The 288,358-nt window shown below is 42.7% G+C and overlaps 8 protein-coding genes and 1 pseudogene across 15 annotated transcripts; 5 read left to right on the top strand and 4 right to left on the bottom strand.

Annotated features, from left to right (window-relative positions):
* Positions 1–25,197: 25,197 nt before the first annotated feature.
* On the top strand, positions 25,198–42,932 carry GCM1 (glial cells missing transcription factor 1). The gene is made up of 7 exons (XM_081140392.1): positions 25,198–25,277; positions 25,735–25,811; positions 27,530–27,731; positions 36,899–37,151; positions 38,197–38,309; positions 39,364–39,492; positions 41,196–42,932. Exons 3-7 carry the CDS (start codon positions 27,657–27,659, stop codon positions 41,928–41,930), a joined length of 1,305 nt encoding a protein of 434 aa, XP_080996518.1. The 5' UTR covers positions 25,198–25,277; positions 25,735–25,811; positions 27,530–27,656; the 3' UTR covers positions 41,931–42,932.
* A 21,347-nt stretch (positions 42,933–64,279) lies between these two features.
* On the bottom strand, positions 64,280–92,714 carry FBXO9 (F-box protein 9). Of its 2 annotated transcripts, none has more exons than XM_081139840.1 (13): positions 92,321–92,714; positions 89,100–89,183; positions 86,241–86,394; positions 83,438–83,497; positions 81,980–82,079; positions 79,601–79,731; positions 78,705–78,819; positions 72,164–72,282; positions 71,858–71,948; positions 71,075–71,170; positions 70,646–70,739; positions 68,959–69,110; positions 64,280–64,868 (listed from the first exon to the last, which is right to left on the bottom strand). In XM_081139840.1, exons 1-13 carry the CDS (start codon positions 92,321–92,323, stop codon positions 64,760–64,762), a joined length of 1,308 nt encoding a protein of 435 aa, XP_080995966.1. In that variant the 5' UTR covers positions 92,324–92,714; the 3' UTR covers positions 64,280–64,759. The 2 variants fall into 2 exon arrangements, with proteins under 2 accessions (XP_080995966.1, XP_080995967.1); XM_081139841.1 differs by lacking the exon at positions 92,321–92,714 and adding an exon at positions 89,807–89,856.
* A 4,141-nt stretch (positions 92,715–96,855) lies between these two features.
* On the top strand, positions 96,856–114,263 carry LOC308558299 (uncharacterized protein; the record flags this gene model as incomplete). Of its 3 annotated transcripts, none has more annotated exons than XM_081139839.1 (3): positions 96,856–97,101; positions 108,165–108,266; positions 114,121–114,263. In XM_081139839.1, the coding sequence occupies exon 3, from the start codon at positions 114,144–114,146 to the stop codon at positions 114,261–114,263; it is 120 nt and encodes a 39-aa protein (XP_080995965.1). In that variant the 5' UTR covers positions 96,856–97,101; positions 108,165–108,266; positions 114,121–114,143. The 3 variants fall into 3 exon arrangements, with proteins under 3 accessions (XP_080995965.1, XP_080995964.1, XP_080995963.1); XM_081139838.1 differs by lacking the exon at positions 108,165–108,266 and adding an exon at positions 100,057–100,186; XM_081139837.1 differs by lacking the exon at positions 108,165–108,266 and having other exon boundaries at positions 96,860–97,101.
* Positions 114,264–114,292: 29 nt separating this feature from the next.
* CILK1 (ciliogenesis associated kinase 1) lies at positions 114,293–148,402 on the top strand (the record flags this gene model as incomplete). The annotated part of the gene is made up of 13 exons (XM_081139836.1): positions 114,293–114,393; positions 117,806–117,860; positions 122,398–122,519; positions 123,485–123,564; positions 131,905–132,037; positions 132,951–133,122; positions 135,630–135,797; positions 138,078–138,398; positions 139,854–140,044; positions 140,158–140,306; positions 141,128–141,256; positions 143,572–143,694; positions 144,728–148,402. The coding sequence occupies 13 exons, from the start codon at positions 114,293–114,295 to the stop codon at positions 144,880–144,882; spliced, it is 1,899 nt and encodes a 632-aa protein (XP_080995962.1). The 3' UTR covers positions 144,883–148,402.
* Positions 148,403–152,398: 3,996 nt separating this feature from the next.
* Positions 152,399–213,175, top strand: GSTA4 (glutathione S-transferase alpha 4). Its single transcript, XM_081140614.1, has 19 exons — positions 152,399–152,901; positions 158,602–158,653; positions 160,028–160,160; positions 161,014–161,155; positions 162,777–162,908; positions 165,906–166,027; positions 169,698–169,759; positions 170,584–170,613; positions 177,140–177,246; positions 178,390–178,441; positions 181,228–181,360; positions 183,479–183,620; positions 185,551–185,682; positions 187,249–187,368; positions 195,459–195,547; positions 208,080–208,132; positions 208,967–209,099; positions 211,857–211,899; positions 212,976–213,175. The coding sequence occupies exons 1-19, from the start codon at positions 152,812–152,814 to the stop codon at positions 213,096–213,098; spliced, it is 1,890 nt and encodes a 629-aa protein (XP_080996740.1). The 5' UTR covers positions 152,399–152,811; the 3' UTR covers positions 213,099–213,175.
* A 3,019-nt stretch (positions 213,176–216,194) lies between these two features.
* On the top strand, positions 216,195–231,215 carry LOC308559057 (glutathione S-transferase A2). The gene is made up of 7 exons (XM_081141268.1): positions 216,195–216,333; positions 220,716–220,822; positions 224,048–224,099; positions 225,065–225,197; positions 227,496–227,637; positions 229,647–229,778; positions 230,840–231,215. The coding sequence occupies exons 2-7, from the start codon at positions 220,736–220,738 to the stop codon at positions 230,960–230,962; spliced, it is 669 nt and encodes a 222-aa protein (XP_080997394.1). The 5' UTR covers positions 216,195–216,333; positions 220,716–220,735; the 3' UTR covers positions 230,963–231,215.
* Positions 231,216–235,865: 4,650 nt separating this feature from the next.
* LOC308558704 (uncharacterized protein C2orf78 pseudogene) lies at positions 235,866–242,253 on the bottom strand (annotated as a pseudogene). The gene is made up of 3 exons: positions 242,172–242,253; positions 238,549–239,310; positions 235,866–237,748 (listed from the first exon to the last, which is right to left on the bottom strand). The product of its transcript is annotated as an uncharacterized protein C2orf78 pseudogene (transcript).
* Positions 242,254–255,803: 13,550 nt separating this feature from the next.
* On the bottom strand, positions 255,804–268,810 carry TMEM14A (transmembrane protein 14A). Of its 4 annotated transcripts, none has more exons than XM_081140649.1 (7): positions 268,561–268,681; positions 267,443–267,523; positions 265,419–265,523; positions 261,596–261,673; positions 258,876–258,977; positions 258,184–258,271; positions 255,804–256,507 (listed from the first exon to the last, which is right to left on the bottom strand). In XM_081140649.1, exons 4-7 carry the CDS (start codon positions 261,663–261,665, stop codon positions 256,468–256,470), a joined length of 300 nt encoding a protein of 99 aa, XP_080996775.1. In that variant the 5' UTR covers positions 261,666–261,673; positions 265,419–265,523; positions 267,443–267,523; positions 268,561–268,681; the 3' UTR covers positions 255,804–256,467. The 4 variants fall into 4 exon arrangements, with proteins under 4 accessions (XP_080996775.1, XP_080996773.1, XP_080996774.1 ...); XM_081140647.1 differs by having other exon boundaries at positions 265,419–265,472; positions 268,561–268,637; XM_081140648.1 differs by lacking the exon at positions 267,443–267,523 and having other exon boundaries at positions 268,561–268,810.
* On the bottom strand, positions 268,649–282,664 carry LOC308558703 (uncharacterized protein C2orf78-like; the record flags this gene model as incomplete). The annotated part of the gene is made up of 4 exons (XM_081140613.1): positions 268,649–268,862; positions 276,345–278,223; positions 279,002–279,763; positions 282,583–282,664. The coding sequence occupies 4 exons, from the start codon at positions 282,662–282,664 to the stop codon at positions 268,649–268,651; spliced, it is 2,937 nt and encodes a 978-aa protein (XP_080996739.1).
* Between the last annotated feature and the right edge of the window lie 5,694 nt (positions 282,665–288,358).

The following is a 288,358-nucleotide window of genomic DNA, read 5'->3' as shown; positions in this document are numbered from 1 at the left end:
ACCTGACTCACGCCTCTGGCCCCACCCCGTGATTCCCGGAGGCCCCGCCCCTCCCCACCTGCAACTCATCCAGGCCATTTCCAGGGGCTTTTCTGTGCAAGTGGCCTCTCGAGCCTCATACGCAGGACTTTCCTAAAATCTCTCAAACAAGCAGCAGCGGGCCCCATACGGCTTGATAAGTGGCCCAGGCCTGGCACTAGCGGCAACCTGCATTGGCTCATAGCTTGGCCTCTCCTGGGCTCCTCCAAGCCCAGCACAAGTAGCAGCCAGCTACGGTTTGCAGTGTAGCTCATGCTGGGTGGCCCTGGGCAAGGCACTGGCAGAGGCTAACTTTGCACCTCCCGGGAGGCCCCAGAGACAGTGCACCTGGTGATCAGACTCTACCACGCTGGATTACAACCCTACCACATCCATAAGTGACACTCAGGGGGTGCACTTGGTGAACACCGAAGCTCCACTGCAGTAAATCCTGATCCATAAGGGTGTCTCCAGCACAGCAGCTCTCTGGCTGTAGTTGCAGCTGGTCCTCACAGCTGATTGGCATGGGGGTCAGTTCCTCCCAGTGACGCCAACAGCAACCAAGGATCAACTACAACAGGACAGTGCACACAGCCCACACAGGGGAGGCCCAGCTCAGGTGACTGGGGAGGCTGAGCCACTGGGCCCTACAGGACACCTACTACACAAAGCCACTCTACCAATTCCAGGAGACACAGCAGCTCTACCTACTACATAGAAACAAACACCTGGAAGCAGCCAAAATGCGGAGGCAAAGAAAGATATCACAAAGGAAAGAACAGAAGAAATCTCTAGAAGAGGAACTAAATGAAATAGATCCAAGCAAGCTAACAGAGAGTTCAGAATTTTGGTTATAAGGATGTTTAAGCACACTGTTAGGGAAATAACTGAGAAAATCGATAACATAATAAAGTGCCAATTTGAAATGAAGGCTACAGGAACTGAAATGAAGAATAATTTACAGGGAATCAACAGCAGAGTAGAGGACGCTGAGAATCAAATCAGCAATTTGGAACATGAGGAAACAAAAAACACCCAACCAGAAGAGCAAAAAGAAAAAAGAATCGAGAAATATGAAAATAGTATAAGGAGCCTCTGGGACAACTTCAAGAGGCCCAACATTTGTATTATTGGGGTGCCAGAAGGGGAAGAAAGAGACCAAGAAATTGAAAACCTATTTGAAAAAATAATTACAGAAAACTTCCCCTATCTGGGGAAAGAAATCGGCTTACAAGTCCAGGAAGCACAGAGGGTCCCAAAGAAGAGGAACCCAAAGAGGCCCACAGCAAGACACATCATAATTAAAATGCCAAAGGTTAAAGACAAAGAGAGAATCTTAAAAGCAGCAAGAGAAAAGCAGTTAGTTACCTACAAGGGAGCACCCATACGACTGTCAGCTGATTTCTCAACAGAAACCTTGCAGGCCAGAAGGGAGTGGCAAGAAATATTCAAAGTGATGAAAAACATGGAACTACAACCAAGATTGCTCTACCCAGCAAAGCTATCATTTAGAACTGAAGGTCAAATAAAGAGCTTCTCAGACAAGGAAAAGCTAAAGGAGTTCATCACCACCAAACCAGCACTACAGGAAATGTTGAAGGGTCTTCTTTAAGAAGAAGCTAATGAACAAAAGAACCTGACGAACTAAATAGATCCAGAGACATTGACACATGTAACAGACAATCATATTTCAGAGGAAAGAGGGAAGGGGAGTGGAGGGTGCGAAGAGATTAACCAAAGAAGTTATATGTATAACCCATGGACACAGTTAATAACAGGGTGAAGGCCTGGGAAGGGGGTGGGAGGGAAGTGTAGGGGATCAATTGGGGGGGAAAATGGTATACCTGTAATACTCTCAACAATAAAGATAAATTTAAAAAGTAAAACAAAAACAAAAACAAACAAACAAAATATATAAGAAACTCATACAACTTAACAAAAGAAAGATGAACAATCCAATTAAAAAATGGGCCAAGGACCTAAATAGACACTTCTCCAAAGAGAACACACAGATGGCCAAGAGACATATGAAAAAATGCTCAAAGTCACTAGTCATCAGAGAGATGCAAATTAAAACTGCAATGAGATATCACCTCAGACAGGTCAGAATGTCTGCTATCAGCAAATCATCAAATGACAAGTGCTGGCGAGGGTGTAGAGGAAAGGGCATCCTAGTACACTGCTGGTGGGAGTGCAGACTGGTGCAGCCACTATGGAAAACAGTATGGAGTTTCCTCAAAAAATAAGATATGAAACTGCCATTTGACCCAGTGATCCCACTCTAGGAATATATCCTAGGAAACATGAAACACCAATCACAAAGAATATGTGTACATAGCAGAGCAATTTACAATAGCTAAGATCTGAAAACAGCCCAAGTGCCCATCAGTAGATGAGTGGATAAAAAAGCTGTGGGACATTTACACCATGGAATACTATGCAGCTGTAAAAAAAAAAAAAAAAAAAAAGATTTCCTACCCTTTGAGACAGCATGGAGGGATCTAGAGAGTGTTATGCTAAGGGAAATAAGCCAGTCAGAGAAAGACAAGTACCACATGATCTCACTCATATGTGGAATCTAATGAACAAAATAAACTGATGAACAACATAGATCCAGAGACATAGAAGCTGATATAGAAGAAACATAGACGGACTAATCTCAGAGGGAAGGGGGAGTTGGAGTTGAGGGGTGGGGAGTGAGAGATTAACCAAAGAATTTATATGCATATATGCAGAATCCATGGACACAGACAATAGTGTGGTGAAGGTCTGGGGAGGCAAGGTGGGTGCAGGGTGGAAGGGGGCAATGGGGGAAAAAGGGGGACTTCTATAATACTTTCAACAATTAAGATAAATTAAAAAAGGGGAAGTTATATTTTAGATCTAACTCTTCCTAACTTGAGTTAGGTTAGCAAACTTGGAATGGAGTATTTTAGCAACAATATTCTATTAATCCACTGTTGATTGATGTAAAGACACTTATTAAGGGTCCTATTCAATCAGTATCTTCTACATTAGGTATAGAGTGGGCCAGAACCTAGTTCTTAGATTACTACCCATTTCTTTTACTAAATGGATAATTATACTTAGTGAATATTTTACTTAACTGTGTTTATTAGGTGGAGCAGTGGGAGGTGTGGCTCTACCTTTAGTGACTTATATTTAAAAAAAACACCAGACTGGACATTCCAGGATCATGGTTCCCAGTGCTTTGGTGCTGCTTCATCTTGGTCGAAGGAGTCGCGCCACTGCCTCCTGAACAGGGACGCGTTTTGAGGCAGGCATGGTTAGTAAGAGTCCCAGGCTCATTTTCCTTGGTACAGTAACTGAGTAATCAACCTGGGACCCACATTGGAAAGTGCTTAAATTCTTTTTCAGAATTTCTGTATTTAACAATTCCAAGGAGCCCTTTAAATGCAATTTTCTTGGGCAGGAAGGGCAGTTCAGTCTAAATGGCCCTGAGTCCCACACCCTCTTATCACATTGGGTTAATTGGCTGCCTCTTGTTTTTTCTGTCTAAAATCACTAAGCTTGGGAGGAAACTTCAGGCCCAGAAAAGTGTCCTATCTGTCCCTTTTCACGTTGCATTGTTAATGTTAATGCAGTGTTGGTGCTTACTTAGTTAACCACAGCATATGATTTATAAAAATGCATGGTACTAATATTGCGAGACTGATGTTTCTGTATTCAATTTTTAACTTGTAGGGATTCTGCAGTTTTAACATTGATTTTAAATGAGAATTAATGTGACATAAAACTGTCCCTCTTCTCTCTCCCTACAAATGTTAAAGCCAAGGCCAGTCAGGCCCACCATCGGAGGTGTGAGTGTAACTTCGACATAGTTTTTTCAATTTGCCAGGTTCCCAGGTGTCCCTCTTCCAAAGCTTCTAATGGGAATCTGAGGGCTGCCCAGCAGTGGAAGTGGGAGGAGCTTGAGTTTTGAGTTGAACAGCCTCAGAATGAGAGGTGGTAGCTTCTTCCCCCTGGTTTTCTTTTGTAGGTAAAGATATCGATTTGGAGATAGGGCTTGTTTGCCCTGAAGGAAAAAGATGGTGCATGCTAACTAGTGTTTAGATATTTTTATTTTTATTTTATTTTATTAATTAATTTATTTTTTAAAATATATCTTTATTGATTTCAGAGAGAGGAAAGGCTAGGGAGTGTTTAGATATTTTTAAAACAAAGAAATGTTCCCTGAGATCATCAGCATCTAGCAGTCTAGGGAATATCATCTGTCCCAGTTATTTAGGTAGCATTTTCCCTTTATATTTTTCCCTTTAAAATTTTTTTTCCCCATCTTTCTCCACTCTTTTTTTTTTTTTAAATCCTCACCTGAGGATATGTTTTTATTGATTTTTTTTTTTTTTTTTTTTTTTTTAGAAGCGAGAGAAAGAGCAAAACATTGATGTGAAAAACATAGATGTAAGAGAAACATCCATCAGTTGCCTCCATCAGGAGCCTGGATGGGGGATCTGACAACCTGAATATGTGCCCTCACCAGGAATCAAACCTACAACCTTTTGTTGTACAGGATGGATGACACTCTAACCAACTGAACCACTTGGCCAGGGCTCCTCCACTCTTTAATTCTACATCACTTTCCAGTGCCCCAAACCTCCAATCAGGCCTCACCAAGCTCATCACGATTCTATCAACCACAACTGTTTCAACAAAACTGCTAAACCTGATCAAAATGATTTGTTCCATGTTTACTTTTTCATGTATTTTAAAAAGATTTCTACCTGCTTGTGTTCTTTTAAATGTGTGAATATATTTTAGGAACAAATGGAAACTCCTAACTTTTTCTTTGCTGTTATTTTGGGAAGTTCTGCTCTGATGCACAGAAACTTGCTTTCCTCCTGGACTCCAGGAGTGCGTCTTTGGCACCGAGTGGACTTTTCATTCCTCCTGATCTCACAAACAGGAGCACGGGGGCAGCCATGTAGAAAGCTGAAAAAACACTATCTGTGGGGTTAAAAAAAAGACCAAGATCCTTGATTTTACTGTTCAACTTAATAAAGTTGCTTAAACTTTTTAAGGGTTGGTGTCCTTATAGGTTGTTAAAAGATAAACTCTAAAGGCATATTAAAAATTTGAAGAGTTTATTTGAGCAAAAATCAAATGATGTAGAATTAAAAATCAGCTGTGTGTAGTCAGGAGCTGCCTGCTGACAGGAGCCAGGTGGAAGACTTATAGAGAAGATGCTAAGCACAGAAAGTAAATTATTTGGCTACAGCTTAAAGCCTAATTGGGTGTTTGTGATTGGTTATCTTTAGATTTTGGTTTCTTAACCTAAAGGCAGCGATTTTCACCCAGTGTGCCCGTAATAATTTTTTAAATATGCAATACCTGCCTATTTAGTCAGGGGCACTGATTCTTTTCCCTTAGGTTGTCCAAAAAAAAGAAAAAAAGAGAAAAAAATGACAACAGCCAACACAGCAACAGCTGTCTGGTGTGAATGAACCAAATTATACCTATTTTTTTGTCAGATCTGCAAAAGATACGTATTTTTTGGTGCCGCAGAATTTTAGTACAGTACTTAGTTTACCTGGGGCCTGAGATGAAAAGGTTGAAAATCGCTGCCTTTGGGCGTTACAGGCTTGGGTGTGGGTTTGCTCCTGTAGCCGCCAAAGCTTTAAATCTGCTTCAGTCTAACGGCCTCCCTTATGCAATGAACTTAACAAAGTAAAATGCAGATAACCCGGGGCTCTCAAGGTTATTGAAAGACAAAGTGACAAAAACCAGGCGCATTCGTCTAGCAAGCAGTCGTTCAATTCGTTCATTCAACAAATATTTATTGAGCACTTTTTTTGCTTCAAACATGTGGAACTCAATAATCGAAGTGAACAAAACAGACAGAAAGATAGTGCCTTGTGGAGTTAACATTTAGCAAACCGCACAGTCAGTGTGATACATTAGAGGTTAATAGAGCAACGCCACACAGTAGAGCAGGGCTGAGGGGCCGGGAGGTCAAGGCAGGTCAGGCGGAAAAGGTGACATCTCAGATTTGAAGGTGGCAGAGGTTAACCCATGCAGCTATCTAGGGAAAAGCCTTCCAGGTAGAGGGAACAGCCAGTGCAAAGGCCCCAAGTGGAAACAGCCCTGTCTTGTCCCAGAAGCAGGTGGCAGGTCAGTGAGTTGTACGGAGGGAATTAGGGGGAGATGATGGGAGATGGGTCGCAGAGCTGAGGGGTGGGGAGGCAACAAGCCAGATCAGGGAGAGCCTTGGAGGCCATTAAAGGACTTTGGCTTTTGCCCTGACTTCCATTTAGAAGGAGTTCTCTGGCTGCTGGATGGAGGGGAGAATATCAGATGAGGGAGGAGGCCGGGAGAACTGTTCGGAGGGGAGGGGATGGCAGTAATCTAGGTGAGAGACAAGGCGAGGTAAGGCCAGGTGAGAAATGCTTAGTTGCTGTATAAATTGTGAATGGAGAGCCAACAGAATTTCTGGACAGATTCTAGGTGGAATGTGAAGGGAAGTGAGTGGTCAAGAATGATTACAAGGATTTAGGCCTGAAAGGAAGGATACGGTTGCCAGTAATGGAGAGAGAGGGAAGATAGGTTGGGTGTGGAGAGGAGCCTGGAGATCAGCTCTGGACGAGAGTTTGCAATGTCTACTAGGTGCCCACCTGCGATGCCAGCTAGGCAGTTGGATAACACACAGCGGGGGCCTCGGGAGAGAAGTCTGGGCTGGGGTGGAACTTTGGGAGGCGTGAGCATGAGAGCTGGGCTTTCACGCTGCAGGACTGCAGGAGGGAGCAGGAATAAGCGAGGAGGTCCCGGGGCCCTCTTGCGATAAGAGAAAAAGAGGAACAAGGAGAAGAGACTATGAGGAAGCATCCGGTAGGTAGGAGAAAATCAAGGGGTGTGGTGTCTCGGAAGCCAAGCTTAAAAAGACCTTTGAGACCGACTGATCCACTGTGTCACATGCTGCCAAGGGATCAGGTAAGCCGAGGAGAATTGGCCGATGGGTGTAGCTTCGCAGGGACTATTGGTAGCTGACACAAGCAGCTTCCAAAGAATGATAGGGCTGGTTAAGAGAAATTTAGGGAAGAATTGTGGCCCCCAAGTGCATATTGCTCTTGAGGGATTTTTGCTGCAAATGAGAGCAGTAACTGGTGGGGACAGAGGCAAGATAACAAGAAATATTTGTTTGTTTGTTCATTTAAGATTAAAGAAATAACAGCTTCTTGGTGCACTAATAGGAATAATTTAGAAGTAGACGGGGAATAGCAGGTGGTGCAGAACTGGGTAGAATGAGTAGGGTAATATATATATATATTTTAAATATATCTTTACTGATTTCAGAGAGAGGAAGGGAGAGAGAGAGAAACATCAATGATGAGAGAGTCATTGATCGGCTGCATCCTGCATGCCCCCGACTGGGGATTGAGCCCGCAACCCGGGCCTGTGCCCTGACCAGGAATTGAATCACTGTCTACTGAATCCTAGGTCGATGCTCAACCACTGAGCCAAGCCCGGCCAGGCTAGGGTAATATTCTCGAGTAGGGAGAAGGAATGGATTCAGCGACTTTAGACTGGAGCACAGATAGACGAAGGGTCAGCAAACTTTTTCTGTGGAGGTAGAAAGGTTTCTGTCACAACTCTTCTGCTGAGGCTTTAAACCCACCATAGACAGTACCTAAATGAGTGGGCATGGCTGTGTTCCATACAACTTGTTCACTAAAATTTTTATTTTATATAATTTTCACATGTTGCAAATATATATATTTAGCCCTCCTCCCCATCACCATTTAAAAAGTAAAAACCATCCTTAACTGGCAGCCGTGCAGAAATAGGCAGTGGGATAGTTTGGTTCAGAGGCCCTAGTTTGTTGACCCCCAATTTAAGTTAACATTGATGGGTACAAATAAGTTGGATATAAGTGGTGAGAGGAATCTGGGAATTCTCCTGAGTGCTTAGATTTTCAGTGAAGTAGGACCCTGAGAATGAGATTGTGAGAGAAGGTATAGAAGATTTTAGGAGAGTGCTAAGGCATAAAATACAGAGCATGCATTGACTAGGAACATACATATAAGTAGAACAATTCTCCACATAACATAACATTAAGACCCCTCTTGAAGTTTGCGGTCATGAACTTGAAGCGAGCTCTGTTCAATGGGGTTGTGTTTTTCTCCAGCCACAATCAGCTGCACAGATGGGGGTGCAGATTGTCAGGAAGTTGGGCTTTAACACACTGTGGTTTTGTCAAGCTGAGTTTCAAGTAAGAGGAGGCCAAAGGAGTAGAGAGTTTATAATAGAGTGATTATAATGATTGATCTGGCAAATAAAAATACAGGATGTAAATCTGAACTTCAGATAAACAACATATGATTTTTTAGAATAAGCATGTCCCATGATTAGGAGGGAGGGAGAGCATAATGCAGTCCAGGGAGTTTTTCAGCTCGGAGCACCAATGGATCAGAGGTTCTGTGGGGGGAAGAGTGTTGGAGAGGGCTACCAGACAGGGTGAGATAGAATGGAATCCTTGACAGTGACATTATGAGCAGTTCCAGCTACTGGTCATGACAAGGTTGAAAGTTCGACCCTAGAGATAAATCAGTGGCATTGAGTGAAAGACACTGGTATTTCCAAGATCACTGGAAGTAAGGGATTCAAGGAATTGACTGTTCAGAGGTATCATATACATCGACAGCATATTTACAATGCCATAAGATAACTGAAGAAATTGCATGCTTGCCAGGTGCCCATGGGTCTAGTAGCACTGTGTAGGGACATGGAATAAAGGTGAATCAGTGTTCCAGTGTAGAGAAACATAGAAAGTTCATTTAGAACTAGATCAGAGAGGCCTTGAATGTTACCTTAAGTAATTTGGGAGCTCTGGTTTAATATCCCCTCCCCTCCCCTGTGAAGTAAAGTAGCAAAATCAGTGAAATCGTCCCATCTGACATACCTGAATGTGAAAGCATTTTAAATATTTGAAACGCATTATGTTATGATATCTTATAAACAGGGGTTGGGTAAATTGCAGTTAGTTAGTTTTGTTCTTTTAAACTTTCGTAATCTTCTGGTTACTTTTTAAATGAAACTCATTTAGAAAATGCTTTAAGGTTGCCTGGAACAAGTGAGTAAAATCAAACTGAATAAAGAGGAAGACTGAGCCCTTAAAATATGCATCGGATGCCTGTGGTTGGTGCTGTGAGGCTGGCCCAAGGAGGGGTTAGAGAGGAGCCAGGAAGGGCTGGGTCATGTGTGGAGGTGAAATTCAGACCTTTTCGAGGAGGGAGGGAGCAAGCAAACATTGTTTGCTAATGAATGTCTGCACTGCTTCAGTTTGCTCACACTCCTGCCCTTCCCATCATGTGTGCACAGGTTGTAACTGGGATTTGGAAACAAACTGGGAGGCAAAGGAGACAACAAGGGGGCTTTAGAGTTGTCAGGTTTGCAAGATGCTGGCTACCATATGTGGCCACTTAAGAAAGAGCATGCTCCGCCTAGTTATCCAATCAGAAATGGAAAATGACTAGGTAGGTGATCTGCATAACTATAACTATGATGTAACATGTTTGGAAAAATCCTGCAGTCAGTAGAGACTCGACAAACCTACGGCATCTACAGAGATCCTTATAGGGGCCCCGAGAGCAAAGCTTTATGAAAGAGGGTGGGTGATGGTTACCAACCCCCTAACCTAACTCTGGAGACTAAGTTCGCTGAGAGTAGAGGAGGGGTTGGTGCATAGCTGTGTGGTCAATTCCTGGCAGAGCTCCTGGCACGAGATGGAGCAATAAAGAATGAATGAAAAATGAATGAATACAAAACAGTGAAAGAAAACACTTGGACTATCCTAGGCTACCTTTGGCCATTTAACTATCTAGTTAAATGTGTGCCTGGGGCAAGTTAATTAGCATCTCTGAGCTTCAGTTTCCTGATCTGAATAATTAGACCAATTTTGGCCAACACCTCCATACCTTTTGCAGAGATGAAATGAGATAGTGCTTAACATTGAAGAGTAATGGGTTTTGTTACCAATAGGAAAAGAGATAGGGGGTTGTCACTGAGTGATGGGAGTAGATTTTTAGAAACAGTTTGAAAATTTAAAAAGGGGTGAGGGACTTTTAAAGTTTTTAGAAATCCTGGAAACCAGGGAAAATTTTCCAAGGGAAGTTAAAAATTATTTATTTTTTATTATATATCAACTGGCATGAAAGACAGTTTTATATACATTATCTGGGGGAAAAAAATCCTCCTAGGTGGGCAATATCCTAAAAAAAATATAACAAAAATATGCAAAAGTCTGAACAGTAGCAGGTAAACAGTAGAATAGGACTTTACACCCAGTGGTCTGACATCAAAATCCATATTATTTCTTAGAATTTTACAGGTGACGTTAGAGGTTTAGCCCAACCGTCCCCACAGAGCCCAAATCTCAGCAAAATAGTTATTTCTAGATTTGGGGCAATAGTTAGACCTCTTAAGACAGTCCAATTCATTTTAAATAGTACTGATTAGTCATAAGTTCTTTCCAAAAAATTGAAATTGGTCTCTAGCAATCCTTCTCATTCCCCACTCTTTTGGCACTAGCTCTGGACTCTGGAGCTGCCTGAGGAAATCCAGGCCTGAAAGACATGGAGCCATGTCCTTATTATATCATTGCATTACCACTCCCCAACAGCCCTCCACACAGCGGACACTCAGAAAATGCTTGTGGCATTGAACCTAGCCTTGCCTTTTCTTGCAATGATTGCTGACAGACGAAACAGCTCCCATTTCAATCCCCACAAGATCACCACTGCTGCTGCACTCCGTGAGACATTGGCTCCAAGCCCTGACCTGAACACCCTCGTGGGAAGATGGATTTAGGTTCTCATTAATTCATTCTCTCAAGAAGCATTTATTGAGTGACTACTCTGTGCCAGACAGTGTCGTAAATGCTGGGAACACATCACGGACCAAAATAGGCACCTGCCCCGTGGAGCTTATCGCCTCATGTGAGAACATAAAGAATACATAATGAATATATGATCTTTTAGAAGATCATAAGTGCTAAGGGGAAAAGCTTGAAGCAGGTAAAAGGAATTGGGAGTGTCAGAATGGGAAGTGTGGTGGTTTCAATTTAAGTGGGATGGCCCTGTAAGCTAAGACAACAAGGTGAAAAAGGCATCTATGAGGTTATCAGGGTGATAACCTCAGGGTGGGAGTGGGGAGGGCAACAGGAAGAGGCCGTACCAAGGTCTGGAGGCCCAAAGCCTGCCCAGTGGCCTGGACCTGTGAGCAAGGCGGAGGGAGCAGGGGCCATCAGAGAGATGTGGGCCCGAGTGACTCAACAGCAGCCTCTAGCCACACGTGGCTGTCGAGCTCCTGACATATGACTAGTGCACATGAGATGTACTGTATGACTAAGTGACACATATTTCAAAGACTTGGAATGAAAACAAGAATGTAAAATTTCTCAATTTTCATATGAACTCCACATAGAAATGATAGTATTTTGATATTGTGTTAAATAAAATTTATTTCACCTTTTTCTTTTCACTTTTTATTATGGCTACCAGGAGATTTAAAATGTCACAAACGGCTCCTCTTCTATTACCATCGAACAGTGAGGCTTAGAGTCTTGCATGCATTTCAAAGGACTTTGGCTTTTTTTGTTGTTGTTAATCCTTACCCGAGGATATTTTTTCCCCATTGATTTTTTAGAGAGAGAGTGGAAGGGAGGGAAAGAGACAAAGAGAGAGAAACATCTGACGTGCCTCATTTACCTCCCGCACGCACCCTGACCAGGGCCCGGGACTGAGCCTGCAACTGAGGTACGTGCTCTTGGCCACGAATTGAACCTGGGACCCTTCAGTCTTCGGGCTGACACTCCAACCACTGAGACAAACCGGCCAGGGCAGGGCTTTGGCTCTTATTCTAATTGAAATGAGGAGCCCTCAGAGAGTTTAGAGCTGAGGAGTTACATGACCTGGCTTTTTAAAAAGGGATTACTCTGGCTGCTGTCTTGAGATTAAATTGTGGGAGCTCAAGCTGGAAGCAGGCAGACCAGTCAGGGGAGAGATGTGGTGGCTTGCCCAGGGTGGTAGTGTGGACATGGTAAGATGTGGTTGGAATCTGGATATACTATGAATGTAGAGTCTACAAGGTTTCCTGTGAGAGAAGGGAAGGAGTCCAACATTCCTGCAATGATTTTTGCCTAAGAAACTGGAAGAGTGGAACTGCCATTAGGAAGACAGTGGACAGAGCAGTGGAATATCAGGATATCATTTTGGGTGTCCATTCAATGGTCATGGGCAGATGTTGAGTGTGGCACTGAGGGGAGAAGCCTGAGCTAGAAGTATGTGTTTGGGAATTGTAATATCTAATTTACAATTAGAAGCCATGAGACTGGAGGAGCTCACCAAGGGAGGGGAATTATGTTTAGAAAAGAAAAAATTTAAGGACCGAGTTTAGGAATAAGAGATTGGGGAGAAAAAGTAGAATCAGCAAAGCACTAATAAGGGAGGAGGTGACCTGGTTACCGGGAGCCCGTGAATGTGTTTCCAGGAGAAGCAATTAATCAATAGTGTCAAGTGCTTTCTATAGATAAAGTTAAGATGAGGACAGAGTTGACCCTTGGTTTTAGGTGATGGTGGAGGTCAAGAGGAGTGTCTTTGGAACGGCCTGAGCAAAAGCCCGATAGCAGTGGGTTTAACCAAGAAAGGCAGGAAAGGCTTTGGAGACAGCAAGTATTAGCGAGCATGGAAAACTCCAGGAATTTTACCAGGAAAGGAGGGAGGGAGAATAGGCCATAGAAGATAGATAATTGGGGCCAAAGAGGGATTATAAATAACAATGGGATAGATAATCGCGGGTTTCTGTGTTAATGAGAATAACAGAGCAGAGAGGAAAATGAATGATGTGGGGGGAAAGGTGGAAAATCGCTGGAGTCCTGTTCCCATGGTGATGAGCGGGATTCCCTGAGGGCACAGGCAGGGTTGCCCTTAGGAGCCGGGACACTTCATCTCCAATAACAATCAGCGAGGCCAACTGCAAGGGTGTGGATGTTGGTGGGGACATCAAGGCAGTTCTCTCCTAGCTGCTTCACTTTCTCAGTGGAGTGGGAAGCAAGCTCATGAGCAGTGAGGCGAGGAGCTCTGCAGAGTGAGTTAAAAGTGTAAAAAGGCTGTTGAGGCAGGGCCGTGCGAGTGTCCTGGGAAACCACAGGATGAACAAAGGCCTGCCTGTGCGATATTTATGCTCATGGGCTAAGGGAGAGCAGTCAGCATGGTGTTTGCTGTAGCCCCTTTTGGCGGCAAGGTGCCAGGAGTAGGATAAGCAGAGAGGGGAATGACCCAGGGCTGTGGTACCTGCACAAGTGCTGGTGTATTCAAGGGAGCAATCTTAACAAGTTGACTTGTTCAAACTAGAGCTGACTTGTTCGAACAAATACTTGCTGACTGCTCACTGTAATCACGGCAGCAATGTAATAAAAGTGCTTTTTGCAGCTCAGAGTTGTCAAGCCTCTGAGGTGGCCCTGCTCGCTCTGTACTGCGCACCCCTCTTCCCCTAGGACCCCGCAGGAACCAGGCACCGGACTAGACAAGGCTGTCACCTTCTGGCCAATGGATGCTACTGCAAACTTGCCAGACTGACATCTGAACTAGTTTCTCACTGTCCCTCTGGGTGAGTGGTAAAAACAGTGATCTGGCAAAAACAATGACCTGGTCAAAGGCTCCTCCTGTGGGGCCACCACCTCTGCCTTTCCCCACCCCTCAATTTTCCATTCTCATTCTCAGGAGGAAGCAAAGTAATCCCTACTAAGAAACAATCCTTTCCAGGAAAGGTTTCTTTCTTAGCAGACAACTTTAGATATCAAAAAGCTCTCAGGAGTCAAGGAAATGAAATAGTCATTGAATTTCAAGCATCTGTGGAAAACCAATGCAGGAAATTATTTTAGATGTGAGGGTCTGCGCTGTGTCCCCCATTTCTTGCCCTGCCCCCATGCTACCACATAGATGGGGCACTATCCTCAGAGTATTCCTGAGCATGGTTTTGTGCATTTTTTCTCACAATACATATTAGATGTATACTGAGACACCATGATGCCCTAGGCCCCAAATAATGTATGCATCACCCAGTGGTTTGGTTTGAGAAACCTTGAATATTCCCCATGCTTCACACATATTTCCTGTCTTCATTAAAATTTATATAAGTAGTCCTGTTAGTATAATAGTATTGAAACTTTTTAAAAATTAAATAAGTCATCTGATAGGATTAGACAACATATCTTAAGCTTTAGTTTATTAATATATCAGGTTAGTTATCTAGCAGCAGGATCTAGAAAGGATAGAACTGCAAATGGGCAAATGTTTTTCAGTTCATTTTAATATTTATGAAAGTAATAACTGAATGTAAATTCAAATAGTAAAAAAGATTAATAACAAAAAACTGCAAATAGCTGATCTGCCTTTCCTACCTCCCACCCCTATACCTATGGAAAATTACCCTTGTCTTTTATGAAAATTTCTCTCAACATTTATCTCTGTTTCTGAATGATATGTTTATGTTGCATTTTTCATTTATCAGTTTTAGATATTACTAATTCATTTCCCTCTCCTCAGATAATTATATACATATTTTTTGGCTAGTCATTGGTATGCATTTGCATTACTTTGACAAATATTGTTCATTGCTGAGGTACAGTTCTTTGTTTTTCCTCGAGTTAATAATTGCTTCATTTTTTTGTTTGCTTGGTTTTCTATGTACCCATGATTAGTGTACTTTGCTGAATCTGCCACACACTGATCAATAGTACTTTCCATACTTGGAAAAGTATTGCTTCTAATTTTTACCTTTAGACCTCTCTATTAGTTAGCATTCCCCAGAGAAACAGAACTAATAAGATCTGTATGTATAGGTTGGCTGGTGTGACTCAGTGGTTGAACACTGTCCCATGCACCAGGAGGCCACTGGTTCGATTCCTGGTCAGGGCACATGCCCAGGTTGTGGGCTCCATTCCAAGTAAGGGGTGTGTGGGAGGCAGCCAATTGATGTTTCTCTCTCATCGATGTTTCTATCTCTCTCTCTCTCCCTCTCCCTTCCTCTCTCTGAAATTAATAAAAACATTTTTTAAAAGATGTGTATGTATATACAAAGAGAGAGATTTTGTTTTAAGGAATTGGATCACATGATTGTGGAGACTGGCAAGTCCAAACTGGCAGTCTGGAGACCTAGGAGTTGGCTATTGCAACTCAAATCTGAAAGCATTCTGGATACAGAACTTCCTTTTCCTCAGGGTACATCGATCTTTTTTCTTTAAGGTCTTCAACTGATCGCATGAGGCCCACCTATGTTATGGAGGATAACCTGCTTTCCTCTAAGTCTACTAATTTAAATGTTAATCTCACCTAAAAAATAACAGCAGAGCAACATCTATTTGGTGTTTGACCAAATATCTAGGGATCTTGGCCTAGCCAAGTTCACACACACACACACACACACACACACACAAGTTAACCATCACAATCTCTCTCCCAGAATCCTCTGTTTCTGAATATGGCCTTCTGCTTACCTGCCCTGCTGGAATTTCCATGCCCCACCATCATGGACTTCTCTTCATTGCCCTCTGGAGCCTTTTCTTCTGGTTCAGTTACCTTTATTTTGGTGAGTACATCTTTCTGAGGCTTCTAAGGCACAGGAAGTAAAATTTTAAAGCCCTTGCATGTTTTAAAATATTTTTATTCTCTCGCATTTGACTATGTGGCTCACTTAGAATTCTGGGTTGGAGAAGCTTTTCTCTTGGAATTTTGGAAGCATTAGTCCATCATCTTCTGGTTTTCTGGAGCTGGTGCCTTTGAACAATCCAGCAAAATTCTGATTTCTCATCTTTTGTATGTAACCAGCTGTTTTTTTCTTGGTGTTTTATTTTATTTCTCTTGATTCCTGGTGTCTGGAACTTCCAGTAATATATCAAGGGCAGGCTTTTTCATTTCCCATGTTGAGCATCCAGTAGAACTTTCAGTCCGGAGCCTCATGTCTTTCAATTCTGGGAAAATTTCTTGTATCACTTTGTTATTCTCCTTTTTTCCATTTTCAATTATTTCTTTTTCTGGCAGCTTTTAATTTTAGTTGGGTGAACTTTCTAGTCTGATCTCTAAGTTTATTTCCTATTTTTGTTCTCTTCGATTTTTGGTTTAACTTTCTGGTTGGTAGATTTCCCTGATTTTAATTTCCTCCTTTTTATAATTTTTTCATTCTGACTATATAGTTTCCCAGAGCCCTTTCTTGCTTTTTTCTTTTTTTCTCTTTTTTTCTGTAGCATTGTAATTGCTCCACCCTCAGGGACTTTAATGGCATAGTTAGAGCATCTTCCTGCACTCTCCTTCCCCCAAGACCTGATTAGTTGGGTGGCTGATTTTAAAATCTCTTTCATCTTGGGGCCTTTTCCTAAATGTGTAGTCATCCTTGACTATTTTTTCATATTTAAGAGTGAGATCACTTTTTTAAAAGCTGATTTGAGCCCAGCCGGTGTGGCTCAGTTGGTTGAGCATTGGCCAGTGTACCAGGAGGTCACAGGTTCGATTCTCAGTCAGGGAACATGCCCAGGCTGCAGGGTTGGTCCCCAGTAGGAAGTGTGCTGGAGGCAGCTGATCGATGTTCCTATCACTCTTTCTTCCTCTCACTTCAGCTGTCTGAAATCAATAAAAACATTTCTTAAAAAGCTGATTTGAAGCTCTACATGTGTAGGTTAATCTTGTTGACTGTTTTAGGGGATTGATCATTGAACCGTCTTTTTTACTATGGAATCCCAAACTACTTGCACTTCTTTTTTTCTAAGGCTTTTCAGTTCTTCAGAAAGGAATGGTCATCCATTTCCTACAGTCAGAGTGATATCCAAGCAAAGACCTCACTGCTGATCTTCTGTGGGTAGGGTGGAGGAAAGGGCTGAGGTCTCGACATTAATTTGTAGACTTTTGTTTAATCATGTTAATTTCAGCTGGGTGTCCATCCTAACCTTTTCTTGTTCTTATGTCCCCAAATTCCAAATTTCTCCAAATTCAAAGCTTTGGTTATTCCATTTCCCAAGAGAACAAATGTCCTGTTGGTTGGGAGGAATTATTGTCTGATGAGTGGATGGAGAGAATGACCCAACGGCTCAGACATTCCACTAATGCTATTCCCTCACTCAAGTCTGGCAATTCCTGGTCCCTGGGGTCTCCAGGAACCAAGCCTGTGAGCCAGCTGGCTTTCTTTTCTTCAGTACCTACCGCCACTTAGGTTGGGACAGTCTCCCCTTCATAAGTTGGTTCTTCTGATGTCTACTTTTTTCCAAAAATTCATTGAAATCGGTGTCCTCCTTGCCTCTGTCTCTCTTTAAAAAAAATTTTTTTGCCCTAGTATCATTTTAAATTCCTTTACAATTACTCTAGCGGGTTTGGAGAAGGGGAATTAATGTCTATGGGCAATCTGCCATTTTTAACCAGAAGTTTTAAATGGGCAAGTTTTCATGGGAGACAGGGGAAAAATGGGCAGAGAATGGGGCATTATCTGGAAAGGGGGCTTAGATGGCACAGGGTGGGGTACCTTGCCCTTAGGCTGAGTGAGCTGAGAAAGGTAAAATCAAAGGGCATTTAGAGAGGATGCCCAAACAGACCAGAGCACTCACAGGGCAGTTAATTTGACCATTTCATAGCTTTGCTCCTGCCTGGGCCAGCCATCACATATTTCATCAACTTCATACTTAATTTTTCTCAACTAAGCATCAAAGAGCAAAGCTCTTCCTACCCAAACTGTACAACCTACCTTCCCCAGTCCCTTTTTTTTTCTTTAAATATATATATCTTTATTGATTTCAGAGAGGAAAGAAGAGGGAGAGAGAGAGAGAGAAACATCAATGATGAGAGAGTCATTGATCGGCTGCCTAGCCTGCAACCCGGGCATGTGCCCTGACCGGGAATCGAATCCCGATCGCCTGGATCCTAGGTCGACGCTCAACCGCTGAGCCACCCCCGGCCTGGCCCCAGTTACTTTTTGTTGATTTCCTCTCACTATTACAGGGTCTCTAATAGAACATGGGGTCATTTCACTATTACCTAAATAGTACGTTTATAGGCTTCATTTCACATAGACACATATTCATATTAAAAATAATATTCATTGTCATGGAAAACTGATACTTAAAGTCATACTAGCAGGCCCTTGATGGTGTCTAGCTTAGCTTTCTGTGCCTCATGGTGAAATCGTACTTGGGAAGTGACACAAATGTTCATTCACAACTACTGACAGAGGGTGTAGACAAAGGGACAGTGCTGAAGTTAGTGTTGTAAGACCTCTGGCAGTGTCCCTAATCCCATTTTTGCCTGGTGATGAGCTCATGGTTGAGATTCTTAGCTTCTTCATCTATAAGAGTTGCACAAATATTTGTTCTGTCCGTCTCGTAAGATTGTTGTAAAATCGAATGTGGTCATTCAGATCAAATTACTTCATTAATTGTACAGTCACTGGTGTTTTCAAGGATAAGTTAATGGAACATTCTGGGAATTTTGTTATATGGAATGTGAAATAAATGCTGTGTTTTCCCTGATTTTGTAACTTAGAAAATTCTGGCTTTTTGTTAACACTGGAGTTTGCTTCTCAGATGAAAAGTAAATCAGTGCATACTTCTCTGGTTCATGTCTACTGCCATCAGCTCTATTTTGCTTTTTTCTTTGCCTATGTAGAGTTTCTCTAATCTTTAAACAAAGGCTTGAAAAAGCTTAAATGCAGGAAAACAAACCAAATGTCCATCAGCAGATGACCAAATAAACAAAATGTGGTTTATACATACAATGGAATCTTGTTCAGCCTTAAAAAGGAAGGACATTCTGACACTTGCTACCACAGGGATGAACCTTGAGAACATCATGCTGAGTGGAATAAGCCAGTTATAAAGGACAAATACTGTACAATTCCACTTCTATGAGGTAGTTAGTCAAATGCATGGAAACACAAAGTAGGATGGTGGTTGCCAGGGCCTGGAAAGAAAAGGGAGTTATTTAATGGGTACAGAGTTTCAGTTTTACAAGATGAAAAGAGTTTTGGGATGTGTAATTGTGATAGTTGCCCAACAATGTGAATGTATTTAATGCCACTAAACTGTACACATAAAAATGGTTAAAATAGTAAATTTTATGTTTTGTATATGTTACCACAATAAAAAAAAAAAAGAGAGAAAAATAAAGCATCTTAAGTGCACTGTAAATGAGTAAATCCAGGAGCATACCCAGAAATAAAATCAGGCGTTCTTCAGAGTTTTCCACGCCTGCTGCACAACAGAAGATGTCCTATACACTCGTGGGGCTTGTTGTATTGCATTGGATTTCTACACTTCAATTTTTCAAGTGATTTCAATGAATTGTTCTCAAGGCTGAGTTTTCTGGACTAAGTTTGAAGGGGACATAAGAAAGATGATGGAAATGTCTTTTAATAAATACTAAGTTCCAAATATTATGCTAGAGAAACAGGAAAAATTATAGGAGCTATACTTTCAAAAGGAAAGTGCACTTCAGCCAAATTGTGTTCCCAGCCTTCTACATGACTGAGATTTCTGGTAAATGACAGTCTTTCCACTAGCAGGGACCTTGGGCAATCATCTGGTCCAGCCCATACCTTCAGGCAGGTGAGATATCATTCCATTTTTGTGGCATTCCTGGTGCCCACGGAGGTAAAGAAAATGGTATCAAGTCACACAATCAGTAGAGAAGTGGCGTCCAGAACTCAGAGCTTCTGTCTCCCAAGACCTGTGCATATTTCTGCTATGTCATGCTCTGTTTTATGGAACTCCTCTGGGTCTCCATTTTTCTACCAAATTCTAGAGTTAAAATACTAACCATTGTAATTGCTGTGTAAAAATTCTTTGAGTGTCCCAGGCTGTTGCTTATCTGGGGAAAGGCAGGTGGTTCAAAAGCTTTTGCAGAGTTGATGTGGTGGTTATCTGGAATGCAGGCCTGGGTTCAGAGTCTGAAGACAGGAATCTACGCATGTGATCTTGGATGCATTGGATAACCTCTCTGAATGTCAGATTCCTCATCTGTTTAAAAACATGCCCAATTCACAGTGCTTTTGTGAGAGTCAATTAAGATTTGTTTGTGAATGTATTTTGTATAATGTAAAAAAAAGGGTTTTCAAAGTGTGGTCCAGGGAGTTTTGGGGTCCCCCCCAGACCTTCTCAGGAAGTTTACCAGATCAAAACTATTTTCATAATACGAAGATATTATTTGCCTTTCTCCACTGTAAATCTCTCGCAATAGCAGTGGAGTTCCCAGAGCTTGTATGACATGTGATATTGTAACAAATTGAATGAAGAAGCAGGTATAAGATTTCCAGCTGTCTTCTGTTAGGTTAGATATTAAAGAGATATGCAAAAATGTTAAACAATTTGACTCTTCTCATTAATTTTTGTTTTGATGATAGTTATTTTTCATAAATGCTATTTATGTTAAAATTAATGATATGGTTAATAATACCATTATTAATAATACTATTATTTTAGGTTAATAAATAGTTGAAAAATTTTCAGTTCTAATTTCTAATATGACAAATATCGACAAACTACATAAACAAAAGCTCTTTGAGATTCTCATTATTTTTTAAGAGTGTAAAAACTCATCCTGAGAGCCCAGCTGGGCGTGACTCAGTGGTTGAGCATCGACCTAGGATCCAGGCGATCGGGGTTCAATTCCCGGTCAGGACACATGCCCAGTTGCAGGCTCGATCAATGACCCTCTCATCATTGATGTTTCTATCTCTCTCTCCCTCTCTTTTCCTCTCTCTGAAATCAATAAAGATATATATTAAAAAAAACTCATCCTGAGACTCAACAGTTTGAGAATTGCTGCTATAAAGTATGTAAAAATAGAAGATAGATTTTACTTTATATCATTGACCTTTTTTAACAAAAAGTATCACATGATAAAAAGGATGCATACTTCTTATGGAAAATTTAGAAAATTATAGATAAATATAAAAAAGGAAGTAAACATTATCAATGATCCCATAATACAAAGAGCAATTGTTATGATTTTTCTCAGTACTCTTTAATACTTACAATTAAAAATTCAATATTTTTAATTTTGTAAAAATGTTTTAATTTTTATTTTGCCCAACTTCAGAGTTTAAATTGAGGTGATCTGACGCATTTTAGGCTATTATTGGCTGGCCCTTGAACCCACCTGCAGGATCTCAGGACCAGTTTTCACTCTGAAAAATTAATGACGGCCTTAAACAGCTTTTGCTTCTGTGGTTGTGTCCGTCAGCATTTACCATAACAGAAATTAGAGCTGAAAAGTTTTTGAAATATTTATTAATTCATCTAAAATAACACTAACAAGTCATTACATTTTAACATAACATTTTAATAAAGAGTAACCATAAAATCATATTTTATAAAAGTAATCATATTTTATTTTATTTAAAAAAATTTTTATTGATTTTTAGAGCAAGAGAGAGACAGAGAGAGAAACATTGATCAGTTGCCTTCCACATACGCCGTGACCAGAGAGTGAACCTGCAACCTAAGTGTGTGCCCTGCCTGGGAATCGAACCCACAACATTTTGGCGTACGATGCTCCAACCAACTGAGCCACACCCGCCAGGGCATAAAATTTTTATTTTTTATGAAAAGATGTGAGTACTTTCTTCCATGGAAATGGTGGGATTATATTCCTGCTTTATTTGATCTGTAGGTCTTAAATGTTAAAAAGTAGGTGTTGATTTCCTAATTTGCAAGCTTTCTTAAGAAACAGAATAATTTCCTCAATTCTGACTTTACCCCCATTGTTATCAACCTGCAGAACATCCCATGTCTTGCCTTTAAGCTAAAAAAGATAGCAGAATATTTATAGGAAGCTGGAAACCATCCACCACTATGAATTTGAGAGTCTGGTTTTTCCTTTTTTAGCGGCTTGACACTTGGGCTCATGATTGTGATTCTGATATTATAGATACGTATGTTAGTCATAGTTTCCATTACTAAAACAGATTCCAAGTCTCATAGTTAAAGTAAATATTTTTAAGTTACACAATATTTCTTAAAGAGCCCCATGATGTCCAAGGGCTTCCCCACCTGAACCACCAACTAGGGACCTCAACGCCACTCTCCATGGCCGTCTCTGAACATTTGGAAATCTGGGGGTAGGAGGGTGTGGTTGACATGGTGACCTGAGTGTGCTGTTGGCATTTAGTGCCTGGGAATGCAGGGCTTGGAACAGTCCTACACAAAGAAGAAATATTCTTCCTAAAATGCCTAAAGCACCACCACTGATGAAAGAAGCCAGAATGATTTCAATAGGCAGGTCCAGAGTGACGGGGGACGTAAGAGCAGAGATTGAGAAATCCAAGGCTCGGTGGCTGAGGTCAGATACCAAGCAACAGGTCCAGCCACCTGGCTTTGGGGGCAGGATTCCTGTCTTCAGGAAGGAGGCAGAGACTGGAAGCAGTGATGTAGGGCTCGGAGTTCACAGGAACAGAGGCAGAAAGCTCCAGATACGGAATGGCACCGGGCAGTTGCTGCAGGGCCGTGGCAGGCAGGCTCCTCTCTGAGTTGTACCCCAGCTCTGCAGTCTAAATGCTGCGAGAGAGCATTTCTCCGAGCCTCAATGCCCTCCTCTGTAAAGGGGGTATCATTAGAGGAACACTTACCTCGTAGGGATGCGGTAAGGATCAAGTGTTTATCACCGCACCTGACACATTGTAAGCGTTCAGTTGAGGAAAGCTGCTGTGATTGCTGCTCTTAATAACAGGGATCTAATTGGAAGGAAATGGGTGAACCGTTAGGACCATAGCCTTAAGAAAGCAGAAGTGCTGTTATCAGTTGGAATATCTGCTCATTCTTGTCACAGCTCAATCAGAGCGTGGAGCCAGAAGTCCTCAGTTCCCTCCTGTGTCAGAGGAGGGTTAGTTCTTGGGACAACTACGGATCTGATGCTGCAGCTGGGAGTCCAGCGAGTCTCTGTGAGGAGAAGGAACGTGGAGGGTAACCAACTCTGCCATGAAGGAACCAGCAGCTTAGGTGGAAAGCCAGGACCAACACTTAGGAAAAGTTAAGAGCACTAGCACATACAGTCATATTACAGTTGGGCACAGTAATACCTACGCTTGGTGGTCTATGTAGGGAAAACAAAAATCTGAAAGGATATAACCAAAACATTAGCAGTGAGAATCTATGGGAGATGAGACTATGGCTTTTTAACAAAAGATCATAAGTTTATTTTATAATTAGAAAAGAAAGTGTTAGTTCCAACTGATAGAAGACAGCACATATTTCAGAATGAAGAGTTCTGGAACCACGCAGAAGCAAGAAATCATGTGCTGCAGAATCGCGTGGGAAGGTCTCATGAGGAGATGGCATTGGGGGAGCTCCTAAAGGAGGGGTAGGGTTTAGATACACGGATGGAAGAAGACACTTTAGAAAGAGACCTAAGCAAGTGGATAATCATGGCAGGTGTGCCAGTGATCAATTTATCCCCTCTCAGCTCCCAAATCCACCCTTTGTCCTGCTTTGTGATTCTGGAGCTGGACGCGGCAGTCATTCCTCTTTTGCCAGCTGGCACAACGCTAGGCTTTGTCCTGCTCCAGTATATCTGGGGGATGGAGAAAGAACCTCCTGGTCAAGGGGAGGGACTGCAAAGAGCAGATCAGTCAGCTAAAGCACAGGCAATCGAGCCAAGACTTAAACTCACTGAAACATGGCCCACAGCATAGTCTACTAAGAAGCACATTTCACCTGCCAGATGATTAGTATTTCCTCAGTAGAACACTTCGAACTAACTTTCTTTCATTCTTAATTTGTAAATCTCCTTTAACCAATTATATTTAGAAACTACAGCAGTATTTCTCATAGGGGAAGAAATGCAGTTTGCGAAAGAATTTTTGGATATCGTTTACATGATACAATTTAATCAAAGTAGAGCCAGACAGAATTTTCTTGTGGACAACAGGAAAGAGCGAGACGGCTCAAGACAAAGTTCATGTATGGACTGAATGACTGGTGGGGAATTTTCTCAGCATTGCCGAAGGTCGCTCAGGGACCGCCCGACACAACCTGTGAAGCCTCCCAAGCATTTTGCCTTCTGGCCTGTTCATTCCTCCCTCCGCGGCCTATCTCTGACGGTCTGCCTTCCCGGCAGGCACTGACTTCTCGTGATGCTGCGCACACCACACTTTTCATACCTCTCTACCTTTCCCACGGCATTGCCACAGCCTGGAACAGCCTTTTCCATTTCTTGATGCCTTGACAAATATTCATTTGTCCTTTAAAGGGCTGATCAGGCATCATTTTTTGTGAAAGAACTTTCCCGAGTCTCTTCCCTCCAGATGAATAATTTTCCCTTCTACATTCCTTCTAGGCTGCCTCGATTCTGTCCATCCAGTTATCTGGGGCTTATTTAGTGTCTTTTTTCATCTTTTCCCCTAGACTGAACTTTTTTTTCTCTTCCCAATTACAGTTAACATTCGGTAGTATTTTGTATTAGTTTCAGGTGTACAGCATAGTAGTTACACAATCATATACTTGACAAAGTGTTTCCCCTGATATTTCCAGCGCTCAGCTGGAAATAGGCTGAGCTTCTTAATGGCTTTAATTCTCCCTTGTACTATCTCCAGAGCCTAGCAGACTGCCTGGGACATAGCAGATGAACTTAACTGATTTGGGCCATTGCCCAGACTGCTGAGGACATGTCTAGAAAGGAGAATTATATTATTTTGGGGAGACTGGAACATTCAGAATTATTGGGGCATCGTTGTTAGGCGTAAGGTAGCATTTTGGTGTTTCTGGTTTAGGAGCTGTTGGCTACCCAATGTCTGTTCCAGTAAATTCCCTCGGTGCAATGTCTGTCTGTTCTGTCTCTCTCCCTCTCTGTCGCACCCAGGCAGGGGTCAATGGTGGGAGAATTAGAACCTACTGTCAATTCTGCCTGGGGCGCAACCAATGGCATTACCAGGGGAAAACATCTGGGCTTCCTCTGGGTTCTCCATGCCCATTCTAGTTCAAGTTCCCTCTTACTTAAAGGAGGTGAAAGTTCAGAGGCGCACGGTGGAATCTTGGCCACATTGCTGGCATTCTGCGGAGAAGGGGGCCGGGTAAGTGGCTTCCCGCCGGCTCTCACCTACCCAAGCCGAGCATCTGCATTTTGATTGGACCGCTGCCAGAGCTCATTAGCATAGTGGACCTTGACCTGGGGTAGGGAACTGCTCTGCCTAGAAAATGACCAGAGCCTGCTGGGCCTGAACCAGCCATGAGATTTTTATAACACGGTCTCGTCTGCATCTCGGTAAGAAGTCAGGAGGTAAGGAAGCCGGGCATCCTGAGAAGAGGCCAGCCCAAGGGATGCGGTAATGGCCACCCCATTCTTACAGGGTTCCATTTGCTCTAGTTGGGTTTGTGGTAGAAATGATGAAAACCGAATATACTTTGGTCAGAGTTGCTTTAAGAAAAGAAAGTCTTGACAAATTAAGATGTTTGAATCCTGGAGGAAAGCTGAGTTTGTTTATGTCTTAAGGGCTGCGAACAGTCTTTTCGATGTGTTGCTCTTCTCCTTTAGGGAAATATAGAATTGATGTTCATTTATTTGGCAAAAATTTTGTTAGGAAAAAAATTTTAAAAACAACGTAGTTATTCTGTAGCAAGATATTTGATTCTGCTCTCCTTAACTTAAAAACAAAAGAATTATGTCTATGTGAACTAGGATTAAAACAGTGTTTTTCATTTTGGGAAATGTGAATTTTGTTATTTGTTTTTTTTAGGAAAAAAGATCCGCCTATCCCAGTTAGCTATAACAAATTTTAAACCACTTGAGTCACTGTTGGTAACATTCAAAGAGGTAAGTACGTAAAACGGTTGCTATCACATTTTCACTTGATATTTCTGTCTAATATATTTGTTACTAAAGTCTTCTAAATGAAAGTCAATCTGTGGCATCATTTCTTAATTAACTCAATGTTTATTTTCCAAACACAGAATTTGATTTAAAACTCATAGGGATTTAATTTTGCATGTTGATGTTTGAAATGGGAAGCAGGGACTTTGAGTCTGCTCTTTGAGTCTGTGAATACTAGGTAATAGGTGAATGTCGATAGGCAGGGTTGGGAGGTCTCTTCCAGTCCATTTAGCTTGTTATTTAATGGCCAGACTTCATTTCTATGTTCAGATCAACAGTCTTCTATATCCATGCACTTGGATACTTGTCGGTGATTGACAAGTATTAGTGTTATATAAAGTCACAGAACTAAGGAACAAAGCTCATGGGACTATTCATCTAACTTGTAGTTTGAGTTTACTATTGAAGAGCTCTACATAACATCATCATTTCCCTTGTTTTTAAAAGAGCACCAGCAAATGAGAATGATACAGTATTTTGGATCCATAGTTGGGAATACGTGCATGCAGAGTTCTGACTTAAGTTATACTCAGATTTTTGACTATGCAAGGTGTTGGCACCCCTAACCTCCACATTATTCAAGGGCCAACTGTACATGTAAACATGTTTCACCTCCTATTCCACTGACAAGCACATTTCATCGGCAAAATGATTCATTTTTTTTCTCAGTAGAACACTTCGAACTAACTTTATTTCTTAGCTTGTAAATCTCCTTTAACCAATTATAATTAGAAACTAGAGCAGTGTTCCTCATGGGGGAAGAAATGCAGTTTGCACAAAAGTTTTTGAATATCTGTTGTTTACATAATACAATTTAATCCAAGTAAAGTGAGATAGAATTTTCTTGTGGGCGACAGGAAAGAGTGAGATGGCTGGAGATGAAGTCCAACAGTGCTGAAGGCTGCTTCAAGTTAAATGATAAGAAACACTATGGTAGAGCAGTTCTCATACAATCCCCCCAGGGGACGTTTGGCAATATCTCCAGACATTTTTGGTTGTCACAATAGAAAGGGATGGTTGCTACTAGCACCTAATGGTCAGAGACCAAGGATGCTGCTAAACACCCTAGAATGCACAAGATAACCCCCACAACAAAGAATTATCAAGTCCAAAATTTCAGTAATGGCAAGGCTTTAGAAGAATCTCATATATGTTGTTATTTGATCATATTTGAAGATATAAAGTGCACGCTGGGTTTACCAAGGAGCCCAAAATTAATCTCTATAGCAATTTAGATTTTAAAAATACTATAGAGACACAGCTGGTTGTGATGTTTACCTCCTGTAACTTCATCCCCATGTGAGCTAATTTATAAAGGCATTTTCGTGGAAACAACCCCAAGCCAGCGCTCCTTCTCAAGCACAGGTGTACATGTGGAGGAAAAGATTCTAACCATTGGCTACAGGTGACGGCTGTTCCTACCAAGGCCTTCACAAGCTGGAACTAGCAAGCACCCCGGGGTTATTGCAATGATCACTGTGCTTCTGATTCCCACAGGTCAAGCTTTATTTCAGCTTCTACAAGGTCCCTTACAGCTTCGACATTTTATTTCTATTTGTATGTTGATGATTGCAAAAATGTCAATAAAACAGGTTTTTCAGTTAGACAAGCACTGATTTTTATCTCTTTAACTGTCATTATTATTGTCATTTATTTATTAGCATCAGAAAATAGTCTCCAGGTCCAAGCTGCTTGAGTGGACTGATCCAACCATATTAAGAGCAAAATTCTTAAGCACTGCTGAGGGAAGCTGAATACAAGGAAATTGGTGGGTGACCTGACTTTACCATGGAACCTGAGGACTTTGATTCTGAGGACAAAGGGATATTAAGCTGGGATATTAATGATATAAAACTGCCACAGGTATGTACTTGCTATAAGAATCTGCCTTCAATACAAGGTGCAGTGGGGCAAAAGTAGTTTTACAGTTGTTCATAAGGAAAATTATACAATTATTAATAAATAATAATACAAGAATAAACTCTGTGTTTCATGTACTCACAACTGTAAACCTACTTTTTTCCCCAGCCTTTATGTGGCTGTGAAACCTTGGCTATTAACTTGCTAAGACTTGGAAGAAAATTGGTGGGGGTTCCAACTGGGTGAACACCTCTCCTCCAGAGCTTCAGCTAGACATCGACTGAGGAATTTTAAAAGGAGGTGCCCAAACCTATGATTTGAGGGGGTCTTTACTTCCCAAACCTCCTATCCCCGCCCCCACCCCTGTTCTAGACTGAGGCAAAGAAAATGCTACTTCCCTTCTCTTTCAACGTTGGCTTGTCTCAGGTCACACCCATCCTGGCTAGAAGAATAAAATCCATGACAATGTATTTGCCCATAGATGGACTCTTCATAATGCACATGTTCCCACACAACTTCATGGGCTATAGTACTGGTTTTAAACAAAATCTGTAACTGGAACATCCAAATGGTAGTGCTCATGTGGGAACCAGCAGGCTCTTGGTCTTCTAGGACTTTTGTAAATCATACATGCACACAGGACCTTTTCCAGCTATAGAACGAGTTTTGTTTTATGTTCTCTTGGCCTCCATTTTTGTCAATTGACTTTTTAACTCTTAATTTTAGTGGAAAATGTTAATTGTTTAAAACTGACTTCCTGACCTCCCTCTCTGATAGTTGAAAGATGATCCACCTACAGTTGTTTGGAAAGGTGACTGGGAAAGCTAAGGCTAGAGGCCAGCACTGCCAAGTACTGAGAAGGTGGAGCTAGTCTACCTGATTCTGGGGAACAAGAAATGTGCATTATCCCAAGCAGCAGAGAGGGCATGGAGATTCCACAGTCTTGATTTTTAACAATTCCAGATTTTCCCTCTAGTGAAGACTTCAGATCAGTCCAAATTTCACTCTAATTTTCTTTCGTTTCTCTTTATGTTTAAACCTTAAAAATTTTTTCTTTTGTTTCTCTTTAAATTCCCCCTTACACTCTCTCTTGATAGGTCTTGGGAAAGTTGAGGATACTAAGTGTGCCCTACTTTCCATTCATTTAAGGATGATTAAATAAACCACAGCTAAATCATAATACCTATTTTAGGGGTTTGTCTTTGTAGTGGCTTTCCCTTAGTTTACAATTGTTGTAGCTGTGTTAGGGGAAACTTTAAGGTAAATTTTAATTACTCCTGGCGCAAGGACCTGTATTTCTGCCTATTCCCAATTTCATAATTACAGCTCCCAAATATAAGCCGAGCATCCTCAAAATCAAGAGCTGAAGTAAGCAGGACCATAAATGATTTTGCAATGTCACATCCCAGGTCCCAGAGCAGAAGTTTTAACGGGGTCTGAAAAAGTGGATGCTAGAAGACAGGCAGCACTGTATTCTAGCATCCACTTTTTCTGGAACAGAGGATCCATATCATTCATCAGATCTGTAGATAAAAGAAAGAACTACCTCCCTGGAGGAAGTCTCAGGGCTCATGAAAGAACATGTCCTAACATGAATTCCCAAAATAAAAGCATTCCCAGCTACCCAAGACATTGAACTGAAAAATTTATTATAAAAAATCCACATTTAATTTTGGAAATGTATCACTTATAGTTCCTAGAAAAAGTGACTTCTCATGGAAATAGCTAAGTGCCTTTCAATTTGTTAAATATGCCAGGGAAATAATTAAGACTGCAAATGTCCCTTAACATTTTCTGAGCAGAGACAATAGCACCCTCAGCTGGGTTTATGCTGGGTCTGCAATTGTATCAAGAACCAGCTGAGGTGAAAAATAAAAGGTCTTGGAAGGATTTCCAAGCATATTGAATTTTATGTTTTGTGAGCAAATCTGGAGGCAGAGTGGTCAACTATGAGAAGCAGGGGGCTCAGGGACGAAGCCCCGGCATCGAATTCCAGTTCTGCCTCTTTTTATTGGTAGAGCCTCAGGGAGTTGTTTATCTTTTCCCAGACTCCCTGTCTTCTGAAAATGAGGTGGTTACACTAAATGGTCTCTTCTGAACCCTTTCAGTTCTAATAGTCTAGATTGTGTGACCTGAGCTTTGGAAAGTGGCCTGCATTCTAGACCTGTCGGCCCAGGCCTACCACGATGCCTGGTACATATTAAACCATGAGCAACAAATACGGAATTTATTAACAAGCGACTTCATTGTTTATAATCTGCGTGACTGTATAAACAAACCAATTTTCTGAAGTCTTAGTTACCTTCTGGGTAAAATGAAATCAGCAATTTCTATATACCTGCCTAAAGCTCTAAGCTGTTAGGAGCAGTGTTTCTCAAAATGTGTTCAGTAGAGTATAAGTTACAAGGAATTTTAGTGGGTGTTGTGAAGAAAGAAAAAGAGAAATACTAGGTTCAGCAAAACTAAAGATTTCTTTACAGCAGACTCGGAGCCTTTCTAACTGCCCTGTGCTCTCTATCTGGCGGCTCTCCCAGGAGGAAGTGTGTTAGGCAGTGTTGCCCTCGCCTAATTTTTACTATGGAGCCCTTTTTTTCATGGAGTCCCTCAGGCAATTACTCTTCCTTAGACCACCTGTTTGGACATTAAAAAAATAATGTTGCTTAAAGGATCAAATGCAATGTGTTGTTATTATTATCAATTTCCCCAATTCCATTCTCTGTCCGACACATACAAAGAATTTCTAGTTTCTTTTTCGTGATTTTATATTCTTGCCAGGGTTACTACTTCTGCAACCCGTGGGCAAATTCCTGCAACTTGTAAAACAAATTCCTTTCCTGTTTATCCACTCACGTGCTTCAAGTTTCCTGGTGGTCACCTGAATGAATCCCGACTGTAGCGTGTCCTGGAAACTTTGAGTCCCTTTACATGTCTCAGATATATCAAGATTTATGGGTTAACTTTGACAACAGTGAATGGTCATGTCCTTACCAGGACATCAGACATTTTTGAGTGACTAGAATGTGCCAGACACTGTAGTGGGCTCAGGGTACAGGGGTCACTGAGCTGTGTTAACTTCCATGAAAGTGCCCATGATCTTCTGACTAAGGGAACAAGATTAGCGCCCAGAAAGAGTCAAGGCCATGTGGAGAAGTGCCTGAGGAGTTAAAGAGAGGAAGTATGGAATTCACGTGACCTGGGCCTGGAAAGCAGGTGCTTTTTCCAGGGAAGTGCACGGGAAAATGGGGAGGATCAGGCAGGCGAGGAAAGCGATCGGGACAATTCGGGCACCGAAGTCTGCAGGCCAGTCAAAGCCTGCCTTTGAGGGAGCTTGTGCGTAGGTGTCCAGAAGGAGATGTGAGAGGCTGGCGTCTAGAAAGGTGGTTTGGAAGCAGGCTATCTAAGAGTGGTTATTTTAATAGGCAGTGGGGAGCCTTTAGGGCTATTGGGCTGGAAAGCATCACCATCAGATTGGGGTTTAGAACGGCTACTGGCCCTCAAGAAATCATCCCTCCCCAGTTTCTTTCCCGTTTCCCTCATTTCAGCAGCATGTATGTCTTAACAAAAGCTCATTTCACTTGTTTCTAGTCACTCCTCTAACTCGTGGTTATTTTGATACCATCTCTTCTTAATCCAGCCCTCAGGGAGCCAGCCCCAAACTGCAGGCATTTAAATTACTCAGAACCATCATTGATAAAAGTCTGGTTATTCCAGGCCAATCTAATGCACCAATTTTGCATTTTGAAAGTACAAATATAATTATTTTAGGGTGTTCTTGGTGCAAGCAGCAAATGTCTGGTGTTGGTTTTGTTTTACCTTCGTTAAAAGTGTTCATCTCATGGTCCCAGAAAGTGTCTTGTTCTCATTAATACTGACAGTAATACCTGAGAGCCTTGAATTCCTAAGAAATTTTCCTTCCTCCCTTCCTTTCTTCCTTCCTTCCTTCCTTCCTTCCTTCCTTCCTTCCTTCCTTCCTTCCTTCCTTCCTTCCTTCCTTCCTCCCTCCCTCCCTCCCTCCCTCCCTCCCTCCCTCCCTCCCTTCCTTCCTTTCTTTAATTTCTGGTTAAAATTGAGAAGAAAATCAGTTTCTTTTTCTCCTAACTAGTACCCACTTCAGCGGGAAGATGATAGCGCCCGCCCCATTCTTAACACCAGCCAGTGTCTCCACGCAAGAGTACAGGGTGTTCCAACAGCGCCACAGCAGACAAACACCCTGAATCATCTGGTTCCTAAGCATGAGCAGCTTTCAGATTAAACCCACGGCCAAAGCCACAGCGAGTCATTAACTCACAAAATTCCAAGGCTGAAGTACAGATTTTATAGGGGGGAAAATAAAGATATACAGAGGCTAAATAGGAATGCGAGCCCACCTAAAACCTGCCGAGTCACCTGGAAGGAGGCCACATCTCCGGTTAGTTAATTCCTGGGTCATGGTTTTGGCCAGCCAAGTTTCTTTTGTCTTTGTAGGGGATGAGCAAAGTATTATTAGCAAAGGTGAATTTCTGAGCTCCTGTGACTTCATGTGACTAAATGTGACCAGAATAAGCCAGTTGTAGCAATCTTGTTTGTGTCTTGGTGCTGGGAGGTAACAGGTCCCAGATTCTGGGTTTCTGGTCAATTATTATCTGGCTGCATAATAGGGTCACACTGTCGTTGGTCTGACGCAGACACCCATGACTGTCCTCTTTGTCCAGTTTTCTTGATCTCAAACTTCCTATGGGCTTCTATGGTCATTGGGTCCCCCCTGATTGAGGCCAGAATTCTTCTGCTACATGTGCTTCTGGTGTGGTGGGGATGGGACAAACGCTTCCCCAGTGGTAGCAGAGTTCTCTCTGAGTGCCTGTCAGGAGGTCCCTTACTTAGTGGGATGGAGCAGGAAAGGGAAGGGAGAAGAGAAAAGAGAGGTAGGTGACAGAATTCGAAAGCTGGGCTACTCCAGCTCACCTTAGTGTGGTCTGAGCAAGTTAGGAGCTTGTTGTCCTGAGTCTTGACCCCTGAACAAAGGAAGGAAAAGGCAGGTTTAGCCTAAGCAGGAATTCTTGACTTAACTCAAGCATTTTGTTGAGTTGAATTTCTCTTTTTGATAATCCTTGGAGTTTGTTTTTCATTTGGCTCAGAAGAGATAAGTTCTTGAAAAGTTTCGCGTCAACCAAAATCCTGGTTGAATTGTTTTTTTCATAAGTAACATCTAATTTTTCCCCCTCTATCTGATTTGCTTTAAGGTGTATCTGTTTGCTATTCCTGTTTTATTTGGAAATATTTATTTATAAGGAATTAATAAGCTATTATAATTAAGGAAAACCTGGTAGATAATTGCTTTACATGAGACTAGGCTATATTCCAAATGAAAATAAATTTTAATATAATAACATGATAATGTAGATATTTTTGATGCCTGATTTCAGAATTTTGTTTTTAATTTGTTTTATATAATAGTATATATTTAATTCTTAAGGTACCCTATTAACACTTCTAGTTAAGTAAATTAGAATGAGGACAGGATGCAGGTGAACTATGATTGCACAGGGTTTCAAAGATTTTGAGTGAGTTAGGGGATTAAGTCTCTTAGTAACAAATGACACACAGAAGTCATAGAAACATGAATTAAGCCCCCAATGATATTACCAATGAGACTATAAAATATAAATTAGTTAGATTTAAATGTTGGAAACCTTAAGAATATTCTCCTTAAATTGTAAACTTCTTAACCAAGAGGAAAAACAGTTACTCATGAAAAGTTAGAAATTAAAATAAACAAAAGATCTAAAAAAAAAGAAGAAAATATTTTGTGGGTATTTGCTAAACACAATTAAGAAATGACTATTCTCTCTTTTTACATTTTATCTCTCCTGTACCTTAAATTTAAAAGGCTTTCAGCCCTGGCCAGTTTGCTCAGTGGTTAGAGCGTCAGCCTGCAGACGGAAGGGTCTTGGGTTTGATTCCAGCCAAGGGCATGTACCCTGGTTGCAGGCTGATCCCCAGCCCTGGGCCGGGCGTGTGCAGGAGGCAACCAATGGATGTGTCTCTCACATCGATGTTTCTCTCTCTCTCTCTCCTTTCCACTCTCTCTGAAAAGCAATGGAAAAAATTTCCTCAAGTGAGGATTAAAAAAAAGGGGGCTTTCAGAAAATTGCTGTCATTCATTTTACACCTGGGTTCCTTTGCATTATTGTGATGTGTTTTCCTTAATTTCAATGTCAAAAGATATCAAAGATTCCACAAAGCATCCAGGTCAAGACTGGGTATAAATAAATAGCCAGGAGAATAGCTTGAATACTTTTACTCCTAGTAATTTCAAGTTCATACTTTGTCAAAACTGTTGCATTATTGATACTGGAAATCTAGGGTGCCTGTGGAAGGGCTGTTCAAAAAAGCTTAAAAGGCAGTAGAATGTATTGTGATTCCCTAACACGAACCTCAAGAATGTTAAAATAATTAAAATCACAGAGTGTGTTCTTCAGTGACAATGAAATCAAACTAGAAGTTAATAGCAAAAGAAAACAGGAAAATCTGTAAACACATGGAAATTAAACAACGTATTCCTAAATAATCCATGGGTCAAAGAGCCTCAAGGGAGATCAAAATATAAATTAAACTAAGAGAAAATGAGAGAGAGACAGAGAGACAGACTGACACGTGGTGGAGATCATATTTTTTCCTCCATGAACAGGGAGCCTGCTTTAACATGAACATTTGAGCTGCTCTCTTAAATCCCTTCCCCTCCTCCTGGCTCATGGTATTTATGCCATTGACCAGCCTAAAGGGGCCACTCACCTTTAAAACATGAAAATCTCAGCTTCTCCAAGTCCAGCTCGCCCCTGTCTCTGCTACCCTGACAACCGTGCTCTGTAATTTGGGTAATTCAAATCCACCAGTAGATTTCTACAGTCCAGATCGTTAGACGAAGGTACATGTTTTAACATTTTAACCTTCATATTTATTATTTCAGAAGATAAAATGTTATGCTTTCTGTGGCATTTCAGTGACAGAAAACAAGAGAGGCTTATTTGGAGTTTAGGTCAGAAGGCTGAGGAGAGAGGTGGGCGGAGAAAGCAGCAAAGGAGGAGGCTCCCTGAGCTGCTTCTCTCACCCTGGGGCACTGAATTTTATCCTGCTCAGAATTACCCAGGACTTGAGGGAGAGAGGGAAAGACCTGGAGAAAGCAGACAGTCTGTTCAGCATCTGGGCCTGGCTATGCCTCTTTCTTGGAAACTCTAAAGTAGTTGCTGGGTGGATTAGAGAGGACTTCTCCTCCAGGTGCCACCCTCCTGTGATTTATGTCTTTTCACCGTTCTCCTCTGGGGCGACCTCCCCTTCCCAAACCACAGTAGTTCCTCGAAGGGCCAGCTGCTGTCATTGACCTCAGAAGGAAGGTGGTGGAACCAGAGTTGCATCAATTAGGCTTTATTTTACAGGTGCTTGGACTCCTGTCTTGCATTTGGCTTGACAAGGTTTAAAGCATGAAGTAGCCTCTCTGTGGGTCTTTTCTCTCCTGAAAGCTGGTGGCTCTTACAGTCACATTGGCTGGCTGTGTGTGGCCTAGGTCTAGTAGAGAGACAACTCATGCCAATGTGGAACTTGCTATGTCCAGACACTGTTATAAACGTTTTGGGTATGTTAGCCAATTCGATCCTCATAACTTCCCTGTGAGGTAGGTGCTCTTGTTACAGAGGAGGAAGCAGGCACTGAGAGGGCAAGGAGCTTCGTTAAGACTCACACAGGCCATCTGCCTCCTTGGCCATGCTCTTAGCCAGGAACTGGCAAACTTCCTGTAAAGGGCCACATAGTAAATATTTTAGGCTTTGTCGGTCATCCAACCTCTGCCATAACTACTCAACTTTGCCATGGTGGTATAGAAGTATTCATGGACAGTAGTCAAATGACTGGACATGGTTGTGTTTCAATAAAACTTTATTTACAAAGACAGTGGGTTGGCTTTGGCCCATGGGCCCAAGTTTGCAGACCCAAGCTCTTCACCACTGCCCTCTCATATACATAAAACCTCTCATATTTCCTCAGACCTACCTTAGCTCCCATGGCATTCCATTCAAACAACTCTCATCATCTAAGGCTTACAGATCTGCTGTTTACAGTACTGTTTGAAGTGTGTTTTATCAATGCTCCCATTTCAGAGAAGAGCAAAACGAGGCTTCAAAGACAAACTCACTTGCCCAGAGTCTCATTAAGTTCTTCGACATATTCTATTATCCCTATTACACAGATGAAGAAACAGGTGCACAGCCCAGCTGGTGTGGTTCAGTGGTAGAACATTGTCCCATGAACCAGGAGGTCACAGTTCAGTTCCCGGTGGGAGGCGTGCAGGAGGCAGCCAATTGATATTTCTCTCATCATTGATGTTTCTACCTCTCTTTCTTCCTCTCTCCTTGAAATCAATACAAACATTAAAAAAATAAGTTCTTTTAAAAAAAAAAGAAAGAAGAAACAGATGCACAGAAAGCCAAATATCTTATGCTATAATGATGGAGTGTCTTAGTTTAGTTAGATGTTCATGCCCAGGGAATAGTGCCAGTCCTGGGCAGGAAGATAGAAGCTTCCAGTCAAAGTAAACTCTTCCTTACTCCTCTCCCTGTTTGAGGCACATGAAATGGGAGTAGAGAAAAAGGAAGACATCTGCGCAGGGGAGGAAGCGGCTCTCAGAATCCTCCTGCACCAGGGCTCTCCAGGCTTCCCACTGCTGGTGACTTTTCATAAATCTTAACATTCTTTTTTATTTTATTTTTTAATCTTAACATTCTTAATAAGGTAACTGCATGGTGGTATGAGATGATCTCACAATCCTACCACAATGTTTTCCACATTAATTGTGTCAGAGCACAGTAATATTACTTCACCCTCAAAAATTCTTAGTGAGAAATGGTCATAACTCTTATCACCAAGGGCTAGAGAAGCTGCCATCAGGTAGAACTCAGAGGGGCTGAGTCACAGCTCCTTTTGGTCCAGGGAGCAAAGGTTCAGTAGACACAGCAGTCATGTTGCTGTTGCTGCTGGGCTGTTTTCTCAGATCTCACCACAGTGAAACCCAGGTTGGCCTCTGCCAAAGGTCTCTCACAGAGCTCTTAAGTGCCAAAACAACCTTCATGTCTGTTGACTCCACAGTGGTGGATAGTTGTGTCTTCTAGCTTAAAATGTAATATTCTTTGTGTTTCTGTAAGGATGTGAAAAAGACTGACTGGTTCCAAGAATGGCCGGATTCCTACGAAAAGTACATCTACAGCTCAGAGGACAGGAACGCACAGAGGCACCTGAGCAGCTGGGCCATGCGCAACACCAACAACCACAACTCGCGCATCCTCAAGAAGTCCTGCCTGGGCGTGGTGGTGTGCAGCCGGGACTGCTCTGCCAAGGAGGGCCGCAAGATCTACCTGAGACCTGCGATCTGTGACAAGGCCCGGCAGAAGCAGCAGAGTGAGTGGGGCTCGCTGGCGCTGGAGAGGAAGCTGGCGTCCATTCAAATGCTCCTGCCCAGATGGGCCACTACATCCCAGCACATCCCAGGGGCCCAACCTTCACACTGGAGTGTGGTGGAGACCAAGGCTGTTTCTATGTAGAACATGTTAAGGAGAACCAACCACCCCCCTCATCCCCCTAGGGGGACTGCCCCATAGGTCTGCTGTGGCCAGAGCACCTACCATTAAAACTGCTACCTTGGGTTAAGGCACCTGACTCAAGGCCTCTGTTAAAAGGAAAATGCCTCACTTATGGGACTATCATTAATTCATCACTGCACCCACATAAAGTTTAGGAGAAAGTTGTTTATTAGACTTGCCTCCTGATCTCTTGGGAAATGGGTCCCTACCTGATCTTGTGGAATGCTTTGATCTGCAGTGTGAGCACTGGGACTAAATTTGAGATTAGACTCAATTCCATGACATTTAGGTTCGTGCCATAATCACATGCTTAAATATGTGTTCCTTTTTTTTTTTATCACATTCATCGGATTGTGAAATACACTCAGCATTCCCTGTGCCTTGCCCATTTCAGACCTCAAGTGACCTCATGTTCTTTCCTTATAACTTGTCTTCAAGATTTGCTCTCAGGGCAGGATCTAATGTCAGTCATTTACACGTTAGTGAAAATTTAGTAGCTGTGTTCCGTCTCCCATGTGGCTTTGCCCCTTGACCCTTAGTTCTAATGGTTAAGTAAAATAATTTTATCTTCTTCTCTAAGTATCAGTAAGTAAGTAGGGAGGGATTTTCTGCTCAGAAAAAGCTTTCTCCTGACCTGTGAAATATCCCGTCCTATTGGCCGCTTCCTCTACCCACGTGTGAGACTGATCTGGGCCTTTATGGTAGTCAGGCTTCCTAGGGCCAGGGGTTCTGCCCAGTTGATGGGAGTTCCCAGGTGTATCCTCTGCTACCCTGGTGTCCGGGCTAACGCCACCAGGGCTGCAGACTCAGGAGCCAGCGAGCGTGGCTCAGTGGCATGGTCGCCTTCTTCTGCTCTTTCGTAGGGAAACGCTGCCCCAACTGCGATGGGCCCCTGAAGCTGATTCCTTGCCGAGGCCATGGGGGCTTCCCGGTCACCAACTTCTGGAGGCATGAAGGACGCTTCATATTTTTCCAGGTTGGACTTGAGTTAGAGTGATAAGATGCTATTTCTCTTTAATTCAAGAAATGTTTACAGAGTGCGAGGGGGAGTTTCATACCAGAGATGCCAGGTGAACAGGAGCCAACACCAACCCGAGGCACAGTCTGGGCGAGCAAGTGTCTGTACCCCACACCTCAGCGGAGGTGCCCGTGCCCAGCCCTCGGAGGGCAGCTGGGGCCTCTGCCTCGGGCTCTTTAGGGGTCAGTAACCTGATGGAGCTCAGGCCAGCAGCCCTGCCTCATGCAGCCCCGCCTCATGTGCAGCCTCCAACGAACAAACCCTAGATTCAATAGCAGCTCCGACTTCTAAGTTGCCCTGTAAACCTAAACCCATTACCCCCTGAGCCCCAGTTTTCTGTAAGACCTGGATATTGGGAAGTGAAAGCGGGGTGATGGTTTACGCAGTGGCGAGGAGTGGCCTCTGCAGTAGCTGCCTGGGCTCGCAGCTGTGGAGTGCTGGGAATCCTGGCCTCCCAAAGAAAGTGTTCTGGTTTGCAGGGTTTGCCCATTTCTGCGCTCTAACTCTTCCCATTGTCGCCGATTTCAAGCTCTTGGTTGTTTTTAACAATCAGCTCGCAGAATTCCCGAATCTATAACAATTGGCTCTCGGCTTGGCCGGCTCCAGCGCTTGGAATCCTAGCTCACCCACTTACTAGGGGAAGTGGCTCAGGTGCCCTAATCTCTCCATGCCTCAATTTCCCATTCTGTAAACTGGGAATGATAATGATGATGTGTACCCCACAGGCTTGGGCTAGAGGTTAAATGAGATCGTGTGTAACAGGCCTTACTTGGTATCCCTATGAATATAACTTTGCCATGTGTGTGAGACACACCATGCAAAGGAGGAGCATCGTAGACAAAAACAGGCAGGCAGGAAAGTGCGCGGTGCTCTTGGGAGGTACTTAAAGGGTTTAGCCAATCTTGTTACAATATTCGACTGTAGCAGCACCCAGTCAGATGGCCGGGCACAGGGTAAAATTTTGCACACCATGAAGTACGTCTGGTTATTTATTTTATCTGTCTCCTTTAAGTCAAAGGGAGAACACGATCATCCAAAACCAGAAACCAAATTGGAAGCCGAGGCAAGAAGAACAATGAAGAAAGTGAACCTGGCATCTTCCTCCATCACCTTAAAGCTGAACAGGGGCCCCGAGGCAAAGGTAACCTCTTCCCAGATGTGTTCAAAACATAGGGCAACTCCACACCCCTATGGTGGGCAGTAGATTTCTCCAGCCCCTTACCTACAGAGGAAAGCAGAAGTCATATCCCGCCAGGCTCACCTAAAAGCCAGCATCTGCCACACAAACTGAACCTGAGGGTTTCCTCTCAATTTCTGTTATCTTTCTATGCTCTCAAATACATTCTATATAATTTTAGAATCATTTTCCCTACCACAATGAAGAAAAGACTGGAATTAGTACTTAACCTGTATTTGACACTCTATATTTTGGTTCTGATGGAACTGAAATTAACTGAAATGATCCCCACAGATACTAGCCTGATGCTTTCTTCCCTAAAACAGATTACAGTTGATCCTTCATCAATGCAGGGGTTAGGGGCACTACCCCACACCTGAGTAGTCATACATCTGCATATAACTTTTGACTCCCCCAAAACTTGAGTTGTCCCTCGGTGTCCATGGGGGATTGGTTTCAGGACACCCCGTGGATGCCAAAATCCACAGATGCTCAAATCCCCTATATAGAATGGTGGAGGTCAATGCAGACGGATGGCCCTCTGCATCTGCAGACTGCCAACTCTGGATCAAAAACAGTACCGGGATTTACTGAAAATAATCATATAAGTGGACCAGTGCAGTTCAAACCCATGTTGTTCAAGGATCAACTGTATTTCCTTAGCACACTTGACCAAGATGAAATAACCAAGCAGTTTCTGGAAACAGTGGTCATCAGGATGGGGGGTGGGTGGATGTGATGTGAAGTCCCTGCTTTCATGGGGGTTACACTGTAGGTTTGTCTGCTTAATAGTGATAGTAACTCCTACACTTTTTTACTGTTCAATGCTCCACATTTCTTTATAGGAGGACAGATATGGAGCCAGTCCACCCCTGGAGGCTCTAAATGTACTTTACATTTTAAAAAATAGGTAACTAGTGCTTCTTGTCAGGAAATGTAAGCCCTGAATCCAAATAACTGGCACTGCATCCCTTTTCCCAGCCATGGGCATTTCTTTCCACTCACTCTTACCTGATCACAGCCTCTCCACCTGCATCTCTTATTAGTCAACAGTTTTACATAAACACGAGGATTACTTAATTCTCAACCAGATTCTCGATTAACTGGAGGACAATATACTTCCTCTATTTATAAAAATAAATTTACCACTTCATAGTCTGGAAGTCTTATTTATGATTCAACAAAATGAGTTCAGAGAAGAGTCTCTTGAGAAAAAATATAATAGCCACCCTACTCTCTCGTACTACACATAGCACTGAAAAATAGAAAGTCAAGGAGGGAAACGAGAGAGAGAGAGAGAGCCCCTGAGAGCTGCACTGAGTATAAGACAGATCTTTGAAGCTGTGGTTTTACTCTTAAATAGCCCCTCTAGGTTTCTCACAGAGGCATTTAGGATATCAGGCTTGCATCTGCAGGGGAAACGTTTAAACACAGGAATGTGAGCGTGAGGGGAAATTGCCTCTTGCTGGTTAGTAAGATCTGCAGTGGAAATGGAAGCAGCCTTCACTTCTGTCAGGTCCTGAGTGGTGGCGTCTGTGCCCCAAGCGTGTGTGCAGTGAGGAAGCTGGGGCAGGGCTCTTATTTGTACAGAGTAACTCATGGGTGCCTGGGGTAGCTGTGTCAACCCGCATAACTTATTAACATGAGCTTTTCACTTTCCTTTCCAGTCTGTTCCAGGTGAAACGCAAAGTTGGGGAAGTTTACCTTTAACCTGGTCTTTCCAGGAAGGCATCCAGCTGCCTGGCAGTGACAGTGGACATTTAACGGCTAGCACCCCCCAGCAGAAGTCACCGAATGATTGCTTATTTAAGAGCTATGGTTTGGGGGGAGCCGCTGAGCTGACAGACCCCACTTCTACCGTGGGCCCTACTGAGCTCTATGAGAAATGCAAAGCGTCCAACAGTCGGATCTACGGCAGCGGAGACCTGCTTCAGCCTCCTGTCTCTGGAGTCCTCTCTGATTACAATGATCTGCAAACATGGAATAAAAACGCTGCTCTGGGGAGAAATCCTCTCAATGACAACGGGTGTCCCAGTTACCCTTTCCCCCAGACCAGCTGGCCTTATGACTTCTCCCCTCCCCAGAACTCTTTAGAACCCCTTTCCCAGCAGATTCCTGTGGAACCACCTGTGGCCAAAACTGGCTGCCACCCACTATGGCCAAATCCAGGGGGCGATCTTTATGAAGAGAAGGTGCATATGGATTTTAACAACTACTACCCTTCCAGCACGTGCCATTCGCCTCAGGAAGACCCCTTCCTCTTCACCTATACCTCTTACGCTCACCATCAGTATTCGCTGCCAGGCAAGAGCAGCAAGTGGAATTTTGATGAAGAAGTGAGGTACATGGGTTTGGATCACTACAGCAACGAAATGCTTCTAAACCTCTGTCCTTTACGATGATCCCAGAGTGTGCCCCGTGCACTGTTAGTAGGAATGTGATTTGGTGCAGTCACTATGGAAAACAGAATGGAGGTTCCTTAAAAAATTAAAAGTGTAACTACCATGTGATCCAGCAATCCCATTTCTGGGTATACGTCTATCTGAAGGAAACAGAATCACTATCTCAAAGGGATATCAGCACCTCCATGTTCATTACACCATCATTTACAATAGCAAAGATGTGGAAACGACCTACGTGTCCGCTGACGGATGAATGGATAAAGTTGTGGTGTACATATGTAAACAATGGAACACTATTTAGCCATAAAAAAGGAGGGAGATCCTGCCATTTGTGACAACATAGATGCACCGTAAGGGCATTATGTTAAGTGAAATAAGTCAGACAGAGAAAGACAAATACTGTATAATCTCACTATACGTGAAATCTAAAAGAAGAAAACCCAAATTCTAGAAACAGACCAGATTTGTGGTTTCCAGAGGCAGAAGGTGAGGGGTGGGATAACTGGGTAAATGTAAGTTTATCTTCTGGATGAAAGTCTATAATCAGATATATGTTTTGCAAATATTATTTCCCAGTTATTGTATCCTATGTAATTCATGGTCACAAAGATTTTCTCCCATGTTTTCTTCTAGAAGTTTTATATTTTCAGCTCTTAAATTTAGGCAAGTGTTACACCTCTAATTAATTTTTGTATGTGGTATGAGGTAACTAGGGTTGGATTTCATTTTAGTTTTGTATGTGGATATTAATTTGTCTCAGCACCATTTGTTGAATCAAAGTTTTATCACAATCTTTGGTTAAATGAATATCCAGAATTGCTGCTTTTTGACTGATTACAGCTAGGCTATTTGATTTACTACAATTACATTTCCTCTTTTAGACAACAATTTGTTTCTCCTGGAGTTGATATTTGTCCCATCTTATTGCTTAATTTCCTATATAACCAACAATAGTTTACCTTCAAACACTATCCAAGCAATAAAAGTCCTTTTCTTTATTATAACTCATATTTTTCTTAAAGAAAGTCCTCTGGAACTTGCCATTTTCCCTCAAATGTGGACAGATTGCTCTCTAATTCTGCTGCTCTGCTGTCATCATGCTGTTTCTCTTCACCGCCATCATTGGACCTTCTTTCCTTTCTCTGGGATTCCGTATCTTTTTTCTTCTCGGTACATTGCCTAGTTGTTGTTTTTTTTAAAAAATATATGTTTTAATTGATTTTAGAGAGAGGGGAAGGGAAAGGGAGGGAGAGAGAAACATCTATGAGAGAGAAAAACATGGATTGGTTGGCTGCCTCCTGCATGCTCCCTACCAGGGATCGAGCCTGCAACCCAGGCATGTGCCCTGATGGGGAATCCAACCAGCGACCTCTCAGTTCATGGGCCAGTGCTCAACCAACTGAGCCGCACTGGCCAGGGCTACATTCCCTAGTTTTGATGGAGCACATGCCACACTAGTTCCCTAAGAAAAGATGGATGGAAGATACATTATTTTGAGCCCATGCATGTTTGAAAATGTCTTAATTCTACTCTCATAGTTGAATGAGAGTTTAGCTGAGACATCTAAACTGAAAATAATTTTCATTCAAAAATTTGAAGTTTCTGTTCCATAGTCTCCTAGCTTCCAGCATTACTGCTGAGAAGTCTGGATGGCATTTTGATTTCTGGTCCTATGAACATGGCCTACTCTCTCTTTTTAGGGACTTTTAGGATATTTTTGTTACTTCTGGTTAACTGAAATTTCATGATAATGAGCATTGGTGTGGGCCTTTTTACATTTTGTTCATTATACAAAGCTTTTCTTGGCACTTTTAACCTGATCATCCAGATCTTTCAGTTCTAAAAGATACCCTTGTGTTTTTAATAACTGCCACTGTGAAGATGGCCACAGCCCTGGGGCCTGAGGGTGGCACTGTTGAGCCAGTGTGCACCAGCGCCAATCTACTCTGTGTGTAAATTGACAGAGAAACATGAATGGGTAACAACAGAAAATGGTATTGGAACAGTGGGACTCAGCGGTTTTGCACAGAACGCTTTGAGAGATGTTGTTTACTGTAGTCTGCCTGAAGTTGGGACAAAACTGAACCAACAGGGTGAGTTTGGTGCTTTGGAAAGTGTGAGAGCTGCTAGTGAACTCTGTTCTCCTCTATCAGGAGAAGTAACTGGAATTAATGAAGTTCTTGCAGAAAATCCAGGACTTGTCAATGAATCTTGTTATGAAGATGGTTGGTGCTGAAGATGACGCTGAGTAATCTTCAGAACTAGGTGGACTAATGAGAGACGAAGCATATGAGAAACACATAAAATCTACTGAGGAGTGGAAATGGAACCCCCTGAATAAAGTAGCAGGAAACGACTTGATCTAGCATAATTGTCTAAAATTAGTGGTGGACAGAAGATTTAAAATAGCAACTTTTAGCAGTACTAATGGAAAAAAAACTACCTACAACAATGATCCTGGAAGAAAATACTCAGCTTTCTAAAGATTGCTGATGAACGCTATGCATCTTTTCACAACACCGTCTGATTTTTAGGCTAGGCTACAGTTTTAATATTCAGAATTCCTGAAATTATCTGTGGTAACAACTAGCTATAAAAATTATGTAATTCAAGTGCCCCAGGTGGGTGGCTCAGTTGATTGGAGCATCATCCCAGACACCAAAATGTTTCAGATTTGATCCCCTGTCGGCCAGTGTAGGAGGCAACCGAGCAATGTTTCTCATGTCCATGTTTCTCTTTCTCTCCCTTCCTCTCTCTCTAAAAATCATAGAAAAATATCCTAAGGTGCGGATTTTTAAAAATTATATAATTCAAGGGTAATAGTGTCATAAGCCTTATATAATGTAACTTGTTTACAGTCATCTCTGGATTTGGGTCAAAATACTTAATGATCTTTCCATTGGAAATAACTGTCAGAGGAGACAAGTTTTTATTAGTTGTACAGTGTCAGCTGACAAACAATATTACCTTAATTTTGCAACATACTGCCTTTGCTGGTGCTGTTTTTATGCAGTAAAGCAACAACTTCGCAGGAAAACAAGAAACAGTCGAATAATAAGACATTCAACTTCATTAAAAAATAATAATTGCCTTTTCTTTCTTTTTTGGCTCTCTTTATGGTATTTCTTTTAGTTGGGTATTGTATTCGACCAGTTTTCATTGAGCATCTACCAATACACTCCCCTGAACACGGCTCATGGTGCTGCTGTGCAAGCAGAATTGCATCAGCTATGTTTACTGAGCACTTGCAGATTCTGAGGACCACACTTGGGCATAGAAAAGTTAGAAGACACAGTGACTGAAGGGATCCAGATGTATTATGGTCAAAATAAAATACAAATAGAAAAATATAAAAGGCAACTAAAATGGGAACATGGATATTACTAATTATAGCACTGAAATTTATTTTTTTATTCTGTCCTGATCCATATGTGTCATCCATACAGATCCTGTTTAGCACTTGGCTCAGTGCAAGTCTCCTAGAAATGCTCGGTGTGTAGCTAACATAGAATGGCCCCAATGTAAAGAAATATCAAAGGCTAATCAAGATCAACAATGGAGACAATGATTCTGACTTTAGTGAACATGTAGTAAGAATAAAATATCCAAAGTAGGAACAAGTTCCACCACCTTTGTTTTGTAGAAAAACATTAAAGTCATTTATCATTTAGTTCAAGGTGGCAGACCATATTTATGCATTCGTCTCCTCTTCTTGAGAGCTTATTAAATGTCGGTAATGAAGTACAAAAACATAATTAACTCATGAGCCAAGAGAACATAAGGGAGATAATAAGTGCATTGGAATTGTCAGCACATTTCTGGGCAATGGGACATGGATGGAGCGCATGTTGACCTATATTGAGGAGGCTCAGAGGTGAAATGGGGGAGGCAGGACTCTGGAGAGAGAGGCTGTGAGCTTGATGTCACTGAGCTGGAGGGTAGGAATGAGAAGGATGGGAGGCACTGAAAATAGTGCCAACACTGGAAGGTCCTACAGATCAGCTGCTACCAGCCTGCACTTCCCAGCAGGTATTCATCCAAACGTACCTTGGGAATAAAAAACTTAAAAAATAAACATAAAACCCAAGAATTGTCTCAAAAGACATGGAATTAGCTGTTCTAGGGGAACTAAGGCTTCTACTATAGCTCTTGTTCCCCAGAATAAAACCTTTCTCCTGCTTACCTTTCGGGGGCCAAGCTCTAAAGGCACTTCAAGCAAAGGCTGTTTGGCATCTGACCTTGCTGCTAGAAATGTAAACCCACACATAAGGAGAAATAATCCTCGCTCACTATGTGGCCCTGCAGTGACCTAGTTCTATGGACTCAATAACGCAAAGTGTGAATTGGTTTCCAACTTTGAAAATTAACCACACTCGAATTACAAAAGACCTAGAAAAGTCACAGCACAGAACACAACAGCTGTGAAGGTGCAGTTGGAATCAAAGCTGAACTGGACCTGGGCACCCAGGCGTTGTTGGAAGGTGAGTGCAAGTGTCCTGGCAGCCAAGTCCCTCCCAGCTCATAGGAGGAGTAAGAGAGGGCGAGCAAAAATGGGGCGAGGGGAGGGTTGGGAGGGACCGAGTGGAGGTTAAATAATTGCACGTGGTGACCGAGGGGGGAAAGGGTGGGCTGAGCTTTAAAACCAGAAGCAATTCCCAAACTTTCATTCTGATGCCACAAATAGAAAGAATTAATTGTCCGGCTTCTGCTGAGAATCCCTCCCTCAAAATTAGAGCATTATCCTGCAGGGAAGGAGAAGGTCTCCAGCCCTGGATGATTTCAGTAGTTCAGTCTCATCATGGAAACATCACATAGAGGCCACCTCCAGAAGGGAGAAACATATCCCACATGTTTGTTTTCCTAGCGACCTTTGGCACTGCTAAGGAAAAAATTAATTTGGAAATCTAAGCCTCCTCTGCTAAGCCTTAGGGTTTTGTTGTTTGTTTTTTTATCTGTCATAGAGAACTTGCGTTTCTTTTGGTATAAAGTAAAATACAATAATTGGATAGTAGCCTGGAGACACGGGGTTCTTTGGGCTGACGCAGGGTAAGATGTTAAGGCCTGGGAGTTCTGGGAGGGGAACAGGCCACTGGCCTCCGAGAGAAGTAAATACCCTGGATTTTGTTCCCTGCCCGCTGAGGCTCTCCATAAGCCCATGGCAGACCTTCCGAGGACTGTCCAATGTCCACCTCTTGGGTCCCTTTTGGTTTTGCTCTGATTATAAGGGGAATGGAGAGCATCCCTTTGAGGAACTGAAGTCCATGAGCTGTTGCAACTCCATTCTGAGATGCTGGAAGTTTGTCACAAAGGCTGGGAGAGAAGGTTAGATACTCTGGGACTTTTTATTGAGAGCATAGAACTTTTGAACGTGCCAGACATTGTGCCGAATGCTTCCCGTAAATTACCTTATTTAATCCTCAAAACGATGGTGTAGAAAGTGGTACTGTCTTCATTTCGCAGACAAGAAAACTGAGCTCTGAGGTGTTAAGTAACTTACAAGGATACCCAGGAGGCAGTACCGAGGAAGGGGCGGTTAGGAGGATGAGCCTTACTGTTATCTGTGTCTAGGAGGTTTTTTCCTTAATCTTTTCACCCTTTCCACCCAGTAGGAAAAGGGGGTAGGAGAGGTAAAAGAGGGTACAGGGGGGATAAATGGTGATGGAAGGAGACTTGACTTGGGGTGGTGAACACAAAATACAATATACAGGTAATGTATTATAGAAATGTACACCTGAAACCTATATAATTTTATTAACCAATGTCATCCCAATAAATTCAATTTAAAAAAAGAGTATGGTGCCTGGCTCAGCAGTTGAGCATCAACCTAGGATCTAGGAGACTGAGGTTCGATTCCCGGTCAAGGCACATGCCCGGGTTGCGGGCTTGACCCCCAGGTGGGGGCGTGCAGGAGGCAGCCGATCAATGACTCTCTCATCACTGATGTTTCTATCTCTCCCTCTCTCTCCCTTCCTCTCTCTGAAATCAATAAAGATATATATATATATTTTTTTAATTAAAATTAAAATTAAAAAAGAGTATGAGCCTTCTTGGGGGGTGGGGGATTTGGGGAGATGTTGGTCAAAGGGTACAAAATTTGCAGTTAGGCCCAGCCAGTGTGGGTCGTGGATGGAGCATTGTCGTATGCACCAAAAGGTCACTGGTTTGCTTCCCTGTTGGGGCACATGCTTGGGTTATGGGTTCGATCTCCAGTAGGAGGTGGGCAGGAGGCAGCCAATTGATGTGTCTCTCTCATCAGTGTTTCTCTCTCTTCCTTCCTTTCTCTCTAAAATCAATAAAAACATTTTTTAAAAATATATTTTTAAAAATTTGCAGTTAGAAGATGAGTAAGTTCTGGGTTTCTAACGCACAGCACTGTCATAGTTAATAATACCTTATTACATACCTGAAAGTTGCTAAGAGACTAGATCCTAAATGTCTCACCACAAAAGAGAAAATGATAATTACATGACACGGTGGAGGTGTTAGCTAATGTTATGGCGGCAATCATATTGTAATATTTAAGTGTATGAAATCAATGCATTACAAGATGTATAGCATTTAAGGTTAAACTTACCTAATGCTATATGTCAATTATATCTCAAAAACAACAATAAAACCATTACTCAATACTGTTGCGTGGGTCCCAATATCTTCTTTTTCAATTTTAGTGAAAATTTTTGCTTGAAGGGGAAACTGTAGAGGCATTTACTGCAAGTAATTGTGTTCAGGGCTAGCTCAGAATAAACTTGTGAATCACAGTACATATTATATATGGGATCGAACCCATAACCCAAAATAGTACATATTATATGCTATGTTGTATGTTATCTTTCATTCCTTCCACATCCTGCTTCAGGATCCCCTTCTCTTTAGGATGTTGACCCTTTCTCATAATAACAGAAATGTAAGGTAAAACTACACAAAGATAATTTGCACCTACCAGATTAGCAACAATCCAAACTTTTGACTACATAGGCCAGGCACTCGGACGCAGTGATGGTGGGAACATTATTTGGTGTTATTGTGGGGAGGGAAACTTGGCAATATCTATCAGAATTATAAATGAATTTACCCTTGATTCTAACAATTCCACACATGAGGCTTATTCTACAATATACTGGCATATGTGTGAAATGATAAATTATGATATATCCATTCAATAAAACAGTATGCAGCTTGGAAAAGAATGAGTGTGCTCTTGCCACACTCTTACAGAAAGATCTCCAAAACATGTTGTTAGGGAAAATAGTACATATTATATGCTATGTTGTGTGTTTTTAAAAATGACAAAGAATTTACATTACATTCTTTATTTTTTTAAATATGTTTTTATTGAGTTTTAGAGAGGAAGGAAGAGGGTGAGAGAGATAGAAACGTTAATGAGATGGAAACATGGATCAGGCCGCCTCCTGCATGCCACCTATTCAGGATCGAGCCCACAACTTGGGCATGTGCCCTGACCAGAAATAGAACCAGTGACCTCTTGGTGCATGGGACAGCGCTCAATCCACTGAACTACACAGGCCAGACTACATTACATTCTTATTTGCTTGACTATGCATGAATTCACAGGAACTGAAAGGATACATATGGAATTAGGTAACTAGGTGGTGTGTGTGTGTGTGTGTGTGTGTGTGTGTGTGTGTGTGTGTAAAAGGTGGAGAGAGAGTTCTGGGCAGAATTAGGCAGATGGGGAACAAAAATGGGAGGTAGCCTTTTAACTGTATATCTTTTTAAAAAAATATTTTTGATTTTTTTTTTTTAGAAAGAGAGGAAGGGAGAGGGAGAGAGAAAAACATCAGTGTGAGAGGAAAACATCAATCGGCTGCCTCCTGCATGCCCTCGACCAGGGATTGAGCCCGAAACCTGGGCATGCGCCCTGACCTAGAATTGAACTGGCAACATTTTGGTGCACAGGACAATGCTCAATCAACTGGGCCAAACCAGCCAGGGCTTTACTGAATATCTTTATACCTGTGGTTTTTGTTTGTTGTTTTTTAACCATGTGATTGTATTTTCCTCGAAATTATTTTCTAAGTCCCTTTCCATGAGCACCAAACTTTCTTCCCAACCCTTGGATCCAAACTGGGTATATCTTCTCTCTAGTACTCAGGAAACTTCTCAGAAGGCGTCACTTGTGTTAAAACTAACCTTTCTGTCCAGTTTCTGCTACAGGGACTGAATAAGTTACCCTCACGAGATTTAATGTCTGCACTCTAGCAGGGACTTCTATTTGACAATAATTTGAATGTTTGGAAATTTACTTGGCAGGATGATGGGGAAATATTCTAGGGCTGGTGTGTGCTTTATGGGTACTCCTCAAATTGCATTACATTGGGTTAGCCCTGCTTGTTTTGTAGCTAGTAATTCATGTTTGTTGAGCACCTACTATGAGCCAAATTCTATTTTAAAGGCCATTTGTTCATTTACCCATTGAAGACTCACAACAACACTATGAAGCCACTGCTGTTATCATCACTCTCATTTTACGAGTGACAAAACTGTGTCTCAGAGAAAGGTAGACTTCCCAGGGGCATTTAGCTCATTACTTGGCAGAGCCAGGGTTTGAGCCCAGGTGGTTCTGCTCCTGAGACTGTGCTCTCAACCACAATAGCATTTTCTATGGTGTCTCTCAGCTCAGTGATGCCCAAAACCTTGGGAAGCTGGGAAAATGCTAATGGAGTAAAGGAGAAGGGTCACTCCCAACAACTGCCACTAAAAGGACTTAGAGGTGAAGGCTCAAAAAGGGGGAAAATCACTCCGCAGTGGTTAGAAAACATCATAAAAGGAAAAGTCAAAACATACAACAATCCCTGCACAACTCATTTGAAGCACAAAACAATAAGCCAACCTAATTCTAACAAAAAATGTTTTAAATATTTAAATATGAATTAGGGAATGAACATGTACTTCCTTGAGAAGTTTGTTAAATTCTGAAAATACGTTATGTGATTCCTCTAAATAACAAGCTAAAGTTCACTACAGTAAATACTATTTAAATACAGTTTTTCTGAGAAAAGCGAGGCCCATGAGTAATACTTCTATAGCTTCCTAATATTTCTGAATTGGAAAGTTCAGTCTCGGGAGCCCTTGGCTTTGTGAAGGTCCCTAAGAGAGTCAGTCATGAGCCTCAGAGCAAAGCAAGGCCTTCCCGACTCATAGCCTCTGTACGCAACAGACATGTCAGCCTTTCCATTTATCTCAATCCCTGTGCAGCCTCAACACATGCCCTTCTCTGGTCTATGAGTATAAATGTCACCAGGTTTATATGACAGTCACTTCAATTCTATGAAAAACTGTATTTTGCCTTTTTACCTTTTCTAATATTTCTGAAATTAGGATGCATCTCCCTATTTATATATCTATTTAATGTAGTGATGTTTCTTCTTTTCTCTTTTTTTTACTCCCCCCCCCAAAAAACTGTCATTAAACCAATTTTGCGGTAATACCACCTGGGTATTAAGAACCTGAGTGCTCTGGATTGTCAGCAGCCCGCCTGGCTTCCCGCTGGAAGTGCAGTGCGATCCCGGGGCGCTCCTTTCCCCAGGTATTCCCGAGAGTCCCCAGCACTGTGTGACAGGCCTAACCCAGGATGCCTGAGGCTCATCTGTTAGGGTGTCGGGGACAGCAGTCACTTAGCAGTGTCCTGAGGTCTGCCCCTCCTGCTCTGGGCCGTGTTCTGATTTACCTGACGCCCCTGGTCGATGCGGGGGGGCAGCTCCGGGACCATCCGTGTTCGCTGCTCCTGGACTTTCCCCCCTGCTGCTCTGCTCTCTGCTTTCTCTGCTCCCCCACACTGACCTGCTGCCCCCAGTCTGTCCTGGTGCCCCTGGGCCTTTGTCCACACCCTGGCCTGTGTGTGCCCACAGTAGCCCGGGGATGTGCCCTGCCTTCGACCTCTGAGAAGTTTAGGGTTTGGCGGGAGCATCACCCCCTCCTGGCCACCCTCACCGCCTGCTCCAGCCCTCAGTCCACCGAGAGGTAAGGACGACAGAGGCAGCCTCCCTGCCCCACCCCATCGGCTCCTCACACCGGAGCCCCAGGGGCCTCACACTGCACTGCCAATGCGCGCTCTGGGCTGGAGGGCCAGGCTGGGGCGGGTGTGGCGGGTGGATGTGCCGCCCTCCGAACAGTTTCTGGGTCCCGGTGCCGAGCCTGGCCTTTCCACCGAGCTCCTAGGCAGCCATGGTGATCTGTGCACTCGGGTCCTCTCTGTTCCCCGTATGGCCTCACTTGCACCAAGCCTCCCACCCTCCTCAGGTCTCTCAGCCGTGTCTGCACACGCTGTGGCCCAGCCGTGGAGGTGAGTGTTCAAGTTCACTCTCACAGAGCTCCCTGCCCACCTTCAGGGCTCCCCGGGGACTGCCCCGAGCAGGTGGGGCGGACTTCAGGACACACTGCCTAAGGGAGCAGCCACATCTGAAGACAGGTGAGCCTAAGGCACACCTGGGCTATTGTCACAGTGCTGAGGGACTCAGGGGCTGTGGCTAGGTAGTCATGACATCCTGTGACATTTATCAAGGCTCCACCATTAGGGCCTGGCAGAGTCCCCTCTGCAGAGTCCCATGGCGACTCCAAAGTTCCAACACACACACGGACACACAGACACACAGACGCACACAGAGGCATGCGCGTGGCTTTGCGTATCAGTTGTCATTCTGTCTCCATCTGCCTGTTTCATCAGAGTAGTTGTGGTTTCTGCCGCTGGGTTTTATTGGCTCTGTGATAACAAAGCCACCAGAGCTCAATCATAGGACAGAGACCTGACATTCTGGGCAGAGGTGAAGAATTCTGGGCCTGGATGTCAGACATGCTTTGGATGAGCAGAAGTCACAAGGAGGACTTTAAATGATAACATCCTTGAGAAATGCTTGGTATTTCTCTGAAACCACCCAAGCCTGGCATTGTTTGCGTGGCTAAGTAATTGTACTGTAAGCAAAACCCCCTTTGAAGCTGTGTCTCTCTCTTTGGGGTCTGATTTCCTTTGGCCACATCATTACGACGTAGATGACATGCACCACACAGCTTCACCCTGGACGCTGCTGTTGAGAAACCCCCAAAACGCTGGCCATCGAGCTCGGGGAGGCCTCCAGACTCTCCTCACAAAATAGAGCATGTTTTAGGGAAGCGGCCCGGTGGCGACGAGGCCAGGCTTGAGTAAAAGGAACAGACAAGAACTGAGGACTGAGCTACCGACCTGGAAAATCTCATTCGCTGCTGACTTGGGAGTGAGGCGCCCTCATGGACAGGTAGAAAGGGCTCGGGACTAAGCGTCAGAAGATTCTGTAGGGGAGGGAGACTTTTCCTCTATGTGCTCAGGTTCTGTGACTGGCACCCTGGGAACTCAGCTGCTGAAGACAAATAACAGGATGAAAAGGCTCATTCCATGTGCCTATGGAGGGCCTCACAGAACTGAACTAAAAACCCGCACAGAGATGGTCAGACCCACAGGCTGATACTAAGGAGAATAAATTTATGGAGAGGTGACCAGGCACAGGGAAAGGGTTCTGGGCTTTTAGGGGTGATAAATGGTGGGGAGGTAAATATGTGGGGGAACTCATGGAAACAATAAGTGTTGTTGCAGTAAGGTCTGTTCTGTAGATTCCTCCCAGTGCCGCCTCTGGACTGATGAGTCTGGAGTCCTCTCCAGGAATTAAGAGTCGTCCTGCCCTTCCTGGTACATGGGAGCGGAGGGGGACACCTCCACAAAGGGACATTTATGCCTGGCTTTTAGGCAAACAGGGAAGGCAGAGAGCTTTTTCTGCAGTCTGTTGTTTCTCAAAGGCATTCAGCAGGAAGCAATCCTTATGCCAAAGTGGCCCATTTGGGGGTGGCATGTTCTGTTTCTCTTCAATTTCACACAGCTATCGACCATCTCCTTCTTGCCAGGCTGGAAGCAATTTGAGGGCAGGGAACGTGTCTGTCCTACTCACTGGTGTATCTCCAGAGCCTAGAACAGTGCCTGGTGCATTGATTTGACTGCAAATGAATGGATGACTGATTTTGAGCTGCTTTGAGCCTCAGTTTACTTATCTGTAAAACAAAGATAATGGTCAGTAGACCTCTCTCTACATTGACTTACTCAGCAGCAGAGGTTCCCAGGTTCCTAGAATAAAATAGTATAATCTCTTGTTTTGGATAATAGCATAAATGTAAAAAAATCTTTTTAACTTAAAGGGTAGCTCTTCGTCTTTTGAATGCCCCCAGGGAATATGACAAGCTATGACAGAGAGCAGATCATGACACCTGACAGCAAATTACCTGTGAGAATCTTCCCATTTTGTCTGCCCCTGTGACAAATATTTGGCTAGGAGTTTGAACTGTGTGATGCACACCACTCAGCTACCTTCTGCTAAGGAAACTGCAGGGAGGGTGGGGCATGGCTGGAGGAGCTTCAAACATTACACTCTGAATGCTACATTCAAGACAGATCAGAGGCCCCTTTTTGCCCGGCTCCAAGAATGGAGTCCATGAAAGATGTGGCTCTGAGCCGTCTCACCTGCGTTTTTATCAGAACATTTCAAGTGAAAGTGGAAAATCTATCCTGGGGCTGGTGGTGGTGGAGGGGGAGGCACTGGGTAGGGGGCTCTGCGCACAAGCTGCTTATACTTCAGCATCACAACTTCTCTCTGAAGCCTTCCGGTGTGTGTGCACGCCCGGATACGGTGGGAAATACAACAGAAGTGAAATTACAGGTGTGTGTTTTTCTGTAAAAACCTTTGAAAGCGCAGTGGAGGCCCAGGGGAAGTAGACTGTGGGCAATTATTTAATTATTCATCGGCTGGGGGTAAATCAGGGACGGGCTTCCAGGAGGAGAAAGTAAATTTCAAGGTAGAGCTGGAGGAGCTGGGAGAAAGGCATCCATCCCAGAGCCCTGCAGAGCCAGGGCGCGGGGCAGAACTCCTCCTGGCCAGCTGAGGGCCCAGCAGGTGGACGGCTGGAAAGGCGGGTCACTGTCGAATCATTCGGAGCCCAGCGTGCAAAGCTCTGATTTCGATTTAGCCTGTACACCGTAGGTCAGACACCGGCGATTCCATTCATCCCGTAGATGGCTGTTGTTTGGTGTAAATCCCATTGCCATCCACCCACTGGGCAAGGTACCCAACATCTCCGCGCCCCCATTTTCTTACCTACGAGAAAAGCCGGTAGGTAGCACCCACTCCACAGGCCATGGTGAGGCTCCAGTGAGGGAATATGCGTTTCTGCTCATTCTTGCCCACATTTTTCATGAGCCAGCCTATGGCCCTGGGTGTCCTGCAGTGAGTAGAGCCGGGGTGGGGGAGACACGGCTGTGGGTGTGCCAGGTGGGCCAACAGGAGGAGACACCAGCTGGTCCTGAGCCACCTGGGCTGTTGTGGGTGGCAGAGAGAGGAAGGAAAAGGTGGGGTGGCCTAGCTTTAGCCCCTCCTCCTAGGGGGTCAGGCCCACAGTTTTGTATTTCTGGGCAGCAGAGGAAACGGATTGGGGGCTGGTGCAAGTGGCAAAACTCATATACGGGTGACTGAAGGAAGGTGAAGTAAATGCTTGACGCTGGGTGGCAGTGTCACAGGTGCTAAACTGCCCGTATTGTGCAGAGCCTGCTATCGACCCAATGGCACTGCTCAGGGAAAATATCGAGCTTGTAACCTGCGCTCAGGCCGCTAGGAGTAGAGGCCTAGAGGCCGAGCGAGGCTCATATGGCCCGGGCAGTGTCACAGCCGTGGGAGGCAGAACGATGGCCCTCCACCCCCAAAGGTGCCCATGTCCTGATCCCTGGGACTGCGACACAACCGTATGTGGCAAAAGGGACTTTGCAGATGTGATTAAGCGAAGGACTTGAAGGTGGGAGACACCTTGGGTTTTCCAGGTGGGCCCAATTGAATCGCATTGGCTCTTAAAAGGGGAGACCATCCCCAGCTGTGGCCAGAGAGGGAGGGAGGTGGGGGGAGGGAGGGCGGTTAGAGATGCAGTGTTGCCGTCTTTGAAAAACGAGGAGGGAGCCGCACACCAAGGGGCGTGGGCAGCCTCTGGAGACTGGACAAGGTGAGGGGAGGGTTTCTCCCCTAGACCCTCCAGGAGGGACGCCGCCCCCTCGACACCTTCACTTTAGGCCAGCGAGACCCATGTCAGACTGCTGACCTCCAGAACTGTAAGTTGATACGTTTGTGTTCTTTTAAGCCACTAAGTTTTCAGTAATTTGTGGCAGACCGGGAGACAAAGAATAGTCGTGAATGGGAATGGTCTTGGGTGAAGAAGCTTGGGACAAGGAGGTCTGGGCTTGGGCTGAAACTCACCCTTAACATTTCAATGACACAGCGGAGCAGGTGCCCGCGGGGCTAGCCCCAGTCTGCAGACACCAGACCAAACGCAGAAAGCTCTCCCAGCACCAGGGAAGACAGGAGAGTGTCCCACAGAGATTTTGCAGAGTATCTGGGTCAGATCAAGGGTGAAGGAACTTGTCATTGGAACCTAAGATAATACATTTATGCAAATGTGAGCCACGTTCTAGCTGGGCCTTGATGGTGAGTGAGTTTGACTCCCAAAGGGAGGCTGTCCCTGAAACCAGTCTCTCCATCTACTTGTTCAAGCCTTCTGGTTAATTCCCCTTCCTTCAGGGTAACCCAACCGTTCTCAACAGGCCACAGGTGAGGGTGATTTTGACTCTCCAGGGCTTTAACAACGTATAAAGAAATTTTTGGTTGTTACAGCTGGAAGTGGGGTTGCTATTGGCATCTAGTGGGTAAAGGCCAAGGATCTTACTAAACATCCTGTAGCGGACAGAAAAGCTCGTCCTCCCACACCAACAAAGAATCACCCAGCTCCAAATGTGAACAGGCTGAAAAACCCAGAGGTGGAGAAACTGGGAGAAATGGGTTCAAATCCATGTGGCTACTGAGTAAGGAACAGCCACACTTCTGTCTCCACCCTTCCATCAGTCCCTGGGGTCCTAAAAGTCTTCTAGTCAATCCCTTTGCTCACACATTGGACCAACCTCAACTCAGGCACTTAGGAAAGGCAGTCACTGGGGAAACTGAAAAGAGGTAGTTATGATCCGAGTAGCCACTAACAGCAAAGGGGTAGTCCTGGGAAGCTCGTCTCCTGGCCAGTAGATCTATCTACTGTTCTCTTGAGGTGCCTGCAACTTGCAGACAATTCGTCCCCTTGACCACATCTTCCCAGGACTGCACAGAAAATCCCCGGGGACAGTTCAATGAGCAGGAAACAGAGCTACTCCTAGCTACTCCTAGCTGATTCGCCCTGAGACTTCTCCCCCCGTGTCCCCCCATCACACTAACTCAGGTGGTCACTGCCTTGGTCTAGCAGTGAGGAGGAGGGGTAGGGCCAGTGTTTAAGGTTCAGTGGCACTGTCTATATATGCTGCAATGCATAGGCTTTAATATAATTGTTTCATCTCTAGTTTGCAAGGAACTTTACACAACGTATCTGGTGCAAACAGAAGTCCTTCTACTGTACCGATGAGGAAACTCGGCTTTGAAAGACAGGGTTTCTCAAACCGTGAAAAACAGTGGTTATAGTTGGTGAAAGACCTAGCTACCTGCAAGGACACATCAGAGAAGTCTAATCTTTATCAGATGATTCCTCCATCCAACATTAGTGTTACCACATCAACAGGCGTAATGCATTAAAGTTACACTTTGCTCACAAACATTCACTTTCCATCACCCCACCTCTCACCACTGTGGCCACTCGCCCTTACCTGCCCTGTCCCAAACCCTGCCAGTGCTGATCCTGGGGGGAAACTGGCAAGGAAACACCAAGAATGCCTCTCTGAACTTCCCAAAATGGGTATATTCTATAATCAGAAAAAAAGTTTTAAAATATTCATTTTTCTAAAAAAAATAACACAGGAAAGAACTGAATCTAAAACCTCCATCTTTTCAAATTAAGCCAGGCTTTGTAAACTTTACTTTTCAGTAATCTTTTCAAGGAAGTTTGGAAAATTCACAGATGCTCCCCATTCTGCTGTGTCAATAGAAAATGTAGGGCGATAAGAGGAATATTCCTGTCCCAGAAGGATCAGGAGAGAGCTGTACCATCCCCCCTTTATGATGGAGGCCCCTGAGGGGTGCAGGCAACGAGGCGGCCACATGGGTGACTGTCCGCAGATCAGAGAAACCTGCTTCGCTGACTGTCTCAGTAGGAGGGGAAGAAAAGCCTGTTCCAAAACGTGTTCCTACTTAAGACAAAATTTGTTGACCTTTATATTTCCCCTGACTCTTCAAGTTCTTCAAGATTACTTTTCCAAACTCAGGTCTGCTTTGAGACTATTATTTCTGCTTCAGACGCTTCTCTTTCTGGTTGAATTTGGGGGGGTGGGGGGGCCCGAAGAGAGCTGGGAGCAGGGATTTTCTATTTATAGTCTCCGTGACCCTTATAAAGGTCATCTTTGGTACTCTATCCTTCAGTCAGAGCCAGGCTGCACTTTGTCTTACTCAATTCTCAAGATTAGAGTTCTCAGAACAGATGTATTGAGATACCATTCAGCAGTTAGAGAAAGGCCACTTGGGCACATTGAATTTAGGGGCATTCAAAGCTTTCTTGCTCTTGGCGATTTTGGCTCAAGGGCTGTAAGCTTGTGCGTCTCAAACGAATGCTCCCAAGAACAAGGTTGGGCATTTGCTTGAATTTTTACCTTGTGTTCTTTTATGTTTTCCCTCTCCTCCTGCTCTTTAACTAGGCTCTATGCATTTCTTAATATTCCCAATTTTCTCTTGGCCCTTCCAGCTAATTTCTCAGGCCCTTCTGAGAAGAATTAGGAAGGCTGCTCCTGTATAGAATTAGGAAGGCCTTGACATTGGCCTGATGTGCTATCAAGGATTTCCCACGAACTTCCACCCTGTCCCTTCTCTCTGTGTGATCCTTCGGCGTATCACTGCCTTCCGTTTATTTCTACCCAAAGCCTGGCTGCTGTTCTAGACTTCCAGATTCTTGCTTGTGTTAAGGGCAGTCTTACCCATTGGTCGGTGAGGAACAGAGAGGGTAATTATGTGCCCCCCAATGCTGCGCCCAGAGCAGGCATCCGGAATCAAGCGGCCATGGCACACCTCCCTGCTGAGGTCAGACTCAGCAGCAGAATCTTTCTCACCCGCCCCCTTTAGCCGCCAACTGATCAAGCCCAAGTCATCCACCTGACATACACGTCCTCAGTTGAGACAGGTCACAAATATAGTCTTAGTGTTTTTTTTCAAGATTTATGGTTTTAGAATATTCCCTCTAGTTCTCCCAGTCATAGAACTATCTCGCCGCTCACCCGACTGTTACTGCTCTTTTAGATAAATCCCACCTAATAACAGTTTCCATAGAGAGAGGGCCTGTTTTGTGCCAGGGCTTACCGCGTGCAGTCTCTTGTTGCCACAGCAACCCCGCAGGTAGTTACCATTATCCCTGGTTTACAAATAAGGCTTCAGGTGTTAAGTGACTTTGACTAAGATAGTAAGTGCTGGTAAGGATGGGCATTCACACCCAGGGCTCTCCAACTGCCAAGTCCAGGGTCTTTCTACTGCTTTGTGCTCCTTCCTTCCTTCTGCCTTCAAGTTCCGAGTTAGGGGAACTCCTTTCTCCCTCATGCTGGGGGAATACAGTCCTTTCTTTCCTCTTTGGGCTCCAGGGGTTCAGTGGAATTAAGTTTGGAAGGATTCGTAGCTGAAAGGCCCTTCATCTAGAGGAGCCCCAGTGTGTGTGGCTATCCCTCGCTCCTAACGGTATGAGCATCTACTGCTGTAGGCTTGAATCGGGGCACCGGGGCGAGGGGCCACAGCGGGTTTCCCTCCCTGCAGGTGTTAACTAGGGTGGTCTCACTGGGAGGGGACTCGCACTTATTGAGCATCTACTACATGTCAGGCTGTGTGCTAGGCTCTCTGAGCTAATGCACTTTGATAAAATCTGTGGTCTTTGCAACCACACCATGCAGGTAGCTCCTCATACCACAGTGCTCTCAATAAACGCCTCCTCCAGGTGATCACGTAGGGGAGGAACAAGGCAGGAGGGGAGACTCTGCTTCGAGCCATCTGCCTCAGGGAAATGCGAGTTATAAGGCAAGGGGAAGATATCTCTTGGCAACTGTCCGCATTAACCTGGCATGACAGGTCCGGGCCTGGAAGCAATCGGCCAGGCATGAGAGAAATCCGGCTCAGGTACAGATACGAGGGAAGGAGAAACCAAACGCGGGGCAGGGTTTTTCATGCTGTTGATTCCTGGCGCCCTAATCCCTGTTAGATACAGAAGTTGCCTATTCTGAAGGAAATCAGCCATGGCCAAAGGCAGTCGTCTTCATACCCTAGGAAATACACCAAAGCATTTTCTTCTTTTCTGGTAGGAGGAAGGAAAAGAGCCGGAGCAGAACAAATAACCTTCATTCCAAGTTAAATCTGATGAGAAGCTGGTTGTAGGGCGCTGTATATAGAGTGACCATGCATCTCAGCTCGCTGGGGCAGCCCAGGTTTTAGCTTGTCTCAGTGTAATTACAAAACACACTCCCCCTTCTAGCAGAAAGCATCCTGATTTTGACAATAATTGACTCTATGGTCACCGTGCTTATAACCTGGTTTCAACTTACTGCCCAAAAGAAATATTCCAGTGTTTGAGGAAAAGTTATTCTGCACAGAAATCCATTTTGTCAGAAAGAAGCTTGTGTTGCTGATGAAATTTTTGCACTATCCCCCTGCTGCACACACATGCACACACATACACACATGCACACACACACACTGTGTCTAGTGTCAGTTGGCATTCTTAGAATAATTTTGCATGCTTTTGTGAATTTGAATTCCACGGCCAAATGTCTATTGGAGTCACAAGAAGAAAGTGCAAATATGGAAGCTTTGGGTGGATTTAATAGTGATGTATCCAATCTCTGCCCTGGGCAGAAGACAACGGGAAGTGAGGTCTAGGGGCCTCCCAAGTATAAAAAAGTCACAAATCAGACTGTTTGTCAAATGGGAACAGTTGGCCTCTCTTCTGTCCCTTCCCATCTTCCCCAGCCCCCTGCCCACCACCAGACGATTCATCCCAGAAACCCTTCCCTATTCATTCCAAAACATGGTATTCAATCTCCTCAAACTGCGAAAGTTAACTAGCCAGATAAAATCTGGCCAAAAAGACTGGGTTCCTTAGTAATTAAGGAGCTCAGCATGGCAGGAGTCAGAGCTCTGTCACCAATGTGGCATTTCATTTTGGATACACACCTTAATTCTGAGATCCCATCATTTGCATCTTTGAAGGCCAGCCATAAGGATTTGGGCAATCCTGTTTTCTTGTGAACGTGAAAAGCAGATCTCCCCTAGCGGCTGGAAGAATAAAAGCAAAAATAAAGGAGTGGGACAAGGGTGCCACCTAGTGGCAAAAGCATGCTTTCACTCATTTCTGTCAATCGCCGCAGGCTCCTGGAATGCAGCCAGTGCTCCTGGGGGATTATTTTAATGTTTACAACACAGGTGTTTGGGAATCAGGAATTTAAAAGAATGCTCTCTGTCCTCAAGCAACCCAGAGTTTGGTGGAGGGACACTGACATGGGAAAAATTTAGAATGGAATGGAATAACTGCTGGGATAGCAGGAAGGTGGGGTATTTTGGAAACTGACTAAGGACCCTTTCTGGTGGAGTCAGGGAATGGGTTACAGAGGTGCCGAGACTAAGATTAAGTGGGAATTAGTTGACTCTGGTTTACCCATCTTAGTTTACCCTGTGGCCAGTCACACAAGCTGAGAAACTTCGAGGGCTGAGTTTGGCACAAATCATCCACTTGCTCTCTTTCGATGTGCCTGTCCCCTATGGTGGCCATTCACCACATGTGGCTATCGAGTACATGATCCAAATTGAGATGTGCTACAAATGTAAATAACACTCCAGATTTCAAAGATTTAGAGTCTAAAGAGTGTAAAAAAATTAACAATTATAATATTGATTATATGTTGAAATGATACTATTTTAGATACACTGGATTGAAGAATGTTATTAAAATTAACTTCACCTGTTTTTCTTTTTTGGTAAGGTGGCTCTAGAAATCTTAAAATTATATATGTAGTTCAAATTATGTTTGAACTGGGCAGTGCTGGTCTAAGCCATTGGTTCAGTTCCAGTGGGAATTATATTTCAGTTTTGATGAGATTCCTTTAGAACTGGACTCCTGGCTATGGGCTACGAGCAAGGGTTATAGTCAGCCTTGCTCTACCACTCAGTAGCTGGGGTGAGCATGAACAAGTTTATTTAAACTCTTAATGTCAATTTTCTTATTTATAAAATGGGACAATAATACCTACGTGTTGTGAGCATAAATGCAATAACCACTATAAACTTAAAGCCTTTTGTTCCACACTTAACACATACAAGCTCTTAAAATTTTTGAACAGCTTTATTGAGGTGTTATATTTACAAACAAACTCTTAATGAACAGTAAGATGAAAATTTACTGAGCCCTTCCTACTGCCAGGTGCTCTGTATGAGCCCTCTCCTTGAATTTGTCAGTGTCACAGTTTGACCACCTTGGGAAAACCACCTCACCTTTCCATTCCCCATTTCCTCACCTCCTCTAGGATGGGTGATCAATAAATGATTTCTACCGTAACTTCTAGCTTTCACATTGTTTTGTCAGAAATTTTTACAAATTTAGCTATTATAGTTTTTGTTTTTTAAATATATCTTTATGGATTTCAGAAATAAGGAGAAAGGGAGAGAAACATCAACGATGAGAGTCATTGATCGGCTGCCTCCTGCACGCCCCCTGCTGGGGATCAAGCCTGCAACCCGGGCATGTGCCCTAATCCGGGAATCGAACCGTGATCTCTTGGATCCTAGGTCGATGCTCAACCGCTGAGCCACGCCCGGCTGGGCTATTATATTGTAACATCCAAAAGATGTCTTCCAATGTTTTTTTTTTATAGTCTCTTGTTCTTGTTTCATGGATATCTCGCTTTCATCTCTCTGAAGATATGTAATTTTGGTTAGTTTTAAAAATATTTCTACCACATGTACTACCTGTTTCCTTTGTGTTCCATTTGTTTAATTAGTTTGATTTTTCATGTTAGGGACTTTTTTGTCATGATTGATGCTCTCTCGCAGGCGCAGACATTCAAGAACGAGGCGCTAAATGTTGACTGGAACCTGTGTGTGGGTGGGGTGGCTCGCTGACTGAGTAGTGAAGGATGGAACCTATTCTGTTGAGGCACCTCTCTCTCAGCATCTGTAGGTCTTTGAGCAGAAGGGTTGTTTTTCCTCCATTTCCCTGCCTCAGGGGGATAAGCCTGGCGACCCAAGTTCTGGGGGCTGGTGTGGGATCCTTCCTGCTGGGTGCTTTACTGCCAGCTGGAGGTCAGTTGATTTGCTCTTTTGGGTGTTCGGATTATTTTACTTTTTGAATCATTGTATATTCTTATATACTCACAATATATATTGCTTTTGAATTAAAAATTTAAGTATACAAATATAATCTGAAAAAAATTATTTTCAGCTCTCCAAGCTAAATAAGTGAAAGTTGCTTTAGCGGTCACAAAGGAACCTTTGAACTGGGTCTCCACTGGCTGTCAGCCGCAGGTCATCAACACTCTTCAAATTCCACTTTCCTTAGGAGCACATTTTTCTAGCTGTATTTGACTATGTCCTAATCAGATGTTCTATTAACTTACTAAAACTAAGTCATATCATGAAGAGCTGCCTTATGTTAGGCATGTTGGTTCTTCCTCCCGCTTTCCTAACTTGAACACATCTGATTCCTATAGAGCCAACCTAAATGGAACTCTCCTATTTAGGTACATGTTTGGTTTTCATCTTTAACATGTATTTGCTTTTTAAAAGGCCTGTCCCATACTATACTGCAGGGATGTATGAAGTGCCTTTTAATATCAATATGAACATGAAAGCAACTGTGGCTGCAGATTTTTTTTTTTGCAGATGTTGATTTCTGAAAATATATGAGTACTGACTCTTGCTGTATTGAATCACAAAAAAATCTGAATCTGGTAGAGGACTGCCAGACACAAACTCTGAAATTCTATTAGTATTGTTACTAGGGAGGTAACGTCCAGGTTACTTGATGGCTAGCTCTCCCAACCTTAATTCTGGAAAAAGAATTAAGGCCTGGGTTTCCATGATCCTCTACTGTTCTTTTAAGAACCAAGATGACTGGTTGATCTTGTTGAAGTGTTCCAGTCCCAAGGGATTCATCCTTTCTCACTTAGTGCCACACATTTGTAAGGTGCTTGGGTGAGGTCAGAGTATAGACTTCTATAGTCTGTGGCTGCATATAAAAACCAACAATAAATTCAGGCAATGATTCTTAAGCCTTCGCTGGCTGCCCTGGGACTGCTTATTATTCTGATGTTTAAAAAAGGCCATCCAAATCCATTTTCTTGAAAGAAACATTTATTTATAATCTTTATTGGTCAAACAGTTTCAAACAAATCCCGAACAGCTTTTCACATTTTGAGCCTTTAGTGCAAAAACACTATGTCATGCGTGAAAGAAACGCGTATCCAGTAAAGCTCTCCCCTGAAGCATTTAAATATTGGGATGATCAGGCAGAAGACTTATGTGACAGAAATCTGCTTGAAAGGGGGCATAATAAAGCTCATATTAAGGTTTTTCACAACATAAATGTGTTTAAACAACTTATAATCTCAACTTCTTAATTTCAAAACAAAACACCCTAAGAATCAACTATCCCTTTAAATAAAAAAACCGAATAATCAATTTATACTCTTCTTAAAAGAACTCCAACAATGTAAAATAAGTTCCAATTCCAGATATATATATGTATATGTACATTTATAACTTAGGTGCTCTTTTGAGCTATATGCTTTTATTCATGCAACACTGACAGAGGACTGAGCGCGAGCTCTACAGAGGCCGCTCTGAGAACGCAGTGTAGCTCCGCACCCGGGCGAAGGACAAGGGGGTGTACATCTTGTCAATCTCAAAAGCAGTGACTGCAGTCTCACCAGTTGACCTGGAAAGAATGCACAAAATTACAAATTACCAGGAAATTCCAACTCATTTAAAATCCTTGCATATTTCTAGGGGTGGTGGTGGCGGTTTTATAAATTCAGTCTTTTAAAAATTTTAATATATATCAGTAAATTCTAAATAATATAGCACATTGTTGAAAAATTTTAAAATTTAAAAAAGTACAAAAAAAGGTCGCTCATAATTCTACCTATTCTATCACTGAATACAGCAAATCCAAAACATTTTCTAGTGTTCCTTCCAAACACCTAACCTATCAAGATTTCTTATTGAAGTCACACTCTATTAGCAATCCTGTTTTTTTCATTTAACGTTATGACGTATGCATTTCCTAACATCATTACTCTTCAGAAGTCATTTTCAATGGCTGTATTATTTCACTGTCTGCTTGTACTACAATTTACTTAAAAATTCCCCTTTTGTTGGAAATTTAGGTTGTTTTCTGTATTTGGCAATTAAAAATGTTGTGATATTTTTTATTGTGTCCTTTGGACAGATTCCAAAGAGTAGACTTTCTAAGTCAAAAGCTATAAACATTTTAAGGCTCTTGTTAAAACGTAATTTAGAAATAATTATACTCCTAGAATAGAATTTAATGACTTAATATTTGTATGATCAACAACATAATTACGGATGGGATGGAGGGAAAGCAAATGACAAGTTGTACTATTATAGTCTTTTATATTCCACCCCCCAAAAAGAGAAATAAACAAAAGAAGAAAATTCAAGTGCCTTTATAAACATTATAAGGAAGTCAACGTGATCCTTAGCAGTTACAAACAATGCCTCTTATAATGTCCTCTTTTTTCCTAAAACATGACGCTTTTCTTTCTTTTTTTTTTTTTTAAATATATCTTTATTGATTTCAGAGAGAGGAAAAGAGAGGGAGAGAGAGAGATAGAAACATCAATGATGAGAGAGTCATTGATCAAGCCCATAACCCAGGCATGTGCCCTGACCGGGAATCGAACCCCAATCACCTAGGATCCCAGGTCGATGCTCAACCGCTGAGCTATGCCCAGCCGGGCCTAAAACATGATGCTTTTCATTTCTTTGATTCTACTTCTGGGTTTGGTTTCTTTCTTTGAAAAGAAAAAGAAATTCCACAGATTACTGAGAGAAACAAAAAGCAGATAAGTGAGAAAAAAGAAAACTGCTTTTTCTCACGACCTTCCAAATGAGTGCAAAAAGTTACTTGTAAGACAGAAATGTAGCCAACAAATTTTCAACAAATGGTCAAGGTTGTGAAGCAGGTTAACTGAAGGTGATCTCAAAATGTGCCTCAGAATTTTGGATTCGGTTAGAATGGAAAGCCTTCAGTCACACACTAGTCTTCTTTCAAATTCAACAGCAGCTAACTCTGATAGCACATGAATTTATTTCACTTTCTTAATTCCTTTTTTATTTTACTTATTTCTGTACTGGTCCTTTCCCACACATACTCTTCTGCTAATGATTTCTTACAGGTAAATTCAAACTCAAGGGTCCAAGATGGTAGCACAGAAGGACACTGAACTTACCTCCTCCCAAGAACATACCAAATGAATACCTATAATTAGAGCAATTCCTCCTGAGAAACAACTGAGGGTCAACTGAACAGCTTCTGCAGAAGAGGGAAAGTTGGGGAACCATGAGAGCACTCTGGGAGCTGAGGGAGCTATCAGGCTAGAGGAATGGGTGAGCACCACAGCGTGTGTACAGGGGGCCCCTTTGCAGCCAGAAGGGATTGGCACGACATATTCAAAGTATGAAAAGCAAGGACCTACAACCAAAATTACTCTACCCAGTAAGGCTGTCATTTAGAATCAAAAGAGAGATAAACAGCTTCCCAGGCAAGAAAACACTACCAAACCAGCATAACAAGAAATGTTAAAGGGACTTCTTTAAGAAGTAAAAAATATGAACATTAAAATGGCAATAACTACATATCAATAATTACTTTAAATGTAAATGGATTAAACAATCAAAAGACATAGTGTGGCTGAATGGATAAGAAAATAAGATCCATACATTTGCTGCCTATAAGAGACCCACCTCAGATCAAAAGACATAGACTAAAAAAGTAAAGGGAAGGAAAAAGGTATTTCATGCAAATGGAAACAAAACAAAACAAAAAAACCTGGGATAATGATACTTATATCAGACAAAATAAACTTTAAAACAAAGGCTGTAACAAGAGACACAGAAAGACTCCGCAATTCTACTTCTCAGTATTTATCTGAAGAAACCCAAAACACTAATTCTAAAAGATACATGTAGCCCGGCTGGGCTTAGCTCAGCAATTGAGCGTCGACCTGGGATCCAGGCGACCAGGGTTCGATTCCCGGTCAGGGCACATGCCCGGGTTGTGGGCTTGATCAATGACTCTCTCATCATTGATGTTTCTATCTCTCTTTCCCTCTCCTTTCCTCTCTCTGAAATCAATAAAGATATATTTTTAAAAAATGTTTAAAACAAAAAGATACATGTAGCTCTATACTCACTGCAGCAACCTAAGTGTCCACAGAAAAATGAAGACGTGTTTACATAGATACAATGGAATATTACTCAGACATAAAAAAGAATGGTATCTTACCATTTGTGACAACATGGATGGACCTAGAGGGTATTATGCTAAGTGAAGTCAGAAAGAAAAAGATAAATACCATATGATTTCACTTATAGGTGGAATCTAAAGAACAAAATAAACTAACAAAACAAACTCATAGATACAGAGAATATTTTGATGGTTGCCAGATAGGAGAGGGTCGGAAGGATGGTTAAAAAAGGGGGAAGGCATAAAGATGTGTAAATTGCCAGTTATAAAAATGGTCATGGGGATGTAAAGTAGTCATAGAAAGTCTGGTCCATAATACTGTAATTACTACGTATGGTGTCAGATGGGTACTAGACTTATCAGGGTGATCACTTTGTGAGTTAGAGAAATCTATCATCACTATGTTGTACACCTGAAATATAATGTATGTCAACTGTAATTAAAAAATTATTTAAAAATAAAATAGAAAAAAAAAAATCTTTCCATTTGCAACAATGTGAATGGATCTAGAGGATATTACACTAAGTCAGTCAGTCAGAGAAAGATAAATACCACGAGGTTTAACTTATATGTGAAATCTAAAGAATATAAATAAAATAGAAACAGACTCATAGATACAGAGAACAGACTAATGGTTGCAGAGGGAGGGGGTTTGAAGGATGGGTGAAAAAGGTGAAGGGGGATATCGTTAATATTGTGACAAGTTTACACAGTGACAAATGGTCACCAGAATTAGTGTAGCGATCACATTGTAAGGTATATAAATGTCAAATCACTATGTTGTACACCTGAAACTAACATAATGTGTACACCAAGCAGATACATGGGCCTTCACTGTAAAATTCTTTCAACTTTTCTGTATGTTTAAAATTTTTGATAATGAAGTGTTAGAAAAAAAAGAATAAAACAAAGAGAATGGTGGAACACATTTGTAGTAATGGAAAATAATGGTTTTGGAGAATATTTAAAGATATTAAGCATGATTATGTAAAATAAAATGTAAAAAAAATAATCCTAACTCACAGAACAAAGAGCCTTATACAGGAGCCACCTAAGAGATTTGGCTTTGGAATACAAGAGACCTTTTTAGCAGACTTACTTTCTTAACTATAATTTTACTAAAATCAGTGTGTAATCCCTGAGGATAAACCAAATGGAAATAAAGTAAAAAGTGTTAAGACAAACATGGGAGAAGAAAAAAGGTCTGGTGTTCTCAAACTGCCTTGAATAAGTCCACACATGAACACCTTGGAATGACTGTGTGCCATTCTACTCAGGGAACGCTGCCTTCATTTGCAGAGAGGAGGTGCCCATCCACATTCCCACGGGCCCTGTGAGCAGCACAGGTGCTCCATGGCCTGGCCCACTTTCCGTCCCAGTTCTTCTCCTTTGGGCCATTTTCTGGGCTTGCACAGTATCAGTATACTCTGCTTCTGTAGTGTTAACTCTGGGGTTAACATTATGTGAGAGTTTCCTAAGTCTGACATGAAGTACACATTTATTCCGTAACCTTCGTATTTTTGCTGCATCCACCTACTTGTACATAATGTGACAAGAATGATGTATCCAGATGAGTTTGTTGAACCTCTGGTGGCCACTGGAACACAGCTGTAGCCCCACATGAAAACTCTGATCTGCTTCTTGTACAGGAACACGACGAAAATATCTGTATTTATAGTCCAGTGGTTTCTGTAAAAGAAAAGATGCGTGAGCTGTAATGAAACCTCACTAAATATGTTATACAAGAATAACATAGCATCTGCACATAGTAGAGTTGTCCTGGATATCAAATAAGAATGTGTACGAGTGTCCTGAAAAATTAAGCACTCTAAAAACATAAGGTTTTTTCCTCTCTCATCATCATCTCAGTAAATCATCATCATAACCCCATGTACTAACTATGACGACAGTGTTGCTATCTAATGGCTGAAGGAAGGAAGACCCAGGCAGGTCATAAGAGTTAATCAAAGTTACACAGCAGTTTCAGATGGGAATTAAGACCTCTGTCTCCTATCTCGAAGCCTTGTATTTCCTTCTACTTGAAAATGCTTGGGAATTTTTAAAAAGAGAAAATAAGTTGGTGAAGGCTGCAGAAAAAGCAGAGTATAACTTATTTTTTGAGATAACAGTAAGACAGTCAGTGGAAAAGTAATACAAGCTCCATTAGAATCACACTTCCGCAAATACTGCTGCTAAAAACACAAAAATATCAACACTACGTGTGGTTTCATTGTATCCTATTCTGAAGGAAAAACCGGTACTCTATGTGGGAGTTCCTAAATTCTTATTAGATAAAACCTAAACAACTAGGGCCTCACAAATTCCCCAATTCTGACCTCAGGAAACTCATGGCCAAGGTCACAGCAACTATCTCTGCCCCCCAGACTGCTGCCCCAGATTTCAGGAGCCTGCCCGAGCCAGGCAGAGAAGCCAGCAACAGATGGCCACACGTGATAGGACTAGGACTCACAGAGAACCCTGTCCTAACTATCTTGACACATAATACTAGAGAAGAGAGGGGGATTCAATACAAGGGAAACTTCTTTCAAATCCTACAATTTATAAAAGCAATAGGCTAGTATTTATTATAACTTCCTCACAACTAACTTCTTGGGCATACATGATGGTTTCTAACCAGGACTGAAAAAATGCACCTGAACAAAGGTAAAAAAAGAAAATTAGGCCCTCAATCTGTTAAAAAAGTGTAAAGCCCTCTAGAATGTAATAATAACCCAGCAATCCTACTTGCTTGATAGTTTTTTTTTTTCTTTTGCAATAATAGGAAGAAAATGATCTTACATTAGTTTACTTCCAGTGAAAACTGAAATTCTCTATATGAATATCCTTATGAAAGAACTGCCCATTTGAGCTAATTTAGGAAAAAAATCTCTTATGATTCAAAATGAGAAGAGCCAAAAAAACATATTTTGGTATCATTTTACTAGTTACTTTGCAGGATATTTTTTGACTTTACATTTTCACATGTGAAAAGCCTGGACCAGGAAAAGAAACCATTTGAAGAAAAATAGACAAGCTGATCCAATAAAAAAAACACCACATTTTAGAAAATCCTCCAGTTTTCTTTAGAGAGATGCTATACGTCAACATACATTTTGTGTAATAGTATAAATAATGAAACAGTGTATTTGTATCCTTTCTAATCAAGAATGCGTGAATAAACAGGGTATTAAAAAGAAAACATTAATTCAACCTTGTATACTCACTTCTTCTTTTTTCTTAGTTATCACAGCAAATACTTTGGTCTGATTGTCTGTATCTTGTGACAAGCGATAATGACCCAGGAGAACTGCATCAGTTCTAAAAATAAAAAAAAATACACTTTAAATCTATTATTAATCAGTTATTATATGTATTGAAGTAATTTAGGAAGTAATGGATTATAATAGTGTTTAAGGAACTTGCCTGAGAAGAACCAACTAGGATGTGAGTAAACCTAGTTCCAAGGCCCCAGAGACCTACTGTATAGTACAATCTCCAAGGGAGACATGCAGGAATTGGTATTTTTCACAAATGCCCACCCAGTGACCGCTTTTTAAATCATCCAGTAGTAAGTTCAGAAAACACAGGATTATATTAACCGCAAGTAACCATATAAAATGTGAACTGGATAGGAAAGTATAGAAAAATATTACCTTGTATTTCGAGTTCTTAAACGTGGAACAATGGACTGAGGCTCCTCGGGGGTCGTCAACATCATCACGTGGCCATCAGGAAAGAATCTTATGTACCTGTGTATGAAGAAAAAGAACACCAAAAAACACCACACACAAAGTATAAAATATGTCCTTCTTTACTGGTACCTAAACCTAGCCATAGCTATGAAACCAACATGGATATACTGTAGGCCAAAGAACTGGCAAAACATCATTAAGACATGACTGACAAGCTGTGAGGCCAGCAACAAAAAATTAAAGGCATATTATCTTCCTTAGAGGGAAGTGTTGAACTTTTACTTTCATTCACTGAATAAAATAGGTAGATTAAATATTATTCTATTAAAGTTCTGCATGTTTTTTTCTAAAGCACTAATTAATGTCAAATAAAAGTGGAATCTCATCATACACAGTAGTTAACATGTCTACTTATTTCTCATTGCAGTGTTACCTGATGAACAATAAGGCTGAATAAAGGCACAAGCTATTGGAAAAGGCAAATGAAATGAGTACACCAGGGGCAAAAGACAAGGAAGAGCTCTAAAATGTGAAATGATTCTTAGATTTAGAGGCTAGAAGGAATTAAATTTGTAGTAATCCATTGGTTCTTTGAGTACAATTCCTATTATAACACTGGATAAAAATACTAAGGGCCATTTTGTGGATAAATGCAAGAGCCACAGAGAACAGATGTTCAGTAACTAATGAGCTAATACTTGGAGAGAGAGAATTTTTCACTCACTCAGTTTACTACAGTTGTACCTGTAATATTCCACTTGGTGCCAGGCTCTATAGAAACCATCAAGAGACTGTTCCCCTTGACGAATATATGTGGTTTTACTGATATATACTCCTATAGAAAGAAATAGTTTTAAAAGAATTAAACATAATAATTAAAACTTTTTAAAATTAAAATCATATAGCACATTTCTAGCTTCATTTTTACAGTAGTTTCCTTTAAATATGCTCATAACACTTAGGTCTGTTACAGAAAACTAAGACTGTGCATTTATCAAAATCAGCATGATAGATCACTATTTCTCTTGAGTTCTAAAGGGTTCAACTTACCATCAAACCGAACACGGGGCCTTTCTAGAAACATCTCTCTCCAGGATGTGTATGGAACAAGTTTAATACAGCTTCTGCCCCAAACTTTCAAGCAGGCCAAACGCCATATTTCAGGGTCTCTAAGTAATAAAATTACAATATCAATATATATAAAAGGCTAAGTCCCTATATGCAGAAACAGTCCTGCTACCAGCCATCTCCTATTCAGCAAGTATTTGTTGAGTGCCTGCCAGGCACTGTCCTGGGCCCTGGAGATAGATTGATGGACAGAAGCCTTGCTCTTTTACTGGTGGGAAAGCAAGAAAACAGAGAGAAAATTTCAGGCAATGTGGTCAGTGCAAAAACAAACAAAGCAGGGTAAACAAAGACACGGTGGTAGGAAAATAAATTTAGATACAGTGACCAAGAGAGGCCTTTCTGGGCAGAAACCTTAGCAAGTGCAAGGCTCTTAGGTGGGAGTGAAGCTAGTGTGCTCTAAAAGGAGCAAGAGGGCCACACGGTTGCAGCAAAGTGAGCAAGGTGAAATACCGACTACACAATTTGACGGGTGGTCAGGTGTAGGTGAGTCCTAGTTTACAGGTGGGAGTGGCTGTTAAGTGAGATAGAGGTCACTGCAGGGTTTTGAGCATGACTTATGCTTTTAAAAGATGACTGGGAGAGCTCCAAGATGGTGGTGGCATAAGAGGATGCTGAATTCACCCCCTCCCATGAGCAAACCCAAATATATACATGTATAGTGAGCAATTACTCCTGCAAGACAACTGAGGGCTGAATGAGGAGCTTCTGAACAACAAACAAGAGAGACAAATAGAGAAGACTGGGAAACCACAGGAGCCCTCTGGGAGCTGTGGGAACTGTCTGAGCTGGTGGAGCTGGTGAGCACCATTATTTATGTTCCTCTCCACTTCAATAGGGTGGGCAGGGGCTTTTGCTTGGGTGCTTTGGCCTACCTGCAAGATGACCACAATGAGCTCCCAACTACATTACCCAGAGCCTTTTGCCTCCAAATAAAGGGAGCTAACAGGAACAACGGGTACCACATCCAACTGCCAGCCTACCTGCAGGGAGCCACTCCAACACCTCAAGCCAGTATTCCCAGTGCTGTAAGTGCCAACCAGCTTCCTAAAACTACCTGGCAATGAAGCCTACACTGAGATCATTTTACACAAGACTACAACAAACATGAGAGATTGTACAAAGAAAGCTGGGGAGCCCCAGGAGCTCATCAGCTCAGAGGTGCTGGAATGCCCCTCCATCTCTATAGGGTGGGGGTGGGCCTCTACCCAGGTGCTCTGGCATATCTGCAAGGTCATTGCAGCATGTTGCCACACTCATTACCTGAGTCCATTTTGTCCCCAAACAAGCACGATTAACAAGCATTATATTACCTGCACTTGGCCTCCCCACCCAGAGCCTCTCCAATTGGTGGACAAGTGCCCTGGACATCTTATCTTAGCACCTGTGCGGCTCCTACTAGCCTGCCAAAACCATCTGCACACAGAACCTACAAAGAGGCCATTTCTACATAAAGCCACTTTTTCAAGACTGGAAGGAATAGCTGCTGTGTCTAATTCATATAAACAAATATGGAAAGTCAAACAAAATGAAAAAAACACACACACCAGAATCTCTCTCAAATAAAGGAACAAGAAAATTCCCCAGAAAAAAAACCCTAAGGAAATGGAGGTAAGTAATTTGCCTAATAAAGAATTTTTAAAAAATGGTCATAAGAATGCTCACCAAACTTTAGTGTGGCATAGAAAAACTCAGTGAGAACTGCAACAAAGAGAAGGTGTAATAAACAGGCAGACCTGAAGAACACTACAACAGATGTAAAAAACACATTAGAAGTAATCAACAGCAGATTACCTGATACAGAAGAAAAGATCAGTGACCTGGAATACAGACTAGTGGAAATCTACAAACCAAACAGCAAAAAGAAAAAATTTAAAAAAACAAGGATAGTGTAAGGGACCTCTGGGATGACAGCAAGTGTTCACACATTCCCATTATAAGGATCCCAGAAGGAAAAAAAAGAGAGAAAGGAACAGAAACCTTATTTAAAGAAATAATGGCTGAAAACTTCCCTAATGTGGGGAAAAAACATCCAGGTCAAGGAAGGACACAGAGTTCCAAACAAGATGACCCAAATACACCCACATCAAGATATATTGTAATTAAGTGGTAAAAGTTAATGAGACAATCTTGAAGGAAACAAGAGAAAAATGAGTTACATACAAAGGAAACCCCATACAGCTATCAGCTGATTTCTCAGCAGCAACTTTACAGGCCAGAAGGGAGTGGAAGGACATCTTTAAAATTCTGAAAGAAAGGAACCTACAGCTTAGATTAAGTTACCTAGGAAGGTTATCATTCAGATTTAAAGGAGAAAGAAAAAGTTTCTCAGACAAGCAACAACTAAAGGAGTTCATCGTCATTAAACCAGCTTTACAAGAAATACTAAAGGGTCTTCTTTAGGCAGAAAAGGACATAACCAGAAATAACACAATACGAGAAAGAAAAAATCTAACAGGTAAAGCCCAACAGTTAATAAATATAGCCAATCAGACATTTAAAAAGCTACTATGAAGGTCAAAAGAAAAAAGTATCAAACTCCACTCAAAGTACAATAAGTAATTAGGAGATACATAACACAAAAAGATCTAAAACATGACATTAATACCATAAAGCATGGAAGGGGAATAAAAACATAGTCTTTACAGAATATATTCAAACCAAAAGCCTATCAGCTTCAACCAGAATGCCATAGATATAGAATGACATACATAAACCTCACAGTAACAACAAACCAAAAACCTACAAAAGATACACAAAGAATAAAGAGAAAGAAACTCAAACAAAACACTAAAGAAAACCATCGAACCACAAGGGAAGAGATCAAAAGGGAAAGAAAGGAAGAGAGAAGAGAGAGAACTATAAAAACATCCAAAAAATTTTAACAAAATGGCAGTAAGTACATACATATCAATAATTACTTTAAATGTAAATGGATTAAATATCCAATAAAAAGACATAGGGTGGCTGAATGGATCAAAAAACATGGCCCCTCTCTATATGCTGCTTATAAGAGATTCACTTCAAATTGAAAGACACATACAGACTGAAAGTGAAGGGATGCAAATGAAAACAAAAAGGAAGTTGGGGTAGCAATACTCGTATCAGACAAAATAAATTTTAAAACAAAACAAGGTAAAAAAAGGCAAATAAGGACATTACATAATTATAAAGGAGTCAAGGAGAGGATATAACAATCATAAATATCTACACATTCAACAAAGAAACACCTAATGATATAAAGCAATTATTAATAGACATAAAGGAAAAAATCCATACTAATACAATAATAGTAAGAGGTTTTAATACCCCATTCACATCAATGGATAAATCATTCAGATGAAAAATTAATAAGGAAATAATGGCCTTAAATATCACATTAGAAAAGATTGACTTAATAAATATTTATAGAACATTGTATCCAAAAGCAGGATACACATTTTTTCAAGTGCACATGAAACATTCTTGAGGATAGATCACAGGCCACAAAATAAATCTCAACAAATTCAAAAAGACTGAAATTATATCAAGCATATTTTCTGACCACAATGGCATGAAACTAGAAATCAACTATAGGAAGAAAACTAGAAAAAACACAAATACATGGAGGCTACACAACATGCTACTAAACAACCAATAGATCAAAGATGAAATAAAAAACTAAAACGAAAATATAACTATTCCAAATTTATGGAATGCAGCAAAGGCAGTTCTACAAGGGAAGCTCATAGCTATAGAGGCCTACCTTGAGAAGTAACAAAAATCCCAAATAATCTAACTCGACTCCTAAAGGAACTAGAAAAAGAACATACAAAACCCAAAGTAAACAGAAGAAAGAAAACAGTTAAAATCAGAGCAGATATAAGCAAAATAGAAATTTAAAAGCCAATAGAAAAGATCAATGAAACTAAGAGCTGGTTCTTACAGAAGATAAATAAGGTTGATAAACCTTTAGCCAAACTCATGAAGAAAAAAAGAGAGTCCAAATAAATAAAATCAGAAATGAAAGAGAAGTTACAACCAATACCCACAGAAATACAAAGAATCATTAAAGAATACTACAAACAATTATATACCAACAAATCTGACAATGTGGAAGAAATAAACTTCTACAAGCATATAACCTTCCAAGACTGAACCAAGAAGAAACACAGAATCTAAACAGACTGATTACCAGCAATAAAATTGAAGCAGTAATTTAAAAAAACTCCCAACAAATTAAAGTCCAGGAACAGACGGCTCCACAAATGAGTTCTACCAAACAGTCAAAGAACTAATACCTATTCTTTAACTATTTCAAAAAATTGAATAGGAAGGATGGCTTCCAAACTCATTCTACAAAGCCAGCATTACCCTGATACCAAAATCAGACAAATACATTGCAAAAAAAGGAAAACAACAGGTCAATATCCTTGATGAACACAGATGCAAAAATTCTTAACCAAATATTAACAAACCTGATTTAACAACACATTAAAATACACCATGACCAAGTGAGATTCATTCCAGGAATACAAGATGGTTCATTATCTGTAAATCAACGTGATACACCACATTAATTCAACAGATGCAGAAAAATCATTTGAAAAAATTCAACATCCTTTTATGATAAAAACTCCCAACAAGTGGGTGTAGAAGGAACATATTTCAATATAATGAAGGCATATATGACAAACCCACAGCTAATATCATACTCAATGATGAAAATCTAAATACCTTTCCTCTAAGATCAGGAATAAGACAAGGATTCCTTGCCCACTATCACCCACCACTTCTATTTAACATAGTATTGAAAGTCCTAGCCCAGCAATTGGACAAGAAAAAGAAATAAAAGGCATCTAAGCCAGAAAAAAGGAAGTAAAAGTTTCATTATTTGCAGGTGACATTGTAGTCACAGTAAAGGAAACCATCAACAAAACAAAAAGTCAACCTACTGAATGAAAGATATTTGCCAATGAAACATACAACAAGGCGGTCAATGTCCAAAACATATAGGGAACTCATAAAACACCAAAAAAAACAGAAACCCAATAAAAAATGTATATACAATGGAATATTGTTCAGCAATAAAAAAGAATGAAATCTTGCCATTTGTAACAATATGGATGGACCTAGAGGGTTATTATGCTAAGTGAAATAGAGAAAGACAAATACTGTATAATATCATTTATATGTGGAATCTAAAAAAACTAAACAAAACAGACCCACAGATATAGAAATCAAGCTGATAGTTGCAAAGGGGGAGAGAGGTAAGAGGATAAGAAAAGAAGAAGAAAAATAAAGGATCACACTGGTGGCTTATGGAGAATATGCTTCAGGTGTGTAAGACTGGAAGCAGAGAGACCATATAGGATGCTATGGCCATAATCCAGACTCGACATAATGGTGGCTGAACCCGAATGCACTTTGGAGAAGTAATAAAATCGTCAGACTGGAGATATATTTTACAGGTAGCAACAACAAGACTTTGTTATGGAGTTGGTACAAAAAGCGAAGTTAAAAGATGTATTCAATGTTCACATGATTCTTATACAACTCAAAATATGTTTAACTTCACTTATAACTTAAAATATTCAGTTTTAAAGATGTAAAAACTACTTATATTGGAACCAGACTACAAAAAAGAGATCCTCTCTCAAAATTTATGTTGCAATGTGTATTTAAATAAATTTTTAACAATTACTTTTATAACACATGAGGTTTTATCCCTGAAAATTTGTTTTATCAATTCCCTATTTATGTTTCCTCATGTATAATTAAAAGTTAATGGAGTAACAGAGCTAGAGACCCAAATTTCAAAAGGTTGGTAGCAATACACTAGATGTTTAATAGGTATTTGTTAAATAGAATAGTGCACAGAATCACCAAAAACCAAAGACTTCAAGCAATTCAAATGTTTTACCTAAAATACAATACTGCAAATGAAACTTTAACAACTAAAGTTATAAAAAAGTTCTGGAAGCTAAGAACTAAGTATATATTTTTACATAAGATGCCCATGAAAGACTACCAGTCTCAAATAATGTCATACTAAACTATTTTTCTTCACACAGTGTGATTTTAAAAGTATAAGGTAACTTTTAATGGGCTAAAAGAAAATTCTAGTGCAATCAAAATTTAAATCATTACAACTTAATGGGTTTAGAGTTGCTGTGAAAATGGCTTGAGTATTTTTTTTTTTTTAGCATGATTTCTTTTCCAAATCAACTAAGCTAGCATGCAAATTACTCTATGGAAATGTATGTGTGATTGTATCTGTTCCACATATCATTCTATACCCTGGGAACCTAGTGCATTCCACCCTTTAAATGCCTAGTAGTTTGAGGAAAAATCACATATGTACAGCTTAGAAAACTGTTCTAGAATAGCATTTACCGAGAACATCAATTAAATTCTTTTATCAAAATTGGCAAAAGACGGTAATTCGATTTTCACCACTGCCAGAGTTATTTAAAAAAGTAAGTACCTGGCACAGATATAGAATCCTCTGCACACCTGTGACAACTGCTCTAATGATCTGAGGTCCAAATCACTAGACACCACCCATCGGAAGATGTACATCAGCACCTCCATTGGCAGCGCTGCAAAAGAAAAGCACCCTTTCAGTGACTCTGTCATTCTACTGTCACGTTCTCAGGGCAAATACCTTTATGCAATCCTACAAGTTTATAAATCACACCTTCAGTACTGCTCACATGTACAGCACTAAGTATGTTTAACTACCCCTAAGTAATAATGGTTCCTAACATCATGACACAAATATCTTTGTTTTTTCAGTATAGAACAGATCTGAAGCTACTTTTACAAAGCACCCCTGTCCCTCGGAAGATCATTTTACTACCAAGATGTATTAAAATAAGTATGCTAGGAAAATAGTCTACTATATATGTATGATCCGTATTTCATTTAACAGTAAAAGTTATTTTCATCTTCTTGAAAATTTCCAATTGTCCTCCTCTGAACAGTCCTCCTCTGAAAAGTCCCATATTTTGTAAACATTTAACATGTGAAAATAAAAAACATTCATTTTTAAACATTCAGCCCATCTCAGGACTACTGTTCGACTTGGCTGAAATACCTGATACCAGTATTCCTCCAATTTTCTTAGGATTGCCCTCAACAACTCAGACACTCACCCTCTTAGATCTTAAGTGGAAAAATATGGCATCCTTGAACACCTGCATTACAAACTCTGATCTACTTCAGACTTTGAAAAGCTTATCAGTATACACAAACCATAATTATAACTAAATCTCCAATCATATTTTGAACTAGGTCAGTTATCTGACCTTGTAAGTTTGGAAATCTAAAATCTAAGGTTAAAGTATTTCTCATGGATTTCTAATAAGCATAAATTCTAACCTGATATGTGAGTCTGACTGCTCTCAAGTTCGGGCTGACACAGTTTGAGCACCGACTCCTGAAATGTGAGCTGCTGCTGGAAGTAGGACAACAGGTCTGCCATCTTGCTATCATCATCGTTATCTTCAATGCTGCAAGGGTAGGGAGGTGAATACACTAAGGGCCTCAGTCTATAAACAGAAAGCTTAGAAACTGATTTTTCATAGTATTTTCAAATCTTCTTTAGAAAAAGCAAACTTCTAAAAGCAAACTTCTGACTGCTTCTTTCTTTGATGTGGTAAAAGTTTGTCCTGCCTTGCAGAGGAGTTACCATAACAAGTCTTCTGGAGAAAAAGTTTCAGCAACTTTAACTCCCATCCAGAAAGAATCAGAATTTTGGGATACAGGTGTTAAGATTTATTAGTTTCATTGTAGAGACTTCATGTGTTAATGAAAAATATAATTTCAAATGATTTTTAAAATCTTATGTAAACATATTCAAATGACTGTAATCCATTTAATTGGATAAAAATCAAAATCTACAGATGTCATCTGAGGTATTTACTTACCAAGGGTTCCTAACAGATGTGCCTTATCACCCTGCATTTAGAGGAAAATGTGTAATTTAAAAAGTCTTAGCAGGGTCCACAAATCACCTATCAATATAAACAAATGTGTAGAGTTCTAGAAAAATATCTAGCTTTCCGTTTTTGCTAAAAGTAACCTTAAAAATGATCAGATGTATAAAAAGGCTTGGATGGATGAAGTTAGAACAAGAAGAGTTTATTATAATACAAGAAAGGGCAAGTGTGATTGAGTCTAGATGGATTCAAGAGCTACTTTACCAACATTTTACAAAAGGCAAAAAAAAAAAAGCAAAGAGATAGAGCTTATTAGATCTGATAAGAAAACACACACGTGTCTTTAAAGAACTTTCACAGCATCTGGGTTTGTATAAAAGGATTGCACAGAAAAGAAATGCTTCTTTAATGTTTTAATACAAACTTTTTTAGCAGCACTTGGAGTCTATTTATAAAACTGGCTCAGAACTGGGTCCAAATGACTCTACCCAAATTTTAAAAATCTCAGAGGAAAGGGGGGGCAGAAGAGATTAACCAAAGAACTTATATGCATAACCCATGGACACAGACGACAGTGCGGTGAAGGCCTGGGGGGGGGAGGGAGTGGGGTGGACAGGTCAATGGGGGAATAAAAGGGGACATCTGTAATACTTTCAACAATAAAGATAAATTTAAAAAAAAACACTGGGTCCAAATGACGCTACCCAAATTTTAAAAAGGCTTAGAAAAAGCCCAAATGATTCCTTTTAAGTATGATCTGCCTTACACTATTAAATCTAATTTGGTGAACAATATTATTAGCCCAAAAGTTCAAACAGGCAATTAATAAAAACTTCATTAGGATGTTTTTAATATGGCTTTCCCAAAGCTTAAGTGTTAATAATATAAGCAGTCAATAAATACTGGCAATAAGCATAAGTTATCAATAAAGGTAGCTTCTTAATTATTTCATGACAGAGGTAACATAATAGATAATGTAATATCTCATTACCAAAACTCTTTGTTTTCTAGGTGTTGTTCATTTTAAACCTGACATTCTCTCATGGGTACAGACTCCCTTCCATTATCAGCAAATTGGGCTTTTGGGGATAAAGGGATTGAGCCAAAACAATTTTATAATTGTTTTGCAAATACCTTTAAAAGTATTGACTTAAAAATATGTTCTCTTGATCTCTGTCATATAAAACCATCAATGCTACCTTCATGACTGATTCAGGAGCTGGGCCTGTACAATGAAATGGGGTTTCTTTTAGGAGTGCTTATATCCTGCACTTGTGCCTTTAAACAGTTAATGATATTCCACCTACATACCTTAAGAGAATAATAAACTAAGGCTTGTTATACTTCAGCATTTTCCTAATAAAATGAAACCCCCCCTTTTAAGTAAAAATGCATAGTTTCAAACATATACAAAAGGAGAAAGGCTAGTATAATGAAACCCTATGTACCCATCACCCAATTTTTACCATTAACACATTTCAATTGTGGCCCAATTACATTTCAACAGTTTTGACTATAAATAGGTTTCAGAAAGTTGAAATATGGCCTTTAATTTACTCCTTTCAATAATCACTGCTTTTATTTAAAAAATTCTTTCATCACCTTATTTCTGTTATGTCTAAAATGTGCATTTCTATATTTTAATCTTAATTTCCCTAATTAAGAAATTTCCATTAACTTTATAAACAAATCTTTTTACTAAAAACTATATGACTTAACAGAAAAGCACCATCTTCTTATCATGTTAAGAGTCAACAGGGCAAAGACGCTTAATTTTAACAAACTCTATGTATTACTGTCTATCAAATTATATACGCACTAGCTGTTTCCAACGCCATCACCATCTGGAGACCGGGTATAAGTAATCTTGAACTCTATATCAGGTACAAGTTGCATAGCCCTACGATAAAACTTGATGGCTAAAAGAAGAAATAAAGCTAAATTAGCTATGACCATACATGTTTGTCATTTCCTTTGATTACCCTTAACTGTGGTTTAATTTGGTAACTTTCTTTACAAACAGCCAAATTCCCTTTTTCTACATGCAACAGTAGTCAGTGAACAAACTTATTTCCAAACCTTACAACTCAGAAATAATCTTTCTTTTTTCTAAAGCTAACATGTTACAAAAACTTAAGATGTTGCATTTTGCTCGTCTTTTAGTGCTTCCCATCTTTTTCCTCAGCCTCTTATGCAGTGTGAGAAGTGATCTTATGTGGATGTTTTTCTTTGGACTTTGCAAATACAACTGTTATAGCCCCAGCAAAAACACTTTTAAGCAGATTTTTCTAAAATGTAGAGTTAAGGAAAATCAAACGCTCCCTAGTGGGTGGAATAAAGAGGTTTTTTTTTAGTTTATTCTTCAAATCCAACTTCAGTCCAGCTGCCTTTTATCTAGCTAAATAACCTTGAAAACCTGTTTGTTTTTAAATAAATCTCCTGGCCAGAAGGTTCAGAGTTATAATGTTTAATAATGTATTACATAGAGATATATCAATAGATGGTGGGGCTGCCAAGGCCAACTAGATGAAGTCCATTCAATTCAAAATATTCTGCCATGTTTTTTCACTCTTAGTGTACACTAAGTGGAGATAGGAATCTTAAAAACTAATGAAAACTATGGAGAGATATTAATTGGACCCTTTTAATATCTCAAAGTGAAAAATATCACTAGAAGAAATTTGCAAATAATGCAACAATTCTGAAAATGTTATTTTGGGGGCATATTCAAATGATCCAAGCACAAGAATCTTTCCTATGTCCCAATTATTAGCTTTACTATCGCAAAATAAAAGGCCAGTTTCAAGCATAATATGGTAAATAGCCCCATCACTTTGTTTACTTATGCATTTCTATTAGCTTACTAAAAGAAACAAAGTTAAAGGGTATTCCTTTACAAATAAAATAAATTAGAACTTAGAAAACATGTTCCTCAATGTATCTTAATATTCCCCTCCCCTGAAGGAGCAGAACCTATTTTTAAATAAGTGGCAATATTTTTAAGACTTTAATAATGAAGACTACTAAAACCTAAATGTAAAAAAAAGTCATTTTACTCATTCTATCAATATGATGTTTTCCAGCAATATTTTTTTTGGAAGGAGACAGGTTATATAGAAATAAAATTTTTATTTTTGATATTTCAAGAACCAATTTCAAATATAGGGAGACTGATATTCTATACCAAATATATTCTAATAAAAAAAAATTTCTCAGTAACAAAGAGTTGTTATTCATAAATGTCATGATAATATGATCCAGGGCCCTGAGCTTTTACCTTCATAGAGAGCTCCATTTTGTTCTTCTTCTACTGCTTTTAGGAAGAGTTCTCGAGCCTATAAAAATAAACAGTGAAAAAAATTTTTTAAATTGGTATTAAAAATGAGTATGAATAGCAGAGGACAGCCTTCTCAACAATGGTGCTAGAACAACTGAACATCCATAGGCAAAATAATGAACCTCAACCTAAACCTCACATCTTACAAAAAAATTAACTTGATAAAACCACACTGAGGTATCACTTCACACCTGTCAGAATGGCTGCCATCAATAAATCAACAAACAACTTGTGCTGGTGAGGATGGGAGAAAGGGGAACCCCAGCACACTGCTGGTGGGAACACAGGCTGGTGCAGCCACTATGGAAAACAGTATGGAAGTTCCTCAAAAAATTAAAAACGGAGCTGCCTTTTCACCCAGTGATCTCACTTCTAGGAATATATCCTAAGAATCCTGAAACACTAATCAGAAAGAATATATGCACCCCTATGTTTATAGCAGCGCAGTTAACAATAGCTAAGATCTAGAAACAGCCCAAGTGCCCATCAGTAGATGAGTGGATAAAAAAGCTGTGGGACATTTACAACCATGGAATACTATGCAGCTATAAAGAAGAAGGATCTTGTACCCTTTGGGACAGTATGGATGGACCTGGAGAATATTATGCTAAGTGAAATAAGCCAGGCAGAGAAAGACAAACATCCCATGATCTCGCTTATATGTGGAATCTAAAGAGCTTAATAAACTGATGAACGGAACAGATTCAATGACACTGGAAGCATAGATCAAAATGACGAATGTCAGGGGGATAGAGGGGGCGGATGGGTGGAGGGGGAGAGATTAACCAAAGAATTTATATGCATATATGCACAACCCAAGAAGACGGACAATGGTGGGAAGAGGGACTGGGGAGGGGTGTGGGATGGGGTGAAACGGGTCATTGGAGAGAAAAACGGACATCTGTAATATTTTAAACAAAAATAAACAACAACAAAAAATTAACTTGAACATGGATCATGGACTTATATGTAAAATTTTTTAAACTTTTAGGAAAAAAATGATGAAGAAAATCTTGGAGGCCTTGCAATAGGCAAAATTCTTATACTCGACACCAAAAACACAATCCACAGAAGTTGATGAACTGGACCTCATCAAAGTTAAAAACCTGTTCTGCAAAATACCCTGTAAAGATGATGCAAAGACAAACTATAAACAAAGTATTTATACGCCACATGTTCAACAAAGGACTTGTATTTAGAATGCAAAACGAACTATTAAAACTCAACAATGAAAATACAAGCAATCTAATTAGAAAAGACAAATCAACATTCCCACAGGATATAAAGATGGAAATAGCACATGAAAAGATATTTAGCATCAGTAGACATTAGGGAAACACAAATTAAAATGACAATGAAGTATTACTGGGCACTTGTCAGAATGGCTAAAATTAAAAAGTAATGACAACACCAAGAGCTGACAAGGATGCAGAGACACCGGGTCACTCACACACAGCTGAAGGGAGCATACAATGGTGTAGATACTCTGCAAAACAGTGTGGCAGTTTCTTTTAACTGAAGATGCACTTACCTAGCAATTACACTCTTAGGCCAGAGAAATGAAAATGTATGTTCATGCAAAAACCTGCACATGAACAGTCACAGCAGCTCTACACATAATAGCCCAAAACTGGAAACAACCCAAATGTCCTTCAACTGGTGAATAGTTAAAATAAATCGGGGTACGTCCAAAACATGCAATACTGCTGAGCAATAAAAAGGAACGAACTTTTGATACACACACAACTTGAATGGATCTCAAGGAATTATGCCAATCTCAAGTGTATGATTCCATTTATATAATATTTTTTAATATTAAAATTATAGAAATGGAGACCAGATCAGTGGCTGTCAGTAGTTAGGAATGGCCGGGAGGAGGGAGGGAAGAGAGTGTATAACTGTGAACATATAGCAAGAGGGAGCCTGTGGTGATAAAACAATTCTGTGTCTTGACTGTGGTGGTGGTTACATGAAGCTACACATTAATAAAATTGCACAGAACAATTTATATGCATACACACAAAACACTACTCGTAAAACTGAATAAGCCCTGTGGAGTGCATCAATGCAATGTCTATTTCCTAGTACTATACCTATGTAAGACATCACCATGGAGGGAGAATGGGAGAAGGTGCAGGAGACTTCCCTGTACCTGTGAATCTGTAATTATTTAAAAATGAAAACAAAATGGACATGGAAGTTCTTAGTTATCACGGTAATGTCACTTATTTAATGGCAAATGGCTTGTAAACAAAACCTTGGATGTGATGGAGTACAGACGACGGCCTCTGAGGAAAAGGAAGATAATGGAAAGTAAGATGGTGCGCTGTGCCTGCCTCACGTGCGTAACAGGGAAGAAGCAAGACACAGAAAGCCACCAAACTTTCCAGTGTGAGCACTCTGAAAATATTCCAGAATAAGGAAATGATTACTGCATCATTATAAATTTGTTCAATTTAAAATATAACAAAATACTGCATTAAGACCTTTGGAATGGTCTTAATCTTTGGATAATTTTTTTCCCTTCTGTAATAAATTCAGAGGCATCAGTCTTTTGGAGACCAAGTGAATCTCAGGGGTCTATAAATTACCAAAGTCAGTTCCATGAAGATAACGTGCCTGTAGGAAAGAAGCCCATAAGGAGTGGTGATATCATTCAAAGTACCTAGAAGAAGTAGTGAGAGATGGACAAATTGGTGTATTTGTACAAGTTTTTCAAGTGCAATGTCCATAATACTTAACTTTTCTTCTTTTGCCAGTTCTTGCTTTCCTTTGGCATCCACCGCTTTCAGAAAAGAGCCTCTTGCTGCTCTACTAGATCGAGTTTCTGAATTGCCAGGGCCTACACCTGGGGCAAGTTCAAACATCCACTGAGCTCGGAACATCTGGAGTTGTGCCTAGGGGAGAAAGTATTTTAGGACTCATCTAGAAAGTGTAGCTCAATTTGGGAATAATTTGTCAGAATATATATATTCTAAGACCAGAAAACACTTTAAAAAAAAAAAAAGTTTTTATTTATTTCAGAGAGAGGAAGAGAGAGGGAGACACAGAAACATCAATGATGAGAGAGAATCATCGATTGGCTGCCTCCTGCAGGCCCCCTACTGGGGATCAAGCCCAAAATCTCCACAGGTGCCGAAAGGGAATCGAACCGTGATCTCCAGGTTCATGGGTCGACGCTCAACCACTGAGCAACACTCAAATTACATTTCTCTTTTTTAATAAGGAAATATTTTTTCTAATACACACCACTGAATTTTTTAAAAATACAGGGCAAGTGAAGTTAATACCATTAAATACATATTCTAAAACAATTTTCTGCTTAAAACTTTAAAGAAATCATGAAAATTTGCCTAAAATAAGATTGTTTATACAGGAAAAATCTAATGGTATGGGAAAATCAAATTTTAATTAGAATAAAAAATATAAGCCATCACTTAGGAACTGAACTTAGATGCTTGAAAAGTGTTTGAGAAAACATCTGTTTCCTTGGAATACACCATTTAGCAGATGTTAAGAGTGCTGCTAAAAATTCTTATATGCAAGCCTCAAGTATCTGTTAACAACATTTCTCTTTTTTAATAAGGAAATATTTTTTCTAATACACACCACTGAATTTTTTAAAAATACAGGGCAAGTGAAGTCCCCTGTGTGGTGAACTGTGCTGTGCTTTATCCCCCTTCAGGAATAAAGCACTGACTGCCCCAACTGCTGGGACAGCAAATGAAAAACAGCCCTCAGTTGTCAGCCCTTTTGGGGTATTGCCTCAGCAAGATTATATTCCCTTCCCAGGTGATTCCTATCCAATGATACATTAATGAAAGTAATCAGTGGCTGAAAAAGCCAGGCTCTCAGAGGCTATTCCATCCTCAGAACTTCCACAGGAATAACTAAGGTGGTCCATCACGACTGCATAGCACCTCAACTCCCCTCAACTCCCCTCCCTCTCTTCAAGGTGACAAAACAGTTCTATACCTTGATCGTGTGTTGATCCCAAGAGCAGTGCTTTAAAAACCTCCTACATGGTACTCTCCACCTCCAAGTCTGCTTTCCACGGAACCCGACCCATGCCCCTCCTCTCAGAGAAGGCATTGCCCATAGGATTGGGTATATTAGTCCTGGCTTTTTTTTTTAAAGGTATATACACACACACACACACACACACACTCTTTAAATATTAAAAATATTTTTAAAATATTTTTCCTCTACATTCTGTACACTGCTTTGGTTTTGGTTCCCACCTTCCTACATCTAACACATATACCTCTGACCTAAACAATCTTTAGCAGCACTCTTAATGTCTATTAGACGACGCATTCCCAATAAATGTTATAGAGCTTATGAATTCAGTAAGATGCATTTTACAAATTACAATGACTATTTTTCTATTTCACTGCATAAAGATTTACCCCATCCTTTAATTTAATTAATTATTTTTGTTAATCCTCACTCAAGGAAATTTTTTCCATTGATTTTTGGAAGAGGGAGTGGAAGGGAGGGAGGGTGGAGAGAGGGAGAGGGAGGGGGGAGAGAGAGAGTGAGAGTGAGAAAGAGAGAAACATCAATGTGAGAGAGATACATTGGTTGCTTCCTGCACGTGCCCCAACCAGGGCCAGGGATGGAACCTGAAACCCAGGTATGTGCCCTTGACCAGGAATCGAGCCCTCACCCATAGGCCAACACTCTAACTACTGAGCCACACTGGCCAGGGCTACCCTGTACTTTAAAATGTCTGCAGTGCATTTCACTGCATGGATGTATCATTACTTAACACAAGTGATGGATATTAAGGTTGTATTCCATTTCTCCATATAAACAATGCTTCAATAAACATTTTTGCACATGTATATTTTCTTACTTTCCTCATTATTTCTTTAGGCTAATTTCCTGAAGTAGAACCACTGGTTCAAAGGGAATGTATGTTTCTCATTTTGACCAACACTGCTACTCTGCCTTCCAAAAAAGTTGCAGCAATTACCCTTTCACATACACTGCATGAGTGTTCTCACAGCCTGGATGGCATTGGGCATTCTTCACCAATCTGATTGTTAAAAAAACTAATTGTAGATTTAATTTGTATTTTTAAAATTATTAATGAGGCTAATTATCTTTTCAAATGTTTAATAGCCATTTATATTATTTTTTCCATTACTTGTCCTTTCATATCTTTTGTGTTCCTTTTGCTAATTTATAAGGATATCCTATATACTGAGGCTATCAATCCTCTGCCCATATGCGGTAAATAGTTTTTATAGCTGATTATTTCTCTTTTGACAGTTTTATGATGTGCTATATACAGGTTTTAAAATTTTAGGTGGTCAAACCTGTCAATCTTGTTTGAGGTGAGGGGTTTTGAGTCATGCTTTAGCCTAAGTTTGAGTACTTTAAACCCATATACGGAACTACATAGCAGCAATTACTGATACATCTTTTTACAGAAAAAGAAATCCACAACATAGTTATAATTTAAGCAATCTATAAACCCATATGAAAATACAGTTAAACTCCATGCAAATAAACCTATACATCTTTACAATTATGACCAACTGCTGCTTATGTATGGAAAGCAATGGAATATTAAATATACAATGAAGAAACATGCCTGCAGATCTGTTTCAACAGGGCTTTCATTTTCATCATCCTCTGCTCTGATCATATCAGATTGACAATCTTCCTCAGCTTCTGCCTGAGGAGGAAAAAAAACACATCAGAATCAGTTTCTCTGAAATCTGCCTCTCCTATTCAGCTCCTTGCCCAATGAAATACATAGTTGCTTTTGTCTAGATACCTTCTTTATGGTAAATTTAATGATTCCCATCAGAAAAGCCTGATACTTTTAATTTTTTAATACTGTACAATAAACAACTTCACTGGACTCGTTTAAAATGTTTAGAAGAACAGCTTTGCTTTAGAAAATAACATTTAGTTGTGGTATAGAGTTCAACAAATAGTTTCTGTTTCACGAATCACAAAAGGTGATGTATAATCCATCTATAGATGTCCCTTCTTTTACACATTGGCATGTTATTAATATGTGAATATGACTTTTTTCTGTTTATTAATATTTTAAATGTACCATGAAAGCTTATAAATCAAAGACATGTAATAGTGATTTTTTTTGGTAAAAAAGTCCCTTCTATTTTGTTTTACAAATCCACATTTTTATATATTGGATTAACTTAAAATGGAATAAAGCAGGGCTGGAATGACTGTGCACGGTTTAGAGCTTTATAGAAGTCTCAGATCTGTTTTCTTTCATTTTATCCTTTTGTTCTCAATAAATGTTTGCTAAACTAAACTGAACCCTACCTTCCAGTGAAGATGAAATGTTGCCTAGGTTCAGTCTGTTGGGTAACAGATTTATTAGCAAACGGGACTTGCTCAACACTTCTTGTGTTCAGTCCTATAGAAAAATGTGGCAATCAGGGAAATGACCTTGAAGGTTAGAAAAAGTAATAAAACCTATTTAATTTTCATCGTTCCAAAGATGGTTAAGTTTCATAATCGCCAATTTCAGCTGTAATTTGTTTCCAGAAAAAAAAGTTTGTATTAGCACATATCTTTGAGTACAGCAACCAGATATATACGTGCACTACTTTAGAGTGCAACATAAATAAGCCTCACTTCTTACCTTATCTCTGCCAACCAGACTTCAAGCAGAGAAGCCTTTGAGACTTGAACCACTTAGTATATGGTAAAGTACTTGGCACATTGTAAAAGCTACATCAGCAAAGAAATAAATGAGAGAGGCCAAAACTCGGAGAACTTCTAAAAAACTAGAAAATTTAAGCATTGACTACGTACTGTCAAATACACATTTCTTATTTTGAGTCTTTAAGCTGGAGCTTTCTGTACTCAGAAAATCACTGATGGGAAAATACACAATAAAGAACTTTGAATTTATAGATCCCATTGAGAAATGTATTTCTCCTCAAATAAGAGTCTGCTTTATTATTGTAAACTCTAAGTACAGCTAATTACAAGGGAATCTGAGTTCCCTAGGGTATCCTCTTATCAACAGCCTTCTCTAACTCTTGCCTAGGGGTCATACTAAACTGACTTCAAGAGCTTCTCCCCCACCCCCCCTCCAGTTCTGTGCTCCTGCATATGCTGCCGATCTGTTCGAATGACGCCTGGAATTACTGCTCCTTCCTCCTCACTTGGCTACTCCTGAGTCCTTCAAGATTCAGTTGAGGAATCATCCCAGTAAGAAGCATTTTCTGATCCTTTTAATTGCCTCTTTTTGTTTTCCCATCACACTTGTGCTTGTATCACAGCACTTAGACTTGTATTGAGATTATTTTTGTCTCTTTGCCAGAGTTAGTGCATTGGGAACAAGGATCACATCTCATTCACCTTTGTAACTTTAGAAGCCAAACACATGGCTTGACTCATAATAAAGGTCTGTGCAAGCTTCAACTGTCTCATCTCTAAAGAGCTGGTGTTGGATTTGGTTACCTCTGAGGTCCCTTTTTGTATGTGACATTCTATGTTTAAAAGTTTACCACAAACCACCTTGAAGGTGTGCTTATATTGAAGATTTAGTCCTGTACCAAAGTCTAGTACTATGCCAGGCTGATAACAGGTGCTCAAAAAAAACTGAATGTATAAAATGCCATGTAGAAATATAATGTGTATCTCAAGAATGAGGAAAGGAAACAGGAAACCTGTAATACAGACAGCATTTTTCTTCTTCTCTGAGCTCCTGTGCCATAACAGAGTTCTAATCCAGTATTACTTTGATTTTGACAGTGTAACAAAAACAAGGAACTATCAATTTGGGGTTTTATCGCATTTTTCAATTCAAATACCATGTGATTAACAAGCAGGTCCTCAGGTGTCACCGAGATTTTCACTTTATTTTTCCTAACTGAATTTTACCTGAACCTCACCTTTCACTTGAGTAGCTCATATCTGCATCATTTTACTCCTGTTTAACACATGGGATTAATGAAATATAAAAAGTTAAGTGCTTAATCCTGGTCCGAGAACTACTTCTGCAGTTAGGGGTATAGTCAATTACTGCTTCTCTTATCTTCCATATTAATAAAATAAATTCTTTCAGCCATTCATTTATTCAATAAATATCTGAGTGTCTACTGTAAGTTTGGTATCCTTTCACCCTGGATTCGCGCAACCCTCGAGATGAGTTTCTCTGATGGGCAATTTATTCCAAGTCAAAGAAAGGACATCTGCATATTCCAGCCTGCAGTAGCCCCGTGGGATGTGCGCTGTCAATCTCCGGAGCTTCGCCGAGTCTCCGCATCTGCAGCACACTGCGCTTCTCGGGCCCTCACTGCTGCGAGGTGGGGCGTAACCCTCCCAGCCGCACGCCGCCAGGGCCGCCGGCGGACACCCCATCCCCGGCGCCGCCGCGTCGCGGGGCACGCGCCTCTCGGACCCCGGCCTCTCCGCGGGCACGGCTTTGCAGAGGGGAGCAGTCAACAAGTGCCTGAGCCTCCCGACTGCAGACGCTGCGACGGCGCACCTCAATCTATGCTCAACGCTTCTGATAAAATCCCTCGAGAGGAGCGAGCCTGGTTCGACGTCCTCAGCGAGCAGAGAAGAGGCGTTCTCCGCGGCCGTCCTGCAAACCCACTCTCTTCACGTCGACTCCCGGCTGGCGGTTCAGCGGGACGAAAGCCCGGGAGTGGTCGGGGCTGGGCCCCCTCCACTCCTCCTCAGACCCGAGGTGCCACAGTGGGTAGCAGCCGCGCTGCTCCCGCCCCTCCCCGCTCCCCCGGGGCTCCCTCCCCCAGGCCCAGCCCCTCAGGGCCCCGCACCCCCGCCTCGCAGAATCCCCCTGCCTCCTCCGCAGGTTACCATGCTGGCGGGCCGGCCGGCCGCGGTCGAGGGGCTGTCCGCGCCCCCTCTGCACCGTCCCCCGAGGAGGTGTGCTGGGTGTCTGGGTGTCTACTTCTGCCTGTCTACTGCAGGGGGGTTTAGCAGAGTTCTCGGTCGGAGAAGCGCACCAGGCAGCGGGAGTAACTGCGGGCCCGGCGTACGGCAGCCATCTTCGCGGGATGGGGGGCCAGATCGGGGCGCGCTGGAGCCGCGGCCGGGGACACGAGGAGCCGAGAGACACCCGTTGCCAGCGGAGGCCTAAGACTGTGCGAGAACCAGAGCGTCGGCCCTACCTACCGGAGACCCTACACGCCGCTGCAGAACTGACCCCTCCGCGGCAGAAACCTGCGCCGCCGCACCGAGCATGCGCAGTGCCCGCCGCCTGCGTGCGCCGCTCGGCTCTGGGGCTCGGCGCGCACCGCCTACCCGAGCACTAGGGAGCGTGGGCCTACTGGGTGCCCGAGGCCAGACCGGGTGTGAGGTCACCAATTTGCCGAACCCACCCCCAACTCACCCCAGGTATTCGGCTCAATGAACACGTCTGCAAACTTAAAAAACCATAATCTCAAAAATGCAACTCAAATTCAGGTTGAGACTCTATGGCAGGCAGCCCTAAGGAGCACCGAACTGGGCGCTCAGGGCTGTCCCGCGGCGACTCTGGGGGGAGTGCCCCTCCAGGAATGCAGGGAAACTGAGGAACTCCACTACATCGCAGGCTGTTGTAACGACTGAACTTTTTAAGAGCACAGGTCTGGAGGTTGAGGAAAAGATGCGTTTAGGAGAGCTGCAGAGGTAAACTCAATCACCGCAAGAAAGTTCTCACTACAGATCCCATCATGCAACGGGGGAAGGACGTGCTCGCTCCAAGGCCTTGAAACCCGAGTCCTTCCCAGACGGCGTTCCCGAGACTCTCTGGGATTTGTAGTCCGCTGCTCAGCGCAGAGCGTCTTTAATCTGCACAAGGTACTCGCCCCGCCTCTTAAAGAACAAACGCCTCATTTTCACTCCCACAGGCACTTATTTATCAGGCGACATGTAATTGTCACACACTTTACATTGCTTTAAATAAGGAATTTTGCATGCTCTATGAAAACCTACAGTCATATAGCCTCTTATCTTCTTCATTCAGCAAACATTTAAGAAGTTTCTGCTTTCTATCAGGTACCGGCTACTAATAGTTATCAAGATTCCAAGACCCTACTTTCAACGAGTTCAGAGAGTTTAAATCTCTTATCCATTATTTTATTCTGGAGATATTAGAATCTTGGGCAGAAATACAGAGGCAAAAAAAAAGGGGGGGAGGGGGAGAGGGGGAAGGAAAATGGTGAGCTACAATATGGAAGCCCAACTGCTGTCTTAATATTGGGGTCCTCCCTTCCGATGGGTGTTTCTAGTTGCACCCTAAATCAGTTACCTATAAAAAGTGCCTTCATGTTTAATGGAGGACCGAAGTTTAATAGTTTTTAGTTTTTAAAAGAGACTCTAGGGCTTAGGTCTTTTAAGGATGATTTTCCTCCCAATGATCTCTTTAAAAGGATTTTGAAATTTAAATCTGGTGGAAAGATTAGATGTAAAAATTTATAATAGAATAAAATTATATGTGACTCATGAATACAAAAGATCAGTTTTGCAAATGAAGAATGAGGTATTGAAATATTTTCAGAACGCTATTTCATTAAACGTGTTGAATGCTAATTTGAGATATCTTGGTCAGTTAGCGCAGATGATTCCTATTTTTCTAGCAAATAAACAATTAAGTAATAATTAGTATTTGTAATGATAAATTGAGCACATATTTTATTAAAACGCTGTTAGGTTGCATAGCTACTAATTTTCTATATTAGATCAGCATCCACTAGACCTCTTTATAGGGTTGTATTGTCTGTAACCTGACCGGCGTGGAGCCCATCTGCCTCAGGCCAGTGTGTAGTGTGTGTGTTCTTGACTTTGTACAGGAAAGATTTCGCAAGACGAGTCCAGATGATTTTGAGAGTACATTTATTAAAGCTGAGGCCAGTGAAACAACGGAAGGACTTAGGGTAAGAGAAGCAACAGGAGAGAACCTAGGCAGGGCTGCTTTGGCTCCCTAGAAATGTTACAGGAACAAAGTGAATCAAGGCAGGGCTACTGTTAGCTCACTGGGAAGTAAAAGTCACAGTGCAGAAGTGAGCCAAGGCAGGGCTGCCTGTAGCTCACTGGAAAAGTCAGAGAAAAAGGGAGCCTTTGAAACAGGTTTGGGGGAAAGCCCAGGACGAGCTGCTGCTGTGTGCTGCTCTCTGGTTGCAAGTCTCATGGAGACTCTTAGAGTTTAGCAGAAAAAAAAGTAAAAGTTCATTCTGTGCTCTAGAGCAAGCCTGCACTGGGTCTTTGTCTTGAGGGTTTTTAATCTTTCTTCTGTGGGTGAGAATCTTAGGGGAGGGTTTCAGTATAATATTCATCAGCTTTCCAGGTGCATTTTTAATATGCTGATGCATCAAAGTGATGTAGGGGAGTTTGGGGTTATTCTTTGGTTGGCTTTACTGTTTTACTTTTTTCTTGGGTCTGTCTGGCTCTAATTGGGTTTTTGTTGTTATTTATTCTCCTGACTTCATCCATACTTGGGTTTGGCTGGAACAAATGGCATTAATTGGGTCTCTGTCCTCTATCTCTCCCCCACCAGGGTCATTTAAGCTATGTATTCTCTGGTTAGGGAGGAGAGGTATAAACCATTCGCTCTCGAGTGTCCTTGGTTAGGGAAGATAAGGTCTTGCGAGTCACTAGCTAGTTGTAACTTGTTCAGATTCTTTGGCCTTGTTTATCTTGTCTCAGTTTCCCCATTCCACTTGCCCAGGAATTTTCCTAGCTTCTTACTATCCTGCCTCAGTATTACATCATATTATATTTACAGGGTTGTAATTTTCCCCAAGGCTAGAACTACTAAGTCATTTACTAGCCTAGTGTACCCTTTTTAAGGTAGACCAGGATAGTCCCTCTATTTGCTAGGCAGACTTGCTTGGACAATTGAATTTGACTAAAATTTTAAATACTTTAAAAATCATTTTTCATGGGAGTAGCATAAAATTTGTTAGGGTCCCTCTTATTTCCCTGTCATTTCATTGATAATGATTTTCAATTTTCATTTGCCATATGGTTTGTGTGTTGTATAGGTAGATAAATGTTACACATTTACCAGATGGCTTGATGACCCTTTTCCATTTAGGACAGGAAGTCTAAGAAAGCTTGATTGTCTTGTGTCTTGGTTTCTTCAAGGGGAGCAAGAGGGGAGAGAGAGTCAGGCCTCTTGTACAGACTCTTTAGGAAAAAACAACCTGCCTTCAGTTCTTAGAATTCAAAAATAAAAATAATGAGAGAAAACTGATATGGCGATGAGCTGGGGAATTTAAACTCAGAGAAAGATCCAGTGTGTAAAAGGTTACTGCTTTATGAATTACAGTTGTGTTGCTTAGGGCAGTGTGGTTCTCCTTACCAGCACCAGAATTTGGGGGATAGGGTCCAGAAATCTGGTTTTAACAAACCCTTCAGATGATTCTGGTGATTCTGATGCCACCAACTAAAGTTTGAGAACCACTTGGCTTGGGGCAATTATGTAAACTTATTTATTTATTTATTTTTTAATCTTCACTGAAGGATATTTTTTCCATTGCTTTTTCTGAAGGAGAGAGAGAGAGAGAGAGAGAGACATTGATTGGTTGCCTCCGGGGATGGAGCCTGCAACTGAGGTGCTGCCCTTGGCCTAGATAGAACCTGGGACCCTTCAGTCCTCTGGCGGAGGCTCTAACCACTGATCAAACAGGCTAGGGCCAATTATGTAAATTTAAATTGAGGACCTTGAAGTGATACATTTTTCCAAAGCGCTTCAGAGCCAGTCCTTATATGGAGAATTTAAGGTAATGTCTAAGATGCAAGTGAATGTGTTTTAAAAATGTTAAGTGTTAGACTTCGGTCTAGTAACTAGTTACAGAGGACAACTGTTGTGTGGAGCATACCTAGTCTGTTTCCCACCTGGATAACAATCCAGTCTTTCAAACTCAAGTTGCTAATATAAAAATTCTTTCAGTTCAAATGAATGCCAACAGGCAATCAGTTGAGTCCTTCCTGTAGACATATTTTACTGTGGTAATATATAACATAATTTGCCATCTTAACCATTTCGAGTGTACAGTTCAGTGGCATTGATTTCCTTCGCAGTGTCTTGCAACCTCAGTTACCTGTTGTTGTTTTAAATCAGGAGAAACGTTTTCGCCATGCTTACCTGGAATGAAATGTTCTCAGAACGTGCATGCACGGCCACCGTCTCTCCATCTTGACAGGCGGTGCAGCCGAGCTGCAGGAAGGGCGCGTCTGGAGCTGAGGCCGGTTCGTGGTGGGCTCTGGGCCGCCCCGGCCCCGGCTGCAGCCCGGAGCGCAGCGGCTCCGCGCCCCGGGCGCCGGGCGCGGTGCAGGGACGCGCAGGGCCAGCGAGGGGAGCTGCAGGGCAACTTTTCCCAGGGAAAGCGGCCCGTCGTCCTCGCTCGAAGCCTCCCTGCCTTTTGTTTGTTTTCCTGCTGGAGGCTGGAGAGCGGCCGGGTTCCTGCTGCTCCACCATGCGCCGCGCGGCCCGTGCGACTCGCCGGACCTCCCGGGTGTCCCGGCACGGACGCCTCGGCCCGTCCTAGCAGGGATCGCCCCGCTTCTCGGTCCCCGAGCCCGCTGCCGCGCCCCGCTCGCCGGGGAGCTGCGCTCACCGCAGGGGCGGGCCCCCGCCTGTGTTCGCCGCGCCAGTAAGTGGGGTCAGGGATTTAGGGGCTTCTGCAGGGCGACCTGTCAGTCGGGGCGATGGGCTGGAGCTGCCGGGGGGACCCCTGTTCCGAGGCCCCTTGAGTGATCGGAGCCGGAGGGAGAGGTTAATGGGCTGTAGTTTCTCTGCGCGGTCATGTGGGTCTCTCCCTCTAGGCATGAAAACTCCCGATTCCTCGGAGTGTGGAAGATTTCGATGGGTGTTTACCTTTTAGTGTTTCAGAGGGGCAAGATTCGTGCCCGATTTGCAGCCCCTTTAGTAGGATGTGGAGGACTTGCTCTGGAATTTTCCTGACTAGGCCTTTGGCTGTCCCGCAAGGGGTCTGAGCAAGAATCCTTACACATTTATGTGCAACCATTTTTCACTGGGTTTCTTTCTGCTCTGATTTCTGTTCTACTAATGTGAGTACCTGTTATGAGAGGGGTGTTGAAGGGTTTTCTAGAACAAGAGTTTCTTTTGTAAGGCACCTTTTAAAGTTTGACATTGAGGGCTTTTACTTTTAAATAGGAAAGTAGTTTAATGCATCCTTCTGCGGAAAGACTGTTCATTTCCACTTCAACTAAATAAAGATCCGCCTTTGCTAAAGCTTGACTGTGCTGAGATACCACCTTGAATTTTGCATGCAGGCCTAGATTTCTCTAAGGTATTAGCAGTTGTGTTTTTTTTATTTTGTCCTGGACCACTCTTTATAGCAATAGAAGTTTAATAGCTACAGTTTTCATTTCTCACATTTTCCAATGAGTGGGCTTCCTGGATGTGCCCCAATAGTGAATTGTACTATTGCTGGATAGAAAATTAAAATGAGCTTTACATTTGTGTAGTCATCATAAATAATTAAGAAGAATTTGCGACTCAACCATATGCTAGCTGTGCTAGGAGTTAATGTATGCATAAATATGCACATTTGAAATAGTTTCTGAACAAAGCGCTAGGATTTGGTACAGAATCTTCAAGACCTTCCTATTTATTTGAGGACCAGTTAATTGTAAAACACTAAGAAGTGGATGTAGAAATGAGAGATGTGCTGGGATTCTTTATGTAAAAGGATATCCTCTCCCTAAGGGCTAGCCCTCTACAGTGACCCTGCCCACTTCTTATTTCCCCTCTTTTCACTTTGCATTGTTCCCCATCTCCAAAGTTAAAACTGGTGGTTGGGCAGGAGTGGGTAGTCAGGTTTCTAAAGGAGATTGGTTTAGTTTTAGATGATGGAGGGATATGTTGGAGGGTTGATGGAGCCTGTCTGAGTAGGCAGAGGTCTGTCTTCCTTGTCTAGGGAACTGGGCATTTTTAGTCCCAAAGAAATGTTTTTTCTCGGTGAAGTTTCCTACCTACAGACTATATGTAAATTAGCTACCAGGATAAAGAACGAGCCTTTTGGGAGGGGTTATTTGCTGACTGTTCAGCGTCATCAAACCCCGTTGTTTGTTTTATTCTCATTGCTTTTTGAGGTTCCTAGTAGAGGTGGAAATCATGTTGCAATTGAACCTTTGGACTTATCTGTAATTATCTTTTCCTTCGTTTCCTTCCGTCCTGATATCAATGAGTCATCAAGACCTTAGAAACATGATGTGTATAGATCCCTCCCTCTATATTTTAATCCAGAACCCCACCTTTCCTCTCCTGCAGACAAGCAGCCTCTTAGCTAGCCTCCCAAGCCTGGCTCTCAGTAAGTCCTCAGTAAATGTTTGCTGAATGAATGAATGAATGAATGAATGAGATGCGCCTCTTTCTGGAATATTCAGCATTCCTTGTTAGTCTAAACTTTTTAAACTTTTAAACTATCACTTCTTTATGCCACTCCTTGACTTGCCACCTGCAGTTCCTCTCCATTCTCTAAAATAATTTAACTGATTTTACAAGGCCTTTCATAAGCAGGCCTCATCTCTTCTATCTAAATCTTATTTTCAGTTTAGCATACATCTTTGTGCTTTATGGGGTTTGGTCTTCTTGCTATCCTGCTAAAAGGAGCCAGGCTCTCCCTAGAAACTCCCTCCCTTCTCTCCACTCTGCTGTGCAAATCTTAAATCTTACCCATCTTCTGTGGAGGAGCCTTAGTCCTACTTTTTTCATAATGTCTTTTTTAACTATTCATTTCTCTCCTCTTTCTTTAAAGCCTTAAGATACTTGTTTTTTAGCCTTTCCTTATACTGGCTGTATTGATCTCTAATTGGTTTAGGCTATTTTAAGCCTCGTTAGGGCAGGAGCCATATTTTATGCATGGTAATGTGGCTTTGTGGGCTTTAGAGTCAAGCAGAATTGAGGTCAGGGATTGGCTTCACTTATTACTCATGTGGCCTTGTGAGATTCACCCAGCATTAGTCCTCTCACATGTAAACTAGGGGAAATGCTTCCCCCTGCTGATTTCATTGTGAAGATGGTCTGGTGCCTAATTAGTGCCTGGCATAAGCCTGACAAAAATCTGCTCAACCCCTCCCCCCACCACAATGACTCACAGAGACCTAAACATGTTGCAAATATTTGGTTGATGTTTGTTGATTGACTTGTAGTAGACCACAAGGCATGGCTCCGCCTGGAGGCCCAGAGCATGGGCGGCCATTCAGTGAAGCTTAGTGAGTGTTATCCTGCCCTTACTTAAAATGGCTTGGGCTTAGGTTATTCCTGGCTAGAGCTCTGCTTCTGGGATCTGTTGCTGTTTTTCCGTCTGAACCTTGCCAGGAACACTAGTGCCTTTTAAGTTTTTTTTTTTTTTTTAACTGCTTCTCTTGAGGCAAACTCCTCTATTTCATTTCGCAGGATCGTGTGAGTTAGAGTTTTACCTTGCTCACCCTTCTATTTTTCTGCTTGTGAGGTATGTATGAGTGTGTGTGTTTATGGCAGGACTACTTGCCTAGCATTTTCGTGGCAGATTTCTGAATACAGTGACCTTTCTGTATATGTTGACCCGCCAGCCTGTGAATAGTGTCTCTCTTAATTGTAGATTCTCTCATCAGCAGTCTGACAGACATGGCATTCTGAGAAGGGCCTCTGACTAGAGGTCAGAAATCTCCTGTCTGTGGGCCCCAGTGTTTGTGGCCGATGTGCTTGGCTGGAAGATTGTGCAAACAGAGGTGCGTGCGGACAACTTACACACATATTGCTTGGAGGTGACCGGGTAACCTTGTCCTAGGTTGTGGCTTTGCTTACCCTTTGAAACACAGTTTTAAATAACTTCCCTATCAATACACACGTGTTCTAGAAAATTACCCCATAAAAATAATTCAGTGAAGCAAATCGTTTTCTGGGGCAAATGACATTAAAATGCTAAGAAAATGTTGCAGCAGGAAGGAATCAGATGCCTTTACTTGCGGCCAAAGAGGAAGTTAAAGCAGCAGCTCGGGCTCCTCTGAGATGGGGAGGAAGGTCGATATGGGCATTCACACTCAATCTCTGTGCCTAGTGAGGTGCTGTCCGATGGTAGAAGCCATTACCACTTAACAGATCCTGGAAAGGTGCTCAATCCGGGCAGAAAGCTTCCCTTCCTGATTTCCTTCCAAGGAAACTGAAGCATCCTTGCTCATTGAGCTAATACCCTATGCATTGTGCTTTGAAAGTCGAAACCTTCCTAGAAAGAGTGCTGGTGGTCAGACTTGCCGGTGCAGCTGGAATCAAATCCTATGTGCGCTCACTTGTGCTGTTGTCTCAGAGTTTGAAGAAAGCACAGCTTTGGAGATCTACCACTTTTTTATATGTGGTTCAGAATTTGCAATACATTCATACACTTTTTACATAAGGGCAAGTGAGGAGCATTTGATATATCTTTAATAGATTATTAAAACATTTCTTGCCCTGGCCAGGTGACTGAGTTGGTTGGAGCGTTGTCCTGTACACCAAAAAGCTTGCAGGTTTGATTCCTGGTCAGGACACATACCTAGGTTGCAGGTTCGATCCTTAGTCGAGAGGCAACCAATTAATTTTTCTCTCTCACATCGATGTTTCTCTCTCTCTCCCCCTTCCTCTCTCTCTGAAGATCAGAAAAAACATATTCTTGGTGAAGGTTAAGAAAAAAAAATTTAAAGATAAACATTTTTTATTCACACATTAAAAAAATGTGCTACTCTGAAGCTAACAATGATTTTATTCCTATTAGTTGGGTCTCTGGATCTCATCTGATGTAAAGTGAGGGTGTTGGATGATTGTTAAGGTCCCTTGCAGGAAAAAATCTAATTTATAGTCTGAAGTTTCTTCAACATTGTGCTGTGCCCATGTTGAACTTAGATCCTAGTGAACTCAGCTTTCTATCTATACTAATTAGCATCGTTATATATTATCTTACTTTAAATTTTTTCTAGATATTAACTTTGTCTTCTTAACTCAGTTTTTTAAAATGGAAGGGCCACAATAGTGCCTCACATATCACTTGGTGCCTCTTCCGCCACACTGGGGGCTCTCAGTAGCTACTGGATAAAAGTATAGTGATGGCTGAGAGCTTGAGAGCTGCATATTTTTGTGGAAAGATCAATGAGTCATTTTTTACTTTTCTGTAGGTATTGTATGACCTGTAATAAAGTGCTGATAACATGTGACTGCCCTTGTGGTTACTATAGAAGATAACGGCCCAGAAGCTAAAAAGATAAAGTATTATGGTGTAATGTATTCAACTGTATATTTGACAGTATCAGGAAAGTTACTATCTGCATGAACTTGTAGTTCTCCAAAGACAACAGTTAATGCCTTTGCTTTGAGAGTGAATTTATTAAAGGTTGATTTAATTCAGACAAAACTGAGTCAGAAAAAAGTAAGATATACAGGCTTACATGTTATCTTAACTGTTAAAAAGCATGTTTTCTTAAATTAGTGTAAAAGTTTTTAGAAGGATTCATAATTTTTGTGCCCTAGTCCCCATAGAGTTGTCCAGTTTTGCAAAGAAGGGTGTGAGGGGGGATGAGATGGCAATCGGAGTGCAGTTGGTGACACAGGAAAATCACCTATGGGCAAAAAGACCTTTTACAAACCTGTAAGTTGCTCATTCATTAACTTATTCATTTAACAAATCTATATTGTGAGCACTTATTTGTGCCAGGTGTGTGCCAGGTACACAGCTAGGTGCTGGGAATACAGTTGTGAGTATAAAATTTCTGCCCTCACATTGCTTCTATTCTAGGGATAAACACAGTTCATACATGTAACCCTGTACCTAGGGCTGAATGAGGGTTATATGGAGACAGCTGAAGTGTTTCTGCTTACTTACAGGATTTCCTCTCTTCCAGGGGTCCACACACTGTGCCCTGCAGGCATTTCCTGCGTGCTGCCCATTTTTGTAAACAGAGCTGTCCCATTTATTTGCGTATTGTCTCAGACTGCTTTTGTGCCACAGTGGCAGAGTTAAGTAGTTGTGACAGAGACTCATAGCCCTCAAAGCCTAAAATATTTATTGGCTCTTCACAGAAAACATTTGCTGACTCCTGCTCTATATTATTTTTTATATTACGCCTTTACTTCCTTGATACATTTTATTGATTTGTTTGTTGTTAAACATGATAGTGAATCATTTGACATTAAAGTGAGATCAGTTCCTGTGTTAAAGGTGCTGTAATATTTGCATAGTGCTTGATTACAGGGTGGGGCAAAAGTAGGCTTACAGCTGTGAGTACGAGAAACACAGTTTATTTACTAATTATTGTATTATTTTCCATACAAACAACTGTAAACCTGCTTTTGCCCCAGCCTCTATATATGTTCTCATTCACTCCATCTTCACCACACTCTGTCTTGCCCACCCTCCACAGCCTTCGTTAAGCACAAGGACTGTCATCCCAGTTTCATGCAAGCCAGGGTAAAGGTATTCTTCCAGCTCCTTAACATTTTGCTCTCCTTTCAGTTCTTTACACTCCACAAAGGCCACATAGAATGATGGGCCCTAGTTTAGAAATAATCTGCAGTGATTGAAGACTCTTTTTCTCAGGTTTGGGCACGAGCAGCCTTTGGTATTGCAGAAGTGATGGGAAGTTGTGGGCCCTTCTCAGGGGACGAAGGGCCCTGGTGCATGGGGAGTCCTTTTCTCAGAAGCTGGGGTTGGTGGAGGGGAGGGAGGTAAGACGTGGAGCCCTTTCTGGGAATGGAGGAGGCATGCCAGAGAACTGATTTCCTCCTCCCGGCTCACCAGTTGCTGTAGCTGGAAGCACCTTTAATGCACTCCTTTGTCAAGGTAAAGGCAGAGCGACTTCCTCATGAAGAAGGCTCTTTGGCCTTGTAACGGTTGTCCCCAATGTAGAAAAAAAGCACTTGTCTAAGAGGCAAAATACTTAAAGATGTTTCAGCTAAACTGTATATAGGCAGAAGAATTGGGCTCCAGAGAGAAAAATATGAGCACATGTACTATTTCTAGTACCTTTTAAAAAGAAATTAACAGTATTAATTTCCTGTTGTAAAGTTATGACACACGAACCTAGAATCTGCTGTGTAATTAATTACATGCCAGTTATGGTGCCACGAGAAGGGCCATTGAAGGACTTTGCACATGATCCAGTTTTCCTGTGAGGACAGATGAAAGCAGTGGAATCTTTTCAGTGTGAAACAGTGAAGGCTCAGGGAGGCAGACTCCTCAGGGTCTGAGTGGGATCAGCCGGCTGGTAAGCCACAGCTCTCCGAGAAGCCCACATTTGCATGCAATTTTCTGTCTCCTGTCTTAACAAATGCGTAATTGTGGCATTTGTTCAGTGACTATCAGGACTGCAAAATAAAGAATGACTATCATTTCCCTGTGCCCAGTCTCTGGTGTCCAGGCTGTGAATGAGCAGGGCATCTGTGTGAGCTGCTCACCATGAGCAGATGTTCTTTGCCTCCACTGAGGATTGCAGCCGAGGGGAGGGAATTGGGACCTATCCCAGGAAGGTTTTCCCCAATGTCACCTAGCCAGGAAAACCACCACATGTATTTCAAAGAGTGTCTGGAACTCTTTGAAAGTGAAATAAAGTTGTATTACTTTGTCACTTGGGTACAGCCTTACCCAAAGACCAAAAACCTGATCTGGCCACATTGAGGGACCCTTTCTGTGATTGTCTGAGACTCAGTAATTCCAGCATCGTGGTGGAAGGGCCCAGGCAGCCTGCCTGTTTTAGCTTTTTTGTAGTATTTACTATTCTTCCACGAACATTTGTGGTCAGGTCAAACAATTGATTATTATCTTGCACATGAAGAAATAGAAGCACTGAGAGTTTTGAGATAACTTATCGAGGTGGTACAGAAAATAAATAGCAAAGACTAAAATTCAGATTTTGACCATTCAGACAATCTTTGAGTAACTGCTGTGTGCAAGCAGAGTGTGAGGTGTGGGAACACAGAGGTGAAGCATGGCGAGTGACCTGGCTGATGCAGAGGGCAGGGCTGCATGTCACTGACCACTGGAGAAGGTATGGGGACTGTGAGGTGGGGACAGGGCCTTGAGAAAGCCATTTGCTATGGCTATGTCACTGTAAGTTGGGGCAGGAGGCTTTGAAGAGGTGATTGTTGTAGATTCTGAACTTTGGGGCCCAGCTTTGGCAGGAGGTGCTTGTCCCTTCTCTGAAAGAGAAATGTCATGTAGTATACAGGGTCCCTCTGGGGCACTATCTTTTCTTTGCTAGCTTTTGTGTATGTGACAGGAAAAGTGGAAACAGTGAATCATTTTTTTTTATTGATGAGAGAGAGAGAGAGAGAAATCGACCTTCTGTTCCACTTAACTGTGCATTCGTTGGCTGACCCTTGTATGTGCCCTGACTAGGGGTTGAACCTAACCTGCAACCTTGGCATGTCAGGATTACACTCCAGCCAACTGAGCTACCCAGCTAGGGCCAGAGATCTGTTTTTTTCCCTTAGACAAATGCTAGCTTGATTCCTGACAGTCACAGAATCACAGAGCATTTGAGCAAGAAACCATTTAACTACATCAAGTGCAATGTCCTCATTTCACAGAAAGTAAACCTGAGGACCAGGAGACACTCTGAGTCAGAGGGGGTCTGTGCCAACTGGAAACTGGGACCCAGCTCCTCTTTGTCTGCATTCACTTTGCCTCTGCTGCTGTCGAGGTCCCTGCTGGGTTTACTGATGTTTGTTTGTAGAATGAGGCCAACCAGAGCATGGCCACATCACTGGTTTCCATATTTGGACTTTGAGCTACAAAGTACTTCCTCTAATTCCTCTTATTCTCAGATCCTCTAAAGATTTTATGATCTTTGGATCTTTTGCAACCTTTCCCTTGAGTTTGGTGCAATCAGTCTGGGTTCCTGTCTCAACTCCACCACTTACTACTTGTATAACCTTGGACAAGTAATTTGTGTCTCAGTTTCCTTATCTATAAAATGAGGGGATGATGTTAATAGTACTAGAGACAAGTTGCTTATGTCTCAGTTTCCTTATCTGTAAAATAGGGATGATAATAATAATAGTACCTACCTGGTACAGGTGTAAGGATTGAATGGATTGATATGTGTGAAGCACTATAATAGTACTGTACAGATAGTAAGTACTGAATTATTAGTAGTACTTTTTTGGCTTATTTGATATGTTAGGAAGGTAAGTGTGGATTAGTTATAGTGAGTGATTTATTTATCTTAATTCTTGGAGTCAGAGAAGTATCTAGGACTGCCCTTTAGCATGTCAACTAATTCCTAAGTTAATGGATGGGCTGCTACATTCCATTCATTTCTCAGGCAGTGGTGACTGTCTATACCAGGAGCTATGAATTCAGATGCTGTGGGGCCAGAGAAGGAAATGTAAAAGACTCAAGGAAGCTGGCTATGTGCTTGTTAAGCAGTAAGGAATTGCTCTTCACTTTTAAATAAAGAACAATTATTCTTCAAACATGAGATTTTTTTCAGGTTGTCTTTTAGTTTGTCACTTTTAATAGCAGCATAGGAACAGAGAAATATTTTTCTTCCAATAAAACAAGTGGCTGTGAAGGTGCAAAAATGCATGGCGACTAAAAAAAAAATAAAGGAACTGACAAGGAAGCCATTTCAGGGATAACAGGGAGGATGGGACTGTGATGAGCTGAAGAGTCCATGCTCAGTCTAAGGAGATGGTGACTACCCTTTTTTAGCTTTTTATTAGCATGTAAGGCTAGGATCCCATGTTGTTAGTCATTCAGTTTTTTAAGAGAAGACCCACATCTAGATTTCTATATGAAAGTTCCTGTTTTTAAATATAGATTCAGAACATACTTCTAAATTCAGGCCTTAGGCTGCCAGTTTGCAAGCTCTGGTCCACACAGTGTAAATCTCCATATGCTAAATATTACATTCAGGGATTTCAGCCACAATTGTGAAGTCTTGTCCACTGTGCAAAACTGTAGAGAAATTTCTCTATATTTCAAAAAGGAATTATGTTGTTCATTGGGTAAGTGTAGATTTCTGATTTTATTCCTAAAACATTCAATTTTGAATAAATGAAAACCACTGCTGCCTTAATTCAGATTATTGCATGAAAGTCTTTGGGAGGTTCTCTGATTTCCTTGGTCGCCTTTAACTTAAGCTCTGTTGCCACATGTGGTAAGTTTCACTATCAGTGACATACAAAGTGAGCCCCATGTTGGGCCCCATTTATTGTACAAGGTGGGATCCCTTCCTGATTGCCACCTGCCATGTCACAGGACTAGGAGAAAATTCCACACAGTATGAGTTAAGGAATAGGTTCTGTGGGGGAAACTTTCAAATCAAGAGAATGAGAAAGAGAGACATGGATGTCCTAGTTTCCCACCATCTTCGTGAAGAGTAGTGCTGGACTATGGTACTCGGTTGAACAGGCAGTGTGGGATAAATAGATGATTTGCAGAGTCTGGGTTTAAGTGTCAGGTATAGAGAGTAGTTGTCTGGTAAAGCCATCTACCTAGCAATGTGGGGACCTTCAAGACCCAAGAAGCTGGGTTTTGATAAACTCTGGGGAAAAGAGTCCCTTTCCCAGCTGGCTAGTTATCCAGGCAATCCTTAGTGGTACCCAGGGCCGCTTTTGGACACTCCTTCTTGTGGCACCACAGTAGATTTGTAGTCGTGTGTTCTTCCAGAATAGAAGCAGATAATGGTGGATGGAAAATTGAACCTTAGGCTAATAAAGAATTACTTCTTCTAATTTGTCTCCAGCTATGCTAACCTCTTTCAGCTTTTAAAACCATGCTAACTACAGAGGATTGGACTATTGATTGATCAATCTATCTCTGTCACATCCCCTGTAGAATTTTGTCTCTTAAGTCAGTGTAGCCTTAGTCTACTATATCAGGAATGCTTAATGGAATATCTGACAGTGGCTTCAACAAAGACCTTTAGTTAGGTCATATAACAAGAAATCTAAGGCAGATATTTTCAGGGATTATGTGGCAGCTCAGTGATATCATCAACCATTCAACATCTCGGTCCCCCTCCCCCCTCCCCCTCTCCCTTTCCCCTCCTCTTCCCCTTTCTCTTCTTCCCTTTCCCCTTCCCCTTCCCCTTCCCCTTCCCCTTCCCCTTCCCCTTCCCCTTCCCCTTCCCCTTCCCCTTTCCCTTTCCCTTTCCCTTTCCCTTTCCCTTTCCCTTTCCCTTTCCCTTTCCCTTTCCCTTTCCCTTTCCCTTTCCCTTTCCCTTTCCTTCTTTTGTCCATCATCAGCAGAGAAGATTCTCATCTTTAGAGTTCACTTCTTATAGTGACCAGAAGGCTGCCTGAGTCCTATATATCACAGTTTCATATAGTCGTGTTTAAGGCAGAAACACAGGGCAACCCCTGTCAATTGTCTTTATCAGGGAATAGATTCCTCCTCAGAAGCTTTTCTCTTCCCTCATCAGCTCACTTTCCTTTCCATCTCATAAGTCAGAGTCACAGCATCACTCCTAGACAATTTTTAGTAGACATGGAATTGGTTTTCTTGGCTTAGACTGTAGTAGATGTTCATCCCCCAGGACTGTAGTAGATGGCTGCCATCCCTCATTAGATTGAATCCTGAATAAAGTCAGCATTCTATAAACTGAGCAAGAAGAGGAGCAGTGCTATTGAGTAGATGAGCATCTACGCAATATTGCCCCATCTCCTTCTTTTTTCCAGTGCACTGTCCGTCACTCTTGTTTTCCTACAGCAGCAGTGAGTTTTGTTCTTCACTTTCAGATCATGACGTGAGTCATCACATTCAGGCCACCACAAAAATGATGAACAACTGAACACCACTGATCTCAGATGTTTTTAACCACTTCCTGCTCAGAATTGACTGTGGGTAGAATGAAACTTCTTATCTAATGCTAATTTGCATAATACCACTTCATTCATTTAGGGTAGAGATAATTCACTGGAGCAGAGAAGAGAAAGCTCAAACTGTGGTCATAGTTCTGCTCTCTGGATCCCTACATAGTGTGACTCATCCTTCTCTCTGACACCTCTTTGTACACTTGAAACAATTACCGTGGCTTCCTAAGTCTCCTTTACTTCTTATATCCTTGTGTTCCTTCCTGCTTTTCCTGTGCATTCATCTAGACCCCTCATTGTGTTCTTTAATATCTCTCTTGAAGGTTGTCATCCAGAGTTGAACAGTAACTCAGGCATATGGTGAACCTGTCCTGGCCCTTGTTCTGGAGCCACAGCCACCGTGCTGTTACACTCCAGTGGGCATATTCATGTAGTGTGAACGGAGTCCCCAGAGCTGTGCAGTGTATTAGCCTTTTCTGAATGCAATGCTCTAATAAAAAGTCCAATAACTCACTGTGTTTGGAAACAAAATAGGACAAGCTTGAAAGTACTTCTAGCTGCCTACTGAGCATCTCCAGTAAGAGGTTTTATGCAGACCTCAAATTCAACGCCTTAGGAAACAGAACCCATTGCCTTTGCACACTGTCCAAGTAATACAACCCCCAACATTTTCTGTTGCAAACCTGTGTCTCCTTCTATTTCTAAGATTCATCCAGTCCAGTGTTTTTGTTCAGGCCTTGGACATATTTCACCTGGACTTTTTCAGTTTCTACCTAACTAGTCTCTCTGCCTCTAGTCTCCCTATTGTAACATCTGTTTGGTCTCCAGAGGGATCTTCCTCATGTCATCTCCCTGCCTAAAAACCCTGGAGAGCTTCCCTCTGCAGATTAAAGACCAAACTCCTGCATGACATATACATACCCCTTCACAGCTGGGCCCCCCCTTTAAGTTTCTGACCATTTCTTGCCATTTCCTTACTGTTCTCTGTGGGTTTTTTGCCCTGGCCCTGTACTGTACAACCCTGGTTGCACATTAGAATCACCTGGAGAGCTTTCCAGACTACTGAAACTCATTCCCACCCTGACCTAACTCTTTTAAAATTAATTTTATTTTTCAATTACAGTTTACATTCAATATTATTTTGTATTAGTTTTAGGCCACCCTGACCTAACTCTTAGAGGTGAAGCCTGGGCATCAGTATTTGTTAAAAGTTCCCTAGGAACCCGGCCGGCAGTGGCTCAGTGGTTGAGCATCGACCTAGGATCCAGGAGATTGAGGTTTGATTCCTGGTCAGGGCACATGCCCAGGTTGCGGGCTCCATCCCCAGTCGGGGGCGTGCAGGAGGCAGCCAATCAGTGACTCTCTCATCATTGATGTTTCAATCTCTCTCTCTCTCCCTTTCCCTTCCTCTCTCTGAAATCAATAAAGATATATTTTAAAATAAAATAAATAAAATAAAAAAATAAAAATAAAATAATAAAATAAAATAAAGTTCCCCAGGAGATTCTAATGTTCAGCCAGGGAACAAACTACTAGGTTTTGCCCTCTTGTGAACATACCACGCACTCTACCTGCCAACCTTTTACACACAGTTTCCTTCATCTAATTCCTTTCTTTCCCTCTTGTGTATAATGAAACTTGATTCATTCTTCAGTACCTCAGTCCTCTCACTTCTCTGAAGTGTTGTCAGACCCCCCCTTCTCCCAAGAGTTGGTAGCCTCTCTACCATGTGTTCATAGTACTTTCTACATTTTTCACATACGTGCCAATTGTGAGTTAAGTAAAGGAAGGACCCTTATCTTATCCATAATGTGCCCCCAAAGCCTTGCATAATGCTTAGCATCTCAGCCTGGAGAGACACTAGTCTGATCCATTGTACAATCATTATTCAATTAGCTGAGATAACAAGATTAAAAAGCAACTACCATGTGCTGAGAGTCACATCTTGCCAGAGTAATTGAGTTTTGGTCTCTAATAATATGAAAAACTGTAACAGGAAAGAATTGTTAGGGAACTGTGCATTGACTGAATGACCCACTTTATCTTGATTTCAGTAAAGTTCTTATGCTTTCACAAGTAGTTTTCTCAGTGATCATCTAGGGAAAGCATTGTCCCAATTATACAATTTAAGTGGTTGAGGAAGTAGAAGGACATTAATTACCAAAGAAAGGCACCTATGATTAATAATTAATAGATGTGATTCATTAGTATAATGCCATTGGGAAAAAAAAGTGGGCAAGAGCCCATATGCTACTGGTACATAGATAGTCATTAAGTTTTGGTCACCACAGTTCATCAAAGAGATGTGAGGATTCAGAGATGAATGCCAAAGATAATTAAAGTAATGGAAAACAGGTCCCATGAGGAAAGGTTGTGTAATTAAAGCAAGAAAAGGCCGAGGGACACACATTTGAGTACTCATTTCATGATATACATATTTTTTGTGAGATATATTCTTTATATCCACACACACAAGTAAGCATGAAGAAATTAGCTTACATTACAACAGGCAAGTTTTGGTTGGACATTTAAAAAATATTCTAATTAATTGGATTATAGAATGCAAATTTATTAGTTAGCTGGTTTTTGACAAATCAAGGTTCCAGTGATTTTTATTTTTATTTTTGGAAGATGACATATAACAATGGTTTGGGAATTTCAATTTGTTGGAAAATGAAATTATGAATGATGCAGAAATCATATTGTCAGATCAAAAACAGATGGAGATAAATAGGAAACAGAAAAAAACAAACACAGAGCCCCAAACGCTTATGCTGTGGCCCAAATGCTCTTTGTGTTATGTGGAGACAGCTTGCGTCCCAGACAGACACAGCCTTCATCATCAAGTGAACGAGCCATAGTGTATGATAGTGTTTTGTCTTACGAACAGCCTAATACAAGGTTTTATTAAGTAAATCTGCATCTGTATGTTTCAAGCTGAAATAAAATGTTTAAGACATATATGTGTGTTTTTTAAAGATTCCATTCCTCTACATTTTGAGGATAATTTTTTCAACTTTTAACCTAGGATAATTTCAAACATGCAGGAAAGTTACAAAAATAGTACAAAAAATACCTATGTACCTTTACCCAGATTTACCTGATGCTAACATTTTACCCCATTTGTGTGCTTGTGTTCTCTCTCTCTTTCACACACACACACACACACACACACACACACAATTTTTGTTCTACCCACTTGAGAATAAACTACATGCATCATGGACCTTTACTTATAAATCCTTCAGGGCGTATTCTCAAGTACTAAGAATATTATCTTACAGAACCACAGGACGGGCATCCACTTCAGTAAGTTTATTACAGATATGGTGCTTTAATCTACTATCCGTATTCCAGTTGTTTCCATTGACCCAATAGTGGCCTTTATAGGTGTTTTCTTTTCCTCCAAAGTCTGTGCTTTTCAAAATGGCATCTGAGGCCCTCCGCAAACAAAACTAGGGTTGTGTCCTTCCAGTTGGGAGCTCCTCGCCTTTCCCTCCACCCCAGGTTCACTCCCCTGTGCCCGTTTCTGCTCCTTGGAGCGCACCTTATGCAATGCCTACTTTTCTTTTCCTTTCACTGCTCAGTCTTTTATGAAGACTTTTCTTGCTGCCTTCCTGACCCAGATGGAAGCCGGTGGCCTTTCTCCTCATTTCCTCCCCCACCTGGGACCCTGGGTGTACTTGAAATATCAGCGCATATGCATGAGTACATATCCACCCCCTACCCCCAGTCACCCTTGTCCTCTGCTGTGAGACTCTAAGAGCTTTGAAAAAAGGAACGGTATTTTATTGGTCTTTTTATCCCCAGATGTTAACATTGGGTCTGTCTCACAGGAGTTGCTTTATAAATACTTATTTATCAACAATGGAATATGTCTTTGTAAAGAGCTGCTGTAGGAGCCTAATCCCAAAGAGCTTCCAAAGAAAGGAAAATGCCCCTCAGCCAAGGGCCTTAATGGTTCTAGGGGGAAGGGGAATGAGTTTGGGTTGGGGGATTGGTCTCTTCCAATTAAATGGTAGAGTATGGTGAAATTAGGCATAACCTTTACATTTCTTAAGGTTTCTCAAGGTTACACACATTTTGCAAGAATGTGGACTGAATTTACTTTTTAATTTTTAATTTTGAACTAATTTCATACTCCCAGTAAAACTGCAAAAATAGGACAGAGAGTTCTTAGAAATCCTTCACCCAGCTTCCCCTAATAGTAACATCTTCTATAACCATAGAACGGTGGTCAAAACCAGGAAGGTAGCTTTGGCACAGTGCTGCTAACTCAGCTACAGACCTCATTCAAATTTCACCAACTTTTCCACTGATGTCTTTTTTCTGTTCCAGGATCCTATCCAGGACCTCACATTACGTTTACTTGTCATGTCTCCTTAATTGCCTCCCATCTGTGACAGTTCCTCAGTCTGTCCTTGCCTTTGTGATCTTGACACTTTTGAAGAGTATTGGTCAGTCTTTTGTGGAATGTCTCTCATTTTGGGTTTGTCTTATGTTTTCTCATGGAGAGATTGAGGTTCTGCATTTTTCACAAGAATACCGCTGTGATGTTGTGATGTTGCGCTCTTCTCAGAGCATCGTGTCTAGGGCACACGATGTCATATGTCTTATTAATGGTGATGTTGAACTTGATCACTTGGGTAAGGAGGTTTCTGCTTGATTTTCCCCTGTAGAGTTACCATCTTTTTCTTTGACATTAATAAATATCTTAGAGATGCTTTGAAACTATGAAGATAATCCTGTTTCTCTTCACACTGTTACCCATTAATATTGGCATGCATCAGAGAATCTTGTCTGTAACAGATTTTACTGTGATGGTTGCTTAAGAGTTAATTTCTTATTTCCCTCTTTCCTTCTACATTTATTGATTAGAAAGAATTCTTTTGGAAAAAGGAGCTGCAGATGGGATTTGGATTTAGATGCAGGATGTCACATACTTCTAATCAATATTTTCTGATTTATTGATTCTTTAGATAATTAGTTTAATAGCTATATTTTAAAAATGTCTTTAATGTTATCTATGTGTTTACATTAATGTTTATGTAAAGGCATTGCAATCACAAGTTATTACTACATTTTCTATATTATAGGCAGACTGAATGACTCAGTTTTATAAGTACAAGAATCAATGACATTAAAAAAACACAACTGAAAAAAAATTTTTTAATAAAAAACCTGAATGATGTTAAAAGGGGCACAGCCTGCATGTAGTCCTTAAAAAATTACTAGCTCTTTGTTTAGCTTCTGAATGTCTAGTAGTAAAAATAGTACTGTTGTTGTCTAGCCACAAATGGATCATGGAACAAATGTAAGTTCTCTATGAGGAGAACTTTGATTTTAGCATTTCTTGGCTTTTATATGTTTGCATTGTTAATTGTAGCAGAATTACAGAACACAGTATATTTAGCCTGTGCTCGGCAATTTTCATCAACCATAGTTATCATGCCTGGTTTGCCCACAGTGGTTAGTCAACAAAAAAGCAGTGAATTGCAATAGATTCATTTCTCAGTTAGTGACAAATTCATTTTTCAAGAATGGCATCTCTCGTTTTATAAAAAATTGTAAAAGAGAATTATTTAGATCAGAGCTTGACAAACTTTTTCTGTAAAGGGTCAGAAAATAAATAATCTCGGCTTTGTAGGTCATTCAGTCTTTGTCACTATTACTCAGTTCTGCTGTTGTAAGGTGAAAACAGCCATAGACAGTATGCAAGTGAGTGGGCAGGACTGTGTTCCAATAAAACTTTATTTAGAAGAACAGGTGGCCTGTGGGGTGGGGGTGGGTATAGTCTACTAATTCCCAATTTAGACTATAAAAATACACAAACTCAAAATATGCATTAGCACTTATCCTGATCCCTGATTTTTCTCTACAGGCAGAAGACTGATCTTTGAAAATATGTATTTGGGAGATAGTCACGTTCTGTTGACTACCTTGTGCTGGTGCTGCCACAGGAAAATCTGGTTACACTCCGGGGAGGCCTGCCGCCGCTGCAGGACTGAACCACCTCGGCCCTGAGATGAGTGTCGGGCCTGAGCGGGCACACCATGAATAGATACACAACAATCAAGCAGCTCGGGGATGGAACCTACGGTTCCGTCCTGCTGGGAAAAAGCATCGAGTCTGGGGAACTGATTGCTATTAAAAAGTAAGTTTTCTCCTTCACTCTCATGAATGCATCCCCAACTATCCATTGTCAACAGCATTTTAACTCTGCCCTCTCCATTCCTTGTTTTTGAAAATTTTGAAAAGGGGAGTGCATGGGAAGCATGGAGAAAAACCTTAGACATTGACTTCTGTGGGTTAGATGATTGTCGACTCTGGAATGCTCATGTTCAAGGTCTTAAACATTCCCATTTTGGATTTGCTACTTTGCATATAGCATTAGTACCTTTTCAACTTGTTTTCTCCTCTTGTGAGGTAATAACGAGCAGTTTAATAAATATTATTTCATAGGAAAGGAAACTGAAACTCTGAGAAATTAAGTGACTTAATTTGGGTCATTTACACATGTGGTGATCTGGTGACTACTGTCCTGTTCCCCCGACCCCACTTGCCTTTGCATTATAAGTTCAGACTCATTGTATTAGTTATCTGTTGCTGTGTAAAAGTTGACCCCAAGAATGAGTGGTTTAAAACAACCATTTCACAGTTCTAGTGGCTCAGGAGTCTGGGCCTGGCATAGTTGAATTCTCTGCTTTAGGGTCTCTCGTGAGGCTGCAGTCAAGGTATTGGCCAATGCTGGGGTCTCATCTAAAGCGGGATTGGGGAAGGATCTAGTTCCAAGCTCACTCACACGATTGTGGGCAGCATTCAGTACTGCCTGGGTTGACGGACTGAGGGCCTCGGTTCCTGGCTGGCTTTTGACTGGAGCCTGCCCTGAGTTCCTTGTCACATGGGCCTCTCCAAACAGCAGCTCACAACACAGCAACTTCATCAAGACATGGAGCAAAGAAGGCAATGAGAGTCTTCCACCAAGGTGGAAGTCACATCTTTTTGTGTTTTTTAAAACTAATTACGAAAGTGACATCCTCTCAAATTGCTATATTCTATTGGTTAGAAGCAAGTCATTGAAGGAGAGCAGGTTATACCAGGTTGTGAGTACCAGGAGATGGGGGGGTCTTTGGAGGCCTTTTTGTAGAGTGTCTGCCACACCCATTTATATTCAGTTGCTTTCTCAGCATCTCCATTCGGTCAGATGTCCTGTAGACACTTCAAATTCATCATATCTAAACCTAAACTTATATCCCACATATTCTGCTTTTGCTCTCAACCTGCTTCTTCTCTAGTATTCCCTATCTTGATAAATGACACTACTCTCCCCTCAAAACCTGGGAGTCTTCCTGACTTCCCTTTATATGCTCTGTCATTGGTCATCTAGTCCTGACAACTCTACTCAATATTTATCTGATCCGCCTACTTCTCTGTGTTCCACTGCTAACCTCCCTGTCAACCCATTATCACTTACCACCTCTACTCCTGGAATAATTTCTTCTGTAGGGTCCCTGGCTTCCATTCTTACCCCCATCCATTCCAGTTCGAAGGGGTTATTTTAAACTAATGAATCTAATTGTCTAAAACCATTTGTGACAAATATTCTTTGTGTCCCTGCTGCCCTATCTTACCTTTTTGTCCCACCTGACTTAAGTGCACTATGGTGTACAGTGTCCTACCCACCAGCAGCATCCCACCGCTGGTACACGCAGGAGACTCTCAACCAGCATGCCCTCTACACAGTCAGTTCCTGAGAAGGTTCCCAGCAGGACTAAGCCCCAGTTGCCCACCTTGGCATCAGCTCAGGAATGCACCCTTAATGGATTTCCTACCTCTCTGTTCCCAGTTTCTCTGCTCCTTGTTTTGACAGGCTTCCTAGAATCGCCTCCCAAATAAACTACCTGCACCTGAGTCCTTGCCTTGGGGTCTGCTTTCAGGGGAACTCAAACTAAGACAGCTTTCAGTGTCTTCCTACCAGTTTTAGGATCAAGCCTCTAATTTTTAACATGACCTACAAATAGCTGCCTCATTCAGCCCCCGCCTGTTTTCTTCAGCCGTATCTCCTGTCACTGCCCCTTGCCGACTTTGTTCTGGCCTCTCTGGTCTTTCAGCTTCTTGAACTCACCAGATACCTTTCTGCCCCAAGCCTTCACATGATATTCCCTCTTCCACCTTCCTACCAGACTCAGTTCTGCTCATCCTTCAGGTTTTGGTTGAAATATCACCTCCCTAGGGGAATGTTTCAGACTACATTGGATCGCCTTGAGGTCCACTCCCACAATGCCCTATGCCTCTCCTTCCTGGCACTTAGTACAGAAAGTGATGAATTACCTGCCTTTCTGCTACAGTGTCAGTCCTGTGAGGGATGTCTCTCTCATCATTGTATCTCCAGTGCCTGACAAAGCCCCTGCTGCATAGGAGGGGCTAAGTAATATTTGGGGCATGAATGAAAGAATTGATCACTCCACCAGGAGACAATGTGACATCAAGGGTAGAGTGTCAGAGTGAGGTGTCAGAAGTTTGTCTGTTCTTAGCCAGCCATGAGACTTTGGGAAATCGAGTTACTTCTCTGTTCCTTAGTTTCCCCACCTGTCCCATCTGTTTCACAGAGCAGCTGTAAGATTCAGATGAGACAATGTGATTCAAATGTAATGGAAGAGAGAACCTTGACACCTGGGTTTCTGGTTAGCTAATAGGCTTCTCTTTCTCACCCACAAGCTCCAAACCAGGGATTGGAAAACTTTTTCTGTAATGAGCCAGACAGTAAATATTTCAGACTTTGCAGTCCATATGGTCCCTGTCACAACTCAGCTCTGCCGTTGTTGTGGTGTGAAAGCAGTCAGAGACCATGTATAGATGAATGAGTGTGGCTGTATGCCAACAAAACTTCATATATGGAAACTGACATTCAATTTCAGATAATTTTCACATGTCACAACATATTCTTCTTTTGATTTTTTTAAAATCCCAACTATTTAAAAATATAAATGCCATCTTAGCTTATGAGCTTTACAGAAACTGATGGGGAGTGGAGTTGCCCCTAGGACATAGCTTGCCAACCTCTGTATTGGCGTGTCTAGAACCATGTTGTCTAACATGGTAGCAAGTATCCATCTGTGGTATTGAAATGTAAATTTAACTAAGAATTCAGTTCCTATGTTGAACTAGCCACATTCCAAGTGCTCAGTGGCCACATGTGTCTAGCAGTGACCATCCTAGACAGGCAGAACATTTCCAGTGAAACAGAAAGTTCTATTGGACAGCCCTGGTTTAGATAAAATAAGAATGAGGGGCTCCCTCCAGGGCAAGGTTAGCTGATTAGTGATAGAGCAGGATAGCAGCCCAGGCCTCTCTGTACTACACTGCACCACCTTGCTGGAAAATTTGGTGACATAGGATTGATTGCCAGATTTTAAAATAAATGCTGTTTTGGATAGTATAATATTTGATAGAAATGAAAACCGGTTTTAAGCACGATTCATTAGGTTCAGAATGAAAACATTAAAAAAAAAGTTCAGCCTGTGACTGGGAGTAAGCATACTATTTGTTTCTCTCTTCTCTTTTAGAATGAAAAGGAAGTTTTATTCCTGGGAGGAATGCATGAACCTTCGGGAGGTTAAGGTATGTATTAATGTTTCTCTCTCTCTTTCTCTTTCTCTCTCCTTCCTTCCCTCCCCCCCTTTCCCTTCCTCTCTCTGAAATCAATAAAGACATCTTAAAAAAAATTTACCACCTTACCAATTTTTAAAAAAGATTTTTTATTGATTTTTAGAGAGAGGAAGAGAGAGGGAGAGACAAAGAGAAACATAGATGTGATAGCAAAACATTAATTGGCTGCCTCCTGCATGCCCCCTTCTGGGGATCAAGCCTACAACCTGGGCATGTGCCCCGACCAGGATGTGCATGGTACTACACCCAGCCAACTGAGCCACACTGGCCCAGGTACCACTTTAACCAATTTTTAAGTGTATATAGTTCTATGATATTAAATATATTCCTATTGTTTTACAACCACATCACCATCTATCTCTAGAACTCTTTTCATGCAAAATGGAAGTCTGTACCCATTAAACAGTAACCCCCGATAACCCCTTATACCTAGCCCCTAGCAACCACCATTCTACTTTCTGTCTTTATGAATTTGACTACTCTTAATATCTCATATAAGTGAAATCGTATAGTGCAGGCAGACCTCGTTTTATTGTGCTTCACTTATTGTGCTTCACAGATGTTGCATTTTGTACAATTGAAGGCAGGACACTCCAACTCACTTCATTGCAATATTCACTCATTAAGGTAGTTTAGAACCAAACCTGCAGTATCTCCAAGGTATGCCTGTGTTATCTTTTTGTGACTGGCTTATTTCACTTAGCACAATGTCTTCAAGGTTCATCCAGTTGTAGCATGTGTTAGAATTTCCTTCTTTTTTAAGGCTGAATCATATTTCACTGTATGAATATACCATATTTTGCTTATCCACTCATCTGTAGATGGACATGAGTTGCTCTCACCTTTTGGCTCTGGTGAACCTTCCCATTTCTTTAAACTCTTTCTTTCCAGTGGCTCCTTCTCTTCAATCTCTAAATGTGCCTGCCATTTTCTCTAATCAGCCTTAGCCCTCTCTCCCCTTGAGCTCCCACCCCTTTCCTTTCCTTACCTTCCAACCAACTCCTGTTGCCATCATTTCCCACCTACCATTGACTTTACACTGACTTGAGTCAGACATCTCTCTCTGCTATGGAAGCTGCTCCCTTAAAGTCACCAGTAGCCAAGTCCAGGATGATTTTCTCAGGTGCTTTCTTGTCTGCTGTTGACCACTTCTTCTCCTCTCCTAGGGCTGTGTGACTGCTTTTTCTTAGCTGTCCTACCTCTTTCTTGTCTTTCACCAATTTTTCTATGGTTCACCCCTTAAATATTGGCGATTTCTCGCATTCTGTTCTTAGCATTTTTTTCTTTGTTCTGACTCTACTGGGCAATTTCATTCAACCCCCTTGCTTCAACAGTCTCATCAAATCTTTTCGCTTTCCTATGCATTAGACCAGGGATTAATAAATGGCCCACATTGCATTTTTGTAAGTAAAATTTTGTTGGAACACAGCCATGTCTGTTTGTTTGCATATTGTTTGTGGCTGACTTCATGCTACAATGACAAAGTTGAGTAGTTGCGGCAGAGACCATATGGTAGCCTAGAGAACCTAAAATATTTACTGCCTCTCCCTTTGGAGAAAAGTTTGCCCACCCCTGCTGCAGGCTCCTATATCTAGCTGCTCAGTGGATATCATTGCCTGAATTTTCTAGAATGTCTGCATCCCCCAGTGCTGTTCATATTTGCTCCCCCTTCTGTTAATGATCATTTACCCAGAAACCACAGCTCCTTGCAGGTGGCTTGTGTGATCCCACTTTCCACACATCTCATCCACCCTGTGTGCTGCCGGAATGATCTCCTTGACATTCAACTGCTCCATACACTGTCTACTGTTTCATCCCCACAAGTGCCTGAAGTGGAAGGTGTTAGTATCTTGAGTTTTCTCATGAGAACAGCTGAGGCCAGACTGAGTAACTTGCTTGAGGTAAACACAGCTCGAAGCCACAAAGTTTGGTTTCAAACCCAGGTTTGTGTGAAGGCTTCAGTGGGTATCCATCTAGCATCCAAACAGTGTCTTCCCTGCCCACTTCTCTTTAAAGTCTTCCAGATGAGCTTTAGAACCCAACTGGGGCAATTTTTATTTCTCAGACAGAGAATGCCAGTCCATTCTCACGCCCTTGCCTGTGAGGTCTCCCCTCCCGACACACCCCTTCCCTCTCACTGAGTTGTCTAGGTGTTACTGTTCCTTAAAATCAAATTCAAATGATACTCACTGACTAAGAGTTTAGTAATTACTCCCTCTTGAAGCATCTCTGATGTTCCTTGTCTCTGTCATTAATACAATCTTCTTCATTGTTTTACATATATTTTGTTCTCTCTTCCAAATTAGGTTGCTCGCCTCTGAAGGGCAGACACTGTGTCTTATGCCCAGGGTATTTTTGGGGGCCCAGTACATTGTACAGCAGGTTCTCAAATAATGTCCTTTCATTCAACGTCTTTTCGTTATAACATTGATCTCAATTAGCCTATGACACGATTGGTTTCTTTACACATTGTTTCACTGTAGTTCCAAGAACCTATTGATGACGTTAAGTGAAGACTTACTGTAGTTTTGTTAATAATTAAGAAGCTTCATGCATGGGGATAAATGGTCCCTACTTGGATTGCTCACCCAGGTTTAATCTGCTTCTCTGCATTGATACAGCTGTCCTGCCTCTTCCTCTCCTTTGTAGACCTCTTCGGAGCCAAAAATAAGATGCCTTCTTCCTGGAAACATATCTCTGTAAAATGAGTCACATGAAGTTCTCCACACAAAATTAATTCTTTTTATATTAAACTAATACAGGCTTTAACTTGCTCATGAGCCTCACTTAGAAACCAGAGCTGCGAGCCACTCTTTGCCTTGGGGACAGCGAAAGGTACCCTACTCCTTGCCTAGAATTCTCTTCTTGAAAATTTTAAAAATTTACTTCATTTTCCTCTGAACAAATTTGCTGCTCACCCACTGACATCTCAGCTATTGTGTGGGTTGCATCCTAAAGAAACCAGCAGAAAAGATAGCTGCAGGCCACGGGATTCCAGTGAATGCTACTTACAAGTTAAGCAATATTTGTTTTTGTTACTCATGGAGAACCAGGAATCCAACACAACTGAAAGAAGTAATCAGCCCAGTGGGGTCATTCTAGAAGGATCTGTCCATTTGGACAAAACAGCTGAGTATTTCCTGCCAGAGACACGTGTTGGCAGGAGCTCGCCTTTCAGGGAAGAGGCTCCAGAGAGTCTTATTTGTTCTCACTCGCTGGCATAGTCCTCTCTCTTCCCAGCTGCTTGAAATAACTCGATCATATTGCACATTCCCAAGCTGCGATCCCTGGGGTGCCTTATTACTGAGTGTCCTTCCAGATTCGGATGTCAGCGTTAGCATTTTCATCTTCAGGCATTGCGCGTGTCTATAAAAGGGATGCTCTTTCCAGGACATTCAGAGATAAAGAGGGCTTTGCAGTGTGTTATTATTGGACCCGATTCTCTGGGAGGAAGAGGCTTTTTGAATGACAGGGCTCATCCCACTGACCAGAGTGACCCTGGAAGGAGCCAGTCTATAAAATTCTAGTCATCTAGTGAGCAGAGCAGCAGTTGGGTATCGCTGGTTGTCACACGTGAACAGGATTGCTGCTCACCATCGACAGAACTAATGAGGCAAGAAAAAATGGTTTGCACGTGGCCGCACTCACGTGGATGTTCCCGGGAGAGGAAAACTGCATATACGCGAGGTGGAATAATACGGTCATGCAGCGTTTTATGAGTCACCCTCTTGTTGCTTGTGCCTGACTTGTATTGCCTTTGCTGTTCCTGGAAGTAGAGATATTTCTCCCATATCACTTCAGAGTCTTTCCAGAGGTTTCTCTTCCTTCCCCCTCTCCTTCAGGACTCACAGCATAGACACCCTTGAACTGGATGGAAGTTGACAGAATCAAGCTATTGGCCTCTCTTTGAACAATTTCTTGTTCCTAATGTCTGCAGACTGTTAACTGGGGATCTTGCCCCAAAGCAGCTGCCTTTTCCAACACAGGCATACCCCAGACATATTGTGGGTTCAGTTCCAGATCACCGCAATAAAGCAAGTTCTAATCTTTTTGCTGGTGGAGACTCTTCACTTCCATTTGTAAAAACTGCAACATCTGTGAAGCACAGTACAGTGAAGCTTGACAAAACGAGCGTGCCTGCACTCAAAAGCTCAGATCTTCCCATTGATGCCCGTCTCCACTTCCCAGGCATGAATTCTATTATCTGGATGGAATGCGCCTAAGTTAGCCCTGGCCCACTGCCTGGTACTGGTGGCACAAGAAATACCAGTTAAGGTCAAGCATTTACCTTCCAGTCAGTTAATCAAGATAGTTTTTTCATGTAAAGTTGTTATCGATTTCATAGAAATGACATTTATGAAATTGTTAATATATGAATTATGGTATTGCTGTGGTTTTAGAATTAGGTATTTCTTCCTAAGTCTACATGGGATTACTTTTTCAACAATAGATTCTCCTTAAGTTTTTGTTTTTCTTCCTCGCTTTTCAGTCTTTAAAGAAGCTCAACCATGCCAATATAGTAAAATTGAAAGAAGTTATCAGGGAAAACGATCATCTTTATTTTATCTTTGAGTACATGAAGGAAAATCTTTACCAGCTCATTAAAGAAAGGTATGGCTTGTTTTTCATGATCTTAGAAATAAATATTGCAAAGTGGATGTGTTTTCTTTCTGCTTTTGCTTTTTTCAGTCAGGTTCCTTAGGCTTTGCTGTTTGAAGCTGCCCATCAGATGAGGGGCCCGACCCTCATTCCTACTTGGGAGGCCTTGTGGCAGCTTCATAGAAGCTAGTTTCAGTGAAGCTGTTTTCATGTTTTAATGGGTTACTCATCCAAAGAAGCTCAGATATTTGACAGATATTCTGCGGTTCTCCGTTCCCACAGGCACATGTGGGCAGAGCAACTACAAGTCAGGGGTGTAACAATTTCATTCATTTTGAGATCTCCATCGAAAACCTCTGGGTTTATTTCAGTTCCTTTCTTGCCACACTGTACAGGGGCTTGCGCTCTGAGCAGAAGAGACTGATAAAAAATTACCTGCTATGGTACTATGAACCTTAAAAGTGAACCATAGGACCTCTTGGGCACATTTTCTTGGTGGCAGATGAAAGCCATTCACGGCCTCCCTCTGAGCGATTTCAGTAAACAAGTATTGTCTTCATTGTCAATAAGAGCAATGAAGCTGCATGGTTTCCCCAACCGGGAGGGGGAAATGTTATTATCTCCTACATGCCATAAAGCCTCAAATTTTCCCCATTAAAATCTTAAAAAGTATTAGCTTATATTATGGAGAGAGGAGATTTTTAAATGCTACATTAGAAGAAATTTTGTTGGGGGGTTTACTATAAAATATTTCATCATTGCTTCTTTGTAACACAACTGAATATATGTGGTGTGTATAAGGTGGCCCTCTTGTATGGATAAATGGTTATTTTTCTTTGCTATTTATTATAAAAGAATCTGGTCAAATTAGCATGTGAGCAAATGTTTTCATAAGTTCTTACTATATAACCCAAACAAATCCCTTTTTCATCTGTAAATCTGGACTTATAACTTTCTGCCCCCTCTGCTCCATACAGAAATAAGTTGTTTCCTGAGTCTGCTGTAAGGAACATCATGTTTCAGATACTGCAAGGACTTGCATTTATTCACAAACATGGTAGGTGATTTGGATTAATGTTGTCATCAGGTGGATGTAGGGAGCATCACTGTCTTTTGTAGTTGATTCCCAGAAAAGGTTGGAGAGCCCAGCTGGGCGTAGCTCAGCGGTTGAGCATAGAACTAGGATCTAGGAGATCAGGGTTCGATTCCTGGCCAGGGCACATGCCCGGGTTGCAGGCTCGATCAATGACTCTCATCATTGATGTTTCTGTCTCTCTTTCTCCCTCTCCTTTCCTCTTTCTGAAATCAATAAAGATACACTTAAAAAAAAAAGAAAAAAGAAAAGAAAAGGTTGGAGAGTTGAGAGGCTGGCAGTGGATTTTGGAATATGTTATCTCCATTACCTGATTTCTGAATACCCTTCATTCTTTCTCATGTCTGCGTATTCTTATTCTTTAGGCTTTAACATTAAGCATGTTAGTTATAGATCTAAAATTATTCATGCCCATTAACTGGTGTATTAATGAGAAACCTAAAACAAGAATTCAGAGAAGTTTCACATTATGTTTAACCCACTCACTAACACTGATCTCATTTTCTCAATGTATTTATATTTCAGTTTGTTCAAAGGGGTTCAAAAATAGTCGAACAAAATTTATGCAATGCAGGAAAATAAAATGAATGAAGAATTAGCAACGAAAGAAAAAGGCAAAGGCAAAACAAGCTATGGCTGTAACCAGGGGTGAGGTTAATCCGCAAAATGCATATCAGCATGCTTTACTCAGGTAGAAGAAGCAGGCCACAGATTCATTCTGAGCTTGTTTTCTGACAGTGCAGAATGTGAAACGTCACTGATTACTACCTATATAGTTTCCCCGAGGTAAAACAGTCCATTTGCCCAAGAGAAGCAGAGCTATTCTTGGTACTGAGACCAGAGAGGTTCTCTTATGTGTCCTTATAGAGGGGACAGTGTGTAATGTGACTTCATGGGAAACCCAGTGACAGGTTACATGGGGAAGTTTCATGTCATATCCCTCAATATAGGCCAGTTATATCACCTGCTCAGAGAAAACAGCTACTGCGGCCCAGGATAATTCACTTTAGGGATCGCCTGGTTAGGAAAGATTTAGAGTATCTAGAAGAATGGATGACTCTATACCCTTCAGGAAATCATCTACCACTATTATTCTTTTTATCTGAGCTTTTGAAAAATATCGAGTAGTAATGAATTTGAGGTTATATTTAACAGCAAGTACCTGGGACATTATTAGTCTTTGTTACTAACTGGACGCAACCCACCTGAGGTTGGATCGATACCTTCTAGTGAATAAGAGCTATGAGATAGGTTCAGCAGTAGAGCCAGGAGGCGCCTCAGGAGGTCATTTGAAGTCACTTTAATATATATGCAGATGGGTAAAGCAGCCGATCTTGCACTGGCAGCAATCCACTCACTCCCAGTCTAAGGATATCGTTGCCATTGCAAATATTGTACCAACAAATGAGTTTCATTGCCCAGTAAGGAAACTGGATGGAAACCCTTTGATAATACAGTCAGTTCAGATTTGACACAAATTGGTAGTGAGTAGAAAAGACATCTTGCCACAGCCTGTGACACCGTCTATCTGGGATTGTTCCCAGCCTGTTTTTTAAACCCTAAGTAGCCTCTCACAGTTAGAGACTAAATGAAAGGCAAACTACAGACAGAGGCTATCTGTGCAAATCCTTGTCAGCCTCAGGCACATGCTGAGTAAACAGCAAGAAATTGAAAGATTGAGTCAAACTGTGAACCAATACTAGTAAAAGAAGTTTTTAGTAAAGGCGTGTCCAATTCTGCTGACGGTGATACAGCTAGCACTTTAGCCTGTAGTCACCAGAACGCACAAGGGGTGGTGTGAGTTTGCAAAACACAAAAACCTTATAGTAAGACATTAGGGACAAACAGGGAGAAAAGAGTCACTTACTAGACTTAAGAGCCCAGGAAAATAGAAATGAGAAGAAATCAAAGAGATTCTCAAAAGAGAAAGGTCAACTAGAATATTTTCAAGTAGGGACCAGTCATAGCATCTAAGTTGCTTGGGCTACTTGCTCAGTGCTGGAAACTGAATGGGACCTAAAAGAAAGTTAATATTCTTTGGCTTTCTCTTCTTTTGCTATTGTCATGAGACTCAGATATTTGTTGCCAGAAAGAGCATGTAGCCTTCTATCCACGTCTCTACCTAACCCATCAAATGAATACACACATGTACCCTTGTACATGTGCATCCACGTCGACATGTACACGTATCCACATGTGCATGTATCTACATATACACTCCTCCCCCATCCACACGTACACACACACAAATGCACATATATGTGTGCACACACAATACATATTTGTGTCCAATAATTTAGCATCCGTATACTATTGTGTCAAAATGGCTTTTTGGAACTCTGCACTGTCAGTGGCCTTAGCCGCTCCGGTTGTATGTGGGACGCTCAGTTTATTGGGAAGGTCAGACCACCTTTACTTTATGACCCCAGCACCAGTGCTATTAACAGAACTTCTTGACACTTTCCCCAGCTGTTAAGTGCCCAGTTCTAGTTATAACTTACTAACATTTCCTCTGTCACTTTATTTCCATGCCAGTTTCTCAAGTAGAAAAGATAGGTGGTATCTGTTCCTTCCAAAGAGGTTTAGAGAGGTTTAAAGACCTGCCAAAGGCTCCGCTGTAGTAAGGTGGTAGAGCAGAGATTAGCTCAGATACTTGTGTCCATTTGCTCCGCTTCACTAGAAAAACCTGTCCTCAAAGCTATCAAGAGAGTAAGAGGTTAAGAAAATAGCCAAAATAACCGTATCGATATTAATTTTACAGGTCCTACCTCATTTTCATTGATAAAGAATTTGGGGAAACTTTTTCATGTTATTTATATGGTATTGACTTGACTTTGGTTAGGCGCACATGTAACTCCATATTATTTCTTTTCTCCAGTAATGGAAGAACAATAAGCTAAAGCACATCACAGATCTGCCTTAGCTTCAGGCTCCTCCCTGTCTTCGTTCTCACTGTGAGAGGCGCTCTGCCCCCGGGGAGTGGGCTCCTCCGAGAGGGGAGCGCAGCACTGCGGGTAGTTGCTATGGCCATGGTCCATGTCGCTGAGCACTTTCCCCGCACAGGGACTAAAAACGCCATCCTGCTTGGGGCCGACTGAGCAGTGTCAGAGCACATGTGCTTTGAGGGAATTAAATAATTAATGCACGCTGTGTTTTATCTTTAACCTGCTCTTACAAATATTCGGCTCACACCTATCCATGCCCATAATCAGAAGTGCATTAGGTGGCTTGGGGAACAGTGTTTTGCCCCTAGAAGTGGTTCTCTGCTTCTGTGTGTCAGCACTGTCTTCGTGCACATGGCCCTGAGTCAGCCCTTGGCCTGTGTGTTGCTGTTTTCATGGCTCTCTTTGTAAAAACATTGTAGGTTTAAGTTCAGTAATATCTGTGAAATTATACCTTCCATCTCAGGAAGGTGTGCTGTATAAATTCATAGTGTTTAAATACTCTCTGGTTATTTCCATATATTCGTATCAGGCTCATCATTAACAGAATGTGCAGAGGGAAGAAAGACGCCTTTGTGGCTTGATGGTTTCCTTGCCTCAGGGTTCTTAGTGAAAAGTAAGCCCAACACATTTTCTGCCAGGATGAAAGAGAAAATCCCTCTGGTATTCGACTGACGTGGGATACCCTGAAATTAAACTGAAGGGCTGCTCTGGAATTATGAAAGCCAAACAGTTTTGAACAGGAAGGTTCTTATGTTAGAAGCAGTTGGCTGTTGCGTGACCCCTGAATGACCCAGCTGTAAGGGTTTGCACTGTGAATCGGAAGTGCAGAGGGAGAAGTGGACTCTTGTTACAAGTCCCCATGCACACATCACAGAATGACCCTGCCAGGAATCAGATCAGAGCTTAGCTCCACCTCCACACAGGTGGAGGGCCACAGCACTAGCCTCACGAGCCTTGATTCTTACCTGCAAAAATGGAGCCGTGTCTGCCTGTCCACTTTACCAGGTTGTTGGCAAGAGAAAATGCGAGGACTCATACCACTAATAACAAGCTCTTGCAAGGTGCCGATTGCTAAGTGCTGCTCTAAAAGCTCTGCAAATATTAACACCTTGATATCCTGCAAAACAACCTCACGAGGTAGATGCTGTTATTCCCCCATTTTACAGATGAGGGGAGTGAGGCACAGAGAGAGTGAGTGATTTGCCAGCCAGTGAACAGAACTGGGATTTGAAATCAGGCAATCTGATTGGTCTGCACACTTAACCACTACGCAGCATTGCCTCTCATGCGGAAATAGCAATATTTTGTTAAAATGGAGATGAAAAGTAAATGTACATGACACGAGGGTCTTATACTTCTAATTACCAAGGAATAGAGCTCATGGGCATAAGGCTAATAATATCTATTGCTATTATTATTATTCAGTAATGAAAAGAACAGAGGGCTAGATTCCACAGACATATTCATAAATGTTTCTAGTTATAAAGGCTCATACTCAAATATAGTATAACAGACAACATGTGTCAACTGACAGATACAGTTTTCACCAGCCAATTTTAAGAGCCTGTTTGCAATTAATTTTTTTCCTAACCATGTTCTCTCTGGTTGTTTATTTGGGGCCTGAAGTATGATCCATAGAAAAGAAAGCTGCTTTAGAGGGACATATTGGGAACCAGAATCTTCGCTCTCCTCACTTCATTAGTGCACATGTTCTCTGTGGAAGTAGAATTAAAGATGAGTTAGCAGTGAGGGAGAGAATAAAGCTTGACTGACGGGAGGAAGTAGTCCACATTTATGGGAGCATGACCCAGGGTGGAAGCCAGGTACAAGGCCTGGAGTGCAAGAACATGTGTATCTGAGCACAAGCCGATGTGGTGGGATGAACTGAACAGAAGATGCAAGTCTGTTGAGGTGGGTGTTAGAGATGGTGGCAGTGAGGCTTGGGAGCTGGAGCACAAATGACTCATTATAAGATAAATGCCACATAAGTTTAGGAATAATAATTTCACCCAATCTGGACACGAGAAGACCAGAACCAAAAATCTAGATTAGCTGTGTGAACTGAGGGGGACAGAGCAGAGCTCCCTAGTGTAACAGCTGTGGCACATTTATTGGTAGGATTATGAATAATTCACCCACCAACCATGATTCACTTTTCCCATCTGTTCAGTAAGAAAACAATGTCTACCATTTCATTTCTCACTGGGTGTTTTTAATTCTCTGAGTTTTTAGGAAGAGAGACCATGGTCTCATTGTTCGCATATCTTCAGGGCCCATAGGATCCTGGATGCACTGATGAAAGGCCCCTCTCTAACAATCGTTTGTGCATTTTCAGCTTCCTAAGCCAGTTCCAAGATGGGAGCATGCAGTCAGGCCTTCTGGAAGCTGGATGCTGCTCTGAAGAACAGAGGGTCCAAACATAGTGACTCAGTTACACAGTCACTTAGAATGGACCTCGCCCACTCTGGTGGGCGCTGATCATCTTTATTTAATTAGGCCGAGAATAAGCCATTTAAACTTGCCCTCATCAGAAACTCTTTCATTTTAAAGGCCATTTTTGACTAATACTGAATTACTGTTTGAATTTGTTGTGTTGACAGCCTCAAGTTTGGTTCTTCCTATAATTTAGGTTTAATTTACTCTTAATTTGGTTAGGATACTTCAGGAATTGGTATGAGGAAAGCCATTAGGTATATATTAGTACAATGGCAGGATAAAGAATAAAGCAATGGGGATATATATATATTTTTTTCTTTCTATACCCATATTTACATATAAACAGTCATATATATACATATACATACGCTGTACAAGTAGGAAATTCACTGTACCTGTCTCTGGTCTAACCCAGGTCTAATTCCTTTGACCTCAGTGGCTTGGATTATGGAAAACAGAAGCATCTCATTGGTGGAAGGAAGCACTTTCTCTTCTCTCCTGAGGCCCTCTTGAATGCATGCGATCACTTCTGTACCTTCAGCCCTTCTATGTGTACTGGGTTTTAGGCTCTGTTATTATACTCTGTCTATCTCAACCAGCCTTTCACCTTACAGACATCACTGTGTCATAATACTACCCATGTGGAACTTCACCTAGTACTAAGCCCTGGTGTCAGAATGAACAGAGAGGAGTGTCCTTTTATTAAAACATGTTGCTTTCTGTGATACATGACACCTAGTGCATTTTTCACTTATAACCACATTACAGTCACCCACCTCTTCCTCTAGAACAGAAAGGGTTTTGGAAAATGACCTTGACATGTAGATTTAGTCCTGCTGGAATGCCCTCTGTGATGAGGACTTCCCACTCTGAGCCCTCAGTGTCTCCCACGCTGCATCAGGGTCATTGCTCTTCTCTCTCAGTTCTCAGCTGCTGTCTTGTGAGGCCTCCTTCCTCCCCCCTCCCAACAGCCCTAGTCTGCTCTCTGTTGCCCCTACCTACTTGGCACCATTAAGTTGCTTCACATTTTCTACAAACCTATTCAAGTCCTTGGCCAATCAGCAAGAACATATTATGAGGCCACTGTGTTCTGCCACTGCATTAGACATTAAGAAGAATTATAACCATGGCCTCTACCTGTAAAGTGCTGCATCTGATTAGTGAGAGTGGCTTAACGTACCTGAAAATGATAACTCTCTGCTCAAGTTTATAGGAGAGGGCCTATGACATCCACCAAGGCAAAACCCATGACCATTTGGGTTGCTTCTGAATCCACAGAGCCTAACCCAGTGCCTGGCATGGAGTGGGCCCTCCTTGAATATTTATTGGTAGAATGAATGAATGAATGAATGAATGAATGCTAACACATTAGAATGGCTTCGTGGAGGAAGGGAAACTCAAAGCAAGTCTTAAAGAAAGACAAAGATTGGAATTGATATAGACGAAAAGTACAAGGGTATAACATTGTGAAAGGGAATAAATACAGGGAACCTAAGGAAAATGAGGAATTTTCCCTGATTAGAGCACACTTCACACATATCGGTGGTAACTATTGGGAAATAATTTTCTCTCTCTTGATAGACTGAAAGTTCAGGCTTGTTAAATAATTTAAAAAGGAGCCATGGAAGGTTTTGTTGTGTGTGTTTGTGATGGGACAGTGACAAGGGAAAGACAGTGTTTGAATGATCAGGAAGTGTGGTAATCCAGACTAGCTGCAGTGAGGACGGCCTGCTAGAAAGTGGCAGAGCAGGGATGGGCTGCGAGAGCTAGGATTTGGGAGGGGCCAGTGAGAAAGGGCACGAAGGACAGATAGGAGGTATTTTGATGAAAAATGTGACAGTTCCATGGCTTTCTAGGGAAAGTTAGATGGATCCAATCTAACTATGAGGCATCTGGGTATCTTATCAAGGTTCAAGAAGGAGAGATGGTTTGGGACAAGTCAATGTGGGATGACGGTGACATTCAGCTGCTGTCATTAGGGGCATCGGCCTAGAGAGGGGTAGAGGAGGCAATTGGAGATGTAGATTTGAACATTACCAGCATAGAGATAGTTGAGGAGTTGTGTGGATCTTCAGTGATGGCTGTTAATTTCTTCCATAATATACTAGTTAGAACCTAACTTTCACAACATTGGTAATGATAGCACATAACAATACCATTAGCAGCATTAACGGAGTTGTATTTCCAGCCTGGGTGTTCCATTGAGATTTAGGGTCACATACAATGAAGTTTATGTCAGCAATGCTCTCCATAAGTGGGGGGATTCTGGGCATATATAGCTGATCAGTGGGTGTCCGAGTGCACCCGAAAGGTTGGCATGTTGACTATCTCCTGCATGCACCCCCAAAGCTTTGCTGTAGCCCAGACCGGCTTCCCCTGTGATGAGTTTTCTTTGCCTTTCACGACGTGAGCTGCCGCTGTACAGCTGCACCTCTACTTCTTCATTAGGCAAAGTAGTGTTTAACATTTAAACATCTGTTGCAACACACACCAGAATCTCAGCTATGAGTAAGTCACATTCATAAATCCCTTGTTTCTTGAACAAAACTCGTAATTGTGTTTCCGTAATTGTGGTATAAATTCTCAGTACCCATAAAACTTGTCTTTGAAATGATATTTTTTACTTGAATGACAATTTCTTTTTGCAGTTATCTCAGCCCATAACTGAGTTTTGACATTTTAAAAGAAGTTTTCTCTCTTGGAACAAAGTTGTGAAGATCAACTTTGGAATAATTTTACATTTTGAATTCATCAAAGAGAAATGAATGACTCTTTGAGCAGTCCAAAGGATGAATATTTAGAGCCCTCAGTGTCACACCTGAATTATAATTCAAATTACAGTTGTTATGAAACGGGCAATACAGCTGCAAAGGGTGATGCAGAAGCGACCTCGCATCTGATTCTTTCTCCACTGTCTCTCCAGGCTTCTTCCACCGGGACTTAAAGCCCGAAAACCTGCTCTGCATGGGACCAGAACTTGTGAAAATTGCAGACTTTGGATTGGCCCGAGAAATCCGATCAAGACCTCCGTACACAGATTATGTATCTACCAGATGGTGGTTACCATTTTCTTTAAAATTACTTAATTACATTTCCTTAAAAATATATCATTACATTGAGGATAATATTAATGTCACAAACATTAACTTTTCACTAAGAGAAACAGGTGATTGAAAACATATGTGTATGTTGGCCTTGCACAGGGTTTAAAAGCTTGTGTTGTAAATAATGTTTTAAAGGAAATCCATTATGCTTTTCCATAATATAAATAATATTTTATAGACCTTCCTAAGGACCGTTTACTAAAAGAGTTATGTAAAAGATTCTCCAAAGACTTTTCTGACTAACCAGATTTATTGCTATTATTAAAACTTTCAGGCCCTGGTTGGGTAGCTCAGTTGGTTAGAGCATTGTCTGGATACACCAAGGTTGTGGGTTCGATTCTTGGTTAGGGCTCATACAAGAATCAGCCAATGACTGCATAAATTAGTGGAACAGCAAATCGATGCCTTTCTCTCTCCCTCTCCCTCACTCTGTCTTCCTCTCTCCCTTCCTCTCACTCTCTAAAATCAAAAAATAAATTTTTTTTTAAAAAGCTTTCGGGCCCTAAGAATTTGATTTAAGCAGTTGGCCACAACCAAGAAGTAGTCTACAGACAACAAGTTTTACGTTTTCTCTCTCTTTCTACTCTTCTCTCTCAACCTCTCTTTCCCTCACTTTTATTCTCGCTCTCTGTGTTTCTCAAAGAGGCTGTGGAGAGGAAATAGGCGACGCAATAGAAAGTACCGTAGGATAGAAACACTGCTTTCTGATGGCAGCCGCAGCAGTTGCCAGTCTCGACGCCTGCACGTACCACACTGAGCTAGACAGAAAATGGAAATCTGTAAATCCTCACAGTGAATTGATGGTGTATTTAATGTACTCTGGCCAGAGGGAGCAGTAACAGGCAGCTCCCCTTTGCCCCTCCAGGTACAGGGCTCCAGAAGTGCTCCTGAGGTCCACCAACTACAGCTCCCCCATCGACATCTGGGCCGTGGGCTGCATCATGGCCGAGGTGTATACACTCAGGCCACTCTTCCCTGGGGCCAGTGAGATCGACACAATCTTCAAAATTTGCCAAGTCCTGGGGACCCCGAAAAAGGTAAGCCAGCTCCCTGGCCTCCGCCCTGTGTAGCACTGGCTCCGTGATCACTGCTGGCCCTGCTCCTTCTGGAATCTCTCTCTCAACCTCAGTAACCTCCACGCCCCCGTTCTCAGACACGGCCCTGGCTCCCTCCTCTCTCAAGAAGACATCGGCCTGGCCCCTGCTCTGCCCGCCAGGGCACCCCACCTCCCTTGCAGAGTTCCTCTATTCTCATGGCTACAGCACTTACGAGCTATTCAGAATGTAACCTGTAGCCCTCACCTCCCTCCTTTATACCTCCATTCACATGTTTATCTCTGGAATTTTCTCCAGACGCCCTCCCCATCACCTCAGACTCAACATGCCTGACAGTTTGCCTTTTTAAAAACTTCTCCCAAAGAACACAAACACACTGGATGTTCTGTGCACTTCTTACCTTACATGTGGTGTTCAGTATTTTAGTTCACTTTTTATACTTCTGAATTATTTATTTATGCATTTTATTGTTTTATATCATCACTGCTTATTTGCTTTTTCTTTCAGTTGTACTGAGATGTAGTTGACACACAGCGTTGTGCAGGTTTAAGGTGCACCAGGCTGCTCTGTGTTTCCCCCAACCAGCTCCCTTCTTTCATTCCCCATTTGTGTCTGTGGTCCCATCATAATCCCAGAGCCCCAGCCTTGAGGCCGAGTGTCTTTCCCTCACTCCCCTTCCCTTCACCCAGGCAGTGGGTCCTTAAACTCTGCTGACTGTCGCTGCACAGCATCTCTCACATGACTCTCGTCCTTGGAGTCCGCTGCTGCCATCACAGACGGGGCCGTGCTCCCCTTTCCTGTCTGGGGGTGTCACTCTTTCTGCCTTCAAGTCTTTCCCCCCAGCTTATCTTCCAGCCAGCTCACCTTCTTAAAGAACAGGTCTGATACTGTCCTCCCCTCCTAAAAATATTCACCGGCTCCTCATCACCCAGCCCCCTTACTGTCATTCCCTGCCCCCACTTCATACCTGTACCCCCCCCCACACCATGTGCCCTGGAATCTCTGCACTGCAGTGCTCTGCATATACGCAAAGGTCTGTCCCATACCCCAGTCTGCTCTTCTTCTGAGGCCCCAAAATCGTCTTTCTCCCCACTGTTCCTCTGATCTCCTCTCCACCTTCCACTGTGATCTGTGTTATTAATATAATCATCTGTGTCCATATCTGTTTCCTGGACATTATGCTCACTCAGGGCAAGGGTTTGTCTTGTGTTTATTTGTGTTTCTTTTTCCAGGTCCTAGCACCATTGCTGGTACAAACCAGTTTCTCAAAAGAAACTACTAAGTCATTTGAATGAATCATTAGTGGCACCTCTTCAAGATTTCCAGAGTCTCCTGCTGGAGTCTCCCCTCCTGGGGATAACTGTGTCCATACCTCTCATAACCTTTCCTATTTTTTATTCTGTATTCCTGTTATTTTTAATTAATTAATTAATTAATTAAAATAATAGTTCTTTTTTAAAAAAATATATTTTTATTGATTTCAGAGAGAGGAAGGGAGAGGGAGAGAGAGAACCATCAATGATGAGAGAGAATCATTGATCCACTGCCTCCTGTACTCCCCCTGCGCGCCCCCTGCTGGGGATGGAGCCTGCAACCCGGGCATGTGCCCTGACTGGGAATCTATCCTCGATCTCCTGGGTCATAGGTCTGTGCTCAACCGCTGAGCCACACCAGCCAGGCTGTATTACTGTTTATAAATAAACATCTTATTTTTTCCTTTGGACAGTAATTTCATTAAGGGCAAGATTTACATCAGATTATTTTTGGATACCCAACACTACGCCTATAGTAGGCATTCAGCAACTAAGTGAATTAATGATATAAGGAATACATAAAGCCACTTCACTTTAAAAAACAACAACACAAAACACAATTACACCATAACGTCTCTTGTAAAATAGTGGAGTGTTGGAACTAGAAGCCAACCTTAAAGATCACTTGTTTGTCCTTTCCCGTTGTTCTAGCATTTAGTGTCACAGGTATGATGGATGGGAAAGCAGAGAGCTTGAGTTGGGGCGGTCCAACTTTCTTTGCTGCGGGACTTCTCAGCATGTGCATTTTGAATCATCGAGATGGGGATATGTAGGTTTTGACAAATTTATTTAACTGGGACAAGGTGTTTTGTTTTATTCCTTCCCCCAAATGTCCTAGTAGCAGTTTCTAAAACCTCTGCCTCATGGAACACAATTGGTAAAATATTAATTTGGTTTAACCCCCAAATCTCAAGAGAGGAGCTATCTTGTGTTAAGGTTATAAAACAAGTTAGTAGCAAATCCAGTGTCTTTTCTATACTTTCCCAGAGTTCGTGTACTTTCTGGTCTCCGCATAGCATCCTCCTGTGGGTCAGTCATCACACACGGTGCCAGGAGAGTGGATATGGGCGTGGGTGTGACATGATTGCCTTTCCCTTATGGGCGCACATGCCAGGATCTACACTGCTGTCCCAGCGAGTCAGCTGAGCAAGATTTTCTATCTTTTCCTTCTTTCAGACCGACTGGCCAGAAGGCTACCAACTTTCAAGTGCTATGAATTTCCGCTGGCCCCAGTGCGTACCCAATAACTTAAAGACCCTGATTCCCAACGCTGGCAGTGAAGCAATTCAACTCCTGAGAGACCTGCTTCAGTGGGACCCCAAGAAACGGCCGACAGCTAGTCAGGTTTTCTTCCATTTTCTTCTGTTCGATGCATTTCTTATGAAGTTCATATCTAACTCTGAATAAGTCCTATATATCTCACAGGAAGTACTTTATTTGGTATTATGGGTTAAAAAAAATAGTATTGAATACCACTATTGGTGTATTATATATAAGAACTTAAAATAGTTTGAAAGTGTGTAAGGTTAAAGTAGTTGAAGTTTAAACAATATAGTTGCTTTGAAAACTGGCATACAGTTCACATGATCTATCACCATATATGTGGAAATGAAAATAAACATATATCCACCTGTGTTTGGAGATTGCTTTCAAATATGTTCTTTATAAGTTAAGATTATGTAGCAATTTGTTTATAAGTCAGTGCTGGTTGTTGAAAGGGAATTTGAAAATGTCTTTTAAAATCCAACTCGCTCATTTTACAGATGACAGAGAAAGAACAGCAGATGAGATAGAGCTGGGATAATAACCATGATAAACATTTTATAGCACGTTATAGTTCATAAATGCTTTAGTATGTTTTTGTGCGAATTTAACCCCATTAAATAGTATTACTCTTTTCATTCTATAAATGAGAAAACTGAATCTCAGAAAGTTTAAGTGATTTGCCCTCATCACTCATTTAGTAACTAGTTAGTTCAGACAGTGCAACCAACTGCAATTCAGTCACACAAATGGCAGGTCTTCTGGCCCCATACCTCCTGTTTTCTCTACCCACCCTCCCCCAGGTCACCTCGACTTAGATTATAAAATGCACCCCAAAGAGGTGTGGTGGTACTGTGGACTCCAGCACGCCCATGCCTCCTGCCAGCTGCTTTTTGCACTAGTTGTGTCTGGCCCCTTCTCACCTTGTCTCATTGACAGTTACATTGCTCAGGGGATTAAAAAGGTGACCAGTTCTAATCAGAAATGATGATTCTGCTAAGCAGAAGTGACAGTGACATTTGAAGACATTGCTGATGTGATGTTAGGCCTTGTGAGAGCTGGAGAGATGGTAGTTGGGGGATTAAAGACTTGTAGAAAAGCAGTTTTCCAAAGCTCAAAGAAGAAAGAGCCAAAACTTGGTACCATAAGGCTCTGGATAGCTCAAGAGGGTAGGAAAGCTCTCAGAAATGCACTCTGGGGATGAAATGCACAAATATTCTCAGGGCAGGAAGGAAGATTTCTGATGAACTCAGTGTTTTAAAGGATGCACACATATAAAAACAAAAATATTCTGTAAAAGGGAACCTAGAGAGCACTGCGTGCTTTCAAGAATTGTGGCAGAAAAGCTAAAAATACCCCTGAGTCAGTGGAGACTTGCAGAAATGGGACTATGGAGGAGAATTTTCAAGTTAGATGCCAGGGCCCAGGACCTGTACCAGAGTATTCACACTCTTTGCCTCTGTATTTATACTTGCACTATGGAGGAGAATTTTCAAGTTAGATGCCAGGGCCCAGGACCTGTACCAGAGTATTCACACTTTTTGCCTCTGTATTTGTACTTGCACTGGTAGTTACAGATGTTTACAACTATGTCCCAGAGGGGTTAAGAAAGGTTATGTTCAGTGATTTTCATTGAAAAAGACCAGGGAAGACAGGGAATATTTCAGAAAAACTTGGAAGATTTATCCCTTGGCTATCTAGAAAACTCGATTATTCAGAACAACTAGCAAGGCTGGGTACCAGTTGATCCTGATAGGCAAGGTTTGGCTCTGTCACGCGTTACACTCTTGGCATTTCGGGGTAAAGCAGATATACCTGCTTATCTTACACTTGATTCTTCAGGGCCCCCCAGGATCACTGTGTTATATCATTTTTTTTCTCTCCTATGGAATGAGGAAATAAATGGGCTTAGAAAGGTGAAGTATTATATTTAAGACATATAGCAAATAAATTACAAAACTAGGATCTGTGTTGAGCCAGAATACTTTCCAGTAGTTGCAAAGGTACTAGCAGTGTAACTGGCTGCTTTAGGCAGATCATTTTAAGTACACGCATTTGATGATACTTTAGATAAGAAAAATCACAAGGGGTGTTACAGATTCAAGGTGCTGTTTTATACAGGGTGGAGCAAAGGTAGGTTTACAGTTGTTCATATGGAAAATAATAGTTAATAAATAATAATACAAGAATAAACTGTGTTTCACATACTCACAACTGTAAACCTACTTTTGTCCCACCCCGTAGTTGGCTTAGACTAAGAAACTGTAGTAAACTGGTCTCATGGAACGTAGCCCTGTGAGCTGATGGTATTAACCTTCCTGCTAGACTTCTATCCTAAAGCAGCCCTATGTGTCATTCCAGGCGCTTCGATATCCTTACTTCCAGATTGGCCACCCCCTGGGCGGCACCACACAGAGCCTTCAGGATTCAGGAAAACCACAGAAGGACAGCCTGGAAAAGGCAGGCCTACCTCCTCACATTAAGCCAGTCCCTCCTGCCCAGCCCCCAACCAAACCACACATGCGGATTTCTTCGAGACAGCATCTAGCCAGCCAGCCCCCTCAGCATCTCATGTACCCCTACAAGGCAGAGGCGTCCAGGACAGATCACCCAAGCCATCTTCCAGAGGACAAGCCAAGCCCCTTGCTCTTCCCATCCCTCCACACCAGGAACCCTCCAGTGGTAAGCGGCGAAATTCACTCGTGAGCCTCCTGTCTGGCCTATTTCTCTTCTCACATCACTTACTTTGTGAACTGGTTTTTTTCCTCCTCAGCCTATAAAGTCTAATTATAGTAAGTTTATCTTTGTAATAGCATGAAACTGTGAGAAGAGCTTTGGCCTTGGAGTTAAAGAGCGAAGTTCAAGTTCTTGCTCTGCCTGTTTATCACGAGAGCTGATAAATAGGTGGTTGAGAGCTGGATGCTGCAGCCAGATAGCCAGGGTCTCAGATCTCATTTCTGCTGTTTCACAGCTCGGTGGCCCTGTGCATGTCACCTGGCTCTCTGTTCCTCCTCTTCTCTCTGTAAAATAGGGATGATAATAAGCACTGCCTGATAGAAATATTTTGAGGACTAAAATGAGTGACTACTTGAAAGAATTTAAACTAATACCTGGCGCCTAATAAGAACTGGATAAATATTAGTCACTGTTACTGATCCCTCTGCACTCAGTTTCCTCACCTGAAAAAAAAGATTGTTATGTCTGTCTTGCCCACCGGACAGGGCTGTTCATGAGGATCAAAGGTCCTGCTGCTTGTACAAATGTTTTGAAAGTCACAAAGTGCCACAGTAATATTTGTAGGTCGTTACTCCCATGAGTGCCATTAATGGCTGTTAAGGCTAGGCTGTTAATGGGGCCAAGATCTTTCTTCTCCTTTTGGGCTGGAGTTCAAACGGAGTCAACGCGTGTTAGATTTAATCAAATAGTAACCTGACCAGGGAGTCTAATTACCAGCAGCTTTATAATGCTGTCTGAAAGTCTGATTTTCTAACCCCTTTATGCAAAAGTAATACTTTTCCTGTCAACTAGTATTCATTTACTGAGCTCTGGCTCCCAACCAGCACAGTGCACGATACCGCATGAGGTTACAGGATGGTCTCTAGACTTTTCACTTTACCCCAGCCCAGGACTCGATAGCAATGTGTGTTTGGAAATTTCCTATTATAGCTAATTCTGTAGTTAAATTGTATCCAGGTCTACCAAGAAGGCAAAGAAGATATTACTTCTATTGTTTTCTGTAAAAGAGGGGGATGACTGGCATCTTAGCTATATTCTGTTACATCTTTATTTATAACACTTTAAATCATGGCAACTGTTTGAGATGAGGCCTGAATGAGAACCTAGCCATCTTCCCAGTGTGGGAGAAGTACCTTAAACTTCTTTTTTTAAATTCTTTTCATATACAACTAGTGTCCCCATAAGATGAAGCCCGACGTAATCTGTGCAGGGTAGGGGAGAGACAAAGGTCTGGGAATGCGTTTCTCAGGTTGTCCTTTCGGATAAGCAGTGCGTATTAGAGAATGCTGCGCCCCAGGACCCTCCTTTTCGTGACCAAGAAAGTTCAGAATGGGGATTAGCCATGGGTGAGCTCCATTAATGCCAAGTATTGCTTTTTTTCCTCTCTCCTTGTAAACACAGAAAATCCTAGCTGGGCTGGAGCACAAAAACGGTGAGATCAAGCCAAAGAGTAGGAAAAGGTGGGGGCTTGTCTCCAGGTCAACAAAGGACTCCGATGACTGGGCTGACCTGGATGACTTGGATTTCAGTCCATCCCTCACCAGGATTGACCTGAAAAACAAGAAGAGACAGAGCGATGAGACCCTCTGCAGGCAAGTGTCTGCTCGTCTGTAAACGGGCTGGATCTGGGATTTGTGAGGGGACCGTTACCCGTCTGACAATGCTTTCTCTCTCGCATGACCTGAGCCACGTTCTCTCCATTCAGATTTGAGAGTGTTTTGGACCTGAAGCCTTCTGAGCCCGTGGGAACAGGAAACAGCGCCCCCACCCAGACTTCATATCAGAGGCGAGACACACCCACCCTGAGATCTGCAGCCAAGCAGCACTACTTGAAGCACTCCCGATACTTGCCTGGTAATGAAAACAATTCCCTTTTCTGTGACCACTGATAAGAAACCATTTTTCTGGAATCCTGTGTTGACAGAGATTCTGTTTTGGAAGGCACTTGGGGCTTCTCTTCAGAACTGGTAGGAACATCATAAGAGTATTTGCTGGAGCCCAGGCCTCATATTTTTAGTTTATATAGTTGACTAAGATAAGAAGCTTAGTAGAGGAAACTGGGTCCAGCCCCCAGGGAGGGAGGAACTGGTAAGAGTCGGGCAGCATGCCTGAGCTCTCTCCCCAGAAATCAGCAGCGCCTGACACAAGTGGGGATGCGGGCGGTCTAGAGGGAAAGTGGTTTGGCTTGAGGTTAAGGTCAAGGCAGCCTTGGACATTAGGGAATCTGTGAGGGTTGTTGGTATAGACTGGAGTCATCAGCACAGGATGAGAAGATGGAATCTCAGGGGACAGAAAGCAGAAAGAGGGGAGCAGAGAACTACAGGGGTCAGGGCTTTGGAGGGGGGATGGGGAGGAACTTAGATGACAGAGAGGCAGTGGTCTGTGAAGGGGACAAGCAGAGATGTCCAGGAGCAATAAAGCCCAGGACAGCATGAGAGGGGGTCAAGACATAAGATGTGGGACAGATCTGTTGGTAGAAGTTTCAGATACCTCTCTCAGGCTACCCACCAGTGAGTCAACATACTAAACCCAAAGATAGCATCTTTTCTTTTCACATGCAATTTTTGCTTAGGTTCTTGACCCATAGAAACTTTTTGACCAGTTGAGCTCTGCATTAATTTCATGCCTGAAGTCTGGTGCATATTTTGCATTTTAAAAACTTTTCTTCCTATCAGGAATAAATATAAGAAATGGCATCCTCCCAACTCCGGGCAAGGATTTCATTCCATCCAACCCGTGGTCTAGTTCCGGTTTGTCTGGAAAATCTTCAGGGACAGTGTCAGTAATCAGTAAAATAAATTCAGGTGAGTAGTCATTACTAAATGCCAAATGACCAGGAGCAAATTCTCTGGGTGTGGCAGGGTGGGTACAGAGATGAGGGTACCAGCTGTGGAACCATGAGAGTATTTCTGCTAAAAAACTCCTGGGCCTCTTATTCAGGCCTGTGCTCTTCTCTCTCTCTCCCTCCCTGTCCCTCTCTCTCTCTCTCCCTCTTTCAGTAGCAGGCCCTGGCGACTCAGCCAGCTCCTTCAGGAGTAGCTGGGGAGAAAAGCATAGTCTTTCTTGGCTCATGGGAAAAACAAAAATAACTTTGCAGTGTCTGACTTCTGAGGGCGCCCTCTGTGGTGGGCAACCTCTGGAAGTTGAACTCAGCTCCAGCTTGTCCCCTCTGTGTGATAACCCAGCCCCAGCCGAGCATCAAGACTTCGGTTGGAAGATGGTTTGGCAGGCCCTCCCCACTTTTTAGTAAACGGGTGAATGACTTTCGTAAGCTCTGCAGGCTGACTGACCCTGTTCCCAGCTGCGGCTTCCCATATGGCCGTCCCTCACACAGGCAGCCTGCTCTGTGCTGCTCCCCCTCCTCATTCCAGGTGAACACCTAGGTTTCACTTCTCCCCACCTTTATCCATTGTGTGTGCATTTATTTCAAGGAATACAAAAGAGAAGAAAATAATATCAACACCCACACACCCACTGCCAGATTAAAAAGTCAAACTTTGGAAATAGACCTGAAGCCCCATGTCTAGGCCTTCCCTCTCTTTCCCTCCCTCCCCCCAACTCCCACCTGATTTGGGTGTTTATTATTTCTGTGCTTTTTAAAAAATATATACATGAAATACATAATACGGTTTTGCATGTTTTAAAATTTATATGCATATAATCCTGGATCTCCACTGCACTCATTTTAATAATTATATTATGTATGTAGCAAATATACATATATAGAATATATATCATATTACACATACAGCATATCTAACCGTACAATTCCATCATTTATTACTTCTACTAGACCATAATCTAGTTATCCCTTCTCTTCTCGATGAACATGTAAGTTGTTTATAATTTTGCTTTAGAAAGCATGCTGATGTGGACCTTGCTGTGCGCCTGTGTGGGGATTCTCTGGGCGTGATGTAGACACACTAGGTTAAGAGTATGCTCATCTTGGACTTTACAGATATTGTCAAATTGCTCTCCAGCAGGGCGTGGGAGTTGTGCTGCATCCTTGATGCCACTTGATATCATCAAGATTGCAAGATTTGTGCTAATGTGATGGGTGTGACATGGCATTTTTGTGTGTCTTAAACTTAAACGTGTCCTGTTCACTAATGAGGTTGAGCATCTTTTCTTGTATTTATTTACTGTACGCTTTTTTCCCTTTTGTGACTTTACCCGTTCAAGTTCTCTCCCCTTTTTCTTCATATCTGTCTATTCACCAAAAATGCAACACCTGCTCCAGCTCCGGCTGACCAACACAGCTCCTCAGACATGCATTCCAGCCATGGCTCCCGCTCTGCTTTGAGCACTGGCCAAGAACACTGTGTGGGGAAGACACAGAGCAGCTCTCCTGCTCAGCAGCTCTCTTCTCTATGGCTGTACCTCCCATTTGTATAAGGGCCAGAATAACATTCTTCGTCGCTCCATGTGTAGCTTTAAGCTTTAATAATAAGGCTTATAGATGTTCATTGCCCCATCCAATATATACATATTGATTACTTGCTACATGTAGGGCATTCTACTCACGTCCTAGAACAGTAAGGTGAGTAGCGTATAGTTCTGGCCCTTAAAGCACTCTCAAGATGGAAATAGCATAATAAGTGAATGTATTAAATATATTTTAATAATGGTTAATTATTCTGATTACAAACAGGAGTACTTAGTGTAGAATTACTTGCAATAGCTAAATAATTAGCATAACCTGTGTGTCGATGAATAAGAGAATAGTTAAATGAATTAGGGTTTATTTATATTCTAGAACGTGCCTACACCGACATGGAAGAATAACTGTTCTATATTATGAAATGGAAAAAGCAAATTTCAGAACAGGCTAAACCAACTATACCAAAAGAAAGAAAAATTCCAAATTTCCCTTTTCGTAAACAAACCAACCGTCCTCCACTTGGGTGTGGGCTACAGGAGCATCACTGTCCCCTACCCCTTCCCCCGTCTTTCTGACAGTGTGGTGTGCTGGAATGCTCTACTCAGAATATGTTTTTATCATAATTCTTCCCCCTCAAAAAAGTAAAAACCTAATTCTTTATTGTTCTGCATCGCTGTTCTTTAACCCTGTCGTGTGCACTTGACTTCGTACTAATAAGCTTTCGCTTTTGCAAACCAGTTGGTTCCGGCTCTACAAGTTCTAGTGGACTGACTGGAAACTATATCCCTTCCTTTCTGAAAAAAGAAGTTGGTTCTGCTGTGCAGAGGGTACACTTGGCGCCTATTCCAGACCCTTCCCCTGGTAAGTTCTATTTTGGATTGTTCATGAATTGATTCAGCAAACAGTTATTGAACAACTGCTTTGTAGTTGTAGGTCTGTTGTAGGTCTAGGACCCACCTGTGAAGGAGACAGACAGAGCTCCCTGTCCTCGTGGAACTTGAAGTCTGTAAACAATACATAGGCCAGATAAGATGCTCATAAGTGCTAAGGAGAAAATAGAGCAGGCAGGAAGTAGGGAATGTGGGGGTTGGAGGGTGGTACAGATTGCAGTTTTAGATAGGGTAACGGAAGAAGGCCTCACTGCAAAGGAGATGCTGAGTAAGGATTTGCAGGGGTGAGCGAGCCGTGCAGAGTGGGTGAGACTGCTCCAGGCGTGGGACTCGTGGGACTCTGACGTGTGTGCGCTTTGAGACAGGACAGGCCTGGCATGTTCAGTGAGTATATAGGAGGCAGAGTGCAAAGTAGTGTGAGTGAGAGGAGGGGAGTAGGAAGAGGAGAGGAGGTTAGAGAGGTGAGAAGAGACCCAGTGGTATGAGGCCTGCTGCCACCGTGAGCAGGTCGTCACTGACTCTGAGCGACGTGGAAACCACTGGAGGGTTTTGAGCAGAAGAGTGGGGTGGCCTGATTCCCATCTTCCAGCTCACTCAAGTGCTGGGTATCACTAGACTGAAAGGGGATGGCAAGGTTGGAAGCAGTGACACCAAGTAGGAGGCTAATTATCCAGGCAGTGGATGGTGCTGGCCTGGCTGGGGTGGTAGTGGTTGAGTTGGGCCAGATTCTGGGTATATTTGGAAGGTAAAGCCAATAGGATTTGCTGACAAATTACAAGTGGAATATGAGAAAAAGAGAGGAGTCAGGAATGACACCCGTTTCTTTGGCCTGGCAACTGTAGCATCAGGTTGTCTCTAATGGAGAGAGGGAAGGCTATGAGTAGGAGGCAAAGTGCTCCTCTTGGGTTCTCATTTTCTCCTCTTCTGTCACCGAGATGCATTTCTCTGCACTTTGTTTGCATGGGTCCCCTATCATTCAAGCCCGCCTTTCTCTTTCACTGCAGGTTATTCTTCCCTGAAGGCTGTGAGACCTCACCCTGGACGACCTTTCTTCCACACCCAGCCTAGAAGCACTCCTGGGCTGGTCCCACGGCCTCCGGCGGCCCAGCCAGTGCACGGCCGGACGGACTGGGCTTCCAAGTACGCGCCTCGGCGGTGACAGTCAGCGAGCCCTTCGTAGGGGAAAGCAGGACACTGTCCCGCAGCCAACTGGTGTTCTTCCTGCAAGAAACTTTCAGATGGTGTGAAAGTAAACAAACACTTTATAGTTATTCTTCTGAACCAAGACATTTCAATATTCTTTTGTAAAGTTTTTTTTTAAATATTGATTTGAATGCAATACCCTGTTTTTGTACAAAATTATTTTATTCTAATACTGGGTCCCATTATTTTCTTAAACAGCAGCATTTTGTACATATGGATTATGTTTTAGCATTTTATACAGTCAACTTTGTAACAAACTTTTTAAAGATTAATTGATTTTCTTTTGGGGTTCCAGATAATATTTTATACAGATTTTTAAAAATGTAATAATAATATTGATGCAGTATTGCAACAGGGGTGCAATTTAAGGCTACATGATAGAGGGTTATTTACTCAACGCGTGTGGATATTTGTGAAGAGGTTAAATTTTAAATGTGGTGCACAAGGTACCTCAGGCTTCCTTGGACTGACATCAGCACTAGAAAAATGCTCTTTTGCTTCTCAACATCACTCTGTCGTTTGGTTTTTTGAGACTGCTGTGCCGTTCTAAAAGTACTGTTATATAATTCACTTTGTTTGGTGTTTCTTCCCCAGATGAAAGAACTCTAATAATTTTTTAAAATTTTTACCACACCCTTTGTTGTGGTTGGAGATAGCCAAATGAACCCAGGCTTTAGCATGCAATGCCATTGCATTCTGTTTCTCCCATTTTTTAAAATTAAACTGTGTAAGGACCCACAAAAGGGAAGCTTTTCAAGCCCCAAGATTCTCAACATAAAGGTTAATACAGTCAGTTAAACTGATATCCGTGCCAAGATGCACAACCAGAAAGCTAAGTTCCAAAGCAGCCGATTTTTCATGATAATAACTGATAGAATTTTGCATTCAGCTCAGTTCTCCAGGTTTGGCTAGGAGCACACAATGAATAATCTTCTCTCCTAGCTAAAATCTCAGCAGAAAAGATTGATGGCAGAAGTTCCATTTATCTAGGAAGCCACAGTTACGGTGATGTTCGTGTCACAGTGTGCCACATTTGAACTTTGAACACTTAACCCTGTGTAGTTTCTTTCGACAGCAAGAACTCTGTTGGCTGGCAATGGCTGTTCCATTGAGAGGAATGTTTACAGCAATTTTGAAAATGACAAAGCTAGTTTGGAGACAGAAAAAAGACAAAAGGTCCGCTCTCATCCATCTCTATAGGACACATTTGCCTCCACTCATAGTTACCTGGAAGACAAGAGGGAAGGAGGGTCACTTCCAGAGAGTGCAGTGTAATCTCAGTAGTGTATGGACTCGTTCTTCCAGGGCTCAAGGACTCTCATGTGGTTCCAGGGTCCAGGATATATAGCAGGCCGAACCGTATGAAATTGTCATTTTCATAGGTTAAAATGAATATTGGCACTTTGATATGGTTTGGCCTAATAAGTTGGTAAGTTACCACTTCAGTGTATTAATGATATGTTGCAGCCTGACCTGAACCAAGTACACCGTGGCTCCCAAAGAGCGCTAACCTAAAGTCAGGAGTAATTTCTGCTTTGGAGAATCTGGCTCAGAGACGTACTTGACCAGTAACTATGATCCCGAGGGCCCAGAAAAAAGCACTTAATGGATGTGGATTTGATAGGTAATATTTTCCTGTTAACAAACTGGCGGCAGAGCTTCGGAAAATAAATATGTACGTGTAAGCACAACTTGAACCTGAATTCATTTTTCTGTATTATATTCTCAACTCATTATCTAGAGCAACAGAAAATGTGTTTTTAGAGACGAGTCCTTTACTGAGGTTAATATTTATTTTCTCTTTCTGTATTATGTATACAGAGTAAGTTAATCTGTAACCTTGCCCAGCTTGCTAGAAAGCTGGGTTTAAAATGTAAATTGTAAATTGTAAAAGCTAATGGATTGTGAATACCATATTCTTGAAACTCTAGCTTATGTTCAGGCCATTATTACTTTTTTTTTAAATTAAAAAAACCCTAGTTATCTGGTTATTACACATTATAAAGTGGTTTTTCTAATACTTTTGTAGGGCCCAAATTCAGAAAATATTTCACTTTTCTTCCTCTTACTTTTTCCTTTGTTTGTCAGCAAACAGCTTCCCTTGGGAAGCTAAACACGTTCACTCATATGAAAGTCAAGAAACTGATGTTCAGTTGAGAAAACTAGAAAATTGGAAAAACAATGTACATTCTAAAGAACTAGCAAAAATCCTATAAAGTACTCCCCTCCCCACCCCACAATGGGTAAAGGGCAAATTGTGTATACAAGCTGTTTACTATAGACAGGAATAGTGACCAGTTTTTTGTTGTTAAGTGAAAAAAATGCTACCTGTTGCATGTATTTTTCAATTACTATTGAATTATAAAGTATACTGCAAGACGCCAAGGCCAACGACAAGTTTAACCGAACCTTCCATGACTGTACCTCACTTCCAGTCAGAAGGCTTTCCAGGACATAGGACAATGGTTCAGGATGGCTCTCATTTCGTGCCCAAAGGTTCAGTGACAGGTGTGCCAAAGGGTAACCTGCAGAGGCACAAACGTTACTTGGTCTAATTGTTCATTTTACAGTAAAATCTCATTAATTGCTAAGCCCTTATCCAGCTCATGTAGGATAGGATTTAAATAGAAAGAAAATAGATTTTCAAATTTTTTAAAGACACATCTCGTGCCTGAAGGACTAAATAACATCTAATACATCGACACTGTGTCATCTCCTAGAGTTTGCAAAGATTGACTATAACCAGGGCGACACATAAAACAACACAATTCTTTTGTCAAGATTTTGTCAAGAATTGTTTTGTTTTTCAGTACAAATACCAGTACTGCTGGAGTTCATGGGCACCGTGCTTTCTCATGAAGTAGCATTTCCCTTCCATCGAGCCATTGTTCTGTGCCATTTAGGAGAGGAAAAGAAAGCAGGCTGTATGTTTCAGCTCCGTGTATGACCCAAAGCAATATGTGTATAAGAAAATGTGTGACATACTATTACCTATCATTTAAAGCATACTGTAGCAACTTGTTTGTTTAATATATGTGGTTAATTTTTAGAATTATTTTTACAATTTCCAACCAAAGTACTGTATTTTGTATAATTTATTGTGAGGACCTTCTCACGGAAACCATTAAGAAAACAAACTGGAGGCAAATATCACATTCATCGTATTATTAGTTTCTTATAGATGCTGTGCTAATGTGAATTTAAAATGACCTGAATAAATAGTCTTCTGATCTCAGATATCTTGGCACTGGTAGAAATTTTAGTCACCTGATTTGATTACAAGGGAGGAACTAAGAATATATTTATTTATAAAGCAAATACTCATAATGATGAGAAGATAGAGGAGAGAAAACCACTTATGTAAGCCCCTTCTGAAATAAAATGTTGCTTTTTGAATAGTTCATCCTAAGGTGTTTAAAAATGTTAATTTTACATTTACAAAATTCTTCTCCAAATAAAGTTATGGTTTAAGAGAAGTGGATTTGAGTGTTCTGTTTTTGTTTTCATGTTCTTCCATCAAACGATAACATTAGGCCCAGCCGGGGTGGCGCAGTTGAACGTTGACCTAGGATCCAGGAGATCGGGCTTTGATTCCCGGTCAGGGCACAGGCCCGGGTTGCGGGCTCGATCCCCAGTCGGGGGTCTGCAGGAGGCAGCCCATCAGTGGCTCTCATCATTGATGTTTCTATATCTCTCTCTCCCTCTCCCATCCTCTCTGAAATCAATAAAGACATATTTTTTTAAAAAAAGAACATTAGTATTTCCTAATTGGAATCTTGATATTTTATTACTTTTTCTTAATACTTGTACCTTAGAGCAGCAGTATGAAGAGTAATCCTGCAATGTGGAAGTTTTGTTGTTTTTTTAATTTAGCTTTTAGTAAGTTAGGTGAGTTGAGATATTTAAAAACAACAACAATGCAGGTCAAAACTTCTTGTTTCTGATTCCATCATGATTAATACCTACCTTGTATGTTTTTAGCTTTCACAGTGCATTCACATGTACAATATAAGCCTTTAAAAGAAACTCATAACTTCATGAGTTATCTATAAGATTCCACAGGAAATTTGTTTCCCAAACATTCTTTGAATCCACAACAGAATTTTGTAGGAAAGTGATTTACCAATCAGACTTGTACTGGTGAATCCCTAAATGTGCCCCTCATGATCAGAACACCACTGACCTGACTGTATAATCGTCAGCATTCGTCTAACCTCTTGGCATGGGTGCCCCTTCAGAAGCCCCACAGATTCGAGCTCTCAGCCATCCTTCCTGCTGTAAACACCTGCTGTAGGATACAGTCTGATTCCAGCCACTTGAGCTTAGGCTGAATTTACAGCAATTGTTTCCCTCTTCCCAGAGTGGTTACACATCAAGCTTCTCTGAAAATGAGATTTAAAGCTCTTGATTTTTAAGGCAACTTTGCCTGCCACTGAGTGGGTGGGCAGAGGTTTAAAGACAGGACTTCCCAGGGCCTCTGTAAATATACCAGGTTGGTAGGTAGACAATATGAGTAAGGCTGAGAGACTCAAAGAGTCCAAGAAGAGAAGGATTTTAGGGGCTTGCAAAGAATAACATGACCTAAGGGTACCTGTGGTAGAATGGCAGAATTATTATAGCAGGGCTTTTTATTTCTCCATGAGGCTGTGTAATTACTAGAGTCTAATGAGACTGCCTTAGTTTCTCTTTCAGGTAAACAAGATTGCTAGGATGATGTGACCCCTGTTTTATTAGGTTGGACATACGAGCTTGTCATTTTTGTAGGTTAGGAAAAAGTAGTATAGTATCAGCAATGTGATGTGGCTCAACCAATTAGAAATAAGGGAGTGGAGATAGATGTTTGACTTATCAACAAAGTTGAATAATAATGCTTGTGCTATCTAGTTCAATGAAAGTGAATCCTTGTAGAAAGGTAGGTTAGGAAAATTGAGTCAAGGATGATCACTTTCAGCAGGGCTGGAAAATATGGCCTCCTACCCATGTTAGACAGTAATCTCTGTGTTAGGTCAGAATTAGAAAGATGAAATTGAACATACTTATACGGGAAAGCAACTTTTCTGACTCTGGGGCTGCCAGCTACTCTTGATTTGCTTCATTTCTTATTTTACATGCTCTCTCTGGATAAGCTCATCCTTTTGCTAACAATTTGCTCCATGTGAGTCCTCCCTTCTGAGTCACCACTGGCTTATACAACTGTCTAGTGGACATTACGAATTGGATGGCTCATAGGTATGAAAGACAAATATACTCATTATTTCCCCCCAAACCTTGTCCTACACCAGGCTTTATGGAGCTAGGAACCAAGGCTTCATTCATTCACTCATTCATTCATTCATTCATTCATTCATTTCATGCTTTTAGTAAAGATTCTCTGAATACCTACTCTGTGTTAAGCATTATTGTAGGAGCAGGATATACAAAAGTATACTGTTTAAAATGTGAAAATCCCTAACCGTGGGATTTACATTCTATGAAATCTACAGACAACAAAATAAAATGTATAGTATATTAGATCACAATAAATATTATGAAAAATAGTCAAGGAGGGTGGAAAAGGAAATGTGTGTGTATGTTGGGGGACATCATTTTAGACTTTTATCTTCCTCCCTTTCCCACTACTCTGATTAATAAACCCTTTACCTTACACCTCCTTAATATCTCACCTTTTCTTACCCATCTTCTTCAAACTCACGATACTACTTTAATTCACACAGACATTTAACAGGCCTCTCTTTCTTGACACCCCCCCACACACACACACACGCACACACACTGTCCCAATTCATTCTTTACGCTTCTGTCAGATAAATCTATTGAAAATAAAATCTGGTGTGTTGCTGCAATTGATCAGTACCGTGGCTTCTCAAGCCAGGTCCTCTCAAGAGCCCCTCCTGAGTGAAAACAATAAAACATCTACAGTCATTTGAAAAACAAGACAAACACAAAACCTACAGTCTAGGAAATAGGAGCTGCATCTAAAAACAGGAAAGTTTTGAAGCCTTTTTTGTAACCATGTATTTTTACCTTTGAATTCCACGTAAATGCAGCATCCTATTCTATAATATGTATTAACAGAACTTTTATAACACATAGCTATGCTACCTTTCAAGAATTAGCTATACATCTAATTACTTACCTGGGTGCAGAATTATAAGTTGTTGCATGTATTAGTGTGCCTGTAAAAAAAAAATAATAATCATCATTTGGCGTTGATTGCAGTGAGAAAAGAAAGGCAGACTGCCACGTGCAGCGCCTCATTTGGATGTGTCTGGAGTCTTGGAAGCTTGACTACCCTACGTTCTCCTACAAATGGACCTTGAGAGCTTGTTTGGAGGTTCTAGCAGGGGAGCGCAGCTACTCGTATACCCTTGACCGAAGACCGGTCCTCTCCTCTGGGGGGAAGGTCGTCCTCTTCGACCGAGCGCGCAGCTTCGGGAGGGACGCACATGGATCGGTGAGGGAGGAGGGGGACACCCGCCTAGCCAGCCAGATCAGCCGAATCAACCCTGGCGATCAATGGGGTGACAGATGTCGCAGCCAGATCGCCCTCACATCCGAAAGAACAGTGCTGAGCACAGGGTATATAAAGCTGACCCAGGGTTTTGTCTTTACACATAGGTCGACATTTTTACCACGCCAGGTTCCCTAATGAGACTTTTTAATTAAAGTCCAAATCTAAATAACACTGAAAAAGTCATTTGATCTTTCAAAATGTTAAAGTTAATGTTAAAACAGGCTTGAATTTGGGCTGTTCTTGTATTATCCAGAATGCCTTGCAGCTGGGTGGGAGCATGCTAAACATTGCGGTTTCTATTGGTGAGATCTTCCCGGAGCCGCGCCCACTGGTTGCGCCTCCGGGCAGCGGGCTGGTCCCGCCCCGCTGCGGGCTGCTCGCGGTGCGCATTGTGCGGCCCCGGTGCTGTTCGCGGATTCCAGGTCTGTGCCCCTCCTGCCGCCCCTACCCGCCTTGCCCCTTCTTTTTGTTTCTCCTCCTTTCTGTTGTCTCGGTTCCGAGCCTCTTCACTACACCATCCATCCCTCGCCCCCACCCCCATTTAGTCCTTCCCTTGTGTCCCTCCCTCCTGTCCTTCGCGCCCCCGCCTCCGTCTGGACGAACGTGGGCCCCTTGGCTGCACTTGGGGTCCCCCTTGGCTCTGTGTGGATTTTTATTAACCCGCTCCGGGGAGCCCGAATCCACCGACGGCAGAGGCCAGGCTCGCATCGTGCCCGGGCGCGGCGGGGTGGCCCCTCTGGTCCAGCCTGGGCTGAGCGGGCAGGCGGACGGAGCGCCCGGCTCTGGGCGCGGGTGGCCGAGCGTGGCCTGGGCGCCTCCGCAGCGGCCGGGGCTCGACTCCCAGCGGGGGCGGGGTCCTGCTGGACCCCCGGGGCCGCTACCGCACGCGTGACGCTGGACGCGCGTTTCGTAATAACGCTGCCCGGCCGCCCTGCGGTTCCTGCGGTGATCCAATACCGATGCGTGTGCGAGGGTGACTCCTCCGGACGCGTGGGCCGTGGGATCCGCCGCGACCCCTCCGCGTCTGGCCTCTGCGGGCCGAGTTTGGGAAATCTAAGGTTTTTTTCAAAGTCGGAGTATACGATGATCTGAATCTATCACTAATGTCTGTGCAACACATGGCCGCAGCTTCCCAAGATCCGGAATAAGAAATAAATATAAACCAAGAAAAAGAGCCAAGATTTTTTTTTTTTTGGTTTCGTTTTAATGTTTTTAAAGTGGTGGGAGGGTTTAATAAGTGAAACGCAGGGGAAACCTAACCGGTTTCCTGGGCCCCGGTCGTTGCATATTCATTGAGCCCCCCGGGCACGGGGTTGGGGACCCGACGGAGGAGGAGCTGCGCGTGTTTTTCAGAAAGGCCGAGGGGCCGCCATGGCCGAGAAGAAGCCCAAGCTCCACTATCCCAACGGGAGAGGCCGGATGGAGACCGTGCGCTGGGTCCTTGCGGCCGCCGGAGTGGAGGTACCTCTGCGCTGTTTCTAAACACATTTGTGTCCGCCTTGGAGACTCTAGGAGAACATAAATGGGGAGACCCGAGCTAGCCCCCTCCCGCGAGTGAGACAGCCTTGCTTCATGGTGTCAGATGCCTTCCTTTCCATGTTTCTTTTTTCCTTTGTGAATGGTATGTAGTGGATGGAATTCCATTTTGCTTTTGACTTACTTAACCGTGGGCTTTTGACCTACCACCAAGAAATATTTATTTTAAGGAGAAAAGGAACGAGCCTGAAATTGGCCAGTTACCCCCAGACCTTTGTTAAGCATACGTCTCCGTGAATTTCTTGTCTGCATGTGTGTATGCTTTGGCCCACAGTGGTTTTGTTCTGTTCTTTCAGCTTCTTACTTACAGGGATTTTCAGGTAGGAACAGAGGCAGGGAGGGCATTGCCATGCATTCTGTGTACTTTTCACCCAGCTTTAAGAATCGTTAACTTTATTTGGTGATTGCCAGAGGGAAAGGTGGGTGGGGGAGGTAGAATAAAGTAAAGGGGGAAATAAATGGTGACAGGAGACTTGACTTTGGGTGGTTAACACACAATACAATATACAGAATTGTACACTTGAAACCTATATAATTTTATCAACCAGTGTCACCCCAATAAATTCAATAAAATTATTTTTAAAATCATCAACTTTATGCTGCTCTTGTTTCATCTATCTCCTCCCCTCCACTTGTTTTGTGGGAGTATTTTAAAGCAAAATCCAAACATTGTATCACTTCATCAGTTTTTATCTCTAAAAGATGAGGATTTTAAAACCACAATACCATTATTATACCCTACAAAGTTAACAATTCCTTATTTTCATCTAACACTCTACCCTGATTTCTCAAACTGGTCTTTTCATAGTTTATTCCAGTCTGGATCTAAGTCAGGCCCACACATTGCATTTGGGTATATTTCCTTCAGTATTTAAAAAATCTTTAACAGTTTTCTTTGCATTTTAAAAAAGTAAACTCTATATTTAGGAATGATTTTAGATTTATAGAACAGTTATAAAGATAGTGCCCACTGTTCCCAGATAACCATCAGTCAGGCTCCCCTAATGAGATACATCTTACATAACCATGGCACAGCTAACAAATTAAATTGGTGCATGGTTAACCTGCAGGCTATTCAAATTTAATTAATGATTCCACTAATGTCCATTTACTGTTCCAGGATCCAACATTGTATTTAGTCATATGCTTTCTTATTCTCCCTCAATCTGTGGCAGTTTCTCAGTCTTTATTTCATGATCTTGACAGTTTCTAAAAGAATTGGTCGGGTTTTTGTAGCATCTTCCAGTTTGGGTTTGTCTGATGTTTTTCTCATGATTGGACTGGGGTTTAGGGAAAGAATAGCACAGACATGAAGTGCCCTTTTCATTGCATCATATCCAGGGATTACATGATATTAACATGAATTATCACTGGTGCTATTCACCTTGGCCACTTGGTGACAGTGGTGTCTGCCAGGTTTCTTGTAAAGTGAACATTTTCCCCTCTTCAGAAGTGAGTCATTTTTAGCCCACACTCAAAATGATGAAAATTAAGTTCCTCCTCCTGGAGGGGGTAGTATCTGCATTTAGAATTCTTATATAAGGGAAATTTGCCTTTCCCCCCTCCATTTATTTATTTATTCAATCATTTATTTATATCAGTATGAACTTAAGTATATTTACTTTTTACTTCCGGTTATAATCCAGTAATATTTAACTTTGTTCCTCAAACTGTTGCAGTTTTGGCCATTGGGACTCCTTCAGGTTTACCCTTGTGTCCTTTCCACACAGCCCCAACCCCTTTCTCTTTTTTTCCTTCCCCTTCATCAATTTCTTTCTTTCTGCCACAACAAGATGCTCCAGGCTCTTATATTTTCCTTGCCCTGGCCCTAGAATCAGGCATTTCTCCAAGGAGCCTTCATCCCTTTTCTTAGAAAATGCTATCAACAGCCAAGATCTGGATGCTAAGTGTCTTCATTTGTTTTAGTGCCATTTATTTGTGGAAGAAACTGCCCTGTAGAATCTCCCCCATTCTGCATTTGGCTGATTTACTTTCATTTTAACATGTTCCTCTGTTCTCTATATTTCCTGCAAATGACTAGTTGGATCCAGAGCTGTGATCAAATCCAGGCTCCTTCTTTTTCTTACTACATTTTTTTCCTGCCAGACTCTGTGAGCATATTTCTGTTATACGCCATCAGGGTGCATGATGTCTGACTGTCTCCTTTTCAGCCGTGTGGAGCTTGATCAGTGTGTTCCAGTGACGTCAGCCTGATCCACACATTATAAAGTTCCCCCATTACCCTTTCAGACAGTGGTTTTAGCAGCTGTTGATCACCACTGCTAGGGGTTACAAAATGGATATTTTTCTATTTCCTTCATTTCACCTGAATCTATTAACTGTGATTCTCTTATAAAGAGCATTTTTTCACTTGTTAACTATTTAATTACTTTGAAGTGCAGCTCATATAGGAAAGGCAAAATTAATGCTTGATTTGGTCTCTTTATCAATTTTCAGAATAATGAATTGTTACCCTGGCAACCTCCAAAGATGACCAGTGAAGGTCGTTGAGTCTGGGATTTGGGGTTCTGTTTGTTTAGTTTGGGTTTTGGTTTTTTTGCATACCATTATAACTCCCCACACAGCGTTTAACGGTTTTCTACATTAGTTGATACCGTTCTTATATACGAATGCTGATTTCTGACTTTTAGAGAAACTAGAAGATCTAATGGTACTGGGCCCTCATTTGCACAGGGCAGCATTGCTGAACCCGAGTGAGCACTGCCCCTACAACGGGACCTGCCAAGCACAGTTCCCTCATTCCCTGTCGTCTCAGGATGTATTTTCTAATTCTGTAAAGAGGGAGAGTAAAAAATTCTTGGCTCCATCACATAAACCTGTCTGCTTATTTATGTCATTTGTCTAACCCTGTATGCTTCTGAACTTAATTCTGGTTTATTCAATAAGTTTTGCAGTGGATGTCTTTTATGCGTATGTAGTATAATCCTTCATCACATCCTCTCTTTTCCCAGTTTTCATTCTACCCTGCCCCTCCTATTCTCCTAGGAGTCAGCATTCTTGGCTTCATTAATGGAAACCCAATCCTAGATAAGTTCAGCAACAACAACAATAACACACACGCACACATGCACACGCACACGCGTGCGGGTCAAGTCACCTGCCTATCCTAGGCCAATCACAGTGGGCAGGTAGGTGGGGCAGAGTAATTAGCCCAGTGTGGATCCTGGGCTCCCCACTCTGACCAGGGTGGAGGGAGCTTGACTGGCTTCCCTCACTGGGGCTGACCGTGTGGTTTACAGGAGCAATTCCCAAAAGGTGATATTTGGGGGGTGGAGAGAGTGCATCCCCATGTCTTTGCCAGAGGGCATTTTTAGCTAAGCTTGTGCTCATACAGATCTGAAACAATAAGGAGGGACCAGCTGGCAACCGCTGGATGAGTTTGTGATTCCCAGAGTCACAATATCGGGTTGAGCCTGCCGGGCACAGCAGACACATCTGAGTAACCAGGTAGCAACCTGCTAAAAGGCAGCGGGTCCTACTTCAGGAGTCAGCGTCCTCTATTTCAGTCACTGGTTCAAGTCCTTGGACGTTACTCTGTGCTGGATGTTGCCTTTCCACTGCCTGGGGCTCCATTTGCCCAAAGGCAACTGTGTAGACAGAAACCCAGCCTCGGGTTTGGACTAGAGTTGCCAAGGTCCCCCTAAGCTCTGCTTGACTTTTTCCTTCCTTCTCTGTTGCACCCTCCCGGTGCCAGTCTCATCTTACTGTCCAATAGCTTTATAAAGTTCAACACGAGCGAGTTCTTCTAGTGAGAGCACACATTGTGCGTGTCCCAGAAGTCCCAAATCAGGATCAGAACCATTGAGAAGGACTCATTTTTAAAATGTACAATTCTAGTCTCAGTTACTGAAGGTGGGCCTGGGGTCAGACACCCCCCCACCCCCACCCCCCGCCTACTTTCCTCTGTGCTTTAAATGGTCATGGTCATAAAATTTTGACAGCAGTAGTGTGGAGGGAGCATCCCCTGCACCACATCTGACCAGTTGGATGTTTGGACAAATGTCCAGAACATTTTTGGCCTGAGGCACCAGATAGAGTGTCTGTAGGGGCACTGAGGCCCCTCTCCTCACACCACAAGAACCCTGGAGAATAGTGGAAACTGTGCCTACACCCCATGTCCCAGTTCTCCCCCCAGGTCAGCTAGTTGAGACAGAGGAAGGGGGCACTGCGGATTCTGTGCCGGTCAGCTTCGCCCCTCCCTTGGATGACTTGGGAGCAGCACAGGGCAGACACCAGTGGGGAACCATCTGGGGACTCGGTAGGAGGAGGCCGCCTCTTCCTGACATGAAGCTGTGTTAGAACATTTTGTACCATCAGGAGAAGAGGAACTTATTTCCACTCTATTTCTTACCCCTCCCCCACCCCCACCCCTGATGTTTTAATTTGAAAACTTTCAAACCTACAGAAAAGTTGTAATAGTACAATGGATGCCTTTCAACTAAATTTAATTGTTAACAGTTTGCCACATTTGCTTTCTCCCGTTCTCTCTCTCTGCTTTTATTTCCCTCAATCCGTTGAAAGTAAGGTGCAGACATCAGCACATATCTTCCTCTTAAGAATAAACTGTTCTAATAACCACAGTATCACTGTCACAACTAAGAAAATTCTAAGTTTACAATATCTAATATACCATCCTTATTGTCCTCCACATGCCTATATTAACTTACATATTTGTGTAGCAGTTATAGCTGCCCCCCTGCACCCACCCTCATCCAGGATCTAATCAAAATTCAGGCATTTGGTTGTTAGTCTCTTTTCATCTAGAACAGTATCTGCTTTTTTCTCTCTCCCCATGCCCTTGACACTTTGAAAGACTCCAGGCCATTTATGTTGCAGAATTTCCACCTGGTTTTCACCTTGAAGTTAGCTCCAGGTTAAGTGTTTCTGGCAATGTTTTCACACTGCCAATGAGACGTGATCTTCTCATTGTGCCCCAGCAGCAAGCACAGGACATTTCTGAGTGTCCCCCAGTGGGCAGCTAAGTTTGACTGCTTGGTTGAATAGATGGTGAGACCTCCAGGTACATTGTTCCTTTGTCATAATTAACTTGTGGGTTATACTTTGAGATTGTGTGACTAGTCTATGCCCCATGACCCAATGATTTCAGCATCCTTTATGATCCTTATCAGAATCAATTATTACATTGTCAGTTGCAAATTTTCTAATTTTATCATTAATTAGCAATAATTCTACATTAACTAGCACTAATCCTGCTGTTTAAAAATAGAGCTTTCTCTCTCTTGTTTTTGGTATCATCATTTCTGGACACAGGTTTTTTTTTGGTTGTGTGTGTTATAATCCATAACTGACATCAATCTTTTTGATGCTTGAATTGTCCCAGATTTGGCTGGGGAATTACCCTCAGGAAGGGTCCTGAGTGCCTTTGCCTTTGACACAGCTCATTAGTCTTTGCTGGTCCTTGCTGCCTGACGTGACAGAATCAACCTTTTCTCCCAGGAGCCTGGTTTCTTAGCACACAGTGATCTTGAGAAGCCAAGGTGTGGGTGCTAAGTGTGCTCTTCCTCTCGGATTTTGCAGCAGTTTAACTTGGAATTTGCAGTCCTGAACCTGTAATAACATGTGCCTTTTCTTTTTAAAATTTAGTTTGATGAAGAGTTTTTGGAAACGAAAGAACAGTTGCAGAAGCTGCAGGATGGTGAGTTATGGGAAGGAGACAACTCCCGGTCATGCTGATTTTTTTTAAAAACAACTGATATTTATGCGGAAGGGCAAAGATGCTGCTGACACTAGACACTAAACATTCAGAACAGTGTCCTAAAACCAGACCAGCGCGAGGGAATAATAGCTGAGACTGCCAGGAAATCGCTCTTCTGTAAGAGGGGAGCTACAGGGAGAGAGAGCAGCTCCTTCTGCCTTCCAAGTAAACAGCCCTTCTCCACCCCTTTCTCCTCCCCCTGCACCATCCAACCTCCTTCTCCCCCTTCCTTCCTCTACATTAACTAGCACTAATTCTCTTTGCCTCACCTCTTTCGCCTCCAAATTATCTGAGGCTCGAGGCCTGTGTCAAGTATGCAGATAAAAGTCCCCATTTAGGGGGCCGCATCACCGAAGTACATACCAGACAAATGAAATCAATAAAGGCCCCATGACCTCCTGGTCAGCCCTCCGCTCTCCACACCCCATAAGAAATACCTAGTGACCCTGTAAGCAGCCTCCCTCCCAACCATCAGCGGGGTCCTCGGGCCCAGGTCAAGGCTCCCTTGAGAGGGACCAGCTGTACAGGCTGTAATGCCACCTGTCACGCGTGACACTGCCTGACCTCACGAGGCAGGTACTGAGCGCTCATCCCCCCTTGACCCCCACATGCCCCCAGTCCTTGAACCCCTATACTTGCGTCTCTCCCTGGGGTTTGAAAGTGTTTGATAAAGGTTTGTTGAAGAAAGTAGTGGGTTACTTTTTAACCAGTGACAGCGAGGTTGGTAGTAAGGTGTCTATGGCTGTGAAAGAGAAAAACCCACCCACGAGTGGACCTGAGTAGCAGTTGGTGATTTAGGCTTCATCATCGGGCTGCTTGAGGCACTGCAGTCAGGAGAATATTCTACAGGGGTGGAAATGTTCCATTCTGTACTGTCCAATGCAGGAGCCACTAGCCATCTGTGCCTACCGAGCACTTGAAATGAATCTGGTATAACTAAGGAACTGAGTTTTAAGTTTTTCAAATTTTAATTAATTTAAATTTAGGTTTAACTAGACAGGTGCAGCTACTAGCTACTGTTACTGGCCACAGCTCTGAAGAAATGTCTTCCCTCAATTCCCACCCCCTTATCACCGTGGGTAGGTCTTTTTCCAGGGGTGAGAATGAAAGGGGGAAGTTTAGAGCAAAGCAGTTTTCAGGCTGCTTTTATGGCCACATCTGCTGCCGAAACGAAGTTGAGTTATCTGTCATCAGGGAGTTTTACACGTTTCCTAAGGCTATGGCCCCACTGTTCCTTTTCATTCCCTAGAGCACTTTTTTTAGGGGTTGGGGGCAGGGAATAGATCACCTCTGACTCTGGACTTCCATTCCCAGGTAACCACCTGCTATTCCAGCAAGTGCCAATGGTTGAAATTGACGGCATGAAGTTGGTGCAGACCCGAAGCATCCTCCACTACATCGCAGACAAGCACAACCTCTTTGGCAAGGACCTCAAGGAGAGAACCCTGTACTGTGGCCCCTCTTATGATGCTTTAGCTGATCTGCAGTCCTTGTAGCACCCCCATCTACTTTGTGTCTTGTGTCACTAGTGTGAACAGGGAATGAAAACCTGGCAGGTCATGAAGACCAGTTGCAAAGTCAGTAAGGAGAGTCTGAGTAAAACGATAGAAAAGAACCGAATTCAGATACTGGAGCCTGTATCTGGAGTGTGGTGGTTGCAGGTTTCAGCATCTTTTAACTCTTTCATAATACTTCTTACCATTCTTGCAAATCTATTACCCTTGAGTATTAGGAATAGGAAGCTGCTGTGACATCCGAGGCCTGGGATAATGTGCCTTGAGTTATGATTTGAGCTCAAAAGCCCAGTCCTTTTACCTCCTGGATGCATGACCCTAGGCAGTGTGTTAAGCTCTGGAGTCCTGATGAGCTTCCTGTGCAGTGGGGATAATAATAGTGCAGTCCTCATAACGTCATAGGATTCAGTGAAATAACAGATGCAGAGTATTTAGCACCATGCCTGATGCATACCAAGCATTCCAGAAACGATATCCACTCTTTTTTTATAAATGTGGAATTCCACCCACACTGCTCATGGGTGTGGAGTGAGAGTGGAGGAGTAGGGGCTGGGGAGAGAGGGCCATCATGACTGTTGTGCTATCTGGTTTGTGACAGATTTTTCTGAAGGAATTTTCCAGATTGTAAGTAGCATCTTTCCTCTTACAAGAAAGGTGTAGATAGATGCTTCCTGGTACTTAAGTTGCCAGAGAAGATCTTAAGAGAAAAAGCACTTTGGATTCTTAGTTGTGGAAGCTGATGAGTTCTCAGAAGGGGAAACTAAGGAACCTGCTTTTTGTTTTAAGGATTGACATGTATGTGGAGGGAACGCTGGACCTGCTGGAGCTGATTATCATGCACCCTTTCCTAAAGCCAGACGAGCAACAGAAGGAAGTGGTTAGCATGGCCCAGAAGGCTATCCTGCGATACTTCCCTGTGTTTGAAAAGGTAGGTGGCAGGGAAGCCTATGAACACAGCATAACCAGACCACAAGGGAGCTGCCGCCAATGCCCCTTCCTGCTCAGGACAGTGTAAGTCTGAGCCCCGCTGGGCTAACCCGGCTGGCCTCCTGAGAGCCGACAGTAGCCATGAGGCACAAAACCGGGATGTCTCGGAGCCTCTCACTAGGACCACATTATTCAGGAGTCTGGAAAAACCTGGGCTCACCACTCGCGTGCATCTGGATTCCTTACATTCACCGGGTGCCCGCCCTGTGTAAGGTACAGAAAAGCAGACACTCTGTAATTCATTCATTCTTTCACTCCACAAACATTGCTGAACAGCGTTATGTATCAGGCATCCCACATAACAGTTCAGTGTGGAGAGAAGAACCATTGCCCTTTATTGCTCTTCCCTTTGCTCTTCTCTGTTTTGTTATTTACCTCGTCTTAGTCTGCTTTTCTGAGTGTCAAACTCCTTTTTCTCAGCTGAGAGGTGTTTTAAATGTTTCAATTAAAAAATAAAAGAAGACAATGTAAAAATATGAAACTGGCAAATGCCCTCTGGCCATCTTCGTGGAATTAGATTTAAGAAGGGGAGGTGTCTCCTGGGGGTTTCTGTCACTTGGTTTCATGCTCTCTTGCCCACAGGCACTGCATGAATGTAAAATATGGCAGTGCAGAAATGTGGCATGACAAGGGAGGAGCAGGCACCGTGGGGAAAGGCCATCGCTGGTTCTTATGTCCCTGTAGCCCAGATGATGTCAGCTCCTCCCAGCACCCAACGCATGAGCTAAAAATGGTTACCCCTCTTCTATGCATAGCGAAGCAGAATCACTGAGAGATTGGGTGATGTGCCCAAGGAGGAGAGCTGGGAATGGAATTCAGCTCTTGGACTACAAATTCTGGATTCATTGTGCTCCCCCACTCTGGCGCCACTGGCTGTGTTTGATTTAGAGTGGTATGCAGGGTCCCTGTCACTCATACACACCACACACACATGTGTGCGTGCATCTTCCCACGTGAGCATCCGAGAATTTGCTGCCAAGGGGATCTCCCCTTCTACCATTCCTATGACTTTGCACCTGGACGGTACTCTCAGCATGGGAGTCCAGATGAACTCTCATGCTTCTCATTTTCTCTGGCTTAGAAAATGCGAAAGGAAGCCTGCTTTTTTATAGTCATGTCCAGTTTATGACTACGAGTGCTGATGTTTGTACAAACAATTAGCAAGCAAGATTGGACTCCTTGGCGAGGACCTATCGTTACTTCTTACATCACTTCCCCCTCCTCCCCAGCCTCCTGGATTCATGAGAGCTAATTCATTTCTGTGGATGTATTTATGGAATAGATGTATCCTTTGAAAGCATAAATCCAGAATTAATATGTCCTTCCCCTTTACAGTGGTTCGTTCTGATATAAAGCAGATATTTAACGGTGCTTTAATTTCTATACCTTTTGTGCACACGCACTCTGATATAGGGAGCTTCCTCTTCATTGATACTATTAATAAAGAGATGAAAGGGTAAGGCCATACTTGACCCCTTCTCAGATACTGCACCGACCCAATAGCTTCATCAGTTCCTCGGGGTAGAGTACTGTGACCCATGCAAAACACTTGTATCCTGCAGGTCCTAAGGGAGCATGGGCAGAGGTTCCTGGTGGGGAATCAGCTGAGCCTTGCAGACATCGTTCTACTCCAGACCATTTTGGCTCTAGAGGAGAAAATTCCCAATATCCTGGCTTCATTTCCTCACCTCCAGGTAAACGAAACCGCATATTAGAAGATTGGCCCAGAACTTTTAGGCCTTCCTTCGATGTCTGTTGATTGGTTGGCTGTGTGTGTGTGTATAACTTTTTTAGATTCTAGTCGGTAAAATGAAATGAAGATGCGGCCCTGAAATTGTTTTTCTGCTCCCCAGATCTGTAGAGATGAAAAGTCATTTACATGTGAAAGAAGTTTTATCTTAGTTTTGTTCCATAACTACACTCTTGGAAAAAACTTCATACAGTTAGCCAGTAGGGACTTGCCGTAGAAGTAATCGCATGGGCCCGGCCAGTTGTTGCTCAGTGGTTGAGCGTCGACCTATGAAACAAGAGGTAACAGATTCCCCTGCAGAGCACGTGCCGGGGTTGCCGGCTTGATACCCAGAGGGGGCGTGCAAGAGGCAGCAGATCAGTGACTCTCATCATTGATGTTTTTATCTCTTTCTCCCTCTCTCCTCTCTCTGAAATCAATAAAAATATATTAAAAAAAGAAAAAAGTAATTGCATGGGCAGGATGCTCCTCATCTGTTCCTGCTGAATGTACTGACAGGAATGTGTGAGCATCAGCCTCAAAACCAGTCTCATCACCAAGGCATGGCTCCCAGTCTCAGAAATAATGTGGCCTCAGGCTGGAAATGTCCAGGCCTGCATGGTGAGAGCAAATGAAAGGCACCCTGAATATCATCCCAAAGAGCTCCCACCATTCTCCTTCCCAGAAATTCCCAGGAAAGACCTGTGTGTGGCTCAGCCTATTCCTCACTATTATTCTGGCAGGATTGACCATACAGTTTTGAAGCAGAAAGGGCTTTAAAAAAACTAATCTCCACAGCCTTCAGTATACATATGAGGAAATAGAGACCCAGGGTAAAGAAGTCAGCAGCTGAGATGGCCCAGCTAGTGGATCCCTGTGTTGTGCCTAGAACCTTAGCCTTTTATGTGCAAGTCCAGTAGGCTTTCCTCTATACTGGGGTTTGGCAAACTGTGACACCCGCCCCAGGCTAAATCAGGCCTGCCACCTGTTTTTGTACAGCTCTTGAGCTAAGAATGGCTTTTACATTTTTAAACATTAGGGGGAAAATGCCAAAAGAGTAATAATGTTTCATGACACATGAAATTATATGAAGTTCAAATTTCAGTGTCCATAGATAAGTTTTATTGTGCCCATTCATTTATGTATGTCTACACTGCTTCTGTGCTACCACGGCAGAGCTGAGTAATTCTGTTAGAGATAACGTATGGCCTGCAAAGCCTAAAATATTTACTAACCGGTCCTTTAGAGAAAGGTTGTCAAGATGTAGACCACATTGACACATCTTTGACCAAGTTGTCAAAGGCCAAGAGAGAGACATACTTCATCTCCCAAGAGTAACACAAAGTTTTTTGTCTTTTTAAAAATAATTTTTCCAAGTCTAGTAAACATTCTGATATACTAATGAGACAACCAGTTTAATGCCTATATCCAGAAAATGAGAATAAAAATCTTCAACAAGGCAAATAGGCATTCTATAGTTCAACATATAGTTATATGTTCATTTCTTCTTGAAGGCACAGAGATGATTGCTGTTTAATTTGACTTTAATACCAATCGGTCCTTGAAGTAGCCCAGGGACCTCCTGGTATTTTCATCCATGATGCTAACGACTTGTTTTTAAACACCAGGCACATTGGTGTAAATACAGTTTTAATCTCTGATCAGATCAAACATTAATATTAAAGGACTTTAGAATCTATCATCAGATCTGAGTTTAATTGAAGGGTCATTTCTACATTAATTAAAGAGTTAGAAAAAGTCAAGCAGCACAACAGTTTTATTATACATGGTAAGTATAAACCCCACATAAGTTTTTAAATGATAAATCCTATGGAATAAGCTTCTCAATATTGGAATGATATTCAAAACTAGATAGTACAAATAGTTCAAATAAGTAATAAAAAGAGAATGTCATATCTATATAGAATTCATTGACAGAGTCTGTGTTAATGGTGTGTGTGTGTGTGTGTGTGTGTGTGTGTGTGTGCATGCCTGAGGCTGTGCTTTGTTTATAACTGACGTTTAATAAGTAGTAGCTTTTTAAATAAGTGACCTCTTTACTTTGAAAGATTTTATTAGAATAATTACATATGATGGATATACACTTCTTCATAGAATTCAAAATTTTTACTGGATCAAGTAGACTTTTTTTTAATCTTCACCCGAGGATATGTTTTTTTTTTTAAAGTTAATTACATCTATCTGTTGCCTCCCTTACACGTCCTGACTGGAGCTCCAACCCCCAACCTAGGAATGTGCCCTGACTGGGAACCTAACCTGCAAACTTTTGGTATATAGGACAACGCTCCAACCAACTTAGCTACCCGGTTAGGGCCAAAGTAGACTTTTTTCCTCAGTAACTGAGAATTGGTAAGATATAACTATGAAAAATATGATTTTTTTTCTTCCATTCCAGTTTACATAAATTTCTGGTATCTGAGCCCTAGGCTACAAAAAAATGCAGCTGGCCATTTCCAACACACAGCCAGGAAGAGGATTCATTTGCTATTAGGAGTGAAGAAAAGTCCAAGAAAGCTGAATCTGAAAATCTAAATTGTACCCTCTGATGACTTTTTAAAGCACTTTCATTTAAATTACTCATGTATTTTCTGAGCAGATCAATATATTTGAGGCACTTCTCAAGTCTTCCCCCACCCTTTTTCTCTTTAAGCAAGTATCATAATCCTATTTTAAGTATCTTTTTAATTTTGCTCTCTCTTTGGTATGAACTGTGAGATTTGCATAAAGCCTGGTGTAGATACCTGCCGTTGTTGGCAGAGATTGTAACTAATCTTATCAGGAGATCAGACCCGAGTGGATGCTGCGTTACAGTTCTGGTTGGATCCCTATAGTAAATACTTACTGAACAAACTGGATGGATGGGCCATTTTGAACAACCATATTTTCATAGTAACTCATACCTTTGTGGTTAACCTTGAACTTCTGTGTTTCCCTTTTTCAGGAGTACACAGTGAAAATAAGTAATGTCCCCACAATTAGGAAATTTCTTGAACCTGGCAGCAAGAAGAAGCCTCCTCCCGATGAGATCTACGTGAGAACCGTCTACAACGTCTTTATGCCATAAAACAGCACATGCGTCTGTGAGTGAGAACTTGCCCCTAGAGATCGCTGTGTCCACAATTGTATCTTAATCGATGCCAGGCTGCCGTGATCCCAGCTCTGTCGTGGTGCTATGTATAGTTGTTCCTAAGTTGGGTCTTTCATGTCAAGATCTCTTCTACAAACATTGACATGTTTTTGTCCAGTGAATAATTGTTATGGAATCTTTTTCTGAAAACCTTTTTGGAGAGTCTGGCATTTAACTTAGATCTGGCCTGAACTCATTTCCTGGTAATAGGAATGGGCAGGACCTCATGTTCTTCCCCTGAGCTGCTTTTCTCCTCTCCTCCCATTCTAAACTCCATCTGGTCTCTTCCTAATTTTTTAGTGTCTTTATAAAAACAGAATATCTAGTGAATATCTCTCCTCTGAGCTATTATAAGTCCATGGTAGTAATGAATGCAGTCGATATTAGCCAAAATAAAGAATTGACAAATCATTGCCCTGTTCTAGAATTTTTCAATGAAATTGTTTGGAATCTGTAATACAGTTACATGGTTCAAAAATCAAAAAAGTATAAAAGGCCATACAGTTGGAGGTATTCTTTTTAGCCCTGCCCCCAACTACCTGATTCTCCCCACAGGCAAACACGGTTATCATTTGTAAATCCTTCCAGTTATATTTGGTATATGTATAAGAAAATATAAATGTGTATTACTTTTATCTTATTACCCAGATGTTCATTTGTAGGCTTGAGTTTTTTGCATTTCAGACTAAAAGGATGATTTATTCATACTGCTTTAAACATGTGTTGATTTATGGCTCAAATATTAATTGAGCACCTATGATGTGCCAAGCAGGGTTCCAGGAGGCAGAACCCTAGAACAGAGCCCCTGCTCTAGGAAAATTGACCACACGGTAGGGGAGATAGATGTGTCAACGGCAGAAGTAATTTTGGAAGGCTCATAGCGGGGACACATTCATCCCTTACTGCAGGAGAGGGTTTTGCTCAGATGTTAAAAAAAAAGTCATGAGGTGATCATTAATGCCTGTCACAATCATTGCAAGGGCCTTAGTGTTTTATTGGAGGAAAACCAAGTGCAGACACCCAGGTTGTTTGTGTTCGCTTTAATAGTGTGAAGACACTGTCATCACTCTAATATTTAGAATTTCTGGACGGGCAAGGACTTGGTAACACATGTAGCACTGGGCCAGGCCCTAGGAGCAGTGGTGGCCCCGGCTGCTGCCTCTGAGGGAGAGGCCCAGGTTCCGGCAGGATCCTGAGAGCGAGAGCCAAGAAAAAGAAGAAAAGGACGGAGTGTGTAATGAAAACACTCACCCTTCCCAAAGATAGGTCTGATCTTTGCTTCTGGGAGGTGATGTCAAAGCCCTTGTAATGTCATGCCTGAGAGGAGTGCCTTTGTTTGCCTGGCGGCCTTGGGCCAACCAGACAGTAACAAGTGTGATTTGAGCCACACCAATAGTGCCCTGTAGGGTGGGGACTTTGGGTCTTGTGGTGTCAGCCTAATGCTGGAGGGGCTGGAGTTGGATCAGCCACGTGGGCAGTCAGTTATGTCCACATGATGGAGCCCAAATAAAAACTCTGGACTCAAGGCTTGGGTGGGCTTCCTGGTTGACAGTACTCCATTGTCACACGTGATTGCCAGGAGGAGTTAATTTGTCCACGACTCTACCGCGAGGACAGCTGGAAGCTCATGTTTGGAACCTGCTGGACTCTGCTCTGTGGGTCTCTTCCCCTGCTGGTTTCCGCCTGTATCCTCTCCCTGTAATAAACCATGGCCGTGAGTACAACAGCTTTCAGTGAGTTCTGTTTGAGTTCTTTGAGCGGATTGTCGAGCCTGAGGGTGTTTTTGGGGTCACCCCGTTGAACTTGCAGTTGGTGTCAGAGTGAGGGTGGTCTTTTGGCCTGCTCCTTCCAAACTCTTCCGGGAAGAGAAACATTTACACTTGTTTGAAGATTAATTTACACATGAGATTAATTTAGACATGGACTTGATAATACCCAGGGGTCTGTATTATTGAGTTTGGTGGGATGGCAGGAAATTTGGACTATTTTGTGATTTTACTCTCCAGTGCCATTGCCTGACAATATTAATCAAGAGCCTGCTATGTAAACCTTAAGCCATTTTGTAAACATTGCTCTTTGGGTTTTAATTCTCTTATTAGACACCAGGGGGCCCTCAAAGCTGGCCCTTTGAGGAAACAAGCAGGGAGGAAGTTTGGCTTCTGCACTGAATTGGAGGATTAGAGAAAATAAACACAAGAGGCCAGGCTGTTTCCAATGAAGACAGATTCCCATGGCTTTCCTGCTCGTGGTTACATGACCTTAAATTGTGCAGTTCACTTCCCATGCTTGAAACTAGTTCCCCTCCTCCACCCTGCTTCAGGTGGCATTTCCCAGTTTGTCCCAATCCCCTTTTGGTCCAGACTCCTGTTCATTAGTCTCAAACCTTTCCCCTCCCTCCCATTTTCATGAGCCACCAGGCCCTGGTGGTAACAGTAGGAGGCCAGGCACTGGGCCATTTATCCTCAAAAACATCAGGGCTGGACCCAAACACGTGAGACAGGGAACACGAGCAGAGGGGTGACACGAGGCTCAACGTCTAGAATCCACCGCAGGTGAACCCGTGGGGTTAAAGGGCACAGCCACGAATAAATGGGGCAGTTACAAAAGCTCTGGTGTCTGGTATCTGTGATGAAAGAAGAGGTGCAGCACTTAATGAGCCCGGGACCCAGCATTAGCCACTCAGAAAGGCTTTGGCAGACGGGGTGCCGCAGGGAACACCTGATCTCCTGCTGCCTGGCTGGGACCGGCCATAACCGCCAACCTCCTGGGGGGCCCAACAGAGCAGAAAGTGACTTCCACGGGCTAGGGTCTGCAACAGCAACCATCGTGGGCTCTTTTATCTGCTGTTCCCTATTCATCGAATGTGCTTTTTATTCTTGTCCTATCAGCGCAAATGTCCCCACCCGAGGGCTTGCCTCTGGCCAGGAGGCCTGTGGCACTCCCCCCACACCCACACACCTCTCTCTCATCCCCTTATTTTGTTTTCTTCAGAGCACGGGACAACCTCTGCCAATTTCATCTGTTTAATCTATCATTGTCTTTACTTTTAAGGTGGGTTCCTTGTAGAAAACATAATTGAATCTTGTTTTAGTCCACTCGTAGCCTCTGTCTTTTAATTGGTGCACTTAAGGCAACTTTTAAATTCATTACTGATGTGGTTGGGAAACCAGACATGGGGTCCGAGGCTGCCTGTCACTACTTGAGTCAAATTAAGCAGGGACAGGGCTGACTCACATATGAGCATTTATTCCAATAATGCCAGCAAAAGGAGAGAGAGGTCGGTCACCCCGGAAATTCTGCTCTGACCCCCCTCACCAGTTGGCTGATTATATACCAGGGAGGGAGAGGATAACTGCATGCAGCTGCGAGCTGCAAGTGTAACAGGGAAAAGGGAGGGTCGGGTCTGCAGTCTGGCCTTCAGGAGCTCAAAGTCTGATAACCAGGTGGCTAATCTGTGACACTACAAACGGCCCAGCCCACTCCTGGGACCGGAGAACGGTTAGCGTTCCTGAGCAAACTCCCAGAGGGGTCAGGGTCCAGGCACAGCAACCAAATCAAAGGGTGTCCTGTCCTTGGTCTGTTCTCAAAATGCATTTCTTTTCTGAGTGGTGGACTCACCGAGGCATCTTATCTTTTTACAGCCTCGTCTCATCCCCCGGTTTCTCAGGGTCTGTAAGAAAACCTCTTATCTATAGTTTGTAAGGTGAATGATTATTAAACAACTGTGGCTCTATTCTTATTATGTGCCCTTCCCCACTATCAGCTGAATTACTATCTACCACGTTTGTAACTGTTTTCTCTTTGTTTCCCTTGTTCTTTGTTTCTTTTTCTTTGGTCGTCGCCTCTTTTTCTGTCTTCTTTGGTTTTAATTGAGCATTTTATATGATTCCATTTTCTCTGAACACGTCAATTGTAGCTCATTTTTTAAAAAAGTTTCATTGTTGTCCTAGAGTTTGCAATATATATTTAAGCTAAACAAAGATCACTTTCAAATAACACTCTACTGCTTTACAGGTAGTGCAAGTACCTTATAACAAAGTATTCCCAGCTCCTCCCTCTTGTCCCTTGAAACAGTGCTGTCATAGACTTCACTTATCCTTAACCTATAACCATCTCATACAGTGTTGCTGTTATTATCTGAACACACTGCAGGTATCTGTTTATATGTTTATCCTGTCTGTCTTCCCCACGTAGGAGGGAAGCACCACAGGTGCAGGGGTTGGGTCTGTTGAGCGCGCCGTTCTAGAGCCAGGGCCGAAAAGAGTGCGTGGGACAGGGTGGTACTCAGTCAGTCTGTGTTGACTGAGCCAATGGAGTCTCAGTTTCTTCTTCCTTGGGTAACTGTGTGCCACCAAATACACTAACAGTGGATAAAAAATGAAGCCCTGGTGGTATGCACAAACTGGAATACTCCCTGGCCAATCCCTTGAGTGGGCGGAGCTTGCAACAGGAAAGATCAGGGTTATAAACCCTTCACTTTATTTCCCAAGAGCACCAGAGCCAGGAGCCAGACAGAGAGAAGGTCAGTGGTGAAGTTTTTATACACTCTTCTTGGGGTTGAATAGTTAACATTGTGGCCAAATTTGCAGCTTATAGTCAGCAATTGTTTTAACTTGGTGGTTAATTTAATGCCTATATTTTTCTAAACTTGCCTGTGTCAAATGAAAGGAACGGATTTTTTTTCCTTTTTTCTGCAGAGTAGAAATGTAAATGAAAACAAGTTACAGGTAGACAAGGCCTTTTAAAGACTGTCACTGCCTGTGCCCCATAGGCATAATACCTGACATTAGCATCCCCCACATCCACATCACACACGACATGTGAGAGCCGAGTGGTGTTTTTCAGTTGATTGATGAACATCACAGGCTTAGCAGAACTTTAACATTTATTCATTTTTGAGCTATTACATTTTGCCGCCTTAAGCAAATTCATCTTTTTGACATAGTTGAAAAAACACAGACACCACCTACTCTGTGCCAGGGTGCTAACAGGTAAACCAAGTCTCCTGCATCTGGGTGTCTACTCCACTATGCTTGGAAGAAAACTATCTGCCACCAGGGTCTTCCTCTGGGGTCCTTATGCCTCGGGGAACTGCAAGTTGAAAAGCAGGAGTCTCTAAGTCAAGCCCTGACACAATTTTTTCTAGGACTTGTCCCCGCCTTTAAACAGCAGCAGCAGGCATGTGGTAGCTCACTTGGCTTGCTTTCTAAAGAAGCCTTGATGACCTAGTAGATGGAAGTCTCTTTCTTTGCTGTATTTTCCATTTAGGGAAGTTTGTAAGTCTTAGGGGTATAGGCCAACCTCTTGTAAATTTGGGGAACATGAATCAATCCATCAGACATTCGTGGAAAGGAAATTTAGGTTCAGAAACTGAAATGTGAAGCTCTCTGGAGAAGTTGCTGAGCGTGTGAGCTTGGAATAGATAGAGCTCCCTCCCTGACCATCCTATGCTCTCAGTAGCCCACCCCCTCCCTACCCAGGAAGGTTGTTCGGCTGTGTTTGTGTATTAAAAATTCCATATAAATACTTGAGCCCTTTTTCAAAGGAGCTAGTTTTATGTAGAAGACTTTCCCTTTGATAAAATCCAAATAATATGTCAAATCCAACTAATGAAGTGGTTTGCTACTATATAATATATTAGCAAAATAGAAGAGAAATAATAATTCATAATCAAGCAAAAACTGATAAACTTTAAAGCTCGACTGAAAGTCTTGGTTATGCTCCAAAGCATTATATACTTAAAGCTAAGATGAGGCTACCTCTTTCCAAACTAGCAAATTAAAATTCTGCGGGGGATACAGGGCTATCTGGGAGAGTTTTTTGTCTCAGTTACAGATTTTGATCTGCTGGTTGTAATGCAAATAGGACATTCTGATCTATTGGAGAAGCCAAAGTGAATGTTAAGGCTATTTCTATTGATAATAGATTTAGAATTGACATCTTGTATTCTGACCTAAAACATCTGCTAAAACTGGCAACTTCTTAAATTAACCCCTTAAAATGTTCATGATCCAGAGAAGTGAATAAAAGCCTGCTTTTTGCCTAACTGTTCAAATAATTGAGAAAAATGTGTGTTGTTTTGCCTAAATTATTCAGAATGGCTGTTAACATTGTCAGTAGAATTTCACCCCAAAAAGATTGGCTGCTTTCCTGATGCACGTATTCAGCAGATAGGAGTGTAGGGCAAAGAATGAAAATGAGGGGAGAGAAACAAGAGCAGAAGGATTGTTAAAACTGGAAGAAATGAAGGAGATTGCCTAATTCTGAACCAGCTCTTCATTTTATAGTTGAGAAACCTGACATTTCTTTCAGACCTGCTCCAGGGCTGGGACCTACATACCTGATACTTTGTTGAAATAGGGAATTGAAGGAGGCCTTGCTCTCATCCTAGGAATTCCTCTCTTGAAGGGGGATCAGTAAAAATGACCCACATGGGAAATTTACAATTCTCTCAAATTCCCTCTGCCCTTTCCTTTCTCTATTCTGAGCCACCCACAACTCCAGCACACCACCATTCGCTCACCCTGCCTTTTAAAACACCATGCTCTGCCATTTGTGCCTGCCCAGCAGTCCCTGGGAAGAACGACCTAGGGCCAAACTCTGAGTCCCAGGTGCAGTTTAGTTGGGTCTTCATTCTAGACTTGGGTGGCTTCTCAAACTTGATTTAAATATACAAGTGAATTACCTGAGGATGTTGTGAAAAATGCAGACTTGGATTCATAGATTGAGCCCAGGGACTGAGATTCTGCATTTCTAACACACTCCCTGCGAACCTGATGCTGCTGGCCCAACACATTAGTAGAGAATGCCTTCCCCTCCTTTCAGAAGCATATGTGAATGCTGCTGCAATGTGGAGATACAGGCATGTATGTGCTTGTGCGTGCATGCATGCAAGTGTGTGTGTGCTTGTATGTGCATGCATGCAGGTGTGTGTGCTATGCGTGTGCACGCATACAGGTATATATGTGTGTGTGTGCATGTATGCAGGTACGTGTATGCTATGTGTGCATGCATGCAGGTGTGTGTGTGTGTGTGTAATTTTTGAGTCCTTACTATGTTCAGTGATTTGCACACATTAGCTTCTTTCCACCTCATAACTAACCAAATGAATTAGGAGCTATTAGCTTTGCTGTACAAATAAGGAAAGTGAGGCTTCGAGAGGTTAAAAGACTAGATCAAGTGAGAGGTAGAGCTGAAATATGGTTTTACTGCTGGTTCCCAGGGACTAATTCAGATACATGTTCCACTTTATAAAAGATTTAGGGCATATTTATTATCCAAGGACCATACCCTGACTATCCAAAGGCTGTCATGCATCATGGCTACTTTCTGCTCACCTGCCTTAGGCGTGGGTCCCTGGGGCTCTGGGTGGGGAAATGCACCCCACTGTTCATCGCAGGTGAAGCTGCACACAGGCCATGTTTGTGAGACCTGGCAGGTGAGTCTCAGTTCCCAATGTCGTTAGACCTCTGTGGGGAGCCTTCCAGGGTTGTTGAGTTCAGGACACGCCTGTTGGTCAACATCAGCAGCACAAGAATGCGCTTTGAAGAGATGGGAGTGAGTTTATACTTGACTCAAAGCCTCGGGTTCTTCCAGCAGCTTTTCCCAGAGCACTTGCATCTTGGGTGAAATCCAGAAAGCGCTGCTCCTTTGTTCCCTGCCTCTTTGTTTTCCACGGGAGGAATGAATGTTTCCATTGCACCTGCTCCTTTCAGCTTTGACCATGTACGTTTTTAACAATGAGAATAATTGGGTTTTCTATTTGGAGCATAAGCAAACTTGGTCTTCTGTATTACTAAGCTATCATTTATCCTAATCTTTGTTGACATTCATTAGAGGTCAAGTTTAAAGGACTAAAGGACTTGGTTTTGGCCCTAACCTATAATGCCATGGGCAGGGAGGAGTAGGGCTCAGAGAAACAAACATACTTATAGACAGGGTGGGACAAAAGTAGGTTTACAGTTGTGAGTATGCAAAACACAGAGTTTATTATTTCTTAATTATTGTATTATTTCCCATACGAACAACTGTAAACCTTGCCCACTCCGTACACCCATTCTTTAAGGTTTTGTTCAATTCCTGTAATACCATATTGTATTTTTATTAAACACCTATTTCATTTTTTTTTTTTTTAATCCTCACCAGAGGATATTTTTTCCTTTTATGATTTTTAGAGAGAGAGTGGGAGGGAGAAAAAGAGGGAGAGAGAGAAACATTGATGTGAGAGAGACACATCAATTGGCTGCTTTCTGCACGCACCCGACCAGAGCCGGGGATAGAACCTGCAACCCAGATATGTGCCCTTGACCAGGAATCAAACCCACAACCACCTTCGGTTTGTGGGCCAACGCTCTAACCACAGAGCAGCACCAGCCAGAGCAAACACCTGTTTCATTCTGACTGACTTCTTGTTAGTCTGGATGTTTCCATCACTAGATATAGGTTTGTAAGATTTTTGATGGCAGGAGCTACTTGTTATTTTTCTTGTATGCCTGGAGGGCCTAACCTAGTACTATATCCATAGCAGGAGTTCAATCAATGTTTGATGCTGAAGGAATGAAAGCTTGGACACAGACATTGAACAAGTTCAGGAACTGGTATATATCTCAAAGTGGCAGATGGAGGTGACAGCTGCCACGTGTCTGGGTTGGTTGTATAGGAGATGGAAGAACGACACCATCACCCCCGCCATCCAGGAGTTTCCCTCATTAGAATTTTGCATTGAAGAGTTCAGCTGGTTCTTGGGGTGTGAGATCATAAGAGGTATTGGGCCCCTTCTCCGTGCTCAGCCATTCTAGAAGGAACAGCCCTTACTGGGAGGGGTTGGACGTGGGGGCTGAAGTCCTGCCCAGCCTCTGACAACCTCCAGTTCAGTTCTCCTTCATCCCATTTATAAGGCCACAGAGCCAGCCTAGGCTGAGCCGTGAGGAATGGTGGTGGTTGGCCAGAGTCAGCTATTTATTTATGGGGCACACCTACATTTGTTGGGATTTTTTCAAGTAGTGGTGGCTGGTTATTAACAACTAGAGAAAAAAGTTTCCTTCTCTTGGACTAGGAAAGGAGGGTTGCCAGCTTTAGTCTTATTTATCTGAGGTGGGGTCTCCTTCATTCTAACCCTGGGCTTTTAGGGCTCCCTAGGCACCGTTTAAGGCTTGGAGGTGATGGCAGGGAGGGGAGTGATCCTGTCCCTTGTAATCCAGCTCTGAGTTCCAAAGTCACATCCTTCCATCTCCCATGTGCCCTGAGAATGTGAAGTGTGGGAAGCTGCGGGCACAAAGTTGTTACATAAAATTCTAAATTATGCTTTCATCTAACAGCGAACCACGAAAATGCTCATTCTGCTCAGTCACAAAATAAACGCAGAAGCCACACCAGATTTCACTTTTTAAACATCTTATATTACAATATGGAGTCAGATTCACACTAAGTTTTAGCTCCCTTTTACAAATATCAATTGCATTTGCATAAAACACTTATAAATCCCATGTAAAACTAATAGGCAAGCCTATCTTGTCATAAGAAATTCTAAGAAAATGCTAAATCCACGGGTAATTTGTTTAAAGAAGCAAGGACTTCCCTTGATACGGGTCAGTATTGTGGCATGTATTTCATCTATCACTTTTATTCAATCCTCGGTCCTCATAATAACCCTCTGAGATGGGCAGTACAACCAACACCCCATTGGAAGGATCAGGAGACTAAGGCTTAGAGAGGTGGGTAAGGCTGAACAACAGTGAGGACCCCAGTCAGTGGTCAGGCTCCCCTAAAGTCAGCCTCCCCATCCATGGGCTCGCCCTGTGCTCCCTGAGCACCCTCCCAGCCACGGTGCCTGGGGCATTGTGCCCGCAGTGGGTATTTTTGTTGTTTCCTTGAAGCACGTGGGGTCAGAGGGGCAAATGTGGGAAACTGAGACCCAACAATCCTCTAAGTTGGTACAGAGCTTTAGTATATTCAAAGCACTTTATTTCATCTCATTTGATCACCTCAATAATCCTGTAACATAAACAGGGGCCACTAGCATAATAGTCCCTGTGGCTCTGTGACAGTGAGGTAGAAAGTGCTATCAGGAACACTTGCATTATCCCCATGCCCTCCTTTAAAAGGTGGCAGGTCACCTAGTATAATTCTTCTCGATTATAGATGAGGTTTAGGGAGCTTACCCAGCTCCTTGCTGGCCAGGTAAGGATTAGAATCCTGGTCCTGTGTAGGTCTGCATTTGTGTTTGTCCCAGCATCAGGAAGGTCTGTGACAAAAATGAGAGTCCTCAGTTCCCACCGGACATTTCAGTTCAAACAAGCCCAGCTCCTTGCCACAATTAGAAAAGATTACCTTTTGCAAGATCATTCATGGAACCATCATATTAACTCCTGGTTCATTTCTTTTCTTTCTTTTTTTTTTTTTTTAAATGTTTTTATTGATTTCAGAGAGAGGAAGGGAAAGGGAGAGAGAGAGAAACATCAATGATGAGAGTCAGTGATCGGCTGCGTCCTGCACACCCCTGACTGGGGATTGAGCCTGCAACCCGGGCTTGTGCCCTGACTAGGAATTGAACTGAGATCTCCTGGATCCTAGGTTGATGCTCAACCGCTGAACCATGCCGGCTGGGCCTCTGGTTCCTTTCTTTCTAAAATACCAGAGGCAGTCTCTCAAATCTACAGGATACCTTGATACCTTGATATGTACAGTTTGTTCTTTCCTTTTCCTTAAATTGTGAGATAGAGCATGCATATATATATATAGGAGAGTGTAGTTACAAGACTAATTATAAAGGCTAATTACTAGTTCTATTTTAAGAAATAGAACATTATTAGCATCCCAGGATGTCCCATGGTCCCCCAATCACAACCTCCATCTCCCACTAGAGGTAAGCACCATCCTGCTTCTGGGATCATTATTTTCTGGCTTTTCTTCATAGTTTTACCTACTATGTATGCATCCCTATACAATAGTTTAATTTTGCCTGCTTTGGAATTGTTATAAACAGAAATACTCCATAGGGTGTGTGTTAGTTTGTTCTTTAAACGTATTTTTCTGATTTGGCCCTTCAGGAAACTCTGAGCCAGGCGTCATGGCAGCCAAACCCAAGCTCTGGTACTTTCGTGGCAGGGGCAGGATGGAGTCCATCCGCTGGCTGCTGGCTGCGGCTGGAGTGGAGGTTGGTTCCTGACTGGGGAAGGGAAGGAGGGTAATCTGGGTGAGGCTCAGTGAGCCTCCTCCCTCCAAATTTCAGGAAGGCGCCTTCAAGTCATACTGACTGTTCCTCTTTCCAACTGTCTTCCTTTGCAAGCGGTGCAGAAGGGATCATAGCCCTCTGTTTAAGCAGGGGTGGGAAGGCCCAACCCAAGGGACGTTTTCTGGAAGCTTTGTAGGGGCAGGAAAGATCTTGGTGGGTCATAAGATAAATGAGAGAAAGGAGACCCACGTCTGGGTCATTTCTATCACTGAGACCAGCTGATTTCAGGGGGCCGTTTCAGCTCTGCCTCAGCACCTCAGTCACGCCCTGCCCGTGGCTGCCGACTAGAGTCCTAGGCCCACTGCAGCCTGGTCTCCCCTTGAATCCTCTGAAGGGTCTGCCCCACGGGGGGCTTTTCTTAACTCTGAGTTCCCTCTCCACTGACTCCTCATAGATGTTCACAGTGGAGTTGTTTGGTTTCACACGGGTGTAGACTTCCTTTTCCCTATTTCAATGTCATCACCTTAGAACAAGGACTCCTGACCTTCCTTGTCTCTCTCTTTCCCCCTAACACTGTTACCATATCCTACCCCCATCTCAGGGTGTGGGGGACAAACAGATCGCTCTCTCCCACAAAAGCTTTAGAAACTCCATCAATAAATGATGACAGCTCCACCTGAGTAATGATCTTTGTACTTATTTCATTGAATATGTGAGTATCCAAGAGAAATTTGATGTGGAGGGAGAACAGCACAGAAGAGAGAGGAGAAAGGAAAGAGGCCACAGAAGAGGAGATATTGTTGGGGAAGTTGCAGAAAAAGACAAGAGTTTGAAGAGAAGGGAGAACTAGGTGAAGAAAAGGAAAAATATGACTAGCGGCTGTGAGATGTGCTTTCAGTAGGCCAAGAGCAAAAAGGGGTCCAGTCCCAGGCCGGACTAAGCAAATACACATAGAGTCTATGAGAATTTTCAGCTGTGTAGTAGTTGATAGCTTTGTGTTCCTCTCACATCTTTGCTTTCTGGAAGCCATTGGGCATTTTATACTGTGAGCATCTCTGTCTCTCTTTCTCTCTCTCTTTTTTTGAAGATCTTCAAATTATAGCAATGTCTCTGTCCTTTATCTAGTTTGAAGAAGAATTTCTGGAGACAAGAGAACAATATGAGAAGTTGCAGAAGGGTGAGTCCAGATTTGTTCAATCTCATCTTATTGGAAAAAAATAGAAAGTTGTTTCTAGAAGTATTCGCTTCATTCTAGAACACAGAACTCTAGAATGACAACTATTAGAAGAGGCACTCAGTGTGACTGCTAACATGGATTGCCTGTTCAATGTATCCCTGGCACAGAGCTATAGTTGTCATCTTGTGTTGTCTCTTTAGCCTTCATAAAAGCTTTTCAAGTAGGTTATGACCCAGAGCTCAGTTAGACAAGATAGCATGAGCATGGGTGACCAGTGTCAATTGGTTAAAATTCCCCATCCACTGAAGAATCCTTTAAGAATTCTTAAATAATGTACTGAAGGGAGGGAGAAGAAAAGAAGGGGAATTTGACCTAAGATATTCTCTAGTTCTCATGGTTCATATCCATTTGTTCTTGGTGGTTGTAACAGATTAATGGAAACCATTTTATCAGGTCACAATTTTAGAATCAAGACTATAGAAAAGATCCAAATTTGTTTAAGCTTGGATCCAAGAAGATGTCTTTAGTCCTTATAGTTCCCCAGAAGAATTTCTCACACTGAGAGAAAAGACTAGTACTTTCAAATTTCTAACAGCCATAATGTTATTTTTCTTATCTAAGGAGACCTGGGTATCCCATTGTTGCTGATAAACAATCATGAAACTGACAAATTATTTTTATTATTATTGTTGTTTTATTGATTTTCTTTTTAGAAAGAGGGGAAGGGAGAGGGAGAGAGAGAGAGAAACATTGATTGACTGCCTCCTGCACTTGCTCTACTGGGGATCCAGGCCAGACAAGGAATCAAACCAGCAATTCTTCGGTGCATAGAACTGATGCGCAACTAACTGAGCCACACTGGCCATGGTGACAAATTATTTTTTTAAGGAAAACATTCAACCAGTAGTCAGCAGAACTTCCATTTACAAGCTGTATGACTTTGGGCAAGTCCTTTAACTTCTCTGGGCGCTGTCTTTAAAAAAAAAATTTTAATTAAAGTATAGTTGACATAAGCACCCTCTTTATCATAAAATAAAATAATCTCTATGGTCATAGTTTGCAATGTGCTAGGTCTTATTGAGTAGGGAAGGCCCACTCACTCCTTTCCCAGTTCTTGTCCAGGAACTTTATTACCTGGAATGCCCCTGAAGCTCCTCTTCTTTATTTCTGCCCTGCTTTACCACGAACAAGGACAGTCAATGGTACATAGTAGAAATTAAATAAATAAATCAATGTATCTCCATAATCTCTTCCACGATCATTCTGGCAGGAGTGCTCGCTAAGAGTCCTTGAAATCCTCCAGCCCTCTTTGAGTCTGTGATGCTGCTATTGTGCTTGGGACACCCTCCTGGCCATTCCTGCTATTTGTGAACAGAGGGACAGCAGAAAGATCACTGGGCCGGGATCAGGAGGCCCACTTCTGCTGGCTCAGCTGGCTCCTTACTCTGTGAGTTTGGGCAAGTCACCTGTGCCTCACTTGGCCTCCACCCTGCCATTGTCTAAAATATGAATGGCTTGCACTGAATGATCTGAACCATCCTTTTCTGCCCTCTTGACATGAGATTTTAAATTTTTTTTTAATCCTTCAGAAGATGATCATCGGCTCCTGGTTCTAACGGACATTTGCATCATAAGCAGCAGAGCCCAGCTTTAGAAGCTCCTCCAACAAATGTAGAACTTTTAGGAAATTGAGGTTTTGCAATATTAATAACAGTATTGATATTTCTAAAGCCTGGCTACTAGCATGGTCTTATTCTTACTCAAAGGAACTCAGTAAGATGGGCAGGACAGATAGTGTTACAGATCAGAGAATAAGCTCAGAGAAGTTAGAGGCTTGTCTAGAGTCATCAGCTAGACAGGGACACCGGCTCCCGGAACAATGTTATAGGTTTCTGCACTAGTGTTCTCTCCACCATCTTCTACTGCCTCTCACTAAGTAAAATAGAGAAGGTAGTGAAATTGAGGAAATTATATGTGGCCTTTGCTAATGTACTAGTGAAGTCTGGTTCCTATTCACAGTCAAGTTCTTTAATCTCAGGAATGTACAGGTGTAAATAAAATTTAAAGGCTATTCATTTCTTAAAGACCCCATGCAAAGAGCACTATTTGTAGTACATCTTTAAATACATTATTTATTTAGGCAGTCACTCACAAAGAAGAAAATTAGATTTTACTAAACATCGACTATTGACAGTGTTCAGTGTTTTACTAATGTTACCACCTCATTTCATCCTTTCAAAATTCTGCTAGATAGATGTTATTATGTTTCATAGAAAAGGAATCTGAATCTCTAAGTCATTTGCTTAAAGTCATATGATTGGAAAGGGCTAAAGTTGACATTCAAACCTGGGTCTGCTGGGGTTCTTACTGTCACATCATCTTGACACTGTGTGGACCTAGAGAGATACCTGATGTACTTTGTTAAAGAATTCAGACTCTCAGACTGCACCCTTGAATTAGAATATCTGGGAGATGGGGTGAGAATTTTTAACAACCCACCTCCCCAAGGTGATTCTTATACACTAAACTTTGAGAACCAGTCATAGTAAATGCAGAAAGTCCTAAATAATCATGACTAACCAACACACAAAAATGCATGAAACCATCAGGCAAATCTCAAATTATCCATTAAGGAACTGGTAGGCATTTCCTCTGACTGGGGTCTTTAGCTCACCACTTTGGATGAAAACTAAAAATCATTCAACGAAATTAGAAGTGGACACTTTTGCAGCCTTACCACAACCCTAGAAGGAGAGTATCTTAACCTTTCTTTGCTCAAACTACAGATGGATGCCTGCTTTTTGGCCAAGTGCCCCTGGTTGAAATTGATGGGATGATGCTGACACAGACCAGAGCCATCCTCAGCTACCTGGCTGCCAAGTACAACTTGTATGGGAAGGACCTGAAGGAGACACTCAGGTACCATAGGACTCATGCTTGCACTTGATTCTTAGCCAGGCTTTATAGGCACCAACTGAGACCTGGTTCAGGTGTAGCCTTTCAGCCTGGACTGAGGGGAGAAGGCAAGGGGAACTGAGGGGAGAAGCCAAGGGGAGAAGTATTCTTGCCACACCCAGCATAACTTATGCTTAACTCTGAATAAATACACTAGGCTTCTCCTTTTACTACTCATAGCAGTCCGCATTCAACATTCTCACACTCTCTCCCCACTTCTAACAAAATATCTTCTCATAAAATGACCTGGTAAACTATTCTACATGAAGGTGGAAACGAGTGACTTAGTAAACAAATATTGACCATTGTATCAATGATCTATTACCACAAATAATGCAGTGTAACACATCCTGAAGCCCAGTGATGTAAATCAGCAAGCATTTATTACTATTCCCCAGTCTATGAGTCATCTGGGTGGTCGGCATATCTGGGCCTAGCTTGGCTTATCTTGGCTGGACTCACTCGTATGTTTGTGGTCAACCAGTAGTCAGCCAGGAGACTCTGGTTTGGGGTGTTGGCTGACTATTGATTGGGAGGCAAATGGGCCATGTGTCTCCCATCCTCTCATCATGTACTTGTCTCATCGCAGCGAGGCAGGGTTCTGAGAGAGAGAGCGAAAGCACAGAAGGCCTCTTAAGTTCTAGGCTAGTATCTTACCAATTCCACTCCATTCTATCAGTCAAAGCAAGTCATGAAGGCAGCCCAGGAAACAGACCTCATTTATTGAGGGAAGAAACTGCCAAGTTTTATCACAAATATTGGAGGGTGAATATTTGTGGCTATTTGGATAATTGCTTTAATTTCACAGGAGATAAGTAGACTTAAGACAAAACAAACACAACTATAAAATTTTATCTGGATCTGGGGTCAAGGAGCATTTTCAGTGGTCCCTTATATCTTACCACCACAAGCATGGATAATGATGGGATGGTCAATAAACATAGAGATATGGTAGGAGAAAGGGCCCAACTCAATTGTTCAGAAAAAGGAGAGAGCATAACGTAGAAGTGAGCAAAGTTCATAAAAAGAAGCAGTTCACCCCAACTTTCCCATAGCTCCATCTTTAAAACTGACTTAGTCATTCTAACCTGCAATCCTGCGGGCATACGGCAAGAGAAGCAACTTCAAACGTATGAATAGAATCCTTTAATTACAATGTAAATAAGTACTAACACGCAAAAACAGTCTGTTTCTTGTTGTTTCGATGCATACTTTTAATTTTTTTTTAAATACCCACGTCTTTTTTCCAAAATATGTGTCCTAAGCTATAGATAGCATTGTTAATATTCTTTACTCCAGGTTAGGCATATACTATAATAGACTAAAGCAAGCAGGCTAGATGACAATCTAACATGGAAGAAAAAGGATTTGTAATTCAGATAGGACAATGAAAGTAAATTATTCTTTTATATACTTTAAAAGAAAGATAAAGGCCAAGGAGATCATTAAATTTGTTGGACAATTAGCAGATAGTGGGAGATACAGAGGCACACAACCCTTAATGAGTATGCAAACTGGTTGTAGAGATAACTAGCATAGCATGACTGTACCAATAGGCCAACAAATAATAGTAACATATCTACTATTATTAAATTTTAATAACCTTTCTAAAAAAGTGTCAATGACAGAAAATTTTTAAGGAGAATGAAATAAGCTGTTTGTCTGACCTGCCTAGGAAAGTAAACTTCTTTCTTGGTTGCCAGGTCAACAGAAGACCTGATAAATGATATATCTTCCAAGTGAAAAGGTCCTAGTACTAATTGTTTTTCACTTTCGGTAAACTTCATTCATTTCGGTCTTTAAACTCATAATAACGTATTTATTTACAGAAGATTTCAACTTAGCGGCACTCATTAATTCTTTTACACGTCCCTTTATTCAATAAACATTTGCAGAGACCCTACTATACCGTGGTGACTTGGCTGTTTCTGGTTTTAGAAATCGTTCCTGAGCATGGAAACTGAGGGAGGGGGAATCAAAAGTCATTTGCCCCAATTTCTATTTACTTTGTGGAAGTTGCAGATTAGGAAACTCATACCCGAGGCTTCCTTTGGGAATGAATCACACTGGTTTTTCTGGCAGGATCAACATGTACGTGGATGGCACTCTGGACCTCATGACGATGATGATGTCGATTGCTTTCAGGCCCCCAGAGGAACGAGAGGAGAACATAGCTTTAATCCTGACAAAAGCTAAGACCCGTTATTTCCCGGTCTTTGAAAAGGTAGGCTGCAGGGATCCAAGCCTAGCGGGCTCAGCGGCGCAGCGGGCAGGCGCCCAGATGCCCCTGCCACCTCTGCGCGCTCAGATCTTGCCAGGAGGGCAGCAGGCGCCAGAGCTGACATCTGTGGGGACCCTCCCATCCTCCTCTGATCCCAGAGCGGAAATGGGGAAGGGAAGGGCGAGACTGGGGGGGACGGCTGGGGCACAGCCCGTTCCTACTCCAGGACCATCACATTTCCAGTTGCTGATAAGAATATTTAAGAGTATCTGAAAAGACAGAAACCATGTTACAGCTTTCCTGCATTTGGACTAAAACTTTAATAAGGATTCCAATGTGTTGGGTTTTTTGTTTTTGTTTTTAATATATCTTTATTGATTTCAGAGAGAGGAAGGGAGGGGGAGAGAGAGAGAAACATCAATGATGAGAGAGTCATTGATCGGCTGCCTCCTGCACGCCCCCCCACTGGGGATCAAGCCCGAAACCTGGGCATGTGCCCGGACTGGAATCGAACCGCGATCTCCTGGATCCCAGGTGGATGCTCAACCGCCAGGCGTGTCAGATGTTTTTTAGGCTTAATACTGTAGGCTAATCATGCCTCAATCAAAGGACAAAGCCTCTTAAAATTACAACTTTTCTGAGGTCATTTTGGAGAAAATGCTAATTACAAATGTCTTCTCAGTATATCTGGTAAGGTTCCAAACTGAGAGGGCAGCCTGCCACATTTTAAAGATTTGTTAGCATAGAGTTCTATAAATAAAGGTTTGCAAATAACTCTATGGTATAATTCAGAATAATTCAGTCTTAGAAAAAGAATGATTTATTATTGACCAAACGATAATGAAGCGTTCTGCCAGAACCTCAGAGTACCAGATAAGCAAGTTCCTGTTGATTCGGGGACAATGCATAGTGATGTTGAAATGCCTCCCATTTAAAAAAAAGCTAGTTATGATTGTTTGAGTTATGGTGTTGTTAACTCAACTTTGGATTTTGAAAGCTGTGTGGCCTACTCCAGTACATCCCAAAATATTTAAAATAATCCATTTGCTCAAATCAGGATCAAACTCAAATTCACTCATTATAGTCAATTACATAGTATTTTAAGCCCCATTTAATTTCAAGTTCCCTCTTCTCGCTTTCTCTCCTCTTTTCTCTTGCATTTATCTTGCCAAGTTTCTCACAGTCTGGATTTTACTAACTACAACATACTCCTTTATTCCCTAGATTTGCTGTCAATTGGAAGTTAGAATTAGAAGCTTGATAGGTGCAGGTTTGATGTATTTTGGCCAGACCACTTCATCGGTGCTGTTGTGTGGCACATGCTATCTGGTTGTCACTGTTCTTACGACTAAATGTGATTTATGATCAATGCCTAGACCCACTGATTTATTAGTGGGCACAAATGTTGATATCCCAGTCCTGTCCGTCGCTCTCCATTTATTAGCTAGAATCCTTTCTATAAAATGACTCTTCCCCTCATAGTATATTTGGTTACTCTGGGATATGGGTTTTGTAGGAAAGTAGGATAGATGTTACTTTCTTTTTATTTACCAGGTTTGGGTTTCTGTATCCCACTGGGTCCTATTTGTACTTGTGGTCTAGTAGTGAGATTCTAGCTAATCATGACCTTTGTGTCTCCCTATACTGGTGGGTACGCTTTTACTTAACCAGCTCTAGTCTCATCACAGAGAGCTCCGTTCTGGCCCTTCACTGCCCAGGATGCCCTGATAATCACTGACAAATTTCTCGAAAGATGGTGGTGATTTGCAGCAGTGTATAAGGGTGTTGGTTTCATCCTGTCCTTGCCAGCATTCTTGAGAATTATCAAGAAAAACATTCTTCAGCAAATTTGATCTGTACATGCTTTGTAAGTGTTTAGCCAGGCATAGTAGTCTCTACTATTATTTGATATTTGTTGTTTTTCTTTCTGTAGATTTTGAAAGACCAAGGAGAGGATTTCCTCGTTGGCAACAAATTCAGCTGGGCAGACATACAATTGTTAGAAACTATTTTAATGGTGGAAGAACTGAATGCTTCTGTTCTTTCTGACTTCCCTCTGCTAAAGGTAGTGTGTTAACATCCACGCAAAACCCAGGGGGTGGAGGTCGGGGAATGAATAAAAACAGAGATTGAAACAAAATGTGCCTCCAGGTCAATCTCAAAGGAAACTTAAGAAGACTGTTTTAAAAAATCATTATTTTATTCATGTTCGTAATTTTCTCCTGCTCACACTATAGGATCGTTAGGAAATAAAATCTTACTAAGGGAGAAAGAATAGATTATTTTGATTTCTAGTATGAACATTTAGTGCGTTTTTCATTTTTGTAATGCTTTTTATTTTTTGGTTTGTTTGTTTGTTTGTTTAGTACTTTGAGTGGTTTTTTCCTGATGGAGCAAAGATGACAAGTCTGTCTTTGTTGTTTTCCTCCCAGCTCCTACCAAACGACTCTGCTCCCTGTTAGTCCCCTGGAAGCCAGGGCCCCCACACAGTCCCTCAGTTGCTCAGAGCTCCTGCTTTGGTGGCACTGCTTACCTCCGGTTGCATTGCCCCAGTCCTCTGACCTCTTTCTCTGAAAACTGCTACTGCCAGACCTTACCTGGCCTCTGTTCCATTTCCTTAGAAACATTCTATCTAATAGGTGACCATAGGTTTTATAAATTAGGAACAGCATTTTTCTTATTATAAAAGAAATGCAAGTTTATGTAACTACTTTAGAAAAAATCTAATTATCCAAATGCTACTGCATCAGACATCCTACTATTTTACATTTTTCTCCCCAAATAGGTTCATACTAAATATTTTTTGTGGCCTGCTTTTAACAGTTTTTCAATGATCATAAATATATTTACATGCCAACAAATATTCCTCTGCAATATCATTTTATTTTATTTTCATTAGGCAACAGAGTCACACCTCTTTGCAAAATCAGAACTATATAAAAAAGGAATAAATTAAGAAATCTCACTCCCATCACTGCCCTCCCACCTTCCCATTCCCATAATCGATTTTATTGATTTCCTGTGTACCCTTCCACTGTTCCTATTTATGCAGATACAAGTAAAAATGAGTAGTATATAGTTGTGGCTCCCCACTTTCCTTACACAAGGCCCTGGCCTTTGTTTTACCCTAAACAGTGCATTCTAGAGATTTTCTCCTTTGAACACAAGGACCCTCCTCTTTCCTTTTATATATATAACATCATTTTAAATTGCTGGCTTACATTTCTTGTAGAGGTGTACCATAATTCATAGAATCTTTTTTCCCCTTGGAAACATAGGTTATTTTTAATTTTTCACTGTGCTAACATAGCTATTCTGATAGCTATTTCTTTGCTAACACCCTTACTTATTCCTTTATAATAAATTCTTAGATCAGGAACTGATAGGTTAAAGTATTTTTTGAGTTTTTAACATGCACTGACTAATTGTGACAGTGATTTTTATTTATTAAGATAATTTAACGCACGCTATACACACCAGCCATTGTATTACCCTTCTGAGAAACATCAGATGCAGCACACTGGGCTCCATACGCTGCTGACTAAACACCCTCCTCGAATGACAAAGTTTTGATTTTTCTTGAAGGTTGTGACCGCTACCGAGGCCCTGAGTTTGCTGTTTCTCATTCTAGGCATTTAAAACAAGAATCAGCAACATCCCTACAATTAAGAAGTTCCTGCAGCCTGGGAGCCAGAGGAAGCAGCCCCCGGACAGCCACTATGTTGAGGTGGTCAGGCGCGTTCTGCATTCCTAACGGCAGCGGCCTCGCGATGGGGAACAGCCACCATCCAGTCCCAGCATTGGCACGTGCCGGAGCTCGCTGCAGATTCCAGGCATCAAATGTCTGAAAAAAACAAAGTCGGATTGCCATCAGCAGCAAATGACGATTGAATGCAATATGAAACCATTTTGATATATGAAAATGTTTAAGTTTGTCAATTGTGGATGATGGTTACCACTTTTCTGAGATCAATGTATAAATAAATAGGAGACCGATATATTTTGGGCAGTGGCCTACATGGCGCCCTGCTCTTGCTGTCTGTATCCAGATCAGAACTACTGAGGGAAGGGTGAGCAGAGCTTTGTGGGGCAGGATCTTTCCAACACCCTCCTGCCCCCTGCCAAGTCCACCCCGCCATGCTGAGTACTTGGGATAGAAAAAAATTGCAAGTGACGAATTGTAGGCAGAGGATGGGTGATGCTAGTAAATCCTAAGGGGAAGTGTAGGGGACAGAGAATGTCCTGGGAACACCATTTTCAGACCCTGATTTAAAAACCTATACACACACACAAAAGAATTTGTACAATTAGACAATTATTCCACCTAACATAGCCACCAAGACTCGGTTTGCTTTGATGAAATAATTCCAAGTAATGCTGAGATTAAGATATAACCAATGACTATTTATACAAATTGACCCAAAGATTCCCTTGCCCTGACACACTTTCTTTAGGGCTAACTATTGTGTCCCCAAGTTGTGCAAGCTCAGTTGCACATCAGGGCTCTGGTAGGGGGTAGAGGGCTGACTTCGAGGGTGGGGATGGGGAGTTGACTTTGAGATGGGGTGACTCTTCAGGGTGATGTTACAGGCACAGCTGTGGTTCTCAGTGGGTGGTCCCTGGTCAGGAGCAGGGCTCATGCCAGTGGCTTGGGGTACAGGATCCCACCAGCTCTGCACTGCTGCTGGATGTCCCACCAGGCTTGATCAGTTTCTGAACATGGATCTATGTACACATCCTTGCTTATGAAATGACTTCATGTCCCACCAGACTTCAGGCCATTTCCTAAGGGCCACCACAGAACATGACCTCCTACACCACCTCCCCATTCAGTCTTCCTCCCCTCCTCAGATGGGCTGCTCAACAGAATTATGACAAGCTGGGCCACTCAGCAACCCCCTCCCTGCCCACGAGGGACCTGAGCTTCTGCTCCCAGCGTGGTCAAATACCAGCTTGGGAATTCCGTTTAGTTCATCACTCGTCTCATTCCCACCCTGACAAAGCCAGGGCCAACTCACACGTGATGAATGACAGAGGTGGAAAAGACTCCTCAGAGGAAACCCTGTCCCCCTCATGTGGAATGACTTTTTCCTCTGACTTCCACTGGAGCGAGGGTCTGGCCTTATAGAAATTAAGTGGAGAAAGAAAAGTAAATTAGTATTTAATGATTCAAAATCGTAAGCCCGTTCTTTGTATTATAATCACATGGTCTTGGTAAATAATTCAAACAGTTTAGAAGGCTTGTACAGTGAAAAATAAAATAATCCCCCCACTCCCCAGGCTGTTTTTAAAAACAACCACCTCCTAGGTTCTCACTCTTTGCCCAGGTCTGGGCCTGGCCCCAAGCTGGCACGCTCTCCCCAAGCACCCCCCAGAGGCATCTGATAAGGGCACAGCAGGCCAGGTTCATTGTCCCACAATCCCATAAGAACGATTTGGTGTCTTTCTTGTAAGTTTTAACCCATTTGTTGTTCCCTATGGGGTTCTCATTGGGCCCACTGTATAACTGTGGGTGCCCAAGGAAGTGAGCTCAGGGACCTCAACAGTATCTAGCAGCATTCAAGGCCCCACTTCTGCACTCTTGTTACCAGGGAGCCAGGAGCATGGACAGAAAAAGAAGGGTGAGGGAAGGCAGTGAGCTCAATCTATCCATAGAGACGGAGGGGTGGGGCCTTGAAGGCCTGGGTCCTCTCTTCCAGAAGACACTGGATGGAGAGCAGTTACCAGCCTGCCCTCCCACGTCAGGAGTTCAGCACTCTAGCAAATGAGTATTTCTTTTTTCTTCCTTTTTTTTTAAATTCTCACCTGAGGACATGTTTTTTCACTGATTCTAGAGAGAGAGGAAAGGAAAGGAAGAAAGAGAGGAACATCGATGTGAGAGAGAAACATCGATTGGTTGCCTCTTGCACACCTGCCCCGACTGGGGATCAAACCCACAACCTGGGTATGTGCTCTGACCAGGTGCCCAGGACAATGCTCCAACCACCTGAGCCACACCGACTAGGGCAGTATGTCTTTTCTTGGTGACTATGAATCTTCCATTTCAGTTAAAGCCTGTGTGTTGTTGTGTGTGTTAGTGTGTGTGTGTGTTTGTGTATGCATGTGTGAACAAAGAATTAAAACCTGGGCAGTGGCCCCATAATGACCCCTCCTAACTTGATGGTGATAATTAATCTTCCCTTTAGACTCCACACATGGGGTTGCTGCATGAGTTTCTCCAAGCAGACTGGAAGGAGAAAAGTTAAGACAAAGTCAGAGGTGCTTGTTCCCTTTAGATCACCGGCCTTGAGGAAAAGAAGTGATTGTCAAGTACTGCCGAGGAAATCTCAGAAGCCCCTAAATCAGTTAAGGACTTTGAGGTATAATCTTAAGAAAGTAGGGTTTAATGCAAAAGTAAGCTGTAATTCAATGAACAGTTTTATATGCAGACTGTTTTGGCACTCGAGCATGATATCCTGGGCCCCTGGCACAGAGTGCCCCAACCTGTATGTCCTGATGGATGGCAGGGGGCCAAGATCTGATCACCTCAGCCTTTGGGTCAGCTGGAGCCATCTCCTTACCTCCAGAGCCTACAGATACTACCATTCTTTCTCTCTGCCAGTCTGTGAAAGGTTGGGCAGTTGTCCTAGGGCATGCTGATGATGAACATGGAGTTTAAGTTCCATGAGTCAGGCTAGCGCTCAACGTCACCCCACTTTCCTAGCTTGGATTCTGAGTTCATCACAGCTTCTCTTAGAGATTTCCCCCAGGGTTGGATGTGTGTCAGCCAGCTGTCAGGAGCATTCTTCTTGTAAAATGACAGATACCTCTGGTTTGTATATATATCTCGTGTGTGTTTTGTAGTAAAATAGGCATAACATAAACTTTACCATTTTAATCATTTTTAAACTTGGCCCTTCTGTTCATCTCAATAGCAGAGGAGTGTCAAGAGGTGGGTTGAACTTGCATTGTTATTAGAAGGTGCATAACAAGGAAACTGGTGCAGTGGAGGGCGGGCCATCGGGGATGGAGAACCCTCAATTTTTTTACTTTAAGTGGGATTAGCTTTTCACAGGGCTGTAACATATCCCTAGAAGTAATTGCTATTTCCTGGTAGTCTAAATGTCCCCCCCACCCACTGTTGTCCCTTTACAATTGCAAAAAGAACCCGATGATCTAATTAATTCAGTTGATTTTCCTTTTAGGACATTGTGGTCAAGTTTAAAACTATAGTTTAGTTGCACTTGTTTTCCCAGAAGGCATTATAGAGAGTAGCTTTATGTAGTGATAAAGAGTTCTGTCGAGTGGAAACAAGCAGACAGAAGAGTCACAGACTGGAAGAGATGGTGGAGTTAATTGAACTGCATGACACCCCCAGAGACCCATCTACGCGTGGGGAGGGACACCCCCAGTATCTCTCTCAGTGTGGCCCCAGACCACCTGGGAGTGCGTTAGAAATGCAGAGTCTCAGGCCCTGCCCCAGAACTACTGAGTCAGGATCTGCATCTGAACAACATCCCCTGCGATCTGCGTGCCCGTGGACATTTTTGACATGGCTTTGTATTATTATTCATCTTTCCAAACAAGCACAGTCTTGGCTCCCCACGTAGAAAGCCATCCTCCCCAGGTCTGAGAATATCCTATCATGTTTCATCTCGTACTTGCTGCCGATACAATAGATGTCATCAAACATTTACTTTAAGGTCGACTTCAAGGCCCTCCCTCCAACTCAAACCAACCAGACACCAATGGCACTCAGGAGGACGGTTGTTAGGTTTAGGGGGAGAAAAGCATCGGGTTCAATTTGCATTTCAGATAAGCAAATGAATAATTTTTTAGTATAAGTACATTCCCAAATGTTGTGTGTATCCTATATTTTATCTGGCAATGCTACTCAGGAGTCAAAGTCTGGGGCTGCCCTGTCCACCCCCACCCCCCCAATCTCTCCTGCTTTATGTTTGAGACCCTCACTTGCTTCCGCTGGTGGTGGCTTTGGTTTGTGCTCTCTTCAAGTCCCACATTACGGCTTGCTTTCTCTCTCGCGCTGTGAGTGAGATGCACGCGGTGAAAACAGCATAAACTTTGACATCAGGGAGACGTGGGGTCTGGCCAGCTGGGTGAGTAGGCAAGTTCTATCTTTCTGAGCCTCTGCTTCCCTATCTGCAAGATACGGGTACTGGTATCCTCAAAGCCGCAGAGATAGCGCCTGACACAGAACACGTCTCCTTGCCCAGACTCCCTGCTGCCCTCGGCTACCTCTTGATAACTGCATCCTTGGGGCGGTTGTCCTTGGGTTCACATCCTTGAACAGTATCAACTCCAGAGAACTGGATGAGAGCAGCACTAATGGTACAAACCAGTGCCGTCCTTCCGTGGCTCCTGTCACTGTTTGGCCATGAATTCAGCTCCGATTTAGACGGTTCCTGAGTTGCAAATTTGAAATGAGATCCTTTATTCAAGTTGCTTCTAAGCAGAATATGGTAATTACATATATATATGGTGGTTATTTGTGCAACTATAGCAACAGTTTGTTTGAAAGGAAACATTGTTTAACCATCACTAAGCAACGAGTTTTGCCTTTGGTGGCCTAAACCGCATTGCTAACTAAAACATGTTTGCAGTACTGTTAATCCCGTGCATTCCACAAAGAACATGTACTTTTCCCCCCTTTGCTCCTTTTAACCGTCACTGTGGACATCACTAGAAGGCAGCAGAGGCAAGAAGGCACATTCTATTCAAATAATAATACATGGAATTTTTCTGTAGTATTTTTTTCCAAATGGGGGGCGGAACCTGAAATTGATGTATATATTTAATCTTTATTTTCACTAGGTTTATTATATAAATTGTATGTAAATTTGAATGTTGAGGTGGGTGTCTCCCAGAGGGGATTTTGAAATCAGTATGAACACTTGATTACTCTGATTCATTTTAAAATAAAAGTGTGCATTAATAAGTGGAGTCTTACAAATGAAAACTAAGAAGAGGCTGAAACAAAAAGATCGATTACTTTGCTAATAAGAAAAAAAAAAAAAAGAGGAAATTAAATGATAACAAAAGAACTCTAAGGACTTCCAGGTAGATCCAGGGCTGTAAACTCAAATAGCTCCAGGCTGCATGCAGGCCAGTGAGTGAAGTGGGCCAGTGGGTGGAAGTGCCTTTGCTTAGGAAGTTTGTGTGAGTGACAGGCGGTGGGCAAGGCCTGGGGCCCTTACCAGACGGTGGCCACTGCTCAGCTCCAGCCTACTGTTGAAGTATCTGAGCTTGCCCAATGGCTCCAGTTTTTCTGAAGTTTTACAAAAGATGCTGGATATCTAAAGGTTATGTGAAATCACCCCATTTTCAGTGTTGGCATCAATGTTTAGAAAATAACAGGCAAGTCAAATAGGCTGGGATAGGTGTGTCCTTGTGGATGACCACTTAGAGCCTATCTCTTACCTTCAAGTAAAATTGGGAGGTAGATTAATGTGTTTGAGAACAGGCTCAAATTCCCAATATCCTTTCTAGCTCTGACCTTGTGAAAACTGTCTACACTTCCTAAGCCCCAGGTTTCTCCCCTGTAGAATGGGGATGATCATGGTTGGTATTAGCATCAAAGGAGGGTTGTAAGGATTAAATGATTCTTAAAAAAGCAATTAGCATTGTCCCTGCCACAAAATTAGTCACTTAATAAGCCTTAACTAGTATAAATATTTTCAACATTTATTCATTCACTGAAGAAATAGTTTTTAAATGCATTCTACTGTGCTGAATGTTGGGCTGGGATACAGTGGAGACCAAGTAGAAGTGGTCCCTGGCCTCATGGTGCTTACAGTCTAACAGTGAACATAGTCAAATCATTGATGATAATAATAATTATTATTATCACGATGATGATGGGGACAGAACAGGTTCCTATGGGAGTTCATAACTGGAGCTGGCAGCACAGACCAAGGGGGTCGGGAAGTCATATCATCTAAGCCCTGTTTTGTCTATATATTTGGGTTTTCAACTAGAGATTAACAGATTTTTTCTAATGCTTTGCACTGTCTCCCTAAAACCTATGACTGTACTATCATTGTAACTTCTCCTGGCCCCAGAGGTAGACTCCGTCCCGCATCTCACCTTGTAGCCTGCCTAGCTGTACGGAAGGGTTAAGAACTGGAAGAAAGCCTAGCCAATTACCTAAATATTTGCTAAGCTTGGCCGATTGACTGATTGCTAACAAAGCTTGCCTGAGATGTTTACCGTCAGGGTCAGAATGCAAAGTAAGAAAACCAGCCAGACCAGTTGAGATTGACCAGAGGGCACTTGGATGGCCTCTGTGTGTACTTTCTCATTACCCCCCTCATTATAATACTAAAATCTCAGCCAAAGCAGGGTTATCTGCCATTCCCTGTACATGTGATGTAAGGAAAGCCATGTTTGTTTACTGGGCATGCTCACCCCCAACATACCTCAACATACCCCAACTAACCCTATAATACTACATGGTCTTTTGTTCTTGGGAGGCACTGCTCAGGGAGTGATCCCCTTCATTCCCACCCAAGTGGTTCTCCTGCCCAACTTTCTTCCTACCAAAATTATTCTACTCATCAGCATCATCTTTGACTCTTTCCTCCTGTTTATCCACTTGTATGCAACTGGTTCATCAATAATAATGTGCGCCTTGCTTGCTGGCTTGCAATAAATTTTCTACTAACAAAATAAACTTGGAGTGTTCTTTTGGCTGACACCTAGCAAGTGGCCAGACCCTGTTTTGGGTTGGTAACAATCTTATCAGGACAGTCTTGCCATGGCCTAAAACTCCATATGACCAAATCTTAATCCCATCCAAACCTTCATTCCCACCCAAGTGGTTCTCCTGCCCAACTTTCTTCCTACCAAAATTATTCTACTCATCAGCATCATCTTTGACTCTTTCCTCCTGTTTATCCACTTGTATGCAACTGGTTCATCAATAATAATGTTCTAAGTTATTGAAAGCTCACTTTATGCCAGCCAGCATCATGGAAGGCATGTGGGCTACATAGATTAATAACATAATACACATTATCTCAACGAGCTTATATTTAGTAGAGGGAAGACTCATTACATTAATAGGTAATTACTAAGAGACTGCAAGAGTGTTATAAGAAAATCAGCAAACTTGGTGGATAATTGGGTGGGAGTGAAGGGGAAGCCCATGACTGCCAGTCAGCCACTGACTTACTAGATCCTTCCAGCAAGCTATCCATTGTGTCCAACTTTGTCATAAGGAGGAGTCAGGGATGCTGGCAGGTTTCCATTTTATACAAACTGATCGTTTTGTTGGTTCATAGTTGCTTTATCTCTGTCTTTATGACATTTTGGTGGCCATATCTTGGCATTATTTAATACTGACATTATTCCTTGGACAGGAATCAACTGTACAAATGTAACACGGTTCCCAGAGGAAAATATGCTCTGATTTAGAAAATGTGCTTTAGAATATAGTTTCTAGAACCACATTCTAATGAAAACCTGGAACCTGTGTATTTATTGAACCAGTGCCTCCAGTGTCTGGCAGTAGCCTGTCCCTTTCACGCCCTGGCCCCAGAAGCTGCATTTTAAACTCTAACTTTATTGGCTGATCCTCCCCACAGCTGAATCATTTTGTGTATCATCCCAAATGATCTCTAATTTTGTGCTTATTTGTTTTCCCTTTGATTGAGTACTTGCTTTAGATTGCACTTCTGGTATCTGAAACTTTGTCTTGGCCTAGACCCTCTTTTTGTGAAATTCTACCTGGAAAGTCTCTCCCAGCATTTCAAACACTCCCCATCCATCATCTGCTCCCTCCCACCGCCACTTCACCCCCAAAGGATGAGATTCCTGAAGTTGGAGTCCTGCTTGCACCTATAGCTCCTCTCTGTCCATGCAAAACTGCACACACATGATGATGATGATGATGATGATGATGATGACGACGACGATGATAAGGACCATTTTAAGTAATTATATATCAGCTATTTTACACATATCTCATTTCACCCTCACAATAACATAGTGAGGTAGGTATTGCTATCTCCATTTTACTGATGAAGAATTAGGCTCTGAGATGTTAAGGAACTTCCCAAGTTTGCATACTTGGTAAGTGATTGAGCTGGGTTTTGAGGCTAAACTCGAAAGCACACATTCCTCATGTAAGGCACTATAATTGACGTGGCACAAGGAGATACTAAAGCAAACTTAAAGCCTATGCCAGGCTGGGCCATGCCAATGCAGGTTCTGCTAAGCACTCCTTGTCCTGTCCAGTGTGATCTAACGCAACACTGTGCCATATCGCATAGTGCTGGGCACTGTTAGGCTGTGAAATCTGTGAATCCTGCTCCCTTTCTTCCATTCATCTTTCCCTCCCACCTTCTGTTTTATAGAGGAAGTTCCCTTTTGCTTCATCTGTTCTCCAGATTTTAATTAATTTAATTTCTTAAGAAATTATATTCTACTAAAATCCCAGTATATGTTTTTATTTTATTTTATTGAATTTATTGGAGGTGACACTGGTTCATAAGCTTATATAAGTTTCAGGTGTATAATTGTATACTACATCACCTGTATGTTGTATTGTGTTCACCACCCCCATCAAGCCTCCTTCCATCACCATTTATTCCCTATTTACCCATTTCTACCTCCCCCCACCCTTTTCCCCTCTAGTAATCACCATACTGTTGTATGTCTGTGAGGTTTTGGGGGTTTTTTTGCTTAATCTCTTCACCTTTTTCACCCAGCCACCCAACCCCCTCCCCTCTGACAGGTGTCAGTCTCTTCCCTGTATCTACAAGTCTGTTTCTTTTTTGTTTGTTAGTTTATTTTGTTCATTAGATCCCACATATAAGTGAAATCATATGGTATATGTCTTTTCTCTGACTCGCTTATTTCACTTAGCATAATGCTCTCCAGGTCCATCCATGCTGTTGCAAAAGGTAAGACTTTCTTCCTTTTTTATGGCCAAGTAGTATACTCATGGTGTAAATGTCCCAAAGCCTTTTTATCCACTCATCTACTGATGGGCACTTGGTCTGTTTCCAGATCTTAGCTATTGTAAATTGCGCTGCTATGAACATAGGGGTGCATATATTCTTTCTGATTGGTGTTGTGGGTTTCTTAGGTATATTCCTAGAAGTGGGATCACTGGGTCAAATTACAGTTCTATTTTTAATTTTTTAAGGAAACTCCATACTGTTTTCCATAGTGGCTGCACCAGTCTGCATTCCCACCAGCAGTGGACCAGGGTTCCCCTTTCTCCACACCCTCACCAACACTTATTGTTTGTTGATTTGTTGATGGAGCCATTCTGACAGGTGTGAAGTGATACCTCATGTGGCTTTAATTTGCATCTCTCTGAGGGTTAGTGACGTTGAGCATCCTTTCATATGTTTATTGGCCATCTGTATGTCCTCCTTAGAGAAGTGTCTACTTAGGTCCTTCGCCCATTTTTAAATTGGATTGTTAGTCTTCCTCTTGTTGAGCTGTAATTGAGTCTTGATTGTTACTGGCCCATTCATGCATGAGGTCGAGCCTCAGGCTGGCTGACTGTGAGGATCAACCCTGACCACAGTTTCTGAGCTGCTGTGCAGGTGCTGACCACACTAAGCAGAATTCGCCTCAGCAGGGTCCGGCACCTGCTGAGATCTCCTTTTGGATATGCCACGTGTGAAGTTGTGAAGCTAATTGGATCCTGCTCTGACCCTGTCTGAAGTTGGCTGCTGGGTGTGTTGGTCCTGGGGCATCTTGGGAGGAACTTGGGTTCAGGCCATGTCAGACACTGGCCCTGTGTGTGACTGGCCCTAGGCAACCTGTTTGGAGCTACAGAGTGATCCACAGTTTGTGGTTGCCTCTGCTGAGCCTGGGTGTGCACAAGAAGGATCGAGCTGTGCACCAAGTTGGCTTTTACCAGCATCAGGCCCAGGGGTAGATTAGCAAAAGTCCCCATGAACTCTGAGGTCTGCCTCTGCCTGTCAGCTGCCTGTTAGGCTCAGTCACTGAAAGAGCCTCTGGTATTACTCGAGTCGCATGAGGCATATTCTCAGTGAGTCACCAGTAGGGGTGAATGGTCTTCACTAGGTCTGTGCAGGGTCAAACTCGGTGCCACTCACCAAATATCCCAGGGTATATCAAGTCTATCTGCTAACTGCTGGGTGCTTGCACACCTTTGTAATGGTGTGTGGGGGGGTGTTTCAGGGAGTCATCATGGTGAGACCAGCAGAGTTTATCAAGCCCAAACAGACCAAGACTTGGCTGTGTAAAGGGAGGGCTCTGCACCACTTGGGCTTACAAGGGAAAAATTTCCCCCATCCTAGAGCCACACAACTCAGTCTGTTCTAGATTCTGCCAGGAGCCCAATCTCAGCAGAGAGGGGTCACTGGGAGTCAAGAGAGGGGGAGGTGCCCATCAGGCTTAGGAGAAGGTAGGGGGTGACCCCTGCCCTAGAGCCACACAATTCAGTCTGCCTGGATTCTGCCCAGACCTCAGCAGGGTGGAGCCACCAGGAGCCCAAAGAGTGGGGCTAGCAGATCTCCTCTGACAGGAGGCACCAGTCATGTTCAAGGGAAAGTGGGGGGGAATGGCCCCTCCCCCAAAGCCTTAAAACTTAGTCACTGACACCCCCTGAGTCTGCCCAGGCCTCTACACCCTGCCCAAGGCAGCTAGCTTCTCAGCAGGGCACAAGCTCCGCAAGGTGTCGTGACAGAGAGTTCAAAGGGTGAGGCTATTGCTTTTCCCCGGGCTGATTCTTTATGACTGGTATCTGCCATATGGGAGAATGACTTAGCACAGGGATCCTGGTGGCTGCCCCCTCAGCTCTCTCCCCAGAGCCACAAACCCCAATCTCTCCTCACAGGACTCTAGTCCACTCTGCCCTCCCTTCACTGGAGCCCAGGGTGAGAGACTGCAGAGGAGATTTTGTGTGTTGCCCCTTTAAGAGGGTGCCTGTCTCTCTAGCAGATTTCTGTCTCTCCCTTGCAAACAGAATCCCTGCTGATTTTCATAGCCAGATGTTATGCGGGCGACTCTTCCTGGCCCTGGTGCTCTAGGCTGGGGATCCTGGTGTGAGGCTGAGACCCCACGTTTCTCAGGGGAACCTTTGCAACTGAAATATCCCTCCAGAACCTCAGCCGCCACCTGCAGGAGCGGGGCCAGGCCTTTTTGTATCTCCACCCTTAATGCTAGTCTGGATGTGACTTCTCTGTAAATCCTTGGTTATAAGACTTCTCTTCAGCTAGGCTTCAGTTGGTTATTCAGGCTGGTCACTCTATATTTTAGTTGTAACTCCAGCGTGGTCCTGGGAGGAGGAGAGTGTAACAACCACCTATTCCGTGGCCCTTTGGGATCCTCAATCCCGATGTGATAGGCAGTTAGACAGACACAAGCAGAGCAAGGACCATGGGTCAGATACAGAAGGTCACCAGGGCACAAAGCCCCAGGTGCCTAGCAATGAACAATTGTAGAATGGGACCCTGCCCCCAGGGTGGCTTGTCCTCCCCCAGCGTATCGCTGGTCATGTGGTTTGGACCCTCTGACCTTTCCTCCCTAGAGAGAACATCTAGGCCTCAGTTGTATTTCAGCTCCAGGCCCAGAAGAGCAAAAACACTACCCACAGCTGACCTCAGGACCAGCTGCATTGGACAATGAGCCCCCACTCTGGCGCCAGCCAATCAGGCAGTGGAGACCACAACCCTGAAAGGAAACACTTGGAAAGCTGATGAATATTCTATTGAGATCTTCTCCTGGGAACTCCTCTAAGATCTCCACCCTTAAAACCCTTAGGACCCAAGACCCAGTGTGCTCTCCCTCCCAGGAGCACTTCATGCCCCTTTCCCCTCCTCTCCCTCCCCAGGCTTATTAACATCACCTTCCGAGACCCTTCCTTTGCCTCTATAACTTGTTTCCTAAGCCCATTTCTTCTACAAATTACTTCTTCCATTTCTGTGATTTTATAAATAAATATTCTCTTACATTTAGAGTCTTGGCTCTGAATCCTTTCCTAGCCAGAACTCAAGTAGTGAGGCTGCTGAACCCAGGTCTGTTCGGACCCCATGGGTCTAGCACCCGGTGCCGTTCCCGCCGCCTACAATACCAGTGCATGCTACAAGAAAACACATTGACCCACAATCTCGGAACTCCAGTGCCCACCATTTTTCTTTATCTGTGCTCCTTTACATTTTTTCCTACATACATATAAATATCATATATTTGTAACCACAGTATAAAAATAATCGAGTATTCTGATTATTTTTATTAACTGCCTATCCAAAATATTATATTAAATTTTTCTAAATTTCAAACATAGTACAGGCTTAATGCACAAAACTTATAAAAGACAAAATGTATGTGCCCCACCCCACATACCGCCCCTAATTCCACAACACAAAGATAATCTTTGTTAATCATTAAAATGTATGTGCTTTCATAGTTTCCCACATACAACCTACAACCTAATGGGGTTAAAGGGTGACAGTTAAGAAGCACTGTGACAGGCAGAAATGTAATGAATAATATGTGCATATAGAGCTTTTTTATCGTTAGGCCCTGACCTAAGTTCTTTATATTTAACCCTCACAACAGATATATGAGGTAGGTATTATAGTCCTGTTCTTTGGATGGGGAAACTGAAGCACAGAGATGGAACTAACTCACCCCAAGCTGCACAGTATCAGGGGCCAGAGCCATGACTGAACCCAGACAGCCTGGCTCCAAAGGATGGGCTCGCCAACCGCCACACTGACACCAAACCAAGGTCTTACCCAGCCCTGGTCTGTGTGCCTGTGTCAGGGAAACTTCCAGCAAGCAGTGACACTTTAGTGGGCCTCAGTGGCAAGGAGGAGGGAGCCAGGAGATTCGGGGAGGCAGAGGGCAGATGGAAGGAGAGAATTCTCTGAACAAACACCCTCTGTGAAGGCAGGAGGGGAGAGGTGGGAAAGAAGTTCCAAAGGGGAGAGCACTGGGGTGAGGGAGGAAGAGTGGCTGGAAGGAGAGTGGGGCGTTATGGAGGGCTTTGCATTCTCTGTGCAAGAGTCTGAACTTCACCCTGAAGGCAAACATGGCTCACTGAAGAATTTTAAGCCAGAAAGTGACAGAATTAAATGTGCTTCTTAGAAAGACCCTTTTGAGGGCATTATGTTAAGTGAAATAAATGATACAGAGAAAGACAAATACTGTAGACCTCACTTATATGTGGAATCTAAAAACAAAACAAATTATAGATACAAAGAACAGATTGGTGGTTGCCAGAGGGGGAGGTGACCAACAAGGGTGAAGATGGTCTAAGGTACAAACTGATAGTTATAAGATAAATAAGTCCTGGGGATGTAATGTACAGCATGGTGACTGTTGTTAACAATACTGTATATTATATTTAAAAATTGCTAAGAGCGTAGATCTTAAAAATTCTCATCACAAGAAAACACATTCGTAACTATGTGTGGTGATGGGTGTTAACTAGACTTACTGTGGTGAGCATTTCACAATATTTACCTATATTGAATCATTATGTTGTGTACCTGAAACTAATATAATGGTGAAGGTCAATTACATGTCAAAAAGAAAAGGAAAGAAAAACCGCTTTGGCTGCCACATGGAAGATGGAAGAAAGGACCAAGGGCCCAAGCCTGGACATGCAGAGCCTGGTGCGCAGGATCCTCCAGGCACTGCGGGAGATGACCGCAGCCCGCATGAAGGGGGGGGGGTGCGAGCAGAAGCAGCGGGGTGGGCGCAAGAGCAGGGGGGCAACAGGGATGGGCGGGGAGGGGGCGAAGCCAGGGATGACGGCAGGCCCCCAGCTGGGCGACCGTGCGGGCCAGCAGCGTCAATCTCGTATTCAAAACCCGATTTCTGCTCGGGGTTGGGTTAGTTTGAGTTGCCTGAGGGGCACCCAGGTGGACGTGCCCAGAAGGCAGATGTACACGGGCCATGTGCCCAGGAGAAGGGTCTGTGCAGAGAGCTCGCCCCGACACCTGCCCGCGGAGCTCGGCTGCTGGTTTCAAGGAGCCCTTCTGGTCACCTGTGAGGGAGCTGCCCACTCTTTGCTCCGGGGAGACGTGGGTGGGGGTGATGTCCCAGGGAAGGAGGGTGTGAGTTGCCTTCCAAGTTGACAGGAACTTAGCACACCTCACGGGTGAGACACACCTGCCTTACGGATCTTTCCTTCTTCCTCCAGGAGACCTCCGTGCTTCCTCCCTCACAGGGCTAAGCCAAGCAAACCACTCTGAGCTGGGCACACGGCCGGGCCCTGCCTCTCCTCCTGACCAGGTTACCTCACTCCAACTCAGCGCAGAAGCCCCACGTTTTTACCTCTGATGGCCCATCTCCAACATCTCGATCCTCAGACCCCTCAAACTCAGCTTCTCAGGAACCAGACTCAGTGTCTGCTCCACAGGCTGCTCTTTGCCGCCCCCATTCCCTCCCCGGAGCAGGGGCAGTGTTGGCAGCCTGGGTGTCCCAACAGAGACCTTGCCTCTCCTTGCCCACCCACTGGATGAGACCGCCATGGCAGCGTAGCCCCCAGCAGCCCTGCCCGTCCCTCACGCCATCCTCATGATTCCTCGCCTCCACCACCCCAGGAACCTCCCCGCCTGCAGCTTCACTCCCCTCTAGCCCGCCCTCTACTTGCAACTAGAGTGCTTTTGTAAACATGCAGAAACTTCTGTCTTTAATGTGAACTTTCCTGCTTTCTTTCCTTTTGACACAGACAGGCCCCATCCAGCACCCTGACCCATCTGCCTCCGCGTCCCCTGCACGTCCATCCCTCAATCATTAAGCCCTCAGGACAGTGAGGCTCTGGCCGGCATCAAACCATCTTAGGAACAAAGTCTCAGGTCTGTTGACCACGGAGACAGAGTTTCAGTCAAACTGGAGGTAACATCTAGGCCTCAGTTGTGTTTCAGCTCCAGGCCCAGAAAAGGAATATGAGCCCACCAACCACACCCTTGCGAAGCCAGACAGAGCGGCTCCGTGGCTGACCACAGGACCGGATGGAAGGATCGACCACCCCCTACCCCAGCATCGACCAGTCAGTGAGACCATGACCCTGACCACGACCCTAACTCCCGTAGTCACTATGATTAATAATGTCTTCCCTATATAACCCACACCCTAGAAGCCATCCGGAGCCTCTTGGAGCATTTGCTCATCTGTGACTCTGGGCTTGGCGCCGTTTCCCTAATAAACCTTTTGCGTTTGATTGGGCTTTGATGCTCACAGGTAAAGGAACCCCTTTAGTTCAGTAACAGTTTTCCTAAAATGCAAGTCTGAATATCACCACCTTCTTTACTTCCTTCAGTGACTCCTGTGCCTGTAAGGGTTCCTCCTCACATCCTTCCTCACCCCAGAGCTCCAACCCAGCTATACCCTTGGGCACGGCAGGGCCTCTTGCCTTCCTCCCGAGCACATTCACTAGCCCTGCTTGACCAGTCAAGACTGGGATAGAGAAAATACAAGATAAGCCTGGGATATCTTTTGTGAAAAAAAAAAAAAAAATATATATATATATATATATATATGGAAACACCCATAAAAGGAGGAAACTTGTCTTAAAGGACATAGGAGCCAACCTGAAGTATCTCACAAAGGCCAAAGCTGGAACAATTTGAGCAACAGAATGTATTTTGACAGTATTAGATCATAACCCTTAGGATAAAATATCCATAAACCCATACTGATATAAGTAAATAATTGAATAAATAAATAAGGGAGAAGCGATAGCTTTTCTTACAGCAGAATCTCAATTCCTCCGTGTAGGGGGAATGAAGAAATCACCAGTAAGCAAACACTATAGTAGCATTTGCTAGGCAAGATCCATAATGGATGCTAAAGTTGGTGGGTGAAAGTTCATTGAGAAACAGAATATTTGCATAGTCATAAGTATCTCCCCATAAAATATTTATTAATTCCAAAGGGATAAATAGTGACATTAGAGCTGACAAAACTGGCAGACGCTACTTGAGTCAAAGGATCAAGGTTAGCTTCACCATTACTAAGACATATGTTGTCTTGGATATGATGTTATATCTGGAAATGATACCCCAAGATGGAAACAGCAGAACATCTGTGGTATTCTTGCAAAAATACATAACTTCAATCAAGCCACGAGGAAATATCAGGCAGAGCCATATTGAGGGACATTTTACCAGTACTCTCCCAAAGCACCAAAATCATGACAGACAAGGAAAGACTGTGGAATTGTCACGGACTGGAGGACACTATGGCAACTAATCAGTGTGGGATCCTGGCCTGGAAAAAAGACCCTGGTTGAAAAACTGCTGAAGCCCGAGTAAAGTCTGGAGTTTGAGCATTGTATTGATGTTAAATCCCTGGTTTTGATCATTGCACTATGGTTATATAAGATAATCATTCATGTTAGAGAAAACTGGGGAAGGGTATTGGGAATCTGTACCACTTTTGCAATTTTTCTGTAAGGTAAAGAATATCACCAAAGTTTAAAAGATATATGTTAAATGATTTATTGACTCAATAAAATGAAATCTGGGATTTGCTTCAAAACATTGCTGACAATTATTGGAGTAACGTGATGAGTACATTGAGGTCCATTATACTCTTCTCTCCAAATTTATATATGTTAGAAATTTTCCATTAGAAAAATAATAAATTTATATTTATATTTATATTCATACTTATTTTTACTTATTAAGTCTCTTCCATGTGCCAGGCACTGTAGTCAGTCATGGGCACTTGACAGCTCACAGTTAATGGGAGAGGGGGGACAGATATTAAACAAATAAGGTCATAGTTACATGATAGAGGAGGCACATGAGAGTATGGAGGGGAGAGCGTTCCAATAAAAAGAAACAGTACATGCAAGGGTCCTGAGGCTAGAGAGAAAAGCTAAAGTGTAGTCACTAAAGGAAGGGTCTACAAGTGGCCCAAGTAAGGCAGCTGAGTTCTTCCTTACCTGACTCAGCCAGATTCTTTGGGCCTAAAGAAGTTGGGTTGCAACAATATTCATCATTCAGTCCTTTTTACAAATTTGGATCGCTATCTCTCTATTTTTTCTATCTTCTCCTCTTTTCTGACATTACCCCCCTATGATACATTTTTCCCACAAGATTTTTTTCATCTGCCATAAACTTTACAGCAAGTCTCAGGAAATCCTAAATAAGCAGTGTTTATAGAAGCCTGGTTCCCACTGACCTGCTGGGCAGTCAGACCTGAAATCCCTCCTTTGTGCATTTATGGGTAACCTTGAAATGCAACACTGTTGATCTGTCGTTTGCTTCCAGATCTAGCATTGAACTCTGTGGAGGCTGGAGGCAGTGGGAGTGACTGTTCTCTATGGAACTTCACTCCCTTAGGAAGGAGAGGGCTGTCCTATATTAAGGCATCTAACCGACATTAGGCCATGACATTGAGGAGCTGAGCAGAGAGATGGCATGAATTTGAGTTAGATTAGTACTGACCTTCTACGTCTTTATAAATTTTCTTGTGTCTGTTTTACTTGGAAACATTTTTTAAATGTGTTATTTTATGTGGGTGCTTTATGTTCTTATTGTTGCTTCTTCATGTGCCCAGGAGACAATTTAAGCATTGTTTATTAGTTCCGCAAGGAGGGGTCTTTAAAGGAAAATAATAATCCAGAATTTTGAAAACTAAGGCAGAGAATTTGATGATATGGGGTAAGTAAGAGTGCTATTGTTACAGGCAATGTGAAAATACAACATTCCAGTGCCAGGGAGAGTGTGTGGGTTCACACTAAAGTTGCTTTCACCATTATAAATGCTGCATTAGTGTGTTCATATAGTAATCAACACAAAATTGTACTGGACTTAAATTTGGCAGGGTCACACCTTGAGCAATGAGAAGAAAATATATGACAATGGTGGCATGGCTCTTGAAATGGCATCTCTTGTTGGAAACCCATTGGCAGCAATGCCTACTGATCAGAGTCTGAACTCACACTTCCATAGCTGATTTCATAGCTTGTGTTCATATGAGCTCATTTGTGATTGAAGGCCAAGCAGCACACGACCTTTCTTCCTCTTTCTCTTCCTGCTCCTTCCTCTCCTCCTCACCGCTCCCGACCCTCCTTCTTCCTTGAACCCTTCTCCTGCTCTCCTTGTTTAATGCTTTGGGACCAAAAGGGGGGATTTCTTATAAAGAAAAGACTCAAAATGACTAGTGGACCTAAATGTATAGGGCTTTTAGGATAGGAAGGCAAGTGCCTCTGGGTTTACTTCTTAGGTAAACTTAAAATAATGTCCTCTTGAGCTGTGAGGTTCCCTGTCCAACAGAGGATTTGCCAATTCCTTCTTTTTGCCAAGTTAAATATTCCCCTGGGCTCCCTTGCCAAAGCACTTTCCCAACTTTTTTTGGCATAATCGTTGTGATTCTACTGTGTGAAAAGTTCTACTGCTTTGATAGTTCCATTTAAATAGTACAGCGTTGGGTTTTATAATCAGGATTGATTACCATGATCCCTGCTTATAGGTTAATTACTCGATACTGCTATATTGTAAAATGGCAAGCCCTGTGGTGAAATACTAAAAAATCTTGAGATATATAACCATGCCATGCCTCATGGAGGGTGTACCGGACTTTGAGCAAGCGGCCTATTGAACGATGAACTGTGCTCAATATACTCTGTACTACAACAACTTCTCTGGAAGCTCACTAATTTAGTGGGGGACACGGAAACTAGTCTCTGCAGGCTGTGAAAATTCAGTAATATGGAATAATAGGAAGAATCTGGTCTGAATGTCAGGAGAACTGGGATCAAATTCAAACTTTATCACTAACTAGCTAGCTCGCAAATGACACCCTCTCTTTGGTGTGTAGCATATTCATTACACTCTTGGAGGACTGACTGACTTCTCAGATGCCTTCTAGCTCTATAACTGGGGAAGTCTTAAGGGAGGAGCTACATACATCAGGCGCATAAAATTAGTTTTTAGAAGGCACATGAAGTCATCCACTAGGGTGCAACCTAATGAGAATCCATACTGCCGTGGAAGAATTACCAGCATAAAGAGAGTAAAACAGAGGTCTTATATAGGAAAGCCTCAGAATCTCAGCTGTCAACAAGTCTATTCTTCTGACTAGACTTAAATCCCTTAAGGGCAAGGAAAAAATCAGACTTGTATCTTGTTCCCAACCAACCAATATTGCCTGATACATGAAACTACTCAATGAGTGTTAGGTGAGGAAGTTTGAATGAAATTTTCGAAAAAGCGGAAGTGCATTACCTGTCACCCAGAAACAAGGTTCTAAGAAGGAAGATAAATAATAAATAAATAAATAAATAAATAAATAAATAAATAAATAAATAAATATTCTCTGGAACATTTAAACTCTTTTTGTACTGAACCCAGGTTTGGCTGTCTGCCGCAATGAAAGCCAAACTTATGAGACAGGCGCTGGTGAAAAAGGAAAGAGGTTCATTGCGTGCTGGCATCTTGAGAAGATGGGGGACTTTTCCCAGTCCTCAAAAACCCATCTTAAGATTTCAGTGCAGATGGAATTTTTTATAAGATGGAGAGGGAACACAGAACAAAGAGATTAGGAGGAGAGGAATGGGAAAAGCTGTTTCTCCTAAAAAGAGGGAGCGCAGGAAAGGGAAGGGGCTTCCTCCCCTCCTTTAGAGCTCTCTCTCTTCAAACAGGAATTAGTAGATTTACTGAGGACACCTGTGGCACCAAGCAGTCCTTTAAGCTGTAAGAAAAAGGCTAGATAGGGAATGAAAACATAGGGCTTTATTTACACACTTTAAGAAAACAGAGGGTTGGCTGCAGCCTTGAGAAAAGGCAGAAGACACAGCCTTTATCACTTAATTGAAATGTTAATTTATGGTTCCATTTTGACATATAAAAATTCAAGTTTCACGTACCTTTTAAAAATATATAACTATTGCATGAAGACAAATACTTTTTTTTGCTAAAAATTTTAACAACCACAAAATCTTGCAAAAATGCTTAAAAATATAGATCCACAATAGACTGTTCCACTGAGCAAGCTAAAACCAAAAATTACAAAACTTTTATCAGAAAATACCACTTTTAAACTATAAAATAAAATAAAATGGAGTGATGTAATTGGTAACAGAGGCCCCTGGTGGCAGCATCTTAGACTGTCACTGGCCCCATGGATACCCTGTGCTGGGGGACACACAATTTCCTGTCCTGTCTCACATGGAAAGGCTTTCCTGAGATATTAAAACTCCATAGCTAGAGACCTTCCCAGTCCCTTCCCTCCAATAACATTCCCCTCCGAATCATGACCTAATCATTGACATAAAGGCAGGTGGAGGTGAATGGAATCTCCAGGTTTGAGCGGTTAAGTGCTGCAACCCACGCTCTGTTCTTGAAGGCTCTAATCCCAGTTTCCAAATGGCATGATCCCACTCCTCTGTGTGCCCTGCCAAACTCAGAAATCTTAGCTCCTCCATATTCTGTACCAGACAGAGGTCATTCAAGGTTAAAAGTTCTACAATGCTATGGAATGAAGAACAAGAACTCCTTTACTGTCTTTGCTTTCCAGTTTGAAGAGCAATTTTTTGCAAAGTCCAGAAGACTTGGAAAAGTTAAGAAAAGGTAAGACTAAGTATCTAATTTGCTCTCATGAGGGTGTCTGTAAAGTCATAGTGAGGTTTGAACACCAGGCAACGCCTGCGTGTGTGTATGGTGGGAGCTGGGGTGGGGGTGGAGAGGAAGGAAAGAGGTTCCAGTGGAAGGGGCGGGCTCCTTGAGCAGTCTTATCACTCACTCAGGGCTGGGAAGGGCTTGAACTCTGAGTGTGTGCCAAGGAACGATCCCGTGTCCTGGGATGCCCCCTTTGCTTCCCCTGCCCCTCTGCACTGTGAGTGAGCCGTGTCCCTCAGGACCCCGCACAGCCTGCCTGTCCACAGACACTCAGGCACATGCATCAGGGGGACCAGAGCAGAAACAGACCCAGCAGTTGCTTTGAATTATCTCTTATGGCTTATTGCAAGGTAATAGTCCAACAATATTGCAGATGTTGAAGTACAGGGAAAGAGATCATTACCTAAAAATCTCTCTCAAAACCTACCTTAAATGCCATGAACACCTTGAGAGTTACTGTGGGAACTTCTCATTTGAAATAGCATCTGGCTGGGAGCCTGTTGCAGCCTCTCTCCAGCTTCTTCCTACGATATCCACGAACATAAGTCAATCACAAAAAAATACAGATACCTACCATGTGTCTGATGGGAAATAAAAAGATAAATGAAATAATAAGTTAAAAAATAAAAGGCAGGTTGATAAGAAAAAGAAAGGCCATAAAAAACTAAAACCAAAATGCCATTTTGTTAAAGTATTACCCAGTAATTTCAACAAACATGTTTTCATCCCAAGAGACTGTGATCCATTAGACATTTCACTCTACTTTTTCTTTTATTCCTAAAAAAGATGGATATTTGATGTTTCAGCAAGTGCCAATGGTCGAAGTTGATGGGATGAAGCTGGCACAGTCCAGAGCCATCCTCAACTACATTGCTGCCAAATACAACCTCTATGGGAAAGACATAAAGGAGAGAGCCCTGTAGGTATTTGTTCTGTTTTTCATCAACAATTAATAGGAACATTTTAGATTCTTCTTTGAATGAGCAGGACTGTGTTGGGGGATCGTGACCAACAGCAGCATGGGCCTTGGAGGCACAGCCTGAGATCCAGTCCAGCAGAGAGCACGAGGAGGAGGGGTTCCACTAGAAGTGGGGTCAAGCAAGTGGGATTATAGAAGGTTCAGTCCCTGGATGTAGCACAGGGAGTCACAGAGGTTTCCAAACACTGATGAACTGTGAAGCCAGGAGGATGGTGGAATCATGACTCCAGGTACTCAGGCCTTTAAAGAAAAGGGGAAAATCCAAAGGAGCTAATTTTCAAGTTCCAGAAGTTACAAGAGTAATTACTAGGAACCTAACTCAGCAACCTGTTGTGTGGACTGGCCACCTGATAAGGGTTAACAGAGGCTGGTTCTCAAGAGGCCAGGATTACCTTGAACATTTTGATATAGTACTGAAACAGCCAGATTTATTCAACACAACTACATCTGGCAGGGGGGGAGGGGGGTTGTCTCCTCCTATTGTAATGGGATCACATGATTGAAACTAAGATTTTGAAAAGAACTCTTGGCAGTTACTCAAATGTTACACAAAAAGGTATCACATATCAGCACCTCCCCTACTAGGTATGTGCCCAAGAAAGTCAAAACTAGATCCACACTAAAACTTGTACTGTTCCTTCACAAACCTCCTCCAGAGCCCTTGGGTGAAATCTTAAACTGGTCCCAGAACGTGGAGGGCAGGGAGAGACTGACGAAAAAGGCAGACCACTCCATATTGATAGGTGGTGGGTTTAATAAACAAGAGAATTTATTCATGAGGCTTGTCTTGGGCAACCACAAGATGAGAAGTTTTCTGCATCCACCTTCCAGAATCTTAAAAGGTGATATAGAGGCCTGAACATGCATAGTCCAGATGGTCTTATCACCACATTCCTATCTCAAGGCCGTGTCCCTGGGAAGGCACATGGAGACATTCCAAGCACAGGGGAGGGAGTGGGGAGCCTCCAATTGCCCAGGTCCAGCTCTCGGGTCAAATGACATCCACTTCTTTTCGATGACCGTCCCCAACATGCACACAAATGTTCACAGCAGCAGTGTTCATAATATTCAAAAAGTAGAATCAACTGATGAATAGATGAACAAAGGATGGTATATTTGCACAATGGAATATAATTTAGCCATAGAGAGGAATCAAATCCTGATCCATGTGACAACATAAATGAACTTTGACAATATTATACATAATGAAAGAAGCCACACACAAAAGACCATATATCGACAATCAAGGGTACAGAATTTCTTTTGGGAGCGATAGAAAATGTTCTGGAATTAGAGAATATGATGATGATTTCAGAATGTACTAAAAACTACTGAACAGCACATTTTAAAGGGTGATAATTATGGTATATAAATATAGTATTTCAATAAAGCTGGTATATTTATCAGTATTGTAGAAAATTAGAACAAAAGAAAAAAGTCCCCTATAATATGCACTGATTGGAATTATATAAAGAATCACACCAATTCCAGAGATATTTTAGGTGGCATCTTAAGCAGTGCTAACATGGCCAAAGTTTAGAAACATGGAGAGGGTTGTGGAACTGAATTCTGTGGGAAATAATTGGAAAAACTGCTCATATTGGGCATATAAATGGGCCTGGGTGGTGTAACAGGATGGGAGAGGGAGAGAGACATGACTGAGGTGGCTGTGCCAGGGACTCTCTGCAGATTATTCAGGTGGCAAGTCTTTAGCCTTATGGATCCCACTGAGTTTGTTCCCAGAACCAACCACAGCAGAGATGACAAACCCCAGCTAGAGTCTCAGTGGCTACTTGCAGGGTATTCCACCAATTTCTCTATGCTTGTGACTCTGGACACCTCACTGATATTCTCTGTCCCTAATTTGGTCATGTGTATAACACAAATTTTAGACATATATCTCTACCTTGATATGAAATGTTAAAATTAAGTGAAAATTATAGCTGAAGGACTGGCATGTAAAAATGCACCCAATAGAGGTGAATTACTTTGCCACTACCTCATGGTCCATTCTCTTACATTAAAAAAAAAAAAAAAAAAAAAATATATATATATATATATATATATATATATGTTTTTATTGATTTCAGAGAGAGGGACAGAGAGGGAGAGAGAGAGAGAAACATCAATGATGAGCGAGAGGGTCGTTGATCCTCTGCCTCCTGCACGCCCCCTACTGGGGATCGAGCTCACAACCCAAGCACGTGTTTTGACCGGGAACCAAATCAGAAAACACTCTCCTGGCCCTTGCGGTGCTGAGTTTAGGCACACTTCATATGATGAAAACCAAAACAGACATTGCAGCTTAGGTATATCTATACTTCAAAAATAAAGAGCCCCATGATACCGTGAATGTAAAATGCATACAATAATATAGCATTTTATGTTTTATTGTATTCATTAATTACTTATCCATTCTTCTATATGTATGTATGGTCTGAAAATGTAGTTGCCAAAATGTTATCTTTAGTCGGTGGTGCCATGTGTGTTTTTACTCTGTGATTTCCATATTGCTACAATAATTCTAATAAGTATCACATATTTCTCCAATATATTAATTATAAAAAACTCAAACACAGAAAAGTTGAAAGAGATGTACAATAAACTCATATACACTGACCACCTAGACTCAAAAATTAACATTTTATAATTATGTTTGCTTAATCATATATCTCTACATCCCTCTCCCCCCTAATCACTGATTGACCCCAGCCTTCTGGCCAGCTTCCCCCTGCTGAAGGTGACTCTTTCAGGGCCCTCGGGTGGGGAGGCCCCCATCTCCCATCTTGGAATCTAATATCTGGACGCTCGCACTGGTGATGTTATGATCCCATCACTGTTCAGGTCCTGCTGCCCTCAGGTCTCCAAAATTTGCTCATAGACCCTGGTCAGAGGCAGAAACAATCTTGTTTTGTTTTATTTTTAAATATATTTTATTGATTTCAGAGAAAGGAAGGGAGAGAGAGCTAGAAACATCAATGGTGAGAGAGTCACTGATCAGCTGCCTCCCCCGCGTCCCTCACTGGGGATCGAGCCCACACCCGGGCATGTGCCCTGACTGGAAATGGAACAGGGATCTCCTGGATCAAAGGTTGATGCTCAGCCACTGAGCCATGCTGGCCGGGCAGGAAAGAATCTGGTTTTGTCAGGGAAACTGGAGGCGGCTGCTCCCCCAAGGAGAGCAGTTCATCTTGCACAGTGAGGAGGACCCGGGTCTTGGCATCTCTGGCTCAGCCCCTGTGCCATTCAGTGTCTGTCCTGATTTCTGTCCTGGGATCCCCTTGCTCGCGTGTCCGTGTGTCTGGTTCCTGATCTGGGCGAGCGGTTTCCTCCCTCTGATTCCGGCCCTCAGCCCTGCTCCTCTCAGACAGTGTTTCTCCCTCACAGCCCCTCTCGTCTCTCTGAGGGCACATTGGTCCTGGCTGTCCCCAGGCTCCCCCTGTGCTCTCTGTTCTCAGCTCCAGCCCGGGTCTCTTACCCCATTTCCCACGGGGAGCCTCTGCCTGCGTTGCCCTGACAGGCGCAGGAGTCGCCTTGTCTGCAGGGCGCTGGCTGTGAGGGTTTGCGGGGGGGGGGGGGGGGGGGGGGGGCAGGAGGCAGGGCGGGCTGAGCTGGGCAGGGGCTCCCCAGCCTCTGGGGGGTGCTGCTGAGCTGGGCTTTGTCCCCTTATGTTCCTGTCCCACTGGGCACCTGTTTCCCTGGGGCTGATGGAGGGGCCCCCACTGCTCCTGGTCTGGGAGGGCCTCAGGCTCCCTGGCCCGTGGGGCGAAGGGGGGTGTTTGTCTCCACCCTGAGGCTCTGCTCTGTGCCTCACAGGCCCTGAAGACCAGGATCAGCAACCTTCCGACCGTGAAGAAGTTTCTGCAGCCCGGCAGTCAGAGGAAGCCTCCCATAGATGCGAAAAAGTTAGAAGAAGCCAGGAAGATTTTCAAGTTTTAAACGAAGCAGGCATGGCCGCCCAGCACGTGCAGGACCAAGCTCCTGCAGTTTTCCAACAATGAAATGCCTCACCTAAATTCAGACCTTGGCTCTTGTGAGAATAATAAGCTTTTCCCAACTAATTAAATAATAAACTCCCATGAGCAGATTTAATTATAATTTACCCTTGTTCCTTAAGATCCAATACAAAATCAGATTTTCAATGTCCTTTTATTGTGTCTCTCTTGGAATTAAAAATTAAATAAAATTAAATAGATTATGAGGTCTCTTTCTTTTTTCCAGGAATTGTCATATGTCTGTCACAGAGCTCAAAGAGTCAAGTGTAGAATTCATACCTGACATTCTCAGGTGTTCACAGGAAAAGTTCTACCTTTCTCGGGAAGGACATAGAGAATTTTTTTTTTGGTTTTCTTTAGGAGCCCTTTGCCTTCTGATAATAGAAATGTTTTTTGTTATGAGTTTTGCTCCTGTGCAATGCAATGGCTACATGCCTACTATGGACTCTTTACCATTCTAGGAGTTGGGGAAATAATGAACCAGGGAACAGACCTGCTCTCCCCTGACTGTTGTCCCTCACGGTCTGTGACCACCTGCACAGCATCGCTCTGCTGCTTAATGCTCTGTGGGGCCCTGGCTGAGCTTTCCCTTGGTTCATTCAGTGGCGCTCAGACCTGGACTTCCAAGACAGAGCTTACATGGATAAATTATATGTAAGTGAGTATATATAAAATCATTTTTCTCTGCCTGTCACTGGGCCAGGGTGGCTGTATTAGGAGTGATTTCTAGCTTCAGCCACACTCGGGGCTCAAAACGAACACCCTCCCTGAAAACCTGGGCTTTGGCATATGGAGTTCTTGGGCCCTAGAGTGAGCTTCCCCATAGTGGGGGGAGGGAGCTGAGGGACACACAGGGCTCCCTGACTGTAGCTTCACTCCCATCTAGGCTGCTGTCTACATGCAACCAGAATGCTTCCCCTAAAATGCACATTTGAGTATCACGACTTTCTTTAAGTCCTTCGGTGACTCCCATGCCTGTGAGGATGCCTCCTCACATCCCTCCTTTCCACCTGGCCATGCTGAACGCCTCACCTCAGTTGCTTCCCGGGGAGAGTTGGGCTCTCGTCTGTGCCTCCCACAGAGCCCTGTGACCCCCTAACAAAGCTGAATGCCACTGTGCCTCCTCCACTCTGCTGTGAGGACCTGGTGAGCAGGCATGGCCCGGCCGTGTCCCCACTGCTCCATCACAAATGGCGGTAACACCTTGCGCAACGCCACACACACCGTGAGGACCTGAGGGTTTGAGTGGGGGCTTTGGGAATTCCTCAGGATTCCACACTCTCACCTGCCTGACCTGTATATTCACTCACCCATGTCTTCATGGATTTATTCATATCGTTCAAGTGCAATATATGGACCTGGAGTGGATTTTGATGCAAATGAGCCCACTGTAAAGAAACCTTCATGAGACAGCGGGCGAAAGTAGAATGCTGAATATTTAATGAAATTAAGGCGTTATAATTTTTAGTGTGATTATGCTTAGAAAGAGTTCTTTCCTTTTAGAGGTTAGCATACTTAATTTTTGATAGATGAAGTGATAGGCTGTAGAGGATTTGCTTCAAAATAATCCCATAGCCCAGCCGGGCCTGGCTCAGGAGATCGAACTTCAATTCCCGGTCAGGGCACAAACTCGGGTTGCGGGCTCTATCCCTAGTAGGGGGCGTGCAGGAGGTGGCCTATCAGTGACTCTCTCATCGTTGATGTTTCTATCTCTCTCTCTCCCTCTCCCTTTCTCTTTCTGAAATCAATAAAGATATATTTTTTTAAAAATCCAATAGTTGTGGGAGAAGTAGGTTCCCATATATTAGTTTCTTGTGGTCGCTGTAACAAATTACTAAACCTGGGTAGCTTGAAACAATAGAATGTATACTCTCACACTCTTGGAGGCCAGAAGTTCAAAGTCAAAGTGTTGGCTGGGCTGCACTTCCTCCCGAGGCTTTAGAAAAGAACCCTTTCCTGACTCTCCTCAGCCTCCGGTGGCTTTTTGCTTTCCTTGGTTCATGGCTACATCACTCCAATCTCTGCCTCCATCTTCACATCACCTCACCCTCTACGTGTCTGTGTCTTCTCTTCTGTTGTAAAGACACTTGTTATTGGATTTGGGGCCCACCTGGAAAACCCAGGATGTCATCTCAAGTTCCCTTAATTACATCTGCGCAGACTCTTTTTCTAAGTACAGCACATTTACAAGTTCCAGGTATTTGGATACAGATCTATCTTTTTAGGAGGTCACCCACAATGGGGTGTAGATAAAAAATATTGTTGGCAACTGCTGAAGCAGGGGCACAGGTATATTGGGCTTTCTCTACTTTCTACCATTCTCTCTATGGTTGTATTTGCTGGAGACTTTCCATTTAATAATTTTTTTAAAAAACTATGTTATTTATTGAGCTCCTAGTATATGCCAGGTATTGTGCCAGACAATGGGGACATGACTGGAAACTAGATAAAAGCCCTACTTCCAAGACTTCAGATTATGAGGAAAACTGGCATTAAACATATAATGTCAAAAATGACTCAAAGTAGAGTATTCCAAACAAAAAAACCAGCACATGCAAAGACCCAGAGGCTAGCAAGGCTGGTATGAGTGTGGCATAGAGGAAGTTGCCAGACTGAGCAGAGAAAATACAGGATGCCCAGTTTAATGTGAATTTCAGATAAACAATAAATAAATAATTTTTTAGTATAAGTCTGTCCCTTGTCTGAAATTCACATGTAATTGGGTGTCCTGTATTTTATCTGCAATCCAATATAAAAAATATTCCACAGTCAGCTTGTCCTTTACTGACCTCAGCTCCCTGCTCTGCTCACAGTAGAGGTTTATCATCTGCCTTGGTGCTTGCATCCAATGCACGGAAACCTCCCAGCCAAGTTTCTTCAAAAAGCCAGTCCCTGCTGACTGGCAGAGTCCAACGATCTGAAATGTTTTGTTTAATCTTTTATTTGCTGACCTTGAGAAGGAACATATTAATCAATTGTTTCGCCATACCAGGATGACTTGTCATTTTTCTTCTAATTTGGCATTGGACACGTGGACCCCGAACACTGTGGGAGTGGCTCTCCCTGTCTGGAAGCTCCCCTGTCAGAGGGGAGGAGTTACGCAACTGTAAAAACGGCTGCTAAACACACGAGGAGTGGCACTGGGTGGCTGAGACAAGTGGGAGAGAAACTTTAATAAGGTAAGTACTGATTTTATAAACCTTTAAACACAGCATCACATCTTACCTTTAAGTCACCAAAAAATATATATATTTTCAATGTGTGCCCTTAGCACAAGAAAATGTCTGTTTTACACTCACATTGTGCTCTTTTGTTGTGCTAAGGGACAGTTCAAGAGCTGTTCATTCAATTGCTGTTGGATGCATCTTTATGAAAATGTAAAGATGAAGAATTTAGAAAACTAGGGTATGAGCACTGTGATGTGAGGAAGATTAATAATATGAGAAGGAAAAAATGATACAATTTTAGGCAATCTGAGAATATGACCAGTGCAAGAGAGAGTGTAGGTGTTTATACTGCAGTTACTTTCTCTGTTGAGGTAGTCAACACACAACCATTGTGAATGGTAATCCTATAGAAGCTATGAAAATTCAAAATTAAAATTTATTATGATAGGATGAAATTAGTCCGAATGTCAGCGGAACTAGATTGTATTCAGCCTCTGCTGTGATTAACTAACTGAGAAGTCCCGCTCTCTCTCTCTGGGGTTCATCGCCAGGCTAGCAAGTGGCTAGAGCAGATTTCCCCACCATAGCACTATTGGCATGTTGGGCTGGGTCATTTGTTGTTGTGGGGAGCTGTCCTGTCCATTGGCCTTTTTTGATTGCTTGTTTGTTAAAAAACGTTTGTTATAGAAATGTGCATTTAATTAGTTTTAAGGAATGTACTTAATAGTGTTAACATATATTTTCTCAAATTTTCAAGCTTTACACCTTTAAGATAGCGACAATGATCATTTGTTTACAAGTTTTACAAGAAATCATCACTTCATTAATTCATTTGACACCAGTAAGATTCATATTCTCATTTTTTTCTCTTCATTTCACTCCGAGCTTGTAGGAAGAACACAGAGTGGAGTAGAGTTCAATCCTGCTGCTATTTATAGTCTGCACAGTTGAATGAGAGGGGCAGATGGATAGAGAATTACTGTATTTTCCAAAACAACTTTATCCTAGAAAGATTACATAGATTTAATAGCCAACCGCAATCAACCATAAGGTATTTCCAACTAAACACCAAAAAATGTGTCTGTTAGGGTAATGTGGTTGATGCCGAAAGCTAGGTAACATGCAGGATGACTGAGGGTGAATAAAATTATATTTGTACTGGAGTTCTGAGCCAAGAGATAGATGATAGATAATAGATAGATGGAGATGATAGACAGAAAGATGGATAGATTGACAGATAGAAGGAGGAAGACATGTGCTACCCAATGTGTCCAGAGACTTGCCCATCTCCCAGGGACTGGGAACAGGACAGGACTTGCATTTGTTGATTGCAATTATGACTTTTATGTACGTTATCACATTTAACTTCCTCAATAACCCTCAAAAGTACATGTATGCCTATCTCTATTGCTAGAAGAGAGAATTGGGGTGCAATTATTAAACAACCTGACCACATTTATGAACCTCATAAAAGAAGGAGTTGAGCTCTGTCTCCAAGGCTCCCATCTCTCTGCTAAGAAATGCTGTGATGAGGACCACCCCCAGGGACTTAGCTCCTTCAGTTTACTATGGAACTATCATAGGATTCCTTGCAAGGAAGACAAGCCTACTTCCTTATTAAGGTAAAATATATAGGGTGTCCCAGAAAACGTACACACACACCTTGAACAATTATAATGGCAGTGTTTATTAAAATACATTTCATTTTCAAAATTGAGCTAGCCCGGCCGGGTGTGGCTCAGCAGTTGAGCGTCGACCTAAGATCCAGGTGATCAGGGTTCAATTCCTGGTCAGGGCAAATGCCCGGGTTGTGGGCTCGATCAATGACTCACTCATCATTGATGTTTCTATCTCTCTCTCTCCCTCTCCTTTCCTCTCTCTGAAATCAATAAAGATATTTAAAAAAATAAAAAAATAAAATAAAATAAAATAAAATTGAGCTATCAGCTGTTAATGTGTGCATACATTTTTTTTGAGGGGGACACCCTGTGGTTATTCTAGTGCTCAATTTACTCACAGTTTTCTAGGATATCAATAATAAGGCATGCACTTATTAATATTTCTTCTTGTCAAACCACTGAAAATCAGTTCCACAGAAAGGAACTTGTGAGTTCAAAATTTTTCTCTCTCCTTGCTCTTTAACCATTAGTTGGCTGATGGATTCTGAATGGGGAAAGTGAACAGTGGTCTCGGAGAGGAGCACGCAGTGTTAAGCGGCTGAGTGAAAAAGCCCAGACCTGACATCAGGAGATGAGTTCAAACTAACTTAACGCTCACAAAACATAAGCGCGTAGGAGAGGTGCCTTATCTCTTTAAACTTCAGCTCCCTCATCTTTAAAATAGGATTGTAGAAGCTGTTTCCTAGGGTTGCTGTAGAGGGTAGGCACGCTTGGGAGATGTTGTGACACAGGAACACATGCGTGTGACCTCTGGCAAATTGTCCAACCTCCGGAGTTCTCATTTTCTGTTGACCAGGCAAAGTTTCATAACTTTTGGCCCAGTCTTATCAGGACATTGGGGACCTCCTATTTGGAAGGTGAAGAAAGTTGCTTAAGGAGGAGATTTATGATAAAATATTACATAAGATAAAAATTATTTCCCTTTGTAACTTGATCCTCTATCAACAGAGTAAGGGAGCTTAGCGAGGGGATTTGAGTCACTAAGCTCTGTGATTCCTAGGCCATAGCAAACATATGTCACGGGCTAGTGCTACCTTTATTCTCTTCTGCATTCTGCTGAATCACCACTTCCCATGAAAAGAAAGCACAAAAGACAAAATCTCCACCTACATAAGAGGTTATTAAGTATGTTTCCAAAAGATTCTTTACTTTCTAAAGCTTAGACTATTGAATCTCACACTAACAACGTGGATATTGAAAACACTTCAATATGAAAATTCAAGTCCACTCAGTTTTTCAGAGATCTATCCATTGGATAAAAAGAAGTATATGTTTTTGTCTCAAACTTCACAACAACACAATTTTTCAAGAGAATTAATGTTCTCTAAACAGAGCTAGGGATAGAAAATCCAACGGTGTGTTTCCATTCTCACTGTGATAGACCTACTTCTGTCCATTGTTGGAGCCACTGAGTTTCATTCTCAGGTTCCTGGCTATGTGCACTTCCTTTGCAGGCTGGGACAGATAAGACACGACCAAAGTATCTCTTAGTATTATAATAACCAAATGCTCACACAAACAATAAACATAACTGAAACTAACACCTCATGAAACAATGCTTACCTTTTCTATGTAGAATGCCCTCTGATATTTTCTATTTTTTAATTTCATTTTTTAAAATTGGTGGATATCACGATCCACTTTAAGATTGTCATGCATATCTTAAAAAACACTAAGATAGAAAATAAAGCCAAAATTTTGGTTTTGAATCCCAGGTCCACCACTTACTTTGGGCAAGCTACTCTGGAAACGTCAGTATCCCAACTATAAAATGAGAGTAATAACAGAATCCATCTCAGGTGATTTTTGTAGGAATAAGTGAAGATAAACAGGTGAGAGAGTGTCCGTTGCACGACAGGAGTGAACAAATGTTAGTTCCATTCCATAAACTAAAGTTAATGCAGTAACATTAACTTTCCTAGATTATTAAACATACCAAGTACGGGTAAAATGTAGAATTCCAAAAAAGGTAAGGAATTATCACCCTGTGTTTGTGTAAACAATTAGGGTCTTTTGGGCTACAATGAAGTGAGTCTCAGTCCTAATTTTAGCTTTTGAACAAAGGCAGTATAACCCCCAGGAGGCTGAGGGCTGACTCTGCTTCCCTCTCCTCCCTGCCAGTGAAATCCTCTGGTTTCAGAGCACCTCACAGGCTCCCGGGGCCCACACCTGGGTGTTTTCCTGCCCTGCCCTTTTTTAATCCCTAGTGTGGATTTCCACGTTCTTAGTGGAGCGTGACTGTGGACATGTCATTTAAGCTCTGTGACTTGGTTTCATGAGCTGAACCAATGGGCATAATAACCCTAGTTCATGGGACTGCCATGAGGGTGAAAGGTATAATGTATTCAAAGGGACTAGCACTGAGTCAGAATCATTAGGAGATTTTCAATAGATATTAGTTGTCTAATCCTTCCCCTCCCCGGAACACCCACACATACATCCTTACTATAGACTCTACCCTATCAGCCTGCCAAGAAAATCAGATCTTACCCAACAGGGACATGAGAATGGTTTGGAGCAATTGCAAGAGTTGGCTAGTGATGGGTGAGAATTCAGGCCAAGAAGACATTCCAGGGACTTTTCCAACTCTGATTCAAAGAAGGCAGATACTCCTTCATCATTGTTGGTGCTTTTCCACCACACATCATAAAGTGAATTTTTCCTCCTGTGATTTCATTCATTCATTCGTTCATTCATTCACTCACTTGTGTTTAGAGCATCCAGGAGACGGCATCATGGCGGGGAAGCCCAAGCTTCACTACTTCAATGGACGAGGCCGAATGGAGTCCGTCCGATGGCTCCTGGCCACAGCTGGAGTCGAGGTCAGTTCTGAGTTCTGTCATCTCAAGTTGAATCTAAAATTGACTGTATCGAAGTATTTTGTCACTGGACAGGGACCAGCCTGGAGTGCATATGCCTCAGGCCAGCCTGTAGTGCATGGGTTCTTGATTCCTTGTAGGAATCAATTTCACAGAATGAGTCCAGGTGACTCTGAGAGTACCTTTATTAAAGTTGGGGACAATGAAATAAAGGAAGGTATTAGGGTGGAAGAAACAACAGGAGAGAGCCTAGGCAGTGCTCTGCTTTGGCTCCCTAGAACCCTCACAGGAAAGAAGTGAGCCAAGGCGGGGCTGTTGTTAGCTCACAGGGAAGTCAGAGCAAAGGGGCCTTGGAGACAGGATCAGGGGGTAAGCCTGCTGCTCCCCTGGTTGCAAGTCTCACGGGGATCCTTAGAGCTTAAGAGGAAGTAAAAATGTCATGCCTGACAAGGGGCATGGGCATGCTCTAGAGAGAGCTGCACTGGGTCTTTGTTGTGAGGGTTTTTTTAATCTTTTTTTTTTTCCTTCGAGGGGAGTGGGGGGAGAATCTTAGGGGAGGATTTCAGCAGAATACTCATCAGCTTTCCAGGTGCGTTTTTAATATGCTGATGCATCAAAATGAGCATATAGGGAGTTTAGGATTATTCTTTGGTCAGCCTTACTGTTTTACTTTTAACTTGGGTGTGTCTGGCTTTAATGGGGTTTTTGTTATTTGCCCCCTCACTTCATCCGTCCTTGCTTTTAGCTGGCACAAATGGCATTAACTGGGTCTCTGTTCTCTATCTCCCTGACCAGGGTGATTTAAGCTATGTATTCTCTGGTTAAGAGGAGAGGTATAAACCATTTGCTCTCAAGTATTCTTGGTTGGGAAAGGTAAGGTCTTGCGGTTCATTAGTTGGCTGTAAGTTGTTCAAATTGTTTGGCTTTGTTTAATTTTCTTGTCTCAGTTTCCCCATTCCATTTGCCCAGGAGTTGTTCTGCCACATTTTCTCACAAAGCTACAAGCTATTTTTTTAAGCTTGCCATGAGTATTGCATTAAAACAAAAACTGCCAGTTATTAAGAAATGAACAGATATGGCCTAATATATTATTAAAATTTCTTCTCATTTAGGAACATAAACAATTAAAATAACTTCAAGAAACTAATCACAATGTGTGGGCTTATTTGGGTTTGAATTTAAACACACAGTATAATGTCATTTGTAATATTTATGCAACACTAAAAACATGAACATTGAATATTGGATGATATTACGGAATCATTGTTAATGTTTTGGGTGTGATAATATATTGTCATTATTTAAAAAATAATTCTTATATTTTAGAGGTACAGATTGAAGTATATTAAAGGTGAAATATATGATATCTAGAGTTGGCTTCAAGTTATTATGAGAGTGGGAGAATGGATGGACATAAACAGGACACAGGGTTGAATTGAGATTATAATTATTGAAGCTTGGTGATAGGTACATGGAGGATCATTTTCTGTTTATTTTTATGCATGCTGAAAATTTCCATAATAAAAGAATAAAAAAATAATATTAGAAAATAAATGTAATTTAAGTTAAAGTATAAACTAGAAATTTGGGGAGAAGCAGACTGTAAGAAACTGCGGGTGTTAACGATTTAAATCACACACTCAGCAGGAAATTTGTTCAACAGCTTTAAGCACCAGGTTTTGTGCTGGGCCCTGGGGATACACAGATGAACAAGACAGACAATGGTCTCCGCCCTCAGGAAGCTTACATTCCAGTCAGGATGCAGACAAGTAAACAGGTGATTAAAAGGAGGTGTCAATGAGAAAAACACCTCTTCAGTCCAGATCAGAGGGACTCAGCAACTCTGAGTGTTTTCCTGGAGAGGGAGTTATGGGTGAACTCAGGGATCTTGTCCCCCAGGTTAGGGCAGTAAAAGAGGGTTTCTGGTGAAGTAGCATTGTGTGACAGGGGCTGCTAGTGTGCTCCCTTCTAGTGTTATCCCTCCATAACAACATAATTATTTAAGCCTTGGATTATTCTTTCTTGATTGTTTCATGAATGCATAGGACTTTAGCTTGGTCCTTTCTCAGTTTTATAACTAAAAAAGTACTAAAAAAATACAAGTAGTGTCATCCAGCTTGTTTTCTCTCTATAAACCCATAACCCAAAGTTTTCACTGTAGTCCCACTTCAGCTTTGGGGTTTGGGGATGTGTTCAGAGCCTGAGGGCAGGATGAGCTCAGCAAAGGAGGGTGAGTAGGAGGGGATGCTGAGAGCACCCCAGGCTTCCTCTGCTCCATCCCAGGTTCATTGAAGAGGGTGTGGAGCAAGGAATGTAAGTCAAGAACAGAGTAAATTTCCACAAATGTTAGATTGCTTTAAAAAAAAGTTTTAAAATGATGGATGATATTATGAAACAGCAGCCACCTTTAAACACCTAAGGACAGCTTACATTTATGGAGCGCTTACTGTGTACCTGATACTGTTCAAGGCCTTTGCACACCCGGTTTTATTCACATCGACCTATAACATAGGTATCAGATCTGCATACATGTCATAAATGAGGACACTGAGGCACAGAGAGATTCAGGAATGTGCTCAAGTCAAGAGAGCAGTACACGGAAGAGGTGATATTCACATCCAGGCAGTTATCTCAGAAACCAAAGTTTTATAGGGTTTTTTGCTTAAAATTTAAGAACTTATTTGGGGGTTCTTTTCCCTTTCTACCCTAGTGTGTGTCATACTTTCCAAAAGGGAAAATTCTGAGTAAAAAGTGTTCAAGCTTTGCAGCAAACAGGCCCCATTTCACCTTTCATGGGCCCCTATAATGTGGAGTGAGGACCCTGGGGTAGCATCTTAGAAAGTCATTGACTCATGGACACCTCATTCTGTCTCACGTGGAGAGAAGGGCTTTCCTGAGATATTAAAACTCCATAACTAGAGAACTTCCCAGTCCCTTCCCTCCAATAACATTCCCCTCCGAATCATGACCTAATCATTGACATAAAGGCAGGTGGAGGTGAATGGAATCTCCAGGTTTGAGCGGTTAAGTGCTGCAACCCACGCTCTGTTCTTGAAGGCTCTAATCCCAGTTTCCAAATGGCATGATCCCACTCCTCTGTGTGCCCTGCCAAACTCAGAAATCTTAGCTCCTCCATATTCTGTACCAGACAGAGGTCATTTAAGGTTAAAAGTTCTACAATGCTATGGAATGAAGAACAAGAACTCCTTTACTGTCTTTGCTTTCCAGTTTGAAGAACAATTTTTGCAAAGTCCAGAAGACTTGGAAAAGTTAAGAAAAGGTAAGACTAAGTATCTAATTTGCTCTCATGAGGGTGTCTGTAAAGCCATAGTGAGGTTTGAACACCAGGCAACGCCTGCGTGTGTGTATGGTGGGAGCTGGGGTGGGGGTGGAGAGGAAGGAAAGAGGTTCCAGTGGAAGGGGCGGGCTCCTTGAGCAGTCTTATCACTCACTCAGGGCTGGGAAGGGCTTGAACTCTGAGTGTGTGCCAAGGAACCGTCCCATGTCCTGGGATGCCCCCTTTGCTTCCCCTGCCCCTCTGCACTGTGAGTGAGCCGTGTCCCTCAGGACCCCGCACAGCCTGCCTGTCCACAGACACTCAGGCACATGCATCAGGGGGACCAGAGCAGAAACAGGCCCAGCGGTTGTCTTCAGTCTTTTCTCCCACAGGTTTGACAAGGTAATATCCCAGCAGTATTACAGACTTAGATGAGAGAGGGTGTAGGATTGGTTGGAGGGCCAGGTGGCTGTATGAAGTGGGAGATTAAGAGAAAGAGCCAGCAGCACTGGAGTCCCGAAGGCAGGGCCTGCCACACGCACTGCGAAAAGCGCACAAAACAGCCTACGTAGAAACCTCTCTTAGGATTCACCTTCCTGCCGTGAACTTACTGGGGAAGCTTTCCACTTGAAATGGCATCTGGCTGGTGGTCCTTCGTAGTCTTGCTTCAACTTCTTCCTAAGATATCCACGAAGATAAATCAATAGAAAAAATACAGGCACCTACAGTGTGCCTGGATGGGAAGTAAGAAGATAAATGAAATAATAAGTTGAAAAAATGAAAGGCAGATTGGGAAGGAAAAGATTCCCAGATGATGAAACCCAATGCTATTTCCATTAAAATCTTACCAGGCAATAATTTTTTGTTTCCTTTCATGTCTTTAGTTATTTCAACAAACATGTTTTCATTCTACAAGACTGTGATCCACTAGACATTTCACTCTGCTTTTTCTTTTCTTCCTTAAAAAGATGGACATTTGATTTTCCAGCAAGTGCCAATGGTCGAAATTGATGGGATGAAGCTGGCACAGTCCAGAGCCATCCTCAACTACATTGCTGCCAAATACAACCTCTATGGGAAAGACATAAAGGAGAGAGCCCTGTAGGTATTTGTTCTGTTTTTCATCAACAATTAATAGGAACAATTTATATTCTTCTTTGAATGAGCAGGATTGTGTTGGGGGATCGTGACCAACAGCAGCATGGGCCTTGGAGGCACAGCCTGAGGTCCAGCCCAGCAGAGAGCACAAGGAGGAGCGATTCCACTAGAAGTGGGGTCAAGCAAGTGGGATTATAGAAGGTTCAGTCCCTGGATGTAGCACAGGGAGTCACAGAGGTTTCCAAACACTGATGAACTGTGAAGCCAGGAGAATGGTAGAATCATGACTCCGGGGCCCAGGCCTTTAAAGAAAAGGCTGAGGAAGGAAGGATCCAAAGGAACTAATTTGCAAGTTCTAGAAATTACAAGAATAGTTACCAAGAACCTAATTTATCAGCCTGTTCTGTGGATTGGCCACTTGAAAAGGGTTTGCAGAGGTTGGTGCCCAAGATGCAACTGTTACCTTGAGCATTTTGATATAGTACTGAAGCAGCCAGGTTTATTCAACATAACTCCATTAGGGAGGTGGGGTCTCTTCCTTGTTGTGATGAGACCACACCATTGAAACTAAAGTCTTGTAAGGAACTGTTGGCAGTTACTCAAACATTAAACACAGAGTTACCATATGTCAGCACCTCTACTACTAGGTATGTACCCAAGAAAATAAAAAGTACATCCACACTAAAATTTGTACAAAAATGTTCATAACAGCATGATTCGTAATATTAAAAAAGTGGAAACAACAAAAATGTCCATCAACTGATGAATGGATAAACAAAGTTTTGTATATCTATCACTGTAATATTATTTGGGCATGAAAAGGAATGGACATGGATAAACCTTGAAAACATTATGTTGAGTAAAAGAAATCAGACACTAAATGCTCATATTGTATGATGTCATTCAGATGAAATGTCCAGAGCATTTATATTTATAGAAACAGAAAGTAAGTTTGGTTTGGGGGTGAATTGGTTTGGGTTTGGTCCAGGGATTGGGGGTGGGGAATGTGGAATATTGGGATAGTACAGAGCTTTTCTGTTGGGGGTATGAAAATATTCTGAAATTAGAGTGTAGTGATGGTACAGAAACTTGTGACTTCATGAAAAAAATCACAAAATTGTATATTTAAAAAGAATGACATTATGGTGTAAAATTTTTATCTTTTTTAAAAAGGGAATCTCCTATAGGAAGTCCAGTTAGGCACAATAGAAACATATCTTCTAGAATATGCATTGGTTGGAACTATATAAAGAATTGCACCAATTCCAGGGATGTTTTAGGTGACTTCTTGAGCAGTGATAACATGGCCAAAGTTTAGAAACAGTACATGGAGAGGGTTGTGAAACTGTGTTCTGTGGGAAATAATTAGAAGAACTGCTCATATTGGGCATATAAATGGGCCTGGATGGTGTAACAGGATGGAAGAGGGAGAGAGACATGACTGAGGTGGTTGTGCTAGTGACTCTCTGTAGAATATTCAGGTGGCAAGTCTTTAGCCTTATGGATCACACTGAGTTTGTTCCCAGAACCAACCACAGCAGAGATGGCAAACCCTCAGTGGCTACTTGCAGGGATTCCACCAATTTCTCTATGCTTGTGTCTCTGGACACCTCACTGATGATCTCTGTCATGTGTATAACACAAATTTTAGACATATATCTCTACCTTGATATGAAATGTTAAAATTAAGTGAAAATCATAGCTGAAGGACTGGCGTATAAAAATGCACCCAATAGAGGTGAATTTCTTTGCCACCACCTGATGGCACATTCTCTTAAATTTTTAAACTATAACATGTAAGGTAGGCGACATTTGACAATTGGGTCTTTGTTTTTTTAAATTTATCTTTATTACAGGTATCCCATTTTTCCCCCCAGTGATCCACTCCACCCTGCTTCCGCTCCTTCTCCAGGCCTTCACCCCATTACAGTCTATGTCCATGGCTTATGCATATGTGCATATAAGTCCTTTGGTTAATCTCTTCCCACCCCTACTCCCCCTTCTCTGAAAAATGACCTTCTGTGGCCATGCATCAATGTCTCTGGATCTATTTAGTGTGTCAGATTCTTTTGTTCATTAGCTTCTTAAAGAAGACCCTTCAACATTTCCTGTAATGCTGTTCTGGTGGTGATGAACTCCTTTAGCTTTTCCTCACCTGTGAAGCTCTTTATCTGACCTTCAATTCTAAATGATAGCTTTGCTGGGCAGAATCATCTTGCTTGTAGGTTCTTGCTTTTCATCACTTTGACTATTTCTTGCCACTCTGTTCTGGCCAGCAAAGGTTCTGTTTTTGTCTTTCAGAATTGATATGTATTCGGAAGGTATGATGGATTTGAATGAAATGATCATGCATCTCCCACTCTGCCCACCTGATCAAAAAGATGCCAAGTTGACCGAGATCAAAGAGAGAACAACAAATCGATATTTCCCTGCCTTTGAAAAAGTAAGTGGGCTACTCAACGTTTGGGGCACTGAGATTTGAGGACAGAGAGAACTGGTGCCAGGGCCATCCCGGGGCATTGACCTTCCCTTCCAGTGAGCCCTCCTGAATGCTGATGGAGCTCCCTGACTCTCTAGGTCTGTCATCAGGTCAACTGTGGGGTGGATATGCACCTGCTGTACCCAAGTTATAATCTCTCAGCAACATCTCAGTTCACCAGGACCCAGTTTAGAGCTCCCTATTTGATGGCACTTCCTGTCATAGTTAGACTGTGGGCTGTGGAAGGCTCTGGGAGCCACGCTACCGATTGGAGTAGATCCTGCAGAACACTGTGCAGGGGTTTCTCATGCAAGATGACACAATGGAAGCAATTCGTCAGTAAATATTCTGGCAACATGCGTAGGAGACATGAGACCAACTGCCCAACAGGAGAAGACAGTAGTGTTTCGAGGATGGATGAGATGGATGTAAACAGAGATGGGGGTAGTGGATGGAGAGGAAGAGAGAGATGAAAAGATGTTAAGGAACAATCTTCAAAATGTTCGGTTGTCAGACTTTTGAAAAAAGTTATCCTAAATTCAAGAAAGAAAGTCCCATCGTTAAGTATGTAGCACATGTCACAATTTTTCCCTTTGAAGGTAAGAGAAGAACATTTTAAAACCCAAACTTCCTGAAATCAAATAAAATAAAAATTATGGACCAAAATAGTGACTGTAAGGGACACAGGAGGCATACAAAGAAAAAAGGTTTAATGCTGACACCCTCATCTTTATAAAACATTAAAAAATATTTATGAATCATTCTTTCATTCATCCCACAAATTTTAATTCATTGCTTGTGTGTTCATACATATTCAAAGAGTAAAGAATTTCATACCAACCTGAAAGTACACCCTCCTGGGCCTTGTGGCGGTGAGAGTTTAGGGGACGTTCACGCAAGGACAAGTCATCAGGCACGGCAGTTTGGGTATCCCAATACTTTGAAATGCAAGAGCTCCATGATAACATCAATAAAAATGTATCTTACAAAATAGGATTTGATCTTACCATAGTCTTTACCAAATAATTATCCATTCTTTTAAATTCGTATATGATCTGAAAGTGTATTTGCCAAAATGTTAATATCTTTAGTCGATGGTGCTATGTGTGTTTAGTCTCTTTATACTTTATGATTTCCATAATGCTGGAATATTTTAATAAATATCACATATTTCTCCAAGCGTTTATTATGAAAAATTTCATGCATTCAGGAAAGTTTAAATAAGAGTACAATGAACACATAGGCACCCACCATGAGGATACAAATATTAACCTTTCATTATGTTCGCTTTATCATGAGTTTCTCTCTCTCAATCCCTCTCTCTATCAATCAAACATACTATTTTTGTATATAATACAAAGTGAGTTTTAGGCATCACTACAGTTCATGGCTAGAAGTTTCTGCAGCAGATCATAACATAGTACAAGTCAGGAGTCAGAGCCCATGTTGCAAGGGAGATGGTGAGTTAAGTTGACCCAGGTTCGCATAAGGTCCCAAAGACATAGACCAGGAAGTGAGGGGAGTAGACAGAGGAGAAATGTAGACTCTGAAATAGTCTGCTCAGGGCTGCAGAAGGATGTCATGGAGATGGATATTGGCCCAAGTGAGAGAGGAGAGAGGGGGGGTGGGGGCATGTGCTAAAGTCCAGGACAGCCACTGTAGGGCATGGGGCCAACAGAAACACGGTGCAGCCAGTGCCAACCCTGGGCCGGTGGAAGATGCACAGGGGGAGCCCCAGTGATACGGAACTGGAAAAGGAAATGGGAGCCTGGGCTTCAGCGAGGGGTGAGGAAAGGACTGCAGAGACCCGCTTCTCCCCCTCTCACTGAGTCGGGGAGGTGAATGTGCCCTGATGCTCCGCACCTGCCTTTGAGGCAGCAGAGGTGGGAAGCCGGCTGGAGAGACCCAGGCAGGAGCAGGGGGACCCAGCCTGCATTACCTGTGTTCATAATCTGCTCCCTGCAATTTCCCAGGTGTTGAAGAGCCATGGACAAGACTACCTGGTTGGCAACAGGCTGAGCAAGGCGGACATTCAAGTGGTTGAACTTATCTACTATGTTGAAGAGATTGACCCCAGCCTTCTGGCCAACTTCCCCCTGCTGAAGGTAACTTTCAGGGCCCTTGGGTGGGGAGGCCCCCATCTCCCATCTTGGAATCTAATATCTGGACGCTCGCACTGGTGATGTTATGATCCCATCACTGTTCAGGTCCGGCTGACCCCGGGTCTCCAAAATTTGCTCATAGGCCCTGGTCAGAGGCAGAAACAATCTTGCTTTGTTTTTATTTTTAAATATATTTTTATTTATTGCAGAGAGAGGAAGGGAGAGAGAGCTAGAAACATCAATGGTGAGAGAGAGTCACTGATCAGCTGCCTCCCCCGCGTCCCTCACTGGGATGGAGCCCACACCCGGGCATGTGCCCTGACTGGAAATGGAACAGGGATCTCCTGGATCAAAGGTTGATGCTCAGCCACTGAGCCATGCTGGCCGGGCAGGAAAGAATCTGGTTTGTCAGGGAAACTGGAGGCGGCTGCTCCCCCAAGGAGAGCAGTTCATCTTGCACAGTGAGGAGGACCCGGGTCTTGGCATCTCTGGCTCAGCCCCTGTGCCATTCAGTGTCTGTCCTGATTTCTGTCCTGGGATCCCCTTGCTCGCGTGTCCGTGTGTCTGGTTCCTGATCTGGGCGAGCGGTTTCCTCCCTCTGATTCCGGCCCTCAGCCCTGCTCCTCTCAGACAGTGTTTCTCCCTCACAGCCCCTCTCGTCTCTCTGAGGGCACATTGGTCCTGGCTGTCCCCAGGCTCCCCCTGTGCTCTCTGTTCTCAGCTCCAGCCCGGGTCTCTTACCCCATTTCCCACGGGGAGCCTCTGCCTGCGCTGCCCTGACAGGCGCAGGAGTCGCCTTGTCTGCAGGGCGCTGCCTGTGAGGGTTTGCGGGGGGGGGCAGGAGGCAGGGCAGGCTGAGCTGGGCAGGGGCTCCCCAGCCTCTGGGGGGTGCTGCTGAGCTGGGCTCTGTCCCCTTATGTTCCTGTCCCACTGGGCACCTGTTTCCCTGGGGCTGATGGAGGGGCCCCCACTGCTCCTGGTCTGGGAGGGCCTCAGGCTCCCTGGCCCGTGGGGTGAAGGGGGGTGTTTGTCTCCACCCTGAGGCTCTGCTCTGTGCCTCACAGGCCCTGAAGACCAGGATCAGCAACCTTCCGACCGTGAAGAAGTTTCTGCAGCCCGGCAGTCAGAGGAAGCCTCCCATAGATGCGAAAATGTTAGAAGAAGCCAAGAAGATTTTCAACCTTTAAATGAAGCAGGCATGGCCGCCCAGCACATGCAGGACCAAGTTTCTGCAGTTTTCCAACAATGAAATGCCTCACCTAGGTGCAGATCCTGGTTGTTGTGAAAATCAGAATCTTTTCCAAAGGATAAGTGCTAATTGAATTTGAAATCAACTGTGCAGATTTACTCCCAGACCAATGTGTTTTGTATTTGTCAAATGGGAAACCATGATCAGCTTCTACAATGTGTTTTGGACATAAAATAAATGGAGAAAAAGTTTCACAGGCTCTTTGATCTATTTGAAAGAAGGTCATGTAACATTTATTCTATACCTTGTCTAAAGAAGTTAAGTGTAAATACTCATCAGACACTCTCAGTTACACAAAAATGGTCTTTTTCTTTTGTAGTCTGCTGCCTTTCTGACCCACAACCTAAAAACTTTCTTTCCTCTCTCTCTTATTTTAAAAACCATTTTTTTTTGTATAAAAATATTTTTCTGTTCAGTTATGGAACTAATACTTTTTGTATACGATGTAATATTCACTGATTTGGAAGCTGAGTAAATTAAGATGGAGAAACCAGATATAGTCTCTATCCTCATGGGGATTACGCTGGCGAGAGAAACAAAGAAATAGGTAATTCTAATCCATGTACATTTTGTATATCCATCTGCTAAGGTTGCTCTAACACAGAACCACTAATTTTTTAGCTTAAAACATTAGAAATTTATTCTCTCGCAGTTCTGGAGTCTCGTAGAGCGACATCAAGTTTAAGAGCAGGAACGTGCTCTCTCTCAAAGGCTTTTGCAAAGAGTCCTTCCTTTCCTTTTCCTGGTTTCTGATGGCTACGGATGATTCTCGACATTTCTTGGCTTGTACATGCAGAACTCCAATCTCTGCCTCTACTGTCACATGGCAGACTTCCTGTGTCTGTGTGTCTCTATCCAGATTTCCCTTTTCTTAGAAAGATACCAGTAAGCAGATTTAGGTCCACCCTAGTCCAATATGCCTTCATCTTGACTTGGTTCTATCTGCGAAGACCCTATTTCCACATAAAGTCATTGACAGGTTCTCAGGAGTAGGACTGGAACATATCCTTTTGGGGGACACAATTTAATCTCCAACACAATACTGGGGGTGGGACCATGTTGGTCATGAACCTAAGAAAGACACCTTTGCTGGAATCTGTGAGTCAGTCAATATTTTCCAAGGAAGGAAGTCATGTCTGACAAGAGAGCTGGAAAGTTGTAGTTAGTGAAGGGAGTAGGTGGAACTTTGGTTAAGCAGCAGGGATGGGAGGTCAGCAGGGTCAATGGTTTGAGAGAAACTGAGCATGATGTCTTTGAAGAAAGAGACGTCATTAATCTGAGTGGAACATTCCTCAGGTGGAGAGGGGAGATGATGAGCTGAGATCAGGGAACAAGGCCCAGGGTCTTAAGGTCTTGGAAGGCCATGGCAAGGAATTTGGATTTTGTCCTAAGGAATATAGGGAGCCATTGATGTACAGCCATACACTCTGCTTTAAGCCTTATTTACATATATAATAATATCATATGTTTTAAATATTCATGTTAAATCTTTCAAGCATCCATCTCAGAACACCAAGAGCACTCTTCCCCCAAGCTGGGAGTCTCTTTCCCGTGTTCATTTCAACCACCAGGGGTTTACTCAAGGAGTCAAATAGTCCCAAGACCATCAGGAGTGTTAATTTGAAAACAGACACACACCTGTAATATCTTGGGCAGGCTCTGGAAAACCTAGCAGCATTTGCACAACACAACTTCTCAGGCTAGATTTAATAAAGATTATTGGGATGAAGAAGGAGAGGAAGAAATTGGATTATTTACAAAATGTCTTTTATTAGGGATGCATATATCTCTTTTATCTTTATTGTTGAAAGTATTACAGCTGTCCCCCATGGTCTCGACTTGAGCCCCTCCCTCCCCTCAGGCCTTTGCCACACTATTGTCTGTGTCCACGGGTAATGCATATACACATACAAGTTCTTTAGTTTATCTCTTCCCAAACCCCTCCCCCCGTCTGTCTGATAAAATGACTTTAAACATTTTTTTTTGAAAAATTATTCCAATGAATGAAGTGGTTTGCTTTTAGGTTTAAGTTCAATTAGTGAATCTTCAAGGCCAGAAGCCTGCCAGGTGAGTAAGAAATGGCCAAGGTCTCTCCCTCCCAATGACTGGGGCTGAGGCCAAAATGTAATTAGGTGCTTTTGTGTCATTCCCTTTTCCGAACATGTCTTTACAAACAGGACTATAAGAAACTCTTTTTACCCCTCTTTTAAAATATCTCCTTGCATGGTTCTGAGAGGCCTTATTCAGTCGTTCCCAAACTTGCTGCCCATTAGAACCGTTTGGGCATCTTTAAAAACTACTGATGCCTGGTTGAAACCCAGCTACAGATATTGTAATTCACATGGTGTGGGCTGCAACCCAGACATGGGGAGTGTTCTGAAAATTAATCTTTTCATGTTGAAATAATTATCGATTCACATGCTCTTGTAAAAAATAATACAGAGAGATGCCTATAGCCTTTACCCAGTTTCCCCTTAGGGTAACATTTTCCAAAACTGTAATATAATTTTGCAACCAGAATATTGACACTGATACTGTCAAGATAAAGAATGTCTCCATCATACAAGGATCCCTCCCTCCTGTTGGCTTTTTATATTCACACTCGCTTTCCCACTCACTCACACCACCTCATTAACTTCTGACAACTTCTAATCTTTCCTCCATTTCTATAATTTTGCCAAATCAAGAATATTATGAAAATGGAATCGTCCAGTATGTAACCTTTAGGGATTAGCTTTTCTCACTCAGCATAATGCTCTGGACATTCATCCAGGTTGTTGCATGTGTCAATAGTTGCTTCCTTTTTATTACTGAGCAATAGTCCATGGATGTACCACAGTTTGTTTAAACATCTGGATTCCCTTCAGGTTTTTCCTATTAGGGATCAACCCAGGTAAGCATTCCTGTGTTAACATACCCTGTCACTTCTCTGGGATAAATGTCCAGGGTAGAATTATTGGGTTGTATGGTAGGAGCATGTTTAGTTTTAATAAAAATGCTGAACTATTTTTCAGAGTGGTTTGTGAAAGAAAAAGCACAATGGAGTTGATATTGTCAAGAGGGCGATCTAAAACGGAGCCCCGAGTACTCTCCGTGGCTGAGCTAACACCCCACCCCCACCCCGACCCCCCAGCCCTCTTAGTGAACCTGTACTTTTTAATTGGGCTGAACCACAAACAGATACGCCCTGATGCAGCTCCTGGAACTGGCTCTGCATCTGTGACCTCTGTAATAAGAAATAAACATTTTGGAGGCGGGGTGTGGGTGGAGCTGCCTAGGTTGCTGGGTAGGAGCTGCTGGTGGCAGCTCCTGGCCTTGGGTGAGTGGCATCCTGGTGCCCACATGAGCCAGGGGCACCGAGGCTGAGGCCAGAGGAGCTTCTTTTCTGGTTCATTGGCCAAGAGGCAGGGCAGAACCACATCCCCCAAAAGGTGGAAAGACTGCCTCCCAGCTGGATAGAGGGCGCCTGGGATGTTTCACTGCTTTCAAAGTTACTGAGAACAAGAGCTTTGAGGACAGAATTGCTCCAGAAGAACGTTTTTGCCCCTTGGATCTTTTTAACAAACTCCAAGGACAGAGGAAGGACTTGGGCGGAGGAGTGATTTCACATCCCCGCGTCGCTGCTGTAGAGCGGGCCCCCCGCGGCCTCCCGGGCGCCCCTGGGACCTGGCGCCCGCGTCCCGCGGCTGCTCCAGCGCCACCTGGTGCGCTCGCGCCAGGGGCTGTGGCCGTGGGAATGGCCGCTCCCAACGGGTTTCTCTCGGGCTTCGGTTGATGGCGCTGTTCAGACAGGCGGCGCGTGCAGCCCCAGCCACGGAGGCGGCCCTGGCTGCCCTTCAGGTTCATATTTAGGCTTCTACTGATGTCTGATCTCGTCCCCCAGAGGCGTCTGGATGCTGTGCTCTGGGAGCCAGGCTGGCCACCTGGGGGCCTTGCAAATAATGCAGACTCGGGGACAAGTCAGGCTGAGGCTTTGCTGCACCACGTTCACTGTGACAGCCATTGCTGAGCCTCAGGAGTCAAGTGGCTCAGTGATACCAGCCTTGCCTGGTGTGAGGGTGACTGAAGTAGTGCATTAGTGGCCCTGGTGCCCCCCGGGCTGAGTAAATGGTGATTTATATCCCAGGCCCTGTCCTGGGGGTCCTCCTGCTGCAGCCGGTCACTGGGCTATGCCCCTGTTACCAGCTGTCCCCAGGATAACTCTGAGCCCTTGCCACCCCTCTGGTAGATTCCCCCTGAGTGTACTCGCCTCCCCCAACTACAGTCACACATGCATAAGGCAACCCAAACCGTCTGGAAATGTGCCCTGAATGTATTTTCTAAAATATTTACCGGGTGGTCCTGAGACATAAGGCCAACCTTCCCGAGACACATTGTACATTTCTCCTGGTCAACCTGGGCTCATCTTCTGCCATCTTCAACTTGATTCAAATTTTACTCTTTTAACCCGAAACTAAGATTGTGCTTCTAGCTTCTGCCAGTCCCTGCCCCCTCCAGCTCCTTTTTATAAAACAATAACATCTCTTGTCTTTTACCTTTTCTGGCCATGGACTAAGTTCTTTCATTTTTCCTAAGGTTTTACAAACCTTCCCCGCTCATCCACCAGTCCAATCTCCAACAATTACCTCCTCAGGCAGCCTTCGATCCCCACCCCCACCAAAGAAAAAACACACTTAACAGCATCTCAAAATTAAAAGGCTTCTTTATTACACATCTACTAATTCTATCATATTTATTCACTCAATTTTATCATTTTAAAATATATGAGGACTGAGAAATTCATCTATCTTTCTCTGGCAAAACAGCCGGTGTCCAGAGGGGCCCCAGCACTGCAGCGTCTCCTATATCGCATAGCCATAGTTCAGGGAAATTTCCATTTCCTTCTCTCGGGCGCTGAAATGCTGCGCTTGCCCCGCACAGCCCTTGGCGGCCCTCTCCCGCTCTAGCTGAGCCTTCCTCCTCATGGCCTCCCGCTCTGGCCTCTGCTCATTTGTGATGGGCGTTGACACTACCGGCCCAAGAACCTCTGCTTTCCTCCACGGAATTGGTTGGAGGGCGAAATCCTGGAGCAGATACCGGTTCTGAGGCTTGAGCGGGGCCCGGAGCTGGGTGACAGCAGTGCGAACGGGCTCCCGATGGAAAGAAGGGCCAGATGATGTTTTGGAGGGCCCAGGCCCAGCGGCAGCAGGCTGAGGGACACGAGGCCGGGCAGGGTTGGCCAAACCTGGTGGGGCCCCGTTGGTCAAATCTGGACGAGCTGGTCTGGCAGGACCTGTCAAAGATGCAGGGGTTGGCCGGGATGAATGGACTGCACCAGGCCTGGCAGGGTTGGCCACAGCAGGACGACATGGTGCCAGAGACTGTGGCCTGCGAGGAACAGGTCGAGCTTGAGGCTTGTCCACAGTTGGAAAAAGCAATGGCACCAACTTGACCTTCCCAGGAGATGGCAGCTTGTACTGAGATGGAGATGACTCTTTTTCAGCACTGCCATCTGGTTTCTGGCGTTTGACCTGCGTTTTCTCGGGACCTTTGCCCTCGCCTTGGCTATCCAGCCACCTTTTGAGGGCTGGGCGTGGCTGGGGGCCTTTGGCGTTGCTTGAGTTCCCCAGGGCCCGGGAGGAAGAGAGCTCAGTTTTCTTGTCGCTCTTCTTCCCCAGTGCATGGAAAACCTGCACAGACTCGAGCATGTGCCTACCTAGGGAGCTCCGGGGCTTCTTGAAGTTCTCCTGAGTCAGCTCAGGTTGCCTTTGCTTCCTCTTGGGGATGGTTGTCTTCCCTTCAGCCTTAACTTTGTTCCCTGGCTGCTTCCTCTCTTCACCCCTCTTGGAGATGTTTCCCTTGGTTGTCTTGGTATTTTCCTGCCCATGGCCCTTGGTTTTGCTGGGCCTGTTGGGTGCAGTTTTCTGAGGCTTGCTGTCAGAATGCTTGGCCCTGTTCAAAGAAGCCCTGTCAGCAGCTACAAGCTCGCAAGCAGCCACTTCTCTCACAAACATACAGTCTGGGCTCTCGGGCTTGATCTTAGCCCTGGGAGCATCACTGACAGACTCAGAGGCTCTATGTTTGTTCTTCCCGGCTTTATCTGAGGGAGCCCTTATGACACTTGGCTTTTTCTGCACCTCATCCAACTTGATGGCTCTGGTATCTTTGGTTTTGATCACCTTGGGACCTTTGGGTTGATCAAGGTCCTCCAGGGAATTTAAGACCTGTGGAAGGCGAATAACCTCCACCAGGGTAGCAATGTCTGCAAAACTCTCATTTGAATCAGTCTCCTTTTCAAGTGTCCCTTGGTCCTTAAGACTCAGGCGAGGATGTCCCAGACCAGCTTTCTCACAATCAGGCTGCTCCTCTTGGCCAAGGGGATCAGTGCAGGCCAGGACCTGGTGAATGTCAGGGGTTTCTAAAGGGAGCAGTGGAAGATCTTGGTTTTCTGATGGGGCCTTGTCGGCATCCAAGGGCTTTGAAAGCTTGGTGTGATTACCCTGCCCATTCTGATTCTCCTTTTGTTCCTGGCTTGGAGCTGGTGGCAGTGGCAGGAGATTACCAGGACTCTGGACTGGAGCTGCCACTGAAGTATCCCCAAGCTCAGGGGGTGGGTTCCTCTCAAGTATCTGGATATGTGTGCTACTGCAGGACTTGGGGAATTCTGCAGTGTGTGGTCGATAAAATGTTTGGCCTGGAAGTTGCAATCCCAGGGAAGTGTCCATCCCCAGGGAAGTGTCCATCACTACAAAGGAATCAAGGGGAAGTCAGTGAGTGCCTGTGAAGTAAGATGCTCCTCCTATCACCAATGCAGCAATTATGCACCTTGCAAGAATGGGAAAGGCATTCTACTAGCTCTTCTTAAGGCTCATGGGCAGTGCCCTGTGCTAGGAGATAGGAGAAAACCGTTCTATTTCTTACTGGTGATCATTCGATGTCATTGTTTCATGATTTTCATTGCATTTCACGGGGTTGTCATAAGTCAAATAAAAAGTAAATGTGATTTAAAAAATGTTTTACAAGGCTAGCATTCTCATATGGAATCTTTTTAATTCTCTCCACTTTCCTGAGAAAATAACACTTCACACCAAGGACCAAGAGAGGGAATGGAGTTCTCCCTGATGAAATATATAAGCAAGGGCAGAATCTTAGCCTGCTTGCTTTGGACAAGATCTTGGAACACAAGATCCCAAATCCAGGCATAAACTAAGGAAGAGAGGGAAAGGAAAACTGGCACTGTCACAATATCTGAAATGCCTTCCAAAGAGACTAAAGCAATAAATCAGGGAAGGGAGTTCATTACAGTGTGGGGCTCATCAGTGAGGACAATGAAAAGTAAGGGATCTGTTGGTAGGCTGTTGGGCTTCTCAAACATATAGCATACACAGCCTTCCCCCCTCTGCTAGGTGCTCTCATAAAGAGGGTGAAAATGAAGAGCTCTGGCTGAGGGTGGTAGTTAGAAAGTGACAGGATTTAAAGCCTACAGATTGACCCTGTATTCAGAAGCTGACCTTCCTCCTCTCCCTTCTTGCTGTTGGTACTCACCTTGAAAACTTGTCTTTGTGATGGGCTGAGCAGACACAGAGTAGCAGATTCCAGAGGTGCAGGCTGGTGGCATCACATCTGTGGGCTGACCCTCTTGTAGCACCATGACCATATCTGGTTGAGGGGCAGAGGCCCTGCTCTCTGTGTAGGACACAGAGCCATAGGCCTGCAGGAAGGGACCATGCTCTCCAGAGAGCAGAGGGCCCACTGGGCCTTGATTGTAGTAATATAGCTGGCTTCCACCCTGGTAGGGAAGTGACAGGCTATGCCCCTGATTTGGAATGTGAGATGGTGCCCCCTGAACAAGGCTGGCAGAAAGGGATGGATACAGAGGGGCCATGTTATTGGCATCTGAGGTTTTATCATACAGGGATGCCATAGACATAAAAGAGACAGCTGTGTCCTGCTCAGTGATGGTCACAGTGAAGTCTCTGAGTGATGATGACTCCCTTTCAGGGCCTCCTGTGAGAGCCCACTGAAAAAGGCCAGGATTGGAAGCAGCCGAGGTGGAGATCTGGCTCTGGCCAGTCACTCCAGACAACACAGTTGTGCTAGAATGTTGGTAAAGGTGGGCACTACCCATGAGTGTTTGGAAAGAGGTGCCCGAGGCTGATGGAAGTAGCCGTGCTGCACCGATGGTGGGAGCAGAGACTCTGTAGAAGTTGCAGGCGCTTCCTGTTAGGGAGGCTGCCTTGCTGTCTGCACGAAAAGAGAGCTGCAGAGACTCTGAAATTCCAAGTGCAGGTGGATTTTGCAAATTGTCTGTAGGGAACGAGAGGTTGATGAAAAAAATCAAAGAGCCTGATAAACTCTCACTGTGTTAGAAGAATAGTGTTATCTTAAGATTGCTGCTCTCAGAAAGCCTTGAATGGCAGAGCTCACTTGGGTCCCCAAAGTCCGAGTTTATGCTGGTCGTAAGTGCCTGAGCAGTTTGCCACTCTTCTGTATGAGTTGCCCGTGCTCCCAAAGTGGGCAAACATGGGCACAAGCCCCTGTGATGTGGTTCATGCATTGCTCTCTGGGCTAGAGGTAGATGCTCCCTGCCCTGCCTTTCCCCTGAGCCTGCACTAGGGTTGATTCCTACGCTCTTTCCTAGAATTGAAGCATTTTAGAACAAGGAGTCTTTAGAAAAACTTTCTTTTAACATTCTCATTTCATGAGTGAGGGAACTGAGGCTGAGTTTTCTAGGTAGGTTAGCATCATTACCAGGTTACATAATCTAAGCATCCTGACTTCCTTGCCAGGGCTCTGCTCTGAGCATTACATGGCCAAAAACTGGGAGCAATAGGCCTTCTAATGGATCTGTTCTTTTCTCCATGAGAATTAAATACAGCTATTTCCATTGTAATCTTCAGTGTCTCATCTTGCCTGCACAGTTAACATCTTATTTCCTAGAGTTCACATATAGCTCAGTCAGTTGGTAAATTTAAAGGGTCATTTTTACTCTCTACATGCCTGGTTTCTGATCCTACCACAAAATGACTATCTGAGGGTGAGTTTCTCAAGAAGTGCTTTGTGTAAGAAAAACATTATTTAAACTCTCTGAGCTTTGGTCTCCTCATCTAGAAACTTGTTCTAATGGTAATAACAGTAATAATTCACACATGAATAAGTGATATATTACATATGACATATAAAAGAAGATATAATTTCTGGAAAGACAAAGAGAAAAATCACGAACAACATATATCACGGAACTAAAACGGAATATATATTTCTGAAATTGGGGTTGTAGCAGGCATCAAAGCATAATAAATTTACTAATAAATGAAATTCTGTTTTTTACCCATAATATTGTAATAGTGAATATTGCCTATTCTATTTTAGTATATACTATTAACCAAAAAACACCCCACACAATAGAAGGTGATTTTGCATAAATTCCTAGCCAGTACATACGGACAGAGAAGATATATCAGTCAAAACTGCACGACAAGCAGTGAAATGCAATCAATGTGGATTTATGTGTCGACAAATATTTTAGGAAAAGCTGGTAGAAAGCAGAAAGCAACATAGATGTAAAGGAATTCCATTATTGTGCTCATTCATGTTTTTCTGAATATTACTCAGCAAGTCACAGATATTCAGTCTAGTAGAAATATATATTTCAATTAATATTACCACAGAACAAAGAAGAAAGAACACTTAAAAATATTATGCAGGTTTTTATAGTTATTTTAACACCTAAATAATAAGAATCTTCAACATCCCGAAAAGTGTTGGCCCCAAGGCCTTAAAAATCATTATTCCTGGAATCCAAATTAAAAAAACCCAAAAACTGTAATGTAGGAATCTCCAAGAGAGTCCACCAAATGGTTTTTAGATAAATGTGAAGTTAGAGATGTGAGACTTGAGTTTCTTTTTCTCCTTAGGTAACTAAGACATTGAAAGAGGTGGTGGCTGGGCATCACTGTGCTCTCTGTGTCAGAAGAAAATAACTGTCAAGATGAAAACCAGTTTTGACTTGGAACATGCTTATCACACAAAGGAATTCATCTTTCTGATTCAAGTTAGGATATATCATGTTTTTTGAAAAAAAATCAATGTTATTTTTAACAGACAAAACATCTACAGAGTTTAAGAATCAGAATAAAGTGAAACACTGAAAATTGTTTCCACCAATTCCCTGGATAACCATCTTTCTTGGTTTCTTGTTTCTAGGAAACATCATTTCTGAAATATATATTTTTAAATGTTTATGTTCCAAACTATCACATGCCATCTGTGTTCAGAGAGGCAATAGAAAAACACAGACAACTGAATATAATGTTTTGACGAGCTGCTTTGCCCGGTGACGCCCTGTTCCTGCCTCACTGTCCCTCCCTGTCTTTCCCATAAGCACCTGCTAAGATCAACTTTCCTTTGCGCTGCTCTGAGCTGACTTCTCCCCGCGCTCTTCCCGCTTTAATTGAAAAGCCTTCAGGTCCCTGCCCTGTTCCACCCCAAACCACCCTTTCAGCGGGAGCGCTCCTGCAGGCTCTCCTCCTCCATCCCTACAGTTCCCCCGCTTCATGCTTCTATTTTCCGCTCCCTCATTATCCTGTTGGCCTGTGCTGGTGAAAACACCCCGAAACAGTCTTACATTTAAATACTTTCCTCCCTGTGGCCCAGTACTCAACATCCTCTCTCCCTATTTTCTCTCTTCACCTAGTTTGGGTAGAAAACTCCAAAAACAGGTGAACATTACTTTTTGAACAGCACTAAATTTAAAATACTCAAGTTGAAACCTTAGTGGCAGGAGACTGTTACACGTGAGATTCATGTACAGCACATGCATCGCTAGTTTTAGGCATCACCTAGGTCTTCTCTCTGTTTCTGTTGAAACTTCTGTCAAGAAGACTTTGTTTCCTTAAAGATTCAATGTTAGAAAAGAAAGGGATTGGAGAGAACCAGGAGTCTGACATCCTAATGAAACAGGTGAGGACCTCACAGATTTTGTGAGAGTCGCTGACCTCTCCAAAGTCACATAGCTATTAAATGTAAAAATCAAAGCTGAAACTAGGTCTCCAAAGTTCTAGATCAATATCTCCCCCCATTATTTGAAGGTGCTCTTTGGACTCTAATGCTCAATTTAGGGGCAAACAAATATCTAATGACAAACTTTTCAAAGTTTCTTTTCTTACCTGACATGGTCAGAGAAAAAGAAATATCAACTGTCAATGCGAGGGAGGAGGCGGTCTCAGTGGCTGACGCCAAGGAGCACATGTGTCCAGTACGAAGGTCACTGGTCACACTGGTCACTGGTCATTGGTCACCAGTTACTGGTCACTGGTCAGTTGCAATGATCCAAATTTGTTTACAAACAACTCCATGGGTACCCCAAGATTCTACCAGGTGGTGGTAGGTTTGGTGGGAGACTGATGTCACAGAGCAGGTCGTTTAAAGGGATGACAGCCAATGGGGAGGCCAGATTCCCAACAAGAGGACAGGATAGGATGGAGGGAGCCGTGGGGAAGTTAAACTGACACCTAAATGGCTGAGCTCTGGGGACAGATGGGCTAGTAGATAAGACAGATATGATAGTCTCACTTCCCCTAGGCTCTTATGTTAGAGAAATCATCTCAATGTTTCTTAGAGACATTCATTATTATAATTAACTAGTGCTTACTGATATTCTCTGCATGATATTATATAACATATATTTATGATGATATATATTGTTAATACCCTCAGAGAGAGGGGAAGGGGACATCTAGGTTGCATAGTTACAGTTGTTCTGAAATCATACCAGCCCATCCAATTAGTGAATTTACTGCAGCTTTTGAGGGGCAAAGGAGGGGACTGAGCAGCTCTTTTACAGGTGGTTAAAGAGCAATGTGAAGTTTGTCAAGTGCATTTTGTGGAGAAAGATGTGGGACAAGGCTCCTCTCTTTCAGTTTCTTCCCTTGAATCCTGCCTCCCTGGCTGGGCCGGGCCAGGTTGGACTTGCATGTCCCACAGCTCTCCTTCTTCTCTTCCTCCTCAGTGTAGGAATTGTTTCTGGACAAGCTTCGACCTTGCTTTCTTACACTCCTAGATGGTCCCTCCTGTCAACTTCCAGCAGCTGCGGTCTTCTTTTTAGTGTCTGCTCCTTCCCCAAATCCACTCTGCCCATTAGAAGCCAATTCCAAAGAGCTAGGAGTCCCCTGCCGGCAAATCTTTCCCCTTCCAGGCTTTGGTTGCAGTTCTGCCCGTGATTTCACCTCTGGTCCTTGGGTCTCGTAGGCATCCTGCCATCCTGCTCTTTTACCCCTGAGAGGCAGTCACGGTACTTTCCTTCTCACATGAAGTGTGTCCATCGAGGCAGTTACTGGAGTCTCCTCCCCCTTTGCAAACAGCCGCTGTAGAACTTTGGGCCTCTGGGATTCTCTGTGTGCCAGGCTGGGTGCAAGGCCACGGAGAAGTGAAGAGGAGAGTAGTTAGGGAGAGACGGGCCATTCGTGGACAATGGGGAGCAAGGTGAACGTGCACAGCCCCGAAGAGATTCCTGTGGGTTTTTCCATGTCTGTGAGAAACAAATTGGCAAATTTTAGCCTCATTTTGTATTAACAGAACAGAAAATTTACATAGATATACAAGCTAGATGCTGTAGCAGCTACAAGAAATTCTGCTCTCTAGAGAGAGTAATGTTAAATATAGTTTTCACTTTCTTTCATGTCATGATACCTCATTTATAGAATGCATTGGTGTGTTTGCAGAACACAGGTTGTTTTTATGCTTTGTATCAGTGCTCTGGTTTTGTCCACGTGTTTTTTCTACCCTAGTCTTATTTTTAAAGATTGCACCATTGTAAGACATAGTGCATGTTTTTCTTTTGATGACATTGTTTTGAAGCATCATGAACTAGCTTGAATTGATGGATTTTGTGGAGAAACTTAAAAAAGTCTATGAAAAAAGACATTGTGGTGACTTATACTGGCCACCCAAGCATAAGGAACAGATGTGTGCAGTCAGCCCGACTCGGCCTAGGTTCCCTCTGTGTTTCTTCCCCTGCTTAGTGCCTTTCTCACTAAGCACTCTTGTGATTGCAAGTTAGGGCTCAGTTGCTAATGTCTTGTACTCTATATTGATTAAGCTGGTTTTGGGGAGGTAATCTGTGGGTCTCGTCATTTTTTTTGATGGCAAACTTTCAGGGAGGCCTACATCAATCTACCTGGGGTTTTTTTTACTGCCAATGAGTAGGAATTGTGCGATAGAAGATGCCAAGAGCCCACAAAGATAGCTCATACATGGGATCTTCGAAGGGACATATTTCATTGATAGCCCTACTTTTCCTCTTATGAGATATGAGTTTTTTAAAAGATGGGGCATGATGCTTATGTTAAAAGAAACTGTGACGGGAGTGGCAGTGTAGAGATATGGCTAAAACTTATAAATTGTTTTCCAGGTTTTTTTCCCTAAGTTTCCTACCTCAGATCACCGACTTCTCTCATTCTAGTATGTAATGTGAGGCTAACGGTATATGCTAAGTATCTGCAAGCCAGACCAGTCTCTCTTTTTTCTCTGTGTCCATGGAAACCAAGGAAATCCAGAGCTACTGCTGGTTAGGATGGGTGGTGTGAGATTGGGGGAAGAGTGGTAAGATAAATCCTCGTACCAATAAAAAGCTTTCTTGTTAAAATACTCAGTTCCAACATTCAAATCTATTTACAGAAACCCTCAATTAGGCCATTCCTGGTTCCCTGCCTCTATAACTATTTTCTCTCCATAGTTCCAGCCATTTAACTTTAGCTTGTGGGCTTAGCATCATCTTGGATCTACTCTCATCCAAAGACCTACTCTTTGCTAGTTGCCATGCTTTCCGGAAACCCTATTGTGCCTAGGACTTTATTTTCTTGTGTTAACTGTAACTGAGCTTGTTCCCATCTTGAGCTTGTGTCTTTTAGCAAATTGGAAGTACAAGACCAATATTGCTTTTGTAGTTTCTGATAGATTTATGTCACAGTTTGCATATTGTCAAGTCTATAGATATTTGTACCAATAATACTTTTTAGACACTACACACCTATTGTCTTTTTTCATACATTACAAGAGAATATTTTGTGTTTTCGCACAAAATTTAAATGTGTCTAATTGTAAGTTTGCGAACTGTGCTGTGCTAACTTACATATTTTTAGACAGCAATATACTAATATTCACCAACTTTTAATTATGTGGAAGTTTTCAGAATTGTAAATGCTTGTAGATATAAACTTGGTTAGATGATGATTGTCCCAGAAAATAAAAGCAATAAAATATTCACCTCCCAATAGACATAAAGCAATCAATCATGTCCAGGCCAGCCTATGTCTGCTCGATACCACCACTGACAGCTCTTTCACAACAAGTTGTATAACCCCTTTGGAAGCCCCTTTTTTCTGTTTTTATAAAGTCAGTTCTTCTTTCCTCCTTAAAACACAATTTGGATTTCCACCCATATCTGTATGTTCTGAATTGGAATTCCTAAGATCCCCAAGTAAAGCTTCTGTTTCCTTGTAGCTCTTGGTCCAAATGGATTGACATTACATAGTGTCAGAAGTGGGATCCAGGGTGACTTCCATACTCCTCCAGCACCTTCATGGACTCGAGTAATAGCCTCCAAGAGTCCACTGTGCTCTACATCTCCCAAGTGCTATCGGATTGTTGTGGGAAGTCCTCCTGGACCCTAACACCCCATCTTAATTGAGGTTCAGGCTTTATTTAGGTGTTTCTCTTATTGGCTTTTTGTCTATGGGACTTAAAATGCCCATATGGTGAGTCATTACTCTTTGAAACCAGGAAGTTCACTCTCTAAGGGAATGGCTGCTGGACAGCCACCTCCTGGAACTGCTGCTGGATTTATATATAAAGAATTACAGGCCTTCATCCTGCAAGTTTCTATCTTACTGGTTCATTATTACCTGAAAGGATATACACATAAACTGTTCAACTTGGGCTCTTTAGAACTCCTCAAGTTAGTCTATCTGCACAGTCAATTGGAAAAAGACTACAAAACTAAATAACATGAATGGGAAGCATATTTTAATTGGCATTTTGAGGCCTTCAAACATTGAAAAGTGCTTCCTCTCAAAACACAAATCCTAAATTAACCAAAGTAAATTCTGAGTTGCCTCAGATACTTGCTAAACTTGAGGAGACTTCTAAATGTTCTGATGTCTCCTTATGTGTACTTTCTGCTTCTTTGCTTTCTGCCTGTCTGCCCCCTCTTTACTCTTCACTTGCTGAAGTCCCCTTTGACATGGGGCTGCTCTTACTGCTCCATTTATTTTTTATTTTTATTTTTTAAAATATATTTTTATTGATTTCAGAGAAAGGAAAGGAGAGGGGGAGAGAGAGATAGAAACATCAATGATGAGAGAGTCATTGATTGAGCCCACAACCTGGGGATGTGCCCTGACCAGGAATCGAACCCCGATCGCCTGGATCCCAGGTCAACGCTCAACCGCTGAGCCACTCCCGGCCGGGCTTACTGCTCCATTTAAAATTAAACTTTTCGATGACACAACCTTATAAGAGACCTCCTCTGTCAACGTTGAGAAGTCACGCAAAAAGCCCGAAAGCTCGCTCCCACTTCATGAAAAGATACCCAAGGCTTTTCTTCAAGTTATTGATTGGAAGAGAATTTAAAAATGCGTTAAAAACAAACTAATGATATTGTTTTCGATGAGCATAACAGATTTGAAAAGGTTTTTAAACAGTATTCCAACACAGATGAAGTCAATGATGACACCTCAGTGCTTTTTAATTGAGCCTCTATTGAGGGTCTACAAGATGAACTTGAGCAAAAGGTAAAAAATTAGAACTTAATAGGGCCACCGGGCAAACCCATGAGCCGATTACTTGAGCTATTAAAAAAAAATACCAAAAACAAAGCTGCACCAGCCCTAAATGCCCCAAATCAGGCATCCTAAGCAACGAGCCTACAATTACAGCAATCGATGGCTAAATCCATCTTTCATGGACCCCAATGCAAATGACCATTCAAAAGGGTTGGTAATTATTTCAGAAAGCCTGGACAGTGGAAAAAGACTGTTTGAAACTCAAAAGGCAATTACAAGGCCAATAAAATTTGTGAATCCTCCTCAAGGATTCCAACCTAAGTTTTCTCAGCAATAGGGTTACTCCAAGGATTCAAAGGAGAATTCCCCTTGGCCCTACCTAATTCTTTAGGAGAAATTGATTAAACTATTGGAAATGAGGTAACCAAGGCCTGGTAGATACCAGAGCCACCTTCCCATTTCTTTACTCCACCTGCCTCACAATTATCATTCCTCAGAGCACTGAGACCTCATCGTGGCTGATGCTATGAAGACGAGAAGACTAAGATATCACCTTCACTCAAAAACAGTGGCTGAGGAGAGTTGAATGAAATGCCTATTGACAAAGCTGGTGGTAAGGTTAAGATACCTCAAAGGATGGTGAAGCACTGCGGGGCTAGCACAGTGGGAGGCTCTACCTCCCCTACCCTCAAAGGGACCAGGACAGAAAGCAGTAGAGAGACCTAGGAACTCACCAGGAGTCACAGATACAGGAAAGTGCCACCTCAACAGGAGGTAATGGCCTTCACAGAGTAAGGTACCCACTGCCAATCCTAACAGCCCAGGACACATGGACGGTTTATAAAAATCACAGAAATAATTCCACATAGAATCACATAGAAATGATTACAGTGATTTGTGACTGGTTTGCACTATAGCTCTATCCATCTTTATGCTGTTCATAATTTAGGTAAGAATTATTGGAACTATAAATAGAAATGTGTTTTTAATTTTGGTTATATATACTGATTTATATATTAACTTATATTTATCATACCAAATGTTAAATATTTTGAAAACTGCTCCTAGGTGATCTGTAATATAAAAACATAAAAATATAAGATATTTGTCATAAAATAATTAACATTGGGTATTTGATCTTTATACCATACACCATTTTTATGGAGAGAATTTACATATATATAATTCAAATAAAAGTAGATATTAATTTCTCTTACTGTACTGGGGGGAAGCTGGTCAAGATTTGAGCTATTATATACAGTATGTTGCCAATTCCAAAATCTTTAAGAACAAATATGTATTAGAAACATTCTGCCAACAAGCGCTGCTTGGACTGAGGCAGCCCTTAGGCAGCACAACTTTAACCTGTCTTGATTTTGATCCATCTTGCCTCCGAGCTTTCTCCCACAGTATTTGTTTACCTCCCCTCTGCACTCATAGCTAGGTTTAAAAATATTTGTCCTTTGAAACTTTCAACATATTTGCAACATTCTAAGTCAACAGGCCAGCTAAACAAAGCCATAGAAAACAATATTTAGACTCTGACATTAGAAATTGATAAAATTGTCTTAAGGATTAAGGTTCCAATAAATAACATTGAAATTATTTTATTCATTGTTTTACTCAATAAATGTTTACTGAGCACCTATTTTGTTCCCTACATTTTTCTAGACACAGAGGATGCCATGGTAACAGCATTTTCTTGCTCAGATAGTGAGTAAATAAACAAATCAAGAAAAAAATGAATCATGATTAGTGATGAACACTATGAGGGAAATAAAACAGAGCAGTGTGATGGAGACTCTTTGGGATGGTGATGGGGAAGTGGTTAACTTAGAATGAGTGGTCATAGGAGACTAAGTCCTGAATGACAGAAAGAAGCCAAGCACGAGACGATTCAGGGTAACAGAATCTTAACCAGAGGAACCAGTGAGGGTAAGGACCTGGTCAGGAAGAACTCTGGTGTATTTCAGGCATAGTAGGCAGGGAGATGTTGTGGGAACATAGTGAGAAAGTATTGAAAGATGAGGTCAGAGAGGTAGGCATGGGTATACCAGTTGCCTATTGCTGGATAACAAATCACCCCAAAGTTTAATGGCTTAAAGCAACAAACACTTATTATCTAACATAGTCTCTGAGGATCAGGAGTCTGGGTGGTTCTGGGTCAGGAGGTTGTGGTCAAGTCATCAGCAGGGACTGCACTCATCTGAAAGCTTGACCGGGGATCAGGGGTCCACTTTCAACATGATTCACTCATATGGATGTTGTCAGAGGCCTCAGTTGTTCTCTGGCTGTTGGCAGTAGGCCTCCGTTCCTTGCATGTCTGTTTCTCTGCAGGGCTGCTTGAGTGTCCTCATGGCAGATCAGCAAACTTCCTCCAGAGCAAGCAATCCAAAAGAGAGCAAAAGAGCAAGAGCAAGACAGAAACCAGCACTGGAGTCACTCTTGCGATGATAGTGACAGATTGAGGGGATCGCCTAGGATGAGAGAGCAGCTAGAGAGGAGAAGGGAAGTGAAGTGGGAGTCAGTCAAGGAAACTGAGGTGGAGGCGTCTACCAGTGAGGTGTGGGGAGAGCCAGGAAAGTGTGGCATCAAGAAGGGAGGAGCAATAGACCTGAAGAGGGAACATTGAATTTGGGAACCAGAGGCCACTGACCTTGATGAGATTGGGTGCAGAGGAGTGTGGGATGAAAGCCTGGTTAGAGTGGGTTCAGGGGAAAATGGAAGCTGAGAAGTAGAGAGTGCAGCTACTATCCACCCTTTAGAGAAGTTTTGCTCCCCAAAAGGGTAAGATGAGTGGGACAGTATACTTTATCTAGAAGAGAAAGGGAAGGTTTATTAGGCTGGGCTCAGTTTCATTTGAAACTGTGGGAAGTCACCTATGTCACCTAGGAATGGCCTAGGCTGTGTACTAAAATGACAATAAAGGCATTTAAGTTGTTGGTCACCAGGGAAGTCCCCTTGCTCCAGAAAGTGCGCCACCTAGTGCTCAGCCATGGCCTCAGAGTCAGACCAACTTTTCACAGTACACATTGGGCATCTTCCATTCAGAGCAAACCATTTGCTGGAACAGAGAAAATTTCTTTTTAAATCTTAAATGGATGTTGGACTAAATTGCCAAAAGAACAACTAAAAAATGCTGACTGAAAGGCTGAGGTGGAAAATTCTCCACAGTTTCCCTTGTACCTTCCAGTTTATTCGACTTCTTTCTTACTCCCTCAGGCCCTCTTTTCAGCATCCACACACATACACATATGTGAAGAAAACATGTTCTAAATGCTGACAGGCTGAACTTCACTTAGTTGCAAACATCTGCAATTCAAGATTGTCAATTTAAAAACATTGGATTAAAATATAATAGGCCATTAGGATTTCTTTTTTAAAAAAAAATATATATATATATCTTTATTGATTTCAGAGAGAGGGAGAGAGAGATAGAAACATCAATGATGAGTCATTGATCAGCTGCCTCCTGCACGTCCCCTGCTGGGGGCCAAGCCCGAAACCCGGGCATGTGCCTTGACCAGGAATCGATCCAAGATCTCCTGGATCTTAGGTCCATGCTCAACCACTGACACCTGCCCAGCTGGGCCAGGATTTCTTAAAGACAATTTATTTTGCTTAAGTTTTTTTCCAATATAGTTGAAATAAATGAACTTCTTTGTTTATCTAGCTAGCACCTGAATATTTTACAATGCCTCATTTTCCACCGTTAGCAACAATTCTGTTCCCAGTGCCAAGCGATCCTCCCGTGAGGAGACCGAAGCCCATGCCTTTCCAAATCAGGCCAACTGGTGCCAAGACAGCATCCTATGGGAGCAAAGCAGACCTCACTTTAAGTCATAAGGAAGACATAAAGGTTTTCCTAGATCAGAAAAGATGTATTCAGTAACCAAGGACACGTGAAACATACTGTGCACTCGGTTCCTAGGCTGACTTTTATAAAGTGGGAAGTTCTTATTCTTTATCTTAAATCACCCACGAATCCACATTACTAAGGCCCAGTTTCCCCAGACAGAGCAGAATGGAGGCCTGGTGCCAGCATGATTGGAGATAAAATTCCAGAATGCTAAGCCAAGCATAAAGAAGGGGGGCGAGGGGGATGCAGTTACTGTTGTATTTAATTCCTTTTATTCATACACACGTTAAACAATGGATTTTTAATAATTTTTTATTTCAAATGCACACTTGAAAGCTATGAAATTAATTACTTAGCAGGAAGCTATGAAGTTCTTCTGGCTAGAATGAGATAAATGCACAGTAATTGCTTCTAATCCCTCCTTTTCTGCAAATAGGTGGAGAGAACTGTCATTAGTGTTTTTAAGGTCTATTGAGCCTTCTTATAATTTCCTTTGACTTCAGTAAAGGACATATTTGGAAATGATTACAAAAGGTGAGAGGACTGGAAAGAGCTGGTGGAAGGTGATATTCTATTAATACCCATTGCTCAGAGTTCTATTTGGTAGCATTTGTCTGAGGAAGCCAGTACTTCCTCTTAACCAAACAAGTTCAGTGGTTAAAACCCAGCAATTATTCTAGAATGTGTTTACTATATTCTTCACATAAAATCACAGATATTAAAAATATTTCTAATTTTTCTGTTCATAATAAAGTCATAGCTTTAATGAAAGCCAAACTTATAATTAAAATCTTTTAAAATTAACTAACCCTATTGATTCAGTAATATTTGCCAAATATTCTTGTTGCTCTCTCACCTCAAATTAATATGTACAACTTGAGTGCACTGGGGATGTAGCATTATCTGTTACATTTATGGATATTTTATTTTAAAAACAAATAAATGAACACATAATACCAAGAGCATATTTCTAAACCAATGACATGTTTTTCCACATGTAAAATTCTCATTTCGAGTTTATTTGAATTCTTACAGGACTTTTTTGGGTAACTGTTTAATTGAAGTCAAGTTTCCTAACAATTACAGTACTGTAGTTTTGATTTGTACTTTCAATTGTAAGTTCTTCAAATTATTATGGAATGATGACACATCTTTTCAGAGGTGACTCACCTATAATCTAGCTTCGTTATCTTTTAGGAGATAAACACTTCAATAAAATAAAGTCAAGGCATTTTGACTTGAAATATTTAAGCCAGGCAACTAATTTAGACATTGGCATGTGGAATACACATTGGCTTTTAAGAAATATTAAAACATTGTCGGTCTTGCTATTCTGAATAAGTCCTATCCACGCCATGTTTCTGGGAGGCTAAAACTTTGAGGTCTGGCGGAGATTCAGGAATTACTGTGAAGAACAGGCCTTATCGTACAAAACGAAATATTCTATTTTTGTGTAATGTAGAAGCACCTGTTGTACTGCCTATTCTTTGGATAATTATTAGTCTACTGGTTGTTAAAATTGATTCTAAGTCCTCCACTCCGAAAGGGAACCGTATGTTATATGTGAGATGAGGTGAATCAGTTCGCCAACTCAGATGCAAGAATTTAATTTTTATATTTTTGTAACTGCATTTCATTTCTATTTTGAGCCCCATCCCACCAAGGACACTAATGAACTCTCAGACAGTTCCAGTCTCCTTCCCAAAACAACCCCCCATATTTTCTCTAGGCTTGTGTCTAAGTCACCAGGCACCAGGGAGGGGGCCATCCTGACCTTAACAGACTTCGGTCCACCCAGGAGGCTGCCAAGACGCCCTCATTCCTATCATACCCTGGTGATCGTCTTCCAGAAAATCCCCACACCCTTTATTAACACGGCACTGTCTTTTGAATTTGTAACTGTGTATTGGAAACACCTGGCTCTTATGTGGAGCACTCTCGGGCTCTCTAAAGCCCACCTGCCTAGACAGCACGTAGACATTTCTACCCAATGCTTTTGCATCATTCCGAGTTTGTAAGAAGTAAGACATGTTTCCAGGATTTGCAGATACCCTACGTCATACTGGGATTCTGGCATTTCTTAGCTTGTCTTCTCTAGCATTTGACTGGGCTGATGTGAGCAGAGAGGTGTTTCCTCCCGTGGGTACTTCAGCGTCTAACTTGTCTCCCTTCCCCCTCCAGCTGTCTGCCTCAGTTTCAGAGGGTAACTGGGCTCTTTCTTAGTTCTTCAAATCATTTGTTTGTGGCATATATTGGACTAAAGATGGTGGCTTTTCTCCCAAAGAGAAGTGAGGTAAAATTTCCCTCCCCTTGGGACTGGGCTGACCTCAGTGACTCACTTGAAACTTATAGACTATGATGACAATAATACTGTGTGGCTTTTGAAACTAGATCAGGAGAAGGGTGGCAGCTTCTGCTTTGGTCTCAGAACCCTCGGTCTCCAGATGCTTCCTCCCAGAACCCAGCCGCCATGCTGTGAGAATGCCAAGCGACAGAGAGAGGCCACTGGTCGGTACTTCAGTCAAGTGTCCAGCTGTGCTCTTAGCCACAGCTGCATCACCTGCCAGCCATGTGGGGGAGCCATCGTGGGCACTCAGCCTGGTAGAGCCTTCGGCTGACTCCTGCCCCAGCCAATGCCTGACTGACACTGCACGAAAGACCCCAACAAGAACCACTCAGCTGAGCCCTTCCCAATTCCTAAACCACAAAATTGTGAGCAATATTAAATGACTGTTTTAAGCTGCTAAGTTTTGGGGTAATTTGTTATGCAGCAATAGATCATCAAAAAATGGCATATACTTTATGCTCTTTTAAATTCAAAATTCAGGCTTTTGCAAATCCACAAAGTCTCAGAATCCCTGTTTCTCTGACCATTCACTGAATTCAGAATTAATTGGGAGAGATAATAAGTAGAAGGAAATACGGTGAACAGGGTGGAGATACAGTGTCCAGAATCCTCAGTAGTCTGAAAACATCATCCCACCCCTGAGGGTATGACATATTATATATGAGTAAGCGTTTTTGTTGACGCTTCTCTTGCAAAGAAGGATGGATTTCAATTCTCGAAAGAGAAGAAAAGTAATTAAATTACTGTTTTGAAAATAATATAATTTTCATGCCTTATGTAGTCTCAGGGCTTGGAGTTTGCTGGGACTATAACAGTAAGAAGTGGTAGGTGGGTGAGGAATCAGTACAAATGGCGTGCACACCGACTTTGCCACACAGTTTAGGGGGTAGGTACTCAGACATGAAGGGAAACCTCACAGAAAGCAGCACAGCAATTCGATTGGTGAATGAGGGGATCTGTTCACTCCTTACGTGCAGGCGCTGGCAGACACATGCTTTCCAGATCAGATGAAGAGCGGATCCACCAGGCTTTTCCCAACTCAACACAGTAACATACTAAATAACGTTTCTTGGTACAGCAGGTCCTCAAATAGTGTTGTTTAGGTTAACATTGTTTATGACGTTGATGGATGTCATAGGAACCTAATTCTTGTTTATATCCATTAGCCTATAATAAGTTTTATTGTATATTGTTTTTCATCAGTTCCAAAAAATTATCGACATTAAGTGGGGACTTAGTGTACTCTTTTAATCTCTTCACTTGTCTCCATCCCACTGGCTTTGTTTTGCTTTCTTTACCAATTACCTTGTTCTGTTCCTCATTGTGCGTGACAAAATATGGTGGCCCCACAGTCCCTGAAATTGTTTCAGTTTGTCACACACAGAGCTGCCTCAGAGTCTCAATGCTAAATTCCTAGGATGAAATCTGGGTTTCAGTTGAATTGGGTGACTCGGTGGACCTGGTCAAATTAGTCACGGCTGGAAGGTGGGGGTCTGTATTGTCACCATGGCTAGCAGAGCCCATCGCTCCTGTGCAGGAGGTGAGAGAGACTGAGTAGTTCTTGAAAAAAAAGAATCACTATGAACAGGGCAGATGCTCCAAAGTTGTCTCCTGGGTAAGGTGTCTTCTATATAACAAATACTCAATAAACCATAGGTATTATGAAGAAAGCATTGAGTAACATTATCCTTCTTAGTTTAGGTTAATTACCAGAAAACACTCTCTATGGCAGGGAACATCTCAAAGACATTCACTGGGCAAAAATTTAAGATCGTCTTTCCTCTATGCCCGACTGACAACATGATCTCACTCTGACCTGGCATCTTTACTGAGAACAGGTATCAAAGGATTTTGCCTGGCATTCCTATTTGGTTATTTTTTTCTTCCCTTAATTGAATTACTGATCATTGAAAGTTAAAGAGCCCCCTTGAACATCAGGTGGGAAAGGTAACTGAATGCAAATGTATGGACTCCGCTGTCATCAGTCGGGAGCTCCACCCACCACTTTGTGTGAAAAAGGGTTTCGGTGTATTACGCGAAGTGAAACAAGTCAGGTGGAAACGGACAAAAACTGCACGATTTCACTCAGGTGTGGAATATACAACCAAACAAGAAACAAGTGACAAACAAAACAAAAACACACTCACAGACACAGACAACAGGGTGGTGGTTACCAGAGGGGAACGGGGAAGGGGGGTGTAAAATGGGTACATGGGGTCAACGTATGGCGATGGACAGAAACCAGACTTTGGGCGGTGAGTGCACTATACTTTGCACGAAGACCAAATTATAATGTTGTGCACCTGAAACTTACATAACGTTATTAACCAATGTTACCTCAATTTAAAAAATAAAATAAAGAAGGTTTGAAATCTGACAGCATTGCACAGAGCCAACAGGACCAAAATTGCAGTTTGAGAGCTCTAATGGGTCTTGGCGATCATTCAGTCCAAATTTCTCCTTAAGGGTGAAAAATTGAGGCCCAGAGAGAGGAAATGCCTTCCAAAGAGAGTACAACCATCGGTGAGAGAACTGGGCTGGGATTCTGGCCTCCTGATGTTCAGTCTTGGGCCTGAAAATGCCTTGGACATTAAAAGTCATAACTATGCCTTAAAGTGGTGATTTGAGACAAAATAATTTTTGTTTCAGAATTATTACTGTTTGAGAGAGAGAAGGAGAATGAATTATCTGCTCCTGAGGTGTAATTCTAGCTTAAATAATCCTACTTCCCAACCTCTTTCATTAATAATTAAATATTTAAATGTCAAAGATGATTTCAGTATATAGAGAAAACACTACAATAGGGGGGGAAAAGGTTTAAAACAGAACAACTTTTATTTGAATACTAAATACATTCTTTTGGTACAAAGAATGCTGAGAATGAAATTTTTTTCTTTTGGAAAAAAGAAGTATTTATTTTATTTTTTGTTTATTTTTGTTTAAAATATTACAGGTGTCTCTTTTTCTCCCCAATGACCCATTGAGAATGAAATTTTTTAAAGAAAAATAATGCTGGCAACAATGCAATTCAAATGGAAAACATATCATTTCTAATATAATACAAATGACATAAAGATACATCAGCATTCTGTGAAGTCCACTTAGGGCATTCCATTATCTGATATGCTGCAGTTTCATTCCAACTCCCTTCAGATGAGTATTTGGAATTATCAAAAGAACCCCACATATATAAAACTGAAAACAGCAAATGAAAAAGTGTATCCCAGTTTATTAAGTATCTTTAATGAAAACAGTACCTGACAATTAGAAAACAAAGTTTTCTTTAAAAACACACACAAAAAACACACACCACCTCGGACTAGTGTTCATATCGGAGGTGACAGGGTTCCTTTTGTTTCTAATATTAAATAAGACACTTAATATTCCATATTGAAATTTATCTTCTGACTTCCAGGAGTGTGCTCTGCCCGTTAGTGTGGAATGACACCGGTTTAGTTTTCAGTTCCTCCGGATTCTCAGAGCAGCAGTAAGACAAGTCTCAGGATCATCATGAGGCTGGAGGGAAAAAAAGGCAAAGGAAGGTGGCTCTTAGGTGGCACCAGACAGCAAGGGCCCCGCACTCCCCTCACCTGTGGTGTGACTAAACTCTGGCTCAGGGCCTGCTGCGACTTCCGCTCCTTACAGTGGGGGCGATCTCCTGAACCCTCAATTCAAACTTCCCAGCCATGACTAAACTAGACACTTTAAAATGTTCACTCACTGAATGAGAAAAATCAGAACTCACAGTTCTTAAACCGTGGGATGAAGCTTTATGAAAGGTGTCTAAAGAAACACAAAACTTGCAAAAGCTTGTAAAGTTAGGCAAGTTGAAAAAAATAATCACACTTTTGAGGAGTTACTGCCATCGCAGCTACTTTTCATTCATTGGGGTCTTGTCTTTTTTTTTTTTAATAAACATGTTTTATTTGTTTTCCTTATACCATCAGAACTGAAACTACTGACTGTCGTTTCCCTAAAAATAGGGACATCAACCTAAAACACATACTGGTGCTTTTCAAAAGATAGCAATTTCAAAGGGTGGCAGCAGCAGGCATTTCATATCTTCGGGGTCTTGTCTTCTTGACCCGTGAACCCTACTTCTGACTTTCTCCGCCACCAAGTATCATTTTTAGACAGGCCTAAAACTGGAAAGCAGTCTTTGCAATCACACTTTTCCTTCCCAAACCACAGATATATACGTAGCCACACTGGAAAATTCTACAGAGCAGGAGAAGAAAAGTACTCACTACGCTGCCACCCAGAGACACACTCTTAACAGTTGGAGGTACTTCCCTTCTGATCTTGGTTTTTTACATAAAAACTTTTTAAAATTGAGACCACAGTATGTTTGTTTGTTTAATCCTTTTAAAAAATGTCTTCTTATGTCACTAAGATTTTTCCAATGCCACTAAATAGTTTTGAAAACATGACATGTAATGCCTGCTCAATATTCCATTAAGTAGACAAAACATTTACTGAAACATTTCCTTACCGGCGAATTTTTAGGTTGTTTCTAATTTTTCAGTTTATCACATTTTGCATCAGGAATAATGTTGCAATAAACATCAGTCATTATATGCATCTCATTATTTCTTCAAAATAAATTCCAAAAAGTAAAAATGTGTAGCAAAGGAAATGAACATGTTTATGGCTTTCAATATGTAAAGGCAGCTTCCAGGAAGAATTAAAAATGTAGCCTATACATTTTTACTTGGTAACATGCTTAATCTCATTCATAGAATTACTGAGATTAAATGAAGAGAAACTTGAGGCTCCCTACTGATCTATTTAACAAATATTGTTTTCGTCCTTAAAAACTCAAAATAACCAGGAGACTGTCACTTTGTCCGAGTCTCTAAGAGAGCATGAGTATCAGATTTAAGTGAATACATTTACTGTCTCAGATGGGTAAATCTTGAGAAAAAACAAGGCCTAATTTAGTTCTTTATCCTGAAAATGGCAGTGTACATGTGACCAAATACTACAGCAACACTAAGTGTATTCCATAAAAATGTTTATGTGCACGTCAACGCCAAAGACTGACTGAACGCATGACATTTTAAGGTTTCACAGTCATGCTTATTGCAAAAAAAAATTACTTTGACATTTCAAATTAAAGCTGACTTTTGACAAAAATTCAGCGCTTCAAAATGATGGCAGAGGAAAACAGAAATCAAAATAGTTTTTCTTACCTTAAGCCTGCCATCAACCCAGCTGGCATGATTTTTTTGGATCTCTTAAAGCGCACCCCCATTATGGTGGCCAGAAAGAAAGCTGTAACTAAAAGACAAACCAATGCGTGAACCGGCTTGCAAACACATTGTCAATGCCTGCTTCTGAAAGAAGGGATATTGTTTCAGCTTTAAAATAACTATTATGCATAGGTATTGAGTTGCTCTTTTCTCCAAAAGAGGAAGTGCTCTGTTAAAATACTTAAGCCCATTAAAAAGGTTTGCATAAACAAGCATGTCAAAATCCATCCTTGAAATCCCTTTAAAAGGAAGTCTTTTTCTAACTTAAATTTCTATTTACAGAATACTCCTTAATGACCAGGACTGCTGGCTTATTGGTCTTTCCTCAGGAACACTGGGCGGTTTACCTGGACCCAAAGGAGACACTCAACAAATGTACTGGTAACTGAATGTAAGGAAAATAATTAGCATTTTTCCTTAAGTAAGACGTGATTAATAAAATAATACTATTTTGGTATTTAGAAGAAGGTTGACTTTTTTGTTTTGTAGCATTTCATGTTGGGAGATTTGATGCCTGAAGACTAAATAACAACAGACCAAGCAATAATATTAAATTTTATATTATTTAAATTTAGCATATCAACTACCCCCCAGGTTCAATTCTCCATAGCTGGGGAAAATGCCTTACTTACACAGAGACACTTTTACATCTCGTCTGTCGTTGGAGACACGGTAAGCTCCATAGCCAGCCAAAAATCCAACAAAAAGACCAGCAATCAAAGAGGGAACACCACCTGTGGGGTAAAAAAAGTATGGGCTCAGAAAGAGAAACAGAAAGTGACAGGAATTATTTCAAGTATGGTACACACACCTTCAAGTGTATTTTTACTTGGCCATTGCGACTTGACAAAAAGCCAAACTGAACACAGGCCTTTTCAGTCTGTAAGAAATGACCGAATCCCAAATGCAAGGGAGAGGAACCCTGAACGCACAGCAATGCAGGGATTACATGCTGCAGGGGTTACCCAATGCACTGGGTTACATGCTGGTGACACTGAACAAGACACACACTGTCCTTGCTTCACAGAGTTCACTCTATTTAGAATCTGCTGGATTGGAATCCCTAGGAGTTGGGTCAAGGTAGCTCTATTTTTTAAATATCCATAGAATTTCAGAATGTAACCACAATTAAGAACCATTCAGCAGCAACACACACCAGCACACACACACACACACACACACTCATACACACACACATCAGCAGCATCCTAAATGAAAAGCCAAATGCCCTAGGTTCTAGTCTGAATACTTTTACCTATTGCCTCAAGAACTTTAGGTAAGTCACTTGGCCTCTCTGAGTTTTATCGGTCGCAAAACAGGGTTAATAATATCACCCATGTCAAATATAGAAAGGCTTAGAATGTTACAGTTAGGAATAATATTAAATTTTTCATTGCTCACTCCCAAAATCCATCTATTCTCTAAACACAGAAACATGATCTTTTAAAAAACATACATCTGGACAGGTCACTCCTCTCATTGAAGGCCCTCTGGCTTCCCACTGCACTTAGGAAAACCCCAAGTTTGCTCTATTATTGGCCTTCCCCCAGTTCCCTGAATATGCCAAACCCTTTATTCCTCATGGTTCCAGACATGCTGTTCCTTGCCTGGACTGTCCTTCCCTGCACTGTTCACCTGGTCAACTGCAGCTCCCCTTCAGACGTTGTCTTAAATGTTAAATCCTCAGAGATGCCTTTTCTGACCATCATTCTGAATGAGGGCCCCTTTATAGTCTCCCATTGTTCCTCATTGGATATTTAATGTCCGTCTCCCCCACTCACTCGTGAGCACCATGTCCTTTTTGCTCACTGCTGTTTTCCCAGGGCGGCACCGGCTAAATACTGATGAAATGCATGCCTGGGCGCTCCCTGTTCTGCGGCAAGCAGAAGGCAGATGAGAATATTGTTAAGGAGAATATTTTACTTAATCCTAACAGGTTAATTTACAAATGAAAAATTGAGGCCCAGAAGTTCAAATCACGCACAAGAGTATGAAAGCTAGGTTAGGGTTAGTGTCGAGCAGAATTCAGGAATGCATGATTCTGTGGCCTGTGCTCTTAACCCACATTATGCTACGAATGGGCTTCTTTGTGAACACACAATACCCTCAGGGGCTTCCCGGGTCACTTAGTGGGGGGCTCTTGCAGGAGGCCAAGGAACCATATTGTGCAGTTGGGCAACAACCCCTAAAATTAGAGACCTTACAGCTAACGTTATTTCATATGTTTCTGATGAGATTTGGGCTAGAATAGTGAATTTATCCCCTCCCCTCCTCCCCTCCTCTGCCCCAGCACGCGGGCCAGTGCGCACACTTCTTCCCACCCCTCTTAAAGTCAGGCAAAAATGTCCAGATGCTCTTTCCTGTTCCACAGCACAGGTTATTTAAATGTGTCTTTGACAGTGAAAAAAATTTTCAATAACAATCCCATCAGCATTTTACACTGAATCCTCTTTAAAGTAGATTATAAAACATCCCCTTTTACGCAGTTGTTTGCAGGTTTTAATTTGGGGCCATCATTTTTTCCCCATCATACACATATCCATGATGCTACACATACTGAGAGAGAAAATAAGAACAACAAAAATCTAAGGTGAATTTCAGGCTCTCAGCAATCACAGCAGAGAAATTGTTCCCCTGCCAGCCCCTCGCCCCTGGGGAGACCTGTGCTCTGGCCTTGGACTTCTCAGCAATCTCTAAGGAACAAAGGAACTGATAACTGCATAGACCTGGCTTTTGCTCTCAAATTCAAGTCCACCAATGCCACAAATGTAACTCTTTAAAATATACTTCATTTAAAAAATTTCATAAAAATATAAGAGCAGTACGAGACACCATGACTATAAATGTTTCCACATTAAAACAAAGTAAAATATAAAACCTGACCTTCCATTTTTCTCCATAAAAACCCTTTAATTTATCAACTGGGTGTGTTTTTTTCCTTCTTTTAGATAGAGATGGAGAGGTAACTTTAGATTTGATATTTAAGTAGTCAACAAATTTTCCTTTGCAACACAAAATATCAACATAATTCAGTTTTTTTATACTATGACTATGTAAACAAAAAATTTCCTCATTTGATAACAAGGGAGTAGCCCTAAGGTGGTTAACTCAATTAATTATGCAATTGATACTGACAGGTCAAATTAGAATTTTGTAGTAGAGGGGGACCCAGAACCCAGGTTGAATGCTCTACATGCCCAGCCCCACGTAACACAAATCCCTTCCACTGCTGGTCCCCAGCCACCTCCAGGACATCTTTAGCTTCTTGTCCTACTTCCAGGCCCTCAGCTGATCCTAACACAATCACCAGCCCCACCGAGCCATTTTGATGAGAAATCTGGTCTGGGCTTACCTCTCCGCTTATATCCCACAATACTTCCGAATGTCACAAGGGCTGCATAACCAAAACCAACAAGGTCCATTGGCAAGGCTGCAATTGTAGAGCAAGAGGGAAGGGACACATTTTACAAAATAAAAAGAGTTCAGGAGAGCAAATGTATATAAAAAAGATATGCATTACCCAGAATTATAGAAAATAATTTCTCTACTAAAAAAGGGAAACCAGATCTTCACCTATCCAACACTCGACCACTGTGCCCCATGCTCATCCCTCTCAAGCCCACTATGGGGACACCCAGGTTGATTTTCCTTGTCATCCAGACCTGCTGTACCCTCAGGTGTTTACTTCCCCTCTACTTCCCCTAGTAAGAATTCTGCTGTGGTTAGCCAGGTCTCCTCACTGCAGACAAGGCCACAATCTTCGCTTTTCCCTTCATGCTTGGAATGTCCCCGCTCTTTCCCACCTACAAACCCCAACCACCCCCTATACCCCACCCCCCTCTTGACTACCTCCCAACCTCCTTAACCACTCTCGTCTGCACCGTCGAACTGGTCTGGAACCAACTACTCTTCTTCCTCTATATTCCTTGACTTTAGCAACTCTATCCTGTAATTCTTTCATCTTTGTATAGATATTTATCCCTCCATCATCCTCACACCAAAGAATGGAAAAGAGGTAATGGAGATACTTGTTTTTCAATTTTTTTAATTATTATTTTTAAAATTTATCTTTATTGTTGAAAGTATTACAGGTGTCCCATTTCCACCCCCCAATTGACCCCCTCCACTTTGCTTCCACCCCCTCCCCAGGCCTTCACCCCATTATTGACTGTGTCCATGGGTTATGCATATAACTTCTTTGGTTAATCTCTTCCCACCTTCCACCCCCCTTCCCTCCTCCCTCTGAAATACGACCGTCTGCTGCATGCATCAATGTCTCTGGATCTATTTAGTTTGTCAGATTCTTTTGTTCATTAGCTTCTTCTTAAAGAAGACCCTTCAACATTTCCAGTAGTGCTGATTTGGTGGTAATAAATCCTTTAGCTTTTTCTTATCTGTGAAGCTCTTTATCTGACCTTCAGTTCTAAGTGATAGCTTTGCAAGGTAGAGCAATCTTGGTTGTAGTTTCATGTTTTTCATCACTTTGAATATTTCTTGCCACTCCCTTCTGGCCTGCAAGGTTTCTGTTGAGAAATCAGCTGACAGTCGTATGGGTGCTCCCTTGTAGGTAACTAACTGCTTTTCTCTTGCTGCTTTTAAGATTCTCTCTTTGTCTTTAAACTTTGGCATTTTAATTATGATGTGTCTTGCTGTGGGCCTCTTTGGGTTCCTCTTGTTTGGGACCCTCTGTGCTTCCTGGACTTGTAAGTCGATTTCTTTCCCCAGGTAGGGGAAGTTTTCTGTCATTATTTTTTCAAATAGGTTTTCAATTTCTTGCTCTCCTTCCTCTCCTTCTGGCACCCCAATAATAGGAATGATGGGCCTCTTGACATTGTCCCAGAGGCTCCTTATGCTATCTTCATATTTCTCGATTCTTTTTTCTTTTTTGCTCTTCTGGTTGGGTGTTTTTTGTTCCTCGTGTTCCAAATTGCTGATTTGATTCTCAGCGTCCTCTACTCTACTGTTGATTCCATGTAAATTATTCTTCATTTCAGTTCCTGTAGCCTTCATTTCAAATTGGTACTTTATTACGTCATCGATTTTCTCAGTTGTTTTCATAATAATATCCTTGAGCATCCTTATAACCATAATTCTGAACTCTGTATCTATTAGCTTGCTTGGATCTATTTCATTTAGTTCCTTTTCTGGACATTTCTTCTGTTCTTTCCTTTGTGACATGTTTCTTTGCTTCCACATTTTGGCTGCTTCCAGGTGTTTGTTTCTATGTATTAGGGAGAGCTACTATATCTCCTGGAATTTGTAGAGTGGCTTTGTGTAGTAGGTGTCCTGCAGGGTCCAGTGGCTCAGCCTCCCGTCACCTGAGCTGGGCCTTCTAGGTGCTCCCCTATGTGGGCTGTGTGCACTGTCCTGTTGTAGTTGAGCCTTGGTTGTTGTTGGGGTAACTGGGAGGAATTGACCCGCAGGCCAACAGGATGTGAGGACCAGCTGCAACTACAGCCAGAGAGCTGCTGTGCTGGAGACACCCCTATAGAGCAGGATTTACTTCAGTGGAGCTTTGGTGTTCACCAAGTGCGCCCCTTGAGTGTGTCACTCGTGGATGTGGTACGATTGTAATCCAGAGTGGTCAAGTCTGACCACCAAGTGCACTGTCTTGGGGCCCCCCGGAAGGTGCAAAGTCAGCCTCTGCCAGTGCCTTGCCCAGGGCCACCCAGCATGAGCTACACAGCAAACCATAGTTGGCTGCTACTTGTGCTGGGCTTGGAGGAGCCCAGGAGAGGCCAAGCTGTGAGCCAATGCAGCTGCTGCTAGTGCCAGGCCTGGGACCGTTTATCAAGCCCTATGGGGCCCGCTGCTGCTTGTTTGAGAGATTTTAGGAAAGTCCTAAGCATGAGGCTCGAGAGGCCACTTGCACAGAAAAGCCCCTGGAAATGGCCCAGATGAGCTGCAGGTGGGGAGGGGCGGGGCCTCCGGGAATCACGGGGCGGGGCCAAAGGTGAGTCAGGTGCTGGCGATTCAAACATGGCGCCTGCCTGCCGGCTGTGTTCGGGGAGGACTTGCCAAAGGAGCCATGGCCTCTGCCAACCCCCGCACCTCTTGCCCGGATTTCAGGCAGGTTAGTTTCCCCCCAAGTGTCCCAGGTCCTTTCAGGCTGCTGCCCGGCGCTGGGCTCAGAGGGAGCGTGTCTGAGTCCGTGCGGGGCCCTTAAGAGGAGAGCCTGGGGCTCCCGCAGCCTCCTGGACCCTCAGCGACAGTCCCCGCTGGTTTCACAGCCCCGAGTTGTGGGGACGTCTCTTCTCAGTCCTGGAGCCCTGGGCTGGGGGCTGCTGTGGGGCTGGGCCCCCTCACTCCTCCGGAAAACCCCCACCGCTGAGATTCCCTCCCAGGTTTCAACCGCTGCACCGGGTGTGGGCCCGCGGCCGCGTCTCCGGGATTCAGCCCCGATCCGCCCGCATCTCCGCCCCTCCTCCCGGTCTGGATGCTCCTTCAGTTCCCTGGTTGTGGGGCTTCTGTTCAGCCAGATTTCAGGAGGCTCTGAGTGATGGTGGTTCTGTATTTTAGTTGTAATTTTGATGTGGTTGCGGGAGGCGCAGGTGCAGCTGTTACCTACGCCGCCATCTTGTTTCTCCGACGCTTGTTTGTTGATTTAACCACAGATGCATTTTAAACATTTGCTTTGTCAGGGGCTTTATCATGAAACAGCTCTTCTGGGGTGGCAGAGACAGCCACCCTTAATCAGTGGTAAATCACTAAAGAATATAATGAAGTTCACTGAATGACAACGATACTCTGTTGTGCATCGATCGCAGCAGCAGGTGAAACATACACCCAGGGCTGAGGTTCCACTGAATCCTGCCCACGGGTCTCTAAGGTGCAGGAGGAAGTATGCAGGCTACCGGCTGGAGACAGGACACTGGTCACTCGCTGGCTGTTGGTCCTCACATCACACCTCATCCTTAACACCAGCTCCTCTGAGAGTCCTTGTGGTGCTTTATATCCTACCTTTTTTATATATCTATATTTCCTCTGTGGGGAAAATAATTATCTCTGTATATACAAGGAATGATGTACAGGATTTCATTGCATTTTCACAGTTTTCTCACTGCTTGTCATTTAGGTTAATCGGTCTTTTACTTCCTGTAGCAATTCATAAGAAATTGACCCAGATGAACGGAAAAGGGTTCTCAGCTTATCTCAGAGAGTAAGTGAGAACTTACTGTGAGAAAGGGTCTTGTTGGAGGGAATCCAAGGCACAGATCGAGACGACAGCACTGAAAAGAGGTAGCACTGAAAAGGAGGCCACACTCAAAACCCCTCAATATCTGTGGAAAGAATAATTAAATAAAACACAGGAGCTCATCTGTGCCCAAGAAGTGGTGCAGTAGGGCTGTGTAGGAAGGACTGTGTTCAAAACCACTGACTAAATGATGGATAAACAAATAATAATGAGGACAATGTTTACAAGCAATTACCATGTGCTAGGCACCATTCTTTTTTTTTTTTAATAGTCAATTTTTTTAGGCACCATTCTAAGGCCTTACTTGTATCGACTCATTCAGTTATCACCACAACACTATGAAGTAAATACTACCATTACTATCCCCATTTTCCAGATGAAGAGACTGAGGCACAGAGACTGCAAGCAACACCTGTTAGGTCACACAGCAGAACCAAGATTTCAGACTCGGAGAAGTCTCCTTCCTAACCACTAGCAATCATACCTCTCATAACTGAGTTTGCTGGCTGAAAAAAGTGAATATGCAAATGAAACTGATGCTCTTCAGAGTTTTAAATTCTGGATTAAGTGCTTCCGCTTGGCCTTGGAGCTTAAAGTTGTGAGTGCGCTGCACTGTCTTCCGCTGGGGGACTTACCATCTTCAGCCCTGTGAGCATCTCATGTTCAGTCCTACTTACTGTCCTTCTGAAAGAGTTAATAACATTCCACAATGCATGCGTGGCTTCAAGCCTGATGCCACCACTTACTAGCTGTGTAAAAGGTACATCCTTTAATCTCTGCAAAACTCAGTTTCTCCATCTATAAAACAAGGATAATAAAAATATCTACCTCATAGAGTTGTGATAATTAAATGAGTTAATACTGTAAAGCACTTAGAACAGTGCTTGGCACAAACCGAGCTCTCAACAAATATTAGCTGCCCTAATAATGACTATTCTTCTTTGCCTGTACATCCAATTTTAAGCTTGATGTATAATGAGGCCACTGAGAAAACAACTGAGGTAAATTTATAATTCAGGCATAGTTCAATAAATCAAACCATAATATGACAACTTACATTTATACTGAATTCCATTTAGCAAGTATTTATTGAGCATCTTCTTTGTGCAAGGCAGTAGGAAGCAATGAAAACCCTCCGAACATGGCCCTGGTCTTCCAGGACTTGTAGTACAGCACAGTGGAGGAGGCAGATATGTGAATGAGCCCCAAGAGGAGAGGCATGGGACCTAATGAGGCTTGGCATCCTAAGGAAGGATTCCTGGAGGAAGCAGGGTCCCAACTGGGACCTTGGGGAGAGTAGAAGTAAGCCAAGGGTAGCAAGAAAGGGCATGTTGAAGGCAGAAGAGAGAACATGTGCAAAGGCCCAGTGGCATGAGAAAACATATGTTTTCAAAATGGAAAGAGCTGCAAGGAGGTTGTGAAAAGAGATGGGGCTGGTGAGAAAGACAGGGCCAGACCAGCCATGTGAGGGGGTCTGGTTTCTGTCCCAAGGGCAGTGAGGGATGAATGAAGGGAGCCCCACAATCAGATTTAATTCCAGCAAGCACTTTCTGGCTGCAGTAGCGGGAGATGTGTTGAAGTGAGGCAGGGAAATAAGCTGAGAGGCTGCTGCAGTAAACTAAGCACGAGATAATGGTAGCCTGGCCTGGCAAATGGCAATGAGGGTGGCGAGAGGTGGACAGATATGAGATGGGTTCAGGAGGCAGAATCAATAAGCCTGGACGTAGATGTGAAGGGGAGGTCTCTGGCTTGAACCACTAGGAGAGGAGTGGGCAGGGGAGCCTTGATGCTATTCCCTGAAACGAGGGACACTGGAACAGCAGGAGGTGTGTGGTGGGGGAAGGAGAGAGGTGACCGGGAATGATGAGACCTGTTTGAAACATGTTCAATCTGAGATGCCTGACACAGCCAGGAAAACACATATCTACAGCTGACACTTATGAGAGAGATCACTCACCACCAGATAGTAATCTGGGGACCTAATTTTCTTCGTAAACCAATTACCTGGTGTGAAAGGCTGATTCTTCTCCCTCCTCCAAGCCCTCATTTCTTCCTCTGATGCTCTCTTGGGGTCCCCTCTTCTACCTAGCATAGAGTTAGTTATACGGGCTTAACTCGACTCTCAGCCAGTCAAGCTCCTTGAAGGTAAAGCTCAGGTTAAACTCATTTTTGTCTTTCTCACATGATCAAGCTCACTGCCATGCACAGGCAGGTGGTTAGTAAATACTTGCTGAATTAATGAGTGATGAGTGAACCTAAGGAGCAACCTGTCTGAAGGTGCTGTGTAACTGACCTCCCCTCAGCATAGCTCTAATGCCAGGAAACAGCCAGTTCCTTAATCCATTTAGGGAACTGAGCATTGTACTAAGGAGGCAAAATAAATCTATTCCCAATCCTTGCAAGAAGTTTCTGTAGGCACAGATAAAATTCACACAAAGAGCACTCACCCCTCTTGCTCATTTTCTGTGGCAGGACCATGTAAGCAACCCAGAAGCCCACATGAGGAGCCAGAGGCTGCGTCAACAGGAAAGGGATGGGGGTGGGGGGTGATGTAGGAGGCATCACTGGATCCCATGGCAAAGGAGATGCTCAGCACTTAGAAAGGCCAGAAAGCATCTTGGGCGCAATGCAGCAAAATGACTTACTGCACCAGGTACAAAACCAGGTGACAGGGCCCTGCTCTGCCCGGAGCCCTCCAAAATTTGGGGAACCCACTAAGAGATGTTCAGTCAGCTACATACAAAAAGCATTTTCACATGTTGAGTAGCAACAATTACTTAACTTTGCACTCCTTGGGGCTCGAAAGGCACATTTTCCAGTGAAGTCTGGGTGGGGCCAGGAAGGTTAAAACCCTGCCAAGCACGTTTGCAATGATGCCTATCTCCACCGCTCCCTGGCTCCAGGAAGGTAGGAGGCAAGGCGGGTGGGAGATTCAGGGCCCTGAGAAGGAAGAATCTGGGGGATTCCCCGGACGATGAGCGAACTGATTCCTGGGAGAGCGGAGCCCATCTCCTGAAAAAAACCTGCCAAGGTCCTCTGCATGGTTGCTCGTCTGCTTATTTCTGCGCCTTTGCAAGAAAATCCAGGGCAGCAATTGCTCCACAGAATGGCGTCCAACTCACCTGCAGCTCAAGCCCTCCTCGCGGGAGCCAGCGGGAGCCAAGATCGTTCCTGGGGTCGGGAAGTGCTCCGGGCGGCGGGCGCTTCAAGTTACCGGCACCCGGCGGCGAGGCTGGCTGGGGCGGGGCCGTCCCCGGGGCGCGCATGCGCGGCGTGCCTCCCCGCGGCTCCGGTGCGGCCCCGCCCAGTCCCGTAGGCGGCGGGGGCGCTGGCGCTGCGGCGGCGGATCTGGCTGCGGGTTGCGTCTGCCCCGCGTTTGGCTCTGGAACCCGGCGGGGGGCTGGGGCCCGCTGCCTGCTGCCTCCTGCCGGACGAAGCGGAATTAACAAGCATTCCCAGGGAGTGGGTCTGGGTGTTGCAGGACTCCCAGGAGGAGAAAGATTTTTAACCCTGAAGTTCACTCATCGTTGCAGGGACGTCTGTGTCTGCAGCAACCCAGGTCTTTCACATCCTCTCCAGCAGACTGTTTCCGTTTTCAGTGGAGGGAGCAAAAGTGTCCTTGGGGTGCAGAGGTTAGAGCCCACGTTTATCAGGTTTCAGAGCCCAAGCACCCTTTATTACCCACTATCTACAGGGTCATCTGGATGTGGCAGGGCAGGCAGGATCCCAGTTTCATAATCCACGCCCAGGATGAGCTGGGAAAGGTTTAGAGTGCCAGAACTGGAAGGCACTTTAAATCTGTCTCCTCTCTGGATAACCCATTTCCAGACAGAACCTTAACTTGACTTTGGAATTACACCTTCTCATCTCACTCCAGTGTTCCTGTCTAGGCCACTTCCTTACGTAACAGCCCTTCAGATATATGTCGAAGGCTGTCATCTAGGAGTCATCAAGCAGCTCTAGGGGTGCTGTGGGACTGGGAATAATAGCAGAATTTCTTTTTCTAAAAAAAAAAAAGCTAAACATATACATTGAATTTTGTGAAATTTGCTGGATCTATTCCATGTGCTTAAAAGTGCTTCTCAGAAGTAATGTGACCAACTGATGAAAAATCTGTTAGTCCTAAGGAGTTTAGACTCCTGAAGGTTCTCAGGAGTGCTGGTGGCAGGCACCATAATGTGAAATGGAGGAAGTGGTGTCCTGATGGGTGGCTCTCAGTTCTCCCAGAGCTCCTTTCCCTCCTCCCTTTCCCCTCCACCCCCCTCCCTTCAGTCTCCCAGGACACTCTCCCTATTCAGAATAAAACTAAAACCCTCTTGGAATGCATCATTATCTTTAACTGATGTGAACTCTGGTAAATAACTTCCCCCTGAACCTCAGTGACTGGATTTAAGATGATGCTCATACTACATGCTCTCTGAGATGGCTTCCAGCCCTGTTGCAAAGATACTCAGAGGTAGAAACAACCTTATGATTTTCCTACTCATGACATTTTCACCTATACACAGAAGAATAACTCTTTGCATATTATAGAAATGCAATACTCTTGGGCATGTGGAAATAGGAAGGTCCTTAGGCAAAGGGGCCATCGTCGTTCTCGACTCACATGCCACCAGCTGTCACCTACTCCAGCTAATGGTAAGGTTAGAGCAGGAGGCAGGTGTACAGCAAAGGCTACTGACTTCCACCTATTTGTAAAGCTTTCTATTCATGATACACAGCAGAGACACTAACTTCAAATGTGCCACTACCCCTTTGGCAGTCTGGAGAAGCACACAAGATAAAATACATAGGATTGCCAAGGAAGCCAATTGTATTGAAATACTGTTATCAAATTATGAAACGTTTAATCTGTGATATAATAGATGTGCTTCTTTATTAAATTACAAGATCTAAGAGTGGGTTTAATAATTACCATAAATTCCAAGTAGTGCACTGTAAACAATAGTTGGAGGTACCTGTAATGTGAATATCTGCGATTCCTAGTGATGACAGAGTCACAGGTACAAATATTGCTGTGGTTTGCTGCCTATTTTCCTAATGCAAGGAAATGCTAAATTTTAATTACAGGTTAATGAAAATAGAGATTTCTTTTTCCTATCCAACTTTTCAGATCTTCTTATCTCCATTCCCAGGCCCCTAAGGACTTGGAACTCCCAATCTAAAGCAATGTAGGTTTTCGGAAGTTGTGTATATGTGAAATTGGAGAAAGGGAGAGAGAGGCTAAGAGCCTGGCTGACTGACAGGCTGGCTGCTCAGGCAGGACCTCACTGGATGTTCACACCTCAGTGAGAGTACCCTGTGGGTCCTGAGCCTGGTCTTCATTTCCAAATATTAAGAAACTGAGTTTGTATCCGTTCTTCCAGGGGCACCCTGGCTTTGGGAGACTGATTCATAAAAACCAAAGTCAAAGGAGACTTACTGATTTTTAAACAACCACAAAAAAGCCTGCTTCAGGTCCTTGAGTCTTCTTTCAGATCGCACTGGTTTACTTATCACTTAGGCCTGTGCTCAAAACATCAAGATTTCCTTATTTGCCTGCCTTTCCTATGAATAGGCAGCAGGGGGCACTAGATGTTCTGGTTTCGTTCAGGTAGGCAAGGAATTTAGCCTTGTCAAAGTTATCTTCAAACAAATAGTTGCTATTAGGGGATGGTTCAAAAACTTAACAGTAAATGGGAAAACAGGATGATGGTCTATGAAGAAGAATGTTTATATGACAAAAAGGAACAATTTCTGCATTACAACCTGTTGACTAAGAAATAGTTTCCTGAAATATGTATTTTATGTGTGTGTTGGGGGGGGCATTTACAGGCCATAAAGGGGAATTTTGAGGTGGGCTCTGAAAGAGGCAGGGCACTGAAGAGTGACCACAGGACAGGAGCTGTCCCCCATCCTAAGCCTACCCTCTGGACATATTTTGAACTTTTGTCTAGGACATGGGCCCTTCCATGCTAAAACTGGGACTGAGGGATTTCCCGGGACTGGACACTTCCCTATAAACAATAATAACAACAACTAACATTTAATGAGTGTTTGTGATATGCCAGCCACCTTCTAAGCACTTTACAGGTATGAGCTTTCTTTGTGCTTCACAACAACCCTCTGAGGCAGATACTATGTCCTTCCCATTTGACAGATGAAGAAACAGGCAACTGGCCAAAGGCCATGCAAACAGCTGAGAAGTGTCAGATCCAGGTTTTAGGAAAGAGTATGCGAGTCTCTGAGGTCATTCTGCCTGGATTTGAATCATGGCTCCATTGCATATATTATTAATATAGAAGAGCATATAACATTATGACTAGCACTTAGGAAATAATCGATAGTTTCCTATTATCATTAAAAGGATGGTCCTTACTTTCCAAGAACTTAAAATCTATTTTAAGGGTTGCTTTGAGTCATAAAGCATAGATGCCTATTGAGTGGATGAATGGGACAGAAAACAGATGCAAGTTAAGTGTTCAGAGAAAGGAACACCTATGATACAGGTCTGGGTCACAGGTTGCTCCATGCGTCATGTGCTTAAAATGCTACCTGAGCAACTGGCATTAGCCTCAGAGACTTACTCCAGAATGAGGAGGTTGGGAGGGGATGTTATTCTAATGGAAACCTGAAGTCTGAGAGGGAGCCAGCAGGCAAGGAGTCAGGGGAATCATGTGGAAGGCAGCAGGACTGGCCTGAGAAAAGGCCGTTGGTGAGAAAGGACTTCATGCCTTGTGAAAACCAAATGAGGGTAACTTGGTTGGGACTATAGAGCTGTGAATTAGAAGCAGAGTAAAGTGGTTCGGCAACAAGCTGTGTTCACAAAGATCCAGGCCTAAGTATGGTTTGCCTCTGAGTCTTCTATTTAAATCATCTGGACTGTGCAGCCTCCAGATGTTGCTGCATGGAAACTTTACATAATGGGATGAGAGGCAATCTTTGTGCTCAGCTTGTTTTTCATTGGTTGTCCTTTGCTGAGTTTAATGCTGTGTGTCTGTGTAGACTTTCATCCAGAAGAGCCTCTGTCTTGCACGAAATAACTCATCCCTCTTGTATTTTGCTGAACAGTAAATTATGTCCTTTTCTATCATAAAATGGATTTACATACCTCCACTAGCATACATGTCTAATTTCATCTTACCCAAACAGATTTCTTGGAAGTAACAAACGAAAACAAATATTAAAGATAGCTCAGTCTGCCTTATTCTATTAGTCTCCATGGAGCCACTACTGGACTTGTGATGCTTAGAGTGTAAAATTCAAACAGAAAATTGGCTTAGTGAGAAAGAGGCCTTGCTGTACAGGTCAATCCATGTGACTTCTTCAGATCACTTTGAGCAAACAACCCTTAATGCAATAAAAATGGCATCTTTGAGGAAAAGCAGGTAATCTTGTCTGACAAGGCTGCCTTTACTCATTACATTAATGTTCTGATAATGCATTTTAAACAATGTTTTTAATTTAAGAAAAAGTCCCAAGAAAAGATGTAGGCTGAAAAACAAATCATGATAATACTTGAAAACATGCAATTGAAGAACATTTTAAAAATCCTCTCAACAGTGCAGTAAGATTCCCTGTGAAGGCAAAATTGGATCCAAGTGTAATGAGAGGAAAGACATAGTCCCTTTCTCTCTCCTTTCTTCTTACAGTTCAATTTAAGAAGCTAAGAAAAATGTAATAGCAAGGTTAAGTGGTGTCTCCAACAAATATCCTGGAAAGAAGACAGTGAACATGAAAGGAGCTAAAATTCAAGTGAGGTGTGGGTGGAGTGTTCATTTGAAAACAGACACACACCTGTGATACCTTGGGCAGGCTCTGGAAAACCTAGTAGCATGAGTACAACTCACCTTCTCAGGCTAGATTTAATAAAGATTATTGGGATGAAGAAGAAGAGGAACACATTGGATTATTTATGAAATGTCTTTTTTTAGGGGTGCATATATCTTTTTTATCTTTATTGTTGAAAGTATTACAGCTGTCCCCCATGGTCCCGCCTTGAGCCCCTCCCTTCCCTCAGGCTTTTGCCACACTATTGTCTGTGTCCCTGGGTTATGCATATATGCATAGAAGTTCTTTAGTTAATCTCTTCCCAAACCCCTCCCCCCTTCTGTCTGATAAAATAACATTTCTTTTGATAAATTATTTCAGTTAATGAATTGGTTTGCTTTTAGGTTTAAGTTCAATTAGTGAAGCTTCAAGGCCAGGAACCTGCCAGATGAGTAAGAAATGGCCAAGGTCTCTCCCTCCCAATGACTGGGGCTGTGGCCAAAATGTAATAGGATGCTTTTGTGTCATTCCCTTCTGCCAACATGTCTTTACAGACAGAACTGTAGGAAACTCTTTTCTTCCTCTTCTTAAATATCTCCTTGCATGCTTCTGAGATGCCTTATTCAGTGGTTCCCAAACTTGCTTCCCACTGGAACCACTTGGGCATCTTTAAAAACTACTGATGCCTGGTTGATGCCCACCTACAGATATTGTAATTCCCTTGGTGTGGGCTGCAACCCAGGCATGGGGAGTGTTCTGAAAATTAATCTTTTCATGTTACCCTTACAGTAACATTTTCCAAAACTGTAATATAATTTTGCAAGCAGAATATCAACACTGATACTGTCAAGATAAAGAATGTCTCCATCATACAAGGATCCCTCCCTCCTGTTGGTTTTTTATAATCACACTCACTTTCCCACTCACTCAGACCCCCTCATTAACTTCTGGCAACTTCTAATCTGTCTTCCATTTCTATAACTTTGCCATATGGAGAATATTATGAAAATGGAATTGTCCAGTATGTAACCTTTAGGGATTAGCTTTTCTCACTCAGCATAATGCTCTGGAGATTCATCCAGGTTGTTGCATGTGTCAATATTTACTTCCTTTTTATTACTGAGCAATAGTCTATGGAATGGATGTACCACCATTTAACAATCTCGATTCCCTTCAGGTGTTTGCTATTAGGGATCAACCTTGGAGAGCATTCCTGTGTTAACATACCCTGTCACTTCTCTGGGATAAATGTCCAGGGTAGAATTATTGGGTTGTATGGTAGGAGCATGTTTAGTTTTAATAAAAAGGTTGAACTATTTTTCGGAGTGGTTTGTGAAAGAAAAAGCACAATGGAGTTGATATTGTCAAGAGGGCGATCTAAAACGGAGCCCCGAGTACTCTCCGTGGCTGAGCTAACACCCCACCCCCACCCCCACCCCCCAGCCCTCTTAGTGAACCTGTACTTTTTAATTGGGCTGAACCACAAACAGATACGCCCTGATGCAGCTCCTGGAACTGGCTCTGCATCTGTGACCTCTGTAATAAGAAATAAACATTTTGGAGGCGGGGTGTGGGTGGAGCTGCCTAGGTTGCTGGGTAGGAGCTGCTGGTGGCAGCTCCTGGCCTTGGGTGAGTGGCATCCTGGTGCCCACATGAGCCAGGGGCACCGAGGCTGAGGCCAGAGGAGCTTCTTTTCTGGTTCATTGGCCAAGAGGCAGGGCAGAACCACATCCCCCAAAAGGTGGAAAGACTGCCTCCCAGCTGGATAGAGGGCGCCTGGGATGTTTCACTGCTTTCAAAGTTGCTCAGAACAAGAGCTTTGAGGACAGAATTGCTCCAGAAGAACGTTTTTACCCCTTGGATCTTTTTAACAAACTCCAAGGACAGAGGAAGGACTTGGGCGGAGGAGTGATTTCACATCCCCGCGTCGCTGCTGTAGAGCGGGCCCCCCGCGGCCTCCCGGGCGCCCCTGGGACCTGGCGCCCGCGTCCCGCGGCTGCTCCAGCGCCACCTGGTGCGCTCGCGCCCGGGGCTGTGGCCGTGGGAATGGCCGCTCCCAACGGGTTTCTCTCGGGCTTCGGTTGATGGCGCTGTTCAGACAGGCGGCGCGTGCAGCCCCAGCCACGGAGGCGGCCCTGGCTGCCCTTCAGGTTCATATTTAGGCTTCTACTGATGTCTGATCTCGTCCCCCAGAGGCGTCTGGATGCTGTGCTCTGGGAGCCAGGTGGCCACCTGGGGGCCTTGCAAATAATGCAGACTCGGGGACAAGTCAGGCTGAGGCTTTGCTGCACCACGTGCACTGTGACAGCCATTGCTGAGCCTCACGAGTCAAGTGGCTCAGTGACACCTGCCTTGCCTGGTGTGAGGGTGACTGAAGTAGTGCATTAGTGGCCCTGGTGCCCCCCGGGGGGCTGAGTAAATGGTGATTTATACCCCAGGCCCTGTCCTGGGGGTCCTCCTGCTGCAGCTGGTCACTGGGCTAGGCCCCTGTTACCAGCTGTCCCCAGGATAACTCTGAGCCCTTGCCACCCCTCTGGTAGATTCCCCCTGAGTGTACTCGCCTCCCCCAACTACAGTCACACATGCATAAGGCAACCCAAACCTTCTGGAAATGTGCCCTGAATGTATTTTCTAAAATACTTACCTGGTGGTCCTGAGACATAAGGCCAACCTCCACCAGACACATTGTACATTTCTCCTGGTCAACCTGGGCTCATCTTCTGCCATCTTCAACTCGATTCAAATTTTACTCTTTTAACCCGAAACTAAGATTGTGCTTCTAGCTTCTGCCAGTCCCTGCCCCCTCCGGTTCCTTTTTATAAAACAATAACATCTCTTGTCTTTTACCTTTTCTGGCCATGGACTAAGTTCTTTCATTTTTCCTAAGGTTTTACAAACCCTCGCCCCTCATCCATCTGTCCCATCTCCAACAATTACCTCCTCAGGCAGCCTTCCATCCCTACCCCCACCAAAGAAAAAACACACTTAACAGCATCTCAAAATTAAAAGGCTTTTTTATTACTCATCAACGAATTCTATTATATTTATTCATTCAATTTTATTGCTTTAAAATATATCAGGACTGATAAATTGATCTATGTGTCTCTGGCAAAACAGCCGGTGTCCAGAGGGGCCCCAGCACTGCAGCGTCTCCTACATCGCATAGCCATAGTTCAGGGAAATTTCCATTTCCTTCTCTCGGGCGCTGAAATGCTGCGCTTGCCCCGCACAGCCCTTGGCAGCCCTCTCCCGCTCTAGCTGAGCCTTCCTCCTCATGGCCTCCCGCTCTGGCCTCTGCTCATTTGTGATGGGCGTTGACACTACCGGCCCAAGAACCTCTGCTTTCCTCCACGGAATTGGTTGGAGGGCGAAATCCTGGAGCAGATACCGGTTCTGAGGCTTGAGCGGGGCCCGGAGCTGGGTGACAGCAGTGCGAACGGGCTCCCGATGGAAAGAAGGGCCAGATGATGTTTTGGAGGGCCCAGGCCCAGCGGCAGCAGGCTGAGGGACACGAGGCCGGGCAGGGTTGGCCAAACCTGGTGGGGCCCCGTTGGTCAAATCTGGACGAGCTGGTCTGGCAGGACCTGTCAAAGATGCAGGGGTTGGCCGGGATGAATGGACTGCACCAGGCCTGGCAGGGTTGGCCACAGCAGGACGACATGGTGCCAGAGACTGTGGCCTGCGAGGAACAGGTCGAGCTTGAGGCTTGTCCACAGTTGGAAAAAGCAATGGCACCAACTTGACCTTCCCAGGAGATGGCAGCTTGTACTGAGATGGAGATGACTCTTTTTCAGCACTGCCATCTGGTTTCTGGCATTTGACCTGCGTTTTCTCGGGACCTTTGCCCTCGCCTTGGCTATCCAGCCACCTTTTGAGGGCTGGGCGTGGCTGGGGGCCTTTGGCGTTGCTTGAGTTCCCCAGGGCCCGGGAGGAACAGAGCTCAGTTTTCTTGTCGCTCTTCTTCCCCAGTGCATGGAAAACCTGCACAGACTCGAGCATGTGCCTACCTAGGGAGCTCCGGGGCTTCTTGAAGTTCTCCTGAGTCAGCTCAGGTTGCCTTTGCTTCCTCTTGGGGATGGTTGTCTTCCCTTCAGCCTTAACTTTGTTCCCTGGCTGCTTCCTCTCTTCACCCCTCTTGGAGATGTTTCCCTTGGTTGTCTTGGTATTTTCCTGCCCATGGCCCTTGGTTTTGCTGGGCCTGTTGGGTGCAGTTTTCTGAGGCTTGCTGTCAGAATGCTTGGCCCTGTTCAAAGAAGCCCTGTCAGCAGCTACAGGATTGCAAGCAGCCACTTCTCTTACGAACACACAGTCTGGGCTCTCGAGCTTGATCTTAGCCCTGGGAGCATCACTGACAGACTCAGAGGCTCTATGTTTGTTCTTCCTGGCTTTATCTGAGGGAGCCCTGATGACACTTGGCTTTTTCTGCACCTCATTCAATTTGATGGCTCTGGTATCTTTGGTTTTGATCACCTTAGGACCTTTGGGTTGATCAAGGTCCTCTTGGGAATTTAAAACCTGTGGGAGGCAAATAACCTCCACCAGGGTAGTGATGTCTGCAAAACTCTCATTTGAATCAGTCTCCTTTTCAAGTGTCCCTTGGTCCTTAAGACTCAGGCGAGGATGTCCCAGACCAGCTTTCTCACAATCAGGCTGCTCCTCTTGGCCAAGGGGATCAGTGCAGGCCAGGACCTGGTGAATGTCAGGGGTTTCTAAAGGGAGCAGTGGAAGATCTTGCTTTTCTGATGGGGCCTTGTTGGCATCCAGGAGCTTTGAAAGCTTGGTGTTAATACCCTGCCCATTCTGATTCTCCTTCTGTTCCTGGCTTGGAGCTGGTGGCAGTGGCAGGAGATTACCAGGACTCTGGACTGGAGCTGCCATTGCAGTATCCCCAAGGTCATGGGGTGGGTTCCTCTCAAGTATCTGGATATGTGTGCTACTGCAGGACTTGGGGAATTCTGCAGTGTGTGGTCGATAAAATATTTGGCCTGGAAGTTGCAATCCCAGGGAAGTGTCCATCCCCAGGGAAGTGTCCATCACTACAAAGGAATCAAGGGGAAGTCAGTGAGTGCCTGGGAAGTAAGATGCTCCTCCTATCACCAATGCAGCAATCATGCACCTTGCAAGAATGGGAAAGGCATTCTACTAGCTCTTCTGAAGGCTCATGGGCAGTGCCCTGTGCTAGGAGATAGGAGAAAACCGTTCTATTTCTTACTGGTGATCATTTGATGTCATTGTTTCATGATTTTCATTGCATTTCACGGGGTTGTCATAAGTCAAATAAAAAGTAAATGTGATTTTTAAAATGTTTTACAAGCCTAGCGTTCTCATATGGAATCTTTTTAATTCTCTCCACTTTCCTGTGAAAATAAGAACACTTCACACCAAGGACCAGGAGAGGGAATGGAGCTCTTCCTGATGAAATATATAAGCAAGGGCAGAATCTTAGCCCCCTTGCTTTGGACAAGATCTTGGAACACAAGATCCCAAATCCAGGCATAAACTAAGGAAGAGAGGGGAAATTAAAGTGGCGCTGTCACAATATCTGAAATGCCTTCCAAAGAGACTAAAGCAATAAATCAGGGAAGGGAGTTCATTACAGTGTGGGGCTCATCAGTGAGGACAATGAAAAGTAAGGGATCTGTTGGTAGGCTGTTGGGGTTCTCAAACATATAGCATACACAGCCTTCCCCCCTCTGGTAGGTGCTCTCATAAACAGGGTGAAAATGAAGAGCACTGGCTGAGGGTGGTAGTTAGAAAGTGACAGGATATAAAGCCTGCAGATTGACCCTGTATTCAAGATGACCCTGTACTCACCTTGAAAACTTGTCTTTGTGATGGGCTGAGCAGACACAGAGTAGCAGATTCCAGAGGTGCAGACTGGTGGCATCACATCTGTGGGCTGACCCTCTTGTAGCACCATGACCATCTCTGGTTGAGGGGCAGAGGCTCTGCTCTCTGTGTAGGACACAGAGCCATAGGCCTGCAGGTAGGGACCATGCTCTCCAGAGAGCAGAGGGCCCACTGGGCCTTGATTGTAGTAATATAGCTGGCTTCCGCCCTGGTAGGGAATTGACAGGCTATGCCCCTGATTTGGAATGTGAGATGGTGCCCCCTGAACAAGGCTGGCAGAAAGGGATGGATACAGAGGGGCCATGTTATTGGCATCTGAGGTTTTATTATACAGGGATGCCATAGACATAAAAGAGACAGCTGTGTCCTGCTCAGTGATGGTCACAGTGAAGTCTCTGAGTGATGATGACTCCCTTTCAGGGCCTCCTGTGAGAGCCCACTGAAAAAGGCCAGGATTGGAAGCAGCCGAGGTGGAGATCTGGCTCTGGCCAGTCACTCCAGACAACACAGTTGTGCTAGAATGTTGGTAAAGGTGGGCACTACCCATGAGTGTTTGGAAAGAGGTGCCCGAGGCTGATGGAAGTAGCCGTGCTGCACCGATGGCGGGAGCAGAGACTCTGTAGAAGTTGCAGGCGCTTCCTGTTAGGGAGGCTGCCTTGCTGTCTGCACGAAAAGAGAGCTGCAGAGACTCTGAAATTCCAAGTGCAGGTGGATTTTGCAAATTGTCTGTAGGGAACAAGAGGTTGATGAAAAAAATCAAAGAGCCTGATAAACTCTCACTTTGTTTGAAGAATAGTGTTATCTTAAGATTGCTGCTCTCAGAAAGCCTTGGATACCAGTGTTCACTTGTGTCTCCAAAGTCAGAGTTTATGCTGGTCGTAAGTGCCTGAGCAGTTTGCTACTCTTCTGTATGAATTGCCCGAGCTCCCAACATGGGCAAAAATAGGCACAAGCCCCTGTGATGTGGTTCATGCATTGCTCTCTGGGCTAGAGGCAGACGCTCCCTGCCCTGCCTTTCTCCTGAGCCTGCACTAGGGTTGATTCCTATGCTCTTTCCTAGAATTGAAGCATTTTCGAACCAGGAGTCTTTAGAGAACCTGTCTTCTAACATTCTCATTTCATGAGTGAGGAAACTGAGGCTCAGTTTCCTAGGTAGGTTAGCATCATTACCAGGTTACATAATCTAAGCATCCTGACTTCCTTGCCAGGGCTCTGCTCTGAGCATTACATGGCCAAAAACTGGGAGCAATAGGCCTTCTAATGGATCTGTTCTTTTCTCCGTGAGAATTAAATACAGCTATTTCCATTGTAATCTTCAGTGTCTCATCTTGCCTGCACAGTTAACATCTTATTTCCTAGCATTCACATATATCGCAGTGCAGCTGGTAAAGTTAAAGGGTCATTTTCACTCTCTTCATGCCTGGTTTCTGATCCTACCACAAAATGACTATCTGAGGGTGAATTTCTCAAGAAGTGCTTTTTGAAAGAAAAACATTATTTAAACTCTCTGAGCTTTGGTCTCCTCATCTATAAAGTTGTTATAATGGTAATAACAGTAATAATTCATACATGAATAAATGATATATTATATATGACATATAAAAGAAGGTATAAGTTCTCGAAAGACAAAGAAAAATCACAACATATATCACAGAACTAAAAGGAAATATATAGACATGAATGAAATTGGGGTTGTAGCAAGCATCAAAGCATAATAAATTTCCTAATAAATGAAATTTTGTTTTATACCCATAATATTGTAATAGTGAATATTGCCTATTCTATTTTAGTAAATACTAGTAACCAAAAAACAGCCGACACAATAGAAGGTGATTTTGCATAAATTCCTAGCCAGTCCATATGGACAGAGAAGATATATCAGTCAAACTTGCATGACAAGCAGTAAAATGCAATCAATGTGGATGTATATGTAGACAAATATTTTAGGAAAAGCTGGTGTAAAGCAGAGAGCAATATAAATGTAAAAGAATTCCATTATTGTGCTCATTCATGTTTTTCTGAATATTACTCAGTAAGTAACAGATATTCAGTCTAGTAGAAATATATATTTCAATAAATATAACCACAGAACAAAGAAGAAAGAACTCTTAAAATGTGTTATGCAGGTTTTTATATTTATTTTAACACCTAAATTAAAATCATCTTTAACATCCCGGAAAGTGTTGGACCCAAAGCCTTAAAAACCATCATTCCTGGAATTCTATTTAAAAAAACCCAAAAATTGTAATGTAGGAATCCCCAAGAGACTCCACCAAATGGTTTTTAGATAAATGGGAAGTTAGAGATGTGAGACTTGACTTTCGTTTTCTCCTTAGGTAGCTAAGACTTTAAAGGAGGTGGTGGCTGGGCATCAGTGTGCTCTCTGTGTCAGAAGAAAATAACTGTCAAGATGAAAACCAGTTTTGACTTGGAACATGCTTATCACACAAAGGAATTCATCTTTCTGATTCAAGTTAGGATATATCTCTTTTTTTTGAAAAAATTAATGTTATTTTTAACAGGCAAAACATTTACAGAGTTTAAAAATCAGAATGAAGGGAAACACTGAAAATTCTGTTTCCTCCAATTCCCTTAGTTTCCTATTTATTGGAAACATCATTTCTGAAATATATATATTTAAATGTTTATGTTCCAAACTGTCACATGCCATCTGTGTTCAGAAGGCAATAGAAAAACACAGACAACTGAATATAATGTTTTGACGAGCTGCTTTGCCTGGTGACGCCCTGTTCCTGCCTCACTGTCCCTCCCTGTCTTTCCCATAAGCACCTGCTAAGATCAACTTTCCTTTGCGCTGCTCTGAGCTGACTTCTCCCCGCGCTCTTCCCACTTTAATTGAAAAGCCTTCAGGTCCCTGCCCTGTTCCACCCCAAACCACCCTTTCAGCGGGAGCGCTCCTGCAGGCTCTCCTCCTCCATCCCTACATTTCCCCGCTTCATGCTTCTATTTTCCACTCCCTCATGATCCTGTTGGCCTGTGCTGGTGAAAACACCCCGAAACAGTCTTACATTTAAATACTTTCCTCCCTGTGGCCCAGTACTCAACATCCTCTCTATTTTCTCTCTTCACCTGGTTTGGGTAGAAAACTCCAAAAACAGGTGAATATTACTTTCTGAATAGCACTAAATTTAAAATACTCAAGTTGAAACCTTAGTGGCAGGAGACTGTTACGGGTGAGACATCATATAAAGCACACACATTGCTAGTTTTGTACATCACCTAGGTCTTCTCTCTGTTTCTGTTGAAACTCTGTCAAGAAGACTTTGTTTCCTTAAAGACTCAATATTAGAAAAGAAAGGGATTGGAGAGAACCAGGAATCTGACATCTCACAGATTTTGTGAGAGTCGCTGACCTCTCCAAAGTCACATAGCTAGTAAGTGTAAAAATCAACGCTGAAATTAGGTCTCCAAAGTTCTAGATCAATATCTCCCCCCATTATTTCAAGGTGCTCTTTGGACTCTAATGCTAAAATTAGGGGCAAACAAATATCTAATGACAAACTTTTCAAAGTTTCTTTTCTTACCTGACATGGTCAGAGAAAAAGAAATATCAACTGTCGATGCGAGGGAGAAGGCGGTCTCGGTGGCTGACGCCAAGGAGCACATGTGTCCAGTACGAAGGTCACTGGTCACACTGGTCACTGGTCATTGGTCACCAGTTACTGGTCACTGGTCAGTTGCAATGATCCAAATTTGTTTACAAACAACTCCATGGGTACCCCAAGATTCTACCAGGTGGTGGCAGGTTTGGTGGGAGACTGATGTCACAGAGCAGGTCGTTTAAAGGGATGACAGCCAATGGGGAGGCCAGATTCCCAACAAGAGGACAGGATAGGATGGAAGGAGCTGTAGGGAAGTTAAACTGACACCTAAATGGCTGAGCTCTGGGGACAGATGGGCTAGTAGATAAGACAGATGTGATAGTCTCACTTCCCCTAGGCTCTTATGTTAGAGATATCATCGCAATGTTTCTTAGAGACATTCATTACTATAATTAACTAGTGCTTACTGATATTCTCTGCATGATATTATATAACATATTTATCATGATATATATTGTTAATACCCTCAGAGAGAGGAGAAGGGGACATCTAGGTTGCATAGTTACAGTTGTTCTGAAATCAAACCAGCCCATCTAATTAGTGAATTTACTGCAGCTTTTGAGGGGCAAAGCGGGATTGAGCAGCTCTTTTACAGGTGGTTAAAGAGCAATGTGAAGTTTGTTGAGTGCATTTTGTGGAGAAAGATGTGGGACAAGGCTCCTCTCTTTCAGTTTCTTCCCTTGAATCCTGCCTTCCCGGGCTGGGCCGGGCCAGGTTGGACTTGCATGTCCCACAGCTCTCCTTCTCTTCCTCTTCAGTGTAGGAATTGTTTCTGGACAAGCTTCGACCTTGCTTTCTTACACTCCTAGATGGTCCCTCCTGTCAACTTCCAGCAGCTGCGGTCTTCTTTTTAGTGTCTGCTCCTTCCCCAAATGCACTCTGCCCATTAGAAGCCAATTCCAAAGAGCTAGGAGTCCGCTGCCGGCAAACCTTTCCCCTTCCAGGCTTTGGCTGCAGTCCTGCCCGTGATTTGCTACCTCTGGTCCTTGGGTCTCGTAGGCATCCTGCCATCCTGCTCTTTCACCCCTGAGAGGCAGTCACGGTACTTTCCTTCTCACATGAAGTGTGTCCATCGAGGCAGTTACTGGAGTCTCCACCCCCTTTGCAAACAGCCGCTGTAGAACTTTGGGCCTCTGGGATTCTCTGTGTGCCAGGCTGGGTGCAAGGCCACGGAGAAGTGAAGAGGAGAGTAGTTAGGGAAGACGGGGTCGTTCGTGGACAATGGGGAGCAAGGTGAACGTGCACAGCCCCAAAGAGATCCCTGTGGGTTTTTCCATGTCCGTGAGAAACAAGTTGGCAAATTTTGGCCTCATTTTGTATTAACAGACAGACAATTTACATAGATATACAAGCTAGATACTGTAGCAGCTACAAGAAATTCTGCTCTCTAGAGAGAGTAATGTTAAATATAGTTTTCACTTTCTTTCATGTCACGATACCTCATTTATAGAATGCATTGGTGTGTTAGCAGAACACAGGTTGTTTTTATGCTTTGTATCAATGCTCTAGTTTTGTCCATGTGTTTTTACCCCCCAGTCTTATTTTTACAGATTACACCATTGTAAGACATATTGCACGTTTTTCTTTTGATGGCATTATTTTGAAGCATCATGAACTAGCTTGATCTGATGGATTTTATGGAGAAACTTTAAAAAGTCTATGAAAAAAGACATTGTGGTGACTTATACTGGCCACCCAAGCATAAGGAACAGATGTGTGCAGTCAGCCCGACTCGGCTTAGGTCCCTCTGTGTTTCTTCCCCTGCTTAGTGAGTTTCTCACTAACTACTCTTGTGACTGGGAGTTAGGGCTGAGTTGCTAATGTCTTGAACTTTATGTTGATTTAGCTGGATTGGGGAGGAAATCTGTGGGTCTGGTTATTATTTTTCTTGATGGTAAACTTTCAGGGGTGCCTAGATCAATCTACCTGGGGGCTTTTTTACTGCCAATGAGTAGGAAGTGTGTGATAGAAGATGCCAAGAGCCCACAAAAAGATAGCTCATAGATGGTATCGCCAAAGGACATATTTCATTGATAGGCCTACTTTTCCTGTTATGAGATATGAGTTTTTTTAAAAGATGGGGCATGGTGCTTATGTGAAAAGAAATTGTGAGGGGGGTGGCAGTGTAGAGATATGGCTAAAACTTATAAGTTGTTTTCAAGGGTTTTTTCCCTAAGTTTCCCACCTCAGATCACCAACTTCTTTCATTCTAGTATGTAATGTGAGGCTAACGGTATATGCTAAGTATCTGCAAGCCAGACCAGTCTCTCCTTTTTCTCTGTGCCCATGCAAACCAAGGAAATCCACAGCTACTGCTGGTTAGGACGGGTGGTGTGAGATTGGGGAAATGTGGTAAGATAAATCCTGGTACCAATAAAAAGCTTTCTTGTTAAAATACTCAGTTCCAACATTCAATTCTGTTTAGACAAACCCTCAATTAGGCCATTCCTGGTTCCCAACCTCTATAACTATTTTCTCTCCATATTTGCAGCCACTTAACTTTAGCTTGTGGGCTCAGCATCATCTTGGATTCACTCCCATCCAAAGACCTACTCTTTGCTAGTTGCCATGCTTTCTGGAAACCCTATTGTGCCTAGGACTTTATTTTCTTGTGTTAACTATAACTGAGTTTGCATCTTGAGCTTGTGTCTTTTAGCAAATTGGAAGTACAAGACCAATATTGTTTTTGTAATTTCTGATAGATTTATGTCACAGTTTGCATATTGTCAAGTCTATAGATATTTGTACCAATAATACTTTTTAGACACTACACACCTATTGTCTTTTTTCATACATTACAAAAGAATATTTTGTATTTTAGCATGAAATTTAAATGTGTCTAATTGTAAGTATGCAAACTTACAATATGTGCTGTGCTTACATATTTTTTTAAACAGCAATGTACCAATATTAACCAATTTTTAATTATGTGGAAGTTTTCAGAATTGTAAATGCTTGTGGATATAAACTTGGTTAGATGATGATTGCCCCAGAAAAAAAATGAAATAAAATATTCACCTCCCAATAGTCACAAAGCAATCAATCATGTCCAGGCCAGCCTATGTCTGCTCGATACCACCACTGACAGCTCTTTCACAACAACTTGTATAACCCCTTTGGAAGACCCCCTTTTTCTGTCTTTATAAAGTCAGTTCTTCTCCTTTCCTCCTTAAAACACAATTTGGATTTCCACCCATATCTGTATGTTCTGAATTGGAATTCCTAAGATCCCCAAGTAAAGCTTCTGTTTCCTTGTAGCTCTTGGTCCAAATGGATTGACATTACATAGTGTCAGAAGTGGGATCCAGGGTGACTTCCATACTCCTCCATCACCTTCATGACTCGAGTAATAACCTCCAAGAGTCCACTATGCTCTACATCTCCCAAGTGCTACCGGATTTTTGTGGGAAGTCCTCCTGGACCCTAACACCCCATCTTAATTGAGGTTCAGGCTTTATTTAGGTGCTTCTCTTATTGGCTTTTTGTCTATGGGACTTAAAATGCCCATATGGTGAGTCATTACTCTTTGAAACTGGGAAGTTCACTTTCTAAGGGAATGGCTGCTGAACAGCCACCTCCTGGAACTGCTGTTGGATTTATATATAAAAAAATTACAGGCCTTCATCCTGCAAGTTTCTATTTTACTGGTCCATCATGACCTGGAACCATTTACACATAAACTATTCAACTTGGGCTCTTTAGAACTCCTCAAGTTAGTCTATCTGCACAGTCAATTGGAAAAAGGCTACAAAACTAAATAACATGAATGGGAAGCATATTTTAATTGGCATTTTGAGGCCTTCAAACATTGAAAAGTGCTTCCTCTCAAAACACAAATCCTAAATTAAGCAAAGTAAATTCCAAACTGTCTCAGATGCTTGCTAAACTTGAGGACACTTCTAAAGGTTCTGATGTCTCCTTATGTGTATTTTCTGCTCCTTTGCTTTCTGCCTGTCTGCCCCCTCTTTACCATTCACTTGCTGAAGTCACCTTTGACATGGGGCTGCTCTTACTGCTCCATTTAAAATTGAACTTTTCAATGGCACAACCTCATGAGAGACTTCCTCTGTCAAGGTTGAGAAGCCATGCAGAAAGCCTTAAAGCTGGCTCCCACTTCATGAAAAGATACCCGAGGCTTTTCTTCAAGTTATTGATTGGAAGAGAATTTAAAAATGCATTAAAAACAAACTAATGATATTGTTTTCGATTAGCATAACAGATTTGAAAAGGTTCCAACACAGATGAAGTCAATGATGACACCTCAGTGCTTTTTAATTCAGCCTCTTTTAAGCGTCTACAAGATGAACTTGAGCAAAAGGTAAAAAATTAGAACTTAATAGGGCCACCATGCAAACCCATCAGCCGATTACTCAAGTATTAAAAAAAAATACTAAAAACAAAGCTGCACAAGCCCTAAATGCCCCAAATCAGCCATCCTAAGTAACGAGCCTACAATTATAGCAATTGATGGCTAAAGCCATCTTTCACGGTTCCCAATGCAAATGACCATTCAAAAGGGTTGGCAATTATTTCAGAAAGCCTGGACTGTGGAAAAAAGACTATTTTAAACTCAAAAGGCAATTACAAGGCCAATAAAATTTGTGAATCTTCCTCAAGAATTCCAACCTAAGTTTTCTCAGCAATAGGATTACTCCAAGGATTCAAAGGAGATTTCCGCATGCCCCTACCTAATTCTTTAGGAGAAATTGATTAAACTATTGGAAATGAAGTAACCAAGTCCTGGTAGATACCAGAGCCACCTTCCCAGTTCTTAACTCCACCTCCCTCACAATTATCATTCCTCAGAGCACTGAGACCACACAAATGGTGGGGGTTTTTAATCAACCGTGAATGTCTCCAAATCCCTTCCAATTCCTTTTCATCTTGGACCTATTCAAGGAACCCACCAATTTCTTTTGGTTCCCTCTGCTCCTATTCATGTCCTCGGATGAATCTTTCTTGAAAGCTCACATAATCCCTTTTTTTTTTCTCTCAGAAATAGATATAGTCTAACATCTTGAACTTTAAACTCATGATCCTCAAGAGGATTTGTTCATGGACTTAGTCATTGCTATTTCAGTTTTTTGAAGTCACCTTAACTGATTCAAGTTCTCTTTTAAATTTCTTTCCAAATATACTTTGGTCAAAAAATGCCACTGATGTCCGGTTAGGTGTGGCTCGGTGGTTGAGCGTCTACCCACGGACCAAGCAGTCACGGATCGATTTCCACCCCCCACACATGCCCGGTTAGAGGAGGCAGCCAATCGATGATGTTTCTCCCTCATCGATACTTCTGTCTCTCTGTACCTCTTCCTTCCTCTCTCTCTCTGAAAATCAATAAAAACATATATTTTTTAAAAATGGCACTGATATGTCACATTCATTTTGTACAGTGCTGAGAATTCGAATTGACAAAAATAAACCCCAGCCCTACCTTTGTCAATACCCTTTAAATACAGAATCCATTGAAGGAATGAAACCTACCGCTGAGGAATAGCTGAAACAAGGCCTCATCATTCCTTCAATGAACCCTGTAATAGCCCTGTCCTCCCTGTTAAAAAATCTTATGGGAGGAGATGGAGATTTGCTCAAGATCCAAGAGCCATAAATAACATAGTCACACCTTACCAATGGCTCACCCTTAACCCTCATACCTTACTCTTAGCCATACCACTAGAAGGCAAATTCTTTTTGGTTC

The sequence above is a fragment of the Miniopterus schreibersii genome (assembly GCF_964146895.1).
Source record: "Miniopterus schreibersii genome assembly, chromosome: 6".
Lineage (NCBI taxonomy): Eukaryota > Metazoa > Chordata > Mammalia > Chiroptera > Miniopteridae > Miniopterus > Miniopterus schreibersii.
Note: the sequence above shows the minus strand (reverse complement) of the source record. Positions and strands in the feature narration are given on the sequence as shown.

Excerpts from the sequence above, each read along its gene's own strand:
- GCM1 (XM_081140392.1), top strand. The coding sequence starts at position 27,657 with ATGGAACCTGAGGACTTTGATTCTGAGGACAAAGGGATATTAAGCTGG. Across the intron at positions 27,732-36,898 it reads ATGATATAAAACTGCCACAG|GATGTGAAAAAGACTGACTG; the intron begins GTATGTACTTGC and ends TGTTTCTGTAAG. Across the intron at positions 39,493-41,195 it reads ACAGGGGCCCCGAGGCAAAG|TCTGTTCCAGGTGAAACGCA; the intron begins GTAACCTCTTCC and ends TTTCCTTTCCAG.
- LOC308559057 (XM_081141268.1), top strand. The coding sequence starts at position 220,736 with ATGGCGGGGAAGCCCAAGCTTCACTACTTCAATGGACGAGGCCGAATG. Across the intron at positions 220,823-224,047 it reads TGGCCACAGCTGGAGTCGAG|TTTGAAGAACAATTTTTGCA; the intron begins GTCAGTTCTGAG and ends TTTGCTTTCCAG. Across the intron at positions 227,638-229,646 it reads ATTTCCCTGCCTTTGAAAAA|GTGTTGAAGAGCCATGGACA; the intron begins GTAAGTGGGCTA and ends GCAATTTCCCAG.
- TMEM14A (XM_081140647.1), bottom strand. The coding sequence starts at position 267,485 with ATGAGGGCTTGGAGGAGGGAGAAGAATCAGCCTTTCACACCAG. Across the intron at positions 265,473-267,442 it reads GAATCAGCCTTTCACACCAG|TGCTGTCGTCTCGATCTGTG; the intron begins GTAATTGGTTTA and ends ACCTCTTTTCAG. Across the intron at positions 258,978-261,595 it reads TGTGGGATATAAGCGGAGAG|GTGGTGTTCCCTCTTTGATT; the intron begins GTAAGCCCAGAC and ends TTTACCCCACAG.
- GSTA4 (XM_081140614.1), top strand. The coding sequence starts at position 152,812 with ATGGCCGAGAAGAAGCCCAAGCTCCACTATCCCAACGGGAGAGGCCGG. Across the intron at positions 160,161-161,013 it reads GACCTCAAGGAGAGAACCCT|GATTGACATGTATGTGGAGG; the intron begins GTACTGTGGCCC and ends TTTTGTTTTAAG. Across the intron at positions 166,028-169,697 it reads TACAACGTCTTTATGCCATA|TGGTGGACTCACCGAGGCAT; the intron begins AAACAGCACATG and ends TTCTTTTCTGAG.
- FBXO9 (XM_081139840.1), bottom strand. Across the intron at positions 78,820-79,600 it reads CAGTCAGACTCACATATCAG|CGCTGCCAATGGAGGTGCTG; the intron begins GTTAGAATTTAT and ends TTTCTTTTGCAG. Across the intron at positions 70,740-71,074 it reads TTAAGAACTCGAAATACAAG|AACTGATGCAGTTCTCCTGG; the intron begins GTAATATTTTTC and ends TTTTATTTTTAG.